This window comes from Athene noctua, chromosome 4 (genome assembly GCF_965140245.1).
Source record: "Athene noctua chromosome 4, bAthNoc1.hap1.1, whole genome shotgun sequence".
NCBI lineage: Eukaryota > Metazoa > Chordata > Aves > Strigiformes > Strigidae > Athene > Athene noctua.
In genome coordinates this window covers 52,125,422-52,376,151 of record NC_134040.1, presented here as the reverse complement: position 1 = coordinate 52,376,151, position 250,730 = coordinate 52,125,422, and the positions used below count along the sequence as shown (strand labels likewise).

At 41.2% G+C, this 250,730-nt stretch overlaps 2 protein-coding genes across 2 annotated transcripts; both read right to left on the bottom strand.

Annotated features, from left to right (window-relative positions):
- Positions 1 to 11,737: 11,737 nt before the first annotated feature.
- On the bottom strand, positions 11,738 to 235,949 carry CFAP299 (cilia and flagella associated protein 299). The gene is made up of 6 exons (XM_074904445.1): positions 235,854 to 235,949; positions 233,896 to 234,020; positions 156,392 to 156,482; positions 40,544 to 40,686; positions 14,189 to 14,318; positions 11,738 to 11,833 (listed from the first exon to the last, which is right to left on the bottom strand). The coding sequence occupies exons 1-6, from the start codon at positions 235,947 to 235,949 to the stop codon at positions 11,738 to 11,740; spliced, it is 681 nt and encodes a 226-aa protein (XP_074760546.1).
- A 4,735-nt stretch (positions 235,950 to 240,684) lies between these two features.
- FGF5 (fibroblast growth factor 5) lies at positions 240,685 to 248,955 on the bottom strand. Its single transcript, XM_074903953.1, has 3 exons — positions 248,655 to 248,955; positions 245,965 to 246,068; positions 240,685 to 241,707 (listed from the first exon to the last, which is right to left on the bottom strand). Exons 1-3 carry the CDS (start codon positions 248,953 to 248,955, stop codon positions 241,363 to 241,365), a joined length of 750 nt encoding a protein of 249 aa, XP_074760054.1. The 3' UTR covers positions 240,685 to 241,362.
- Positions 248,956 to 250,730: the final 1,775 nt, after the last annotated feature.

Sequence of the window (250,730 nt, the reverse complement as noted above, 5' to 3'; positions counted from 1 at the left end):
TGGTGTGTGGCAGAAAGGAAAAAGTGACTTCTCAGGGCATTAGGTGCCCTTTTTGAATGTCCCTTTTTAGACGGTCATTGCAGTTTTTTAAGTGTGCTCCAGAAGAACGTGTTGGGTTTCAAATACCCCTTGCTTTATGGATTGTCCCTGTGACATGGTGGGACACTCATTACATGCAGTTCTGTGGCTCCCAAAGTTAAAAAACATTCCTAGCTCAAACTGGACATGGGAATTTTAAACACCAGAGCACTGTGACTGCACAAACCATACCAGTACATCTAAGGAGTTACTCCTCATTAGTAAATAATGGCTGGCAAACTCTCAGACCTGACTTCTGAGATAGTGCTCTTGCACTTTTCTATTATTTATCTTGCATTCTTCCATGGAAGTGCTGCAAATCACTCGCAAGCCTAGTATTGTTCAGAGACCCAAACTGGCCGTGTCCCAGAGAGCTTACAGTTTAACCCCACGTTTCAGAAGAGTTGTGCTGATTTCCAAGAGAAGAGCGAGCCCCCCTGAAGCTGTCCATGTAACTACATTGGTACCACATGTAGTGGCGAAACTGCATTCCTAGACTTGATAGAGGGGCATGGTGCTTCTTTTATAAATATCATGGAGGTTGAGGCATGCACAGGCTCACCCTCAAAACAACGGTTCTGACCAGTGAACCTTTTTAACTGCAAGCATCAGTGAGTGCCACTGAAACCACCCCTCACACTTACAGATGCATTTTTTCAACCAGGAGGCACACTCTGCTTTTTGGCTTTGGTAAAAGAATCTGAAATATCAAATTCAATGGGTTATTTAGATAATGGTCAGGTTCCAGCTGCTTCTACAACCCTATAATGATGTGTTTGCATATAGCATTTATGGGACAGGACGGGAAGTGGAAAGAAGTCATTCACAAGTGGACCGGGACAGTGATGTAACAGGAAAAGGACATGCTATGATGAATGTCCAGGCTGACTAGCTCACCCAGCACATTTCCACTGAACACCTAGGTGAAAAGACTGTGCAACCACTATTGTCAAACATGGGTGCATTACACTGTTGCCTTATCCAATCTCAGTAAGAAAGAGAGGAAAGAGGAGCCAGAACCAGTTAAAATAGATTAAGAACGTTAAGAGTGAGACACTGACTTCCATTTGATCTTTCTTTAAAGTCTCCATTAATGAGTGGTAGCTCAATGAACTTGTTACGTCTGCACTTTTTTGGGCAGTGATACTAATAATACACGTGACCTCACTTTGCATCTTTCAGTGATGTACCACTCCTAACTTGCAGCAACACAGGCCCTGAGTCAGTGCTAGCCTGCTGGGGGCTCTAATGGGAGGGAAGGGGGCTATAAGCTTTATAGCTTCCCACAGCCATCCCAGAGCACAATGCAGACAGCAAGGAAGCTCTTTTAGGTACCCTGCCAAACAGGAGGAACTGCTCCCTGCAGCTTTGTAGTTGCTCCTCCATTTTTACATTGCTCTCATGGGGCACTGAGAGGCAGATGACACTGTAGAATCCGCCCTTGTTCCAGACTTCAATTACTGTTTTCACACCAGATGAGATATTCCCTTATGCAATATTCCTGTCCCCACAAAACCCAGCAGGATGGTTTAACACTTATATCAGTCAGTATAAGCAGAGTCCAAGCTTGTAATTCCATCCTGCTCCCTCATGCACGCTAAAATGACTCCATAATTCTACTAATAATAAATATCAGGCTTACGATGCAGCACTTCAGCAATGCACTACGCAAAACCAGAGCTTACTCTGAATTGAAAGGACTATCTATCTTTTTGGGATGGTTTAATCTTCATGACCCCTCTTTTCTGTAAGCTTTCTGTGGTGGCTGACCAACAAGAAACCAGCTAATCCCAGCTGTCATGGTCATTTTCCTGGTATGACTGCCTCAGAACTGGGAACTGTCCCAATATTACTGACTGAAACAGCATTACTGTTTCTGTCAGGACAATACACACCCAGCAAGTGTGCTACAGATGTAGGCTTGGACAGCAATGCTGCACTGAAATGACCCAGTCTACTTCAACACCTTCAGCTCTCACCATTCTGTGTAAGAGACTGTGAAACACGCAGTCCACCAGTCCTGATCTAGCAAGTGAACCAAGTTTTGGCAGGAAAAAGCTGTGCTTAATTGAAACTAAGCAGCTTGAAATCCAGGGCAGTGATTTTCTATCCACCTTCTTATTGCAGTTTTTAAAGTACATATTAAATGTGCACTTAGCACTGTGCAGCAAATATTCCTGGCTACAGGCTTGCATTGCAAATCTTGGCTCACACAGCCAGTGCATGGCAAATACGCAGGGAAGTACTCGTTTTCAGTGCAAGTCAAGGCATTATTCAAGTGGAGTAAGATTTTTTTCCAAAGCTCCTTTGAACTACTACAACATAAACACAGGGCAACATGACAAAATGGGAGTCAGCGGACCTGCTATTCTCAAACATTGCGGGTACTTCTGGAATTCTAACAGAGGACCACCACAAGCATTCACTATTATGAATGGTGCATATTTGTGGAGATTAGGACACCTACCTTTAGGTGCCTGTTTTCTAGCTGGGTGTCCACGATGCCCTTCACGTCAATGAAGGGAGAAGAATCTAAAGAGCTATTCACCTCACTTGACAGTAGGCTTTTAGTCAACCAGCTTGCTGTCCATGCAACTGCAAAGACACTCCTAGAGTTGTACCACTGTGACTTTCAACATCAAAGGTTGGAACAATATTCCTGAGTTAGATCACGAGCACCCAAGATAATTCCCCAGCCTCTTCAGGGGCTGCCAGGTGAATATATGGAAAACCAGCTCTCTAGACTAGTGCCCACTTTTGAAAATACATATCTTGGCACACAAACAGCAGTTTCTTCAACTGAAAGCAGTATCTGAATTTGCTGATTGTGAGGAGAAAAATCTTCTTTCACCAGTCGATGAATATTCATCACTACTGGTTTGCACACTTAACGGCCTTTGATGAGTTGGCAGAAGCAACTCTGCTATCCTAGTCGTACATGGTTTTCTTTCTATCATTGTTTATTGCTAAAATATGGATGCATTGAAACATTGAGAGGTAGGCAAGGGGATATGGCAAAGTGAGAAAATGGTTTCATTTAAAATGAAATATTTTGGTTGAAATAAATTGTGGTTGGTTAGTTTGGATTCTGACTATGTCCCCATCTGAAATTCTCCATGGGCATCTTTTCAGCTCAGTTTCTTAAATAACATTTTACAAACAGCAATGAGGGCTATGGAAAGAACCTGTGGTTTGGTTTTCAGTAGATATTTTGACACTGGCGCTACTTCCAGAATGGAAATCTAGTTCTGCAGTTTTCCTTAATACATTTTGTGGCCTGAGTCCTGCTCCAAGTGAAGCAGATGGGTGCCCTAGCCTGGTTGCACTGACTGGCCAAGTTTCATAGGGCAAATATACTTAATAATACAATGAAGTCAGCATTTACTGATACGTTTTACAACTGCACTTCATTCTCTGACAAGTTCAATATTACTTTTAATTGAGGCAACAATTTCATGTGCTTCCCATTTAGTTCTCAGTTAAAAAAGGAATAAATTAAGCATCTATCTTTCAAGAAGCAAATGGTGAGCTCCTTGAAAGAGACTCTGCTAGCTCTGTTTTGGAAAAGGAAGAAATAGGATGACCATGGTGCTGGTCTGACATTTTGATCTTTCCTACCAAAATGTCCAAATGTAAAGGTCAGATTTGAATCTCTTCCCAGAATAACAGCAAGTCCAGACTCAGTTTCATGCAACGTGACCTCAGTCTATGCAACAGATCACCAAGTATCAGAAACTAATTGCCATTGCTTATCAGTGTAAAGCAGCTCCCTAACAGCTGAAGTGTGCCCTTATAGAGGAAAGACAAGGGATTGTGGGGACACAGAATAAGTCTCCTCCAGATCTGTCAGAGTTACACGGTCAAGAAGAGGCATACCAACAGTTGAGTACCAGACAGTCCCACTTCAGTGTCTGGGAAAATCATGGAGCGTGTCCTCTCAGGACACATTTCTGGGCATGTGAGGGAGAAGAAAGTGCCTGGGAACAATCCACATGGATTTCCCAAGGGCGAATCATGGCTGACCCACCTGATTGCTTTTTGTGGTAAATTGATTGGACTTGCAAATGAGGGAGACCAGTGCATGACATTTACCTCACCTTTAGCCAGGGTTTTGCCACCTTCTCTAACAAAATAACCATATCCAAGTTAGGATATTACCATCTCAATGGTTGAAAAACTATTTAAATGATCAGGCTCAGATGGTCGACATTAATAGGACATACTCTACTTGGAGGCCAGTAGTTAGTGGACAGCTGCAGGAGTCTGACACACCTCTCGGCCACTGACCGATATGAGCCAAAAGCTTGCGTTTGCTTTGTATCAATATGCAGTCAAATCCTGAGGTCTTTTCTTTAGGTCAAATTCTCGGCAGACGCAAACTAAAGGGTCTCACCCATTTCAGTGTTACCTGCACAGCTGAGATTCACCGTATCACAGTAGTCATGCTTAAAAGATTGGCAGTGTTTTTTTCTCACATTCTTAAGAAGATACTCTAGTCACTACATAAACTAGTATTATTTCACTGATTTAAGCTGTAATGACTTTCCTCATGTAAGCTCTTGACCTAGGAAGTGCAAAAATTGTTAGTAACAGCTCTTAAATTTTACATCTCATCTTTTCAGCTGTCAGCAGAACTGATCCCAAGTATGTCTGAAGAAAAACTCAGGGGAATGAAACACCTTAACTCTCCCCTGCATGTGGGTCCATCTCGTGAAAGCTGATGTAAACCCTGATGGGCTTTTTAAGACTTCTATTGATAAAGGCAAAACAAGTCATTTAGAAGGCTAAGAATGGTTAAAGAATATGTTGAGCCCTAATGTTGATGCAACAGCAATAAAAATGATTTGTGCAGAAGGAGATCTAGTCTGAACTTGGTACAGAGACACTCTACATATTTTGCATTTTTAATGGAGATGACTAAATGTGATGTTAATTTCTTATTTTTCTCCCTCCCCCTTTTTTTCTGTCTTGGTTTGCCAAATGTAGCAGCTCAATGGCATAATCATCAAAGGAAACGTGGAATAAAAGCTTACCTACCTCTCTCCTGTGTTTATAAAAACAAGGCAAACATTTCAGTATGATATACTGACAGGCTCTACATCTCAAAACACTGTCAACTTCCTAAGTCACTTCTTTGGAATATCCATACAAACTCTTCTGCCTTTCTGCACAGCATACAAATCATTTCGGTATAAATGTATAAATCAGGTTTTAGTCGGTCTGGAAGGCAGGTCTCTATACAAAACAGCTGCAGGGGCACGGAAAGCTACAAAACATGCAGACAAAAAGAATAAGCATCGCCACATGGGACAAATTCTGCATACACACTGGTGTGATTACTGAGTGACTCCATCCTATCCAGTGCAGTCATTCTAGATTTCCATCTGTAGAACTGAGATAACAATTTAGACTGTTACAATCCAAATAATCTGTAATTTCTTTTTTTTTTTTTTCTTCCTGGCTCCCCCTTCTATGAAGAACAGGAAAAGTGCAAAGCCGTCAAACAACGCTGAGCTAGAAGTAGGTACCAAACTCCAGCAGGTGCATGCATGTGCACATGTGTGTGTCTACAGATCCACTTGCAGGCAGACATTTGATGAAAAAAAATGAAATGATCTGACATTCTGGCTATGTGTAAGCCCAACTGTCTTTCTTCCCTTTAGTAATACAAAAGTTAATTGCCTTACAATTGTGTGGGACTGAATTTTCCAATCTGATCACCCACCTATACTTATTCTACCATGGTACTACAGAAAGAGAGGGTCACAGTGGATGCTTCTCATTTGTTTTTGCCTGCGTCACTGAGGATACGCTATCTATGAACATCACCCTTCCTAGCTACAGCCAGTACAGCTCCAGTCAGGTCTGTAGATCCTGATCCCTCCCTGCTGGGTCCTAGCAGCTCCTTGCTAGCACAGCTCCATCCAGATCCATCACAGAGTCTCCGGTTTGTCAGGCAACCTAGCCTTTTTATTCCTTAGCCCCAGGCACACAAGTAGGCTTCAATCTTAATTAAGTTTATTTAAATGATGAGCAAGTCCTGTGCCATTGTCAGGGGCAGCCTCACCACCCTCCAGTAGCCCCTTTCAAAAGTGCTATTTAAAACCTCCACCAAAAACTTCCAGGTTTCCACTTTTTCAGAGCTTGCCATGTAATGCACATACCTGGTAACTCCACAGTTATTTGTTCCCTCCACACAAACATTCGGAAGTCCTGGGGAAGAGGAAACCACAAATACTCCCTCTGGGGGAAATGAAATAATTACATATTTGCATAACAAAGTGATATTAGCAAAATCTGTTCAGCATGTGAAGGCCAATCCCACACTTGCGCTTATTAGTTGCCTGGCTTTCAGGCTTTCCAGAATTTACTTACAAAAGCAATCTCTGCTGCTGTGGCTCCTACATCCAGCTCTCCTCACTGTCATCTGGTGAATAACCCCCTGCAGCTTCACCTCAGCTGGCTTGCACCAGCCCTCTGCACCATCTGTTTGCCTGTCTCAGATGGGCTTCTGTGTATTCTGCTCTGGCAGGGCTCCGGCCACCAAGTCTTTGGGTCAGTGACACCAGCTTTGCTCCCAGCAGCATGTCAGCAACTCCACAAAGTCACCCCCACTCCTACTAGACCCATAATCTCTGGCTAAGGTGTGTTGTTCTGTGCCTCCAGAAGTCATCACTCCAGGGAAACCTTGTCTCTTCTCACTGGATTCAGTCTTGTGACCCAGTTGGCGGAATCGTCCTCAGTCAGGATCCTAAGCTGTATCATTTCCCTACATTCCTTATAAACACACATTCCCGTGTACAACACCGTGAAGTTCATAACCGGCACAGGAGAACACTAAACAGCACATCAGCCAGCAGTGCTTGGAACTGCACGACACAAACTGCAACGTGCAGAGCTGGCTCTCCCCTTTTATTGGGGAACAAAGTGGCACTCGTTCTCTTTGAATCTCCTTGCTCTTCATCTTAGAGAGGTGTACAGAAAAATAGTCTTCCACTCAGCAGGGTCATGGTGAGAAACTTGTACCAAACCACTCCTGTGTACAGCCATTACATATATCCATTATGCTTGCTTTTTTACGCTCCTTAGACTGGGTGTTTGCTCAGGTGGCCAGCATCAGCCTTCCTGCTGGAGGTGCCTTCCCAGCATAATTTCTTCTCTAGGGCCCGGAGATCACATGTTTCTCTCATCACAGAGAACTTCTGCTGTGGGATCTGTAATAACTCTGCTTGGAGTTGAGCTGAAATAAAACATGCCTCAAGCGAACAATAGCCAAGTAACAAGAGTGATGTTTTTTCTTCTTGTAAAGAGCGTGTACTGCACACAGGGCTAATCTGCATGGCTTCAGTACATTCAGCACCTGTGTTTTTGTTTTCTTTGCAGTGGGAACAGTGGCTTGGCCTGCACTACTTGTCCCTGCCTGCCTTGCAGAGAATTGCCCAAAGGTTTTAGTCATTTTTAATCTGATTTCTTTTCTGTATGTGGGGAGTTGGAATTAATGGAGGATTTTCCCCTGCAGCCTCTTTTGCTGATGGCCAAAACAAGAACCAACTAATGACCAAGTTGCATGCCGCTTGGAGATCTTGTTTGCTACATGAGATAGGGGTCAGCTATTAAGGTGGCCCTGCCATGCCCCTTTCCCTTCTTTCAGCTTTGAAGATGCAGCTAGATTGACAAGGTTGCTCCTGGAATCATGAACTTAGAGTTCATGAAGTGCTGTTGTACCTTACTGTACAGCTAACAGATTCAAAAGTGGGACTAAATTACTGCCTCTGCTTGGGTTCTTCAGGCAGCTGGCCTTCCACAAAACCACTGTTGGTCAGAGAATGCAAAGCTGCTGATGCCTCTCCATAAAATCACACTGAATTCAACAGAATTTCATTTCACGTAATATGAAAAGTTTCCAACTATATCAAAGTATCCTGTTGTGACAGTTAAAGAACAAAGAACTTCGTATTTTGATGTAAAATGACTTTTCAAAACATTGTATTTTTTACTAAATAAAAACTCTTCCTGTGATTCTGCTTGTGGCTTAGGATGGAGCTGTTCACCAATGTCGTGCTACTTTTCAGCTTCACTCTGTTAGCCAAAATAACAACAAGAGCAGTTCCGAACATTGTTGAAAGACCAAAGATCCAGACCCCATATAAAGAGAACAAAACTATGATTTTTGGTGGGGAGGTGAAGAAATACAAAAGAATCCAAAATATATACCGGCTAACAAAATCTGTAGACCCTAACTCATGGACTCAGTTTAGACATGGTTGAAAAAAAACCAACACAAACCCTCCCCACCAGTACAAAATCTAGAGTTCTGGGCATCCTTTGCAAGGATGTACTTTCCCATCAATGCCTAAAATCAGTTATTTTACAGCAGCATGGAAACTCTGTACCTGCAGTAAATGTCATGACCAGTGACAATACCAGCATTTCTTTTCAGAACAGAATGGAGAAATTGCTACTCACCTTACATTTATAGCAGGCAATCATTTCAGGCTGGACAGTTTGCATTTGTTTCTGGTAAAAAGTCACAGAGCATAAGAACATATACAGGAAGCTTTCATGTGGTTATCAGTCCTTGGAAAGCTTCTCTCTTGATTACCATATGTTTTGCATGTCCACTTCACTGTGTGTATATTCAGGGCTTAACAGTGACAAGATGTTGGGAAAAACCACCATTGACATTTTAGGGAAATTGAGTGTAACAGCACTTAGTTGCTTTTAGGCACTATCCTGATTTTCTAAAAAAATAATTTTTTTCTTTAAAATGCAAGTCAGATAGAAGTGTTCAGGGTACAGATTTTCACTTACAGCAGAGGCTAAAGTTTCTTCCAGTTAAGACTGGCAAAGGACTGTAACATGTAACTCAGGAGCTTTCATTTATGGTAATGCTCTGGGATCCTAGGTTTTGAATGTCAGAAGAGACAAAGCACCAGGAGATTAGCTCATAGGCAAGGATGGGTGGGAAGGAATCAAATGAGTTTACTGAGCAGCCACTAGTACTGTGAATTACTCAGTGAATACAATTTCTTCATTACAAATATTAACAGTTTACTTTTTGTTGCAAATGAGGTTTAGCACCCAGATCAGAAATAGTATGAAATTACAATTCCATAGGAGGACAGCACCAGCTGCAAAAGATAAGGCTTCCTACATCTTTACAGCCTTTCAGTTACTTGCCTTTAGAGATAGACAGTGCACTGGTGCACTCGCTGACCTGAAAACATATAAAGCCTACTTGAATCCAAACTTCCTTCCATTTTCCTGCAGATGTAGACATAGGATTCTGCTAGACTTCCTGCTGATCTTTTGAATCAAGAGCGTTGATTAGTAAGATGAGAACAAAGGAAGCTGAATTTGTGGAAATAAACTCTAAAGTTGAAAATCTACTTCTGTTAAGTTCTATTTCATTTTATTTATTATGATTCTGAGAAAATGTTCTCCAAACTCCAGGGACCACTTTCCAACTTCATTTTTTTTAACATTACTTTAAAATCCAATTAGACTGAGAAAGAAAAATGACAATTCATTTGTCAAGAGGACTGAAAAATATAATTCATACCCTTTCCACCAACTGTCCCTTCTACCAGCCTTCATAATGAGGACTTCTCCCTCTCCAGTGTTCAAGAGAGACAAAACCTGATGTCTTCCAAATGGCTCGGGAGTTCTGATTTCTTTCTTGAAAAAAATATATCCCAAATGCTAAGTTGTACTATAAAGGCAGTTCTGCTTTAATGGTACAAAAGTATTTGAGTCAGTATCTAGCCATTCCCTTGAGCTGCCTCCAAGACACAGGGGCAGTAAAGCAAAGCTGAGCCAGCAACAGAAGCCTAGTTTTCAGGTGAGATAGAAGGAATGATGGAAGCCTTTGTCTGGTACTGCTAAATGACAGAAACACCTAGAATTCTGCACCAAGGTCGGGAGAAGCCTGCCCTAACAGTGCGAGGTATCTGCTCGGGAGACATACGTTTCCAGCGCAGGGCCCTCTACAAAATCAAGGAGTTACCGCAGTCTTGGGCTCTTTTGTTCTTTCCGTTAATATCCCTGCGAAGAGGCATCATTTGCCTTTGCCTGTTTGCTCTCGGGGCAGGCCTTTAGCTCGGTATTTCCACCCGCTTTGCTGCGCGGGGTTGCCGGGGGTGTGGGAAGCTGCTCCGGCCGGCATTTGCTCGGCCTGCACTAGGGGGCTCTGCTGGCCCGGCGATGGAGGCACCGGCGGGGGCTCGGCGGGGAGACGAGGCCTGAAACCTCGAGCGGCCTTGCCAGGCCCCGGGGGCTTCCCCCGCGGCCTGCCTGCCCTGCAGGGACCAGTGATCGAACCTCCAAGTTTGCCTATCTGCTGCGAAAATTTTAGGGTGCTATGGGATGAAGTGCTCTATATAAAAGCAAGATGTTGCAGTGAAAGATTTTGTTGTATTTTGGAAATGGTAGACCTTCATAACACTGAAAATTGTATGGGAAAGAAAAGAAGGCTTGTAAGTTTCTCCCAAATTACTGCAGCTTTGAAGTAACAACTTTCACTTTGTAATTGTTGGAACACTCCCTCTCCTTGCAGTAAAGGGATCTTTAATGCGCCAACTGCTAAGACCAAGGCTCTCAGCCTTTTCCAAAGTGAACATGCTTGTGATGAGGCTGGCAGATAAACCCCACCCTATGGTAAGCCTAGCAGCACTGCTACCATCTTTTTTCTTGTCCGAGTTGCCTCACTTGTCCTTTTCACCAATTCACAGTACCAAAGTCAGAAAAGATCATTAAAAGCATCCAGTCCCCAAAAGAATAAGGTCCAGGGAATTTTATCCAGCCACTTTCTGCCTTTGTTTCCTTTGCTTTCGCCTCCACATCCTTTTACTTTTCTCTGTAATTATTGCTTTTGTTCCTGCTAGTTCTTTCTGCCGCCTAGCTTTGTGCCGTTTTCCAGTTCTCCAGCAAGCAGACAGCTACGTTGGTGGTTATACCAGCTGGGTCATGTAAGTACGGGCAACTTCCCCAAGTGCCCCGGGAATGGAATAGAGTTCCTTGGGCCATTGCATTGCTGCCTGAACTTCTGGCAAGTTGGTACTAGAACATCAACGAGAGCTGGAATGGATGAAAAGTGGCCTTCAAGGAACCACTAATACATGAAAATGCTTCAGATTTCTTTACATGTACTAGTCTATTTGTTACAACTTCTCTCTGCTACCCTGTGAATGTCTCAGTCCATATTACATGGTGCTAGCTGCTCAAAGTCCAGGCCTACCTGAAAGAGTCTCCCAGGAAGAATTTAAAACACCCTGCCGCTGGTGAACTGTGGGACAGTAGTTTCTTCTCTTAACTCCAAGAAAGAATACAGCACCTCTGACCCAGCTGCCCTACTGCCTTAGGAGAAGTGGGAAAAGCTGGGTCCAAACCTTCTGTCTTTCCCTTAGGTGCTTTTGCAATTTGTATACCCCATGGACTTCACAAAGGTCAAATTAGGGGCCCAGATACATAGACTCTACAGCCAGTATGGGGTCTTACTTCCACTTTACTTCCCTCAAGGAGTGAGGCACAACCAGTATAAAAATCCCCCCTTTCCTACTCCTGAACACAACGTAAAGGTCTTCCAACTGTTCATGGTTCTTCCAGATGATTTTAAAAGAGCTAAAGAAATCATTGGGAGACGAGTCACACAGATGGACCTTTAGGTCCCTCTTCTGACAATATGGTCATAGATAACAACATGGAGATAGAGATCTGTTTCAACAGGCATCCGTGTTGTGTCGTCTCCTGAGTAGGCCTGAAACACAGAATATTACAGATACCCAGTCAGGAGAGAGAAAAGACATGTTTTTTAATGTCACAAATCTTCTTCCCTTGGAACATAAAGTTTGATAAATGCAACTAGCTCTGAGGGTGGGGATTTCTCAGTGAAGACTAATGTCCTGGCACAGGGCAGTTTGTTTCTCTTGCAATGCTTGTAACAGATGCAAAGACAGTGATAGAGTTCTTTTAGCTAAATACAACAAGTGGACCATTGACTGGTCAAAGAGAAGACCTGCTTGCAAATATCAGGCAGCTGGTACTAAGATTGTTCAAGCTGAACCCCATGAGAGAGAACTTGTGCTGATTTCAGTTTGGTCCATAGCAAGCACTTCTCAAAAGCTAGTTCTCCATCAGTCAGCATTACAGAAAAGCCAAAGCCAGATGGATCTCATGGCAACTCACAGGCTGGTGCCCTCCAACCGGTGTGGGGACACAATGTACACGTACAAATGCCTCTTAGTATGGCTCTTGGCATGCAAGGACCTTTCACATAGACACTAAACAACTTGTTATTTGTTACAGATGTTATACAGATGCAGGAAGTTGGATTGGTGGCCCACTTTCAATGCAACCAAACACATTTTTAGGTATGCATTTTTGAATTTCTAACAAACCAATACACTTATTTTGAAATGAATATAATTTGATATTTTGTACTGTTACTATTCATATGTGACCATCTTTCATGGGAAGCACATCAAAGAAACCATCATCCTAGATGAGTTCTGTAAAAACCCAAACAAATTATTGCCCAGCTTAGTTCATGTTGGTTTTGAGAGTAACCAAAGCCTGGGTGTGTTTGTCACATCCAATCTATAGTCCAAGGACTTCAGCTGTAAAGTTTAAAAAAGTGCAGTTGGCACCAGAGGAACATGGTTTCTTACAGGGGGAAGCTGTCTATAATATTATTACCCATTCAGCTCCCAACATGAAAGATAAAATACCCGTGGCAATTTAATCAGCTTTCAACTATGTCTGAAAATGGCATGTCTGTGTATGACTTGACTATCTGCATTGTTCAGATCCAACTGCTATGTAAATAAATGGTAAAGACCAATCAACGTCAACAATAATAGGATCAGAGCCATTTTAATGTGAAAACAAAGCATATGTTTGTGCTGTCAGTCATATCTAAGAGACACAGAGTCCACAATGTTCCTCCAGTTTATAGCACTAGTGAGGCACAAGTATTTTCCTTTCTTTTATTAATTCGTAAATCTTTCTGAACCATTTACGGTGTGCTGGAGACACACAGCTCTCCACAGAAGATGCATCTAGTGTCAAATTTCTCTTTTATGAGGGACAGGGTTTAAAATACAGGTTTGACCCTTGTGCCAGTGACAATCTGCTACAAGAACTGAATGACCTTAAAGTGACTGCTTTCCTTAGGATTTCTTAAATCTTTTGTATTAATGAGGAAGAATAAGGATTGTATGCGGTTGGGAAAGGAATTCTGCCAGTTTCAGTTCACCACAGTGAAAGTGCTAGGGTAGAAGATGGACCATGCTTCAGATGCAGGAACCAATTCTGCTTTCTGGATTTGCTGGTGTTTAGCAGGCCCTGTCAGGATTTGGGATATTGCAGTTCCTAAAAGTTGCAGCTTTTGTTTCAAAGTAGCTTAATATTTACTTATTTTTATCCACCTGCAGGCATGTTTCATAACAGAGATTTGATTTTTCAGAGGAGATGAATACAGGGACCACCAGCTCCAGGATGTGTCACCAACATTTCAGCAATTTTTCCTTTTAGCTAGAGGAACATGTGTCGTTCTCTGAGCAAAACACAGCGTCTTTCCACACCAGATGTACCTGCTTATACACTCCCATGCTTCAGTTCTCACATCTTCCAGTCAGTCCTGCTTTCCTCCTCACCCTATTCCCCGTCCCATACTTCCCCTTCCTTAGCACTTCTTGGCATTTCCATTAATAGGACATAGCATCAGCCTGCAGCCTATCCTGGAAGTAATGGCAACAATTTCTCATTCTGGTTGGAAGGAAAAAGGGCAGGGAATGGGACAGGGTATAAGAGAAACCCTGCTTCTGAAAGACTTCAGTTTTATCAGTCAGTTCAACTTCTGATTTTTGTTGTCACAAGGGAAAGGCATAGACACGCTCAATTGTAAACTAGGTAGGCTAAGTTTATCCTGACAGGGACCACAGCAGCTATGTTAATATGGGGAACAGCATGTCTGAGTAAGCCTGAAATATTAGATGTGTATTGATAAAAGACACTATTTGCAATCAGACTCAACAGTTTAGCAGTCAATCTCCATTGCATAAAGGCAATTTAGAATATTGAAAAAAAAAAAAAAAAAAAAAAAGACATTTACCTTAGGATCCACATTTATTATTTTCCTATCACTTTTGTTCTTGAAGAGTAGTCCACAGGCATTTTCTGCAATCACTTGGTAATTTGGGCTGGAATTTGAAGTGCTGACATTTCTATCCCAGTTGTAAAAGCTGTGAAAATGTGAAACAGAAATGCTGTTCTTTTAATGGATGTCATTCTTCCAGCTTAAAGGGCAGATTCTGACCTCCTTATTCATGCTGAGTAGTTCCTGATTCCACAGCAGCCCCTCTTAAAGCCAGACAGATTCACTGAGGAGCAGAAGTCTACTAAATATTAGAAAACCTGTCCAAATGGGGTTCTACGTATCTGATCTCTGGCAAACCAAAACTGAGGCCCCTAGCTGTCTCCTCATCCATTCTGTACTAGTGTTACTAAAAGACTCAGAGCCCGGGTTATAACTAGCAGGAAGTGGTAGTGCTTGAGAACTACTACTGTGACGGAAACAGCTCTGGAGACCACCTGAAAGTGCTTCCCGGACCACCACAGATCTGCAAACCAGATGTGGGAGCCGACAGTTTCCCCTTAGGATCTCACTGGAACTCTCTTGCTGCCTTACTGTTTTCCTTTCTCTTGTTTTTAATAGAATTCTGGTAGTAAGGACTTTTTGGAAGCCTCCTCATGGGCCAGATACAGCAGGAGGGGCTTGAACTCCAACTCCCAGAAGAAAATACCAGCTCCCTGGAGAGCTGTAGGTGTCAGAGTGGGATTAACTCTGGAACAAGCCCTTCGATCAGGCTGACTGTGCTTGCTAGTTTCCAAAATGTCTCGCACTAAACAAAAGTCAGAAGGAACGAGCCTGCTATGTCAAATACCAAATGGACAACAGGAGGGTTTCAGCAGTTTATCAGCCTTTCTCCTAGGTCAGAGGTGCTGGAATTCTCAGAGCCTTCTCACACTTTTGTTTCCTGACTTCTCAAACCTTTTATCACCTGACCTCAGCCTTTGTGGGCTTTGTACTTACCACACAACCATCCTTGTTGATATGTGCTTAGAAACCTTTTCAGCTCAGATGTACCTACAAATTGCACAATGTGATAGCACTGCTAGGCTACCTTGCTCATTTGATCAAGCACTGCATGGCATTTCTGTTGCTGACTGAGCGTATCTTTTGCAAAAGACAGAGGAGATGGGAGGAAGTCAGGAGGAAATCATTCTGTGTATAAGGAGGATTCAAGAAGTGTAGAAAATACTTTTTAATTCTCCTGCCATCAGCAAGGATACTTCATTCCAACTAGATACATGGTTCTGTTTTTTTAAGCACCTTGATTTCTTCCTGACTTTGAAAGAGTGCAAAACAGTAGGCCTCGCTGTTAGGTATGCTAAACTTTTTTGCATCCTAAACACCTCTGGTAGGAATGCAGCAACATATGATGACTTGGAGATAGATTTCTGATGCCCTTACAGAATTCCTCCTGGCGTCACTGAAGTCAGTGTGCGATTGGCCACTGAAGTCAATACCCCCGAATTACAGCCAGATGATGTAAAATGGTGTGCTCAGCACAAAGTTATGTCCTTGAGCAAGCAAGTTAGCACAAGTAGAAGCTACCCTCTGGAACTCTGTGCAGCCTAGCACCTAGATGCCTGCAGAAAATGAGTGAAAGGTGGGTGGACTACTATCATTCAGCTTAGTAGTAATAATTGCTTTGATATGCTAATTGGTCACATTAATTTGTCGTCTATAGAATTGTTTAATGCTCTTGAGTACTCACATTCAGTGGTAAATGGAAGATTTTTTCATTCACTCCTTACATCCAAGAATAAGACTATGCACTAACATATACAAACTGAATACACAGATTCTTTTAACTTTCTACTCAGTTACCTTATTTCATCTGTACAGCTTTTCCCTGTCCCCCAGGACACAACTTAGTTAACAAGTCCAATTCCACAGAGATTGTTTCTGCTGGAAAACGACTACTAGATTAGGAAGGAATCGCTCTACGCTATCGAGGGGTGGGAGAAATGCCTCTTTGCAAAGACTTCCCCATATTCATTAAAAATAAATTAGACATCTGAAGGTGGAAATAGTCCATTAGCTGTCAGATAATAGCTTCCTGCATTTTGCCAAGCTTCCAACCCCACTCCTACTGTACTTCCCCATTTAAATCAGTGAAGACTGGATCAGAGCTCAGATAGCCTTTCTGTTGGGAAATCAATGTCTAGTGCAAACAGTTTTGTTATGGACTCTTTCACCCTCCACGACCAATTAGCTTCCATCATGTGCTTAGATGTGAGACATAAATCCCAAGTCCACCGGCAAAATGAAGTGAATCTCTCTGTACCCTGTTACTGAGGGCTAAGAGAACTGGGCAGTGCCCCATGCAACTCTCTCTCTGCCTTTCCCACATATAAGCCCTGCGCTTCTGAATATTCCCATGTCTTCTAAAACAAAGACCATCAGACAGTGAGATGGTGGCTGCTTTGAGGAAGCCTAGATGTCTGGCCACAGAAGGAAATTTCCCCTGCATACCTTTATTCATGTTCTTCACTGAAAACTGATGACATCAAGAGATTCAAGTAAGTCTCCCATCCACCTTCAGCAAGTAGGATGAGAAGGGCTGCTTCAGCTAGAGAACAGTGTTACTGGGAGCACAAAGTAACGTGTGCTAGCAGGAAATACTCCTAATACTGCCTAAATAGGAAGGAGGTCAGAAGAACATTTTCACCAGAGGAGCAAGGGGTTGAAGAAGGCTTCTCTGGAGAAGCCTCTCCCTTGCCAGTTACTGTTAAGGTGAAACATGCTCACTGTAATCAATGCATTCTACCATGAGGCTGCTGCAAGAAGGTGGGGCTGGAAACCAGGACCTAGCGAATCCCATCTCATCTGTGTTTCTTTCTTTAGAATAAATAATAAACTCAACTTCAGCAGTAAGTGCTATTTAGGAGTTACTATAATCCCAATGTAATCAAACTAATTTTTGTTAGCAGAATTCTATGTGCCTTCAAATACTTAAATTATCCTGAGATGAAAACATGCAATCAGATGAACATGATCAAATGCCACAAAAAAAGCTTCAATGTACATTTTTTTCTATTATTATTTTGTTTGATTACGCTGTGTTTTGGAACAAATGTACCAGTTTTTAGCATGGCACTTAAGTATGTGGAGTATGAGAGACTTAGTAGTGCCCATAGTCCAGCTGCAAGAAGAATGCATCTTGTGGTTGTTTTTTTAAAAAATTTTTGAGGGCTTTTTTTTTTTTTTTAAAGAATGACTTGTTGGTGCAGTGGTAGCACACTGCGTTTGGGAATACAGACTAAAATATGTGAGGCGGGTTTTTTCATTCATCAGCTAACTCTGGTCTGAGCAGATTTTCATTCTGCAGGCAGACAGATGCCCTCCCAGAACACAAGGAGTCTGAATACAGGTTTTTGTATCCTTAAAAGTTATCCTTCGGGTACCAAGATGGCAGCACATCAAACCACATGGTGCTTATAGAATGTCTTTCATCCAAAAATCTCTGGGTCCTTTTGTAAACATGCATTAAACCACTTGACATTCTTGTGAGATGTAAGGCAGGCTTTATTACAGCTCATCAGTGGCTGAGGGAGCCAGGGCACAAAAAACGTGGGGAGATTTTTCATAGGATATGGCAGAGCAGTGAAGAGTCCTAATTGCCAGCTCCAGCCAAGAGATGGGGTGCTTTGGTTGGAGTCCTGTGGCTGCTCACACTCAGGGAGCTGGACAACAGTTTTCCTAGAGGCAAATCCTTGGCAAGGTTACAGACTGGATCTTGATGCTTCAGTGTGTGATTGTCCCCTTTTTTCACTTATTCTGCAGTGGGAGATGAGCTTTGATGAAAGAACTTCTTACACAGCTTAATCAAGGGGTTAAAATGCCACAATACATCAGGCCTGGACAGACTGGAGAGCGTTTCAGACACTGAACAAATTGAGGGTTGCCAATCACCGTCCAACCAAAAGAAAAGGTGTGCATCTGCAGGGTAAGAGCTTTGTTGTCCCAACTAACTATTTACTATTTAAATCAGCAAAATCAGGGAGAGAGAACATAGTGTAAAGGTGTTTATGTCTGTGTTGGCCCCACCTTTGATCCCATGGGGTTAGATTATACTACCCTATTCTTTCTTTGCCTCAGGATAAGGATTGGTTCCTTGATTCATTTTTCTACTTTTCTCTTCCCACCCACACATACACAAAGATAAAACCATTCCCTATAGCAGACTGGGACTTCAGTCAAAAACTAATTATAAACAATGATGGCTCAACAGCTTTTTTCAGTTTGTGGTTCTGTGAATTTGCGATGCAAACTATCTGGCTGCAGACCCCCTCCTGGTAATTTACAGACCAGCTTGCTTTAGTTGGGCAGCAGCAGAAGGGTGCAAACTAGGGAGACAGAAGCATGAAGGACAACAAAGGAGACTAGAACCAGGATTAAAAAGCAGCAGCAGCAGCTCCTTTATCCTGATGTTCTCCTTCTTTCTACCCTCCGGTAGGAGTGCACCGGTAAATCATTCTAATGGGGGGAAACTGGCATTCTACATGTGCTTGCCAAATATGACAAAGTAGCAACATACTTGGATGGGATTTGGCCCGTCAGTCCTTCCACAGCTTTCTGGTGCAAACAAGGTCAATGCCTTGGTGGGACATGACACGATATAATACAGCACATAAGCCTGACTCCATGCCAACCGCTGTTCCATAATAAGATGCATGTCACAGACCTCTGGTTAAACAAGAACAAGCTACTTTTCCATCTAAGAAATTTAAAGATGCTGAGTTTCGCTTTTCTTTTTCATCTTGAAGCAGCTTTGACTGAAATAATTGTATTTATCAAATGTTTGCCAGGGTGGAGTGAAGTATGTTACAGTACTTCGGAAAACCAAGGCAGTTTGATTTGTCCACAGCTACTGTGCACAGTAGCTATTTTGGTGATTTTTTTTTTTTCCTGCTTACCTGTGCTATATTGTCACTACTGAATTAAAACCCTGTGGCATTTAGCTAAACTCACATGGCTGATTATCTTGCAAACTGGTTAAATCAGGAGTTACTCCAATGAACTCTCATGTAAAATTGGTAGAAATGAGCACCTGACCCACAGGAACAATTCATGCCTTGGTTTCCTAGAGGGAGTAAAAGAGCACAGCACTGCTGCCTATGCAGTTACAAAGCAGGAGTCACCACAGCAGAAAGTGAGTGTCTGACACGTCCTCTTTATACTACTGGCACTGGAAGTAATGGGAATCTCTGCCTTTAATCTGTGGCCAAGCTTCCCTGCTCAGAACTAGCATAGTGAGAGGATGTTTAGCACTACAGCCAGAAATGATCTTTAAGACTGTTTTGGCCTTGCCTTTGACATTTAGTTAATGTGTAGTTTACTGCATCTCATTACTGAACTTGGGAAACAGCCCCATCAGCACCAGGGTCAACAATGCCATTTCATTGCTGCAAGGCAATTTTACAGACGAACACTGCACCAGCTAGCACCGGATGCCTCTCAACCTGGCAGAGATGCAGCTTCTCCCTCTTGCTCGAACCTGGACAGCTCCTGCAGCAAGTGCTCTGCAGCCACCACCTTCTCTCTGCAGTTCCTGAGCCCAGCCTTTGCTTTGCATCTCTCCCAATCAATAGTAGAAACCCTGAAATTCGGCTCAACAGAGAACAGCGGCAAAGCTGCCACTGGTTGGAGGAGGACTGATGCTCGTGCAGTACGTTTTACAAGCACAGGACAAGAACTGACACATCATTGCTAGTCATTGGGACTACAAGTACTCCATAGCAATGAAGCTTATGAGTAGCAAAAGTTTGAAAATACCTCCCTGACCTGTTGACTCCTCACTTCTTGTACTGCTTTGAAAACAAGTAATTTTTTCCTTCTTTCTTAACTCACTTTTTTTTCTTTTAAACATAGGTTACACTAGGCATGAAGAGCTCTGAAAGGAGCACATCCATGCTGATGCCCATTTGCTTGTAATTCCATGGCAAAAGGGTGATGTGAACTCAACACTCCATGGGAGGCCCGAGATCCTGAAGCAACACCACAAAACCAGTGCTGTGAGGCTGTGCAGCCAAACCCTCTACACAGGAGGCCCTGCCACAAAGAATGATGAATCCTATGCACAGTGAATGCAGGGAAGTGTCCAGTGCAGCACAGAGATTGGCTTTAGGCTTCCTTTCATTTAAATTTATCAGTAGTGTGCTGGATCAACTCTGAGATCAAAGGGCTTGCAGAGCTTCTCTTGGCACTGTAACCCTTTGATCTTATCCTCTCCTCCTGATAACCCCCCTAAGCCACATGGCTGCTCCACCTCCTGCCTCGGATCTGCCTCTAAGATTGCCCATTTTTCCTTACGTTAAGGAGGAAAAAATTGTGATATGCAAAACTGATGAGCACCTGCAGCTTCCACTGACCTGATGTGAAACTGTATGCCTGCTCAGCAAGCCTCTAAGTCAGCTCTCACAATTTTGCAGGCATACCATGAAGGGCAATGCACTGAAAGGAGGTGAAGATAAATGCAAGGTGGCTAATGGAAGTGGTACACTAGCAACAAGCTTCACTGAACTATAAACCCACATAGCCTTGGAAATATACATTTAGACAGGACAAGAGCATAACACAAGTCTTAGTCCTATGATGTAGGCTAGAAGTGCCTCAAGGATGCTGCATATCTGAAGCTTTTCTACTGTACAGGCTCTTATCGAAACATTAACTAAATGGTGCATTTCGAGTTTATCGTGGCTTGGCATATTTCTCAGTCAGAACAGCAGCAACACAAAGAGGACTTGGAAAGCAATTCTGTTACACAAGAGAGTTGGAATTCCCACAGCCAGAAGATGCTATCATTCCCTGATGCTGTTTTCCAGCCTTTTTCTTGACAGAATAAGAAGAACCTCTAATCTTCATGCAGAATAGTCACTTTTATATTGAAAAACACAGTTCTGTGTTCTCAGCTACTGCCAATGCACACCTCTTCTGCCTGTCCCCATTAACAGTTGCTGTTCATCTTCCTGGTCTGTCTACCAGTATCTAAAATGGTTAGATTTTTCTGTTTCACACACACATACAGCTGTTGAACAATTTGTTGCACAGAGTTACTCATATGATAAGTTTTCTTCTGGTCATGAATTATCTATGAATGAAAGATTTCAAATATGCATAACACAATGAGCACATGATACAGCCACTCTATCTTCATACACACTCCCACATGGGTATTTTTACATGCAGCAATGGGATCCAGATGATCATCCTATGCATCTCTCTGCTGTCTCACCAACTGCCCACACTTCTGTTTCATCATCCTGTTATGGCACAAGCCATTGCACTTCCATCAAAGCCCAAGGACTTCAATTGACCACGCTGCATATTTCAGTCCTCATAATCAAGGTGTGCACCTCAAGTTTGCTGCCTCAGAAGGATGTCATTAAAATCACCAAACCCTTAACTGCTACATTAAATTTTCCTTTTTATTTCCAAAGTTTAAGATTCTTCTTCCCAAACTGTCTGTACCTCTGGGCAGAACAGTTCTCTATGGGACCCTAACAAGTGCAAATAAATGTTTCAAAAATCAACAGGGAAAGAAAAAAACACCATTGCTTCCAGGACAGAAAGGTACAGATTTTAACAAGGTAATCTCACTGATAGGACATGGCATACCATTCACTGCATGTACCTTTGAGTGCAAAACGTTTCCTTTCCTTTACTGAGTTTGGACTCAGAACTACAAATGAGAAATTAAACAAGAGAATTGCTACCTGTTTTTTTAAAAAATACTTAGAAGAACCCACAAAATCCTTCTGTAAAATACCATCATGGAGAGATTATGCTACAGCCTGTCTGGGATGACCCATTTAATTCAGATGGTTTCAGAATTTGGAAACTGTGCCGTTTCCTCAAACTCTGGGAGAATTTTCTATAACTTGCTGCATATATTTATACTCTATCTCTAGACACTGGACTGCTGCCATACACTGGAGTGTACAATACTGCTTCGACCCTGCCGTATAAGGCTATGTGTTTCTGTGCAAATAGATATGCAACAAAATGAGTCTTTTATCAGACAGAAAACACGAGGAAAAAGTGAAACCATTAGCTGTGTGACTCCGTCTCTTAAACCCACTCCCTCTTCTGAGAGTTGTGTATCATGGAAGTCCAGACAGTGCCAGAGGATTGCAACTGGTGTCACATGAACTAGCTGACATCCTTTTCTTAACCGCTGCCAAGGGGGCTCTTAGGCACTCCGCTGTTGTTGGCTGCAGTGCCAGCAGGAAGGCATGGGTGGCTGCAGGCTGGGCAGCAGAATCATCACAACCGGCCCCCCTCTGGCACCCAAGCTGAGCTCAGGCTACCCTTTCTGCAATTCACCCTGGCTCTCCACTGTTGGCAGCGCAGGCTGTAGCCTAAGAGTTCCAACTTGCAGGTCCGTCTACATTTGCTTTCAGTGGGTGTTAGCAGACACCCTCAGCGTTGGAGTGCTTAGAAATGTTTCTCATAGCCAAGGTGTTTTTTGGGTAATCTGCTCAGTATTCCCAGCATTGTTTGAACTTCAGATGGGTACACCTTTTGCATTTCAGGATAAAGGCTAAGATTAATAAGAAAAATAGAAGAAATAAAAGCAATAAAAGGAAAATAAATTAAAGTCCTCAGGGTTATAGGCCCGATCCCAAGAAATTATGAAACTACTGTCAGGCTCCAGAAGTTGTGCAGTAATCACTCAGAATGTATTATCTTATTAGTTCTCTCCATCTTTAAAGAATAAAACCACCCAACACATTAGGATTTATGGCCAACGAAAAGAAAGTTTTATCTTGAAGCTACAACAAAGAAGATAAAAGAGAGGCATGTAATTGTTGAAGGAACAACAGGATGAATAGCTTATACATATTGTGCAATTAATAATCACTGAAAGCCTGTTGGAAGTTGCATATAGCTGATAGATCAACATACAAAACCAGAGCCCCTGTCCTTTTGTATGCTGGCACATGGTGATTGCAATAGCAGTCACCTGAGTAATTTCTTTTTTTTCCCTAACATGCCTTTTCAAAGTGTCTTCAGATGAGAGCCAAAAAAACCCACCTTATAAAAATAGAAATCTCAGTCATAAAAGTTTCCCTTCTAGCCAGGCCTTGGGTATTAAAAACAAACCAAACACAGTAAGCATCATTTACAAGACCATGCATGTAGTGGTCACTCTGTCCCTGTTCCACACCAAGTGGTGTGGCCAGCTAAGGTCCTGAACAATGATCTGTGGAGAACTGGGGACCTCAAATTCATTCACTACAGATTTACTGAAACCAGTTCCTCATCATGGCAGACAAAGGAGTATATAATGATCAACAGAGAGACAGGAGAAGAGATTCCTGAATCTTCCTCAGAAGAAAATGAAGTCTTAGGGGAAGATTTATTATCTGATTATCTGAGAGGAATCTCTACCAAAGGCCAACCTAGAAATTAAGAAAGGCATCACAGTAGAGCATTTGTCTGGGTGTCACATAGGTTCATTTACTGGTTTTACTCTTCTATTAACAAAAAGCCAGAGTATGATGAACAACTGCAGCCCTGTGATATCGTTCAACTAATTGCTTCAGGTGCCAAAGATGCAGGTAAGTGCCAAGACAGATTTCCAAAGCCTGACGGTTTCTTGTAGTAGGCGGGGTACATTGCTGGGAGCTTCCACGGGTTTTTCAACATTCCCCTGGGCACCTGCCTACACCTTTAACATTTTTAAAAACATGACCTTCAGATGTGTGCTGAAGTTGCACGGAAAACAATGCTTAGGTGCTTTGCTGGATCAGAGTAATAGTAAGACATGATGAGCAGGAAGACCTGGAGGAACTAAATGGCAACTAGACAGGTAGGTCAACTAGTAAAGGAAATTTCAAAGTATTGTTGCGTATTGATTTGGATATGCGTATTTGTGGAGCTGGGCCAGCTTCTCCAACGTCTTTCCTTCTGAAGGAAGTGGGGTTAACATCCATGAATAAATCAGCCTCTTGATCAAAGTTTGATTAAGCATCTGAGATGAAATGATGGATTTTTCTGAAGGCATGTATTCAAAGCATGCTTAATATATGCATGTGTATCTCTGTCTTTCTTCCTGTGGTTTCTTTCAAAGGGTCCTCTTCCTTTCCAACTGTAATCTCCTTAGGCAAAGAGTTGAGTCCAGAAAGAAATTATCTATAAAACCATCTTCTAAAACTTCTAATTATCAGCTAAACTGAAGAAAAATAATACTTTTATGAAAAATGAACATTTATTTTTCCTAGTATTTTACTTCAATGGTGTGAGGTAAAGCAAGGGGAGACAGCCAACCTTCAAGGCTTGGATTTCCTTCTTCCCAGACCTCAGACCTAACTAATGCAAATCCTTTGAAATCCTAATGGATTGGGCACTGAGGGAATACTCAGAGTAACCAGTCTGCTGAATGACTAATGCTGCAATTTCCAAGCAACCTGGGGACATTTAGATTCATCTTTCTCACCGAAAGTGAAAAATGACACATGGAAAATCTCACCCCCTGAGAAGAGCTCAGTTCTCCTCACACATTAGCCTAGAAGACTGTGAAATTGCTGGGTGCTACCTCAGACCTCAGATACCATGGAGGTGGGGCACTGGCCCTGCTTTGCTGTTTTCTGCAAGCTATTGTGTAACAAGTCTCATATCCTCCAAACTTTGCCAACTATACAAACATTTAGAAGACAGATCTTAAATACTTAGGCACATTTTCAAAATATTGCTGTACAACTCCCTTCTCCCCCCGCCCCGCCCCTTTCTGCAATGGGCTCAGAATTTTATCTAAATGACAGTGACCTCAAGCTTGTAAATACACTGCAATAGGAGACATGAGAACACATCAGAAGTTTCCATTTAATTTAATTCCCCTTCAAGTGTCAAAAATGCCAGGTTTTCAGGAAAGTACTACCCTGTCTTAAGGGTCTTTAGCAAGTCACTCCTAAGCTTATTAGATCCAAAGGGCCCTTGTAAAATACATCCTCAGAAAACCTCTAGATTACAAACTGAGTTCAGGACATAAAAACTGCTGCAGACTGGGCTGTGCAGTTTCCAGCTTGCCCATACTAGTTAAGAAAAAGATGTGTTTTGCTAGGATTTGGTGAGACCAGAGCACCCAGGAAACTGCTAAGTTTGGGGAGAATTACTAACAGCTATTAGTGTAAAAACAAAGTCTTAAAAAGTAACTTAGTTACTTCAAAACCAGTAGGTTTAACTTCAGCACCACATCTTGCAAACATCAGCTTTGGCGTGATCCATTAGGTTTTTACGGTTGAACGTTTGGTCCAGGAAAAGACAGTGACTATTGTCTTTGCTGCTAAAAAACTTATCACTACACACATTTCAACTACTGGTTTGACGCACAGCAACATATAGCTTGAATGGCTCAAATCAGCAGAACTATTGAAAATAGATTGAGTTTTAATGCTTTCAAATGACAAACATACTACCAATCTGGGAGACTGACATAGCTAATTTAAATGTACATTTAGCAACAGAGCAAAGAGATGACAGGGCATCAGGCATGCAACTTTTCTATTTCAATGCAAACAAGGTGGCAGAGCTGTGATATTATATTAATGAAGCAAAATGTTATACAGAGTATTCACATTCCTTACCTTCTCTACAATACATTCACAGCTTGTAATCTGACTGCAAAACTTATGCACGTGAGACACACACATTACAACTAGATAGTCAAACTGTAATTGCACATTAAAATGAGAAACAGTCTATAACAAGAACCTCTTTGAAATCTGGGGGGATAAAAAGGTTGGAGGCCCCAGTTCTTCAAACCACATGAAACACACTGAATACAACAGGACCTACGCAGTGCACAAAGCTCTGCACATGCTTGGGTCAGAAAAACCATTCCAGGAAGAGGCTGCATGAACTCGAAGAGGTTGTTCATGTTAACAGTAGGGAGTAGGAAATGTAGGAAAAAGAGACTGAAGTTGAAGGAGAACTTCATGTGGTTGAAGGGGCACCACGTATGTCAGGACACAGGGCAAGAGGTTTGAAAGCATTTACTGGGTCTCGCAGGCAAAGACACAGATCATGGATCTGATGTGACGGAGACAGTATGTTGATAAAGTGTCATGGAGTGAGTTGGCCATGGTAACTGTTACTCACATAAGCTGCAAACCACCTGAGGTTATTTGAATCACAGGAAGCAAATGAAGAAAGTACATGTCCTTATGCAGAATGACAGAATCTGTTCAAAGCAGGATAAACTGATATGTAGGACTACTGGGGCTATAGTTACTACAACTGCTCCAGAAAAGACTGTTTAGATAATGTGAAAGTGTGAACATTACACCTTTCTGTAAGGTTTGAAGAATCAGACATCTGGAAGGTGTACACTTAACATGGCAGTTTCAATGACTGCATAATCTGTAGCCCTATGAAGAACAAACCTATTGAACAAACCAACAATACAGTTTGTAAGAAAAGCACTCTCCCTGTTTGTCTTCAGTGTGCAGATGTAAAGAGGATATTACTGCATACTAAAGAACAACTGCAACAGCTTCCTCAGCAAGCTACAACTTAGAGCCAATTTTTTGCTCTTTACAGGGAAAGGTTTAAATTGATCAACCTTTTCTGCTTACTACTTGCAGACTGCAGCAGGGGTGCACTTTACTCTTTCTGCATGTATCCCTACCAAAATGTATGAATATGTAGTATCAAGGGTATCATAACACTGAAAATGTGTAACTACTTAAAACATCCAATCTAAAAAAAGGAACAGTGACGCTATGGCTGAGATAACCCAATCCTGCAGTTTAAATTGGACTTTGTGACATTGCCGACTATCAGAATTTTACACTGCCTAACTTCACTAACTTTCTGATGGAGTATCAGTTTAGAAGCTTGAAAATTCCCATCTTTTCCATCAGATATTCTCTGCAGGACATGAGAAGATTATCACAAAAAACTGATTTTGCAATCTGCTTCAAAACCTGCCAAGTCTGATACCATCAGTGTGTCTCCTGTTAAAGCTGTAAATTTAGTCCCACTGGAATCAAGGGGGAGATCTTCTCCCAAGGCTGCTGCACTCTTCATTAAGGTCTGACACAGTTTCAAAAGATGATGAAAAGTTCTTTTCCTATAGTCTTTCACATACTGCTGGGATGTTTACAGTTACTTGAAACAGAAAAGTTTAATAGTGTTTGTTAAAAAATAAATTGGCGATCATTGGCACAGATGGTAACAAACGCTGAGGAAAATAAGCAAAGCAATTTAACTGTGGGTATGGGAAATAAAACCCAAGAATTTCATTAATGCTACGATGATGGCAAATTGGTCCTGAGGCATCCGGCTGAGACACTGCTCAGTGTCAAACATTAGTGATGTTAGGAAAATGTATTTGACAGAATTTAGATGCAAGTGTAATGATCAAAAGCCAGAGATGGAAAAAAAATACAGCAATAATAATTCCAGTTCTTCACTAACATATAGATAATTTTCAGAGGTCAAAAGATCATTTTTAGCATTAGTTCCAAATGCAAGCATTTTAAGTGTGGAGTTATCAGGGTAGTGGCTTGAACTTGTCCAAAACACAGCAAGACAAAAAAACCCCAAACAAACCCACCAGAATAATTATTAGGGAAAACATTAGCACAGTAATAAGGAGACGTAAATGTCCTGTAAAGCCTGAAGTGTAAATGAAGGCTTCCTGGAAACTGGTTCAGTGCCCTCATCAGTTTGATAGTAGGAAAAAACCTGTTGTTTTGAACTTTTGTCCCACATTTATCGCTTGTACATGTTTTAAGAAATATTCTAAAGAACAAAGTGGATTTTGCAGTATTCAGAGAATGGGAGTGGATCCGACCTCCTGTGCATCCTCCAAGACCAAGAATCTCTGGTGTCCAAAAAAGACTGATTCTAAGAGAAAGAAAAGAAACAAACAAATAGCCTTGATCTCAGTCAGGTCCAGGACAAAGATCCAGTGAGAGCAGACTCACATGCCTTTTATATATCTGCACGCCACACATGAATAAAACCCTGCTCCAGAGAGATGATTGCAAAAATTCCCTTTTAGGCCAAAGCTGCTGCTTTTTGAAAGAATTATATTCAGAGTCATCATTTGCAAATCTGGGAAAGTTATCTCTCATTTAGGAGCAATGTAAGAACAACCCTCATTTAAGTATGTGTAGCATTTCATAGCGTAAAAATAGAGACAGCAAAGTCTTTTACACACTTTGCAAAAGAACATATCCATAAAGTTCCTTGACAGCTATGATAAGGTTATTCTGATTTTAACAGGTAGGTAACAACAGTCCTAAGCCTACAAGAAAATGCAACAATTGTCATCTAACATACAAAGGGATCAAGTGACAGGGGGAAAAGCAAAAATGTGACAGTGATGGGGAACAACTGTCTACTAGGCAGCATGGACAGCAATGTCACAAACTGCGATGGACAAAAGATACACACCAGAACTTAGCAAAACAACTACCAAAAAAGTTTTCAAGAAAGATCTTTCTCTGAAGACAGTGTACATGGGGCATACATGAGAAAAAAAATGAAGATTAATTTCTTCTCAAAACACTGGGATAGCATAATGGTTTAACAGAGGGAAAATCTGACTTACAGCAGATTAATAACTTTTTAGCAATTTTAAATTAAAAATCATACATAAGTTGTCACCCTCCCTAATGTTTTGAGCTGGATCCTTAAATATTATGATTTATAACTGATGTAATCATTGTTAGTTTTCCACATCTGCTTAATGTAGTTGAATGGCTTAGAGTACTGGAAATATGATGTATGTGTCATATGTAGAACAGAATATTGCCATGTCCAACAGTAAGAAAAGGGACATTCTTAAACAAAAGTTGAGAAAATTTACCAGTTCTTGTGCATCCAACCAGAGCTATACACTACCCAACTCCTGCCTGCTATACATTTAATATCTGTCATCTGTCTTCTTCAGGACAGAATTTCACAAGTACAGAACACAACATAATTCATGTTATACTTCAGTGTTTTATGTAAAGTTATAATCTTACAAAAAAACCCCATACATCAAAAAGTATTTGTAGGCATGTATGAGCATTTCAGTGGAAATGTGAACATAGTGGAAAATTATTGTAGAATAAAAGAAAGCAGCCTATCAACATCCATCTATTAAACACATGCAAATATGCTCTGGGAAGACTGCAGACACCCTGGCAAATCATGGCCCGTAACAGCTACAAGCTTTTACAGTGCCCCTGCTGCCTGCACACTTGGAAGCCAAGGGCTGTCACTGTTCTCTGCCCCACAGGCAAGGAAAGGGGCTTCCCCAGCAAACAGCCTCCAGCAAAATGACTTTTCCATCCTTCGCCATCCATGCATGCAGGTTCACCCGTTGCAATGCCAGCAAGACAAAAATCACCCTCTCACATGGACGCTGAGTCTCTTCCTCTCAGATACGTAGGTCTGAAGCCACGCAGAAATTTATAGATCAGAACTAGCACTCTCATTCTTTTCCCTGCTTTGGTGTCCAGTGTAGCACAGTTCAAACAAATAATAGGGCTTCCAGTATCAAAGCGTCAAAAAAGTATGTAAGTGCTTTAAAATGGTACCATTAGCTCCAAAGACCATTAAGAACAGAAGAATTACCTTTCCTTCCCCACCTTAAATGCTAGCCCATGCCTCTCCCACCCCTCCTCCTGCTGTTCCTCAGGAAATATTTTCAGTGTGGTTACAACATGTGTGATCTGCCTGTGCACAGGCAGCCATAAATCCATATTACCAAATGTTTATCTGAGCTTTTGAACATCTTGGAGAGCGTGGTATCAGTATCCCACAAACCTCAGGGTATACCAGTGCAGGAGAGGGAGCTAGCCAGATACCATGTTGTTACAAAGAACATTTTGATCTGGGGATGTAATGAGAAGCAGAATTGCAGGAAGGTTTCCTCGGTGGCAGCTCCAGCGCGTAGGTGCAGGTGCACTGCCCAGACAGAGTGCTGAAACAACGCATTTCTGGCATAGCAAGACTCCAGCTTGGCTCAACACGCGCAGCTTTCACATCCAAACCTTGTTACTAGATCAGCCTGGAATGTCATTCTAAATCCATAGTCTCCAGGCATTAATCAAGAAAGGGGGCCGGCAGGAGGGGGGATAGCCTATTTAAAACTCATAGCAGAGTTAAAACATACCCTCCAAAAGTGCCCTATCAGTGAAAGGAATTAAGTCACTTTCCTAGCTTGTGGTCATTTTCAGAGACATAATAAAAATAACCTGTGGGACTCATAGAGTACCTGCAGTTAAGTTGTCATCACATGCAGATGTATGGTATCTTTACTATTGCAGTGCATTACATTATTTCCTTAAATTGGTCTCATACTTCAGCCCCTGGAAAAGCACCAGAAGAATTTACTGGGGCTGTGAGACTTGGATTGCATGGAACAAGCCCCACTGGGCTCACTTGGAAAAGCATGGGAACTCCCTGCCACTCAACCACTAAGCCTGGGATAAAAGGGAAAATGAAAAGCTCCAAGAGTCACGCTGAGCAGTCACCACAACCCAAGCTACAAGCTTTGCAAGCAGGGAGGGCTGCTCCTACACTGCCAAAATGACACCGTGGCACCTCCGAGTGAGAGCTGTGTCACTGCCACTGTCACAGCACAGCCCAGCATCAGAGCGCATGCAATGGGGCTTTGACTGTGAGACATTCTTGTTTCCATGAAAAACACAGACACAAAGAACTGTTATGAGGCTTCCCAGAGGAATGTCTAATTTGTGAGCTCTCCATAAGTATCTGTGAGCAAGAAGGGAAAAGGAGGCAGGGAGAATTAAGGAAATTCAGACACCAAGAAAACGGAAAAGATTTAAAACAAAACTAAAGACAGGGAAAACAAAGTCATACACTTATTTCATGGAGGAAGAGAAGGGAGGTGTATGTTGGATGACAGAAAAAATAGATGTCAAAAAGGACATGACACACTTTTTAACATTTACAGTATTTTACATCTGAGACACATTACTCCTACTTGGCATACCCCCTCCTGTTGGCATTAAGCAAGCTGCCCTGTCTTGAAATAGATGAGGCTGAAACACAACCCTCAGGGCTTTCTCCTGCAGGCTTACTGACTCACGAACGAGACCTCCATCTGCTCTCCATAAGCATGGGTGCCTTCAGGATATTTTGAAAATAAAATAACTATTATGCATCATATAAAGATTTTCACAAACATAAATATGAACTCTCTAGTGCAAACAAAAAACCATGATTGTCTCACAGCCCCCTTTTTTTAAGTATTCAAGAGAAGTACAGAGAAATATATTATTTATCCACACAGATCTCTGCTAGAGGCCAGGACTTTGGGGTTTTTTACCTTCCTAATAGCCCCCAAGCAATGCAGATTTAAAACTTGTAAGTACTGTGATACAATGGCATGAAGAAGTGACACGGTCAGTGTACACTGCTTATAAAGCATGTGTTCCTTTTCAAGAATCATTGTAGAAGCAAACTGAAAATTACTGCAATTACACTCACTTGGTTTTGATGAAGTATCTTTGACATGACCATTGCTGCCAGAAAAGAAGATCCTAATAAGATGCTGTATGGATTTTTACGTACTTACTTCTCACTGATGCGATTTAAGGATAAGCAGTGAAATGATTAGAAGCAGAAGACAAGTCCATACAAAGAAAGTTCAACTGGCATCATACAGGAGAAAAGACAAGTACCTGGCATTACAATAATCCAAAAATAAGGGAAAACAAAGTGATACTGAACAAGAACTTTTAACTGGAAATACTTCTTTGTACACAATCAAATTACTTGCAGACCTCTGCTGCAGCACAGGAGATAAGTAGATTCAGTTCGGGGTACTGAGGAATTTTTCAACCAAATGTTTATTTCAAGACCCTGATTGCTCAGACCTCACCGAGGATGTGGGAAATCCAGTTGCATATCCATTCTTCATTGGATCTTTAATTATTGACATAGTTCAGACAGGAAAGCTTGAAAAATACAGCCACAAAAGCCAACAATCGCTGAGTTATTCTGAGCTCATTAGGGGTTGTTCCTCTGTCTCTCCCTGCTCCTTTCCCTCTCTCTTCTCCCACTGCCCCCTGAACATTTTAAAGATACTAGGTCTTTTCCAAATAATAGCTTTAAAAGTTTATGGACAGTTTTTCTAAAGAGTTAAAACAGATCCCTCAACAGGTCCCTCCCTCTGTATTAATTCTGCTTCCTGGAAGTTAATTGCCAAGAAACCACCTCTGGTCCTTAGGCCAGGCATAGATAAGGGCTATCTATCACAGCGCTCAGGGCTTCACCCTGCAAAGCATTAGGGAGAAATTCTGTTTATGGCAAGAGACAGTGATTCTCCAGTTAAACCTTGACATTATCTGCCACAAATGCACAGCTTTACCTACAGTAGCTGGCAATCAAAGCAATACCATTACTTATCAATGCAGTGAAGGAGAATTTTGCCATCATTTTCACTAGGACATAGCTGGCAAGCAAAGAAAGTGCTAGTTATTCCATACAACCATCCATTAAAAAATCTGGACATACCGACTTCAGCCACAGGTATTTCCTGGTCTAACTAGAAGGAAAAAGTGGTTTCTCAGACACCCATGTGTGGCAGAAATCACATGCTGCCTCAGGATCACCACACAGTGCTCTGACTGATGTTTACATGTCTGGACAACAAACCAGAAGCACAGTTTCCAGAGAAGTACTTGCAAAACTGCAGCTTCATTATAAACATCCCTTTGATGTCCATTACTAATGGACAGCACTAAGATCAGCCATCACAACGCAAACCAAAGCTACGCTTGCATAGTCAGAGCAGATGCATTCAGCCTATGCTGTGCTGGCCAGGCCTGCTGCCCCAGATGGGTGACATGATGCGCTTGGCTCTGTAGTGCCTCAAGGACTCTCCCTCCACACTTTACACACTCATTCTTTCTGACGCAGACTTTAAGTAAACAATGCAACTAATGGTGCACCGCATTTTAACTTATGTGCTTCTTAACATTTCAAGTGCAAACACACTCAGTAATTAAAGCCCCGATCTGGGGTCCTTATTCTGTTTTCTTGCTTGGAAAAGCATGTAAATACATGCCTTAAGTGTTTCTCTAAATATGAAAGCAGTTATGTGAATGTCTTCTTAGGTCTCTTATTTGGGACCTCACTCATTAGCTGTTACTGATTCTAATATTAGTTACACTGCAACCACACCAGGAAGCCTGTTCTGGTGGGCACCTTAAAGGGGCCTTTAAAATTGCTGCTTGAGAAGGTTAGGCACATTTTCCACACGAGACATGGCTGGGTTTGTGGCACATTGACTGGCAGATCTTATGCAAACAATAGGATGATTTAGAGGAGCTTGATAAAAAACAGCCTGACAGAACCAGCACATATCTATTGTCAGCATTGCAAAGATTAATGCAGTATCATTTCTGGTCCACATTAAGAGAGAACTGGGGCTGGTGGGAAGATATGTGGCTGTCTGGTGAGGCAAGATATATAAGATTTGAAGTACTGCAAAAATCATTCCCTTTATTTTCAGGGAATTGGTAAGAGGAGAAAGAGCTATCATGTTTAGGTCCGATTGCCATATGCATGTGTCTGTGCATCATAACACTGTCTTCACATGTAAACAGCCATGAATCAATTCTGATCTCAAATTGCACACAGAAGCTTCAACCCAAATGACATTCCAAAGAAGCGCTTGGCCAATTTCTATTTTCTGAGAGGTTTTTCCTACTGTTCTGTTCTTTCTGGTGACTGTATGACTGCACTGACAAGGAGAGTAAGAGACCCTTGCCCCTACATTAATTTTTTTTCTCTCCTAAGATTTTAGCGATTTGTAGTTTCCATTTCCCTATTTCAAATGTGTAGAGTGTTTGTTCAAAGCTTCAAAAAGCCAATCCTTCCTCTTAAGAGACTTTATCTTTCTTACGAGATTGAAGTTTGAATTGAAAAAAGGGGAGAAATTGAAAGTGAAAAGTAGTATTTGCTGTATTTAAATATGAGCCAGATGTGGAAGCATACATATCCAAATTAAACATTTACTGAGTTGGCAGCAATGGAATTTTTTTCTCACACATGCAAACATCAAGTCTGAATGCACTCTCCTTTCCCCTACACGTCTATCTGCCACTTGCTCTCAATTGCCATGCATACCTAAGCGATGGTTAAGAACTACCCCCCTGGACTCCTGCACTGCCACTCCTCCTGTTGGCACAATGGCATCACTTCACCTCCAAAAGATTTGAAGATTGACAAAAAATCCTGGATGCCGAATGTGCAACGTGCATAAATAGGAACCTAATGGGTGACAGACTAAGACGTTCCTACTGCATATGTTACTATATAATACTACTGAAAGCAACAATAGTGTAGGTACTGAAAATCTTAAAAAATCAGGCCATGCTATCTGTGAGTTAGGACACTAAGTCTCATATACGATGAATACCGTTATACAAGGAAAGGACTCCGGGAGTTACAGTTAAACAGTGAGAACAACATTTTTTTCCCCCATTATGGCTAGAGAGGGCTCCAGCCAACATGTCTGGAGTGACACCAGCCTTCACGGGCTTCGTTCTCATCCAGGCTCCCTAGTTTCACCCCCTTTGTCACCCATTTCCCCAAAGTCTCCAAAGCAACTGGCTTGTTATTATTGGGATATTTGTCAACAAACACTGAACACAGCTGTTAACCAAAGACCCAGATGATTTTGTAAACATTAAGTATCATGACAACCAACTCAAAAACCACGTATCTACTTTTTGTGAACTATAAGCCAAAGTACTGCCCATGTCAAACTGTTTGAAACCAGTATCTCTTTTCAAAAGATACAATGAAATTTACTCTTTCATGGCAAAGTCCTTACAAAATTGTGATGTTGAAAGGACTTTTTTTTCCTTAACCCTAAATTCTCTGAACTGTAATATTACTAGCAGTATGGGAATTAAGGGGTGGAGTCTGTCCAATCCTCTCCAAGATTGGAGATTGCACATTTTGGAATCTCAGGACGTTTTTACCTTTTTCATGAAATTAAGTTTGGACTTAACTCATGGTCTACATCCATAGCATCTGATCATTCAGATCAGCTTCTGATTTGCAGGCATTCAACACTACTGAGAAGCTGACTTGCCTTGTGTCAGCTGGGGTAGCTGGAGGCTGACGTGCCAAACAGATGATGAACGGGGTCCGCAGATGTACACCAAGAGTGAGTTTCCAAAGGGTTTCCCTTTCAGAGCCAACTGAAGTAAACACACCGCCAGGGCAGCTGGAGAAATGGCTAACTGTGAATCTTTTGACACAAGGACAACCTCTTTTATATATGCAAAAAGACCCCTCCTGATCAACAAAACAGAAAACACTAAACCAAACACAGCCTGTTTTCCTCTAACACCCATTCAACATCCTGCTCTCTGAAGGCTGGAAGGAAATCCACAGTAACACACATCACCAAGTACATGCTCATGCTGCCTGTTATAGGTGACTTTCTCCTACCTCTAGCTGCTGTAATCAATTTACAGGCAGCCACAGAGCATGCCCTGGCTGGGGAGAAGTGATTTCCAGAGGCTTCAGGCTGCATTTTGGATTACCACAACCCCTGCATGTGGGTCACTGCTGCCTCGCTGCTCCTGGGGCGCAGCTGGGGCGCAGCTGGAGTTTGGTTCAGCTCCCACAGCCTGCTCCTTGAGGGAGGAGGCGTTCTCTGTACATCTTCTGCCTGGCACAGTGGGACTGCCTGTGCCACTGAGCGTGAAAATGCAACTGCTTCTTTCTCAGCTCACCCATGGATAAGTGAGGTAGAGAAGCTCTCTTCTGTAAATTGCTCTCAAATCTGCAGGGTACAGGGTACAGCAGGGAAGGGAGAAGTTGCCTCATGCCCCCACACTTAGGAACATATTGCTGGCCTACAGGTCTTTACAGATTAACAGATGGTATCTTAGAATATACCTGACAATAAAACGGGAGGGAATTCCAACCCCAGTTAATGAATGACTGCCAAATGCTGCTCCCACTTGCAGCCACAACAGACCACAGCTGAACTATAAGAGGAGAAGGGCAGAAGTTGATAGGATTGTTCTTGCCAACAGCAAAGAACAACATGCCGTATCTGAAAGTACCTGTGTGTCATGATGCACTTCTATCACAGACGAGGTGCATCACCACAAAGCCCTGAATGCTGGACCTCCCATGCTCAAACTGACACATGCTGGGGCCGAAACCAAATGAGTTTCACTCCTGATGAGATAAGCAAATGATTTCAGACCATTAGTTCAGGGGAAAATCTGGGACCTGTGTTCTACAGTAAATGGCTCCTTTTCCTTAGAAAAGAATGCGCACACTAGTAAGAAGAAATGAAAACACTGCAACTACAAGCCAAGTGTGAGGATAAAACACTACAGTGTACAGTATCAAAAATACCGTATCTAGCAGGCTGCCGCAGAAAACTAATGAAAAATCAGGGCAGGAATTCACACAAAATTGAAACAGTACAATTCTACTGAAAAACGTTCACTTCATCTTCCTTCGTTAGGAGGTGAGGATCTCAAAGTACAGCTGATCAGACAGAAGGCAGCCCAAACTTTGTCTTTTGCTATGCAGAGAACTTTTTTGGTATGGTTCCATAGAATGAACATTCTCCATTTTCTTTGAACAAATTGTATTACACTTGTTTCTCATCAGATTACATAAATTAGCTGAGAGGGAATGGATTCAATTACAGTCCAGATTCCAGACCTCTTTAAGAACTGACTGCCTAACACATTCCTTTCATTTAATAAACTGGAACCAAATGAGGATTATATCATATAAATAATACTCCCTCGATAGGGCAATGCAATAAAATGGCAAAAATACTCAGAGGAACCACATAGATCAAATACAAGAGCCTCTGATACTACCCACCGGATTTAAAGTATGAATATCACATAAACTTCATTGTTCAATATTTTTACTTTGTATTGTGAACAAGAATCTGATACAGAGAGTACTTCAGACCAAATTTAATATCTTCTGACGGCCTCAAACAGCTAAGGAAAAAATGTGTTGCAGCAAAGTATAGATTTCTATACTTAAAAGATAATGTCATAGCTCTGCACAAGATACTAACCTCTTCTGCAAAATCCAAGTTTTACAATCTCCCAGGTAACTAAGAGTAAGTATGACCAAGAGCAAGGACTTCACAAAGCTCTGAGTGAAGCAATTTCCCAAACTGACTTTCTCATTAAGGTGGCAGCATTTTGGAACAATTTAGACTGAAATAATTACTTCTAGGAACAACCACTTTTGACAGAAACACTCACCCAGTCTTTCAGCCTGAAAAGGAGACATGCTGTCTATAGTTGGACATTTTTATACCTGACAAAATGCGTAAGTATCCAGGGAAGAAAAAAGTGTTGAAAAGATTTAGATTCAGAGCTTGACAAGGGATTCAAAGCTGAAGTCACAAAATTATTCATACAGTCAGATTATCCCCATTCACAAACAGCATTCTTGATGCATTTTGAAGAAGCTAGGTAGAAAGCAAAGAGGCAGAGGAGTGAGACTACCAAGATGAGAGAGAACTATTAAACGTAAACTTACCTGTAAAATAATTCTTTTTAAATACTGAAGAATGGCTGAAAACAGTTTTGATGACAGCCTATGTAATTACAACTTGTTTAACCCTAAAGCTGTATTTAACCTGGCATGCAACTACAGATACAAGATCCACCAGGTGAAGTTCAAATTTAAAACTCAACAGGATGTTTTTATCTACTCAATAAAAAGGTTTTCAGGGGACATGGGAAGTTCTCTGCCAACAAGAATCTTTAGATTAGTACAGTACTAGCCAAGCCTTTCTTCTGGGGCCTCTTCACACCTGTCCTCCAACTGTCCAATAACATGGCAGGCATGGTGGGAATGAAACGTGCTTCTCTGAAGACACCTAACTGATACAAAATGGTGCGCTTGACAACTCCAGTGGACCACGTGCCATGGTTCCAGGCAGCAGCTAAGTCCCACACAGCAACTTGCTTATTCCCCCACTGCTGTGGGATGGGAGAGAGAATCAGTAAAAGAAAGAAAACTCATCCATTGACATAAAGACAGTTTAACAGGTAAAGCAAAACCCATGCACCCAAGTGAAACAAAACAAGGAATTCATTCACCATTTCCCATGGACAAGGAGTTGTTCAACCATCTCCAGGAAAGCAGGACTCCATCATGTGTAACGGTTACTTGGGAAGACAAACACCATTACTCCAAACGTCACCCCCTTCCTCCTTTTGCCTCAAGCTTTCTATGCTGAGCATGATGTCATATAGTATGGGATAACCCTTGGGTCAGTTGGGATCAGCTGTCCCAGCTGTGTGTCCCCTCCCAACTTCCTATGCACCCCCAACCTACTCGCTGGTGGAGTGGGGTGAGGAGCAGAAAAGGCCTTGACGCTGTGCAAGCACTGTTCAGTGATAACGATAGCAGCACTCTGTTATCAGCACTCTTTTCAGCACAAATGCAACACACTGCACCATATCAACAACTATGAAGAAAATTAACTCTATCCCAGACAAAACCAGCACACCATGGGATACATAAATGCAGTTAGAGATTCTCTGTGGCATGACAGGGCTTTTACAAACAGCCAGTTTTTACACATGATGCATCAAGAACCACATCATTTAACCATAAAATGAAGGGTTTTTCTTTAGCCAGTGTTGAATGTACTAAGACTTCATTATATGTAGGTATAGTTATATATATTTATATATCTGTATACGAATCTCATTAACTACAGCACACACGTTCATACCTATATATAAAGAAAACAAACTAGCCTTCCTGGCATTGCATATGCTTTATCTTAACTCCCCTTTATGTTCAGCTGGAAAGTTCAAATGCACTTCTGCATATTTTACATCCTAGTTATAAAAACCCATATATATGCTCTATCTCCACCACAATTTTTTATTTTTAACAAAGATGTTAAATATCACCTGAAGCTATATTCAACAACTAGAAGGAATGAACACACCGAGCTATCCATGAAGTTTCCAGTGTACCCTGTTTTTGACACAAGGGAAGGATAAAGAGGTTGAAGTATATATTAAATGAAACTTTTTCAACTCAGAATAACCAGGACTAAGCATAACTACTGGGATACAACTGTAACACTTCTTATTGAATATGACAACAGTTATTTTAAAAGACTTACTTCTGAGTACTAATAAAATCCTAATTCTAGCAAGGACATCATATGCAAAGCAGACACAATTTTATATACACTCCTGTTCTTAATTCAGTCATAAATAGTAACTGCCTGTTCATCCCTGTGATTTAAAAGCATAAAATCAAGATTTTTGCTTCCTGTCACAGGTAGAGCTGAGATTTCAGTATCTCTGCCTCATTACTGACATCTGCTGTCCTGAGAACGAAGAACACAAAACCTTCACTAGCCCACTTGTCCCCTCCAACACTCATTCCTGCTTTCTCCCTCTGTAACACATACCAGACTTTGAACTGCATTTGCAGCAATTTGCATTACAGAAAACTATTCTCAGAAAACGGAGAAAATGCATTAACTCATTTGTACTGGACACTTTTTCACCAGGACACAGTAACTACACATGACATTGCAGCTAGTTGTTGACAGTTCTTACCTTCCAATATGTAGGAAGAGAAGACTTCCATAATGATTCACAACGCCAGCCCACTGACATTTTTACCATCTCTTCCCCCATATCCAACAGCACCTGCCTGTCATATCACACACTGTTTCAGTTCTAAGCACAGTCCCAGGCCCCAGCCCCAGGTCCCAAGCTTTGCTGCATCAAGTCTCTTCGATTTGTCTGTCACCAGCAGAAGTGCACAGACATCTCTCACACGTATATCTCTGGGCTCTCAGTCACAGGACATATTCTAAGGAAAACACATCCTTCAGTGAAAAAGCTCACTGATGATACCTCTTGTTAGTCACAGATCACACACCATCTTACTTTCCACCAGAAGACCTCTGCAGGCAGCCCACTTTCAAAGCAAAACATCGCCCAGTGGATTCTGTGGAAAGCAGGCAAAGCTAGAGATGTTCTGGCAATTGCTGCCTGCAGCTATGTGGCCTGTGGCATCTCCAGAAGTGTGCTCTTACTGATCAAAGCATGTTGCTCTTTACAGACGCCTCATGGTAATGAGCAATGCAGACAGGTGAAGGTTGTAATGTCCTGGTTAAGTTTTATGCTCTGGACTAAATAAATCTGACAGAGACCCTTCTTAAAGTTGTTCTCCACAACTAATTCTGATGCATGATGTTTGCCTTTCAGTGAAAAACACTGTCTTAAGCTATCTTTAGGATCAAAAACATTAAAATCTTTCTCTATATATTTCCTAAATGCAAATAAATGGAAAAAAAGTCAGGATAAATACCTCAGATCAGTGTTCCGAGGGAGAAGTCTTTTCTTTCCACTGAAGTAGACTTCAAAATCATCTGTTGTCAGTCTGTGTGCATAGTCGATATATGCAGATACCTCCTGGCGATGAGAATTTAGGTCACGAATGAAGATTATGGACTGGAAAACAAAAAGGCAGCCACAAATGAAGAATAGAAGCATATATATGCGCACAGATTTCCATTTAAAGACATATTTAGAGACTATATAAATATTTTCAACTTCACTTGGGCCAGGCTTCTGTTAGGAGTTAAGACACTTAAAGTACTCCATATTATAGCATATTCTTAACACAAGCATGGCAGCAGTGCAGTTAAATATAAATGCAGTGTCATGCAACATGACCTTGTGTATTCCCCATGTCTCCTGCTGACACTTCAGAAGGGTTTTACCACAGATCCTGGGCCATATCTGCCAGCCCCATGCACATAATCCTGAAGTAGTTTAATACCATTGGACACCTGTTTTTAAGCGAGGGTGTTTGTTTGGCCATTCTACATTGCTACTGTCCATGCACTTATTACTGGACCAAAGTAGGAAGGATGAGAATGTTATTTTATTTGGGATGCACCTCTACAACCAAAGTAAAACTTGTTCACCTTAATATTCGCAGACTTTTAGCTTTTCAGAAAGATGACAGACTGGAAACTGGTTACCATACACCTCTCTATTCTGTGCTATATCCAGAGAACAGAGCAGACTTCACCAGCCCTCTCTCTTGCAAGGCAACCCCTGTATTGTTTCATTCCTAACATCTAATGAGTTCCAGAGCAAAAATCTGACAACTTAAATACAAGCAAACAAACAGCAAAACAAAATCTGTGCCTAGAAATAAAGTTGACTAAAGCAGGGTGCCTCCAAGTAGGAGAACAAATTACCCATTTAGCTGTTGCACCTCCATGAATCAGACCTGAATTGAAGGTGGCATCAAGGCATCTGGAGGACAGCGGCACATTCAGCAGCAGTTCTGGCTGCAAGAGATTACTTTCTGCTTTAGGGTTGTAACACTTGGAAGAACGTCTCTTCTGCTGCCGAGATGTACATCACACAGGCACTGATGGGATGGCTTTCTACATCACTTGTTGCTGGAACCCTGGTTCCCATTTACTCTCTACTCCTTCTCTGTTGCTTTACCTTTTATTTTCTAACTGAACAGAGAATAAGTTGGTCGAAGGCAATTCTTTTTTACACACTACCACAACAAAAAAAGTAAAAAGAACTAGTAGGATGAGTGTGGACTTGCAAGACAGAAGGGGTTTTGCATCCTGGGATCCACATAAGAAAAACTAAATGCTGAGTGTACAGATTATTAGGTAGGTGAGGTATAACAGTATTTGTTAGCTGTACATATTTGTTTTTACTCAACAGAAATCAAGTGATATTCCTTTCTTGAATGTGGGGAAATGGAAGCAATACTACATGGAACTCTTTTAAAAAACATTTCTTATTTTAACAGCAGCAGATTTCTAGAGTGTAATAGTTTATCTGGCAAGCCTTTGTTATACTTGAAATATGTTTACCTTTTCCAATTTCACACTTAATTCCATCAAAACATGTGTTAATCATTTTGCAATTTTGTACCATCAATATCGTTGATAGGATGAGCCAGAAGGATCTCCTTCAGTACATCTGACTATCTTGAAATAAGTCTCCTCCCTATCCCCAGCACCCTGCCATTTTGAACAACTGATTTATGTGTCTGGAGAGCCAGGTAAAGGCAGATACAAGGCAATGAGAAAAATATGACTGTCCCCAGCACAAAGTAAGGCAACTATATGCTGCATCCACACTTAGATACAAGACCAGGTGTATGTCATGCATCTGAAAAAGGGATTCATCGTCCTTCAGAAAAGCTAGTTTTAAATTAACGCCTTGCACAGTATGATCTGGTCATTTTAAAAAAGCTGCCAGAAATTACAGTATTATCCACGATTCATTTCTAATCACCTATAAACATTCATTCGTTAAACAATCAGCTTGAATTTTCTTGTTATTCTGAACTTCGTGTCACACCTTTTTGCCCCTCAGAAGCCCTGCACAAATTTGCGCTCTTTCCTCCCAAAACACTAGAGCTCTTGACTGAGAAGTAACTGAAAGAGAGAATAAAAATATCATAAAACCCACAAACAGGAAAATCTTTTCCTAAAAGCCTCTTTATTACTCTTTTGATTTGTCTCCAACACAACAAATCCTATTAAGCACCGAGTTTGTGCTTTATATCCACCTGTAAGTTTACAGGAACTTACATGGCAAAAGCTGAAAAAACTTTAAGATGGGCTTTGAAAGGTATGCTTACATATAACTTTTGGGCCTAACAACTGAACCTATTTAGAACTGGGGTAAATTGACATAATTACTACAATTTAGAATAGAAATAGAAATAGAAATAAAAATAGAAATAGAAATAGAAATAGAAATAGAAATAGAAATAGAAATAGAAATAGAAATAGAAATAGAAATAGAAATAGAAATAGTTGGAAGGGACCTACAATGACCATCTAGCAAGGTAGAGTTCCTTTTCTTGCTTTTCTGGTCAGACACTAGAGGCATACAGAAGTGCGGTGTTCACAAAGGACCAAGGAGTTCTTGTAGTTTCAATGCATTAAACACAAGAAGCAATGCTGCCTTCAGCACTAGCACACAGAGGTGTGAGTTTGCTAAAAGCCATGGAGTTGTGCCTAATTGTTTCAGACATAAATTTGGCTCATAAAAGCGTGCAGATCCCCCCAGCAAACCACCAGTGGAACCAATGCTTTTGAGAGCCCCACAGGGAACTCACCTCTCTTGCTGGAGATGAACCTTAATTTTGCCAGTCAGGAAATGCATACAAGGACATGTTCCCTAGCTACGTGCAACGAGGACACAAACCAATGGATTCACAAAGCCTTGGCTGTATACCAGGCCTGGGGACTCACCCAAGAGAACAATCAATACATATTGTCTTCTGAAGTTTAGACACATCTCAAAAACATGGCCAGTGCACTTGGAGTGAAGTCAGATGTTATGCTCCTTCCAGTACTGGTGTTGGAGGAGGCAGCAGGAGAGGCGTGTCTAAGGCCAGTGTTCCAAGGAGTGTTAGCAAGTAAGAAGATGGCTACTGAAAATGGTTTGAGAGCTGCCTCTTACCAGGTAGGGTTTTATCCAATTCACATACAAGTTTAAGGAAGTTCTATGTAAAAAGCTCTAACTCTTCACTGGTGGAACAAAGGGAGGTTTAATCCCAGAGAGAAGGGAGATATAAAATCTACAGGGGATAAAAATAAATCTCTCCATATATTTACAATTATTTATTAGATACTTATATGAATACAAATCTCTCCATGGGGTAGAGGCTAAGACAGTGGATAAAATTCAAGACTGGCAAACTGTCATTTGGAACAGAATAGGATTCTACATTGCCCTGCCTATCTTTCTCACTTTCATCTCCAATGGTATGATTTTACAGTAGACAAATACTGTGGGATGCCAATGCTCTGATTATTCCAAAAACATTTGCATCTACTGCTTCTTATAGACAAAAGCAGAACATTTATAAGGAGCTGCACTTGGCTACACTAAATACAGGGACTCTTTCTTCAGGAGTGTATGTATGCCATCCTTGGAAAAAGCTAATTCCAACCTGTCATACTTCAAAGCAGATTAAAGAAACCCAAAAACTACTGTGAATAACTGCAGGAGATATGGACACGCACACGACCAATATGATCAAGCAATGCCAATTTATTGAAGGTAAGCAAGCCCTTTTATAGGTTTCTCATGTGCACGTGAACGGTACGTGGTGCAATCCTTATGATTGGACAGTTAGCCTTGTCCACGCGCTTCAAGCCTTCTCCCGATTGGATCATTCAAATGTCTATCTCCGCCCAACCCATCTCCTGGAGTTGGTTGCTGAGTTCTTTGTTCTATGTCTTTGCCGAGCGTGCACGTGTGTAGGATTGCTCACATGTCCATTATCTCCCAACAAATAACCAATTCATCCAGGCATTTACTGATTTTCTTCACTACATGGAATATTTGCACAATTCTACTGCCATCATTGTTTGCCTTTTAATGCACAGCCCTACCAGAGCATTCCAGTAAGTCTGTTTTTCTCACCCAACGATCATAAAAATCAACTAAAAATTGTCACTGGCTTCACCTAGCCCAAAATCAGGTCCTATGCTATCAGTTAGAAACACTGGAAGTAGCACAGTTAGATGCGGACAAACACAGAAAGAAAATCAACTTCTGAGTATTTCCAGCACAAGTAGAAACTTGAAGCACTGATGCATTTGATTTTGAGTTCAGTGCTTGCATTTTTTTTTTTTCCCCAAACACTAGCAGTTCAGCTATTTTGGATACTATTTGAGGAATTTTTCTATGCCAAACCTAAACTACAAAACTTTTGCAAGTTGTACACCATGGTACATGTTGCTTCCTATAAATCCGTATATTCACAAATATTGTATGTACTATGTGGGCATTTTGTTCATGGCACACACACAACCAATCACGAAGATCCACTCCAGCCTCCTGCACACAATTCTAATTTGAATAGCAACCTGAGGGCTGTTTCATTGGACTCATTCAAAAGAACGAAACAAAACTGTGTGATCCTTGTGTCATGCTCCAAATCCACAAAAGAAAAAAAGCAAAGCCAGAAAAGCTGTTCAGGCAGGAAAAATACAAACACAGCTTTCCTTTGGCCATCATCTGCAAATACTGCAGATTAGATTTGCACACACATTAATGCCATTATAGACAGTTAAGGGAGTATAAAAGGATTTTAGAAGAGACACAAATTACATTGACCTGCTGCTTGCAGTTTGCTTATACATCACGAGCTTTAGGCAGAGTAACAGTACAACCCATAACTGGACTGCTTTGGGTATTGGGTTTTCCCAGGTTTTGAAGCATATTTTTCAAGCTGTGCTTCAAAAGCTGCTAAAATAATCTCCTTAAAAAGGTGGGAATGTGCAACCACAAAGGCCTTCCACATTTATCTTTAAAGGAAACAAACTATTCTGTGCACAATTTCCACACGGTATCTGAGAAAACATTGTCTATCTTGGAGTCTAGTTCCATTTGTGAACTTTTAAGTTGTAAGAAAAAAACCGAAACACCACCTGCCAATGATTCACTCCTACATATGTTACCTCGTGCATGGAAACATGTTTCCTAAAATTGGTTTTGATTCCCAACAAGACCTTACCACAGATACAAATGCCAGGACTTGCCCATCATTTGGGGTATATTTGTATGCATCATGAGACAGGTTCAGCATTTAGCAAAGAGAGAAGACCTGCTTCCACTGACACTGGCAAATGCTGATCAGACTTGTCGGGTTAGAGAAAAATTTGTTTGCATTTTTTTCTTATTTTGTTAACATTACCAGAAAGAATCCCATTCCTCACATTAAGCTAAATCTGGCTCTTTGAAATATTCTGCACCTGAAGAATCATTTCTCTCTGTTTTGAGCACTAGGGTGGAACCAAGGGACCTCTGTTACCAAACCTCCTCTGTTACCCACTCTTCTGGAAGAATTGGTACAAGTACATGCCCTGCATTGCCGTAGGGTGGGGTTAGTCCGACCTGTGGTCCTAATCTGCTGCTGAGTAATGCTGCTTATGAAAGAAAAACTACTGATACAGATACGCCTTCCAAGAAAGACATCAAATTTGTGATAACTCCCATGTACCAGAAGGCTGGGTTCTTTTTTCATAAAGTGATGCTGCAGACAAGTTCTCCAGAGCTCAGTCCTTTTTTCTGTGCTAGCAAAGTGTACAGCAAGGGCTAACATTGTTTGTAAGACCAATTAATATCCTTAGGAGGGGGGAAAAAGGACAGGCATTTTTTAGAGATTAAAAGGTATGGGTGTCAGTTATCTTACAAAAACTTTTAGCTCTCCTGAAACTCTTGCCTCTCCTCTATCTTTAGAGCAGAACATTCCTACTCTGAAAGAAAACATTTTAATACAGGCTTTTCTTTCAGCACCTCCTGAGCACAGTTTGTGGGCACATCCTACACACTAATTACATCTGTTTTTTAACTGTATCCAAGAGCTTTGCTGGACTAAGAGCCATGAAATGGCAAATAAAGTAGAGTGTGCCATGATTCAGCTTTCTTTGAAACTATGCAATAGAGATGGTGTTCAAGTGCAGTGTAGCTGAGGAGAGAGAATATATGGGAATATGAAGAGACCAGCCCTTCTGTCTGGTGAGACAGTCTAGTAATGCAAGTCCTTTACTAGCATGCCAAACAAAGGGAGATGACAGGAAAGTAAAGACAGACAATATTTAGGAGTCAATTACTAATTCACTGAGTAAGTTCTTTTCATGTGGACCATATCACAGGTGGGGACCCAGGGGAACACACACAATTAGGCTGGAAGGGACAGGCGTAAAATACATTACCAGTTGAAATATATTTTTAATGAGTAGCAATTTATTTTTGTTGTGCAGTGTTTGGCCTTATTTGCCACCTGCAGATCATGTTACATCTAATAGAAATACCAGTGGGCAACAGTAGTCAGAGAAAGGACCTCACCTCTCTATCCTTAAACCAGATGCTATTACCATTTCTGCTTCACAAGTAGGAATAAATTGCTGACCTGTTCTTTTGGCTAGCTGGGAGTAAAAATAGCATAAAATATAGGCTTACAGGTTGTGATTTACCTTCTGCACAATTTGATTTTGGGTGAAGGGGATGGGGTACAGCAGAAATATGTTGTCCTTTTAGCAGAGAGATTGAACCACCACTAAAGCAAGATTAGAATCCTGTATTTTCATCTGGAAATACCGTTCTCTTATTTATGTTAACTTTGAAATGTTTCTAAAACTTGTAATATGTCTGAAATGACTACAGTTTCCTTCTCCTATGCTCAAAAAATGCCAAGCGGGTTTTTGGGAAACACACATCTTTTACCTGCCCATTGCTATATAAAAGAACCATCACCAAGGACTTTGAGAGTAAACACTGGATCACACCAGCCTTTAGTCTGCTGTCTTCTCATCTATCCAAAATAAGTAGGATGTAGTCTAAAGGTCAATGCAAATAAAAAAAAAAAAAAAATTTAAAAAAAAGGAAAAAAGAAAAGAAAATAAGAGATCCTTACACATGCTCACACAAATATAAAATACATTTGCCTTGGGTTTTTTCATTACTTAAAGTATCTTCAGGCTCTGACTGTAGGAGTTAGATAGCAACTCTATACCCTTTCTCTGTTCAGCACCTAAATGCTGGATTCCAGCCCCAGAGAACTCCACCTGGTACTAACCTGGGACACCAGAGCACACAGAAGTACTCTCAGATATTTTATTTAGTTAGTGGAGACAGAGACAAAAAAACTGTGCTGTAATATAAAGCATTATGTGCTGCACCTTGTACCAAATGGTAAAACTCTTCAGAGGTTCACAGAGACCTAGCTCATGCTGGCGTTGGAGTAATACTGAGAGCAGACCACACAGCTGCTAAAATTATTACTCAAGGCCCAACTCAATTGCCAGATAAGGTGGGATAAGCAGATGACTGCTGTGCTGAAGGACTTAAGGCTAGACGGTTAGCGACCATCTGTATTCTCTGCATTTACATGCCAGGCTAAGGGCATCATTTGCAGCATTCAGGGAAAGTTTTCAAGGCAGAGGCACCTCAGAAAGATCCTGAAAGCGAGCCTGCTCTCACCTGCCAGATACTCTAGATTCAATCCTAGCCCTGCTGCGTGCAGCCTGTACTTTCATTTTTTTTGTTTTCTCAAAGACCTCTACAGTTTGAGAATTTAAGAAGTGTCCCGCTTATTACAGTAATTGAAATAAGCAGTTAAGCTATGCAAAATGTGTTTGTTTGGGGCCAAATTCTTCAAGTCAACTATGAGTGCCCACTATTTTAATCTGTTCGTCCAGTTACCTTCACATTTATGCCCTGAGAGCAGCCCTTGACTATTCAAACTGCTGGGCCTTTGCACAAATGGCTAGGTACCCTGTCTCACTGAACGCCAGCCTCTGGCCAGCACAGCAGCCCCGCAGAATGGGTGGAGGAAGCGCAGCCTAGCTGCTGCGCTGCCAGCGGTGATGGTCCTCGGGGATGGCCATGCGGTGCCATCCCGCAGCAGCGGCTGGGGCGTGAGTCACAGCTCCACAACAGAGTTTGCCTTGTGTAACAGTTCCCTGTGTTCCCCTGTTGTGGTTCTGGGCATATTTCAGAAACACAGGCATGGAGACACATATACACAGAGTAAGCTAACCAAGCTTTTTTGAACCTGGGAACGAACATTTGTGGGAAAGAATGGCTGGCCAAGAAGCAGATGTTCTAGCTTTCAACTCTTCAGGAAAAAAAAAAAAAAAAAAAAAAGAAAAATCTGGTTACCCTTCAGAAGAAGAAATGTTTGCTATGTATGTGAAACATGCGCTTCCCAGTCCCTTACTGTTAAGTGTTCAGCAGCTGCTCCAACTGGAAGAAGCTCTGTGGACTGTGAATTTGCTTATCTATGTAAACAGGGTGTTGCCTCAGTTTGAAAACAATATTCTGGCTGAGAACAGCATGCTGAGAGTGTGAGTTTAGATTAATTCTCTTAGCATTAAAATAAAGGAGCTTATTAAAACCAGAAGAGCACACAGAACCTAAAATTTGCTCAGACATAGCAGCAAGAAGTAGCCACAACCCTTGAGTTGAGCTAACATAGAACAAGGCACGTTTTCCTGGCAGAGGAGCATTGACTCTCCAGGTCAGTGAGGGATAGTTACTGCGGATAATGTTTTGAGCATAATTAAGAGACCTAAAGAGGAAAGAAGCAGAAGTATGAAGTCAATTGCCTGTATGTAGGGGGTGTGGAGAAGAAAAATCAAACAACAAGAAACAAGACAGAAAATAAAACCAAAACCAAAGGCCAGTTCAGGATCCCCCACCCCACCTGAATTTAAGTGTAGGACTGGGGAGAGGGGGGTTTGCTTCTTAACTGAGACCTATCAAAAAAGAGAACTGCAGATGCTTCCCTGAAACCTTTTTGGAAAGTCAGTTTTTGTTTAAAGCTAGTGAAGAACTACAAGCTTTTAGTAAATTCAGAAACACAAAACCAAAAACCAATTCAGTACATGAAGAGAGAAAGCTGAGGGAAGAACACCCAGAAGAGCTGCCATCTCAGCCTTTTAATGCTCTCTCAAATGAGGAAAATCTTTTTTGAACCACAATCCCCACTTAAGGTAATGGCTGAAAGAATGACTTTACTACGCCTTGCTGTACACCATGGTAGGACATCGCCACATCACAACTGCCATGATGCCATAATAGGCAAAATGAAAACCAGGGGTTTTCTAGCTGCTTAGGATGACACTTTAGGCCTGCTACAGAAACTGAGCTACCCTGTGCTTCTTCCAAATCCTTCTGCCAGGCTCCAGCATACAATTTTTCCATGGCATCCAACTGAGAGACAGGATGAAGGATTTAGGGGATTGTAGGGCCACTGTAGCTCCCTGTTGTTACTAGGGAAAAAGTGCAGGCTGTGCACCTACTCTAATGTTACAGCCACGGATGGCCTTGCATGAAAAAAGTCTGGAAAAAGAGACTTTAAAGAACAGGGAAACCTTCACAAAAAGGGTCCTTTGTTGATCAAAATCTTCAAAGACATTTCACTTTTTTAAAATAGCATCTTTGAAACTTTTGGTAAAATAAACTGCCTTGCAGGTAAGTCTGTAGTGAAATCTACCAAAATTCCTGGATGGTTTCACCATTTTGTCAGTATTTGCTCCATTGCCGAGCTGTGCTTGAGCTCTACTTATATTGAACTTTCAAACTTTCACCAGTTCTTGTTTTTCTCAGCTAAATGCCGGTTCCCCCCCCCCCCCCCATTTCAGTACCGATGTTAGCACTGAAAGAAAACAGAAGGAAAAAACGACCACTGGCTTCTTCTCTCATTTTACTTCAAATACATCAGCTCAGAGTGTGTTTGATAGTCACATATTTCATTGTCAGTGGTTATTACACATCAGCAAATATATATGTACATATATTCCAAATCATTACAGATGATGCTCTATCATAATAACTTTGATATGAAACCTCAAGCATCCCCAACAGAAAGTGTCTCAACTATAGAACCACTGGAAGGAAAGCTGACTTCTATCTCCCAACTTTTCTCAAAGATGTCTGAGAATAACTGTATTCCTGGTGCCTGAAAAAAGCCCAGACAGAAATCTTCCTGAGCACAGAGTGACAGCAGCGAGTAAAACCCACTAGCCTGGACTGCTCCAGCCCCAGCTGCAATACAGGGGCCCCAGAGGCAAGAAGAGATGTTATTAGGACACAAGGCTGTGCAGGAGCCCATCAAAAGCCACAGCAAGGGCTAGAGAGGCTAAGATAACCCCATTATATGCAAGCAACAGGTTTGGCAAAGGCCTCCGGGCTAGTTGCTTTTAACACCAACGCCAATTTTTGTAGCTTCTAAGTGAACAGCAATAGCCCAGTCTGGCTGAATGAAGCAGGAAAGACATCTTTCCTGGGTCAAGACTACCGTGGCTATACAACATGTCCATTACACCAGAGAAATGATCTTGTTCTGTACCCTGTCTATATAAAAACCCAGAGAACTGTACACTAAATGCATGCTACCAAGTCTTGACAAGCTCCACTTCTACAATCCATCCATAACAAGGACACACAAAGGCAAAACATTACTTCCCACTTGTTAAAGGGGATTTTCTGGCTGATGGTAAAGGCAGTGGTCTGATCCTGGGAAAGCTCTGTCCTTGGGTCACAAAACCAGAAAACCAGCAGACTAAAGTCCACCAAAATCTGTTTCTGTCACTGAAAGGACTAGCAGTATGTGTCTGGCAAAATACAGAACAACAGGGCAGGTGTGTAATGCTGCTTGCTCAACACAGTATCCTGAACCCCATCAACCTGTAGGTCAAGCACATCCCAAACCAGGTGTTTTTTAACCTAGGGTGTTCGTAACTCTTCCCTGTGAGCTAAAGGACGTGTTGTAGGTCAGACAGCAGAAGCTGTTGCAAGAGTAGCTGAACATACAGTCAGTTCCAAGTTTGCAAAAGTAATCATGGGTTTGCCACTCACCCACGGAACCATAGGAAATGAACGTGAAGAAATAAATGTAGAAATTCAAGGTATTTTCCTATCCAATTCACTGAAAACACAAATTTCTATTTATCTTGCTAAAATGTACAAAAACTGTATAATTATTAAGACAGATAAACCATTAGATAAACTAACAAAGATATTTCAGCCTGAAAAGTATGTGAGAAGAAATACAGGCTTTTTTTTCCAAAAATTTCAATGTTCAAATGTCCATAAATATTGCTTAAGGGTTTTAGGGTGGGGCTTTTTTTTCAGTTTGCTCTCTTGTACCTGGACCATCAGAAGGGCATAAAAGTATTTTCCCTGGCAAACATCTAATTTATGAATAAGTAAGTAGGTAGGCATGAGAAACTAGAATAATAAGGGTATGCCTTAAAGTCAGTGAAAGAGACTGCTCAAAGCCTGCCCAAATATTGTACCAACTGGATTTCCATGGACAAGCCTGCCCCTGAGACAACAGCAACGCCACACAGAGGGCCCCTGTATTCACATCTTCGTCATCCTTGTTCTTCCTCTGACGGAAAGAAAAAAAATCATATATTTTCTACTAACTGGCCAAGAAACCTTTCGGGCCCCAGACCTGTCCTGCTTGACTTTTTCTCTGACCATGTGTCTGTATGGACACCCAGCCAGGAGAAGCCTCCCCATGGCACCCGGCCCCGCGAGTCCTGCAGGATGAACAATCCCGCTGTGTTCAGCCATGCCGCAGGTGTCTCGGGGTGTCAGCTGCCTGCTATTTATTATTGGTTTACTGCATACAGGGAGGCAGGCCAGGCCATCACTAACAACTCTGTGCAAATGGGTCAGGGAAAGGAAAATAAAGCCTGTGCAGCGGGAACCTTTAGGGGCTGGTGTTTTGCTGGCAAGGCCTGGCCTTGTTCCTCTTTAGGTGCTACTTAAAAATTGCTACTTGTTTGATTTGGAAGTGACTTCACATAGCTGGGGCTGTGCGAGACATGCATCGCAGGGAAACCAGCTGGAGGCAGGTGTGCTGCTTTTTTATTTCAAGTCGTACCGGAGGAACACTTCCTCTGCCCAGTTCTGAGGGGTTTTCTTTTTAGAAGTCTGTTTAAATAATCTGTTTTCCAGTAGAGAAAAATTACTGTAAAAATAGTAAAGGATTCATTTGCATGTCTTTGAACTTGGGGGGTTTGTTTTGGTTGTTTTTTTTTTTTTGTTTTCATTTTCTTTGAACAGGAAAAAAAAAAGACCTCTTACAATTACATGGAAAAACATAAGCAAATAATTTTCCAAATTCCAAATATTTTCCTATTTTCCACTGACCTAAGAATAAAACACAATCCATGCCTCCCATTCAGTGCTGATAATGGTTGCAGAACTTCTTGCAGCTACATTTTTTCTTGGGGGGATTATAAAACGGGGCTCACATGTAGCTTTGGGATTAGATGAATAGCTCAACTTCAGCAAACCAGATGTCTCCAAAGGCTCTGTTTAAGACATGGCCGAGAGAGCGTGCTGGCAGTGCGAACAGAGTGCAAGCATCTGGTCGCAGGCCTGGGGACTGCAGCTGAGGGAAGGTCACATAGACAGGCTGTCAAAAACATCCTGGGAAATTAAATGAGGAAAGCAGATCTCTCTGCTTGCACTGCTGGATAAGCAGAGGCAGCGTGGCCTGGGCACCACACAGGGCTCTGGCTGGGTGTGCACAGCCAGCGGAGTGACCTGAGCATCCTCCCCTGGATCAGGGCTTTGTCTCACAAGATGTGGAGTCCGTCTTGGCCAGCAAATCTACAAAACTCAGCATTATTTTGTTCTCAACAGACACAACCTGTGTTCACCCCAGGATGTCCCACTGCCTTGGCAAACATGATGTTTTGACAACCTACAGCTCCAGTCATTGAGGCAAACCACAAGGCCAGAGCTACGCTGGACTATTCTGCTCTTGGGTAACAATCCCCCAGAGTGATTTACATTAAGAGACTCTGTTATTTAGATAAGTCCTCCCCTAAGAAGATACATATACACATTCACTATGATACCAGAATGTCCTTGCTTTGTATCAGGCTACCTAGCTGCATGGGAATCAACAAACACCTTAAAAAAGCAACAAGATGCATGGAATTTAACAGCTTTGCACTTGAATAGCAAGGACTGAAATGAATACATCACCCCCTGTGCTCTGGGGTCATCTTCACTTCCATAATAACAACTTCAAGGCAGTGATCCTGCTGACACAAGCAAGCATTAGCTTTTCTGAAGCCTCCCCTTACTACTCCTTGGCCTTTTGGACAGCTGGAAAACAAGCTATGTTTGGCAGGTGCAGAGGGGCTGACTGGTGCTAACATCCACAACCACTTTCTTCTCCAGAAGGAGCAGAATGAGGTCTTTCCTGAATCTATTCACACCAAGGTACAAATGGGCACGGTTTACTAAAATTGGTAAAATGTCACTTCTCTTGATGCCAGTTCTGATGAAACCTAGGAGAGATGAGAAAGGCAAAGGAGAGAGCAAGTAGAAATCAAAAACTACAGGAGGAACATACTCTAATACAAAACCCAAGAGGGCTGAACTCCAGGTATGATGACAACAGATTCTAGTAGCTGCTATGGGGTTCACGAATGTTTGTGATGCAATAACATACATGCTTCAACTCTCCTTAAGTTATGAGACCTGAAGGACCACTGCAAAAATTCCTGTCAGATAGAATAAGCATTCACTGATGGCTCAAGGTTTAAACAACATGGTTAAAAAACAGCTTTACTGAGGTCGTTTAAAACAAAACTAAGATCCCTGGCCCTAGAGAGCTGCACAAAACTTGAAAAGCAGCTCAAACATCCACTAAACTCCTCAAGCCTCCACAAAGGGAAAAAAACTCAACAAAATGAACAAAAGGAGAAAGACAGGAAAAGAAGTAAAATCAAAACAAAGTGAAAGTGTCTTGCTTTTAATGTATGAAAGTTTAGATGCCTTTGATCATATAAAAGCCTACTCATTTTTTCCTGTCACCAGGCACAGAAGTCAGTTGGGCTGTTGATTTTGAAATCCTGATTAAAAATAGGGTTTGATGTACATCTACCTAACTCTACATGATCTGCTCAGGGTATAAGACTTCTCAAAGGCACCACCTCTGACTCCACAGAGTTTTCTCCAACTCGAGGACAGATCAAGCCCAACCTGTGCTGCTGGGTCCCAATCCTAGGTCCTGCACACCCACCTGCAGCTCCTCCCTTCTAGCCAGGCTTCTCTGAGAGAAGGATTTGCAATCCTAACAGCTTTTTTTTATTATTATTTTTTTGGTAAGGAGTGACCTTTTTAAAAAACCCACCTGTCTAAAGAACACTCTTTCCTGATATTTGTCAAGGGTATTTGAACAGATTTGACTGTAATGCATGTCATGCCTCCAACCATTGAACTGGTCGTTTCAGACTTCCTATTTTTTTTCTTTTTTAAAATGTCATTTACTGAAACATTCATAAAATCCTCTTGGCAGCCTCAGAACTTGAACTTCAGCTGTATACCCTGTGTGTACTTAACACTGGCACTGCTGGAAGAGACCAGGAAGAATTTTTCAGTTTTGCATCAGATCGGTTATAGATTCATTACTTAACTTCAGGGGAGGAGGACAGGCAAAGGGTTCATGAGCTTGTGGTTCTGCACAGGTGTGGGGCAGTGATTAAGCTCTGAAAGGACTCGGAAGTTTGCAAACTCTTCAGGGTAGGAAGCATTTACTAACATGTATTGGTAAGCTGCAGAAGTTGCTCATGGATTTTTATTAATAAATACCAAATCTAATGCCCATAGAAATGGTACACCGAGCATGTGACACCTTTTTCCTGACACTTGCCCTGGGTAAGCCCCCCAATTCACCTCTGTTCTCAGCAATTGCTGACATATTCTGAGGAAGGCATATGCAAGCAAAGCTGGCTTTCAGAAAAAAATAATTTCTCTCTTAGCATTTCTGCTAATAAGATTATTAGTTATGTAAAGCCTATATTTAAAACATATATACTTCAGTTACTTTCAACACCACTGAAATTCACCTGCTTCTGTCACAGGGGAGAGAAACCAATCAGTCCAAACAAGCAGTGGGTGCAATCACAGTATGTATGAATAATCAACAAAAAGAGAAGACAGAACTGGGATTGAAAACAAAGCAGCCTAAACTGACCAAACACCCCAAGAGATCATGTTTAAAACAAAAACCAAGGAAGAAACTTGAACAGAAACTTACTACTGACTTTCAAAGATGATGGCCTGACTTCTTAATTGAGCCTGCCTGAGTTGAACTCGGTGGACAACCTTTACCACATAGGTAGGACAACACATGGCACTAACTACTTTGGAACTGGCATTAAATCTGCACCAAACTAGTAAAAGTCTCTCAGCATGCTTAGCACTTAGGTTAAGTCGTCATTCTGAGGTTGAACTATTCCTTATCCACTCACCTGTGGTATCTGCAAATGCTACATACCATGAAAAATACATCACAAGCAAAACCTCATACTCAAATCATCTCTGGGTTTGACTTGAAACTTGTAAAAATCACCAGAAAGATTCCTCTCTGCTGCAGAAGTCAGGCCAAACTCACATCTCTTCTAGTCAAGTGCAGAAATGGCACCTCAGGAACTTCATTTTATCCACACTTGTGTTTTACACTTGTGGGTTTTTTGACAGAGGACTTAATTACTCTAGGAACAACTCCTCATATGGTACAAGCAAACCAGGCTTCCTCACTGAGTACTTTCTGACTGGCACAGAGCAATTACTCCCAGTTTAAACACACATTTTACTCCAGCCAGTGCGATGCTAGTGTGGCAAATCCATGTGCCCAGTTAACAATACAAGCTGAGACATGGCACAGTCCTGCAAAGCAGACAGACTCCATAAAGGTGATAAATCCTTGAGAAGTGTAAAGCATCACATCAAATAGCAGCAGAGACTGGATTAATACCTATGCACTGAAAACATGCTGCTGAGAGCTACGTTAACTTAGGGCAGGAGTGAAGTGGGTGCCATTTGTAACAGCAATGGTTAATTTAAAAAATGTCTCCGTGGCAAAAAATCTGAAAGGGCTGGTTACAGAGACTTCGGGGGCCAGGGAAAGCTCTCATTTGAGAGCCTTTCCCCATACCCCTGCAGCAAACATCCCCCAGTTTCTTAGTTTGATTTGTTTCACTAAACTCCCACTCCAGCCTGGGCTGGCACAAATGCCATGTCCCTCCTGCCACGCTCAGAAGAACACCCGGCAAGTACATCTACCAGTAAAATCACAAGACAGAGATTCCTTCCCATATAATTACAGGGTGGTGCCACCATGCAGATAGCTTCATGCAAAACTTCAGCAGCCCACAATTAACCAGAAGAATCCTGCAGCAAATGTGGTTGGAAGGGAAAGAAAAAAAAGACACATTTACTCTAAATTTGACAGAACTGCCTATAAATAGCTATAGGGCCTTGTCAAGCACATCTTTGTTATAATTTCTCCTAAAATATCATGTCAGTGGGATTTAATCCCATGTGCACATTTTCTATTGGAGAATAGCCTCGCTAATACATCTTAAAGATGTCTCATTGCTCTCTGTCTAGCATCTGGAAGGTATGCACATGGATTTATAAGGCTTATGTGAAGCATAAGTCAGTGGTTAATCCATTTGATTGTAAATCATGTGACTATGTACTGTGACCACATTAAAACTCTGCCATCAATTAAAAAAAAGGGAAAAACTACAGCTAACCTATAATTCTGGTTGACTGAATCAAGCCTATTCCATGGACTCACACGCATTTGGTCCCAGATCTGTCGTACGAAGGAGATACTTGACAGTCACATCTTTAATGACTTACATATGTAGCTCATAGGGCTGACAGGATGAAGACTTTTCTCCCCTTGATAGTTAGTTGCTTGACAAAAGAAAATTAAAGGAACCTGAACACTGGCATAATGAAGGGTACCAAAGTTGAAGAGGTGACTTTTATCAGAGTTACAGCCTTAGACTAAAGAGGGAGCATTGCAAGTAAAGGAAAGACTTAAAAGTCTTTGGCAAGACTTACAGTGACTTCATGCCATGAAGGAGGACCAGTGTTTCACTGAAGGCAAGTTTGAAATAAGCACTTTGGCCCACTACTACTGTATGCCAATACCTTCTTGCCTGTCAAACCTGAAGACTTAAAAGACGATCTGCATTCCATTTTTTCTAGCATTATAAGCATCTGTACAGTCAATCTGCCAACTGAGCAAGCGGTGCAAAGTCTCTCTTTAAACACAGGCCTTCCAGCCCTCATGTGCATGATCGCAGCTCCTTGACAACCCACAGGAGAAGAGTGCTGATGGGATTATTTCCCACGCACTAGTCAGTAAACCCGACAGGCATAACCCATGGCTGGCATGCTGCAGCCTCTGTGATGCACTACTGGCTTTCTAGACACCACAGATCATCTGGGACTTGCACAGGGCTCTGGAGATCAAAGTTTGGGCTTTCCATCCAAAGGCCCCAGCTGGACTTCCTCTCCTGTGGCAGACCAGCTCCTTCCCAAGCCCTGCTGGCTGACCCTTCCTGCCACTGGGCTGGGAATGCCTGGGGAGGCAACGCAGAGCCAAAACTGCTGACAGCAGAATCGCACCTTGCTACCCTTGGAAAGGAAAATTAGTTTTTCCTAGGAAACATGTGCACCACAACTTGTCCCTGGCTTCATGCTGTGGCTCAGCTAAGGCTGTGCAACTGGCACCGCTGAACTGTCCCCTTGCTCATTCTGGCTGAGTAGCCTGAAATGAAGTGGGCCAGAAACAAAAACTGTCATATCTATCTCACAGTGTTGTAAGTTACTTACTTTCAGCTATCTTTGACAAGTATTTCCTGCCCCTGTCCAAATTTCAGTGCTCCACCTCCCCAGAACACGTACTTCTAGGCAAGCTACTATCAAAAACTGCAGCGTGTGTTGTGCTGCCAACTGGTTTCACTGCAGAAATGGAAAGCGAATTCGTCTCTGGAAGGGGAGTGTGGAAAGCAGTGGGAAGTCCTCTCTGGAGGACTTGGTTCTGAGGGTTTCCCTTTCACATCTTGATGATTTCCTCAGAGGTTCTTCCAAAGACGGCAGTACTCCAACATCAAAGCTGGAGGAAACTACACTGCTGTGCTTCTGTTTGGCTTCCTTATCAGAGCAGCAGAGTGCCACAGAATACTCAAAGCCTCACATTAATTAAACAACAGTGTCACTAAGACAGCAATCATTATGTAAGACTCTATTTATGGAAACATTGTTGCTTTTCCGTGGAAAAGACAGATGACTGAAGAAGGAAGAAAGAAGGGAAGGAGAAGAGATAGACATTACACTATATCAGTCCCTTAAATACATAGAAACAAATCTTAAACTGATTAAGTCTCCCCATCAAGCCTTTATTTGCTGGGAAGAATCAGGTTTCTTAGAGGGAAACAGGCTTTCAAATATACAAAGAAACAGACCCACACACCCCCTTCTCACAAATTACACCACAGCATTCCTTTCTAATCACTTTTAGAATTCAGTCAAATATGGCCTGATTTTTCAGATTCGGTTAATAGTCATCATACATATGGTTGCACTGCTTTGGTGAAAACCAAGGATGGGTCTGTGTATGTATGTGCACAGTAGCAGAAAAGCGTTGCCCTCCTGTGATTTCTTTCAAGCTAATTCACAGATCTGGCCCTCTCTTCCATGTGTCTGCCTCATTTGAAAACCCCTTGCTTTCCCCTTGCTTCTCTGTTGCACTGTGGTTCTCTTTCTCTGTTGGTAGCTTTTATTTGCATTTCCTAGTTATCTGCTTAATCTAGAGTACAGGAAATTGGATCCTGGCCCAGTAGTCATATTTGCATAACACTGTTTCCATTTTCTGACTTTTTTAATTTTATTAATTTTCCAGGCCCTTTTGACAATCCAGTGGAGACCTGGAAGGAGTTACCATGACGCCAGATTTCACAGTTTTGTGGTGAGGTCTGTGGTACTTTGGTTGCTCCAGCACCTACAACACTGATTAATAAAACTCTCAGATTTCATAAAAAGAAGCCAATAACCTTCAGCCTTGGAAAGGACAGCTTGGAAACTTGAACTAATGTTAGGGGTTCAGCAGTCAACAGCTAAATTATGATTACAAACCTGTCCTGATCATCAGTGTGCCTCATCCCTGGACTGTCTGCACATATTCAGCTTGCATGAACACGACACATTTGACATCTTCCTAAGTTGTCTTGTGTGGTCTACCCCTTATATGGAAAAAAAAAAAAAGCCTAAGTAGACCAGAAATCTTCTTGATAAAATAATATATCTACATGTCTAATGAAATCCAACTGGTAACTCCATTTAAGTATCCCTGTCAGCAGGATTTCCAAGGCACACCCTGCTTGCTTATATTGGTAAAACTCCTCAGTCAATCACTTCAGCATGAAATACAGCTTAAAATAAAAACTATACATTTGAAAAGACAAGCAGACAAAAGGTATCCTAAGTGGCCAAAGGTCCAGTTTAAAAAGTAGCTGATTTAATAAGGAATGCTTCCAAATGTTCAATAGCTTGTAGAAACACATCTGAAACCATATAGTTCACTTTGCATGTGTCCCTTTGCCCTTATATCACTAACATCATTTGTTCCTGATGGATTATTTTGACTTTGCTTTTACTTCTCATCTGAAATCATAATCCACTTGTTGATTGGTGCAGGCTATTATTTCATGTGAGAAACAGAGTGTTTGAAGTCTCATCTGAAGAATCACAGCAGTAGCATACAAAACACTGACAATTTTAGGAGTTGCTTTTTATGTCAGGAGCCTCAGAGAGCAAACCAAGAGACGTGAGAGATTATAAATTAACAAAGTAGAACAAATTGGAACTTGGGCATATATTGCCTGATATTTTTCAGAAGGTCAGTTATTCTGTTAAAAAAATAATTAGAATTTTTTTTTGTGGTCTGACTTGCCTGATACTTAAGTATAAATATTCACAAGAAATGCTGAAATAGCCATATGGGTCAGAAATCTGTTTGTTTTGAATGGGTTGGGGGCACTCTGCTGCAGGCGTCCCAGCAGTCCCCCAAACACTGCTGGCTGCTGCAGAAGGAACTGGTGTTTTCTGAGGGAAGCTGGGCAGCATCCCACCAACAGTCTTCTAAGCCCTGGTAGGACATGTCTGTGCAGATAGGACACAGACAAATTCCCACTCCTCACATAACTGCCTTGCACTGAAAGCTCAACGGAGGCAGATGCAGCAATGGGGATGATAAGATATCTCTGGAGGCTAAACGAGCAAGCAAAGCAGAGTGTGAATGTCCAGGATGGGAACTGCAGTGAACGGGAGGTACCTTGATCTTCATGGTGAGTTTCTCAGATTTACAATAAAGGAGAAGAGTCCACCTGGATAGCTGCTGCAGAGCTGTAACTGGACTACAAACACCCAAGTAAGCTTCCTTTCTGATGTTTTTTCAAGCACTCATAACTGTACTTTTAGACCTTTAAGGTGCTTCATGCCAGGCATGAGCACACATTCAAGTACTGAGGCAGCTCGGTTCCAGTGTAAAAGGGCAGTTTTTAAAAACTGAGCAGTCATCACAACATAAGTACTATAGGGAGGTCAGGAAGCATCAAAATAAATGGCTGGACTGAAACTGAATGTATGAAAACAGTGCTATCAGATCCTGAGCACTTCTCAAAAACTGTCTTATTTAGGAAGAAGTTAAATTTTCCCGGGCACCACTTCTAATTGAAAATTTGCCCCACATTGATCCTAAAAGAGCTAGTTCAGAGCAACTTACCTGATCCTAGTTTCCTTCCTTGTAAGAACCTCTTTAGCTCTTTGAAATGTTCATTAACAGCTGTACCTTGACATGCATTCCCGACAGTACAACAGGAAAGGTGGCAACCTCATAGAGTAGCAGGAAATACCTACCGCGGAATTACACATCAGGATGTTCTTGATGATGTTCTCTGATAGTTGTTCCCTGGCACCTTCTGAATAGATTTTCACATCAAAGAATCACTAATATAAATATACTCTGTTTACACTGCTCCTCAAAAATCATTGTTCAGCATCTTCTAAACATCTATAAATCACTGATCAGGCCAACTTCTGACCCATCCAGATTCCAAGTTCAGAGTTCAAAGCACATTCTCTGATTCTAGTTAGATCGCTAACTCTTAAATCAATGTAATGCTCCAGCTGACACACTGTTGAAGTTTTTTAAAAATATGATAGCTTTAAAAGGATTTCAGTGAGGAAAATGCCCAGCAGTCCACTGGTCCTAGAAGTCCTGTAGAGTAGAACTACATTAAACAGCCCTTCAACTTTGAACAAGAGCCTCACAATCTAGTGCATTTGATTTAAAAATACTGATGTTTAATTAAATCATGTACTAATAAGAAAAAAACATTGCAATGCAGCTAGGGTAGGAAAACAAAACTTTCTGAAACACAATCACAAAAACAAGAAAATTAAGTTAATACTTGCGCTTCCACCTCTTGTGACAACTACTACACATTATAGCCCAAATATTTTGACACAACATTGCCTTTTACTTCTAGATCTTGAAGACATGATTTTCTTTCTCAACTATTATTCTGATAGCTTTTGATGTTGCAGTCGCTTGCACTGACAGAAAGTAGTTTGCTGGGAGGTTGTGAGCAGAGTAGTCACTGTAGGGGACAGAAGAACATCACCTCTGGAGGAGGAACTGAATGTATCAGAGTCATGATGTCGTCTGGGTCACAACCCCTTCATACATGGTCAGCAACATGTAGTACATATAGTACAGACACACACACGGAGGTGGGGGAACAGAGGGCCTGCTATCATTAAATGATATATTCAGTGACTGGTTTTGTGCATGAGTGCTCCTCATTGCTTCAGAGCAATGTATTAATATCGCATACTTTTAAATATTTAGTTGACTGAAGCAAGGGGGCACCAGAGCAAAAGCACATTTGTTGATGGAAAACATTTTACCTCGATATATTGTTGTCCTTGACAACGTTGCTGTAGTAAGGTACAGCATAGTACGGAGAGAGAAGTCACTACATACACTTCTTCCTTAGTCAGGTATGTCAGTATGGTGTGCCCAGCCCATCATATAAATGTGTGCACCCTCAGCTGTTTTGAGACCTCAGTGTTTTGATTCTGGAAATCAGACTATTATCTATAGAAGTTACAATCAGAACATGAACTGTGGTTAAAAAGGGCTCCTTGTCCAAAAGCAAGACCCCATCACATGCTGGAAAAGTTCTTGTTAAACTCCCCCTTCAGACAAAACAAACACACACAGAAAATAAAGAAAAAGCAAAAGGGCCTCACCAGCAGGTCAGTTGCCCTCTTGCTTTCTTACCTACCAGCCACCTGGTTTTAAACAAATAAACAAGTATACAAATGAATTTTGAACTCATTCTTAATCCAAATCTAAATACATCTTCATCGGGCCCATCCATAGTATAAATGCCATGTTCCTGCTGTAACAAATCATGATTATTTTTCATGTAAGTAGCATAATAGGTAAGCAAAATACTATATATAATTGAGTTCTTGCCCTCAAATTTATAAAAGTATGAACACTGACAGATTACTTTTTTTCCTCTCATCACTTCGTTTTGAAGTGAGGTGAAGTGTGGCTCTTGATCAAGAAGGCACCTGTATACCTGAGCATACATGTGCACAGGCCCACAGGAAATGTTAAACGTAGTTCAAACAGAAGCATGGGGGTTTCCTCTCAGCTAACTATTAGCCATGCTTACTTTTTTCAAGATTAATTTTCCAGAGGAACCAAAGTGATTAGGTTGTCACTGAGCATCAAAGCCACTGGTCATGCAGCAAATACAAAGCAACCCTATCTACAAAAAATTACACTTCAAATCACAGCCAAAGTTCATCTTAAATGCAAAGTGAAAAAAAAATACAGCATAAGCAAAGAGAACTGCTTTCTGAGCACTGTTCAGACAGTAAACCTATGGGAAAATCTGTTGGAAAAAGAAGGGTCATTTCTGCTGTCTTCCCCTACACGGAACTGCCAGAGGAAGGCAGACTAACGTTCCCACTACTCAGGAACGTCAGGTACAGTATGCTGAGAAATCTATTTTGTTGGGTAGAAAAAAATCTGCAAAACATTTCCTGCAGCTACAGTAACAAAGCTAAGGCCATAATGCAGGCAAGTGCCACGCCTCAGACTGATCCACAGGAGTTGCATTAAGTGAAAGGCAAACACTAGTCAGAAGAAAAAGAAGTTGTACCATTAAACTGGAGTTTTCTTGCATATTGACAGAGTCCATAAACTACAGGTAAGGACATATCCTAAACCCTGACACAAGAATCATCAGTTTGAACTGAAAGTTTTCCAATTAAAAAACAGAGCTGGTGTTTGCCAGTTTTGTTTATTTTGTTTAATTTTTTCCAGCAAAAAGACTGATCATAGATATCAATGGCACAACATAAAAGAAGTGATCTGTTATTTTCACCAGCATGGATAATATTTGATTTATTTCTTTGCACTTGTCTCACCAGTATTAAGAAACCTGCTAGAAGCAGATGAATACACACCTACTGGCTCACAGTCCGGCTCTGAAGGTCCTTCACTCTATGTTGACAGCATCATGACCACATCATGTTGAAGTTCTCATCTCATTCATGTCCCGCAGGAGCCTTCCAGTAACCACTGGGCATGTCTAAGCCTCTAGTGGTGAGCAATGCGCAGCCCAAATAGTAGAGCTATGGGCCATCTCAAAGGAAATTTCGACATTTTCCACTTCTTTGCCTGACTTCTCTTAGCTGAACCATCCCATGCTTCTTAAGGTCAAAACGGAAATAAATGCATCATTTCTATATGAAGCCGGCAAAGGGGAATCAAATCAAAGTGCGCACAGGCTAAATTGAGAGCACATGTCTAAGTATCTGATGACTGACTGAAGCCTGGCTTCTAATAGACCAAAACAAAACTGTAAAACCAGTACTGAAATACTTCTCTTCAAATTTCATTTCATCTCTGAGATTGATTTCAATCAGCTGAAATCAAACCGGTAACCTAAATGAGCAACTGTATGTGCTATTTATATGTTCATTATTTGAATACAAAGTGAAACTTTAAATATAACCTGAGCTGGCTCATTCTTCTAAGTACTGGTTAGATGTTGCACACACAAGTCTGTCAAAAAAAATCTGTAAGAATTTTCTGTAACCTACAAAAGACTTTGAAATGTCAGTTAAAGGTCCCTTCGTAAAACCCATTTCTTCCATGAAACCCACAAATATTAATGCACAGTCACCAAAAACTGTCAAACATCCATCCTCAAACAGTTAAGAAGGGGAAAAAAAAACCCAAATAAAACAAAACCCCCTAAACCAGCATGATCTCTGGCAGTAGTTTCTGTGTGGACTGTGCTTTGCACAGTTATGCTGCCCAGGGAAGGGAACACATGCAGCTCCTTTCCCGCTCCACGCTCCTGCTCACATCATGCCCAGTTAACCATGTTTTCCACAACACCCAAGGGAATTAAGGACCCTCATGGATGGCTATGTGGAAAAAAGACGGCGAATGCATTTCCCACCCTCAAGCACGCAAGCTGCTCCTTTGGGTGGGGCTTTCCTAGCATGAAGTCCATCTTCACAATGCAGCATCCTGCCCTCCAGTATTGCGACTGCCTTTACTAGGAACAGTTTGGAAGGTCAATGCAGAAACACAAGTGTCATCTACATTCATAGGTTTGTTCAGCATCTACCAAAACTTTCCTTATAAAAACCTCATTAGCTCTTTTAAAGTTCGTTAGCTGCCCTATTCACTAATTCGCACCAATATAACAGAGAGGTGTAATCTCTTAAATACCAGCAGGAAGTGCCTACTGTCAAATTAAACACGATGATTTACTTTGATGGTACCCTGCCATGGGATAGAATGCATTTTCACATCAAAGACTTCATACTCATTTCTCTCGACCTTGAAAGCAAGGACTCATTGCAAGGACGGACATGACCAAACTACTTCTTCAAAACAAGAAGTGGGTTCATCAGTCCCTAAACAATGTGGTAATCCTTATTAGCAGTATTTTCCAAGTAATTATACTCTTGGAATAATGATGTTAATAAAAATTTTAAAATAGCAGGGCACCTGGGATAGCTCTATTGTGTCTGTTGAAATTGTAATAAAAACTTCTGGAATTCATACCAGGTCACTGTTTTGTTTTGTTTGTGGCTTTTTAAAAAAAAAAAAAAAAAAGTTATCTTGAACATACTTCACAATTCAGCCAAATCAAAGCAAATCTTATTCCCCTGAAGTCTGATTCAATGTCAGTTGATGCAAATGAGCATTAGTTGAATGAGTGAATACCTAAGTGCATTCAGCCTTGGTGCCAAAATCACATGTGGTATAACTTGTTGATTTTGCCTATATGGGTCATCAAGAAAATATTTTCTCCTTCTTTATAAAAATAACATAGGTTATTAATCTCCAAGGAAAAGTTATCTATTAAAAAATGATAGTTACTATACAGAATTTAATTGATTCCAATTTTCCTTACCCAGACACATGCCACCATTAGACAAAAGATCTGGCACCATATATTTTCTAGGAAAGGCTGCACCTTATTAAGGGGAAAATCATATCCACCAGTCACAGATGCATCATCAGGAACATCTTTCACTCCTTTTGAAATGAAGTCCTCACCTGGCTCAACCTTTTGTTTTGGCAGCCCTCTAAAGAAAGGTGATTGCTGGCTACCTTGATAGACTCCAATTTTCCTTTAACCCATACTTCAGGGAAGTTTGTTTCTTTTCAGTATTCTCTCAAACTTGTTGAATAAGCAAATGTTTCAATATGCCCCAAGTATGGACTGCCACCTCCATGTGATGAACAGAACTTGCAATTTCTTTCTTTTCCTTTCCCTTCCTTTCTTTTTTTTTTTTTTTTTTTTTTTTTTTTTTCTTCAAAAACATGCATCCCCAGTGTGGACTTCAAGCACCATTTTCCCCATGATTCCCCACAAAGCCAAAGCCACGTGCTTTTTTTGTCACTGTGAACAATTACAGAGCTTCATTCACCAAATGTATACAGGGTTCTCTAATACTCCAGAAATTCACCTTATCTTTTGACTAGTCTAAAACTGCACCTAGGATTATAACAAGATAAGAATCTTTAAAGCTGGTACTGCCTGTGTGCATGCAATCCTGCACAAAGGCGCTTGTGTGCACAGGGAGAAGGCAACTGAAGGGCCCGGCAACCAGATGCTCTTTCTCTCTTCCCCCGCCCCGAGGCAGCTGTGTGCACACTGTTGCTCAGGTCGTTCTCTCCAGAGATAAAGCGATAGTGGTCCTGACAATTTCTGCTGCCTCGACAGCGCCGTGGTTCATCGGCTGACCTAGCTGCAGATTCGCTGCCTGCCACAGCCCTCCATTCCCACCACTTACCCAAAGAAAACATACAAGAACTGGCAAGTCAGAGGCCTCCATCATGCGGTGCCCTACCCAAAAGATAAGGCGAGGAGACTGAGACATCCTTTTGGTATGCTTTGACTGGTATGCTGCTGGAGAAAGAGGGAGCCTGTGCCCAGCCTTGCTTGGAGCCAGGTAGCTTCCCTCAGGGTCCACAGCCGGCACAGCCCTCTCAGGTGAGGAGCAGCAGCATGGCTGTTCCCGGCTACGTGGCTAGCAGAGCAAGAGGCAGCAGCTATTGGACACCGTGTCGGTATTGGATGAGGGAAAAGGAGGGAGAACTGGTGCAAAATGGCAGGGCTGAAGGAGAGATGGATTAGATTTTCCTCCACGTGCACAGCATCTTAGACAGACAACCAGTTACAACAGAGCCAAAGCGGTCAGCATTTACATCTAAGCTGCAGCAACCGCCTGTGCCAGTTTTTGACTTTACGCCTGAAAATCCAGTGCAGACAGATCTCTCCCCCTTGTCCCTCCTGTTCTTTTGTTCTTTCACATGCCCTCCCAGCTTAGCATGTTTTTGTATTTAGGGTGGTCTTTCAGCCCACATACCTAGACCTTCATTCCTTAGCCTCTTCAGCAGTAAAGTTTGGGGATCATGCATATACATGGCAATAGGTATGGAAGGAAGAATGAGGTTAAGGTTTGATTTTGTTCACGGTTCTAATTGCCCCATCTGCCATTGGCCTATTGACCATAAGTTTAACAATGAATAACCATTTCAAATCTTTAAAATTAGAAACATCTGAAATGCCTCTCGCCCACTGAATGTTTTTGGAGAGTTTTCCTATGTGCCAAACAATGGTGCAGTTTCATCCTTTACAACTCCAGCAAAGCTTCTGAGAATAGCTTAGAATCCCAGCTAAAATGAGAATATGCTATATTAACCACTGCTATAACCCTGACCCAACCAAATGCACAAGTCCTTTTGTCTGCCAGCTACGCAACCGCTACTGATTTTGTATTCATCCATTTTAAGCACTTGAAAACATTTTTATGAGGGTATTGACATTCTTCCAGTAAAATGCAGCTGTCAAAATGTATCGTACAATATACTAGCAGACCTCCTCCACGCTGCTGCTATAATTAGGTGGAGTTTTTTTTTATTTTGGCTTTAAAGCAGCTTGCCGAGAATATAATTTTCAGTTTGACTAAATAAAATGTTCAGAACATATCAGGTCCATAATTATATTTCAATTTGAGAAGAATGTATTCAGCTTAAAAGAAAAAAAGTAGCAGAGTTGGTGGTAATTTATTTTACCTTTCACAGCTTCTGAAAGCCAAACCCTCAGAGTAACTACAGTTCACGAAGTATGCAGGGATTTGGGACCTCCTTCCCAAGCAAGCTCAATATCCACATGTTTCTTTCAGGACAGCACTTTATAGGCAGAAGCTCTGAAGCTTTTACCATCCAATTCTCTTCTGACATTGTCTTGACTTGAGTGAAAAACAGACTACTCCCCACCTCAACGGCCATGACAGATTACAGAGAACAGGGCACATGTCATATTAGGGTCTGGCAGTTTGTAGAGCTCTCATAGCACAAAATACTGACCTCTGTATCAATGCAACTATGCAAGAGACAGAGGTTACTGAGGAGCCTGGCTCCAAAAACACAAGAGCACATTTTTGACAGCTCTATTTAATAGGGTTTCTTTTTCAGAAGCCTTGGCCAAATGCATCACTGTACAAGCACACTGAAGCCAAACATCATACAAGACCGACTCTTAGGCCAAACTTAGGCCCACTAGTATCCCACGAAGTTTTACCTAAGACACAAAAAGTTTCAAAATGCAATTGGTTTTTCAGTAATTCTTTAGGTGCAATGTACAACTGAGCCTTGTCAGAATCAGGACAAGAACTATGATCTGACTCTTGAGTTATAATTTCTCCCACCTTGCCTCAGAAGAAAAAGCTGCAGGTTTTTGTTACTCGTGTTTTTCTTAATATTTCACTCCTTTTTCAGTAATGTCCCCAGTCTCCAACCTGAAGGGTCCCTGCTTTTACTTCCTCCAGTCCTACTCCACCCCTTCATCTCCCACTCTCTCTTTTCTCCTCTCATGTTCTCTCATGTTTTTCTCATCTTCAGACTGTTGCTATCCTTATGTTGCTGAAAACACACTAGGTTCCTTTCTACTTCCTGTTCACATTTTCATGCTTTGAATAATAAAATAAGTGAAAATCATTCATCTTTTAAAATTCAAAAATTATCTTCCCCCACTCCCTGTAGGGGTTTTTTTGCTTGCTTGGTTGGTTTGGTTTTTTTAATCCCTCTGCCTTCCTTTTTGGCGCTTTTCAGCCCAAGTCTCTGAAGCACTGTATTTGCAAAGTGAAGGAGACACTATTTTGCACTCATTTATCAGACACAGGAGTAGTATGATAAACCATAAGGACCAGCAACCTATCTTTTTCTCCATACAGCTGCTTCTTTTTGTCGCCTGTTCCTCCAGTTCAGTCCACCAGATCATTCTTTCTTGAATGTCAACTTTTATACCTTTATGGTCTGTTTTTTGCTAGGTTTATTTCTCCGTTATTGCTGTTCAAGTCACCAGTTTTTCCTCAGTACCAAGTCTCTGTGCAGCTTTGACTGGCTTCTCCACCCATTGATTCCTCCTCATGTGGGGAATAGCAAAGTTTGTGTGAAAGTTCAACCCCAAACTGCAATGCTCATCCCACAGCATCAGTGTAGGTCTTCATCTACTTTGGACAGAGCCTGCTATTTGCTGAAGGATCCCAGCCACCACTGCAGCCATCCCAGAATATTTCATTTGATTACTCAGACTGCTAAACAAAGGGTTCATGATTTACATTTGCTTAACAGAATTTATCTTAAGTGCTCAGTGGGACCCCCATACACTTTAAGTGTATGTTTCCAGACCAGAGGGAGGGAAGAAAACCTATACTGTAGAAAAGCTCAAGAAAGGCCAGGTGCCAGGTCATTGAGACTGTGAAAACAGACTGAACACTTTTACCAAAACTTCAGAATAGCAAAAGCAGAGAGATATTTGAATATGTAATTGTAGTACCTCTGATAACTGACCTCTTATTTCATTGCTATAGGGAATATGCAGATGTTAAATTCTGCAGAAAGCCTTGAACTGAATGTGGCAACAGACTCTGTGATCAACTACCTTTTTTACAAGCTAAGAATGGTCAACCTCAATGGCAGCACTTATGCAGAGACTGATTATTTCTGTTTTTTCTGTTAAAAGAAGACAAGTGGATGAACAATGCTTCCACCCTCCCACTTTTCACGGACACATTCTCTTAGGGAGCTGCACCAAAGCAGTGATGTCTGCTGTCTGCATTAGTTCTTCTAGCAACAAAAGAGTGCAAGACAAAGGAGACAGAAACAAGAAGGAAACCTGGTCCTTGACAAGTTCTTTCACATTGGAAAGGAGTGCTGGGTGAGGTTATTGTTGTAGGTGTTGACTTTTTATCCAGAAAAGGATGGCTGGTTAGGATAGAATAAACAGGGCAAAAATAAATGGTTCTTGTAATAGAGGAAAGTTTGGGAGTTTTGCAGGGCTCGTGCTAGGATCTTTGTGGGTAAGTAAACAAGCACATAGATGCCCTGGAAGAAGAGGTAATATGAAGCAGTGATAAAGCCTCCTGATGAGACCAAGTTGTTGAGGTTAATAGGGGCCCTGCTATTAGTCACTCCACCTCTCCCCAGTCAATCATCAGGAGATAAATCACAGATATGAAATGGCTTCTGTACAAGGAATATATGAGTAGACTTAAGATGATGTGGAATATGATAGAATGACCTAGAAAGGTATTTATATTTCACTACTCCAAGTAAGAACTAGTGACCACGAAACAAGTGCTAGAAAATGGAAAGACTCCTCATGGAAGGGATAATGAATCTGTAGCACTCCCTGTCACGACACATGGACAGCAGAAGTTTACATATGTTCAAGAGCTGTCTGAACAAAGACAGGAAATAAAGTCACAGTAAGTTACTGACTCTCCTCTGTCTCCCAGAAGCCTCTACTTTACCATTCAGATAAAACAATAATAAAGAATTTAATTCCCTGACTATCATCTCCTAAATGTTTTAGCTGGGCAAGAAGCTAAATGCAGAAAGAAAAAGAAGTGGTCAGTGAATATCCGTCTACAACTTAAGAAAGCCAGCACCAAGTGACTTGTACTGCTTAACTTATTTTTCTAGCTAATTTATTTAAACAAGTTGTCTGAAACAATGAGTAACCTTGAAAATATACACAAGAATCTACCCCAAATGGGTTATATAAACATCTTAAAGCAGCCCACATTCACTTTGAACCTCAGCCTGATCCTACATAATACATCAGCACTGTATATTGCACAACTCACCAATCTTACCAGTTCTAGGGTTGTATTTTTATGCTGACAAATTGCCCTCTAATAATATTTCCTTCATATTTAAATGAGATAATTTTCTCCTCCATTTCTTCAGTTTATTTTTTATTTTGCATTAAAAAATCCCTTATATTTATGCTTCAGCTACTCTGAACTATTCTTACTCTTCCACTAGGCAAAACAGAAAATCAGTAAAGCTTGTTACACACCACTGTTTTTTTCTTGAGAGTGAGCGCAAATCCCTCCTAAGCCAAGATTCCTAATACCTCTTCTACCCACTCAAAAATGCAGGCCTATTTATCAAGGCAACATTGTGAAATAGACATAGATTTGACCTTTATTTGGGTTCCTCACATGCTTAGTAATTTCTTTGTCAATATTCCATATCCTCAATATTTTTATTTAAAAATCTGATAGTTTTGAGTTGAGTGGCTTCAAAAGTAATTCAAAAGTCCTCAAAAATAAGGAGACTCATGAACCTACAAAATCAATATAATAAAGTATTTCAGTAGAAAGATAGGGAATTTTCAGGTGATAACAAAAGGCAGACAGCCTGTCACTTCATGGGGAATGTGGGGACCTTGTCTTTTTTGGTGGGCTTGGCGTTATTTTGGGTTTGGGATTTTTGTTGTTGGTTTTGTTTTTTTTTTAAATGACAGCCTAAGTCTGTATGTTGTATATCTTGAGAGATGGTCTTGCGGCAAAAAGTCACAGAAACACCATAAATAGACCCCTGCATTCCAAACCCATCTAAAACATGCCCAGGCTTATCTCATAAGATACAATTCAACTCTCCTTTTTCATAGCAGATACATGCCAGAAATAGTGGATTCCTTATAGAAGGCCATGTACTTCTCTGATGTGCTGTCTCATCACTTGGACAGTTTGTAGAAGCTCAAGACTGTGACATTACGATCTGCTCTGAGTCTTTAGGAAGACCACATACACCTGCAGCCAGAGGCATCCTGCTCATTGCTGCCAGAAGGCATTCTAGTTCAAAATTGCTATGACTATCTCCTGTGCATGAAGTTGCAGGCAAACACAATCACATCAACTCTGAGTCACCACTGATCATTCTGACGCTGCTTGCTGCTTACACAGAAATGGCAGAAAACATGAATAAAGCTGACTCAAAGGCAACACACATCTTTTTTACCAGCTGAGTTACTTCTGCACCTCTTCTCCAAGTTAGCATTCACACTGGATAATTCTGGAAGTCCAAAATCAAGATAAAATTGACAGGATGTATTCAGTCCAGTAAGGATCTGCCTAACATACAACAGTGCAGAACCAGCAGCCTCGCTAATAAAATGTGTAAGGTACAAACTGCTATCCTCGGGATAAAATACATGCCTGTGCCTGTTAGTCATGTATACCTGTTAATCTGTATCGCTGCATGTCCCTCACCCACCACCCTTCAACACACAAGCCTATCCCTGCAGTTGGTGTACACTGACACAATGTCATCCAGATCAGTGGAGATGGGCCAGGGGACAGCGACTGTGCCTGGTCTGCACCTGCTCAGCTGCAGCAGCAGGGTACCAGCACAGTCAGTACTGTTGGTCACCAGGCTGGAAAAGTCCTTTGAGTTTCCCAAACACTTCTATGGCTTATGCCTTTTGGAATAGGATCTATTTACCATCATGTACTGGTGGACACGCTGGGCATTTTTGACATTTGAATCCCACACAGAATGTGTTCAGACAACTCCTTGTGGCTAGTTAACTTTCTTGTCTTTACTTTTAAAATATAGATATATACCTTAGTGCAGAACACTCAAAATGACAAAATACAGCTTCACAGCTTTCCCATGAACTGGCTTATTTCAGCCATTTATCCATAAGAACCAGAAACAGCAAGAAATAACATCATTTTTATAAAGGAGACTTTTAACTAGAACCCTTAATCAGTTAGTCTGTGTTCTGTCAGTAGCCTGATAATTATGCTACATTTATATTACTGCTTATGTATTTTTCTTTTCAATTAGAAACTCTCTTTTGGGGGTGAGAAGACAAAAAATACTAGAAAAATGGTGCTGGCTTCCCATTCATTATTAACCCAAACCAATATTGAGTGGACTGTCAAACAGTAATTGAGCTGGATTTATACCTCTCGTGCTCCTGAAAGGTATGCTAAACAGCGGAGGGCCTTGCAGCACAGCAGCACTAACAGAAACACCCACTTGATAATTAACTGCTGTTTTACTAGACCCGTTCAAGCATTTAATGTTTTTTCTTCAGCTCCCTCAATTAGTCCTCTCCAAAATCCCGGCCAGGTGGCCCCACAACAGCAAGGGAAACCAGAGTGGTGTTTGGTTGTGGATCCATCGTGACGTCTGCAGTCCTGGCACTCAGCTGTCCTGCAGGGAGGGAAGGAAGGAGGGAAGAATGCAGAAGGCACCCATTTCCCAGGATCAGCCCTGGAGTTCTCTGTACATCAAACAAGGGGAAATTCCTGGGGTCTCTGAATGAGGAAGAGACAAATATGAAATCGTGGGTTTTTACTAGCATAGCTCTAAAGCTACAGGCATTTTATGCCTATGGAAACTGAACCACACACAAAGTCTACAGTACTCAATGGATTCTGACGTTTTCTGGGACTGCTACTGAGAAACCAGCACCTGCTCCAAGCCAAGACCTCAGGACTCTTTCCACAGGGGAATATGGCAGATGAGAAGAAGATGAAAGTAAAAGGATTCACATCATTCATTACCCCATCCCTACAGCTGACAGTATGAAGGCTGCATCCTCTGGGGAAATAGAGCAGCCGCAGCACAGCCAGGATGTCCCAAATTAGAGAAATAGAGCACTGAATACTGCAGAATACAGTCAGACATTTCCTATTCTATTTTCAGGGTCAACAGAATCTACACCTTTGCCCACATTTTTCACTGGACTGAACCCGGCTTCTTTTTTGCCACTAAAAATATTCATTAACTTCAGTAATTTGAAACTTGTATATATACATGTCTGTCAATATTCCTACTACAGATTAGTTTGCAAAATAATTAAGGATTGAATACTAAAGTTTTAATCAAGTTGCACTGAACCTAATGAGAAATTTAATTAAATAAGAACGAAACCCAATTGATTTAACATGTGGATTTCACCATGAAGAGCTCAAACTGATGTCCCCCATCTCACTGTACATATGCATTGTGGCCAGTCCTTTGTCTTCATGGCCTGACTCAGCACAATGCCCAACATGGGTACACCGTACAGAACAGGCATCTGGAGGAGCAGACTCAAGTCTCCTTGGGGTTAGGAGAACTCTGTCACACCAGGATCAGCTGTTGTTTTCAAAGATGCTTAGGATCTAAATGACTTGAGAATTTGCAATTACTAAGCATGAAATCCCATCTTCACACTTGGGCTATTACAAGGATTCCAGTCAGGCTCCAGGAAGTGAATGCTGGAAAGGCAGGAGCAGTTACGATGAGCTTCACATGCCATTTACGGGGCCAAATTCACCCTTGTTATCATTCCAGCGACTTTACTGTAGCTACACCACAGATGACTTATCTTCAGTGAATTTCACAAATGCATGAAATGAAAAGGGGATTTATGCAAATGACGGCAATCATGCCCTGTGTCTACCTATGAGCATTTTCCGAGACCAGGAGGTCAGGAAGACATAGCAAATACTGAAAGGAGCGTTGCTAATCATGCATGTGGCAGAGAACACCTCGCCAGCTCTCATCTGCTCAGAGTGAGAGCAGAAAATGGAGCCTGGGAAGCTGAAAACAGAGGCTACTGGGGTGATGGCTTCCCTGCTGGCTGCCATTTTGGCTTGTTAAAGGGGAGATGAGGTGTCATCTATAGCAACAACACTTCATCATTTCAGCTTCCCTGCCAACTCACTTGTTGCACTACAAGCAGGGGCACAGAGATCCATCTACCCTGCCAATTCCCCTCCAGGGAGCATGGAGAGCTGCTGCCCCTTCTGCACCCACCCACCCTTCTGACAAATATGGTGACCAACTAGGTCCCTACCACTGCAACGTAAATAGCACGTGTGCCTTGTGGGGAGGAAACCAGTTAGCTGTCAGTAACTCGCTTGGCATCATCCTAAATGCAGATGAATGCAAATCTCTGACTTGTAAGCGATGCGTAAAGATGGGAAAAGGCAGATTGCATGGATAGAGCTCTTTGGCGCAGAAGTCACGGTGCTGCGTATCACACCAGAAGGCTTTAATTATGCAGATCTCTTTCAAGGTCTGGTTTGAAAGAGGACAAAAGCTTATAGGCAGTTGGGAGATATTCTCTTTCTGCAAAACGTCTTGATAGTATCTGAAGACATCTGAAATACAAATTCAACCAAAACTGCTAGCCCCACAAGTTCAATCTTTTCTTGCCTATTCATTTTTTAACCCATTTTTTCCTCTTTCGTACTTGCCTCTGAGTCACCATTACCCCTTTGCTTCCCTAACACTTTCTTGTTTTTTGCTGGAGCTTTTCTTCACTGTTTTGCTTGATCTATTTTATTCCATTTTGTTCCCTGAAAACCAGCATCTCTTTACCCTGAACTATTTGTTCTCACTAATGTAACACAGTGTCTTTCCAGATCTGCAGATCTCTTAGTTCTCTCTCCAGCTTTCCTAAGCACATGCTCATCCAAGCCTTCTCTACTCTGCACCCTAATGAGGAGACAGACCCAGCAGAGCACACAGGAGCTAGCAGGCAACTCAGCAAATGCCGTGGGAAAGGCATACTCATTCCATGGAGGAAGCACCTTCGCCAACTTGCAGAAGACACTCAACATCACCTCCGTCCAGCTGAGAAGCACTAGTACATCTCAGTTTATGTGGCCACACAGAATAAGTACAACACGTTGTCAGATCAGAAAGAGAAGAAAGGGTACACTGTCTTTCTCTCCTCTGCAATATACCTGTCCTTACCATTGCTGTGACAGTGCCTGCCAAGGCACCATGGTGGGAGTTTTTGACGCAATGACTACAGGATAAAAAAATGTCCTTTCTCCATTAGTCTCCATAACAGGAATAAAATGAACTCTCTCCATAACATCCTATGTATGCACACATCAGAGGATTTTCTTATTTGAACCCAAGCCATGCAACACCTGATGAGTTATAGATGTACAACGCTATGGCAGTCTTTTATTTACATTAACTCTACAAGTTGAACACACCCTTCTCATTTTAAAGAACTAACATTCAGTAAGATTTGGAAATGCTTAGGCCTCAGCTCCAGCTATGTTGCAGCACGTCTTGTTAATTTGAATTTCTAATATATTGTCATGGATTATTATGGTTGGCAAAAGTAACTTGGGGCTGGCAGAAATGGTTTTGACTACAACATTAAAAAATAAAGAAAAGCATCCCCAGCCAGAACCATCATGCACGTCTACAAGACACAAATTCTTTCATTGAGGGCCAATGTGCTCAAATAGCATAAATTGTAGTATTTATTCTGCTGAGTCAGTGTGTTCGCAAACTCCCAGGCAACTCACTCACTAGAATATTTTGATGTGTTCCGATAATAAAACTGCACATTCAAACTGCCTCTCACTCTCCCACATTTATTTATAAAGAAGTTACTCACACAAGTATGCTTAATTATTAGGAGCAGATACTAGAATTCACCATAGCTTCTACCCCTGCTTGTGGGCAAGCCAAAAAATCTCTCTGGCGGAATGCCATGCCAAAGTATTAAGTGGCTGGAGAAAAAGGGGAAACAAGGCAGAGTCTTTCCCCACCAGCCAGCTGAGCAGAGCTCTTGAGTCCTGATCCAGAACAACTTGCTTACAAATTTCACAGTGATTTCAAAAGTCCTCTTAACCTGAATGGAGTGCAGCTACTTAACCTCACAGGAACTGCTTCTCCACTCTCCAGACTGTATATATACAGATATATTTTCATGGCACATCTGTTCTCTGAGACCAGAAAGCTGTATTCTAAATATCATCAGACTTGATGGTAACCTTTTTAAATGAGTTATGTGAAAACATACAAGATAACTTTTAAACTCAAGTCCATCCTGGAGGAGATAGTATGGGCAGCAGCTGCTTTGAAATGTCTTGAGAGAGACATATGAGCAGTGATTTCCTGCAGGCAGAAGAGGAAAATTCACAGTTTATTAATGTGATTCTGTCCTGATGAACATGACCAGCATCAAGTTTTCAGGTGAACAGTCTAAATAAATACTTAGTTTAGATTCGGTTTCAAAATCCCCTGATATTGAGACACTCAGGAATTTCATAGACCAGGAATAAAATGCAGGTGCTTGTTGGGCTTGCACACTGGCATACACACTTGAAAGATAGGGATGGCAAGAATGGAAATGGCGGAAGGCTGGATGCTCTTTATGGAAGGAGTACCTCTTATCCAGCTGCACGGAAGCAGAACAGGAAAAATATGGCTTGAGTCGTATGTTCTTGGCTGCTCTCTTTACCAGCAAAACAAAAATGGTCCATCTCAAACCTTCTCTGTTCAAAATTTCTGGATCTCATGTACTTTTCAAATAGGTTGGTATTCCAGGTTTGTTTCAAAAAACAGACCCCAAACACTCAAGAAAATCAAACATGTTGTAAAAAGACTGGTTAGTGGGTAGCCTGTCTCCAAAAATCACAAAGCTAACTAAACTTACAAACTACAAAATAAAAGTATCAGTGTGTGAATGGCACTCAGTTTTCCATCCATACAGAAGAAACAGAAGATGGATTTAATGTTTCAGGGTGCAGTTTTGTTCATTTTCTCCCAGAATGGATCACTACCAGTATGTCATATAACACCATCTTTCAGTTGTACTACCAGGAATAAACTTCACAAATTTAATTCATTACTATTGATCATAAGCATAAAGAATGGGTGAATAAGCAAAGTCCTGTATTGTTCTTTTTAAAAAAATACATAGATTAAGTCTTAGTGTAAATCAGATTACCAAAGGCAACAGAAAATCACCTTACACAAGCTGAGCATATGAATCTCTTCTCAAAAAGAAAGAGCGAGCCATACCTGCTATTACTACAAAAGTACTTGTTTTGAAAGGCATTAAACTTGCTTACAGACAGTTGGTTCTCCTGCTCCTGCTAGAAACAATTACATAAACACATGAAAAGGCACAAGTACCAGACTTCAGAAAGGAAATCCCACAGAAAGTTATTCATTTCTGACATGGAAGAAGGCAATGGAGACAAACAGTTGTCCCTTCTTTACTCAAAAAAAGCTCTGTTTTTTCATAAAAACTCTCCTTTTTCTACCACATTCACATTGTGCATATTCAAGGTAAAGCAGAGGTAAAAAGTCATGCCTAAACCACAGCAATCCATCCTGAATGAAGTTGACTTGTGTGAGTTGGGCAGAAATAGGTCTGCACAGCTGGGATAAAAGCAAGCAAGATCTCTAACTTTATTGCTATTTGCAGAGTTTAAATCAAATCTTGAGATAGACCCTTTCTGCATTAGCGCAGACTTGCTTTTCAAGGTATTATATGTTTATTCACAAAATCAACCATTATCAAACATGTCCCTTATATTCTTCAAAGTTATAAAAACTACCTATCTGAAACTGAATCTCACTTCCTTCTTTTTTTTTTTTATAAGCCACCATTTTCCCATGAAGCTAGGACATTTTTCTCCCAAAACACCTTCCCCACTTCTACTTACTATGTACAGCAGCTTCCCACTTTATTTAATTACTGAACAAGTAATTTTTCTACAGAGTGGCATCTCATAGCAGGCATGAACACAGGATATGCAACTCAATGCCAAAACTCCACAGAAGTGTTTCCAAAGTATATAATGAGACCACTGTACTGATCTTGGTGCTGGGCCTTCTACTGGTCCTTCTCTCCCCAGCATTCATTTGTCTCTTCAGTCCATTTCTGATTCAAACGTAGGCTGCACACAAGCAGAGCACAAGTACTTTGCTCATAAACTTTTTCATGTAGACATGGTATTTACTGCATGTCTTTTGATTAAGAGAGGTTAACAAGTCTGCAGGTTTAAGTTAGCGTTTGTGCCAAAATCTGAGATGCTATACCTACAGCTCATAGCACAGCTGCTCAGCAGAAGCAGCTGCCATGGGGAACTGTGAAACACCACCTATTACTGGTGAGAGGGTTGATGTTCAATATATGAGTAGCGACGCTCCATAATAATTTAAAGTTTCTAAATGCTTAACTATATGGCATACAGTTAAATATTGTGAACGCCTGTACTTACTGTATGTGCACAGGACATTAGTCATCTATCTTTGGAGGACATGAATGATTAACTGCTGAAAGATCACATCAAAAGAAAACAATTTTCAACCTTCCCAATGAGAGCAGATGGAGTGAAGTGCTTCAGCAGATCCCTTTCATAAGCAACTTGATGCTGAGCAAGAGCTCAGATCATGAACACACATCAAAAGTGGTAACGCACATCCTCTGTCAAGGACAGTTTTAATCCTAACCCATTGTTTTCTCAACTTCCCCAGCCTGAACTCATTCAGGATGGAGCGTTGTGTCAGCTGCAGTCCAGTCTTCATTCCTCACAGATTTTGCATCATTCAGTCTATGGCAGCAGCAGCGATAAAGAAATGTAGTACAAAAATAGAGTTGGTTAATATCTTCAGTTAGTTTAAGCCTTAACCTTTGAAGACATGAAAGAAATTAACTAAAGTTGTGTCCTGAAATTAGATGATCATAACTTATTAGCTATATTGCATGCCTCAAACTAGGCGTAAGACCAAACTGATCTCAATCTCTCAAACCCAGAAGTTCACAACACCAATATCCCCACAACCATCCCTCTATCCCAGTACGTTACTAGGACCAACAGCATCTCAAAGCAGAGTAGCATCTTCAAAAATGGATTTGATCTTGTCAGGTCTAGCTCTGAGATTCAGAACACCTAAACCAAAATGGGGACAAGGAGAGTTCACATAATGGCACTCATGGAGGCTAGTAAGAGCAGATCTGGAAGGACTCATCAACACTTCTGCTATTTTAAACCCAAGCAGTAAATGCCATTATGCAACGTGGTTTGGCAAACTTCAAGCACCAATATTTAAGCAGGTTGGGTTTTTATTAGAACCATTCACGTGGCACTGGCCCAAACCAGTGTCTGAGTTTGGGGGGACTGTCACAGTAGATTCCCTCTTAAAAAGGCCAAGATTTTTCTAAGAACTACCTCCAAAGAAGCAGCAGGTACCTGTCTATCAACTTCTACCTGTTTTGAATGCAACAGTTTTCTTCACATTAAAATTTGTACTGCAGCATCTCTCCATTCATGAGGATGCTTGAGGTGGAGCAAGCACAGATGGATGTGGCAGCAGCATCCCTGCTGACCCGACAAGGAACAGCCTTGGCTGTTTTACCCTCAAACAAAGTTCTATTCTGCCTACCTTAACAGAAATGAAGTAAGATGGGTAGAGACTGATAAGAAGTAAAAGGCATAATGCAGTTTTTTTATGGATTTCACAGAATCACAGATTTCCTTTCAGTATTAAAGGATTTAATACATCATATTTGCCCTCTGTGCTAAAACGCAGAGCCCTTAGCCCTCACAAGATGAATGTTTCCCCCTTCCTCAAAGTAAATTTTTTTTTGCTGTTTTGAAACATATCCCAAATTGTCACTGTAATAACAGATCAATTTTCTTGTGCTGACCACAGGAAGAGATGGACAACTGCAGTAAGACAGTTAAAAAGTCTTAATTGTAAACAGGATTCCCCTGTATTCTCATTTATATAAGACAGCTCCCACTATATACCCCACTGTATAAAAACACCCAATAAGCATAGTGACCACCCAGAAGTGAAGGACTGAATTCCAAGAGGTTGTGGGGAGGAACACAGCTTAGTTACACACGTGTTCTTGTTTATATAATTCTTTAGCAAAATTAAATTGAGCTTTAAGAAAATAAAATTAAATATTGATGTCAACAAAATGCAAATTTCTAGAACATCTGTGTTAGAGAAATATAATCATACTAATCAGAACACTGGATTAAACTACAATTATAGTAGTCAGATTTAAACAGAAAGGAGAATATTTGTATATTTGTTAGGCGCTTTTTTTTTTTTTCCCCCCAAAGGGGAAAGTCCTATAAGATATGTTACAGAAGTAAAAAGTACTACTTTTAAGTGAACCAAAACTACAGATTAGCTTAGTCTGATATTACACCAACCTGCACGTGCATTACTGTTACTCCATTAAAGACAATAGATTTCCTTTTGTCTGAGTGCAGAACAGTTATTCTCTATTTGTAATATGTTGGTGTGTTGAAAAGACCTCTTACACATAAATGTTTTAAAATCTCATAGACACAGCTGGAAAGACAAAATATAGGTCAGCCAATTTCAGATAAAAGCAGCTATACATTAATATCTATTAAATTGTAAAAGCTATAAACTGATAGAAATCCACTGGCTGAAGTGCAGTGCTTTCAAATCACATCACCTAAGAAAATCACCTTCATCAACCAGCCACGAGAGCAGTAGAAAATTGGGATCTGCTGTTAGGAACTAATGGATGAACCCAGCTATCCTGTAGTGAGAAGACTGAAGCAGACATCAAAACCATATTTCTATTTATGTTTTGATCCAGTATGTCTTCTGATTGCACAAAATAAGAAGATGCCCAGGCTTTTATCTATCAATCAGTCGGTCAAACAACAAAAATAAAAAAACGTGTATCTGAATTTCATATGTCCTTGAACTCCCTGCACTTCTCTGGAAATGTGCTATCACAGATAGCTTTGTTTATCCTGTCATCAGAGAAGCTGAGAACTTCTTATTCCTTAACTGCTTTATTGTCAAAATTGCCCTGGTAAAAAGTCACCTAAGGCAGAGACAGGTTATTAATGTCTCATTTTACAGATTAGGAGAAGAGAATATAGCCCAGATTAACACTCCTAATCCTTTTACCCAGTTTGTCATTATCTGACACCAAATACTGAAGAGTGAGCTCAGTGCTTTTACAAACTAGGAGATTAAGAAAAAAATGACCTAATGACCATACTGCTATGTTCAGAAGGAACACATGCAAGTCTTCATGAAATTACTTTGTCTTCATGAAGTTCCTTTGGCAAATGTTACGTTCTCTTTTCAGTACTACCCAAGATTACGGTGATGGAGTCATCAACAGCATAGTGGGGCAGCAGTTCTCAGAGCACCAGAAGACTAGTAACAAAAGCAGGTTTGATCCACTCTTCAGGTGTTTATCTGGAATTACCTGTGGACGCTCACCTTGGCCTCAGCATCCTTCCTCTTGCGCTCAGCTCCTCTCCACTCATCAATCCCTCAGACATTTCTATCCTGCTTGCCTTAAAGAAGTAAGCCTATCAACTACTCAATCCAGCCTACTGTGTTAACAGCTCTGTTCTTTTTCAGCATGTTTTCTTCCTGTTGGTCACACAAACCCGTATTTCTACAACATACAGCTCTTAAGAGCCCCAGCCCTTGATGGTGTGCCACAGTAATACAGACAAGAAATAAGACACCAGCATTGCTGACCCTAAACAGAAACCCAACCCGTGGCGCTGTTCTAACCTTCACGCACTTGTCCCATTTCAGCAACAATGGCCTTTACCTGAAAAATGGCACTGTCATGACAGCACATGGGAAACACTTTGTTTTGCAGCAGTTTATCAAATGTTGCTCTAATGGCAATACTGAAGCCATGGCATCAGGCCTGCGTGAGACCACAGAGGTTCGGCGGGTGTGTACACAACTTCTACTGACGCTCGGAGCAGAAAACAGCACGGTGGTTCTAATCCCACATTCAGGCAACATTCCCATTGACGTCAAACATAAATAGTGGAGAGTTCAGCTGTGTAAGCCTTCTGCAGCGTTGAAAACAAGTATATTTTCAGTACTTAAATGCTTGGCATGTTCTTAAAGAGAGTTCAGATGAAGCCTGAAAGGCAAGGCCTTCCAAACAAGAACTCACTGCTGTACCAACCTTGCAGCTGAACAATGTTCCTGCCTATATCAAGACACCAGAGCATCAGGCCAAGACACAGTACAACAAGCTTCTCACCAGTCGTGTAATCCTCTCTAGTCAGCTGTGCTATCTCAGCTGTTAGCTCTGGGGCACGCAGAGCAGTAACAGCTACAGGCAAAGGTGCTGCAGGGATGGTATCAGAAGACTTTGGGCACTACCTAATGGGTTATCCCTATGTGCTCTACAGAAGGCATGACCACCTGCTTCTCTTCTGTTGATTACATTAGCTGTTACATATTCTTACATGTCAGAGAATAAAACAGAATCATAAACAAAATACACATCTGTCATATTTCCCCTTAAGTCACAGAACATGGCAGAATTTTAAGCCAGGGCAAATACATTGTGCATGACCCCGCACCTCTGCTATGTCCCAAGCTCTGCATGTGTGTGGACATGCCTGTAACAGCAGCCAGCTAGAAAAAATACTTGTAGGCTCCTTTGGGAGAAGTTGGTATAGACTGTCATCAGTGTCCAATTATGAGAGCTCATTTTTTATTTTTTTCCTCTCTACTCATTTCTGTTTTCATGGGCTAAAATCAATACCAGAGAAGGAACTCTTCCAGTACAGCAGGAATCACCACTGCTGAGCATATGCGCTGATCCGGGCAGCAGTGTAACTCAACTTCTGTCTCTGGCGCAATGTAAGTGGTGGTAGGCCTGCACATGTCTGTTCCAGCCAGGGTAGTTTATATTTATTACTGCAGAAGTGTAAAAATATTTGGTGGTAAAATGAACCCAGCGGATGTTTTTGCTGGCAGGAGACCGGGAGTGACAACTGTACTACTCATTGTGAAAGAGTAACAGCTGAGCATGTGTTGGAGTTGCTTTCACACTGACAAAGAGGCATCCAGTACCCTGTGATTAATTGGATTATAGTGGCTTTCCACTTCCCACCCAGATCAATTGGCATTTTAAGTTGTTCACTTATCACCCTGGAGGGTGAAAGGTTAAAATTAATAACTTCAGTAACAGGCCTTCTGAAAGAGTTTAAAAGACTTCTCTGCCTCCAGCTCGTTTCTTTGCTGCTTTGATACATTTTCCCTACACTCAATTACAGCATTTTCCTTCTTTAGTGAAACAGTCAATTAACATGACAGAAAATAAAACATTAGGACATAAATATAATTCTGCTCCCCCAAAGGATAAAGAAAAGAAAATATTTTAAACTTTGTTTCATGTGAAATTAGAAGGAATGTGCCCCATTAAATCAATTTCCAGTCTAACTTGAAGTAGGATTTCAGTTTTAGCATGAAAAGTAAGTCCATCCTACAAGATATGTCTAAAAAGCAGCTTTGCTTGAGGGATGTTATTCTGCCACTGCAGAGGTGTTTCTTACACAGTTTGAAATTAATAGTCAGTAAATGCTTTAATCTTTCTTTTTACTTTTTGTAAGAACTGTGTAATAATTTTTCAATAAATTCATTTCCTTGTAACTCCCTGGTCTCGACATTACAGTTTGGTACATTTGCTAGTATTTGAGAGGTCATAGCCATAAAGGGAGAGATCACAGACAGATATTCCTAGAGTCAAGACAGTTTTTCAAAGGGCACATAAGAGGTACAGGAAAAGAAAATACAACCTGCCCTCACATTTCGCTATGAAGAAAATCAGAACTTGGCCTGCAGTATATGCAGACTTTTGACGTAAAGACAGCATAGGTTCAGCATTTCTTAGAAGCATGGAGCTGATTTGCCGCACAGAATCAGAACACAAGTCGTTTGCAAGCCTGAAGGGGAATGGGCACTTCCTTGAGTGGGTTGATAAAACACATATTGGCTCTTCTGCACGAGGAAACATGACTGAAATAAATAAGAAGTTAGCACATTTTTTCTTTTAAATATAAAGGAAGTATAAAAATAACACAAAGTCACCTTCTTCCCCCCCCTGCCCCGTAAAGAGGAAGGAAACAGAAAAGTAAGTGAGAATGAAGTAGCAGTAGATCCTCCCAGGAAATGAAGTGCCTAGTACCAAAATCTTCATCAAGAAAGCAAATTATATTCTGTATGTTTTACAGCACAAAGCTTTCTACCTCAGAAAACACATGGAGTCACCAAGGCACCAATGATGAAAACTGCAACAAAACTAGGCTAAGTGCATTATTAGTTGCTTTGTGGAGATGTCATGAAACTTCACAGGTTCATTGTGTGCGTCCTTTGTAGGTATAGAGTGCTAATGACCGTTTTCACAAAACATGATGTTTAGGATAAGCCAATCTTGACAAACACTGTCATTCTGGCATGACTAAGACTTTGTTTTTCAAATGGTGGTGTTGACAGTCTTCTCTGTCTTTTATACTGCCAGCATGATCAAAGATGCATTTTATTAGCTCGATCAATGTTTAGCATTTCTTACATAGCTGATGCACAACCCTGTGCTGTCAGCACACCAAAGGCAGCTATCGTCAGGCTATCTGAAGAATTAGCCTTAGCAGAGCTATTATTTAGACATCCTCTGGTGTTTTCTCTAACCCTTTGGTAACCGTGCTAGCACCACTTGGCTCCAGTGAGTGATGAAACCGCAACCTCTTGCCAATGTCATTCACAGAGGAGCCTCAGATGTTTAACATGACCAAACAAATCACAGGCAAAGAAGCAAGTCAGCTGTATTATGCTTAACAATTCCAAACCCACAGAAGGCAGAAAATAAAGGATATAATTAATGTTTACTAGAATTTTTTTAGTCTTACAAGACAGGTGCTCCCTTTCTAACTCCTACTAATTGCGGCTGGATGCCGAATGCACAAAGCCACGGGTGGAATCCAACTAATTCACAATTTATGAATCCAAATAACTGAATCAGTACTTGTTTTTAATGCAATTGCACTGGCAATGCCAATAATTATCAGTCTGCAGCTGAATGCGGTACCAGTAACTAAATGAAGCTAAATGATACAAAGGGCAAGTTTAGAGGACAGGCAGTATGTTCCATCCACCCAAGCTCTGAGTGAGCTGGGTACTACAGCTTAACTCAGAGACAGCACCTTAAAACAGCCAGGGCCCAAGAGGACATCAGTGGAAATTCAGAATATGGTTACCCGTCCTCTATATATTATAAAATAATGCCTGGCTCTCCAGACAGCTATCTTCACAAAAGAACCTGTCATGGAGTTAATGAAAAAGCAAGAGATTTTGTTACCTCCACAAGCTGTAATTTATTTGTCCTGTTTTGATGCTCAGATCAAGTCTGTCTTGCATCCTGGTTTGATTGCCCCCCACGTGACAAAGTTCTCTAGCAAAGTATTTTTTTTCCCCAGGAATTAAGTCCCTACACCAGATGCTGAATGAGCAATTTCATCAGATCTCTATGAAAAGTTCATGTCTCCTGTTTATTCTTCTCTCTGCAGTAAGCAGATTTCTGCCCAAGAAAAAGCAATCTACCTTCACTTTCACAGCTCAATAAACCCCAAGCAATGGACTCCCCGGTAAATTACTCTGACTCTTACTGCCAGAGGCTGCCAAAGTTTAAGGAATTTCAAATGCACCTCTAAGAAACAAGAGAATCCATGCCTGTTCATTGCTTTGTGAAACACCTGCTTCACAAAAAAACCCCAAGTAATTGCTTCAAAATCCTGAGATGCTACTCAGAAAACATTAAACTATTTCAGTACTCCTTCATACAAAAAAGACAGCCCACAAAGTTGAAGAATAAAAGAAATAGTCAAGAATTAATTCCTCATTTGAAAGGCTGGGATTGCCTGACTGCCCTTCAGCTCAGTTGCAAGGAGATGAAGACGACTTTGGAGGCCAAACTGCTTCTCCCCATTTCAGGAAAGCACATAGCTACCCACCCTCAAGTTACTGATTAACCTCTCAATTACTTTGGTATCATTCAGGAGAAATGTCTGGCAGACTAACTCCAGCCTTTTCACAACCTCAGAGAACACAGGAAGGTTTCTAAGTGCAGCACCATCCATGGTTCCTTGAAAAACACCAAATACACAGACTTGAATTCTTGCTCTCATTTCAGTGCAAGTGAACCTAAGGAAAAGGAGTAAAGAGCACTACCGATGTTTGTCATCAAGTTGGCTCATCCTCTTATGGACAACAGCTCTGAAAAATCAACTTTCTTCCTAAGAGGGATAATCAGCTCTCTGGATTTGAAAGTGTCATTCTGCAGCTTGTGTGACTCCCATAAGGATTGCATGCCCTCTCCTTGCTCTGTAACCAGCTGTACACTTGCTTCATTTTTAATAAAAATTCTTGGCTTCTGATCATATGCCTATTTTCTGAAAAAAAGTTCTGAAAAATCAAAATAAATTACTCATTCTGAGTCAACTTTATCTACAGTTCTATTAACTGAAAGGTTTATGAGGCATGATTTTCCCTAGGAGAAGTCATCTGAGTCTGATCCACCTGGAAATACTTAAACAAATGTTATTCTACACTATTCTACACTTGGTTAGAATTTTGTTTATTTCTTCCATACAGCTGAATGGTGTGTAACTCCCAGAATTTTTCTGTCTCACAGTTCAAATAAGCCTTGAATAAGCCTTCCAGTGAATGTATGCAAGTTTCTTCATCACGTGTTTTTCTGTTTATGGGCTTTCTAACACTCTCGTATTTGAATTGATCTACAAGATCCTGAAATAGTTCTACTTTACAGCGTTGTATTTAAAAAAAAAATAAAAAAATTGATTAATTGTAAAGAGACATGATCGTTCTAGTACAGGACTGATTGTAATTGTTTCATCAGGTAAATTCCGATTGACTTACTGGAAGCTTTGGTTTCATATGAGGATAGGTGCATTATTTCATTTACTGAACTGGCTGACATCCTTGAATCATAATTGAGCAAAGTAGGACTTTAATTAACTGCAGCTTTTCTCCACTGCAAGTTTATACAGGTTGTGAGTGAGCTGCCAAGCACTGGAAGTCTAATTCTGGAAAACTGTTCTAGTTTCTTGAGCACCCCAGTATCCTCGGATGTTCCTAAATGCCCATTACATCAGATAGGAACCATGACAGACAACTCAGAAATGCCAAACATGCACAATATTATGCAAAGATTCATCATGCCATATCACACGTTAGTATTTCAAATCCACCCTCTCAGAAACACGGGTGATAGGTCCTTGATAGGGTATTGTTATTTTACGCTGTAAGATGGTATTTAACTGAAAAGAAGTTATCTATCTGGTGCAAAAGCAAACAACAGAGTAAATTAATTGTGACAGCATGCATATTATGATCATTCAGATTTTTTCCATGGAAGAAAAGCCATACTGTTTAGGCATGCCTTCAGCATTTACCATCACCACAAAGTAAGCTCATTAATGTTATATAAACTTTTTTTTGCCTTAGGGATTTCAAACACAAATCCCAACATTATAAATATTTATTTATTTAGAAATTATTTTTTGAGTTAACTTTAAGTTTTAATTGTTTTTAATTTTTTTTTAATCATTATTATTGGCTTCTTTATTCATTACATCAAGTAAAATAATTGAACTTAATTTTCTGGTATAAATTATACACATGGAACATATGCAATACCTGTATTAAAAGCTGTAATTATTAATAGTTTTTTCTATGTATATAAATATATATTACACATTCACCATTTGTTAGAGATGTATTTCTGTAATGCTTCCAATAATGAAAACCTGGCCTCTAGGTTTCAGTGTAATTGCACCTAATGATACACAGGCTGCCATACCGGACTAGCCTGCAATTTTTCTAACAGAGTGTTGGTTGGGTTTTTGTTTTTTTTTCTGAAGACACTGATTCATAACCTTTGACCTGTAAATTAGTATCTCAAAATACCAATTGTTTTCCTTCACAAATATGAAACCTTGCTACACCTATGGTGCATATTTGCCTCTTAACACACATGTAGAGAGGCAGCAGTAAGATCTGAATGCTTAAATGCAAAATAATTATACCACAGAGTAAGAAAAAATTAAGGATGTGTCAGTAAATTATTCCATCAGTGCTTTCCAGGCAAAGTAGCTGCTGCTAAAGGAGAAAAAGACAGGACTGTGCAGAAGGGAGAAGCGAATATTACAGGTGCAACTGCAGAATGGGAACCTGACAGAAAACATGCTTTCCACATCTAAAGCTGCTTTGAAAAGCACAAAAGCACTTTCTGAAGGCAGACACACAAAAGCCCAGCTCCATGATGAGTTGGAGCAGTCAGCTTCTGGCTCCCCTCAAGTCCATTTCCTTCATGTGTATAGTCAACAAGATTGGCAACAAAGCAGTCTCCTTCTAAATGGTGTTCTGAGCTTTCCTGGTTGTTTCTTCTACGGCACTGCAGGGTGATGGAGACACCTTTGGACACTTTGAAAGTACCACTACATGACAGTAATGACAGTACACGGGACAGGGGGAAGGCTGCAAACAGACAGGTTGGAGTTGATTGTCTCTTAGTTTATAACCCCAAATCTGAAATGCAAGGAAGTCCCGAGGCTACGGCAGCCCTGGTTACGACCAGGGCTGGACTGGTAGGAAACTTTGACTCTGCTGGTGATCCTACCTGGGGCTGGGCTGCTCTGCCAGCTTACTGCTTTGAGTATCTTACAGTAAAACTGATGTGCTTCTGTAAAAGAGTTTGGATCCAACAGATGGCATTTATTCACAGCAAAAGTGAATAACTTTTCTAAGAGGCTATAGTTATCAAGGAGACTGTGGTCTTTCATGGACAAAGAGCTCTGTATCAAGAAAGCAGTTGTGATGCTATTTTCAAGAAACCATAGTCTCAAAGCTTTGTTTTGCAGAAGTTGATCCCAGTTATGGCAACCTTCTGCAGATATATTTGAAAAGGTGTTTAATACAGCCGAGGTCGCCTCTCATACTCAAAATAGATCATTGTGAAAACATGCCACATCATGACACACATGGAGTTCAGCCCTCTGAGATGGCATTTAAAATAATCATTCAAGCAGCAATGCTTCTGTCACTCAAAGTAATGGTAAAAGCAAAGTTAAATGCTTTTCTTTGTGTGATACAAAGTATAACTTGCTTACTGTCCTATTATGTTATTACAAGCCATTATCTGCTACACTGTTCAAGACAAGCAATCATTTTATATCGGAAGGACCTGATAATTTACAAGGAAGTCCACAGCTCGCAGCTAAGTAAATATTTCACCACTGCACTGAGCAGCTCTACCATTTACACAAAATACTCCTTTGTTATATCATCAAAAGCCATCAGACAGTCATAAAACAGACCCTGCAGGTCATTACCTATCCTTGTACCTTATCCATTTGTAAGAAATGACTGAGGTTATGGTAGCACATGGTTTGGCACTTTTCTGCCATGGTTTCACTGTATCCCGCTCAATTGCATTCAATAAGCAGCCTCTGTTCTCTGGTGGAATTGTTCAGAATTTAGTTAAACATCCATGAGAGCCAAGGAAGTCAAGTTTTGTGCTGAGCCCTTCATGAGATCCTGGTACTGGTTAAGAAGGAAACTTTCCTCCTGAAAATTTCCCCACATGGACAAGGGTCCTCACTTTGGGAAGCATTGCCATGATCAGATTTTCATGAGGATACAACTTCCAGTTAAAGCAATTTCTTTACAAAGAAAAACCTCGACAACCTCCATCCAAAAATACCAAGAGTGTTCTGGAAAAGAAATTAGACAAACTCTCCCAGAAACACTATTCAATCATTTTGAAGTACAGTATCTAATGCAAACATTCATACCAAACCATAAATTTTATGGGACGCAAAGTCCTTCTTAGTATCATTACGGTACACAAATCAGTTGCTACAATACAACACATAAGATGATAATTTTCTCCAAGCACTTTCTTGTTTGCTATTACAGAATTTAATATAGTACTGATAATATGTAATAATATGTCTGTATTGACACAGATGATAAAAACTTGATTAAAAAGTGTCTGCTTTGCCACCTTTCCAACAGGAAGGCTATTCCCACCTGGCAAGCCTGTGTCACAAGTGGTAGTCCAGAGTCAGATCCCACCCTGGCATACAGCCTGGGCAGCAAGGACCACTCCCTGGGTGGATGGAGACTGGAAGTAAGAGGAAGTTATCTTCCTCACACTGATTGTGTGGGGACCATCACCTCTCACTGGCTGAAGCAGTCAGCTCAGGCAGAGATACTGACCAGGCAAGGACAGGAAGATGAGCAGCACAAAGCTGGGCCAGGCATTGGCTGGTAAAGCCGCTGCGCCTGGCTTGCCACTGCATCCCCCCCTTGCTGCCCACCTCCCCAGGCATCAGTGAGCATCAGCCCTTACTGTGCCCTGATAAGTGCTGTCTGTGAAGATATACGTTATCCAGCAGTTGATAAACAAAAGCAAAAAAAAAAGAGGGAAATACCAAAGCCACACAGACACTGAATAATTGTAATCACCTTTTTTCCCTCCTGATCGCCTACAGAGAATTAGAGTCTCAAGGTCTCTCTCACATGCGGTCCTCACTATTTACCCAAGACAGACTGATAGACGTTATCTCACCTTTCTATTATCTGAGTGTGTCATTATCTTCCTTTTATATGATGTTTGTGAGACAAGGGTGTGAGGCTGGTGATATTTTACAGGAAGCTCATGGATGCTTAGAGCCATGGCAGATTCTACCTAGGCACTGTTAAAGGTCTACAGAGACAGAGAATTTGTCTTTCAAGTCTCACCACTGTCACACCTCCTTTCCTGCCTTCCCTTCTGACATCTTTATACTTGTGTATTTTCCAGCAAGGATTTGAACTTTAAAAATTATAAAAACAAGTCAATGAAAAATGCCACAATAGAAACCAAAACTTTCCTTATCAAGAATTATAACAGAGCTACACAAATAAAGCTGCTCATGACAACTGCAATACTAAGTTCTTTTAATACATCAACAAAACATCCCAGGGACCAAGTGGTCAGCTCTGGACACTGCCATTTAAGTGCTAACCATTTAACTGCCAGCAAAAGGCCTGACAATCATCATCTACTTGAATTTCTGAAGAAGAACTGCTTGGTTTGTGGCTCCAAGGGAATAAATGGCATGAGACACCCTGCATCTCTTAAAGGGCATATATAATGGTACAGCTGAGGTGTCTTGTTCTTTAACCAAGTGCTCTGAGTGTCTATGGCAGATCTCCAAAGCAGCACAAAGATTTATAAGGAAAAATCCTGAAACTGAATAATTTCCTTAAAGTCTTCTGCCTTTTTTGGCCCTTTTCCAGTCAGATGAACCTCCTTCACAACTTCCTGCTCTGGCTGTCTGTGAGCCACGCACATGGGGCTCTAACAGGCTGACACACGGACATTCCTGGATAATCAAAGCATTTTTAATGAGTATGTTACAAGAAGGAAACACAATGTGGAGACTCTTTATAGCAAGATGCTTGCAAATGGGAGATTTAGAAGTATAATAATCAAGTTAAATCAATCAGATGTTATCAATTGCACTAGCATACACGTCACCCAAAAGGATGTTGGCTCACATACAAAAATATGGTTGACAGCACGAAAAAAAGGCAACAAACCAAGCAAAAAAAAACCAAACCAGAAATGCTACATGGAGAATATAAAAATTTATGCTTAGTTGTGTCTTTTGAATCACCAGGCACAGGAACCTAAAAATATAGTGTAACAACCTATTACTGTTTCCTTATTGCGGATCCACTGACTATCACAGCAGCTATAAAAAGAATGGGAAGACGAGGTAGAGCAGATGAAGAGCGCTGGCATCTGGAAAAGCCAGTACTGAATGTTTTGAGTCAGACAAAAACCTAAGCCTAAAGGCCTTTATGTTTAGGAATGGTACACGGGTTCCTGAACTGGGATCACTGGAGTTTGAAAGCCATTTTTTATAAGCCACCATTGTGTAAGTCTTATACACACATCTTTATGCCCCAGGACATATTCAAGTGCCAGTGAACATTCAGTTTATGTTTACCTTTTTCTTGTTTACATTTTAAAGAATTTATATTAGTCATGTTCATTTAATCAGTTGCCTTAACTGCATTTCACTGTGTGACATGGGTTTTAACAACCAGAGCTATTAAATATTACTCAAAGTATTGAATGGTAAACAGAGTTTAATTATTAAACCCAGAGCTACAACAAACATTGATTTTCATGAGGAAAGTAATTCAGGTATTTTTCCACATGTATAAAAATGGGTGCATCTCTTTAAAGAGCAAACAGTTGTGAGGAAAGGCTGGCAGATCGTAAAGTCAAAATTAGACCCAAACTGAGATAAAAAGAGAAAGATATCGTGAAACTGGAAAACTGTTCTGCAGGCTGTAATGAATATTTTACAGTTAACCTCATACAGGTTGCTTTATGTAAGGGAATGCATTTTTCATGTTGAGCATGATTAATCATGTTATTACTGCCAACGTTGTAAAACACATTACCTATAACATGGCCTGGCTTTATACAGAAAACCGTAACATGTAGTTTCCAGGGAACTGACTATCTGTCAGTGATCACCAGTACAAGCTCCACAGGCAAAGGCCAAAGAGAATCTAGCCAAAGCACTGGGTCAGGATCATGTTTCCAAAAGTTCTCAGCACTGACTTGCTCTGTTCTTGTTGGAGTTAACAGGACCTTGGTGGCAAGGTCTGCAGGCTGATCAGTGTTACACAGGCCTTTGGTGTTGGTAACACCCCAGCAGTGAAAAGACAAATAAATAAAATATGACTTAACAAATGCTGAGAGTAAACATTCAAAGACAGAGAGAGGAAGGAACCCTCAAAAAGATGATAAAAAGTTAATCTCCGGAAACTCCTCAAAAGGATGCCAATATTGTTGCTTCATGGACATCCACAAAATCTTCAAGGAGAATGAAAGCTTGAGGGAAGCTCTGAAAAAGTCACAGTTGAAGGAAGCAAGTGCAGTACATCTTTGCAATTGAAAAGCATGGCAAGGGACTGACTTAACAACAGTCTCAAAAGCACATATATCGGATCGTACAGTATTCTCAAGTAGCAAGTAAAAACAGAAGAAGCAAGGTTATTATCCAAGTGAGCTGGGTGACCCTTACTAAAGCTTTAAAAATGTTCTTTTGACCTCTGCAAGGGAAAAATTCTCATCACCATAAAGCTAAAATCAGAGATGACTAAAAGCAGAAGTAAACAATACCTACATTATGTTCAGTTTCCAGCAGCAATGCACATATTTCTCTGAAGAGAAAGGCTGATTTTTTTTTTCCCTTAATAGTCAGCATTGAAACAAAGTTGTTCATTAACAGGCAATAATTTGTGCTTCCTTGTACTGGACTGTCTAACCAGTTAATATAGTCAAGTTTCAAGGATGCCGTATCTATACAATAAAGTTTAAAATGTTCATGTATCCTAATCTCAGCTGATGAGGACATCTTCAAAACATCTGCAAATTTTGGTGCAGTGCCCAGGAATCAATTATTTCTGAGGAGGAGAAATTGAGATTTATTGAGTAAGACAGGGCTATACCTGGAAAATTATGAATCTTAGGAAAGATATGTTATTGCTAATAGCATTTCAAAACTTGATGAGAGTCAGCACTGTGGAATGGTGAACTCCAGGCATATTTTTAATGATGTTTTTGATTACACTCTATTTAAAAGAATCAGCTGTCAACACTGATCATTTCCTTTTGTATAATTCATAAAGTGGTTAATTTCAGAAGCAAAAATATTATGGGTTTGAGTAATTGGCTGCTGAAGCACAGTAGGTACTAGATCTCCACATCTGGTGACTGGGAGCACGTGCTTAGCCTGCTACATACTCACTCAAAAACGTACTGTGTGAAGGAATGTGCTTCCACACGCAGGCTTTATGCCTGAAGCAGGGGGAAAGAAAACCTCCCCAGTGAGCACAGAGGCCTCGCAATAAATATATTGCTCCATGGGATGACTCTGTCCTTCTCTACAGGCAATATCTCTCTTGAGGCTCAGAGCAGAGCATGCAAGGATGTAGTGTTACCGTGAACAAAACTGTACCTGTGGATGGGTTGCATTGCTCAGCATTGTTATTTACAGTGGTCCTGCACCATGCCACCCAAATGCAATAATGTTCTGTCAAGAGTGTGAATCGGCCCTATATTATCACGATTTTATGCCATTACACAATTCAGAAATTTAGTCCCATAGTCTCCGAGGTACTAAGTTTCAACTTTTTCTGTTTCTGAGCAAAAGTTGAAGACCATGGTGACTGATGTGATCAGTATTGTACCAGCATGAGACCTCACATCTGAAGGCTATTATCCCCAGTGTCATTGCTGGAACAGAGCCGTGACAAACATGCATTCCAAAGATGAGCTGAGAGCAGTTGGCAACCAGTCTCTCAACCTGCTCGCCTTAGAGCCAGGGCCTTCTCTTTGCCAGTGACATGTAGGGGTACCATAACAATGAGCATCCTATTAACTATGCCCCATTTACGCTATTATTATTTAAATACTGATTCTTTGTATTTAACAAATGTTTGATAAAAGCTTTGACTGCTATGGTGGTGGCACTTATTATTCCAAGTGCAACATGCAGTTAAGTATTTAAGAGTCATTTTCAAATACACTTCATGGTCATGTGCTTGGAAACTGCTTTTTGTAATCACACTAATTTGATAAAGTTGTAATGTGATTATTTGTGCATTTTCTTTGTGTTTGTTTCTATTTATTCCACCATAAAGAGAAACGTATGACTGAATTCTAAACACAAAGAATCACTAGAGTTTACTAAGGATAACCTCCCCTATATATATAAATAAAAACAGGAATGCAATCTTTCAAATATCTATCTGTTTATATAAGTATTACAGGAAGGATCATATCGGTCTTCTGATAAATCGCTATCTGCTAATAATTTATTCAAGGAAAAGACTTAATAATAAAAGCACATCTTTTCTCATGCAGCAATGGATCTTGCAACTTTGGATGTGAGAGGAAGAATTCACTTCAATGTTTTCCATTTTCTGATGGGCACTTGTAAAACAAACACATTTCCTAATTGCCAACCCTGTGTGTGTCAGGTAGGATCTGAAAAATCTAACTGGGCCCACTACATTGATCACCAGTAGTAAAAATAAAAAACCCAAACTTTGCTCTGTGCATTTTCAACTGTTTTGAATGAATGGCTTGGATTAAGAGCAGAAGTTTGCCTTCCAAATGTAATGTAGTTAACAGTTCAGCTGGAGATCCAAGATATGGAATATTTTCCAAATCATTTTCCTCACAGAATGCCTTTGGAGGATTACAAATAAAAGCTATTTAAAACTTACTTTAATTATGACATGAAACAGATGGAACACGAGTTTCTTCTTCTGAACTATAAAAAGATGTTTTGCTCTTTTTAGAGTGCTTCAGGAACTCAAACTTCATTATTTGACTTGACTCAGGCTCCTCGCACACTTACTTTCCATGGTAGCACTTCCACGCTGCCCTTAAGTTCCTGCCTTGCCTGGTTTTTGAACTCCCCAAATATAAAGGCAGCTAGGAAACTAGCAGTAACTCTTTGTGGGTGGGAGGTAGTCACTTCTGTCAGATGAATTAATGTCAATATATATACATCTTTTTCAACTTAAAATGGTGTCATATAAACTCAGTGGGGAAATTATCTCAAATTTTCACTGAGAGAGATTGTGTTTTAAAACTCATCTGCTTTCAGGTAATTTTCTAACACATATTTATTTCAGTCTCTATGCAACACACTGTAACATTTACACTTAAAGTTACAGGCAGTAGTGTATGCTTTTTAGTAGATAAAAGTCGCAGTGGTATTATTTGGAAGTCACTGCATTTCCTAGTGCTGCTGCTCTATAACCACAGCATTAGACTGTCCCTGTGCAGGAAGTCATACGTGTGCTTCACTTCATGCCCTAAAGAGAGCGATTCTACTCATTTTAATGGAGCACAACATCAAATTGTATGTATTTTAATCAACAGGACCATCTAATCATCCATTCCTTCCTTCATTTTTTATTATTGAGTAGGTCAAAACTGATCACAATTGTGCACAAATATCTCAGCAGTCCCTATACCCGTCTACCCAGTTTTTGGTGCCTCTTAGCTAGGGTGTAAGTGTCAACTACAAATCTCACAGGCCAGTCCTTTTTCAATGTCATAACTGAAAATGTTCCTTTCCTATTGTCACAAAAATAAGCAGATTTACTGATGCCAAGTGACAAAGTGGGATGCCAAGGTGTGGAATTTTCTCCACAGAAACACTTTTTTTTAAAGATTGGTCCTCCCACTGGAAGGAGATTCAAGACAATTTGGCTACATACTCATCTCTTCATATACCACCATTTTGTCTCACCTGTTTCCTAAAAATACAACCTCTGACTCTAAGGCTGCCTCATAAACAGTGCATCGCATCCACCGCTAGCATTTTCTCTGTTATTTCCTACACAAAGTACTCTTCCCAGAATGCCATCCATTATCAGAGTGAAGCAGACAGTGCCACAGGACCTCCACCTGCCATGTTCATGGAGTGACTCAGAGTGGAGCGCTGAGCAGAGAAGAGCAAAGCAACATGCCCAAGACCTGAAAGGAACCATGCAGATTAATCTACAATGTTTTTCCTAGAAGTGGAAAAAGAGATAGCGTTACTACCCTCCTAATACTGAATGTAAAATGTTGTCCTATTGAGATTGTTCATAAAGCCAGTCGGGATCTAATATTTTTCTGTTCTGAGACTCTGATCTTAAGCAATTAGAAAATGGTAATTAGTTAATTATATAGAGAAATCTAACATTTACTGCCTGCAAGCAGCTGTCACCACTGGTTATTGCAAAACAATTATTCTGAAGAGAAAATCATCAACCACGATTTCCACGGGTATGTGACAACAAACATCATCATAACAGCATTAGCCAAGTTAAACTGAAGTCTCCAGTAAGGTTCAGTGCCTTTGGAAAATTCTGCATAAAATACCAAGAGTTAGCAATCTACTATAATGTTTTAGTAACCGACAATAATTTTTCCCTGATAATTAGAGGCTTGGGAAGAAGCATGCTGCTTTCACCATTTCGGGAATGTTTGATCCATATCCAGCCATAGCACTGAGTTACATAACTCCTCTCATTAGTGGCTACATCAGTCCTGAATGCCATTGTACATGGGAGGCAAGACAACTCTTTAAAAATAAACAATTAGAAGGAAATAAGTTACAGACAGGACTGGAGAGAGATACAGATTCTGCCCCCAAATCATGCTTTTTTTCTGAAGTTTGAAAATTCTTTCACAAACATTAATGTTGTCATCCAACAATGCTCTCGGGAAAGGGGGGGGGGGGGGGGGGGGGGGGGGGGGCGGACCGCGGAAAACAACAACACAACTCAAAACCTCGAAGTTCTTTCAGAGAAGGAGCAACTTCTGAAGAACCAAGAATATCCTTTTGGAAGCATTGCCTATTTGGAATACAGTTTGACTGACTTTCAAGTGCCAAGCACACACACGGCTGCTCTGAGTCAGAGTGAGCTGCAGAGACAGGCACTATTGAGCTGCAAGCTCTTGAAGGGGCGACCTCAAAACAGGGCATCCCTAAAGAGCTGGCACTGCTTAAAATGCAGCTCTAAGTACCTTCCCAAAGCAATACAGATCCCCAGTTCTTTGGCCTGGTAACACAGTGGTGAGGGAGGGACTGTTGTTGCTCAATTCAAACTGGTGCCAAAAATTGTGTGATAGCCTGAAGTCTGGAAACACATGAGATGGGGAGACAGTAGGAGCAAGTATAATCCCAGAGCACCCTTCTGAGATGATCCCCTCCCCTCAGGTAGCTTTCTAAGTGATATTTGTGTTGAACAGCCTTTGCTCTGCTTCGGCACCTTTGGGGAGCAGTAATCAATATCAGCTCCCGAGCCAAGGGGACATTACCAAAAGGAACAGCAGAGAAAGAAATGTGCATTTTTGAAAATAATTTTGAAACTGCATGTTTCCAAGTGATGGAAGCCTGCATGAAAAAACTGAGTGAAAAAATCTTTGAGCATTTCATTTCTCTAAGTGAACAGAGCGATTCACAGGAAATTTTCGGGATGGGAGGTGAGGACGAAAAGAAAATCTGAGGTTTTTAGCCATACAAATCAGCAAACAAACAGGATGAAACTGAAGGAAGACCAAGCAAAAGTTAGGGCCCACACTGCCTCAGCCATAAATTATACTATATCAGCTGCCAGGAAAAATTTTAAGTTGTCAGCCAGAGTGAGGGCAGAGGAAACCACCACCCAAAAAAATGTATCACAGAGCAAAGCAATATTTACTCCACAATACCTCTCAGTGGAGAGGGGAGGTAAAAAATTAAGAGTTCTGAATGAGTGCTGTTTCCACAACAGAGCCCCCACAACTTTTGAAAGACCTGTCACTCATTTTGTTAAACTCCTAAAGATGGCAGTACAGTGGGTCAGGAGAGAACTGGATTCCCCGTCTGCAGGTGCAATTTTGCATATTGAAAATTAATTCCAGATGCAAAACAGAGTACTTGTCCATCTCTATAATACAAATCTGTAGTTTGACTGACATTCGCTTGCTGAAATTCCCACCTGCAGTTCAACTGTGGACTAAAAATGGGAGAGCCCTCTCTTGAAAGTCTGTGTCAATCTAACTTTGTTCTGTCCCATTGCCACATACAAAGTGATACACTGGGGCATGAAGAAATAAACCTACATCTTGATCTTACACAGAGCATTTTAGGCATGTAATTTGCATATGCCAATTATTTGTGGTAAATGAAAATCTTTTTTCAATTACAAATTAAACTTAAAGGGAAGAAAAACATCTGGAAAGATCTTTTGTCTAGTTGCAAATATGGAATTTTTTAAAAGTATGAAGTCTTAGGGGAAGTCAGACTCTTTTAAATTCTTAATAAATCACATTTCCAATTGCATTTTTTTTTTCTGTGATATGCACAGCATTGGAATCTGAGGAAAGCTCAAGATACAAAACTTCCGTAGAAGTAATCAAATGTCACAGCTGGCTCTGAAATGATGTAGCAAGGTATTGACGTTTTCTGCCTGGGATCACTTAAATTAGTTTACATTGTTACTAAACATCTAAATTTCTGAATTGACACCTGGCATGAGGAGCAGGATCCCAACACAGGGACACACCAAACACACTGTCTTGGACATGTACATCACCCGAGGTGGGATTTTTCAAGGGGCCACAAGTGCCCTGATCCCAGCAGTCACAGCCCTGGGCAGGTTCCTGGAAAAACTCCACACTCAGCCACAGAACCTTGGACGTTGTCTCTAACAGGCTAAACTTTTCTATTTAATTTTTCACAAGATGAAGCTGACAGAAGTGATAAGACAAATTTGTTACTAGCACTTGTAACTGCAACAGAGTAAATACAACCCATCTTTTGTTTTATGTATGGAACACTACCAGAAAGACAGGTAAATCACTATAAAAAGGGGTTTCATTTGCCGCTATCTGAAAATGAATGCCACTTGGCAGCAGTAACAGCTCCCTGCAGTTTATTAAGCCTCACTGGCCGTACTCTCTGGTGCTTCAGTCCAGTTGTTCTGATGAGCAGGGGATGCTCCACAGGGAGTCACGGGCATCTGTTCTACAAAGAAGGAACACTTCAGTCTCAGTCACCAAACCTCCACTTCACATTTGCTATGTAAACATGCCAAGAACCATAGCAAGTCAAAAGAGCAGCTAAAGCAACTCCAGCTCTGCTGCATTGCTCAGGCTGTGCTCTACTGCAGCCTCTCAGCTTCCACAGACTCACTGCTGGTGGTCAGTAACACATCCAAACCCCAAATGAACTCAGGGCTATCTTGCAGGGGCTATATGAAGCAACTAAGGAGACTGCAGTCGATACAGGAAAAAAGGATTTCTGATGTTGGAGGGAGGATTCATGATTGCAGACACTCAAGACAAGTGCAATTTCCCCTTGTGAAAAGAGTCGACTCTGACTGGCAACCCAGAGCACTTTAGTGAAGAGGACAAGGACTGCTGTTCAGAAAGCCTCTGTAGAAGAGTGATAAGAGACTTGATTTCTTAGATTGAAAAAAGGTAAAAAAAAGTTAAAAGGGCTAGCAAGCTAGAATAAGACTCAGGCTAAGAAAATGATAGATGTAATACAAAGAAACAGACCAAGTTACCCACGAAGGTTCTTCTCCTGCAGGCAAGCTCTGTTTGTTCTGATCATGATAAGGAGTAAGGCAGACAGTCAGACAACCATTTGTCTGTATCTCGTTTTCCCACCTGTTTAGATGTGCTTCTGTCACAGCACATCTCCAGCTATGTCTGAGTATGTTCCAGCTGCAGAAGAGTACATCTTTAGGGAAACAGAGCCTGGTTATACACAAAGAAGGATTTTCTTCCCCACAGCAGAAGGTATTGGGCACACTAACCGACAGTCTGGTTTAAACACACTGATTAGAGAAGTATCGTACAGACGAGCACACTGTTTATTGTCATTATATATCAGGGACTTGAAAAAGCTGCAGCCCAGACTTGGTGCACTGGGAACTCAGCAGGATTTAATGTGTACTTCCCACCAAAACACAGCCTAGCCAAAAAGAAGGTGGGAGAGAGGAGGCGTATATTGAAATTACAGAGGCTTTCGAGCCCACCAACACGGCTACAAGTAAGCGGTTTTCTGCTAACAATTATTCACTCCATTAACCATATTGTTTTTTGTGGACAAAAGGAAGCCGTATCAGCAAATCTCACGTTTCCTGGCTTAACTCTGTGCTGATCAAACAGGCCCACAAGTAATAGCATCCCACTTGGCATTTTATGAGCAGCAGCAACGTTCCTTCTCCTGAAGCTGACAAAAGATGCAGTTAGCTCACACAGCTTCAAGACTTAAGTACCTCTTTTTATTCCTCTGAATGGATTAGAAATCCCCCAGTGCAGTGACAGGGAGTACATTTAAATGACTGCAGCAGTGATGTGATGCTGGAGGGAATGCGGAGAGAGGGAGGAGGAGGTGGCTGCACTCATCGGTAGATGCTCTCCCATGTGAACAGGTAAATTACTACTGAACAATGCTAATGGGTGTAATGGGGAGCTACAGTATGCATCCCCACGCTCCCAGTGAAGCTGCTCAGGGGTCCAAGGCTTTTAGGAGTACAGTTTAAATAAGAGAGATTAATTCCAAAATTAGAAATTTCTACAGACATTGTAGTTATTAGGTAAGAATATCCACAAGCTATCCTGGGAGCCATTGTGAAATAGCTTTTGGCAAGTGGCAACTTTTTAAAAACAAAACTATTCTAAATAGAGAGAATTGAAAGCAGCATCCATATTACTTGGGGCATATTGTGTGCGGGGAATTTATAAATACATCTTAAGAGATGCTTTTTACTTCAGTGAGCTTGCTAACTGTGTTGATAAGACAGGCAAAGGGTGGAGGGGGAGCAGAAGCACAAACCTGTGAAGTGACTTCCCCAAAAATCACAGAGCAGCTCAGCAAAGAAGTCAATAATAAAAGCTTGGTCTCCCAACTCCCTGCTGAATACCCTACAGGCTAGACCATACTGCTTCCACTTGTTTGGAAACACTATTTGCATCCATGGACCAATGAGCTTATTTACCATTAGAAATGTTCACAAGGTATGACAGGCTTTATAATTTTTATGTTTAATAAATAGAGAAAAAGCATTTTTTTAGAGGACTGACTTTGGAGCTACTTTTCCACTGATCAGTACTCCTGTTGAACTACACTGTTATCTAACAGGCAGCAGACTGTTTAGATTCTCATCTTTTTCATCAACTTCAGGCTGTGAAATCACTTGAGCTCTCTGTGCATCACTGTGCCCAGGGATGATAAAACCAGGAGAATAGTATTTGCCTGTCAATTTTAAGCAGCGGTATGCCTGTAAATCCAAAGCTATTTTTATGTCCTTTGAAATTCTTAAGTGCTAAGATTCTTCTTGAGCCTGAGAATGACTGAAAAACCGAGAAAAGAACTAGGGGGAGTCATCTTGGCCACCAGGTCCAGCCCCTGGGGATCAGAGGCAAACACATGGTGGGCGGGTAAGACAGGTTGACCCATGGCTGAGTCAAACTCAGTCCAAGAGGACTTCCAAGGCAGCTGCCTTGCTGAAGCTGGGACACATGGCTGCCCACTAAATCTCTTGGCTTCTGCAGGGAAATTTCCATCTCCAACTGGAATTAGGCCGGCACAAGCTGAGGAGTTTGACCTCCCAGGCTGCCTGGGGATTGAGCCCCATGACATCCTTTCCTCTGTGGAGTCATGTCCTTGTCAGCGAAACCATCACACACTCGCTCTTCCACCATCTCTGAGCAGTGATGAGGTTCATGCCTCCAGACTCTGTAAAGACCTTGTCCTGCACCTGACAGACACGGGAGGGCTAACAACACCTGCAACACATGTGCACAAATGCACTGAGAACTATAGTACTGTTCCCTATGCCACTGCCACCACGTCCTGCACCACCTCACCAACTTCAGGCACATACATCCTGACTGACAGAGCAGAGGGGCTGATGCTGGGAATCTTACTGTTGTGTCCCCAAACACTGCAGCTCAGGGCCCGGGGCTGAGCACGGTGTGCCTGCTCTCCAACCCACGCAACCACTGCTGCCTCCCCATAACACAGGGTGGAGATGGGCTGGGGAATGCTGCGGTCACACCCCGGAGCTGAGGCTACGCATACCTGGGAACTGACCCAGATTGGGACTTCAGATGCAACCCTGGGTCTTCCAGTTTTGATGCAGCCATTAAGATGCCTAGTTCAAAAGATCGGTGCCTCATAATACCCACAGCGTACCACCCAAGGAGACCAGGGGAGACCAAGGGTATTTCCAGCAAGTTCAGAACATGTGCTGGCTGCACAGAGACTTGTAAAAACCAGGTAGCGTTTCCTCCACAGTATGCGATCATCAACTGAGAACCCACAATCATAACACAATGCATGTTTATACACAGGAGACTAATGCCGAAATCTCCCTGACCCAAACTCTTGGGTCTGTAATGACTAAAGCTAAAGAGACAGCTCTGCTTCTCCAAAGTGCAGCTACATTCTTTCCAAAGGACACCCAGCCAATTAAAAGCAATTTTCAAAAATTTCCTAGCCCTATTTCTGGTTAAAAAAGAAAAGATCAACATGGAAAACCAATCTGAAATTGACATTAATAGGATCAAGATGAATCCCTGAATTTTTGCAATCAGTGACAGAAGAGGTAAAGCCCACATACATACAAGAAGTAAATCAGCATCTCTCACCAATTACAGTGAGTTCTTCTTAAAACACACAGCAGATTTGCAAGCTTTTAAGCATGCAAATTCAGAAAAACAAGCCCTTTTCTTTAGATAAGGCAAGACAAAGTAGCATTATATCAAAGCCAGCGTTTGAAGGTTGGGTGTTTAGTTTTAATAATCTGTAACTCTAAAACAACACGATCATTTTAAGACATGTAATTCCCTTTAAGTGTAGCAGTTTTCAAGCCAAATCAATTTCAAGCAGAAGTTCTAGAAATGTTGATCGGGGCACACCTTCAGTCTGAAGAAACTACTGGTTTTCATGATATGCACATCTGATTTCAGTGACAGCAGTCACTTTTTGCTCGTGGTCTTTGGTTCCAAAAGAGAACGTGACACAGCTGTCCCTATTTTCTGTTCAATTGCCCTTGCTGCTTTTGGAAAGTGCACAATTTTTGGCAATGCTTGACATGCATTTAAACCAACACTGGCAGATGCCTCAAACAAAATCTGCTAACAAAACATCTCCCATATAGTGGATTTTAACAGGATACTCTCTTCACTCAGTAGTGCTGATACTAACACTGATTTTTAAAGCATGTCATGTCACTGACTGTCAGACCTGGCCTCTCATTCCCTCTCTGCCCTGGCTCACCTCAGGACATCTCCTTGAAGGTCAGGGTTTTGCAGCCTTTTTGTCCACTAGCAGCTCAGAGATAAAAATACAGCTACACCAGGACTCACTCAAAATATAAAAGCACATTTTTTATAAAGGCAGTTTAGTGGTCTCAATTGCTTTCATACTAATTCAAATGAAAACAAGGTATCTCAGCAGGAGAAAAGAGTATCTGCTGTGCCAGGGAAGCTTCTCAGCAGGGACGCTTCTCAGCAGTAGGTCAATTAACATTATTGCCTTTTATTCTAAGTGAGTTTAGATTAATAAAGATGCAAAACAGAAATTCACACAGCTGTCAGCTGGGAATGGCAATGCCAGACATACTCTGAGGGCATCTCAAGGGGGAGTTCAGCATGGCCTGCTGGATCACAGAAAGGCCTTCTGCAAAAAGCAAGAGCAAGTCAGGAGCTGCAACTCCTTCGGCAAGTACCTGGCTACTTTAAATCACCTTCTCTGTGGGCTGCAATATTTACATTGATCTTTCAAGTCAAAGACTAGGCATTTCTGCTGGCTCAAGAGACGGGTTGCTTTTCGTATTCATATGGAGTGGGGACCAAAAGCCAATGCTAAAGCCTAGAAAACACATGGGTAAGGTACACATTTAAGTTACTACAGAAGCCACTGATGGTCAGTCAAAGAAATGCAGACCAGTTGTGCGTGAGTACAGGCAATGTTCATGTGGAAACATAGCATGTTTGAGTGTATTTTCTCCATTTTAGGGCAATGTTTTAATTTTTTATGCATCTGTTATTAAATACATCAGAAAATAAAAACTTGCCAGGGCAAAGCTTTCCACTATGTTTTTTTGTTGTGATAGCGTCTATGGAGAGAACCTAACCAACAGAAGCCATCGCATTTCATAAGGAGCAAAGAGATATCAGAAAGGTGGTGCCTGTCAGAAAATTGACAAAGTTAATTTGACATGACTGGGGGCACGATCATCCTGAAAGTCAAAATAACTATTACCAGTATCAACTACCAGAGGAAGGCAGGATATAGGGGCACATGCAAGCTGACAGGCTCTTGCATAGATCTTTCTCTGAACATGGATGCAGGGAAAAGGATGCTGGAGTAACCAAGGTATGATACATGAGTCAGAGGGAGAATTTTACCTGTGTGGATGCACGGGGAAAGCCACAGCTCAAGGATCTCAGTGAAAAGAATCTGTAGAGCATGATGACTGCCAAGACATGAAAACAGGGCCAGAGTCCAAGACAAAGCCTAGGCCACTTATGTACACAGGCCACTGTATATAAACATGCCTCCATTGTAACCAAGGGGAAGGAGAAGTTCTCTCAGCAAACCTCTGGGGGATTTTTATGTACAGGACAGACACATACATGCACACAGAAGTAGGTAATAAATTACATACCTAGTAACAGTTCTAAATATTGGTTCCCTCTCAAGAACAGGGGTAAAATACCTATTTTTCTATAAGTATGCCATTGTCTGAAGTCACCTAAACAACTGGCCAGTTGTTCCCTGACTTGCTGTAGCTTTTATGAATCAAGAGCACTTGCCCTGGGCACAGGCATACAGCTGGCATTCAGTCTGCACCGGCTCCAGCACAAGCTTTCCCAGTACATGCTGCCAACAGAAACCAGCATTCAGAACCTGAGGTCTTGTGCTGCCTTAATCAAAAGGTGAATTTTATATTTATTCCAACAAAAGTCACCTCCTTCAGTAAGGATGGAAGATTGCCGAGTTTCACAGCTCTGTGATACAGTTAAGCAGCCAAGTGCTTGAACATGCTCAGCAGGTACCAGTGGCCCATCTCAGCACAGCATCTCTCTCCTGCCTACACAGCCCTGGCAGTGTGTTCCTCCTTTGGAAGCCCCCTTCTTTGCACCTCTCCTTGGAAACCCAAACAATGAGGAATTGTTTTTCCTTGTTATTTCATTCATGATGTTGAACCTACTCACCTGCTGGGACACTAAGCACTGATAGAGTTCAAAATATATAACTCTACACACCGATCTCTGACTAAAAAAATTTTAGTAAAAAACAAAAAAAACATTAAAATAGATAATCCCCAGAACACGGCCACCATCGTGAGCCAAGAGCCCAGTGTCAGGATACCCATAGACCCTCGTCATCCTGAACAGAGATACCTGGCCCTTCTCCATGCACCCTCTGCCTAAAGGCCCCATAAGCTCAGGCCATGCCCTGGCCCAGGCTATGTTGTATTTGCATGGTGCTTGCCCTCATACCCTACTGACCTTCTGACATGAACCTCTGACCTGCCTCATCCCTGCGAGCCACTCTGGTGACCACAGGGTTGTGGCTGAACACAGTCATTGTCACCAGATCTGCTCTGTTGGTTTTGCTTAGTTATTGTGGGAATGCCCAGCCAGTAAGGTCTCTGCCCTGCCTGTCCTGCTGCCACTCTCAGCTCTGGGCTCCCTGCCTTGGCAGAGATCCTCCCAGCTCCTAATGCTCCCTGACACCTATGGGAAATCATAAAGAGGAATTTACTAAGCTTGGAAGTAACCCAATTTTTAAGATTTCTTAACAGTTTTAAGTGATTCACCCAAGAGAACAAGCGATACCTGTGGCCAAACAAGAAAACCAAATCTGAGCTTTTCCATCTTGAGCTCTAACACAACCCTTCTGCCCTCCCAGCCTCACCTCCCCACGTTGCAACTCTCTGCTCTTCCTGCTGTCACCCCAAAGACTGCAGAGCTACCAGATGTTCAAAACCACAGCAGGCTTCATCACTGCAAACTTGCTAGGGATAATTACTCCATTACAAAACAGAGTTTCATTTGATTTGAGATTGTGGACTGGAACATGATCTGTGTATTTTATTGTGTCTTTTAATCTTTTTTTTGTATGAGTTCTCTATGCACGATGTGTAAACACAGTATAGCTTGCAAAATCCTTAAACAATTGTGTAAATTGCATCTTTCCAATAGTAAACATCAATCAATCTGATCCCACCTGTTTCTCTCAGCAACAGTTTATATACTACTTTGAGAAAACAGATTACAACACAGAATTTTTCAATAATTGAAGGTAACTATAAGCTTCTACCTGCACCTGTGAATCCTGCCACTTAACCTCTCAAAACTAAATAAAACTTTAAAACAGGCAGCCAGCAGAAGCACACTGCATATTCAGATGGCGTGCTAAAAGCAACAAGTCTAGTTCTCAATCCGCACTCAAATTCACACCAAGAAAAGTTTCCTCCAAGTATATAGACCTGTTATCCACTATACAGCAAGTTTTCTCCACTCCCCTCTGGGTTGTAATGAGAGAAATCTGAGAGAACTGTTCAGAGATGATGCAAAGTGTGATACATCATCCCTTTGAGTAAACTTCACATTATCTGACATAAGGCTGCTCACTATAAAACCCTGATTGCTCTTGCTGCAGTGAGCCAACAATACAGTGCAAGTGTGTCCAGTATTATCAAAAGGGGCTGGACAGAGAAAAGGGGAGCTCAGCAAAACACCACGTAGTACTCAGGGCTCTAGATTACATGCTCCTTTTGCTTCCAGGGGAACTCAGTGTTGCTAGTGCTAGATGAGCCTTTTCTCCTTTCCTTTCACACCAGACATGACACGAAGCGATAATCTGATGGATGAGAAATCCCAAAGGCTACAAAAGAGTGATACAGAATGGACAATGGAGTGCTGGACCTCACGCAGCTCACAGCATGGTGTCCCCTCAGCAAGGCTGCAAGCCAGCCCTGCCTTGCAGATGGAGAGCATGTGAGACTCTTGAGAAGAACCCACTGACTCACTGGGTTCCTAAGCAAGTGACGAGACCACACAGTCCAAACCCTTCTTAATTTACAGCTGGTGGCAGCCATCTTGCTGGAAAATCAGTTTTTACTTATTTTATTTTAAAGAATTTAGCATTTGATGAAATACTATGCTATGTAAACTAAAGAATTATCCCTAGCTATTAAACTTAAAGTCTCTTGTTTTGTTAAAGAAATACCAAAGCCAAGTACAAAGTCCCTAGATATGCCTGCAGGATATTCAAAGCAATTAACCCCTTTGTCAGACTTCCCTGACCTCCAAGATGGATCAGCCATGCTTTCTGCAAGCATTTCTTCAGATGTTCTGACAATACTAACGGTCTGTTCTCACCTGCAGAAGTGGAGTTATATGTCTGTTCTGGGACATGCAGAGATTAGAAATCAGAATTATAAAATGTCCTTTAGCCTTAGAAAAGTCATATCACTCAATGCTACCCACCTGCTGGAGACCACATCTATTTTACAAGCATCTTTTTAAGACCATTTAGAAGCAAACCCTGGCTGCAGTTCCCAGTCCTGCTCCCAACACAGTTGTTCTGAAATGTTGCATATAAAAGGGATTATTCAGGAAACCCAAAAGGGCCCTCAGAAACTGAGCATAAAGACCCCAAATCCTTCCCCAAATACAAATACTGTAGAGCATGTAAGAGAGAAATCCCGGACTGTCCCTCTGGAGAAAGAATTGCTGAAAACTGTGTAAACTGCATTTTTGATCAAGGAAACGCTTATGTTGATACTGCTCCAAAGCATAAGACAGCAATGCGTTCAGGCTAAAAAAAATGGAATCTAAAACGTGAACCTTGGCAGATAGCAGGATAAGGGGACCACACTCTCAGACAATATAAATCACCATAGCTTCTGGGCAACAGCTCCCAGTTTTAAATATATCTGCAGATTTTAAACCGATTTCCTGATATGTGGCTGAGAGCAATGTGTGCACAACCTGAACTCCGAAACTGCGCATGCAGTAATCCTGCCCAGAAATCATTCTTAGAAGCCATCGATAACATCCAGCTGGACAGCAGCACTGCCCAACGGCTACGTCCATCACCAACAGTGAATGACACAGATCAGATGGTCAGCTACACTTGTGTCAGGGGGTTTAACCTGTGCTAATAGTTAGGTAACATGTAACTTTCACCTAGACTATGCGGCAGCTTAAAAGAGCTGCTGATTAAAAGGGATTGCAAAGATCAATTCTACTTCTGGCGTGTAGCAAAAGGAGATGACCTAAAGCATTCCAGAAAGAAACAGGCTTCAAAGATAATTCTCAGAAAGAAACACAGGACCAAAATGAATTCTTCCATCCAGCAAAAGCTGCAGTAACTTCAGTCAGAGCTCAGCCTAGGTTTAGGAATTCAGAATCTGTCTCACAGGGTAGAAACAGTCTCCTGTACCTTGCAGTATAACAACTTCATCTGGTACTATAAAAGCTCTTCATTGTGTATCACCAGTCATGATTGCTAGTCCAGATTTTGAGGCTACTTTGCTCTCCTTAAGAGGTTCCACATCAGTGAGATCATCACTGAAAACAATGTGGCTGCACGTACCAAGTCTTGCCATTGACAATCAATGTGGGAAGATAAATCATTCTGCTGCTGGGCTGCAGAAATCTGTTTGCCAGAATTCTGAGCTCTGCTGAACAAATTTTTCCACGTTAACGAGCTCTCTGCTTTTTACTTGGTTACAATGAAACCCTCTGGGACTTTGTTATGCCCATGAAACTTGTGATATTCAAGTCTTAAATCAATAAATAACCCAACTTGTGATATTCATCAAGTCTTAAATAAATAATTAATTAATTAAATAGAACCAAAAGCTACATCACAAAAGTGAGGCAGAACCAGAAAAACATGAAGACGGTAACAGCAAGTACTAACACATACGCCCTGTGATCACCCTGCAAGAAGTGGTCAGAGTTTGAGTTTATGTTCTCTGGGGCTGGACTTCATGCAGTCATTTAAAAGGTCATCGAAATAAAACTTATATAGTCACTTAGTTATGGACTTGTTAACATGCAGGAGGCTATTTCCAGGCCTTGGAAGCGTGCAGCAGGTGCCTAAGGAAACCCGTATTGTTCCTTTGAAGGAACATAACCAAGAATGTTTTTATCCCACAGAGATATTGCGAGAAATTCGTTTGTCTCCAAGGAACTAAGATAGACCTGAGGTGAGGGATGACACTTCCCCTTCTCCTTCTGCTTGTAATTATTGTATCCTCTTCTGCTAGACTGAACCTATAGACAGTAACATATAGCTCTGAGAACATGTTTACAATACCGTCTTGCTGTCTATGCACACGCATTTGACCTGGCTGAGGACAGTAATTTTAAGATTGCTTCCATAATGCTAGCATGCAGGAGGTGCAATTTCATATTTTGGCAATATATCCTGCCTAGTACAAATGTCTGGTCTCCATGAGAACAATGTAGAAAAAAAAAGTTTGGCTCCTAAATCAGACTTCAGCTCAGCAGTAGTCAAATCATGTAAGCCCCAAAAGGCTCTGCAGCCAAGACCATGGAAATCTGGCTTTTGTGTCTGCTCAGACTTCTAAATTAAAGAATGTATTTGCACAGCAGCCATGCTGGAACTACACAAGGAGTGCTTTTTCACCCAAATAGTAACAGTTACTCAAGAAGAGAGAAAAAAACTTCTAAAAAATAAAAAGCAAGAGACTTTTAGACAAGACACTAGGACTAATATGGGAAACCTATTTCTGAAATAACACTTTTCCTATCATTCTAGGTAGCTGAGAATAACTTCTAAGGAAGGCATTTTCCTCTATCTAGTGGCCACAGAGAAAGGACAGCAACCAAACTGTAACTGTTAAGAGCTGAAGCTTGTGCACTTGTTATTAGCCATTTTCTATCTTAAAATATCAATTAAATACCATTCTCATTTTGCAAAGAATAACTTGCTCTCCCAGCCAGCAAGCAGAAACTGGCAACTACACTGTACACCTGTTATTATGCATTACAATGAAATTAAAATATTTAGAGAATTTGGCAAGTCTACGCTGCTAAAACTATGCTGGTAGTTGTAACTGTGAACTGCGTAGATGAATGCTGTTCCTGCTTGCTAGAAAAATATTGCTGCATAAAAAACTACTGGTGGCCAGCAGCTGGCCTTTCAAGATAAGTATCAAAAACATGCACTTTGTGACATTTGGTCAGATGGCACGGGTGCTGAGGCTCTTGTTATTCAGCAGGAGCAGCAGGGAAAGAGCTGAAGAATGCCCCCCTTGCAAGCCACGTGCACTGACCTCAATGGGTGAAGTGCAGAGCACTATTTATTCAGGTGCAATAATACAAATCTTTGTGGGTTGTTCTGCAATGATAAAACAAAGAGGATTCCAAAGAATGCACTCCATGTGCGACTTCCCGAGCTCCACTGTAAGCACATCGTATTTGCAATATCAAGTGACAGCCAGAAGCAAAATTATGGTCGTTTGGGGCCGCTGAGTGCAGAACTTGAGCAGTTTTTTCAAAATGGGAAAGTTTTATGGTGCTGCAGATTATAACTGGGATGTGGGGAATAACACAGGGACCCAATGGAGATAGGTTTTTTTCTCCCCCAAGCACTTACTTCAGCTGTCCTAACTTTTTCATGTGAAAATAAACAGGACAAACTGGTAATAAAAGGCAATTTACGTGTACTACTTCTGTCTCCATGAGCTAGCTGCCCTATTAGAGTATAGGCAACTGCGTGCATCCAAGCACAGTCAGTGACCATAGCCTGTGTCGTTAATTACTATTTTTGCTGAAAATCAGAGAATTTATGCTCAATATGAAACACCATGGTGGGAGTTAGAATTCCAGTAATTTACAGAAATGTATTTCTCATCATGAACAACAGAAACCTGTGCAGACACCTCAGAATCAATAATACCTTGCATCTGAAAATTAGTCTAAACATAAGCTTAGTGCACAGAGGCTTCACCACATACACACACCTGATGCTACCTTAATGTAATGGATCATTCTTGCATTTCTGACATGACCAAATGACTGCAGTTTACAGAGTTACTCAGTTATTTTAACCTCATCCACATGTTGAATAACATCCTTGTCCCAGGGTTTTGAAAAGAAAATACCTAAAGGACCCGTGGTTTCCAAACAACATAGTGGTTGTTTCATGAAGAATACGTGAACTGAATCAGCACTGCTAATTTTCAGAGAAAATGATATTCAGTAATCTTTGACATTTTTTCTATAAGTAAATCAGAGATATATACTGGATGCAGGTAAGCTGTTGCGCTTCGCCTGATCCATTTCAAGAGCACAGAGAGGGATGAGGTGAACTCAAGCCAACTCCAGGTATCCTCCCCCATGCCCACCCAGGGGGTGGGAGAGGGCGACTCTCTGGGTGTTTCCACTCTGATTGCCAGTCTTGGAAACTGACTTTCAGTGAGTTTCCACGTGGGTGGCATTTCTGCTCTTTTTGCCCATGTCATGACCCTGTACCCCTTGCACCAGACCCATCACAGAATCAAGGAGGTAACAGATTGCTCAGAGAAACAGCCCAAGCCAGGTATTGAACAGAACCTGTGTAACTCACAGAAAAAGGAGGTATGAACTGAATAAACAAAGTAAGTTAAAAGGTATACAGTAAAGGACCCCTAATCAGAGCACACCAGCATTTCTGCAATGCCTGGATTCTTCTACTTTCACAGATATGCGTTTAAAACTATCGATGATTGATACTGACAGTAAATACTATCACTGCTCTTTCCCGACCCTGACAGTTCTAGATGCCATCTGGCAGATTAGGACTTAAGCATTAAGTTAATCATAACTCTGGTACGCTGCTGGCAACACCTGGCTCCTTCAGGACGCAGCTTTTCCTACAGGAGCCAGGTGCTTCTGTATACATTCTACTCTCCTTCTGACTCTTTCTCAGCAGGACACTTGTCCCCCACCAACACTGGCACATCTCTGCCTCAGTGCATATCTTGGACTTCATCAATACTTGTCACTTGCTTTTCACTTCTCAACACACAAGACCCTACAAAAGATTCTCAGCCCCAGTAAAAAGACTCATTATCAACCCAAGACATTCATTACTTGCAGAGACATTCACTATCTACAGAGAGAAAACAGGGAATTTCATGTTTCATGCTCCATTTCTCTTCTGGACATGCACACACGTCCTAACCTCTAGTTACTACCTCAGTCCAAAAACACAAAGCAAAAGAAATACTAAATCTCAACTACGAGTATCTAATTCCTTCCAATCCTGCTAAGAATAGGATGGAGAGACATCTTCAGGTGAAGAAAAGATCAGAAGAGCATTTCATCCAAGTCAAAAGGGATAGTTGAACTGTGAGTCTTTTTTGGTTCATTTAAAGGGTTAGAAGCAAATGCCTGTGATCCTTAAAAGTCTGAGGATCAAAGGAGGAACAACAGATGAACTATTTACTGCCATCAACTTATCTTTCAGCAACAGGAGAAATTCAGGCCAAAGACATCCCAAGCTAGCTTTTAGTAAGAGCAGATTCCTTAAGACTACACAAGCATCTACCCATTTTCAGCTGTAATGAATACCAGTTAACTATCCACCCTCGTTCTGCCTTCCAAGAACAGAAAACAGTCTCATCCTTAATACCACATCTTTTCCAGCTGTGTGCCTGAAGTATGGTGGAGAAAGACCCAGCTTGAAGAGGCATCTCCTTTTTCTTCTCCTCAGGAAATGAAGTCTTTCCACATCTGACTATTTCCTACAACTGAAGGCAAACAGGAAGCAAAAGAAGAGCTGATCCTGAAATTCTCTGTGTATCCTCCTCAGCTAAGCACAGTGTCAAACTCGGCTCTTGAGCAAGTAAGCACACTTCCTTGGAAAGCAATGTGAAGGCAAGGAGGGATGCTATCCCTGTTTGGATAATGGAACAGTATTTTGGAAATGAACAAGTAGTTCTGAAGAGAAAAACAGGACATTTTAAAAGGTTTCTTTGTTAGGAATTTATAGCATTCATGTTTTTCAACATGCAGGAAATCTGCAAAATGGAGAACTGCTTCTCAGGACTGTAGACTCATTTTGCCCAGTTGCCTCATTTTGAGTTTAACAATAATGCCAATAGGCAGCTGAAAGCACAGATACACCAACCAGCTCCGGTGGAATGCAGAAGTAAAGCATCAACACCCTGACCTGAGATCTTTTGGACAAAGTGCTGCTTGGGCAACATCTGTTTTTCTAGAAATGCTACAGAGTAAGCTAATAAGTTATGCATACCTTCGTTCTGCTATATATTTACCCCAGACATTTCAACTCACTTTTGCAGATCTCCTTTTCCTAAAGAGGCCCGGTTTTTTAGTTTTTCCTTTCCAAACTCTGGTTGAGTTGTCTCCACAGAAAACACAACAGAAAGCAATTTTGTTTTAAGTTTGAGCTGTGGGGACATAAATAGATACAATCCCTTAATGCTGTTTTTTTCATTAGCCCTTTGCCATAAGCTTCAGAAAAAATAAAAATATCAATTGAAGTATGGTAGGGTTTAGGGTTTTTTCTCCTCAAAAATTGCCAAGGACATGACAGAGACAGCAATTACTGTAAACTCTCAGAGTCGAATGCTTTTTCTTGGGTAACTTGTCAATAGGCATCAGATAGATCACTACATTTAATTTGAAAATGACTAATGCATCAGACATATAATTTTATTAAAATTGTAATTCTTTTGAGTAGCTATCTCAGAGATAGCTATAAGCCCACCATATACACATGCTTGCAATTTTGAAAAAATTTGATGTCAGCACCTGGAAAGATGGGATTGGTGTCATTTATGCATGGAGACAAACTGCACGGTTCCAAGTTTCACGCCCTGCTGATCTACCAGTTAATGAAGCTATCTGAGTAACTCAAGTGGAAAAGGACTGGGTTGCTTCATATTGCTGTATTCATTGCACTTAATTGTGGAGAGCTGTAAAAGATTTTTGCGTAATGGGGCTGCCCTTTCCTTAGATTTAAAAACAAATGTCAGATACAAAATATGTGCCATGTTTTCATAACATGTACTCATATTTTGACAATAGTTTGGAGTTCTCTTATAAACAATTTGGACATATTAAGGCATCTTGGTAAACTGTACATTTGAGGATAGCTGTTGTTAGAGAAGAGTAAGTGTTGGTCCCTGGCTCTCCCAGTCTCCTGCTGCTAGGGAGAGGGGTTTGCAGTTAGAGGGTATGACTGCCACATTCCCCAAAGGTCAGGCAGAGACTCCAGGAGCTTTCTTAGGACTAAGGTAAAGCCCAACAGATTTCAAGGTAAGGTTAGAGTACATTAACTAAAAGCAGCATAACTAGCTACAGGATTTTTGAACACAGCTATTTCATGAACAGGGTCCTGAACATACAGTCCTACACTACAGTAAAATCAAGTCAACTTGCCACCCTGAAGAAAAAAAAACAAACAAACAAACAAACAAAAAAAACCCCCCACACCAGTATAAAATCTATGTAAAAATACCCATTAAGAAAAAAACCCCCAAACTTTTCCTGTTTGTCTGTGTGAATCTGTCTTTTGCCTCTCAGCAACAGAGAGTAACAGTGGAGTTCAGGCCCATCCATCTAGGCTAATGAGAAAGAAAACTGCAGAGACATCAAACAGCAGGACACTGTGATCCTGTTTTTGAGATGGAGCTTGTAGAAAAGCTGTCAGATGAACTGGGTGTTCCTTTGTCAAAGCCAAGAGGCCCTAGTACTAGGAACAGATGTTCCCAGCTGGAAGCTTTTAAGAAAACTTAACTTAAGCCTTCTCCTGCCTCATCTTCTTGATGGCTGTCAGAAATAAGGGTATTTGAAGAAAAGCCCAGAGGATCCCTCTGCTCATATACAGTATAAGAAATCTGTCAAGGAATCAATGTCTCTCTTCCATCAGGAAGTTTTCTAATTTTACTTACTGCACTATGAGTCTAGATCATGAACATCAGCATGGGTAAGTAACATCAGCATGGGTCTTGAGAGATGGCATTCTGTGGCAAATGTTTCTGATGTGTTCCTCAGACACAATGAAGGTTTGGAAAATTTTATCTGTGCTGTTCCTGCTGGAGTCTGAATTAAGCCATCAAATTAGTATGTCCTCATCCAAAAGATTAAAACAAAAAACCAGAGGTAACAGGGAACTGATACAGGAAGTTTCAAAATACACTTGCATTTTGACTGATTTCAATTAGTTCCTTCCAATAAAACAAGATGTTTCCTGAAAACACAAATCACTGTTTTTCATTGGTTTGTTTTTTTTTTTTCATTGGGAAAGAAGAGAGGCCCAAACTTCAATTCTACAGTGGTCAAAAAACCCAAAAGAAACAAGACAAAAATAACCCTCTCTTTCATTTAGACTGACTGGTCAATTGAATGTGAAATATGTTCATTATCAAATCACTGTTCAGACACCAAATGTGTAAACACACCTGAGAGCATTCATCAAGATAAACTCTGCTAAATAAGGCCACAACAAAGTAGGTTTTGAAAGGGAAGAAACTGTGTCCCTCTCCCTGTGTAAATCATATTGACACTGGGAAAAGATGACTAGAGTTATTTGATGTGAATCCAAGATACAAATATTTTAGTAATGCTGTTTGGTAAAAGTTCACCTGACCCACTACATAGGTACTTAGACTTTCTTTCAACTCTAGTGTGTTTAGGAGGATATAGATCAAGAAAGCAATAGAGCTAGTAGAATTCAAAGGCTGGATGTTACAGCTTCATAGCACTATTAGCCCACGTGGAACATGCTTTCTCTACATCTGGATATACAAGAAGAGGTAAATCACAAAGCTAAAATACCTTCCCATTGATGGTTTGAATAAGTACAACTGATGTCGAGCTGAACACATATTCTATCTTCATTAAGTTCATTGGTCTATGTATAAGTTGTCAATTACAGTAAATTAAAAGCACTTGCATTGCCAGGTCTCACCTCATTGTTCAGCTATTAGTTCTTTCAATAATCACACTGAGCACGTATGACAGAAATAAAACTAGAGATTCCACTCTATTAAAAATACTTCCTTTTGCCTATGGCACTGACAACTTCTACAAAGTGGATCTTCTTCACTGGAAGAAAGCAGAAAGAGCAAACTATTCTTAGCAGAATAATCTTTACTACTCTCCTTAGCGTCCTCATTGCAATTTTAGGTAACTTGGCATAAAGTCTGATTCCAAGGAACCACAGAAGAATACAACTTACATTTCAAGCTCATTGTTTCACACTTACCTGCTGGTGACTGACACAGCCCTGTGAAGTGATTATAAACCACCTCTTGGATAATATATGAACTGGGATTTCAATGCCAGTTTTACTCATTCTTATGCAAAAAAATATGCTCAGCACCAATTCTACAGGAATAAGGGTTTCTGGTCCTGACAAATCACCAAACTGAGCCTCTGCAGAGAAATGGAAGTACAGCCGGGTGCCAGCTGAGATGGCAATTTTGTAGTTATTAGGGAAGAGCTGGTAGAAGCGTATCACGCAAGGCAAGCAAAGGACTAACAGACAGGAAAACAGAATGGTTTCTCACCCAATAGATAGCTACAATATCACCAGAACCACAGCAGCTGCTTCTGCCTTTAATATATTTATTAAAAAGAGGAGATCACTGTGGGACACGACACATCCAGCTCACAACCTAAATGGGACAACCAGGAAATTAAAGGCTTGAACACAGGTGTGCAGTTGGATCAGCCACAAATTATTGTCTGCGATCCCAACTTCAGAAAGGAAGCTGAAACACTGACGAGTGACTCAGAGCTCAAACAGACAATAAAACAACCTCTAGAAGGTAAAAAGGAGCTTGAACCAAAGACAGGTAAAGTGCATTCAGGCAAGTGAAACTCATGTCAAAACCTGGCATATGAATACGGTAGCAACTTAATTTTAAAAAAAGAAATCCAGAAAAGTTTTCACAGCCTCACAACCAATGTGGTAATTCATACTGCTGCATTAATTTTATATTAGAAGTAACTATTTAAAACAATATACCAATGTAGCACACTTTTTTTTTCCCCCAACTACTAGATTCATTAATTTTTGATATAATCATAGAATGGTTTAGGTTGAAAGGGACCTAAAAGATCATTTAGTTCCAACCTGCCTGCATGGGCAGGGACACTTTTACTAGACCAGTGCCTTCACTAATACAGTGCCTTCAGATTTACTCACATACATTTTAAATTCACCCAGTGCAAATTTTTAAAGATATATTTTAATCTGGCTACCCATTTCTGCAAGCCTATTTTGCATTTCAACATTTTAGCTTTAAGTTGATGATTTTTATATTATCACAGCAAGGCTACTGCTATCTCCTGGTAAAACCAATTTTCATAGCACACAGTAAAATCACAACTATTTTAAACAAGTCCTTTACATATGTCTACAATTTTTCTAAATGCACTAACAACGTCTCAGTTCCAAACTTAATTAATTATATGCTGTAACTCTACTGATTTGGTCAATTCGGACCCATTTTGGAAAGCAAGCTTGCTATTTCTAATAATTCCAAGCCCCATAACAGACTCCCAAATGAGCACTGAAAAGCGTTAGTGTAGTTCTTGCTATTATGCTACAACAGCAAAAGCAAAAGAACATCCCTAGAATGCACAAATACTATGAAGTAGGAGAAAAAGAAAATATGAGCCAAAACCTAAGAGAAGCAAAGCACACTATTGATTTTGAAAGGTTAACATTCATTAAGAGCACAAAAACCTCTTAATGAGGTTCAAATTCATGAGTATGAAAAACCTCTTAACCTGTCATTAAGTCAAACCATAGTACTGTTCACCCAGACTCCATGTGTGAAATCACTGTTCAGAACAGCTATGTTGAAATCTTGCTCCAGAATTTCTGTCAATAACCAATCTGCAGGTTGAACATTTCAATTCTCCCACTGCACCAGGGAAGGATGGAATTGGCCAATCACAACAAACAGTAAACTTGATTCAAAGCAAAAATGCCAATCTGCATAGGGCCTCACAGGCCACCAAGAAGCATTTTCATTACAAAGCTTCCAACCTCTTCTGCTCCTCTGGCACAATTGTTATCTCGATGCCAGGTCTCACACCTTTAAAGCTCTGATGTCTATGTTGCCCAAGTTCACCAGATGTAATGGATCACTCAATGTCATCTTATGTCACAGCACTGATAGATCCAACTGCAATACAGAAAATATAACCGTGAGCATGACAGAGCCTGAATGTGTCAAAGTTGGTCCTCTCCCTTCTCCCCGTTATCTCAGTGAACGTGGAATACACTCCTGGACTGGCCACACTTGCAGGCCAAAACCAATGTGCAGCTTTCTTCTGTCTCTTGCATGCATTAGCTTGAAATACAGCAAATCATGCAAATAGTCAAGATTTAGATCCTGCTCTATGAAAAAAAAAAAAAAAAAGGGAAGCAAGAGAAAGAAAACTCTTTATATAAATTCTCTAATCAGGCACTATGATAGTGCTATTTATAAAGCAGCTACATTTCAGATGAGGTAGCGCTCTCCACATAAAATTAAGTTAAAAGTACACAAAAGGTATATCCATCATGCAACACCACTTACTTTGAGCTGGCTTCCCAGCTCATGCCTGTACCACACCACAGTTCAGCACTTCATGGAGCTGCTCCTGTCTCAGGAGGGACAAAGAGCAGCAAAGCTAGGACTATCTCAGTCCACACGTGGGCACTCTATGCGAGAGCCTCTTTACATCATAAACCTCGCTTCAATGAAGAGACTCACAAGGTAAATGCCATTGACTTGAGGGGGAGCAGGGTCTGGTTCAGCCAAACAACGTACTGCTGCCTCAGTACCAATTCAAGCTCTCCAGAAATTTTTTCTCAAAGTCTTATCTAAAGAGCTTCTGATTGATGGAGGAAATAGACAAAGATAATTTTCTTGAGCATAACAGAAATAAAGAATTCAAGCAATATAATTCATGGCTGCCTAAAAATACTTTAGTAAACGAAGATTAATCTAAAACTAGCCTCCTTCCAGCCCCTCAGAAATGCAAGACCATCATTTCACTGTGGTGTAACAAACTTTCGTTTTGGCCTTATGTACATATGGTTCAAATTAGCACCTGCATACCTCTGTTATTAAATAGAAAACAGCTCTCTCTACATGACCTGTAGAGTTCTTGTATACAAGAACTTATCCAACAGCATTATGTCTTCCCTTATCAGATGTGTGTGGTATGACATAATGAATGTAGCGCTGCAGTACAACTGGCACTAGTTCAATTCCCAAGCATTGGGTCACATTTCCCATCACATTGTTTTAAAGCAGATGATACGGGCTTGGTGGCTAATGGATGGAGCCCTGGAATTTTACCTCAGATCCTTCAAATTTTAACCTAAGTCTGATGAACTAAATTCAATCTCTAGGGGAAAATGCATCTGTCAAAACCACTGCTTGCAGCATATGGCTGAATCAAGAGGTATGCACCAGCAATTTTTATCTTGATTTGTTGCACATAAGTTAAGGTGTCTGCTATGCAAGCAGGATTTCAAATGAAAAGTTGCTGTTCTAGATATTTTTCCAAAAGAGCACTTGGGGACTTGGATGGTGGAAAACAAATTGTTTTATTGTTGAAGCGCATATCTTGGTCTTACGGAGACCTAGTTCCTATATCTGACTCTCCCAAGCATACCACATGAGCCAACACAATTGCTTTACTGCTGCCTCTGGATATCATCCTTAACCTAGTGTACCAGTGCTCATGAAAACAGTGGACTTGAAGATAAAAATGTTGATTTCTTGTTGCTCTTGTATACAAACAATACTTGGCTTAATAACATGCTGCTATATTCACTCACAACTGCCAGCAGATTAAAAAACTTGGAAACTTCTTCAGATGATGCACCTGTCACCAGCATCCTGAGACTCCCAGTGCTGCCTCTGGACACTGCACAGGTCAAGCCTTCTGCAGTCCTTTAAATATCAGTCAAAACCTAACTGCCGCATAGGAAAAAGACCTTCACTGAAAACAGGCTTTATGAAAGGAGAAAGAAAAAATAAAAAGGGGGGGGGGGGGGGGGGGGAGGAAATTATATGTATATTCATGCATTTATTTGCCTACTAAAGCATTGTTACTTAGTCCTGTCAGTAATTACTCCAATCTTTCAACAGGCTGCTGTAGGTTACTGCCTGACAGATTTCCCTAAAGACCAACTCTCTTTCTCAAAAAGACAGCTGGGAATCTACCTTTCTAGCACAGACAAACCTCCTCACATTCTGAAGACCTTGCAGTGAGTGCCCAGGCAGAAAGTAATTGAGCACATTAAAAGGAACTATGTCAGAACAACTTTCAGGAACCCAAAGGACTATCTATTGGTTGGGTCATGCCTTAAGCTGACACAAGCTAGACTTGGGCTCCCATGCTGAGTTGTGAACTCACTTCCATTCAGATCTGAACATCCTTCATGCCTCAGATGCAGGCTTGAGTTATCAAAATTGACCTAACCAAAACTTTGGAACTAGTTTTCATGTATTTCACGAAGCTGATGCCCTGGTCTAAACCACTGTTTAGCAACAAGTTCAAGCAGCTCAGCACTTAATTCACAGGGGTGAATTTTCTCAGATACTGCTCAGATTGATACTTAAATGCAATTCTGAATAATGATACATTTTGTTCTACTTACTGTAGTCTACGGAAAACAGCTCTTTAAAATATGTCTCAAGAGTTCACTAGCAGTAATCATTCTCAAAAGGTCAGTCAGTGTCAAACTGTAACACTGATTTGTTCTGCACTTGCTCAAAGACTGCATAAAAGAAAACTTTCGAGTGCAAACACCGAGACATTCAAGAAGATTAGATTAAGTGTCTCCCTTTTCATCTCAGCTGAACGCTGGCCAGTAAATAATCTAAATGGTGTTGGACAACTTTTTGCAGCTGTTTGTTAGAGCGGATGAGAGGAAATCATTAAAGATAGAAACTTCCAGCCACTTGACTTCCACACCAAAATAGAAAAAGCAAGTGGACATGTCCATGACCCAATCTGCACGCTCACAAGTAAATTGCCATGCATGGCCTTGCCTTATAACACAAATGAGTATTTTTCTCCGATGTAATTGAGCGCTTTCCAGTTCTGTTCTCCAGGGCTTCCATGCTTACAAATCCAGTAGCTGGAATTTACATAATTGCAATTTCACTTTGCAAATATTGTTGGGTTCTTTTTATGCCTGATTTTCTCAACAGCTGCTTCTTGGCACCAAAGTCTTTACTAATTATTTCAAACATCTAACAGAAAAATGCAAACCACACTTTATACAATTATTACACAAAAAAGAGGTAAAATTCTCATGGTTTGGAAGATGAGGGGACTAAATGATTTTGTGTTGGGTTTTTTCCCCCCTTTCGTTCTCCTTTGCTCTTTAAGAACAGCACATGCAAAACATTTGTGAAGCCAACACAGCTGCGGGGCCCACTCACCAGACCAGTACTGTCTACTCAGTATCCTTTCTAGCTTTTTATAGATACAACTTAAAAACACCATGAAATTTATTTCCTGTAATAATGATCCCCAAATATTTTCTTTAAAAGTCAATGTTTCAGCAAAACTCTCCAAAGAATGTGGAGTTATGCATTTACATTGTGCTAATGTAGTCCTTCCCTCCTTGCTTCCTTCATTGTTCCCTCTTCAGACACTCTTCAGTGCTTTATTTTACCTGCCTGTCTTCACTGTCTACGAGTCCAGGCTGGCACGAACACCTCTGTACATAACTTATCAAAAACTGGCATGCCCCACACTGGAGAGAAGGCACAATCCAATATATAGAACACACGTATGGGCCCAGAGGGTCTTTTCCTAAATTTCTCTCTCTCCTACCATAAATTCCTGGGCAGATAACTTTATAGATCATTTTCCTCTTCTTTATATGCTTCAGGCTACTCCTCATCTCCATCTCTGCATTTTCAGTGCCTAGTCTAGCCTTGGGAAGGACCTCTAGAAGCTGTTATAAAGTAAATATTATTATTTTAAGCTAATAAATAGAAGATCGTCTGGCTTTTATACACAATGCACTGCAACACACTGATATAATTTCTTCAATACAGCACTTGTTCTTTTAAAATTATATAGACAACTTTATTCTTTTAAAATTATATAGCAACACCCTTTACAGTGGAAAAGATACAAGTAATATATGCCTATACACACACCAGACCCTAGACTGCCATTCACAAGACCCTCTTATGTTACTTGCAGCCACTGGAAGGCTGACCTGGAGAAACAGCCTAGCATGTTGTTCAGAGTATGTCAGTATTTGGTTCCAGAAGCTGGAAGAAGCCTGGGAGCACTGCTGTGTGCTGCTCAGTCAGCGTCAAACAGTATGGACTGCTCCTATCCCACCTTCACTTGGTCATACCAGCAAAGCAGCTTTGGAATTTGTTTCAGGGCAAACTGGATAATAAATATCCCACAAAAGAGTAGAAGGAAAAAAAACAGTCTGCATGCCTGAAAGCTTACTTACTTATGCTAATTACATCGTTCACTTTAATAAATGACAGTGCATCTCGCCACATTTAGATCCTTACCTGCTGTGGTTATAACAACATGAGAAAACAATATAAAAATACAGCCAATTAATAATGGTTGATCCTGGACTCTTCTTTACAACTGCAGTTAGACAGTGAAAGCATTGAAAGCACATGCAAGAACCCAACATGAATGGAAAGGAGCTCCAAATCCTGAGACTGGAGTGTATGTCCAGGTAAGGATACAAGGAAAAAGAGATGATGGAATGTCATAACAGGAAGTTTAAGAAAGGCAGAAACTAATGTTAATTCTGTCATTTTTTCCTCCTTGGAGGACTTTGCTTTACAATATTAGAAGTACCTTTCTAAAATAAAGTTTCTCGATTGCTTTTATAGATAGAGAAATCTATGGTTCAGTAGCTGTTGTATAATATGGTTCTACGTAGAAAAAATGCCCAGGTCCTTGGGGCTGCATCCTACAGGAACCTACACAAGCAACTGGCATATCAGGCCTAAGAAGCACAGATTTTGAGCTGCTCAGAGGATTTTGCATCAGAGACAGATCATTACTTGTATTTTGCTGCTACCCTAGGGCACCCAGTTGTCTACTATACAAATAGAAAGAAAAAAACCATGAAATCACAAAGTGTTCATAGCATGTCCTTAACAACACAGAAGTAAGGAAACCCAACCTCAAAATAACAGCTAGGCATTATTCCGAGAACTGATGCAGGTTCAGCTGCAAGACAAAGTCTGTCTTCTTTATTCTGTGCCCAAGAAACAATTCAGACAATTGAGAATGATCTAGAACATTTAATTGCTTTAGTCTTATATAGTCACAGAGTTACTCTAAAATTTTTCCCTACAAAAGACACTTTGTGGCTTTACAGCATTGCTAATATATCTTTGCAATCCCAGGTAAGCCTAGGCCAGGGTTTGGGGTCTACTTAATAAAAAAATGAAAGGGTGTCTAAGATTTCGTGTTACTTTCTCTTCACATTTGACCAAAATACTTGGATTTGTTTTCTTACAAAAGCAAGTGGTCATCATTTGCCCATATACTTGCCACTGAAGTTTGAGGCTATACACCCTTGCAGTGAGAGACTATGATGTCAGGGTAGCACACTATCTGCCTTATCAAATTAATTCTCAACTGTGGCCATTTAGGATCTTTGTTGTGAAGGAGGAGCATGTCATAATCTTCGACTATGATTTACTTTACCTGCTGATACTTAGGATCTGCAGTGAAAGGCAATTTGTCATTTTGCTGCCTGCTTTTCTATTCTTACCCCATTTAGTTCCCACCTTAGACAATGGTTGCTATAAATTTAACTCTGTAAATTTTGGTGTGACAGCAATACCTATGTCTGTGATACGTAAAAAAAAAAAAAAAAAATATCTACCAGTTTGTACAAACTATTTCAGAACAGGAATTTCAAAGCAATTGTCTAAGTATGTCATCTTATTCCTCTCCCCTCTATTGGCAGCTTCCAAGGAAACTCTTGGGAAAAGCCAGTCACTAAGCCTGATATGTCATAAATATTTGCTAAATGGAACAAGCAAATCTTAGCACCCAAGACCACATTTTGATCCATAATGTTTATGCTCTTGGCCTGTGTTTTGATCCATGTGACATCCAGCTCTGACTTGCTTTTCTATGCAACAGAAGGGGCTGATCTGCCTGGAACCTCAGGTTGTGTTTATAGTTGCTGTTAACTGAGGCATTGAGCTATTGAGATGAATGGTCTTCAATGTTCTGCAACTCGGGAGACCTGAACTAGGCAGTGATTCCCACGGGCAATACTCCTGAAGTATGTTCACCTGACAGAAGCGCTAATTATTTCACCCAGCAGTGTTTCAGTGAATTACCTGACTTCAGTCTGTGCTGGATGCTAGATTTATATACACTGGATAGAAAAGAAGGGAACAGAGAAGCAAGATCAAGGAATAAGAATAATCTAATTCAAAGGACACAGCTTGATAGACTTCACTTAACACTCAAGTCAATAGAATTTACTTTGGCAATATCTACTATTCATATTTATAACTGATAGGTTTCAGCTATGTTCAGAGCCAAGAGAAAGGGAATCAGCCATTATGATGAAAAATGAGTGACCCAAGAAATATTATAAACAGAACTATCTAATTTCATCTGTAGAGTAAAAGATAAAATTTGGGGGGGGGGGGGGGGGGGGTGTTTATCCCACCTTATTTTGACAGCTCTAGTTGTCAACACTAGTTTAGAGTCATATGATAAACAATATTCTTACATCGACTGCCTGCAAGTGCCAGTTGAAGAAAAAAAAAATAATCCTACAACTGTTAACAGTTCTGCATGGAAAACAGAAGTTGCTTTGTTTGCAGGCATATCATTTCGAGTCAGTTCCCAACATATTTACAATGTTTAGTGATTTCTGTTGTTAAACAAAAAGGGACTAGTTACCAGGAAGCACAGAATATGTTATGGAAATCCCCTTTGAGCAAACTCAAGGGGAAAGCACTCAGAGGGAGGCACCTAAAGGCAAGAACTGATCATGAATGTTAGTCCTGTGACTGGACTAAGTGCAATACTTTTCAAAGGTAAGGATAGAAGGCTGCAAGGTTAGTTCTATTAGGTTTTCTTATACCTCTCCCTCCATCTTGTTCTCCACAGTACACCTAGAGTAATTAACTGATGTGAAAGTAGAATAAGTCACAACTAGTTATCGATTTAAATTGAACACAGGTGGTCAGGAATAGTTATTGAGCACTGAAACCATGATGGAAGCATTTCCAAGCTGACTAAATACCCCATCTGTATGAAGCATATCCAATCCTCTCTTTTTTCTTTTATTTCACAAATATTGCATGGGATGAAGGAATGTCAGGGCTGAACTCTCCAGTACAGATGTAGAACACATGTATTTGCATCAGTTTAAAGCAAGATTACAGACACTAGAAAGCAGTTGTGGCTTGGCACTAGAAATCTTCCATTTTAATTAATTTAACAGTCCAAATGATTTCTAGAAAGTCTACTTCACATTGCAGGAGTAGGATTACTTCTATCAGGACAGGTTCATCAAACAAATTTTCATGGGGGAAAACTACGAGAAATAATCACTTCAACTCAACAAACTCAGTATAAGACAATTAATCAACTTGTACATAAGCAAGGTCAGCAAGTTCCACAGGTTATGCCAGCAATAATCTCAAAATTATGTGTGACTGAAGCCCACAGAATATTACCCACCACATGCAGACCACCATCAGGTGTGCTTCGAGGGGATCTTTCCATACCTTCCATTTTTCCTGATTTGTCTCTTATTTATCCTGTGCATTTCTTCCTAGCCCAGCTCAAGAGGAATTGAGTCAAGGTGGAATCAACTCAGTTAATGAGCAATGGTTCCATTAAACCTCTCATCAGGATAATCATCATCAATAGGAACAGATTTTACTCCCATACTTGGACATTGAACATGGCTACTTAAGCACTAAAAGGATAATTCCACTAACTAAATTTTTAAAAGTCTTGAGGTTGAATCCTTAAAGACTGTAGATGATTCATGCTTAAGATCAAATCCATGGCTATGCTGCTGGAACTAAGACCACACAAAGTCCGGTTTATGTTTCCTTACTCAGAAGACCAGAGTTAGCTGCATTAAAATTAAAACCAGATTAAGTCTGAGCCTGAAATTTGTATTGATTAAGTTTTGAATATTAAGAACACAGAATAATTTCCATCTCCTAAATATGTATTTTTAGTAAATCCCTATTCAGAAAAAATTTTCCTGCATGTTAACACTCCCACAGCACAATGATTAAACACAGGGTTAACAAGCTGAGTTTCTAGATAGGTGATATTTCACTCCATCTTGAATTAGAACGGGAGTGGGAAGACTCAAGTAAGAAATACAGAACTACCCAAAACATTAAAGCTAATTGTCTTGGTTTGAGTGAGTGGCAGGGGTGTTTTGGTATCAGAGAAGGGGGCTACAGAGATAGCCTCCCATGAGAAGCTTCTCAAAGCTCCCCCCTGCTCCAATTCAGACCCACCTTTGCACCAAGGCCAGGCCAATTGGCAGCGATGGTGGCCACACCTTTGTGATTAACGTATTTAAAAAGGGGAACCTGGGAGGAGAGGTGGGAGTTGTGAGAACATCTGTGTAAACATCAAAGTCATTGGAAGAATGGAGGCGAAGTGGGGGAGGTGTGCTGGAGCAGAAACTCCCCTGTATCCCATGGTCAGACGGCAGGGCCAAACCCCCTGTCACCCATGGGGGTCTGCAGTGGAGCAGATACCGATTTGTGGCCTGTGGGAGGACCCATGTCAGGACAGGTGACTGCACCTGAAGGAGTTTGGTATCCTGGGGGAAGAAGGCCCTGCTGTTATAGGCCAGTGCTGGGAGGATTGCCACATGCAGGTGTGACCCACATGCCCATGGGAGTTGGTTTGTGGAAGACTGGCTCCTGTGAGAGGGTGACCGTGCTGGAACAGGGGAGGAATGACAGAAGTTCCCCCACCCAAGGTGGAAGAAACCGCAGGACTGACTGAACCCCCCATTCCCTTACCCCTGCATCACCAGGGGAAAGGAGGTAGAGATAGTGGGAGCAAAGCTGAGCCCAGGAGAAAGGAGGGGTGGGGGAAGGTGTTTTCAGGGTATGGTAATGCTTCTCACAGTCCTACTCTGTCTGTTAAGTGGTGGTGGTGTTAACATCTGTATTCAATTTTATGGATTGTTTTTTGCCTTTTTTTTTTTTTTTTTTTTCCCCCCTAACAAGCCTGTCTTTTGCCTATGCCAATAATGGATGAGATCATCCCTCTCTACCCTTATCTCAATTTCCTGGGCCTTTTCCTTTTCTCCTTCCCAGCACTGTAGGGGAAGGCAGGAGTGACCAGTGTCTTTGCGTATCTTCCCCTTCTCAGAACTGGAGGAGAAGGGGGTGTGAGCAGCTGTGTGGTACTCAGTTGCCATCTGAGCTCAAACCATGACACTATTGTATTGCATTTAAAACACTGTTTCTCTTGTTGATGGTAAAACTCATGCTAATTTACTGCTAAAATGTGATTTGATTGATGGATTTTAGAATCAGTCATTTCAGCGTTTGGTGAGTTGGGTTTTTTTGCAAACAAAAAACCTAAGAATGGAAAGAAAACAAAGTGCTTTATTCAGATGTTATGCTGTGATTTTGGTTTTGAATAAATCACCTTTAGCTTTGAAACTTTTTAAGAAAATGTTAACTACTATCATAACACACAGAGGTAGCCACTTGAGATTTCTAAATCTAACATGCCCACTCAGATTTCATGTTTCAGAATAAACAAGTAACTGTTTTTAAAATATTATACACTTAAAATACTGGTATCTTTTTTCCTACGTGTGTTTATACATTCTGTGCTATATCAGAGTTTTCTTCATTGCAGCTACAGCTAATACATTTCTTTCTTCAAAGCACATGGAACTCTTCATAACTTGATGTATTAGGATGAACAATACGTGCAAGAAACATACTGATATGGAAGAAGGTTAAAAAAACCCCAATCCTAAAGCCACTGAGAATTAAAGGCCTGCGTTTGGAAACACAAGATACTGCTTACAGACAAGCTTTGGAAAGCCATCAGAAATGCAACTTCCTCTGGTACTACACATGATGTGTTTAAGCCAGTGGGGTTAAGTTACCTTGCCCCTTTTTCAGTAATGTAATGAGAAATGACAAAATCTGACCAAGTAATACATTTACTTTTTAAGGAGAGCTTCTGAAGTTCTTGAATGAAATTATGCACTCAACTGCCATTGAAAATTAACTGTTTCCTACACACTGTATCCATGAAACAATAAAAATCCTGATTATTAGCATGTGTATTATCAGAGACCCACTATTCAGGCTGTCATGTCATCGTCTCCCAGCTGACATATGAAACTCAGATGCTTTAGCCAAGTAGAAAAGAAGCAAAGACTGAAGATGATCTCATAATTACCATAGCCAGATTACAGGTATGCGAGCAATTACTGTCTGAAACAAAGTAAATGTACCTGAGTGAAAAGTCCCCCCGAGAGAGTCAAAGCAATTGCTGCAGCCATGGTGAACCCTATATGCAAGGCAGTGCAACTGCTCACCTGTAAGCTAACAGGACTCTACAAGAGTTACACCAACTAAGGGTCCTATTTTCTTCACATTACTCAAAACATTAATAAGGTCAGTTTTATTTGATAGGAAGTACTGCTTCATCTGCTCCTCTTTAAAATGATTTCTTCATGAAATTTAAAGACAGCAAGTCTTTCACTGGGAAGGTATGAATGAGTCTTGAGGTCAGGGTTAGCTCAGGACAAGATACCTTGTCCAAACAATTCATGTGAAACACTGATGACATTTACAAGTGCCTCAAACCATCCTCAGGCTCTGCACAGACACATTGCAGGAACAACCCCTGCAAATCTTGCACGCTGGAGCAAGCCTATTAATCTACCATGCCACAACAGACACCCAAGAGAAGCTGTCCGTGGCACCCTGAAGGTAGGTGTAGTAGCCCACAAACACACCAGAAAGCACTCCTCCAGAATAACCCAGACATGGGCAGTGAGTTCACATGGCTGGGATGAGTATAGCTCTTGAACACATATAAACAGAACAGGAGTAGGAAAAAACAGAAGAGTTTTGGATGCATTTTAATTGCACGTAAACAATCACTGTTAAGCATTCCTAAAAACTTCAGTGAGAATACTGCAGTCTCAATACCTATTAGTTCACACTCAATACAATGAAACATACATAAAATGCAGGCTAAAATAATACTGTGGCCATTTTGCTACTATGACATTTTCCACTCCATTAATTCCACTCAGTTATGCAAACTTCATATGAATAAATGCTCAAAGCCTGGCAAAATCTGTACTATGAATCTCTAGAAAAAATTATCCTAATGCAGACACATTCAATGATGCATGACAGTGGGCTAGAATATAGAATCATCACTTTTAAAATGCTATATTCCCTTTTTTTTTTTTTTTTAATAAGTAGGCTAAGCTACAAGGTCACTCTGACAGGGTACAGTAATATTCAAAATACAACATGAAATGCTGTCACAGGATGCCTGACAACCTCTGAAAAAAACAAAAACAAAAACAACAACAACAAAAAAACTTTAAACATCAGCTGCTACTGATGTTAGCGGCTCTTCCATAATCCTCAGAAGAGCAGAGAATACACTGAAAACATACAGTTCTGAACTTCTGAAAAATTTGTCTCCAGTCTTCAGCCACAGAAAGATGCATTTGCAAGAGGCAAGGATACTTAGGGCTGTTACAAACCTAATGGAAAGAACGAAACACATTTAAAAATCACATTCACTATACAAATATCCCAAGGTAATGTCAGCACAAGTCTTGTAACACTGTTTTTCATGCACTGAACTGTCTCCTCTTCTCTCTGGCTGATGGTTTTACCACTCCCTTGCATTAAGTGAACCTCAGTGCAACCTTGAACACTGTGGAGTGTTCCTGCCCCCTCTTGTCACAGCACCATTACTACCACACTACTTTCTATTTCCAAAGGTAATTTCACCTCTGATAGCCTATCTGGTTTTACCCTAGAAATGTTAAATGCTTGGCCCTCTCATCTTTCTTAGGGATTCTTCTCTTCCCAGACATCCTGTTTTTAATGCAGATTTTCCTCCTTTAGTTTTCAACTCATAACATTTCATGCAGCCCTTCTGTCCATTGTTGCTGTATTCTCCCAATCAATGCATAGTTCCCAAGACAGAGAAGATGAGATTTTTATAATCCCTGTTTATACCATTGGTAATTCAGGTATCTTTTCGCCTTCTAATAGCAGGAACTTCTCAAACTTGCATGACAACTCAGCAAATCTGTATCCTTCAGTTCAAAGCCATTCAAACACTCCCCAGTTAGCCTGACCTTCTAACTGGGTTCCTCACCCCAGCAGGGCATCAGCATTATGATGTGCTCTGTTCCCAGCACCAGTGCTTACAGCTCTGCCTAATGCAGCAGCAAACCAAGCTGCTCCAGGCATGCCATGCCAGCTTGCTCAGAGACAGCCCAGTGTGCTACGTGGCACTGCCCAGAGCCAACTGTGGGGAAAGAGAGAAGGTGGCAGAAGGGATTCAGCTCTAACAACGTAACAGTGAACACGTCTAAACCTCAGCAGGCTCCGCTGGAAATACACAGTCCAAAAAGAGCACAAACTTGCCAGGGAAAAAGGCTTGCATAGAGGAAGGTGGCTGTAAGTGTTCAAGCTAAGGCAGAATAAGAAGTGAGGAGTGTGAAAGGCTTCTGTTTCCCAGAGACAAGTATGGGCTGCACATTCCCTTTTGTTTAGAATTTTTTTATTAGAATTAACATTGTTATACCTCAGAAGAAAGACCTCGACACAGTAACTTTATTTCTACCCAGTGCACATACTTTTCATGTTTCCACTGCGTTGTACCTGTTATACTTTGCATGTGAAGACTTACATTTCCCTTTGCAATGGGAAGTTCCCTATCTCTATCTTATCAACAGGAAAACCGACGATGTGATTTTTCACAAGCATCTGATTGCAACACTGCTTGCCAAAAAGTTGTAAGACAAGGCTGTGGCAGAGGAACTCGGACCACCTAAGATCAGAAGACAATAATCACTTTTCAGTGCCCTTCCCCTTCTACACCTCTCCTGTGCATCAGTCTCTCCATCCCTTCTCAGACCTACCCCTCTGCACACAACTGCTGAAAAGCTTCTTTGCCTCTCTCTCTGTTTTTCACATGCATAAGGTCCAGTGAGTGTGCAGGCTACTAACTTTCAAGTGTAACCTAGTCAACCGAGGCTCCAAAAATCCCGGTGGCTTCCCATACCATTCAGGAATAACAAAATACATGGACATCTTCCCAAACCACATCTTTCCTGTTGACTATGGCTGTTGACTATGCCAGTTTTCTTATTTTGTTGTGGTTTGGTGGTGGGTTTTGGTTTGTTTGTTTGTTTTTTGACAGTTTCTTTACTTTCTAGTTCAAAAAGCTTTTCTAGGCAGGTCTTTGGGGTTGGGAAAATTTCTTGTCACTACCCATAAAACAGTATCTTCCTTTAAACCTCAAGTCTATTCCCTGCTCTGATGCCACCTTTTCAAGGAATGTTACTTAGAGAAGTTCTTCTGAAAAAGATGTCTGCTCAGAATCTAGCCACTTCTGCACAAGAACTTTACCGATAGCAGGGCAATTCCCAGACAAAAGATGCTCACATTTCTCCTCCCAACACACTATATGTATTCTAAAGCCTAGAGCACCTCTAGTGTAATTTACCTAATCCCAGGTTCACCTCTAAACCAGAACCTCAAGACCTTGATTTCAACATGATGGCTCAAATATATTCTAAGGATCCATTAAAATAAAGAAAAATATTCCAATTGATTTACTGACTTTAAAGGCCCCTAATTCAAGATGTAAAAGCTGCTACATCCCCTTGTTTCACCTGAGACATTATAACAAAATCCACTATCCTGGCACTGGGCCAAGAAAAGCTTTCACACTCAGCCAGCAGCAAAATCAGGAACATTCCCAAGGTCCCATGAGGAGGCACCAGGCAGGTGTCACTGCAGGCTCCCAGCATCATGTTGTGTGGGAAGTCCCTCCCTCCAGCCTCTGTCTGCCTGGTGCAGCCACATCTACTGGGTGGCACAGCTCCGAAAGCCTGGCCATCAATGCAGGCAAGGCTCCACTGCAATGCAAACACTCAGGGCAACAAAGATGATATGTGCATTGCATTTAGGTCTAGCACTGTAAAGCTTCCTTTACAGAGGGACTTCACTCACAGAAGTCAGTTACAAAACTCCCGTCTCCCAAAATAATAGCGGATCTGATGTAAAGTGAGGCTTTTCTTCATACTTTTAGGAATAAAAATGCAAATTTTGGAAAGCAATAAGATGAAAAAATGTATCTCAGGAAAAAACAGCAGTGCCCAAGATGCTTTACTGAATCTATTTTCCAAGGACATCATTGCAGTTTGTAGCAATGAGAACCAAAGATAAATCACGAGTTCACAACAGACCTCAGATTTAGGATTAACCTTTGAAAAGGAAAAGGGGCTGATGAAGTTAAGATAATTAATTATGTGATATTTGGTTTTAGGTCACCTGAAAGGCGAATCTGCACTCTCTGTCTTCAAAGCTACCTTTTAAGACGTAAGAAAGTGCACATCAACCTCCCCTCCTGCCTTTGGAGCTCATGTCAAGGGCAAATGGTTGGGCAGTGGAAGTCTTCATATGAGACTGAAACACAATAGTGCTGGGAATTATTCTTAATTTTTACTTTAAATTTGATCTTTCAGCTGCATGACTGACCAGGTTATTACCTCTGCTGAGCAAGGTCTGTTCAGTGCTGAACCTTCTGGGTCTATAAAACCAGAGACAAACACAGCCATTGTGTGGTGCATCAAGGAAATGGAGAGGCATTGACAACCATTGCTTTCCAAGGCTGAGGAAGGAAAATACTTGTCTATCAATTCCACTTGTTACTGTATATTACACTGTATCTATTACCAACTGCTGACAATGACTTTTTAACATTTCCAGTTTGATTAGATGAAATAAAAAGCAGGTAAGAGTCCATTTCTATTCTCCTGATGTCTACTGTGGTATTTCTATCTTGGAAAGCATGATACCACTTTCATCCATCATTATTTATGTAAGACTAAGGGTTTTTTTACTCTTACAATCCACCTACTTTGACATCTCCTAATGCTATACAGAACCTGTGGCACCACAACTAACAATATCAAAGCCATCAATTTTAACTCAGAACAGCATCTTCATCCCAGAAGCAACATAGCAGAAAAGTCAAACTGTCCTACCAGAAATGACCTGCAAATCTTCAGACATTTTACCTTTCTGCTGCATGTCTCATGCAAACATAGATTCATTCCACTACATGTACCTGCGTTCTCCCTCAAGTACAGTCCAATCTGATTTCTCTCGGTTGACTTCTGCAAACATCCAACTATCCTGCAGAACCTGTGTCCTCTTTATCCATGCCACTGCCCAACCTAGTACATGCTTTGCACTTCAACTGCTGTTCCACATGCATGGAGTCAAGCAGCATGTGCTGCTGTGCCAGCTCCAGAAGCCCAGGCAAGAGTCAGTCCACTTCTAGCCCTCTGGAAGAGACAGAAGAAGTAGCACAAAGCCACATCCTACACTCTATTCCACATGCTACATTTAATCTGAGTAACCCACACAAGTTATGTTCCCCCCTTACTCCTCCAGGCAAGTTCGTGAGCTAGGCCAAAACTCCAGACTACATTTCTGTAACTGATGGATATACAATTTCCTATTTACTAAGGAAAGTATTAACATCATCCAAAATAAAATCTTTGTTCCCTGTTACAATTAATTCCCTCTTTAGTTTACTCTCATTCAGGTTTTGAATAAGTGATTGTTCTAAGCAACACACGGAATTATTCCACACGCAGAAACTTGCTCTTAATTAGAGAGAAAGGAAATACAGGAAGGAAATAATTGATATGCCTGATTATATCTCCTCATATATTAAACTCAAAAGCCTGTGATATTTTTCAGTTGTTATGTCCTCAGCATCAATCTTCAGGAATAGCAAATTAGTCAGAATAAGCATCAATCAATGACGTCTCCACAAAAAAAAAGGAAAAAAGGGAGATAAACCTAATCTTTTAAAGGGAGTATAAAACACAACTAGTGACACAGAAAGATAAAATGTTTCCATTTCTTTTAAGACTGTACTTAAGACTATAGATGAAAAGTGAGAAATTATATGAAATTAAGTTGGATCAACTCAAGTGCCCATAGAAACAGCAGTCAATACAGAAGTTACTTATACTCCATAATCCTCACTAAAAAGCATGCTTCTTTTAATTCCTAATTCCAATCCCACCAAATGGAGAGGAATCCACCCTGGACTCAACTGCATCCAACTAGGACAAATCCTTTCCCTTCCCATTTAAGTAGCTATCAGTAAATGTAGCAGAACACTTTTTATACTCCATTCCCTTTTTTATTCACAACATTTCAGCTGTTGGATACTAGAAGGCAGTGAGTTACTGTACCACTTTCTGGGTCCTCTTTGTTCAAAGGGATAGCAGGAATTTTCTTGAAGATAGGGACCACTGGCAGCCAGAGAACAGGACAGAATAACTTTCATAATATGTATCACCTGTCTACAGATCAGCATGATGCTTATGCACATGCTTATCTTCAAGCACACATATAGGGCTGGCTGCATACAGAGATCTGTGTGTGCTCATAATCAGGCATGCTTCTAGGTGCTCTGTTGAATTTGTGCTTAAAGTTAAATATGCAAAAACTTTGCTCAAATGAAAACAGAGACATTCAGCATGCTTTAATATTATTATTTATAGAATTTTCAGTATTCTTTTGGTGTTCTCCTGTGTTCATCGATGTTTTCCATAAAAAGCAAACTTCACTGCTCTGAAATTAATGGATCTATTCAGAGGGGAAAAAAATCTAAGAAAAAACTAATATCTTTTGGAGTTAAATCAAAGGCAGGGGAAGTTTTTTCCTACTGCGTTCTGTTCAATGGAAGACAGCCCATCATTCTGAAGAAATCAGAAAATGTCTTTTACATACACAAGAAGTCTCAACAAAGCTACCCCTAACTCTGAGTTGCAAGGCTTATTTCATAAAAGTTTAAATCTTACCTTATATTTTATCATCTTCTGCTAATAACAAAAGCTTACACAACAGCTACTGGTTAAAAAGCAACAAGAAGTTCATTTTTTTTGCCTAAGCATGATGTGCAGTCATAAAAAAAAAAAAAAAAAAAAAAAAAGCAGACCTTCTGCTGGTTTTTAATAGTAGTAGTAAGTAATACTAAGTTTGCAAACTATCAGTTAAAGTGACCAGTGTTCTTTAAGGGCAACTCTCATAAGAAAACAAGAAGGGATTTTAGAACATTTTCTTAATGTAAATTTCACCCGTTTCATTCTGACACCTTAGCTAATGTAGCAAATTAAATACTGTAAAAGCATCCCATGGATTTGTGGATTTGTTTCTTGCATTTGAGACAATAAATACAACAGAAGACAAAAACACAGGGTAAGAACTTGTGACTGATGTAAAGCAGCTGAATACAGTGCTTCTCTTTGCTGGAAAGACTTAAAGAAATGTGGTTTACCCTACAGTGATCTGAAATTTTGCATGCTCTGCTTGAACTGCATTTGCCCCTACCCGTCAATGTATTCTGCACATTGTGCAGGAGATGTTTGGACAGCTCTTGAAAAAATCTCCCTCTACTACACATAATTCTTAGGTACTTCAGAGTCATCACTTTATTAGCTCTTGCTGACAACAGCTATCTAATAATCAATGATTTTAAACAGCAGTGGAGTCCCACAGACTAGGCAACAGAAAGCCTGAACATTTTCTTGAGCTTGTTTTTGACAGACAACCTGAAATCAGTGGATCTAATGGTTATATAAGTTCATAGGAGGCACTCATGCTCATTTATTTTCCTCTACTTATGGAACCCATTTCTGTGCAAACAGTGCATTTTAAGACAACTCTTCAATAACATAAAAACACAGCCAAAAGCAAGCCAATATAAGGCAGGTCAGGACTCCTCTAAGACACACCTCCCAAGGCTGCTGATGCAGTGTTTAAGCTCCTACTGAGGATTCAAGAGAACTAGTCCTTGTTTTTTAACTCTGTAATTGCTGCACCTGCAGCTGATGCACCGTCAGAAGCTCTAAGCCTGCCATAAACAGCACCCTCAGTTGAGCCTGCTTGGATTGGAGAAGCCTTAGGGTGTGCTGACTCAGCACAAGCTTACTAGCAAAGCAACAGCAGACATGATGGATGCTCTTGGCTTCAGCAAATAAAAAATAAAAAAACCAAAACCCACAACTTAAATATTTACGAAAGGGACAAAGAAGATTGGAGAAAAAGCAGGCAGTAAAAAAAATGAGAAAGGTAAGATTTCTAAACAATGGAAATCTTCAGAAAAACTTCAGTTCAGCCAAACTTTTATTCAGCTCATTCTTTCTATCAGCATCACCACTGAAAAACTGTCTTGGGTAAATACCAATCACATAAAAGTCTGTGTATCTAAGAAATCTCTTCAGTGACCTGAATTTCACTTGCTCTGTTACCAACAGCATGATGGTTCTCCTTTCAGCTGCAGCAGAAAGAAGCATGACAAAGATCATTTTGATCTCAATTTACTTTTTCACCTTTTTTCTAATTAGTCTGAGCAATAATTCACATTACTGAAATTTAGCCAAGACATGCACGAGCTACTTAAGTTCTGACAAATTTCAAAATCCCCTTCACTATCCTAATTACAGAAAGATTCAACAGCTTTTTTCTGCACAAAATTAAGGAGAAGCTATAGGTTAAAATCTTAATATCAATAAAAGCCAAGTGTGCTAACACACTATTTGAGAATAGGGTGTTATGCACAGTACTAAGACTTTAAAATTTCTTTAAAAGAAAATAGATGAGCTTTCAGAAAGAGAAGCAGCCTCTTGAAGCATACTGAAATGCTATGGATATGGCTGAGAGATAAATGAAGAAAGTTAAATGCAAAAAATGAAGTAGGTATTAGCCTGGAAACCACAAGACCAGTGAGTGTTGAGGCAAGTCAGAGCCATCATGGAGAAGTGTAACACAGGAGGAACTGAGAATCAGTAAAATAACATGGTGAGAGGCCAGACTTCTGAAAGTTTCCAAGACCATTGGTGAATTTAAAATTTGCCTCACTGTTTTTCCGCCATTGTCCTTTTATAAGGAATCATGCTGAAAACAGTAAAATGTAGCTAAATACAAACTATTTGTGGAGCATCCCCAGCCTCCCATAAGAAACTGTTTTGTGCATGTACAAGCAGAGCAAGAGACACTCCTTGTCCCAAATAACTTTCACACTCTGTAAGCAAATAAAGAGAGGGTAAAATGAGACACATGGAAGAAAGTGTCCCCGAGTTGCTTGCTAAGGACTCAGCTGTCTCCACCAGAAATAGTTTTTTACACAGCTTTATATCCGCTCATGAGGAGACTAAGGCCTGAGCCCTATACAGATGTAACGTGAAAAGGGCAGAGGAAAATCAAGGGCAGGCAAGGAGAAGAAAGAGATTTTCCTGAATAAGAAGCAGGGGCCTTCTATCTTTTAGTATGTTTCTTCACTGGACCCCAACAGAAAGAGCATCAAGACTATGCCTTGCTCTGGCTGAAGGGATGACAAACAATGGTTTACTTTGGGTGGTAACACTGCCCAACTCTCAGACCTGCACAACGAGTTTGTCTATGTAAATGTTACAGTAAGTTTTTTTACAAGTCCCCCAGCACCTATGGCTTGGCAACATCTGTTCTTTACTTAACACTTCTTTCCCAGCCTTTCTGTTTTTTCTCATTAGATCCCTGCTTCACTGAATACTTACTTCAGTGTGTGGTGTATTAACACTGTATCACAGACTAACATATATTCCGTTAACTGTTTTCTCCATTCTGTTACCCTCTTCTCTATGAAAATCAGTGTACGTCACATGGACTACACGTTCTCCCAACACAGACTTCACAAAGAGGAAAGCAGGAGTCCTCTGCAGTCCTTGCAAGTCAGCTACTATGAGCACTCAACTAGAAAAAAAAAAAAAAAGTGAAATGAACCCACAAAATTATAATTATGCATGCACAAAAAAAACCCGTCAGCCAGTCCTTCACGTGTGCATGACTGCAGACCCAATTGACACCAGCACAGAATTTAAGTTAAAAAGCAACATGTCTATTTATGGGTATTTCACTAGGTTTGAAGTGCAGCATCTCTACAGGTTTCAGAGGGAAATGAGTATTTTCACAAGGTACTTTCTTCTGCTTTATTTTGCTAACAAGTTGAAAAGAGTATTGAAAAAAACTCAATGTTGCTCTCTTTTAGTCAACCACATACATAAATGTTTATTAAAAGAGCAAAATAACGTAAGTTATCAGTACTCATTTATGGAGAATGGAACAAATACATTCCTGCATGATAACTGAAGTGGTGATTATCAACCCAGGCATTTAGTTTACTTCAGAGTTACTGGATATGTGTCTCCTTTTTAATTAGGAGTGTCAGTGATCAATCTCCCACCTGGTCTGCTTTCCATGTACAACAACTACATAGCAGCTGACATTTACTTCTATTCTAAGTACAGATGCTACATATTCTTTCAGAAAACACGTTGCAAATACATGTTTCCAGGAATTTCCCAAAATGGTGATTAGAAAATACATTTGCCAGGTCTGCAAATTTAGTGACATTCTCCTCATGCATGCCTGGTTTGTAAACCAACCTAAAAGCAATATAACATGACTCAAACAGTGATACACTTGGATATCCAATAGGTAAGTCTATAAACACCTGTAAGTTTAGATCAGGTTTCCTGCGTTCTCCTTTCTCTCTTGGCAGCTCAGTTTATTAAAGTAAACATTTCACAACAGGACAAATACTCTGAATGCATCAGTGCCAACTGACACAGTTTGCATCTTCCCAGCAACACAGGCTTGACATGATCAGTCCTTGTAGAGCTGAGTGGTATATTTTAGACTTACAGTGGGGCTACACAAGCCTCTGAATTCTCCAGACACCTGTGCTCCCACAGGCGGGCAGGTGACAGAGAGGGGAGACAAGGAGATGGCCCAAAGCAGGCCCTGCAGGGCTTCTGGCCAGAGCCTGGCACTCAGGCTGCCACCCTCCCACTGCTCCTTCTGAACCTTGACCACCTTCCTGACTCCCAGCACAGGTGTGAACTGCACCTGGTAAAGCATTAACTTTGTTCTCTGTGTTAACAAAACAGGGGCTGCTCAGGTGCACCTGTTTGTGCGACGTTACCAGCACCACAAGGCTATCAGAGTATACCTAAGACAACAACCAACTATGCTAAGGGGCAAATTCTCAGCTGGTATTGCAGTTGAGTGAAATAATAGAGTCAAACGTTCTCATGTCAATTAGCCTTTGTTGTGGTAGATTTCTTCTTGAAACATCTGAGATCTCTTGCTCAGTTCAATTGGCAGTCTCTTATGTAATGTGTTATCTATTAGACTTGTAAAATTAATTTTTCTAATGCTTTAGAAGCTTTAAGTTTTCTGGGTTTTGTCTTAGGTCCTCTTAAACACAAACTGTGGCCCCATCTTCCATGCATTCTCAAGTTCTCAGAAATCAATCTCAGTTTCAGTGCACTACTTAAGAAATCAGCATAATATCTGCTGACTCCTCTTGGAAAGCTAGGATTTACTTTATGGCTACCTGCATGTTCTTCATGAAGCAAAACCTCCATTTATTTTGGCTCAAGTTGAAACAAATCTGAACAAACACTATAACAAGAGACCTCAGTCAAAAAAAAGGGGATTGTTCCTCCTAGTGCTTCCTATGACCTCTCCACCATGACCTGTGGGTAGGATTCTGACCCAACTAATACACAGCTGAACAGCAACAACACCTAGGTATTGCCAACCCATGTAGTTCTGCTACATAACCCCATAGACAACACACACATCCAGTTCAGAAGCACGTTGAGTACTGCAAAGAGTTAAACAAATTAAACATTCTTGCAAACCCAGTTTGAAGGAGGAATTAACAACCCCCATCTCAAGCACTGGGATTTATGTATCTTGTTATCATGCACAGTAAGAAATAGTTCAGAAAGATTGTAGGAAATGCTATAGAAGATGTTCCTGCTCATTGCAGTGGGTCTGGACTAGACAACCTTTAAAGGTCCCCTCCAACCAAAAATATTCTGTGATTCTATTATACAATTCTATAGATTTAGCTTGTATTTCCCAGATTAAAAATAATTCCATTACTGAAAATATATATTTTAATAGACCAAACTATGAATCTTCAACTAAAATGTTCTTACACATTAAATGATAGAGGTACAACAGAGAAATCTGTCAAAAGATGCAAATGCTTCCAAAAAAGTCTAACTTTTCTATTAAATAGATGCATGTTAAAAATTCAGTAGAGTACAACAGCTACTGTCTCTCAAGTCATCCAGGAAAAAAGCTGTAAATATTCCCAGCCTGCATTAAGAACAAAGCCAAACCCTTGGCAGGAATGCTCCTAGGCAATCAGTGCAATATATGAAAAAGAAAGTCTAAACATCTAAGTGTCTCCATCACACACTCTTCAACAGGAGAACACTTAAGAGTTTTACATATGCATAGAACAGTCTGGGTCTCAGAGGAATAGTGTAGCTTTGTTTGTGCCTAAAATCACATCTAATAGCATGGGAGAGATTCAGATGCAAAATTTAGTCTTTATTTTCAAGCACTGGCAGAGGGATTAGATATTACTGTACACCTGATTACACAGGATGCATGCATCACTGCTAACTGGTCTTTCAATATGGGTGACATGTCTCATGTTTACCATAGATAACAAAAAAGAAGATATTGAACTTAGCTCAAAAGAAAGTGAGAGTGTTGGCTGGTTTGTATGGCAGGGCATATCACCATGTAATTCCTTTTGTAGAAATGACAGACTGATGGACTAACAAGAACACGCATTACTGACATATGTAATTTCACCCCTGCTTGAAAGGCCGTTGCTTAAAAGGGAAACGAAAGCCTCAAACTGCTGAATGAGGATGGAAAAAAAAATGGACAAAAATAACATCCACGGTCTCAGGGATGCTATCATGTGGTTTTCCCTTTGGCTAAGGAGTCATACTGATTTATAACATTCTCTGAAAGGATCTGATCAAAATCCTTTTCATCTGCCTTCATATGGCTCCTAGAACACATTGGGGCATTTATAAACACTACATTGGGGCATTTATAAACACTACAAGGTGCATGTCCACAGGACTCCACAGCAACAGCATGCCCCCCTCACAGCGGCATCAATAACTACTATTAAACAATTCTTTTTAACTCATCTGATGCTAACAAGCATAACCCAGCTCCCACTGTGGTCAGTAACAATTTCACAACCAACTTCTATAGCACCAAAATTAAACTGTCCACAAATACAGACTTATAAATGTTATTAACTATTGTTAGTATAGTAACGACAGTCAGCTCTTTCCAAGGCCCTGCCACACTAGATATTATACAGCTACCTCACAGCAAAGTCAATACCCAATTTGAAGGGAAGGGCAGAAATCAAGGGTAGATGGGCAGGTTTCCACTCTGGAACTGAAGGCAGCCTGGGTCAGTAAAAGGATGGGAGAAAAGGACCAAGGGGGTAACCTGGAGGGAGGAAGAACCAGTGTATCAGGTAATAGTAAGGTGCAAGGGCAGGAGAGGGAAAGCAGAAAAGCTACCCAATATAGACCATGTGTTCACCCTTCCCTATCAGACAAAGCACAAGAGCTGGAGCATCTCATGGTCATCACTGAGAGCGCCCAGGGACTGATCAGAAAAAAAAAAAAAAAAAAGGCAGGGGGAAGGCAATTTTCTAGAGGAAAGACAAAAGGTTCACAGCATCAGGCTCACACTCCCTGAACATGGGATATAACCAAGTACTCCTTAGAGCTCTACTTGCTGTTAAACAACAAAATCACTGTGACCTACAGAACATGAACTACTACTTTTTTCTATTCCTGAATAACAGAACAATTACCTCCATTAGTTTAGATTATGTTTTTTAATTGCTGTTGTTTATTTGATTATCCACCGCTGTAAACTTACATCACAGATAGCACCTCACTGCTGTAGGTTATCACAACAAGAACCTTTGCTGGAGACATTTGCGCATATCAGCTTCTAGGCTGTTTTTTCAATCTTCTGGAGAAATCCCATTAGACATGAGACTCATCGGAACACGAGTTAACAGCATTTTTACAGTGCAAATTGTGACCATTCTGGTTGCAGTGATATGAAAAATAGGTAATTTATTAAAAATTTAAAATAGGTATATTACGCAAGAAAAACATTCAACTCTGATATCTGGTTCTCTCTGCCTTGTTTTCCAGCCAAGAAGGAGAGAGGAGGACTGTTTTACCTTTAGTATTTTAGTGCATTCTAGGTTAACAATCTAACTGCTCTTATATTGTTTTATTTGGCATTTATAGGATACCTACATGGTTGTTAGGAGTACATATGTCGACACATGCTTAGAAGAATTTCAGTAAGGCAGATCTGACTTAAGTGTTTGTTTTTGTACACTGAAGTTTATGATCCAGGATGGCCAAACTGAAAAAGTTTATTAGAGCAACAATGCTGACTGAACAACATAAAAAATAGACAATAATAAAGCAATTAAGCATGAGAGGGCTACATCTATTGAAGAAATAACCTACAGGGTCTGTGAAAGCAAAGTAGGGTAGAGTTTCTTATATGCTGTCAAGAGCCATTAGTGGAGCACTGCAGTAACATAGTGACCCCATGATCAACATGTCTGAAGAGAAGTTCATTCCCTGCACTGCTATAAAGTGCTTACAGCATGATGCAAAATAATTTTCTCTGTCTTTTAAAGGGAAAAATGCATCCCTTCTCCTTACTTACAGGATGCTGTTCAAAAGTCATTATGAGCTTACTGTTTGTGTTCTGCAATGCTATTTAAAGTACAAATAGACAGGTACAGATTTACAAGTGCTATCTGTTGAAATTTAGATCAGCTTCCCTTGGAAATTGATCTGTAAATGATTACGTTTCTCATCGTTCTCTCCCAGATAGCTCATTACACTATGAAGTTCTATGATTTTGTTGTTCGCAGTGCAAACTGTTTCTCAGATAGACACTGGATTGAAGACGTGAAAAGTGTACTCTTCTCCCTCTGCCCTTTTTTCCCCTCCAGGGGAGCTGTTCCAAACTTACATAGTGGTGAACAGGCTCTGCTGACTAGTAAGAACTGCACTTTAACTAAATTTCAAACAGTTGGAATGAAACTTATTACTTAACCACTTTTAAGATGCTTACATCTAACATACCAGTATAGCACTATTTATCTACAAGCAACACAAATTTTGCTTCAAAACAAACATGGATTAAAATAAACTTCCGAAATATCCACAAATGCTGATCTCCCTCTCACCGTTGGTTTTTCACTCTTATTGAAATACATACTTGGTACTCCCTACAGTTATTGAAGGGAAAGCATTTCATTTGCACACAATAGCATCCTGCGTGCTGGAGAGAATTTTCTGGATTGCCTGCCTTAGTATGAGTTTTCATTTCAAGAAAAACACCCAGAGAATGTAGACTTCACAAAACAGCTATCTATACTTTGCCATCCTCATCAAAAGACAGCACATGCCGTGGCCCCACTCTGACTGGCTTTTGTCCTAATGCACATTCCCTGATCTTGTGAGTCGACCTTCAGAGCCGCCCCAGGGGCAAGAGCCTCCTTTAAAGAAAAGAGCAGTAGAACCAAACAGGCACAATGACAGGCCAAAGCTCTTTGAAGATAGCCAGCTAGCTAGAAAACACTCCTTACAAATTATTCAGGGGTTGAAAAACCTTCAGAGTTAGCAAATTGGCTAGAAAAGCAGCTCTGCCACACTGGAATACCCTCTGCCAGGAATCTTCTCTGTACTGAGATTTTGGCTAAGTGGGAAAGTCGGCTACTGTGTAACAGAGTGCTCTCATGTTGCACTTATTTGAGAACTCAGTCGGTATATATTATTTATAACGTATTCTATCTCAACTTAATCAGTGTGATTTCCACGTGAAATGGAACATCTCCCACCATATTGCAGTGTTACTACATTTCACGTTTCTGTGAGATATATAAAACCAATGTAGGTTGTCTTTATCATTCATTGAGGGTTTCAACTGATGCACGTGGTTGACCTCAACTGTTTTCTAGAGCTACAAGAAATTATCTATAGACATACTTTATGCATGTGATAGGGTCATTTATTACGCTACAATTCAAAAAGTATATATCATATGCTGTACTGACTAGTTCTGTAATGGTTTGAATTAGGAGGTCACTGGGTACTTGGCAAGAATCTGTAATGCCATCTGATGACTTGTCGATTCAATGTCATGGTACCAGGTGGCGCTCTCAGTAAGCATTCAATCACAGTGAATCGCTTCCTTGAAAAACAGTCATTTCCCCTCATAACAAACTCTGCTGTCAGTGATGTCTAACAGTCCACAAGCATGTACAAAGTACAGCTATAAAGTTGTTCACATTAACAGGCAAGGTGGCCTAGAACATCAAACTCTAAGAGGAGAAATATTTAGGAATATTGAATCTAACATACTGAACCCCTTAAAGCCCATTAGTTGTCAGACCAGCTGTCTTCTTATGCTTCTTTCAGTAATGCTTTAAATGTCTTTTCTTACAGCTGGTTTTCACTGAGTGTCACTTATCAGACCATTAGTTGATTTGAGCAAATTAAATGATCTGTTGACAGAATAGCTGTTTATTTCATTCATTTCCACTAAAAGCTTTCATGCAACAGCTCTTTCTGCCTTTCTCCATTGCTTCCTTTAGAGGTAGTAATTTATAATGTGAAAGTCATTGTGTTCGGCAGCTAGATGGTTGGGTTTTTGTTTTCTATAGCTAGGAAAAGAGAAACACTACTATTATAAAGGTTCAAGAACTGAAAATACTAATAAACACATGTGGGCAAATGATTTTTAAAAGTCAATGGCCCAAAAAAAAGAAAAAATAAATTGTTTTTGAAAATACTACTACTTTTCTATCAGTACCATCATATTTCACTGAGCTTACCCAGATAACTTTTTACCCACACTGCTTATTTGTTTTTAAACTCATGCTATAAAACACATAAAACCTAAAATATGATCACAGAATCACAGGATGGTTTGGGTTGGAAGGGACCTTAAAGATCATCAAGTTCCAACCCTCACAATGCCTAAGAACAAACACTGAAAGGCTCTTAAAATGTGCACACTACTTAAGAAAATTCCAGTTAAATCACATTACTACTTTTTTACTGAGAACTGACAACATGTTTCACAAAAGCATTCACAAAGATTCATTTCATGCGTGCCCAGGAATGATAAAGAAGTATCTCTGGAATTATATGTACCAACTTTCAGTTGGGATCTTGTGTGTAACTGTTTTTAACTTCTGTTGTAACACCCACCGGGCTTACATTTACACCTGCAAAAAGCTACTGCTGAGAACATGAAGCAAACTGAAGATCAAATTCAGCTTCCAGTTCAATACAAGAGGAACCCAGCTGACAGCAGTAAATACCAAAATCAGTATGGAAGCCAAGGTCCTTATGCACACTGAAGATTTTTTTTTTCCATAAAATAGCACTGTGTCAAGGGAGGTTATAACTAGTAGTACACATGCAAGGAGATGAGGTTCTGACTGCATTTAGCTCAATGGTGTCAAAACAGTCACTAATTTCTGCAGAGGCATGACTTCAACCTCCATTTCCAAGCAGACAAAACACTGTATCAACAGATGTGAGCAGTCAGCTAGCACATGTTCTCTGCTTTGTACAGTGATCCTACAGAAAAATATCACAGAAAACAAACACATATATTTAAGGTAAACTCGCCGTTTTACAATCTGGATTAAAAGTTTTCAAACTGATATTTTCTAACTTTAAATGTAGCTTTTTTCTCAGAATACTTAAGCAAAGGGCTACCGCAGAAAGCAAATTCAGGTTGCAGAAACAAATTTGTGAACAAGCCAATGTCAGAGACCAAGAAACTTAGCTTTAAAAAGAACATAGACTAGCCACTTAAAGAACATTTAAGTATACGAGACAGAAAACTGCAGTGGTTCATCCCGTGGCAGCCACACTACCATTCCTCACTGTGGGAAGAAGTTAGAGTTGTCCTGCTGTCAAATCAGGGTTTTCACTCCACAGTTATCACATGCTTGCCAAAATCACTCCAAGCCCTAAGTATGAGTAAACCCTGGGATCAACATGGAGTGTGAATCACACATTTGAACCACCGCACAGCCACCTGAGCTTTCAGAAGACAAAATAAACTCCAGGGAATAAAATGAGAAAGTCCAAAACACCCAGTCAGTTGGAGGAGGGAGACCCTAAAGGCATCCCTCAGGAAGGTGCTGCCTCCAGGCTCTGATGCTTTTCCTAGAAAGGGTAAGAGCAGCTCAACTGCCTTTTCCATGGAAAGAGGAAATTACAGACAGCCATTCCCCATCTGGAGACAGCCAACACAATACATGACACAGCTGGGCTTATTTTCTACATGCCTTGAGGACATCTTACAACAAACTCCAGTAACACTACTTGAACCCTCCAATTCTTGATGTTTTTGCTAGAGGGAAGGCCCTGTCCCTAAATTCATCAATACTTATTTTCAATCACTTAAAGTCTGAGTCCCACAAGAGTCTGCTTCCAGACTGAAAAACAAACATTCTTCTTCTGTTCAGTAAGAAAGACATTTAGCTCTTTTCTTCTTCCCCCTCATGTATTTTAGTCAGTGATTTCACCGAAGTATGTAGAGTCTAAAAACATGTATATTCTAGCTAAAGCATTTATATAGTCGTTTATATTTACATTCTTATCCCTCCTTTCTTTTTTTTTTTAACTCACAATTTAAGAATGTGAATGAACACATGACAAATTCATCCCCACCAACAACTTATGCACACAACTCCGACATTCTTGGATAAACCAAAGAAAGTCTTTAGAAATATTTCTAATATGAGTTGTTACATTACATGCACGCAAGTACCCTGACATTGAGAATCAATCTTCTGAGTTGTCTAAGTATGAGTACTTTAGAAAAACAAAATAGTAGGTTTGGTTTTATTTATAGTCTGTAACAGCACATTTGTCTGTGTTTTAGTTATGTTCTTTGGTGATTCAGCAAAGCATTATGCACTTCGAGGTGTTCGCTTCCTATTGAGAATTTTATTTCTTCAAGCTGACAAACCACAATGGACGTGCTAGCATTTAACACATCCTACCGTCACAAATACAGTGAGTTGAACTGCAACCTATATTTGCTCTATCTATAATTGCACTTGTAACACGATCTATATCCCCACGAAGATTAGTATTCTTTACTGAGTTGGCTGTATTTAAGAGATCTACTAAAAAGCAAAAATTTGATGCTCATGTAGGTACTATTCAGGAAAGACCTCAGGCTATATTTGCACTGGACAATCATGCAACATGAAGAGCAGGACTTCAGGAATGAAACATTTAGAGCCAGAAACGCTGTGTCCCCACAATGTACACATTTTGGGATCTTTACATCACAGTAGCACTAGTCCGATACAAAGAACTAGCTATCTGTAAGATGCTGCCGCCCCTGGAGCTGAGCTTCTCATTTAACGTCTCTTTTTCTTTTTCCAATTAAAGCCAATAAGTGGATTCCAAGATTGCTCTGTGATGCAAGACCAATGTGTGGTAAATGGGGTTCACTGAGAGAATTGTTTCAAAATCACTCTCCTCCTCCCGACACAAATGCTAATGTAGACAGTGTCACATACATGTATGCAATCACTCATCAATACCTCTCAAGCTGTCTTTATAAGGTACCAAAACTCCTGCTGTGACAAATAAAAGGTCTTTATAGGGAGCTTAATCGGTCTTGAATCAATAGTAGTTAATAAAATTATGACTTCTGATCAGAATTCTAAGTGAACCTTAAGGTCTTCTGATGACAGCCAAAACTATTCAAATAATACGCCCCCACCTTGCTGTCAGCTGATCTGAAACATGACCATTTGCCACAGCACAAGTAGTTTGTAATTACTCACAGCTGTTATGTCACTAAAATGATACAATTTATGTATTCTATAAAATGCACTCAACTCTCCTGACTTTTGCTTCACTTTCGGTAAATTACAGAAAAGGATGAAGAAATAAAAGATGCTCTGTATTTCTCCTCTTTTTCCATGTGCTGTTCTACACAAAGTATTAGTTTTGAAGCCTTCTGACAGAAAACACACACAGTATCTAACCATGCAATTTTTAGGCACTTGAAATAATCTACCTCTTACACATTACAATTAAACTAGAATGATTTTTCCATGATACTTCCAGAACAGATTTGATAAACACACAAAAACCATCATACTGAACTTAAGAGCTGCCTTAGTGTGCTGTTAACATTTTAAGTAACATTCTTCGCTTGCTTTTTCTCCATTCTGTTGGCAGTACTTCATGATCCTACACGATAAATAATAGAAATAAAACTGTACATTTTACACTAACATTTACACCATAAACATACAACCAGCTGTTTTTGAGGTTCAGAGGATTCTGGATCCAACAACCTCGTTTCCAAGCACTCCAAGTGCTTTTATACTCAATTACACTGTTGCCAAACATGCATCAATGCATAGTACAGGAACAGTAGCAATCATGCCTATGTTTCTGGAGATAAAATATGAGGAAAAAAGGTTCTGTTTGTCATCTGCACAAAAAGTCTCAACAAGTAACAGGATTTCCACACATCCCTATCCCCTTTTAACTGGAAAGAAATGCATACTAAGACCTCAAGAGATGAAATAAAAAGATTACATCTATGTCCAGGAAACATGGTTTCATTTCTTTCATCCTACCCAATGACATCAAGTTTGATATATATTTTGTATTTCAACATCAGAAGTTAATTTCAAACAAATAAGTTATGATTACCTGCATGACTCATGCAATTTCCTTAGTGATTTACTGAACAAACATGGGTTCACAGAATCACAGAATCAACTAGGTTGGAAAGGACCTAGATCATCTAGTCCAACCGTTAACCTAGCACTGACAGTTCCCAACTACATCCTCAGCTCTATGTCGACCCGACTCTTAAACACCTCCAGGGATGGGGACTCCACCACCTCCCTGGGCAGCCCATTCCAACGCCCAACAACCCCTTCTGTAAAGCAATGCTTCCTAATATCTAGACTAAAATGGTTTGATTGAAAGAGAAATAAACATTTCTAGAATACACTCTTTTTCTTGAGAGGCAACCCATCATAGATATTAGGAAAAAGTAAAGGGGGAAAAAAGATCATGTCAGCACAATATTATGGGTCATATACAACACAATCTCATGCTTCAGTGAGTTTTCAACACAGGAAAGAGGGATATTATAAAGCGCTTAATTCACAAGATTTTCAAGTCAGCTACAGTGGTTGCTTTGAATGTTTCTAAAGGAACAAGCTGTAACCAGTGCTTTTATACAGTTTCAATAACACACATTTCAAAGGCAAAAAGGCCCAGCCATCTAACTGCTTTCACAGCCAATACTAAGTGTAGAAAAATCTAAACAAGTTCTGTTCTACTAGGCATGGATTTCATCTGATGTGCTGGTTGTAGCTCTCACACAACTGAGAACAGGAACATCAGCTGCTTTGTTCTCTTTGTGTTGTGTTTGTGGAAACCCTTCCCCCCTCCCCCCCCCCCCCCCCAATCAGTGGAGCAATGATGAACCCTTAGCTTACTCACATCCCTAATTTCCATCAGCAGACTCCACCTAATTCTTTGAAGCGTCTAAACACTTTTGATGCTGGCACTGACACCCACAAGAATTTGACAGTATCCTGTTCCATTCGTCATGAAATCCAAATCCAATTTTACAGGGTACCTATGTCTTCAGATACATCTGTGCAGCTGTAATCTTCTCTCTACCCCATCACCCAAAGCCTCTCTCAAAAGATCAGCCTCAAGGTATTCACACAGTAACCGAGAGACTTTCTCTGGGACACAAAAAGGAGTTCCTGAGTATGGCATAATTTCCTAAGGCCTTTGTAAATACAAACTATGATATCCACAGAGCCCTTTATCACCTTGAATAAACAAGTAATACTTAAGGCATACCAGAGTATAGGTGAGGGCTAGATAGGGTAAACATACACCTGTGTAAAGAAGTTGAGACCTGTCTGCCTGCTGAGTTCATCTGATCATAAGACTTGCATTGGATTACAGGTGAATTCTTATTTATGAGAGCATAAAGAATTCACCAGTACTGCCAAATTCCATCAGTAGCCTGCTGTTATCTTACCCTAAAGCCCCCACTCATTTTTTAAAACTATTTTACACCTCATACACCTTATTTCTCACATAAATGTTTCTGGATCAAGTTTTTGAATGGAACTGGTTAATAAGCAAATATATGCAACACTTCTGTCATGCCAGGTTCATTTTAGAAAATTAACCTCCCAGATCAACTTGACATATGGATGACCTGCAAAAGCCTATATGAAATGGAGAGAAAATAGCAATCACAGCTAATAAAGCCACACAGAGTGACCAAGCACAGCTGAGAGAGATTTTTTTTTTTTTCTCCAGGTATAGTAAAGTGCAGATTCTGAGACTGGATGGTTTTTAATCCTCCTCCTCCCACTCTATATAAGAAAAGAAGGAGACATTTTACCCTGCTTTTTTTGGGCTAGGTTTTTTTGTTGGTTTTTGTTTGATTGATTTTGCTCTGATTTTCTGTTTTTTGGTGTTGGGTGGTGGTTTTTTGTTTGGCATGTTTCAGGTTTTTAGTTCTTGTTGGTGGTGTTTTTTGTAAAAATAGGATAGGCTGGCTGTATATCCAGAAAGGACAAACAGAAAATCATCTTTGTGGCAGAAGTTGATTTCTAAGGGTCCAGACATACCAACAGAGCTTCCACTGGCATCAGGTGAGAGCACTGACACTGTTCACAACATCTCCTAGATGTAATATCCCTGTCACTGTGACATGCAGAACTGCTGCTAATCCTTAAATAAAGGGCCAAGCCTTGCTGTGAACGATGCTAGAGCAAAGTAAGCATTACAAAAAGCAAGATCACACTCATTCAGCTTCTGTAAAGTTTTCTTAGATCCTTTTTCATCTCCCATTTCTGCAATAACCCTGAAGTTCTAGAGCAAGCAACCCCATCAAGTAGCATTAACTCCTGCTGCACTGAGGACCACAATGGCAGATAATATCATCCTGACAATGACGTCACATGTGTGCAGTGATTTTTGAGGTGGTCCACAAAGCCTTATATAGCCTTATGTGGATGGACTGAGAGAAGCTAGTCTTCCTTTTGTAAGGAATCCCAAGGACTTAACTAAATTGCTTATTGGCTCGGAGAGACCTAAATTGCTATTGTCACATGGTGCCATTCAAAGGAGGATGGGAAGTCATATGATGACTCCTGCTGCGTCTGTCATTCATCCAACTTGCATGAATTGGAAGCAAGTCCACAGCTTGCACTGCCTTCATCAGAAAAGGAGGATCAAGTTCTAGATATCACAGACTGAACGGAGAAGCGCAGAAACCACACAAGTGTCTCTCTCACTAAGCACAGACGGCATCCTGCAATGTAAGCATTTTTTGGCAGCAGTTCCAGCTTTCCAGAGAGGCAATGTTTTCTTCGAGTAGGCTGCTCTCCTCAGCAAACAGCATACATGGTCTCAGAGCCCAAGTGCTACCCCTAAAAACATACAGTATCGTCTACAGCCCTACTAATAATACAGGTGGCACTGTCAAGATTTTTAAAAAAAAAAAAAAAAAAAAAAAAAAAGAGGCAAACATGATCTCGTAAGGGAATACTTTCTCTCTGTTGGTTTATTAGGTACACAATAGTAAAAAACAAAAATGTCTTTTGTGTGCATTTATGATTGCAGCCAACAGGTTTATGTTCTGAATCACTATTTGAAATGCATTCCCACATTGAAGTGTATTAAGAAAACATTATGGGGTCTCCTGTAAACCAGCAAACTGCAGAGTTGAGACTGAAATTGCACACGATATACTTCATTATATCTAGGTATGTACTGAATAGCTTGTAATAATACTGTTCCAAAAACTTTTGATACATAACCAGAGGCTGTTTTGGAGGCCTAGAAAATGGATCACTGCAGGAGGCCTGGGAACTTGGAAACTGAGACCAGCTGTCTTCATTTGGACCTCATGCTTACTCTTTATTTTTTATTTTAATTTTAAAGGCTAGCCCATAATTTATCTGCCTTCATTTTTCAGAACCCCACGTGTAACCTGCTAAGCAGAGTGCTAAAACCTTACTAGTGTTTTCTGAATCCAAGCTCTGCCTACGACAGCTGTGGTGGCTCCAGTCTGTTGTTTCAACATCCCCTGTGACAGCAGAATAAGAATACACAGCACAAGGGCAGAGAGGGGGATCAAACTAGTTCCAACACATAAACACATGCCTCAGAGCATCAGAAAAAGAAAACAAACAAACAACAACAACAACAACAAAATCACCCCCAAAACTCTTTTGGTTTAGTAAATCCAAGGAGTTGGGGGGGGGGGAAAAAAAAAAAAAAAAAAAAAAATCATTTTTAAGCATATGAACCTATTCTACCTTTTTTCTGTCCAGGTTTCTCAGGTTTGATTTTACCCAAGGAGGGGATTCTCTAGCAGAAGCTTCCAGGAGTTCCCCAGACTTCACTGGACCCAGTTTCAGTGTTCAGTGAATGCTACTGCACTGTGTCCACAAGACTGAGAAGCCTACTACTGACCTCAACTCTTTCTAGTGCCCTCCTTAGGCCCTCAATGGTAACAGAGAAGCACATTTCATTTCTCACCCACAGATGTACACAGCACCGGTCAGCACCGTGAAGGGACTGGAATGAATCCGTAGGGAGGTCTCAGCCAGTCCAAAGTACTGGGCTCAGCCCTGCTGCCTTTACATAAAGTCAGAAATATCTGTCAGTATAAACCGACAGCCCTTTTCTGCGCTGAAAGGGCTCTGCGTAACTCAGTAGTGCCCCCATCTGTAAAATGAAAACGTTACATTTCCTTTACAGGATGGTCTGAAAACTAAAGCCAGAAAGAGAATTACAATAGGAAGTTACGATTAGGATCTGCGCCTTTTTTGCCATTTTGTTTTGTTTTTGTTTTTTTTTTTAAACATTATGGTAAATATACTGGAATCAATTGCAGAGTGCTTCCATTTTCAAGGCTAAACCACCACAGCACTGTTCCACCCTATCTCACTTCTGCCATACATTTAACACTTTGTGTGCTACTTCTCCCACAGAAATCCCTAAATATCCCAAGAAGTATACAGTTTCCAGAATATTTGTCAGGCAGCTGAAACCACAAGGTGTTAGAAGCTTCCTGAGGAAACTTGCTCACATATGTTGTGGAACCACATTTCAGGCAGCATTTCCTCTGCAAATTCTGGAGATTAATTAGCCCGCCATAAAAGAATTAATATCAACCCTAGAATTATGGGATGGAGGGGAGTTATGATTCTACTCCAGTTAGGAGAGTTGAAGGAAAGCAAAAAAATCACTGCTGTATGCCTGATGAACTTCCTAAGCAAGCAGAACCAGGAAATAAGATCACTATCAGTTTTGACTTCCAGAATGCCCATGAGCTGCCTTTGCAGTCACTTTTATTATTTTTCTTTAACATGAGAGGCAACCTAACAGAGAAATCCAGGATCCTGCTGCCCCATAAAGAAGGCAAGAAACAGGACTATTGTATCTAAACACAGCACTAAGACCAGGGTGACCATTCTGGGCTCATTTTCAGTAGACTTATAAAGTTTAAATGGAAGCAGATTGAACTTAAATCATAAAAAACAAAACCTCCCTCCTTGGACTGCATATGGGCACAAACTCTTCTTTGTGCAAAACTAAAGCTATTAAAAAGCCAATGACATAGTACCATTCTCCCTTTAAACTGAAGGATATTAATCTAGTTATATTTACAAGTGGCAAATTAAACTTCCACAACACTGTTCCCTGAGCATACCTACATGAATGTGGTGGAGTAACAAAGCAGGAGAGATTCCTAAGTGGCCTGTGCCAGCATCATTCTGGTCAAGTAAAGCACTGGCAAGCACAGCACCCAGACAGCTTTGCTACCATGTACAAGCTGGGGGAGTCAGGAGGCATATGGCCATATTCATAACACTATTTTAGACCCAATGTTATAACAAGCACCCCATGAAAACTAAGCAGGAAAACTCCAATAGTGCCAATGTTCATGAGCATCAAATATATTCTCGAACAATCAGTCTGCATCTTTCTCTACTTAAAGCACACATGGGAATGCATTTTGCAAGGCAGGAATCTCCAGCTTCTTATTAAACCAAAATACACTTCACTAGATGTTTTTTCTCTTGTATCCTTCAGCTCATGACTTGCCCTTGTAGAATTCTGGGCAGAGTTTGCATATGCTTTGCTTACTTAAAAGAAAAAATCAACAAATTTATGGGTTTCAAGAAATCTCTCCTAAATCAAATACTCTTTTTCAAATGTTCCACCTGAAGTTGTCCTGTAAAATACCTCATTTTCCTATTCAGACTAATTTTTAAGCTGATAAAATGATTGTGATCTCACGGGTACTCACAGAAATTTTTCCAGTACGATTGGCTTCCTCCCTTTCTGCCAGGGCCTGCAAGAAGTTATTTTTCAGTTCTTTTCCTACGCTTGCTAGTGACCTAGGGAAAAAAAAAAAAAAAAAAAGTTATGCTTATTACTATTAATTATTGCCACAGACTTTGGATTCACTGTTGGATTAAGTGTTCTGTAAATATAAGGAAACAGTCCTCACCCTATTGTAGCTAATTTGTCTACTGCCTGTTCTGCTTTTCAAACCCTTAAACTAGTCTTCAAAATTCATCACTAATGCAGATGTAGAATATAATATTAGTTTATCAAAAGCTGACTTCTACTAACACACATTTTCAGTTATATATCCAGAGTAATCTAAGCACTTATATTATATCTCCAGAATTATGGCCAAAGTCATGTTTACATCAAATTTTCATAGTGTACCAGTATAAACTTACACAGATTTAATACCACGTTCTTAAGCCAACAACTAATCAAATGCACCACTACAGAGACTGCTTGGTGTGGTAGGGTCAGTGTAGCTTCTCTATCCTTAAGTACAAAGCATGAAAAGAAGGACCAGTTTTGCTCCACAAAAACTTGCAAAAAAAAAGAAAAAAAAAAAAAAAAAAAACAAAAAACACAAGAAAGGATACCACGCACAAAAAAATTACTTCTTAGCCTTTGAACACAGTGCGCTAGAATTCAAACAGTCATTAAGAACAGAAAACACGTGTCAGATGGACGAGAGCACTGAATATGGGACAAACCGTTCAACAAAAATGTGATACTTCAAAATGGTTTCTACAAACCTCTTAGCCTAATCTAAAGCCCTTCTCTATCTGTAGGGGTCATTGCACTCACTCCAGTGTACATTGCAAGCACAAAAAGGAATCAGAGACTTCCTAAATCCTGCACTGAAGTGGCTTCACAGGGAACTTTTCATCTTTTAATGTCTAAAGTAACAAATACTGACTGGAAAGAGCTCTCGGGCAACCCAAGGCGAAACGGTGCCTCTGAGTGGAGCACAGATCTACTCAAAAGGGGAAGGATTATTATATCCCTCCCTACCTCTGTGGGGTTATTTCAATAATAAGCAGTAGCATTTGTCAATATAAGTAAACAGAATACAGCATCAATAAAAACCTTTCTATCAAGTGTATCTATCAAATGTATCAAGTTTCAAATAAGAGTGCCACAAAACCTGAAAAAGTCCTTTGGGTAAGTTTTTAAATATAGGCATGTATGGCAATATCCTGAAACTGAGTGAAAAGCTGAGCTCAGCCTGGTGGCGGAACTCAAAGAAAAGGTTGAGAGATTAAGAAGTATTAGGGAGTGTGAAGGGGAAATTGACTGGTGGAGTAACACCCTCGAACCCCTGAAGCAACAGGAGCTAATGGAAGCTCCAAACATGGCAGGTAATCCCTCATCCTCTTGCTACCAGGCAGAAGGAAGGACCCTAAGAGACACGGGAGGCTGGAAACAGGTCCCTGCTTGGGAAGGCAGGAAAATCCTTTCCCCACCTCCCTCACCCTCCGTGGTGCCCCTTCACTATAGATTCGTGGCCCTGGAATTTTTGAACAAAGAAGAGAATGAGGAAGAAAATGAGACAAATGAAGACGACCAAGGTCCACCAAGGCCAGGTCACTTCAGACCAGGTATTAAAACCAGCTCTGAAAAGAACCCCAGAAGAATCATTGTAGTGGGTGACTCCACTCTAAGGGGTGTCAAAGGCCCCATATGCAGACCAGACCCGCTTCATAGGGAAGTCTGCTGCCACCCTGGGGCCTGCATCAAGGACCTCACAGCAACACTCCCTATCCTAGTGAGACTGAAAGATTACTATCCTCTCCTGGTTTTTCAGGTAGGTAGTGATGACATCACCAGGGGAAGGCCTAAAGTAATCAAGAGAGATTTTAGGTCCTTGGGAAAACTGCTTAAGGAGTCAGGGGCACAAATTGTGCTCTCCTCCATCCCTTTGGTTGGGGGGATGGATGAGGAAGATTACAGGAGAATTCAGCAGATGAATGGGTGGCTCTAAGACTGGTGTTACCATCAGGGCTTTGGATTCTTCAATCATGGGTTGGTATACAGGGCACCTGATCTTTTGACATTAGATGAGATGCACCTGTCCCAGAGAGGGAAGGGGATTTTGGGGCAGGAGTTAGCTGGGCTCATTGACAGAGCTTTAAACTAGATTTGAAGGGGGAAGGGGGCAAAACATCAGCCCATCTGAAGTGCATGTATACCAATGCACACAGTATGGGTAACAAACAGGAGGAGCTTGTAGCTGTGATTAAACAGGAAAATTACGATGTTGTTGCTATTACAAAAACATGGTGGGATGTCTCCCATGACTGGAGTGTGCCAGTTGATGGCTACAAGCTCTTTAGGAGGGACAGACAGGGAAGGAGAGGTGGTGGGGTGGCTCTGTATGTTAAGGACTGTTATGATTGCTTTGAGCACAGGTGTAGTGAAGACAGGGTGGAGTGTCTTTGCATTAGAATCGGGGGGAAGGCCAACAGGACAGATGTTGTAGTAGGAGTCTACTATAGGCCACCCAGCCAGTACAGAGAGATGGACGAGATATATTATAGGCACTTAGGTGAAATCTCATGATAGCTTGCCCTTGTTCTTGTGGGTGACTTTAACTTCCCAGACATCTACTGGAAATACAACACGGCAGAACGAGACCAGTCCCAGAGATTCCTAGAATGTGTGGGGGACAACTTCCTGACACAACTGGTGAGAGAACCGACCAGAGAAGGTGCCCTGCTGGATCTCCTCTTTGTGAACAGAGAAGGGCTGGTGGACGACGTGGAGGTTGGAGGTCAACTAGGGCACAGCAATCATGAAATAATAGAGTTCTCTATTCTTAGAGAGGTCAGGAGAGAGCTAAGCAGGACTGACATCCTGGACTTCAGAAGGGCTGACTTTGTCTTGTTTAGGCACCTGCTTGAAAGGATCCCCTGGGAGACTGTCCTGAAGGGTATAGGGGCCCAGGAAGGCTGGGCGCTCATTAAGAAGGAAGTGTTAATGGCTCAGGAGCAGGCGGTCCCCAGGTGCTCTAAGAGAAGCCGACGCCAGAGAAGACCACCCTGGCTGAACAGGGAGCTTTGGCTGCAACTCAGGGAGAAAAGGAGAGTTTACAGCCTTTGGAAGAAGGGGCTAGCCACACACAGTGATTACAAAGAGGCTGTGAGGCTATGCAGGGTGGAAATCAGAAGGGCTAAAGTCCAACTGGAAATTAATTTGGCCTCTGCAATCAAGGATAACAAAAAAAGTTTCTATAAGTATGTCAGTAGCAAAAGAAAGTCCAGGGAGAGTCTCCATCCCCTGCTAGATGCAGGAGGAAATTTGGTAACAAGTGATGAGGAGAAGGCTGAGGTGCTTAATGCCTTCTTTGCCTCAGTCTTTAATAGCAAGGTTAGTTGTATTGAAATCCAGCCTCCACAGCCAGAATACAGAGACTGGGAGAACAACCCCCCTGCAATCCAGGAGACAATCAGTGACCTGCTGCATCACACAGACACACACAAGTCTATGGGACCAGATGGGATACACCTGAGAGTGCTGAAGGAGCTGGCTGGGGTGCTCGCCAGACCACTTTCCATCATTTACCAGCAGTCCTGGCTGACCGGGGAGGTCCTGACAGATTGGAAATTGGCCAATGTGACACCCATCTATAAGAAGGGTTGGAAGGATGATCCGGGAAATTACAGGCCTGTCAGCTTGACTTCAGTGTCCGGGAAGCTGATGGAGCAGCTCATCCTGAGTGCCATCACACAACACATGAGGGACAACCAGATGCTCAGGCCCAGTCAGCATGGGTTTATGAAAGGCAGGTCCTGCCTGACAAACCTGATCTCCTTCTATAACAGAGCGACCTGCATATTGGATGAGGGAAAGGCTGTGGATGTTGTTTACCTTGACTTTAGCAAGACATTTGACACCGTTTCCCACAGCATTCTCCTGGCAAAACTGGCTGCTCAAGGTTTGGACAATCGCACGCTTCACTGGGTAAAACACTGGCTGGACAACTGGGCCCGGAGAGTTGTGGTAAACGGAGTTAAATCCAGTTGGCTGCCGGTCATGAGTGGTGGGTGTCCACCAGGGCTCGGTGTTGGGGCCACTCCTGTTGAACATCTTTATTGATGATCTAGACGAGGGGATCGAGTGCACCCTCAGTCACTTTGCAGATGACCCCAAGTTGGGTGGGAGTGTTGATCTGCTCGAGGGCAGGGAGGCTCTGCAGAGAGACCTGGACAGGCTGGAGCCATGGGCTGAGGCCAACTGGAGAAGTTTCAATAAGGCCAAATGCCGGGGGCTGCCCTTGGGCCACAACAACCCCCAGCAGCGCTACAGGCTTGGGGAGGAGTGGCTGGAGAGCTGCCAGAGAGGGACCCGGGGGTATTGATTGACAGCCGGTTGAATATGAGCCAGCAGTGTGCCCAGGTGGCCAAGAAGGCCAATGGCATCCTGGCTTGTGTCAGCAACAGTGTAGCCAGCAGGGACAGGGAAGGGATCTTGCCCCTGTACTTGGCGCTGGTGAGTCCACACCTTGAATACTGTATTCAGTTTTGGGCCCCTCACTACAAAAAAGACATAGAGTTACTCAAACATGTCCAGAGAAGGGCTACAAAGCTGGTCAAGGGTCTGGAACACATGTCCTGTGAGGAGCAGCTGAGGGAACTGGGGGTGTTTAGTCTGGAGAAGAGGAGGCTGAGGGGAGACCTCATTGCCCTCTACAGCTACCTGAAAGGAAGCTGCAGAGAGCTGGGTTTGAGCCTCTTTAGCCTAGTAGAAAGTGACAGGACAAGAGGTAATGGCCTCAAGTTGTGCCAGGGAAAGTTCAGACTAGATATTAGGAAGCATTTCTTTACAGAAGGGGTTGTTAGGTGTTGGAATGGGCTGCCCAGGGAGGTGGTGGAGTCCCCATCCCTGGAGGTGTTTAAGAGTTGGGTCGATTTAGAGCTTAAGGATATGCTGTAGGTGGAAACTGTTCTAGGCAAACAGTTGGACTAGATGATCTCCAGGGTCCTTTCCAACCAAGATGATTCTATGATTCTATGAAAAGCCTGCACCTGAGCTTCAAAACTCTGCTGTAGAGCTATCAGGTCAACCTCTGGCCACTCTACCAGCTGTTATCCAGAAATACATTAGTTCAACACTGTTTCAGAAGTGCATCTGCTGCACTGTAAAAATAAAAAATGAAAGACTAACATATGGACTAAAACACCTCAATTATTTAGAATTAAAAGACAGATAAGAAATGGAGTATCAAATTTTCCTTTTCCTGTCCAGGTAAGAATTCTAGATTCTGAAAGTCTTCCTTTCTCTGACAGAGGTTAATACTAAATCAACAGAAAATTCATGTTTAACAACGTTTCTATCCAACCTCACTTCAAGTTTGTGGCTCTTATTTTGAACCAGATGAAGGGTGTGGGTGTCTGAAAGATTATGTGGTTTTATCCACTTAAATCTCATGTTCCGGTAAGAGACTTCACCTTTCCTTAAAAATGCTTGTCTTCCTCCTGTCCTTCAATCACCAGCAAAATAATTACTGACCCACTTGCAGAATGCTAAAATGTATAAAACTTATTTTTTAGTTAATTACTTCTGCATTAGAACAAGCTGAGCCATGTCTGAAATGAAGCTGCACTGTTTCTGAAAAATATGAAGTATCACTGGGTGGCCCTGTCTAGGACAAAAGGGTCACACAGTGTTAAAACACAAAGTTAAAATATCACAGGTACATAACAGGTGTAAGGCATCAGCTTTTTACAGTCCTCAAGATAATTCTAAATGGGTTTTATTGTGCCTGACTTGGTGTTGACTACTTGGGGTCTACTCCAGCAAGTCTAACTTCTGAAAGATGCAAGATAAGAAAAGACATCATCTGATATGTATGTATGTATTATCTATACACCATTCTCAGTAACAAAGGCCCCCTCGCTCTGTAAGAAGATGCTTAAACATCTACAAAACTAAAAAAAAAAAAAGTTTGGATTTGACTAAAATAAATTCATTCTCCTATGACCTGCGAGAAAAGCCATAAACAACTTTGAGGCTGAATAAAAGGAATGCAACGCATCACTGTTGAAGTGACGCAAAAGCAAGATCACTTGGAGCAGAGCTTAGTATTAACTGGCTGCTTTTTTGTAATGAAGAGGGGGGTGGGACAGAAGATCCCTAAAAAACAATCACATAAAATTATTATTGAGTTGTATCTGAGAAATGTATGAAACATTTCTTCTTTTAGAGAAACATTTTTAGAAATATAGCAACATCTTTTTACCCTCACAACAATGTCCCTAATGGCCTAAAAGTATAAGAAAATGTTCATGGGACCAGCGAGTGCAGGAAAAAAACAAAGAAAGAGATGTGTCCTTTGTGTCAGACTTAACATCTTTGAAATCCCCTGTTTTAAATATATACTATTACTGGATAAAGAATAACACACAGAAAGTATCTCTGTTAAATTTGAATCACAAAGGAAACGGAAATAGGCTCAAGCTATTCCGAGGTAAACCTTTGTAAACTTAGAAAACAAGAGTATTATAGAAAGAACAAGGAGCTTAATACTTAAAGCCTGAATTCTAAAACTCCAGGATCTGGAAGCATCCCCCAGCATCTAAGCAATTATTTCCTGAGGCAAGGACAAAGAGCTACTTGGTAGACCTTCCACTTTTTTAACTGGAAAGGATTTACTCCTTTATTTCCTGCATGCATGTGTATGTTATTTGACTCCTGGTCTTTTTCACTTCTTTACCCCTTGGGATGTGCATTCTCCACCTCACTATCCCAGCTCAGAGATCCATCTTTCCTCTCAGGCCTTGCCCACACAGGAAAAGTGCACCTGTTTACCTTAAGGGAGATTTTCAACTAATGTAGTTAAAATTGTACAAAAGGTCACACTATTCTTAAGATTGGCTTAAACCAGGCTCATTTCAGTATCAAACAATCAATTAGTAATTGACCTGACTTAAACTGTAATAAAGAATCGCAAGCTTCTTTAGACATAAGTGTGTACCAAACTGTTTTTTAAAAGTTCCAATTATACACGGTTCTCATCTGAATAAGGCGCCATATTCACTAGGAAGATGCAGCATTTACAGGAACATTGTATGAGTATTTGTTACTAGCCAGTCTTTGAGAAAGAAATTAGATTTTTCTCTCCCTGCCACAGCAGCACATACATTCTCCACACTCTAGTTCACCATAGCAGCAGAAGACTGAGAAGAAAAGATCAAGGCATTCCACTCTGCAGAAGTTCCACCCGACATAAACAGGCTAAAATTTTGGGGTGTGACTAGTCAGGAATTCATGAAGGCCATGTAAATGTTTGTTTCAGCTTCCTGCCAGGTGAGATGAGGGAGTTCTTTGAGCAGGGAGGAACAGCAAGTAATTCTCTAGCACCCACTGAACTCTACTGCTGTCTAACAAGGGTTACATAACTTGCCATGACCTAAAAATTGCTGTTTAATTTAAAAAAAAAAAAAAGCAGCTACTTCCTAAAATTTGTATTAGGTCCTGCACAAAACTAGAGGATTACAAATTATATACTAGTATAGAAAATATGCTTGCAGGTTATAACAGCCCTTGAAAGGGAAAACACTGAACATTTCATTATTAGCATAAATTTATGCATATCCAGCAACACACATACAACCATAACATTCATGCACTGACCAGAATTACTCCTACCATTCAGTTCATGCCTCAGCATACTTACTGATGGATGCTTTACAGTGAAAACCCAATTTACAGGGCAATGTTATCTCTTTACAAGGCATTCTGATGCTAACTGTATTCACTTTTAATCATCACTGTACATTTCTGAGTGATATTTTTATTTATCATCCTCACCACGTGGATAGAGGCCCACACAGAGAGCAGGCTGTCACTGTGATATGTGCTGTACAACCCTCTTGTCTTGGTGAGCTTTGAAACCAAACACCCAGACTCTGAAAAGCCTGGTGGAAAGAGTAGAATACAGAAGAAGGTTACTATTCTCATTTTTCAAACTGGAATCTGAGACATGCAAATATTAAGCAACATATCCAAAGATAACACAGAATGTTTGTTCAAACATGTATTATTGTCACCAGTCTGGTGGCAAATGCTCCATAACTAGTGATGTTGAATGTTATATCTATATTAACTTCTCTCCTTCTGAAGATATGCTTTTCCTACACTACACTACAGAAGAGAAAGTATTAACAATGAGCAACACCCCTCACTACAGCATCCTTCAATAGAAGCAATACTGAAAAGAAGTATTGCAGTTTAACAAAAAATAGAGGGGATACTTTTCTAAAGGAACTTGTCCCAGTACAGAAACTCCTAGTGATGTTAACAATATTAACTGTTGGTTGCTGGTTTTAATTCCATAAATACAATTCTTACTTTATGATGCTCAAAGTTTCACTTACAAAACTGTACATTTCCACACTATCTTGTTTCTTCTAAGCTGCTCTCCTCCTTCCAAGAGCTCCTAGTATCTTCCACCACCCCACACTCCCAGTTCAGACACCTTTTGCTTGCAGCATGCTTTTTTAGTCTTCACTGATACATCTTAGTGAAGCAGAAATAAGGAAAGCTCTTTTTGAACTTCAGTTAAGGCTCCTTGATTCTTATTTTGACAGGCTACAGTGCTTTTTTTTTCCATTTTGTTATGGCTCCCTAGGGCTTCTTTTACTTTATTTTCCTACATCTTCTACCATATGGGCTTTTCCCAGGAGTACTGGAGTCACTGTTGGAAACAGAACAATGTAACTTCTAGAGAGCCCTGTTGACCTGAAGAATGCTTTTTATCAAAGTGAGATAATGGGAAGAACATCTAACAGTGACACTGTTATTCTTTCAAAAGTACGCTCCATGTTCCAGTTGAGCAGAAAGCCAGACTGGAATGCACATTCTCATCTAACTTCTGCAAAGCAGCTGTGTTTTGCAAACACCTGCCCCAGGATTAGTGGGGAGACAGGCATAAGAACTCAGTCCCAAGGTTTCTCCCTCATCTTGAGACACATAATTTTTATTTTAAAACATTTGAAGTTTCAACCTCCCAGTGCAGTGCACTTACAGCATTGTGTCCTGAGGCAGGACTATTACTTGAGCACTGTTCCAAGACATCAGATGTGTATTTGTTTTCTCTACGCAAGGTATGCACGCTTTAAAAGGAAGGGAGAGACCACGGTACAAGATTATACCTTAGAGACCAGGGTGTAAGGCTGGGACTGGAAAGATCCAAGCTCAGCATTTCACTCTGTCACAAACATGCGATGCAAGCTTGGCAATTTGCTCAGTTTCCTTGCACCTTAGTTTCCAGTCTGAAAAGCTGGGCTGACTCTACAACTCCAAACACAGTAAGGCTGCCTGTGACTCTGCAAGAGGCACAGCACTTAAAAAGGCATTGGAAGGCATTCAGATGCTATAGTGATGTGGATAAGTACTTGCTCATTTATGTTCAGTCACATGAACTGGAAGCTTGGTCAACCCACTTTTCATTAGCAAATCTGCTCTGCAAGGATGAGAAAACACACTGCCTCCACGGTAAAATATTACTTTCATCAAACATCAGTGTGGTTCTGCAGGCTGCCTTGTGGGAGTATCAGACTGGCTCAAGACCTATTCATTCACATCCTCAGGCTTTTCTCCCTTCCCTACAGACCTAACACTGAAAGCGTACTTGCCCCTTTCAGCTAATTCATATCAAACAAGATGAGATGTTAAAAAAAAAAAAAAACAACAACCTCAAGCAAGGGTAGCCCACATCCATCAAAATCCTAGTAAAGATTAGCAAGGCAAGAAAACTGTCTTTGGATGACCTACCACATGCAGTCAGGGTAAGATGAAGGAATAATGAAGGCAGTGTATCAGCATTACCAAGACCAATATGCAAGGACATATGTAAGGCTGATTTTTACTGCATGGTGCCATCTTTTTTTACTTTTAATGAAACAATACACAGAGTGTCTTCAAACTGCAATGACACCAGATCATGACCATAATCCTTTAAACCATAATTACCTGAATCCATCTACAAATTTACCTCCATTTTAAACAGGAAAAAAAGCCAAAAAAATAAAATCATCACTAATGTACGATGAGCTGTCCAAGTCTGACCCTCATGGTCCAGTCCTCTACTCTCCAGCAGTACTTCCACTGTATTCAAGTGATAAGGGAAAAACAGGCACCCAAACCAACAACTGAAACGACAAGATGGATTTGAACTACAACACACAAAAATGTCTCTACCAAGAGATAAAGGGAAAGCACTTCATTTCTAAATAAACATTATAAGGGGCTGCTTAAAAGGTAGGTCTAGTATTTGAAAAAAAACACTGCTTTTGGTTCAGCTTTGTAAAATAAATCCTGATGATCCTACTCTCCAATCTGACATATTGTGTTAACTTGCACTTCCCCGGAGCTGCTATAAGCAACACCAAAAGATAAAATCATCACGTGATCTTTCTTATATTTAACAAAGGCAATGATGCAAGACGACAATTATTTACCTTTCTTTGAACCTAAAATAACGGCTTCAAAAGTCACTAAGCAACAGCAACTGTATAAAGAGCCTCTGTCTGTCAGTTTGCAATTTTATTACATACAGTGTGTAGCATCACACAGGACCTAAGGAGGAAGGCATGGCTAAGAGTAAAATACAAATGAACTTAAAATCTGTTATATCTCTGTTCATGACCTTGTATACTGTAAAAGTATTACATCTCTAAAACAGTGTCAAAACTTCTCAATTACAGCATGAACAACCTCTGGCTGTAAGGGCCCAGGAAGCGAGAAGCTTAATGCTTACTCAAGAAAAGGGAGTGTATATGTGGGCAGAACTGGGTCCAGTGTAACTCTACCCCATTTCACAAGTCCTTTTAACAGTTTTGGAGGTCCCTGAAGCCTAAGTGTACTCCTGTAAAAACTCTCACTGAGCTTCCTAACCCCAAGATCTTGATATGAACAGTTCAGGCATACTAACATTCAAGTGCACAGTATGTACTATTTTGTTACTTGTGCAACTTAATTTTAAAAATATTTTTACTGCGTGTGTTTCTGCATTAAAAAAGAACCATTCCTGACATCAAGGAATTACATTAGGAATTATATAGAAAGAGAAGATTAAACTTTCAACTATTTGGACATTTTGGAGCATATAAACATTTGTAAAATATGCTATAAAATTTTTGATTGCTGGTTACATAATTGAACATACAGGAAATACCTTTCTAAGGACCTTAATACCGTACATTTCATTGTTTAATAAAATGAACAAGGAACTGTAACAACTATACGTACTATATGATACTTGAAACTCCATGGAATAAATTATTTTTTTAATAAATATTTGAGTTGCTTATGTACTTCTCTGGAACACTTTTCAGAGCTATTGCAATATGGCCTGTGTTGAGAAGCCCACACCTGACAAAACACTGGCATCAATATTTCAAATGGTGCAAGCGACAAGTTACATGGTCCTGTTACTTATTCAACATTCACAAACTTTTTCTTAAAAAAAAAAAAAAACAACCACCAAACAACAGTTCCTTTATCAGCTCTAGTTAAGGCCCTAGAATACATATGTGCTGCCTGTTTAAAACAAGGAAGGGAAAACATTCGGAGATTTTTCCTAGTGCCACTGTCATAGCTCATCATCTATGAGAAAAGATAACTATATGTCCTGTATGTTGTGTGTTTTGTGTGAAAGTATTGGACTTGCAGTATTTAACTTGAGACAAAAGCTCAGCTGACTTTGGTAGCCATACTGAACACAGGGGCCAAGGCTCAGGACAAAAAGATGTTTTTTAGTTGGGCTGTGGGATAACTTTTTGCTCATTTAAAGCTGGACCAATATCAGGCCAAGCACATCTCCTCATGCAGGTCAGAGCAGCCATGAGGCCTTGATTCATATTTCAGCTACTGCAAGGCCATGAAAAAGAACCATTTGGAGAAATATGATCACTTATTCAGGTATCATGTGGAGAGTAATCGAGCCCATATTATTGTCAGTTTATATTGCACAAAGGCATCAAAAATCTAGGAAAGAAACACAGCCCCTCCTGTTTTCAGCAGCAAGAAGAAAGACTGGCATCTAGAAAACATCTTAATATCACACCTCGATCATGACTGCTGAGGAATGAAACTAGATTTATACACACACCCCCAGGCTCATTTATCTCCATGACCAATAGCTCCTCCAAAAGTCACATCAAACAGTTAGGCTCACAAGGCAGAATGAGATACAACACCCAGATATAAAAATGGAAGAAGAAAAAAAAAAAAACAAACTAAAAGCCTTCGTGAAAATGACAAGACCTTCAGGAATTATATCAGAAACACAACAAAAGTAATCTTGCTCTCTAATTGTTACTTTTACTTACTACTGAGAAAAGGACCTGAAAATATAGAATTTACAAGTAACACAGGAACAGGGTAACATTTTCTAAGAAGCAAAATGGGAATTTGCTTGGTATCTTACAGATGTCAAACATCCTGTCAAGCAGGAAAATTATACTTGTAGATAAGAAAGGAATCTCTTTTTCCAAAGAAACCTAAAATTTCCACAGCATTGCAGGGCTGCAGAACTTTTCAACAGCACCTACATCAAAAGCAGACTCAGACTGCAGATGCTACTGTACTGTACAGCTGTTACCCCTACTCTTGTACTGTACAGATGCTACAGCTGCTACACAGGAAAAAGTAGTGCTTAAAGCTCCAAGTCCTCTGCTTACAAAAGTTACAAGAAAGAGACCCAGCTTCTTCAAAAATGCATGGAAATAATTACGTTTCCCATAAGAAAAATGTTTCTTTCTGATTTTCTGTTTAATGAGTAAGATAAAAGTGAGGGAGATTGTCCACATACACTATTACATCACACACACAAAATACCATAGAAATGGTTTTGCTTAAGTTATTCCTGATTTGGAGTTTGTGTTTGTGGGGTTTTTTTAATAGAGTCAAGATCATGACTGCAAGGATTCTGCAATATGTAGATCAGCCTCTAGACCAAGTAAAGACCTTCATAGGATATAAATTTCTAATTTATAGTATAAAGATAAAAGCAGGTGATGATTTCTCAGCAAAAAATCTCACAACTAAGCTTCAAGTCCCATCTATAGCAAACTAGTACTTGTATATCTGTACAAATGTTCACTACCTTTTCCATCTGAAGGACACTCCAAGCACCAAGTGAGCCCAGAGGGTGTACAGATTAGCTGGGCATTGGCTCCAGCCATGACAGGAGATGCCCAAGGGCTTCTCAGGAAGTGGGTATAATTGGGGCACACTGACGTGCCATTTGTACACCTTTTTACTGCGATGTTTCCAGTGCTCCCAGCATTGCTGCATTTGAAATTCCCTTTCCTGTGCTACAGGGAAGACTGGGAACAGAACAGTATAACAACTATCTAAGAGATGCCTAACACTCAACAATTCCCCCATGACACGAGAATTTTTCAGAAGCCAGCAAAAGTATCAAAGTAGTGGCACTGTTGGGAGTGTCCTGGCTTACAATTTATTGCCAAAATGGCAGAATGACCTCTTCGAGCCATCGGTGATCCCTGGAAGCACCTTCTAAAGACATGGGGCTAAGGGAATCACCTACCACATTTATGCCTGTAGTTTTGAAGTCACATGCAGAATTAAAGATTTCCTGTTTAATAAAAACATGTCTAGAGGTGTTTGTAAGATTCCTAATCTCACAAATTTTTTTTTTTTCACAAGGAGCTGAGATGCAGAACTAAGCAATTACAGTACCAGATGTACAAATGTACAACAGAAACAACTGACCAGCTGCATAAGACATATTGCAATATTTACCTTTTCTGGTCACAAAATAACTTTATAAAGTATAAAGAAAATAAAGCAGCTGTAATTGTTAAGCATTTTATTGTATGCAGCTACATTTCTGGAAAACTGGCAGAACTTGGAATTGGGATATTACTAGTAATGGAGAAACTCGTATACAAAAATAAAGATACTTATCAAGAGTCCATTCACTGGATAGGCCAAGAAAGGAGATTTAACAAGATACCCTAATGCATTTACAACCTTTCCCCTATGAAGCCAAATGATTTAACTATCTTAAACTAGGAAAACTGTGCCCCAAAGTTGTAGTTCTTAGACAAAATGATTACTTCCAACTCTGAGGAACAACATCCACATCTTTAACCGTTTTTACTCTTTGTATCAGTTCAATCCTTCATTTCTAGCTGGGAAAAGTGAACTATAAAGAGCTACTGCCACTTAGCAGGAACCACACAGCATCCAAGCAACAGTCACTGAACTCCCCTGCCTCCTGGCTCATGCATACTGCTCTCCTTGTTTGACAGCAGTGCCTTCCATGGAGAAGGTGAGTTCCCAGGACACTTTCAGGCATTGGAAAAATAGTTACTTAAGTGCACAGATGGATCAGGGTCATAGCAGTCAAGATTTGCTAGCCATTTGCCAAGAAGAGATGGCATTTAAAATGGATTTCATGAGAATATATTAACATTTTACTAACAGGTGCAACAGCACAGGCAAAAGTCAGATAATCTTTGTTTCCAGTACAACACAGAATTTGCTATAACAACTAAATGAAAAATCTCCTTTTGGAAGAAGCAACAACAGAGAAATAATCTTTAAAGAATCTGCTTCCACTCCACACCTGGCCCCACAGTCTGTCCAACTTTTGCTGCTGACTACCATCACATTATGATTATCCAAACATAGGCACAAGTCTCATCTGATTTACACCCTTTCACTGGACCCATTCTCCATGACTACCCTAGTAGCTGAGAACAAAAGTATCAGTATCTATCTCCTGCAGACTAATATGGTCCTTCGTATTTGATGCTTTTAAATAAATGTTAATGGCCTTGAAGGTTGAATTGGTTCCCACCAGACCCGGCCAGAGGTTTAATATAATACAAGCTGCAGACTCCTTGTTGCCTCCCCTTCTTCCTTCGCTTTCTTACCAAAAAACAGTTGATTTAGGTAGAGAGATGTCACACTGGGGAGGAGAATGCAGGAGGGAGGAGAAGGGACTGAGAAACATGAGCAACAGCCAGAGGCTGCTCCCAATTTCCTCAAAATAACTGACAAAAACAGAATTTACTGCTGGGAATAAGGCTGGAGCAACAGCTGATGGACACAAATACTTGGCAAATGCAGGTTCAAGTGGAACAGGGAGAGCCAGCACACACCTGCTCACTTCACATCACAAGTGCTCCATTTTCAATGTCCAATTTTTCTGAGGAGAAAAAAATACACTTCTAAAGCAAAAAGATTTAAGACAGGTCACTTAAATGAGGTACTCTTATCTTTTTTTGTGCTTGGCTGCCTGACCATTCTCCACTTCAATTATTTGGCTGCTATTATGCAAATGAGAAGGAAGCCAGAAGTTATGCACCTGTGTTTGCCCCTGTATTCAATATTCCTATGAAGTCCTAAAGCCCTATTATGTGGTAGACAGGCCTGCGGGATTGCTCAACTCAGGTTACAGTAGGGCAGGTGAAGGGCTTTTCAAGCTCAAACAATGGTTACAAAGAATTCAAGACAACACAGTGGTCGGACTTGGTTTTACAGCTGAGAAGAAAAACATTGAATATTGCTGAAAACATAGCATTTATTACAGCTGCTACTATGCACCCGGATACTTTGTGTGAGAAAGGAATGAGCAAAGTCTGAACTCAGCAGGCCTATCGTCAAACACAATAAACAAGTCCAACTCAGACATTAAACTAAACTTATGTACAGTATGTTTTGCAGTATAAAGGCTTTTCACATTTTCTAGTATGGCCCATAGTGTCAAGAGGAACTTTCTTCTTGCATTTCAGGACATCTGCTTCACTGTAAAAGTTGTCACAAGGCTCAGTCTTAGCTGTAGTGATATACTAATATATACTTTAAAAAGCAGCTTCCACTGCATCATAACCTGTCTTTTCAACAAGCTTGTGATAAACACTGATTTTACACTGTGCATACAAGTTATTCTGTATAGAGCTGAAAGTCTGCAGTAATAACTTCCCAGACTGGAGAAAAGAGTGAGTATATATACAGCATTACACATATCTGAAAGTTTAGTTTCTGAAGCAGTGATTAACAGCTGTATGTCTACAGATTAACCTTACAAGCTACCATCTTAAATAAAAGAAAAAAAAAAAATAGAGCTGGAGTTCCAAAGGAACCTGACCCTCCAATTTGATGAAAACAAAAACTTTGCAAGAAACACCTTATAGATTATCTGTGCCAAGACACCAATAGAAAGGCTTTTGGGAAATTCAGAAGTCAGAAACCCCTGATATAACATAAAGTGTTATCAAACAGCACTTTAACCATAAATGAGGGAGTATAAAACAGTTCACTGAAGACTGGAATTGAACAAGCAGGTAAATAAACAAAACATCAGGCACGTCAGAGCTATAACATATATCAAGGAGAAATTGAGAAATTAAAAAAAAAAAAATGTGGCTATGCTGCTGGAAGTCTAGTGAGTATGGACAGAAAGTCATGGGGAATGCAGCAATGCCCTAGCAACCAAGGAAAATCGTGGGCTCAGATCTTACAAGAGGTTCACAGCCCACAAAGAAAGATCCTAAATGGTAGATGCAACTAGCAGGCACTTCTGTTGGGTCTGAGCGGTATATGCCCAGCAAACGCATACCCCATCAGCTGTTTCTCTAGGCTACTCTCAGGATTGGGGGTTTTGGAGAGAGGAGACAGGACAGTCTGGTTTGCCTGGAGCCACCTGAAAACTTGCTAGCAAAAAAACCCCAGAAGTACGACAACTAACATGCAGCATCTCAGCTTTTCTGGGCACTCAGGAGGTTAGGCAGTTCTGCTTGGCTACAGAGCTGTAGAGTGATTTCCTGAGTGCTGGTACCAGAGCAGAGTTTAGATAGACATGTATTCCTTTTTCTACTAGCTGAAATTCCTTTAGCTGCTGGTTTTCCTCTGAGATTTATTAAATAAACATTGTGTTTCTGGAGGAAAGAGCTGCCTCAAATTTCACCTATGTGCAATTGTTTAGCTGTGAACCTGATTATTAGATTTCTTGAAATCTAGTGATGGAGGAGCAGATGAAGAGATCTCCGGAGAGAGCAAAAAATGGGCTTTAGCCCAAACTCACCAAACTTTCATTAACATCGGCAATCATCTCCTAAGCAAGACGAGGCTGATTATCAACCAAGTGTGAACATTTTACAGGACCTTATTTACTTGCAGATTTTAACTTCCATTGTTCTGAACAAGTTTATTTCTCAGGAGCTCACTAATGCTTATTATCAAGATGACCTGCTTTCATAACCATTTCAGTGGAGAAAATTTAAGCTGTCAATGCTAACTAATATACATACCATTGTACTGATTTACTGGTGAATTGATATTTTGTTATTGGTACTATTAAGAAAAAAAAAATAATGTGGGATAAAAAAATAAACACAGTAGTGAAACATGGCTGTCTACTGAAAAAAACAAAAAACAAAAAAGACCTTTTAAAGAAAGTTGTTCCTTCCTCCTTACTTCCACTTTGCCAAGAAAAGCAAACAGCTCCTAGATTCAGGAAAGTCACTGGTTGTAGTCCAACTAAGGTCCTTGATGCACAGAAACTACCTCACCAGCACCTAGGGATTTATAAATTTGGTATTAAATCCAAGCAGCAAAGTTGTTATGAAGCTTATTCTCTAGAGAGCTGGAAGTCCTTCCTTTCTCTTCTTCTGTTCTTTTTCATATAATAGAAGAGAATTTTTCAATGTTTCTGACAAAAATATGCTCAACGAAACTTCGATTACTATCTATTTTAGGTGTGGGAATTGGGAGAGAATATTACATCATCATGTTTACAGTAGGAAAAACAAAAATTCTAATTGGTAACAATAACAGATCTTGATTCCCTCCTTTTCCTCCTCACTTCTGACAGGAATACTTTTAGAGCTATTTTAACTCTCAGCATGACAAACTAATGGAGCTGACTTAAGCCAAATCCTTTGTAGACAGGTGCTACACAAAATTTCCTGGTGACCTCTGTTCCATACTTTATAGGTAATACCCAAACATCTTTGCTGTTTCACTCTTTGGCCTTTCTTACATAAATAACTGCCAATACTGGCAAAACAGGTAAAGCTGAAGGATATCACTATGCTGAGGGGGTTGCAGTCACAGCTTCCTTGCAATACTTTTCAAAAAACATGACATTAGCCGCAACAATATGCCCATTTCCCTCTTCTTTGGGACATCAAGGCTCTGTGACCTCCGCTGCAGGCAGGCTGGTGGCTGGTGCCAGGGCTGCAGTGTGTGGCTATGCTAGTGATGATCAGGATGCTGGCCCAGCTGCAGCTGCCCACGTGTACTCACAGCCTCCAGTCAGCAACCTGCCCTCAGCACCCCACAAGCCTCATGATGGGGTGCCTGGCTGCTCCACAGCAGGCAGTGGGTCACAGCCTGGGCACGGCCAGCAAAGCCTGGGTGACTCCAACTAATGAGCTGGTCTCCGCTGTTGTATAACCTTGGCATACTCTCTATGCTGCAAATTGCATATACCACTGGTTATTCCTGTGTTCTACAGGCCACACAATCAGCAGGAAATGACAGGAAATTTCTTGGAATCCACCCTGGTAAGCCAAAATGAGGTTACCAGACAATAGCAAAGCCTCTCTTGTCCTAACATATCCATGGGATCACAGCCTACGCATGAGGACGGGAGTGTAACTAACACCAAGTGACAGCAAGGTACAGAACATACAGTGGTATTTAATGACAGATTTTTAACACCCAAAGAAATTATCACTAATGGAACTCATGTTAGCAGCAGGGTAAAATGCAAGTGCCTAAATATCAAGTCAAGCCCAGACCACAGCGATGCTGAGGTAAGAAAGTTGTTCCCTAAAGAACTGTGTGTTTGTTTGCAAGCATTCATCTAGTTACTCATCTGAAAAATACCCAATGGGCTGACTTGAAGCTGGGTAGAGAAAGGCACAGGTGTGTTTCTTGTCAGATAAACAAATTTAATTATGGGTAGTGTAGAACAAAATAATTTTTAAAGGACTTACTAGCCGCTGAAAAAGACAGACCTTCCAAAGGCTATAAAAAAATCCCACGGGAACTGCTCAGGAGAGGAGAAAACAGACAAGGATGAAATCACTCAGACTTTGACTCCTGACTTTAAGCAATGCAGTCACCTGCACTGCAAGTGTCGTAGATTTGAGGCCAGACAGGATCAGCAATAACTGCTCTGCGCCTAACATTCCTCATCCTTCTGTGTAACACAGGTTACCCACCAATTCCTGCATTTCTCATAGTGCCTCACTCAACCTTAAGTAGACAGAAACCCTCTTCCTTTAGAAAGCATTCTCTATTTCTTGTATGGATCACAATGAATGAACAAGGGCAATACTGGAACCAGCTGACTGAAGGCTCTCTCTGCTATTGCAACACCAAGTTTTCAAGCGAAAAAGACAGTCTTGTGGAAAAAAATGCTTTTAAGGAAGTGTTATGCTTATATTTTTATTAGCACTCTTACACCAGTAATGGAGAAAACCGAACAACTTCTGCATGTGTCTGACTAAAATTAAAGCAGTTTGGGAATCTCCCCTAGCTATAACTCACCCCTCTGAGTGCCCCCAAGAGCTTGCCTCCATCCTGACTCAATGTACAAAGCCACCATCCTGTTCTTTCATGGCTGCTGCAAGGTCTGAAACTGAGATGCCTGAAGCAGTAACAAACCTTGACAGAATTTGTTTTCAGCTGTCTGCAAACTCTGACAGAGCTCTGTTATAACCATTGAAACCATAAGCACTTACAAAGGACAACCAAGATGTTTATCTAGAACCCTTAAAGAAAATGTAGGGAAGCCACCCATGCCACAAGCATACCTGGTCCTTATCCAACTCTGGGGTTCTGAGGCACCCCTCTGCATTAGCACAGACACACAGCAAAGCACTCTGGAAAAGGCAGGTCAGCAGGCACCTTGTCCGCAGCAGCGTGGCCCCCTCCCCATGAGCACTGGCACCACTCGCTGAACCTCTGGTGGAGGGACACTGCCCCTGTGGTGAACTTCACATGCTCGGACCTTGCACAGATATTCATAGTTTGAAACTGTGTTCTGCAGTGCTTGATGTATGTACATGTACATGCTCTTCCCCTCTCACATCCCCAAGATAATGGAAAAAAGTGAAAATACGAATCAATCAAATTTCTCCTATGTTACAGACTTACATCATGTTTTGCTCAGGATTTTCAAAGATTATGTTTTTATATGAATTGGCCTGTATTTTTCTCGGGAGTAAAATCGTCTTGACAGAGATGAAAGGGGGGGTGTCCATTTTGGAGTAGAGTTCGCAGCTGGATTAGAATTTACCTTTGAGTAAAACAAAGATAGAGCTTCATTTTGAAATGCTGATACTGATGTTAATTAAACAAAAAGTTCTATGAAAATATTCATACTTAGTACCTCACTGCAGGTATCCCCCCCTCTAGCAAACAGAATTTATAGAATTAAAAATAAACAATAACAGAAATACCACCTTTATATGGACCTGGAGAAAGTGAGGCAAGTAAACGCAAACAAACCACAAGCATTCTGGGGACAGAAGGCGCTATAGCATACTTTTATTGGATTACACTGACATAGTCAATTATTCATAAAGTCTTAGCAAGTATACAATTAAAAAGAGACTTTTATTTCAGTCTAAAAGCAAAATACTCCATGCATATAATTTTCTAAAAATGATAACTGATACAACTATGCCTCACTTGGGTGAAAGTTCCACTTATTTAAATCCAGTAGGATTTGTAATGAGACTACAGGTTCTTATCTAATTGATAATACTTCTGCTATTTTTACTATGTTGCCTCATAACCATTAGCAGATGCCATTTTTTTCCAGTATTACACTGTACTATTATTTTTATTATGACAAATCTCAGTAACCTTTTTATGCAGCTCTAAATTGGATTTATTTTGTGATACTTTCAGAGACTTACTGACTCCAAGAAAAATGACCACAGAAACTGTCACAATCAATAATCTTATTTTGCACATTCTCTCCAAACCTCCAAGCAATTCCTTAAACAAAGGTTAAAAATAAACACTCTCAGAGGCTACAGAAAGGAGGCGTCACTTTTAGCAGCGTTCATTTCTGACCTACTAATAGGAAATAAGACAAAAGCAAAAGGAGAAATCTCACTTTAAGACACCAGCCATCATCAGCCTACATGCCTGAAGCAAAACACATTATTTCGCTTTGAATAATCTATCATTTGTTTCAGCCCCATGCAATTCACCTATGACTGAAGGACCCAACTACAGGAAGTCCCTCTGGGCCAGCACAGAGACAACTCTGATCGCACTATGCAGAAGAAGATCTGTTCATATAACTAGCCTGTTATGCAGCAAGCTTGTGAGCTGTGAACAAATGTTACCGGTAACATAACATAAGCTGACTTCAAAAACCTAAATAACATTACATTTAAAAACAACAAATCCAGTTATCTTTTGGGAAGATGCTTGGATTTAAAGTTACAACAGACAACACAGCCACGTGTATTTCTTGAAGTGACTACAGATTGTTAACTCAACAAGTTGTTTTTTTTCAAGCAAGCCTGATTTTCAACAAGTGCTGAGCACCCACTGTGCAAAAATCAAAACCCATGGCCAAAGCTCTAAAAAATTTTTGGTGATTATTAGAAGAATTTACGTTGCCAAGCCTGTTCACAAAATTGCATTCAACACAATTCATCTCCACAATTTCTCAAGGCCAAGTTCCCCTCAAACTAGCTAGCATAGCCAAAAAGGCAACAAACTGCTAATTTTTCCAACCAGCACCAGGCACGTCAATCCACATTATTTCACAAAATAGGTATTTAGGATGGGGTTTGTGCAGATTACTAAGTTAGCTCTGGACTTGAGCACTGAAGCCTTGTGCTTCTGCTGTCTTCCTTCTTTAATCCATCAACACTGCAAGAAATCTGTCTTACATACTGCAAATGGTCAGAAGACATCAAATCTCCTTTGTACCACATGGAAATAATTTGCTGTTTGGAAACTGGTTCTCCACCAAAGTGACAGAAAAAAAATATAATCTTTTATTATTTGGATCAGTAACATATTTTCTAATGGCTTAGCAACAAAATACAGCTCTAGGGACTGCCTCTTCCACCTACAATGGAGAAGTGTTCAGTGAGTCTGCTTCCTGACCTCAGTAGTCTCATCCATATAAGGAAAATAAGAGAGATGGCTGACAATATACAAAAGGGCTGGAGCCACTCTTATCTTCTCCCCCTTCCTCCCATCATGTGGGGTTTTTTTACCTCTTGGAAAAGACAAGCTTTCAGATTCAAAAAAAAGGTCACATTTTCATTCCAAGACCCTACAGCAGATGGAAAGTGCAATGGCCTAGTCACCAAGAGGCTTAAATACAAAAGCTGAGACCTAAGAAGACACAGAGTTGAAATAGGCTCGAGCCCTGCAACAAGCTATGAAGCAAGCTGCTCAGAGCAGCGAGCCAAAAATGCAACAGGAAGAGATGGATAACAGTGTGCTGAGGCACCAGCAGGAAACAGCACCCAGGACCTTGTCCAGAGTTCTCACCAGGGGCAGGAGAGGGAACATCAAATGGTGGTATCTGTAGTCAACTGGATCAACTTAACTCCAGAACTGCAACGGATAGGTCTTTGGGCCAAGGACCAAAGTACCAGTAACAAGGACCAGTCTCATATTTTCACTACAGGATGACCAAATTTCTCTGCCAGCATGCAGGCTTAGGCACTGTTTTATTGATTAGCACAGAGATTGATTATCTATATAGATTCTCTATAGACCGGTCCAAATATAATATCACGATGCACAAGGATGCTAACACAAATTTGAGCTGCCAAAATGCAGCAGAGCTAGACCAAAGGAGAAGGATCCATTCCCCTTGCCAAGAGGTCCCAGGTCCCTAAAACACACTGTATGTAACCCAGCTAATGAGCTAGCATCATCTCAGAATGCCAAGGCTGTTTGGAGAGTCCTAAAGTTGCCCGACAGCCTTGGCTCCCTGTTTGGATACTTTGAAGGACATCAGTTTATTTGATGAATTCTGACCAACTCAAACTTCTTCTAAGGCCAGTGGACACACTGACATAGATAAGTTATGGCAGTCAGGTGGTAGCAAGTAGAAGCATCTGGAGCTTGTCTAGAAATACTCAGGACCACTATGAAGGGTGGGATACATGCCTGAGACTTTTGTGAGAAAACGTTGTATCTATTTGCAATCTGCCAAATTGGAAAAGCACAGATATCTTCAGCACATGGACTTAAATAATCTGTTTTGCTAGTATGGTGTTATTTCAGATAGTGGACTGAATTCTGACTCCAAGTGATTCCATTAAAAAATTCACATTTTAAGGGCTATGAGCAACAAGAGAATTTTTTCAAGCAGTGCATCAGTTAACAGCTAAAGAATAAAAAAAAAAAAAAAAAAAAAGGAAAGGAAAAAAGAGAGAAAAAACAGTTGAGACCTTTTCTGCTAGAAGAGTGGACTGAGAAGGAATTGAAAATTGCGAGCTACAACTTGATATAATTACCACTGCTACTCGAGGCTCACAGCTGCTGCCCAAAATGTTCCAGAAATTTCTGAAAGCTTTGAGACTGCTGCCAAAGCAAATGCCATACACTGCAAAGCTCGAGAGCAGATTTCTAGGCAGGATACCTATCATTACAAGGGAATTCAGAGCAGCTTGAGGTTTTTTTGTTAATCTTTTTGTTTATATCTTAATTCCAAGGTACAAAAGAAAAAGCTTTTGGCACAATTTGACTGAAGAAAATATTCCTGTGCATGTATTTGAGAGAGTAAGGTTTCACCCAGTTATAGTTACTTAGCTACTGCAGAAAAGTTTTCCTCTGATTGGCAGAGGATGCTTTGCTTACAGTAAAATAAGCCTTTTTTTCTCTTCTACTGAGCTATCAAATCACTTCTTTCAGTTAATTCCCCTATGTTCCCAAGAGATAAAAATCTCATTACCTGAAAAACATACTGAAGTTAGACCAAGTCAGAATCATTGCACTAAAGTTTGGTACAACCAGCTGACTTGTCAAAGCCAATCAATGAGTGGGCATCTTACCCGAATGAGAGCCTATGGAAGTTATCTTTCTTGAGATACCAAAGCCATTGAATTCTTTTCTGAATTTAAGTTTTCAGGGTGAAGGAAGACTGACTTTTTTTTTTTTTTTACTCCATGGAAATATGGATTTAAAGCTAAGAAAATAAATATATATTAGCTGAACTGACAAAGTAGAAAAACATTGCTATGGTTGTGTTTGAGGAAATACAGATGAACAGGTTTTGAAAACATGTCCACGCATACTGAAGATGACTTTTTAGTAGCTAACAGAAGAAAATCGGGAGCATGAGCATAATCTTTTAAATAAACTACCAGTGTTCTCTTAAATATGTTAATTTCTTTATCCTGGGATGATCAACTCCTTAACCTTTAGCACTTGAGTTTATTTAACTCAATGTATAATAATTATTTCATTAACAGAAAACACCCATGTTGCAATTTACAATTATTAAAATACTTTTAGTCCTAACCACATAGAGAGGGAAGAATGTGAGCTGCAGTCAGAGGGGGAAGTGGGGGGGAAGAGGAAAAAATGTGAACAACATTTCCAGCTCACACACACACATCCATAGAGATGTCATGCATCTCAGAAAAAGCTTCATTAACTTCAGTAGAGCTACACAGATGACAACAGTTGTAGGTCTGGTTCAACATCTTAAATAAATAACAATAAAAAAGAAGACATTAAACTAAAATTCTATTATTAGGAGTTTACATGCTGCTACATGCATGCTTGCAAGTATAAAATAGTAGTTTTATTACATTTGATGAAAGGTAGCACAGTACTCGGCTTCCATACATATCTCCAAACAAGCTCACTGGCAGTGGCTAATCCAAGGAACTGAAATTCTGCCAAGAAGTAAATCTTACCCTCATGCAATACCTCATACCTCATCCATCTTACTATGACCATAGTTCTGAATTGCTAAATAGTAGTGAGAAGTGCTCTCTAATTTAGAAAATCTGCAGGATTTTAAAAAAGGAAAATAAAAGTTCTAAGTTAAGCTTTTGTAGCATATGGTTCCTGTTTACAGTTCTTCAGCCTTCCTGGACTCATTTACAAGAACCATAATGAGGTTAAAATGTTTAAGCAGAAAACAAACAAATAAGCATTGCCCAGACAGGCACTGCTCTGCTTTGTTTTACTCTTAGGTTACTCTCATTCAAAAGCTAACCTGATATTGGGAACTGCACAATTTTATGATGAAATTAGGGAAATGCATGCTCTGGGAGCCATACAAATCCAAACATAGCCACTGTCTGTTCGTTCATGTAATTTCTATGAACTTCTCAAAGGGTTGATTGAAAAGGAAAGACAGGTTTCCACTGTGACAGAACTAAAGGAGGAACCAAGGAGACAGTTTTACTACTACAGCCTTGCTGATTGCTGCGGAGGACAAGAGAAGTTATTCTAGTGCAATGCAACTCTTGTGCTCAAGGGAGTTCTGCAGCACAAGTTGTACCCCGAGGAGATGTTGATGTATGTGGGCACTATGCAGGGATTTTTAAAAAGAGAGTTTTAAATGTCTTAGTCCAAAAAACAGTAGCTCGAAATAAGACTCAGGGTGAGGAACTACCTGGGCCTGTGAAAGGACAAGTTGAACAACTTCATATGTTTGTCTTTAAGATCTAGTTAAAAAGTAAGTTATATATGCCAGCTACTTGTAACAGTGTTTAATTAGACCTTCAAAGCAGGTTACTGATGTATGCATTGGAGCTTGATATTGACAAATAAATAATTACTGGATTACCTGTTGAAAACAGGCTGGAATCCTGCCCATTACTTTATCAAATACCTGAAAACGGACAGTCCTATACACTGTTTCCTGAAGCAGGAAACAATGTCTGCCCTGCAACTTCCAGAGATGAGAACAACATTAGATTATTTTTTTCTCTAAGAAAAATAAATTGAAAATATAGACACAAGCTTCTTATTTGAGGTGGTTTGAGCTACAAAGTTTCACACTAGGCCTCAATGTATCTTAGAAACGCTCATTGCCTTTTAAGCTGAAACTACCCATAAATAAAAAATGTAATTTGAAAATGTAATTTGAAGACAAAAGAGTAATTTCTTACATCTTGTTGACATAAGCAAGTGCAGTTTGTACTTCCTAAACTACTTTTGAAAATTACTTCAAAATCAGTTCAATTATTTTACTTTCATTATTAATTATGAGAAAAAAAGATTTTTGAAGCTTCCAAGTAATTCAGTTAAGATTTTCCTTTGAAGAGCTTTTGAAATAAGCCTCTTATTTGCTTTTCATAAGTGCTTAAGTGTTTTTGTAATGTGCTGCTTTTTTTCCTGTGCATTTTAAAGTAAGTTTGAGTTTAAAGTGAGAAGTAAATATGAAGACATTGAAAAATCTGGAAAATATAGAGAGAAGAGAGAAAAGATTTATTTGATGATGAAATAATGTTTTTAAACAAGCAATACCACAACTGATATCGCAAAGTCATATCCATAAATGCATTTAGTTATATGAGAGTTAAGGCTACAGAGATTTGCAAGCATTTTATTTATAAAACGGGCTATGCAGCTACAAGTGCAGGACTACAAAGAGTATGCATTTCAACTGGAGTTGCTAACATAATTCATGTTGTGAACTTTGACCCTTGAGTGTGAGTATTGGTTCAGAAAACAGTTCATCAGGTCATAAATAATTGGAGGGACATTTAATTCTATGTGGAATAATATTAATTACATTCCTTAGAGAAGTACTGTTGCAGATGTTAATATCAGCAAATCAGCTACAGAGCACTCCAAAATATTTTGAAGGAAATGAAAAAAAAATCTGCCAGTTCTAGCATGTACAGTTTGTTTACTTTATGACAGAAGATGGCTTTAAATCAGAACTAGAATGAAACCCCCCACAAATTCCAGAATCTTTCAAAGTTTTTTTAATTTGCCTAAGAAATTATGAGCTAATTGTAAATTTGGATTTTAATATTGCCTTGATGCCAAATGTCAAGGAGTCAGAATATTCGAGTTTATGTTTCTGTAGCCCATCTCTAGCTTTCACACTCAGTCCTGTAAGTACTTAAACTGCAGAAAAGACTTGTTCAAAAAAATAGTTTTAACAGTTTCATGTTTCAGCACAAGGCTTTTTGTGCATGTAATTCCCCCTCTCCTTTTTTTTAAATCATGTGGATTATACCTTGCACAATTAAAAAAGCATTATAGAGTAAGATCTCTCAAACTGTACAGCATCATTAGATCCATAAATAAAACTTTACAAATCTTAATAACAGTATTTCCTAATCACTCCTAATATATTTATACATCCAGATATTTTAAGGTGCTGTAGTGACTGCTTAGAGTATTTAGTTAGGCATAACATTTTCTAATGTGTGCCTTCTTTTCAGCAGCATGTTTCATAAACATCGACAGCTGTATATGTTTTCTCTCAAGATTAATTTTTGAGTATGTCTGATTTGAAGAGATACAGTTTTCAAAAGAGCAGGTAGTGAAAATGACAAAAACTCCTCTTGATTGGGGTTTTGCTTATTTAAAACAAAATCAGAGGGGGTTCCAGGGAGGAAGAAACGCTGTTAGAATAATTGCTTTGTATAGTTTTCAGTATTCAGATAATTACTAGCTTGAGATGTATTGCACTTAACAAAAGCATGAGATGTACTACAGTAAGCTTCTGAATGAGAATTTCAGGCCTAAGCCCTTTAAATTCTGCCATTTAAGACAAATTGTCAAATGCTCAAATATTAAAAAGGTGCACCAAAAAAAGGGGGAGAGATCACTGCTATGAAATGCACATGCACACAGCCTTTACATATCTTGCGTGGAAAAAGTTTGAAACACGTCTAGATTATGCAGACCCATATATTTGGTCAGAGAGAGGACTCCCTCTCCTAGCTGTTGCTATGGTATTCAGCATAAGCATTCAACTGTTTTATAATTGAATAAACAAAGAAGAGGCACTTGATATTAATATAGCCACTGAAGGACTGACATGACAATTCATCACCATTACTGAGAAACTGTTTTCTTCCTACGGACTGGCAAATGGGAATTTTTGGATTGGCCTCAATGAATAAAGACACTAGATGTGTGCAGATGAGCAATATCAGGTTTGAATTATCTTCTTGCTTCTCCTGCTGGTTGCTTTCCCTCATAGCACATGCACTGACTTGCAACATGAGGCTTCATTTTACAATAACCTCAAACCTCACATCAGTAAAGGAGCAGAGCACAGTAGCAAACCCTTCCCACCTCTCTCCACTGACGAAAACGGAGCTCCATAAGAATGTGCTTGCATTATCCATTCCTTCCACTTACGCAACTCTTCAGGTTACTCCTGGTGTGAAATTTTAAATGAGGAAGCATGAAACCGATACAAGGAAATTTTCAACATGAACTGTAATATGCAGCAACTCCAGCACAGTCAGGTACAACGTAAACAGGTCCACTAGTGGCCTCTGCCCTAACTTGCAAAAATGGCACTACACCTCGAGGTGAAAAACAGTTCATCTCACACAATAGCTCCATTAACTGACTTTATTGAATAGAGATTGCCAATTGTATAAAACCGTGCCAAGCCACACATGATGGCTTTGGGACAACTTCTAGATATGGTAAAGACCAAGTTCTGGCCAAACTATATTTACAACAAAATTGCAGCAATTTTGTTCTGCATCACATTCTGAAATTTCATGTAATAAGACATATAAAATAGAAAGCTTGAAAACCATGAAGAAACTACTCAGATTTTTATCCTGAGACTACTATCAGCAACCCAGCTCAGGAAAGTATTTAGATTGAAGTGCATACTGAATTAACTGTTTTCCTAAAGTGAAACCACACCACTGGAAATGCCATAATGGAACACATGGCAGCACACAGATTTGGTGGGGAAGAGGATAATTCAGTTTTTACTTTGCTCACTTGACCAAAAAGCAGTGTTCCTGGAGCACATTCACTCACCTTGTCTGAAAAACCTTAATTCCCCTGCAGGTATTCCCTATTCACTGCTCTTTACACAATGTATAATAAGTGACCATGCAAGTGAACACCTTTTCTAAAAAAGAAGATAAAAATACAGTTCTCAGTTAAACAGGCACCGGATTTAAAATCTTTTAAGTTTTCAGTACTCTAAACATTTTAAAATTCCCAGCAGAAATTAAAACAACAGAAGAAAGCACAAACAAGGCAGAAATCCTCTTCCCCCCAACATCCGCTCAGTAAGTCAAAAGAACTCAACAGTTCTGAGGGCAAAAATCCATGTATAGTTCTAGCTAGTGCATAGGAATAGAATTTTCTACCCACTTTCTGGAAACTGTATAAACGGGAGATACTCTACATCAACCAAATCACCTTAATTTACACAGTTGCAGTTTCCTTCAAATAACTCTGACAAACGCCTGTGGCAGGATTTCCCCACACAACCACCACGCTTGTTGTTCCCCAGCACACCATACTTATCCATACCCTCCAATTCCATTTTTCATTATCATTTCCATCAATTTGCCTTGCACAGTTGTCACAGCCTTACTAGGGAATAGCTTACTGACTCTCCTCTAGAATATGTTTTTAAAGCTGTTGTGATATTTAACACCTTTGAGTCCTCAGGTACTAACGTAGTTTAACAAAAGCATTCCAAACAACATAAGCAAGATAATGGTTTTGTTAAGGATTTCCTTGAAAAATTCTGGGAGAAAAATTTTCAGCTGTGTATCACACAAAATCAAAATTAAACAAACCAGCTCTGGGAAATTCAACACCACCAATCACTAAAACTACATTGGAAATCTCACTTAGGCTGAACCTAAACCATTTGTGCCCCACAGATTAAAAAGAAAAAACAAAATGAGAAAATCCCTACCTCTAATAATAAAACAAGAACAAAGAAAGACAAAACAGCATTGACTGCAAATATTTGTGGTAATGTGTCTCTGAAGTTACCACATTCCAAACAAATTTTACTGTAAGATTAAAGTGTAAACCCACAAGCCTAAATTTTATCTGAAATTTACAGAAGTAGTGACCAAAGTAGCCTTGAACTCACCATAAAGAAAAACACCCAGCTTCCTGAAACAGAGCAAATAAAGGGAAGCTTATCTGATCCCTGAATTTATCTAATCTTTAGCAGCAGGTGAGATTCATCTCTAAATCATGAGGCCTGTTAAGGGGCAGATCTCTTCGTCAGTACTCAACTGGTGACCAGAGCTAGGGTACAGACTTAATAAACACAGTTATTACATTCAGAGGTGTTTAAATAAGACCCACCCTTTTAATAACGAATCTAGTATCCCTCTTCACATGAGTCATAAGAAATTATTACTTCTAAATATAATATGTTGATGGTTTACAGAAAGTTCATATATCAGTAAGACAGCCAGGACTGATTTAAATTACAGAAGTTAATTTCATATACATTATTAAGCCATTAAAAAGTCAATTATCCTTGTTAAAATCTTGTCCAGATTAAAATAGATTCCTTCCATAATCTAGTCACTGAGATACAATGCTCAAAAGCATAGTGGTAACAGTTACATATAATATACTTTACATAAGCATATTGTCATCTACTATTTAGACTGAACTGAACTTTTATTAAACTTTCTTCTATTAAACTTAGATTTAGATTCACAGAGACTGTCCTATTTCTCATCAACTAAGAAGAAGCAACAAACTCCAAGGGGCATTTTCCACTGTTTCTGTTCACCCTCTTCTTGCCCTTTTCCCAGCAGTCTTACCATCACATACAGCTATGCCTTATGTAGTAATCAAGGCTAAAAGGTCAAGGCTGACAAGCCCAATAAAGCTGTCATAGAGAAGCTAAAAATAAAAGCAGACCCCAGACATGAGAGGAAAGGCTGTGAAGCTTCTGTATTACATTAGCTACAGACACAATCATTGCTTATATCAGCTGAGCTGCATCCCTTCCTATCACAAAAGGAACTAATTATTATCACTGCTGCAACATCATTAGTCAGGCTGTGACTGCAGGGATCTGTGAATCCCAGGCATATAAAAAGAGAAAGTCAGCTAGGATCCAGTGCCTATAAGTTACAGAGGGGGAAAAAAAGGCAAACACAATGAAACTTTAGCACTTAACACACACCCTGAAGGATATCAACATTATATCTTTTCACCAACGCTTCTCTGAGCAGAAAGTTAGAAGAAAATTCCAGGGCAGGAACCTTATAAATTAAGAGCCACGTGTTAAGAAATACCATCTTACTCAACCGGCTAAAGAGACCAAAACAAGTTGCAGTTGTGGTTGTACACCAAGCAGCTGTCATTTGCATGAAGAACGCTCCCTAGCACTCCTCCATCAGGAAGCAGTTGCTCTCTGTGTAAGAAGCTTTTCTCACCTTTGAACAGCACATATGAGACAACTGAACTGTCCCTCCAGTTCCATACTGCTAAAAAGGGTCAGGGATTAGATAATAAAAACCATCAGCAATCCCCAACAGTCAGCAGTGTGGGACCAAAAAACTCCTTTCTCATAGAGCTGTATCATTGCCATTTCCAAAAGTGGGCAATTACAGTAAAATCTGCAAATATAGGGGTGGTAGCTTCAAGGAAGTTAGCTACTGAAAGTTGTAGTTAATCACTTCCACAGAGCAAACATAAGGAATCAAGGGAGAAAAAAATAAACTGAATAAGGACTGGCAAAGGCCCCTCTTCAAGAAATGCTTCCTCCAAATTTAACAACCAAGTCACCTGCCTCAGAGGAAGGAGAATAGGACTATCTTTCTAACATCAGGAGGACTGTCACCAAGAGGCTCAGTACTGCTGAATAATGATGCTTACAAACCATGCAAAAACAATGTGGCAGCCTTGCAAGTAACACTATAGTGAAATCCAGTGCCCCTAAAATGGTTTGGGGACTTGGGACTGAACACAATACTGAACTGCCTTTTGTCTCCTCCCACTCCTTCAAACACAGGCTGAGAATCAGGTTCAGCCTTCACAGTGGATAAACTACTACACACTGCTCACTCACAAGCAGTCCACACTTGCTTATTAATATGTTGCTCTATCTAAGCCAGGCTCAAAGCACAAGTCAGATGCACATGAACGGACACAGCTGGTACAACTGAAGGGGAACCTTTAGTACCTAACAGCATTAATGACCAAGAATTACAAGAGCAGAAGGAAATAATTTTAAATTAGTATCTAAAAAAAAACATTAAAGGATGTAACAAAACAAACACCCTCCCAGAAAGTGAGCAACTTTTATTATATGGCACAAAACTTCTGTAAAGACCCAGAGCAGTTAGAGGTTACAGTATTAAATAGGTAACCTAAGTCCTAATAATTCATTAAAAATTACCATCCTCTCCTGAAAATGAGGACTGAGTAAGCAAACCTCATCTTACAGGTAATTCTCTGTCAGATGTGATTAAATTCTCCAATGTTACATTTAACAAAATCTTTACTTCATCATTTAAAAAGGGAATGATGTTGTTGACAATGACAAAATACTAGTTCACATTTTTCACCACACATTCTGAAACTAATTTTGTCAGCTTATTTTTCAAAAAATATAGTGAAAATTTACACTATGTTTTCTCAGTTCTCCACAGACAGCAATGAAGGAACAAAGTGTATCAGCTTCCTTGTATTTCAGTCTACTTCAGTCAAAGGAATTCCCAACAAACCTTTAAATCAGGGAACTCTATTTTCTCTAGAGGACCATCTAGCAGAAAGATGCTGATCATCCAAACACATATAAAACACGTAGCCAGTGACTGCCTGAATGCCTTAAGACTATGAAAGTTTAAGTTTGGTAAAATAATTCATAATTCCCAAAAGCTGCCTCTACTTCCCCTTAGCTACTCTTAAGGACTTGATTCTGACTTTCATGGAAATTTTACCATTGAACTTGTTGCATAAATCAGCCAAGAAGATAAACTCAATGTTAGGGGTTTTTTCTGCTATTTTTGCTAGTTAAAGGTTAATGAATAGCTTCAGAATAAAGCACAGGCCAGCTGCTTTGTTATATCATTCACCCAACCCCTTGGCACAATGAAATACATGTTTCTGATCCAACTTAATCTGCAATTGCTGACAGCTAAAAATTTGCTATCTAAATATTTTTACTCATAGAAAAATTTATTAGTACCTCTATCAGAGTATTTGTGCATATATACTTTAGCCCATATGGTTATAATGTGAAATTCCTTTTGAGTACATGGAATAATTACTGAAAGATATTTAATTTTATCATAAATAAATGAAATAATCCTTCTAGATTCTGTCCAGCTGACATTCAGGTTTGTGTTTTGACTAGTAAAGCTCCAAGGCTTTGCAAGGCTTAGTTTCTTTGGTAAGGAAGGACTCCACAGCTGATCTTGCATCGTTTAACTATAGACTCCAAGATCCTAATGCTGAATATTCACACGCACAACATGCACTAACCCGTTTTACTAAATAAAGGGTGACACTTGATAAAATGCTACAAATCAAAACCAAGGCTTAGAAATTATTTTACAATGAGAGCTATGTCACAGAAGAAAACAAGTATTCTCAAAGTGTGTATTCTGGGTTTAACAACGTCTCTGTTCTTACCTGGAAGTACGAACTACCCATCTTCCACCTAGGTGTTTCTATACTTACCCTGATGCTCACCACTGCAACTTGTGAATGTGTAGCGCATGAGACTTTTCATACCCACATAAACTCTGGCAGATTCCATGGTCTTAGACAGCCTCGCTGCACTAGACTGTCTTATTCTTTCACAGTTGTAAATTTCATTATACCTAAGTGTAGGCATACAGTGCCATTTTAGATATCCTGGAACATTTAAGAAACATGAGGCTGTGTGATGCAACACAAACCTCCCAGAAAACTGAACCTGTCTGGAGCAGCAGCACAAATCCTGAATCCAGACAGGGACTACTCTGTTAGCAGGCACAGTCATGGGAGCTTGCTATATTACAGGACACTACCTATCACCCAACTTCAAAACACTGGGCAAAATACTGCCTCTCTGCTTCACAGAGCAATCCAATTATTTGTAGGATAAGAAAAAAATTACTATTTTTTAACATGTGTGAATTATGCAAAACTGCTGGAGCCCTGGGTAGTTTTGAGCATCCCTTTGACACTGAGGAGCTCTCAGGTAAACAGCACTTTGTTTTTCACAAACTGAGAGCAAGCCCAGTTTACTTTGTAAAAAACAAGCTTCTCCATTGGCTTCACATTAGAAGCATTTTCCTAGAATTATTATTATTACACAGTAGCTGACACAGCAAATCAATTACTGAAAACAACTGAAAACCATTGTGGAAGTTAATGCCTGATATTTCTATACCAGTAACAAACTTGATTTCTGTCTACCCGACCAACTTGATTACAGAGGCCATTCCACGCCCAGTAAAGAAAGGCGCTGAATAAAAAGGGGCTGATCTTAGGAAATAAGCCATTATTTATTTAAGCTTTGGTGATGATCACTATATGGGGTGCTATATATATGTAGAACTGCTGTGAAACACTTCATGCTTTTTGAACTCTTGGGAGCCTATACTTCAAACATACACTACAGATTCTTGGTGTTGGAGAGATGGTCAGATTTTCCTCAAGACTAGGGGGCTTTCTTTGAAGTGGGCAGTTTGAGGAGAGCAGAGGACCCAGCAAAACCTGTGAGTGAGGGAGGAATACAATTTTCCAGTGCAGAGCCACAGCAAGGCAGTTGTCATGCTACCTGGGGGCATGGGGATGAGCAGGACCACACCAGGACATCCTGGATGCCAGTTTTCTCTAAAGCCACTGCTGCATATTCGAGCTGCATTCCCTTGACGGGCAAAATTTGCGAGCGCTCTAATTAACTCTGCTGCTTCTCCAAGCCTTTTACCTCTGCTTTCTCTATTTGTGGGCTAAACGTCTACATTTCTCCGTCAGACCATTTTCAATACTCCCATGTGTACTGTAAACAGAACTGGAGAGCTGCAGTATCGTTAGCAATTTTCCTGTTTTCTTTAAAGTCACCATGATCCATTTTCATTTGTTTTTTCAGGAAAATAAAGAAGGCTTTAAAAAGGAGCTCTAAAACCTAATGCACCACAATGAGCATGTGGGTGGGTTGGCGGGAAAAATAAAGGGGGGTGAGGAGGAGACTCAATTGCTTCCTGTGGTTAAGATGTTAAAATCCATTCCAGAAGAGTCTGGCTTAATACTGTGGGTTTTGCTGGTATCTTATTTATGAACATCGGAAATAAACTTGCATGTGTGTCCCACTTTCGGTAGAAAGCACGTGTTAAACAGATGGAACTTGGTCATATTTCCATCAAATACAATTGAAGACTCATATTGAAGATGCTGCCAGATGCCACAAAAACTAAACAGTTTCCAGAAGAACAGAATTTGCTGTTGCAGTGACAGCACTTTCCAACAAAATAACAGGCTATGCTAACAAAGTAAAGGAATTTGACTTATCCACAGAGCTATTTCTCTTACACAAGTCATTTCTAACTTCTTTTTATAATCAGATGTCCATTTATTCCAACTAATTTACAGCAGATATATTAATAATTGGGTATACATTAAGCCAGATTTAAGACTTCTTTAAACAATTCCACAAATTCTTTCTTTCAGGAACATGAGAAATAGAATATACTGAAACTCGTATGGTCTGACATTCACAGTGACTACACTGTATTTTATACCTGTTATCTGGGCACATCAGCCAGCGCTACTGTCAAGAGTCAGATATTTCTCATCTGGCCTTATGATGCAACAAACACTTTAATCTTGGCTTTTTTCATTTCTCATTCTTGATTGGACATTGTCTCATGGTTTTGTACGTTGTTCATATCTTTCTTCATACCACGCAACACCAATGAAAACAGTCAAATATAATGCACTTCACATGGAAAAGGAAGAATGTAACTATTTCTTATAAATACCAACAGAATAAAATCAACAACCATTGAAAGAAGCTGAAGAAAACCAAGGTTATTCCTTAATTCTAAACGCTTCATGTGATAAAATGCAATGGGATATTAATGAGAGCTGTGAACAAACAATGGTGGAAGGAACATTTTGTGGCACAAATGTAAGTCTATGGTAGCAAATCATATTACTGCAGAGAAAAAAAAAAAAGCAGCCTACTGCTTATGAAAGGAAAAAAAGCACATTCTTCCATGTTCCTGCGTAACCATACATAGGTATGTTGTCAGGTCACCATTGTCCTCACCGAGGTGCTTGGGCATGGGATAAGCCTGACTTAAGGCACCTGGTTTGCAGCAAGGGAGACTTTGCTTGCAGCATCTTCTGAGTAAAAGCATCCTTCTCTGCTAGAATCCAACTTTCTAAATGTATTGTAAATACTGCTTCATTAAGGTTTTTGACAGAGATGAAAATGGATGGAGGATACAACTGGAGGCAAGAATATAACACCATGATACGACAAGAAGACATTTACCATTACAATGGGGAGATATTATTTTTATATATATATATATATATATACATATATATCTATATATATAGATAGATAGATATCAGCATTAGCCTTTTATTCCACATCTTGTAAATATTATATTCTATTACTACTTAAGATTGTAAAACCATCTGGAGTGAGGGAGGTAAGTGGATCTTTATAAACATATGAAACAGCACAGGAACCCTATTAATTAACATGACCCTAGTGAGTACTGGATGAGTGTTGAAGAACCCTGATAGCCTCCACGCTTCCTCTCTCCATATAAAACCCACTGACAAGTTAGCAATGGTCAAGAATATTTCAGTGCACTGCCAAACTAGGAAGCATATGCCTCGAAGATGTACTTCAAAGCCTGGTACATGGGTATGGTTGGAATTGCTTATCAAAAAGATAAAGAGGTGACGGAGTTATAAATATCTTCATGTGGAGAAAATACCGGATATTAGCAAGCTCTTTAATTTAGCAGAGAAGAACCTAGCCAAAACCAATGGCTAACAGCTGAAGCCAGACAATGCCAAGACCGTTTCAACAGTACAGCATAACATCTCACCAAAGCCATTCACATCACTTCCATTTATGAATTTAGACAGAGAGCCAGTTGTTGTAAGGCAGTGCATTTATCTATGCTTTTAAAAGGTAACTAGACAACGTTTTCCCATCAAAAAACCTCAAAATTTCTTCTATGAAGGATAGGATTCAAATGTACCAAGACAGCAGATGCTTGATCCTCAGAAGACTCAGAGTATTTTTCACCAACAGAGAAAAGAATTCCTGAATTTATCAAGTAGAAAGAGATTCAACTTCTCCTGGCTTAATGAAAATGTCATTCCATTACAGTCATCAGTATGGAGGTCATACTACATTTGGTACAACAACCACCGACACTCTTTGTGATAAAAACAATTATCATATAACAGCATTGATATTAAATGACAAATTACTCAAGCTAATAAGTGAATAAGAATTATTTTTACTGAGGCAGGTGTGAATCCAAATTTATGTTTGTCAGCCTTTATAATACTAGTACCCTCCAGGCTGTGAATGCAACTAGAAACTTTAAAAAGCAACTTGCTGAATCACTGAAAAAGCAAAATGCATTCCTAATACAACAAAAGGTAAATGTTAAAAACACATGTGTCCAAGCATCCCTCAGTCTTACAGCTTATCTATGTCAGCTCTCCCTTATTCTGCTAGAGTCACATACTGAGTTTTCTGTAGGACTGAAGGAAATCATGTATCAAGTCTAATTACCAGAACAAGGTTATGGAAAGGAAGTCTACATGAAGATAAACCTGTTTATTTTGTCATTGTTTTGTTTACAATTCTAGCTGAAATGTTTCAGGAAAAAAAAAAAAAAGCTTTTTTAATGTTTTCTGTGGGACTCTTTTTCCATGCAGAGAGTGGCAAAAGGCCCTATTTCCTTCATAATTTCTTTTTTTTTTACTTAATTATTTCCTCCTAGTAAAAGAATGAGAAATAGTTAAAAAGGTGAAGTAACACTTTATGGAGTGTTATTTTTCACTTTTTAAAAGTAACTTTTCACCTTTAAGTGCTAACTGAATGCTTGAAAGCTAAATGCATACATCCACCTCATCGCACTTACAGCGCAAAGTGGACTGCTATTAAAAAAGTAAGACTCCTGTGGCAAAGTCATAAAGAAAAAGCAGTCATCTTGAGTAACCTGAATTGTATGTTGGGAAATCCTCACAAATAGGGCACAAATAGATAAGTGAGGACGTTTCCTAAGTGTGTAAGGGTAAACATTGAAATCCAAACCACTGTCACTTGGAAACAATCAAAGATTTCTTGAAAATTTAAGATGATGTTTATGTAGATTCAGAATCAGGGAGAGATTTTATCACAAACAGAAAGCAGGTGATTCAGTCATCTGCTCCTATCAGATTAAAACGGGGGGTGGGGGGGTGGGGGGGGTGGGCAGAGAAACACTAGACTCTAATGTTAATGTGGCTTGTTTGGTGCTTTCTCCCCTCATTTCACTGCAAGATATCTCTGCTTCCATTTTACTTCCATCTCATGGACATACCTCCCAAAACAATGAATTCAGGAGGAGCACTCAGAGGAACACCCAGGCCTTGCCCACAAAGCAGGAGTTTGCCAGAAGTGCTTGATTTCAGACTGGCCTGTGCACAATGACTGGCTGGCATCCCAGGCACCTAAGCCTGAGTGCCTACTCCAACAGACTGAACATCATGCTCCACATACACGAGTGGTGCATGGATGGAATTTTATACCAGTCACAGCAGGAAACCAATGTGAAAGTGCATAAAGCACCTAGATGGTCCAAGCCCTGAGATGATGTCTATAATTAAAATAACCTCATCATCATGTTGATTTTTCCTAGATTTAACAGTTCTTCTTGTTCTGGAAGATCAAGTTATTTCCTAAGAGTGCAAGTGTAGCAGAACACATACCATTGCAGGTATCATTCTGCCATTAAAACTGAACTTGGAAAAAGCACATAGAACATCTTAATTTAGCTTTACATAAAAATTGTCTTATATGTTGTTATAGCCTGCTTAGAAATACCAGGCCAAACCCACTAACACAAATGCTTTAAACAAGGTATCAAATGTTAGGTGTTGTGGTCATAAAATAAGACTTCTTGGTAGAGAGGAACTGTGGCTTTTGATCAGAGCTGAAATCTATTAAAAGCAAATGTTAGAATGTGAATAAAAAGTTAATACATTTACACTGCCTTTAAGCTTCTATGAAGGAAAGAGTGAAATCTCTGATTAAGCAAGTCCATTTGGGGGATTACACTGCAACACTGTGTGGCTATAGTTACACACAGTATACTGTATCTATCTAGCTTTGGAGATTTGCCACCACAAGAATTCAAATCCAAACCACCTGGCTATAAAGTGCAAGTGTAAACCTCTTGAAATTCAGATATTTAATCTTTGTCTCCTAATAAATACAACATAAATGCATAAGGAATGTGCAACCATCATATTGTCTCTTTGAAGTCTTTGGATAAGATTTGATTTTCTGATGTTTCCAGGTAGTGTGATCACCTTCCAAGGATTCCAGATGACCATACCATCAATTTCTACTGCATTATAGTATCATCTATATTATTTTCTTTCAACAGGCATGTGAATCAGAAGGCAAGAGCTGCAGACCAATAAACCATTTGATCTTAAGTCCTAGCAGTTGCATTTCATGCTACGCCCTATCCTCTAAAACCCTGCCAAAGTTTGAGTATAATCCACTTACTGTGCCTCACACCCACTTACTGGTTTGCAGCTTACCCTGGTTTTATAGTACTTCTTCATTGTGGCTGAAAGGCTTTAAAGCTAATGACTTCCAATTGCATATTGGTCAATTTTTCAAAAGAGAAAAGAAGGTGATGTCATCTTCAAAGATGCAATGATAGGATTTTTTGTGGTTTGCTTAATATTAATATATGGATTTCTGCCACAGAAACCAAGGCAATCATAAAAGCAAACAGTCCCAGGTAATACTGGGAATACAGAGGGGAAAAAAAGGATATATACATATATTAAAAAATTATCATATAGGAAATGTTGAAACACTCTTCAAACCATATGCAACTGCTTCCATTTCACTAATACAGTTAATTTGTAATAGTACTTAATCCTTATAGATGCTGGAGATAAAATCCTTGACTCATGTCTCTTCACAGATATCATTGCTTATAAAACCTATAGATATTTTTCCATCCATATGCAAGACTCAAAATGGCAACACTTCTGATACTACCTGTCTGTTGCTGTGTGATTAGTCATAGTCTTCTGATGATTTTAAAACAAGCAGCTATAGTGTCAGAGTTGTCACTATTTTATTTATATTAATACACAGCAGGAAGCGTGCTGGACTGTTTTCCAACTGATGGCCTGCAACAAGCTCCAGAACACAGCTTGAAACATTCCTTTGGTGCCATCCATTAGATTTTAAGTGAAATTTAAGTTTAGGCTTCTGCAACATCCCAAGCAAACTGCCCAATCCTGTGCTTTTTTACATAAGCTTCTCAGGAAGCTGATGTTCCTGGGGTTTCTGTAGAGCTTTTGACTGCAAATGAATTTCATAAAAGCTCCAGTTGAACACCAGCTCCTTCCTTCTCTTCAAAGGATTCAGTCTCAGAGGAGAACACCTCATACCTGCATGTATAATTTCATCCTTCTTTGACTAGCTTTGCTTCCTCACTACATCACTTCTCCAAGACTGTTCCTGATACTCACCTTAGCAGGGTCACTTCACTACACTGAGAGGTTTTAACATACGTTGTCACTGAACTTGCACACATTTAATATTATCCTGCGTCAATAAAAGAATTCTGGACTAGTCTTACTCCAAAAGCAGCCTGCTCAGTGCAGCACAGGCATACACATTTTATGTCTCTCAACCAGAGCTGTGATTCCAATTACCAGCACAAGCCAGGAAAAAAAATCTACAGACAGAGGATCTAAGTGAAATCTGTAGATCACACCTCAGCTGAGGTACCAGGTGTAATCAACTTCAGCACGAGTCCAGCTACCCACACTTAAGACCCTGAAATGTTTCAAAACTTAGTTGCACCAAAACCTCTGCAGGACTGTCTGTGAACAATGGTGACCATAGCTCCAGAAATGACAGACTCAGGTGAGAGAAGAAAAATAAATACCAAAAAACCACACACACAGCCACAGAACATGGGAGAGACTTCACATAGTATACTTGTTTTGCCTCACCTACTCAACTCAAGAGCTCTTCAAAGCAGCTACCAAGTGTTGCTGAATTTTTATACCGCTTCTAGCCCAACTGTGATACTAACAGGATGTAAAAATTCACTTAGCAGGAACTTAGAGTTAACAGGCTTAACCAGTTGGTCATGATAAGCTGAACACCATTTTTAGGGTGACTGCTATAACAAAGTGTTGCAGGTATGCAGTCACTTATTACTGCCCCTAGGACATCAAAAGCTGCAGAGACCACACTTGGCCCGATTTCACCAAATGCATCTGGTGAAAACTGACTTCAGAAACAACTGTGACAGGCCAGAGAGTATCACCTCTGTCCAAGAAGCAGAGGTAAGAACCAGTTCCACAGCAGGAAAACAGTGAAACCACAGTTCAGAAAAAGGGTTAATGAAGTGAACAAGATATTTGAACAAACAGAAGCTACTAAATGTTTATATTTTCTTCAGTTGTTCACTGTACTGTATCAGTTACTTGAGCTTCAAACAGAACAATTAAAACACACATCTGAGAAGCATTACAGAATGCTGGTGCCCCACACAATTATCTCCACAGCAAAACTTGGGGCTAATGTGTTGCAATATGCTATTCAAACACCAAACACTTCCTTTCCTATGATAGAAGATAATCCAGGAATTTAATTTGTGAACTCCCAGGTGGCTGTCTTCCACATTACACATGCCTGAAGCCAATGAATCCTTTAATACTTTTTGCACCCTCGGGTGAATGTTCCAGACATGTTCCAAGAGGAGCTCCCCTTCATGTAACCACATCACACAATAACAAGCAAGAATTCTTCCTGAAGCCAAACTAGATGATATTAAGAGTTACCTAAATACATTATTGTTTCAATATTCTACACACATTTGGTACTCTTTCAATTTCTTCTGTTTGAAAAAATAAAATGGGTAAATTCTGCAATCTGCTTCTACAAAAAGGATGCTACTGCAAACAGCAAAGCAGCACTTCGAAAACACAACAGGAGCCAATACTTGGTGCTGGAGAGGAAATCGTTCAGGGGAACAAAATGTCTTGATTCATAGAAGGAATTTTATGCCTATCAGGTTAGCATCATTTGCAGTACTGTAATAAGCCAGGTCTCATCTAACACCACGGTGCAAAGGACGCTCTTAAGCTTACCACATAACCTTTAAGAAAATCAAGTCCAGTTTTTGATATTGGTACAAAAAGAAGCAAACAATGAAACAGCAGCTTCAGCAATGAAATATACTAAAGTGCAGAGTAATGTTTTCACAGGAGATCAAAATATTATTTAAATCATTAACGCATACTCAAAGAATCATCAAATGTATGAGGCCTTTGGTTAAAAAAAGGTGGTGGAAGTAAAAAAACCACAATTCTTAAAATAAAAATTTATAATTGATTGACAGAACTCCAGGTATGTTTCTTGTTCTTTTGGTTTGTTGGGGTTTTTTTTTTAATATTATTCAGAGTGCAGACCTTATTTTTTTCTAGTAACACTGGAGTCTCAGCTTCAGAATCTTTTTAAACACACACAAACATTCAGCCTCTAAAAATAGATACCAAAGAAGAAAGCTACTCTGCTGTCCATATTTAATACGCCTAGCTTCCATACGTATACAATTACTCATTGCTGCAAAACTAAGCCTAGCACAGACAGACACAATATCAGTACTCAACGGAGTTATATCAGTATGTAGAGCTCTGTGCTGGAAATTTCATTTGGGGGCAGCTGTCGACCTCTCAAAAGAGTAAAGACCAAAGTTTCATTTTTCACGTGAACATCCTGGGAAACCTAAGTAAAATACATTCCTCAAGTCCGACTGCTGCTATGCGTGCACTGCACCTAACCACACTGCACAGAGCTCACACAGCTCACCCAGGGCTTCCTGGATGCTTTGGATGCATTGCCCACCTTGAAGATTGACCTGCACATACAGAGATGCCAAGAAGGAAGTTATACAATACTCCCTCTACCCAGACAAAACGTCCTGCAAGAATGAAAAGGGGTATGTGGGACAGCACACTCTACAGCGCTTGCACCTAGAGAGCATCCACAACCACAGCTGTGCTAAAGCAGCAATGCCAGCAGAGCTCACTGGTGCAGAGAAAGAGCTGCTGCCCTAACACTAGAAGCTTGTTTCTGTCCCCACACAGGAGTGTCTACAAAAGAAATCTCCCAAACATTGCAATGTTCTGAGACTTCTAGCCTGTACTCTCAAGCTGTATGACCACATTACTTAGGTTAGTGCAAGCCTCTGTCATTTCAAAACAGCTTTTAAAAGCCCACCCTTAACATTCTTACAGCCCCAGAAAGAGAAGTTGTGTTACACTGTCTTCAGCCTGAGTGACACACACATTACAATTTCACAGGAGTGGCAAAAATACCCCCCAACAAGCAGTCTATGTCAAATGCCCTGAGGTGAAGCTTTGACTGTAAGCTAGAGGAAGATGAGACTTACCGAGTCTGTCATATCTGCAGTTCTCAAAGTACAAACAGTCAGTGAAGACTGGAAAAAAAAACAGGACTGTGGTAACACAATGTGCATTTAGCACCCTAGTACTCTTCTTTCTTTCAAGGAAATACCATTCATAGAAAAGTTTAATTGACAGTTCATGAAATGTCAAGAGCCTCATTAGATGCCAATCTCAACTGGAGACATAATACTGGATCCACTTCAGCCTGCCTTTCACTGAAGTGCTGTGGCAAGAACTTAATTTTTAGAAATTCTGAATTTTTCTATCTTGTGAAGATGACACTAAACCAGCAAAAAACTCCATAACAACTTCTTTTTTATTTCTCACAATGGTTTCATAAAAAGTGAATTGACAGAAAAGCTCTTACCTGATTGATAGTAACTATCAAATTTTCCTTATTTATTAATTGTTGCCCTTACACATTAGCTCTACAGTAATATGGGACCTGTTCTTCAGCCAAGTCTTATTTCACACATACATTCCCAGATGATTGCATATACAGAGAGATTATAAGAAGATTCAGAGCTCTACAAAACCTCCCATACACAAGAAGTTGTTTCCCAAGATGGGGGTAAGGAAACCTAAAGTAATTTCTTAGATTCAGATACTTTTTTAATTTCCGTGGCCTTCACTACCCTTCTTGTCTATGGCCTAACACACACAGAAATTGCACAAACAGGCCTGTATGCTGGACTGCTGTTCCACTCATTGCCACAGATGTTACAATTTTGGATCAGTTCCCTAGTTTCCCCCAACAGCAGCTGGAACCAGTTTTCTTCTAGTCAGCTCCTCTAAATGTTACTGGAAGATCTCTTTAGCATAGGATCCCACAAAACCACTCCACCTTGGTCACTTCTGGATTAGTCTGCCTTAGAGAACTTTTCAACAGTCTACTGAGCTGGCTTGACTCACAGCCATGTGTATAGGGAGTAATCAAAAACGGGATTCATCTGAAGTGAATGTGAAGTTAGTATCATCAAGTGAAATCTGACCCCAGTGAAAATTAAGAAGGTCATCATTTCACTCCAGAAACTTACAACTGGTTCCAAGATTAATTCCTGAAGACTGTGTAAGGGTCATGCAAGGAGAAAGTTAGTGAGGACCACAACAAAAATATACAAGACAGACTTAAAAAAAAAAAAAAAGATGTGGACACTTAAAAGTAACAAAAAAGCTCACTTACTGCAGAAAAAAGGACTGCTTACTGAGCTGTCACATCTGCTATTCTCAGGAACTTACTGTACAGCTATGAAAAAAGCCAAAAAAAAAAAAAAAAAAAAGAGAATAGTAATTTTGAATCATTTCTTTAAAGAATATGGGGGCAATCTTAAAGAATCTGTATAGTGTTGACTTTGCATGTGACAAAGGCTCATACCTATACATTGTTTCCTAAAAAGGAGTTTAAGGCTTTTTAAAAAAGCAATTTTTCTATTTCAAATTTTATGTGAATACTATGCAAGAAACTTATTGTTACTGTCCTGAAAAGATCTTGAACAATGACATCCATGAGGATGAACCTAGGTCATCGAATTAGAGTAAGCACCAAGTACTTTAACAATCAGTGAATTAGTAAAACAAGAAGAAACAGGTCAATTCTAACAAACGATAAACAAGTCATATACAGAACTCAGGTTTCTCATGGAGGCAAACTGAAATATGACTTTTTCCATGAAGACCAATGGAGCAAACAGACACAGCTTTCAAGTCCTTCAGGTGAGAACTACTACGCTCTGTTAAGATTCTGGGATGAATAATATCTTTGGATTGTAAAAGGGAAAATAACCAGACTTGCAAGGAGTTTTGCAAATATCAGAAACCCTTTCCAGTAGATGCGTGACTAAAATCAAGCAGCAGAAAGAGGCTTCTTCTTCCATTTTCCTTATTTAGAGCAATATATCAACAATACCACTCTTCTGTAATTCATACAGTACAACAGTGCATAAAGCCACAATACTACCATCTGTGCCCTCAGAAAGGATGCTTGCACTATTTTTGGAAACCACTCAAGGGCCAAGAACTGGATCTGGAATAGCTCATTCCATATAGCCATAGGACAGCTTGGACAATGGGTTTGTATTCCTGTCTGGACTTTCTGTTCCCACAAGAGCTACATTTGGTGGACACAACAGAATGTGATTATGCCTTTGGCTGACTGTATTCACACACAAGCATTCGCCTGGCAGTGTTCAGCTGTAACAAGATAAGTAGTTACTGCTTTGGTTTGCTACAGGCTGGTACAGGCTCACCACCTGCTTAGCAGCTCAGCACATGTTTCTGAGGAAAAAAGAAAAAAAAAAAAAAAAAAAAGAAAAAAAAAACACACCAAAAAAAAAAAAAACACCAAAAAAACCCCAAAAAACAATCATTCTCAGTATTACAAGTCCACCAGAGCCTTTCCTGACACCACAGCAGGACCCAGCTAAGGTTAAGCAAGGATGCCCACATGCAAGTTCATCTAAAGACTAATTAAATGGCAAGGTTGGTAAAAGAAATAGTTTGCTTCTCTCAAGAGTAAGAGAAACCTAGAAATCTATAACAGAACAAAGAAAAAGTAACCCACAACCATTCTCTGTGTGTTCGTTTTGCCTGCAGCTTGTCCCTGAGTGGCAATAGTTAGAAGAAATCAACTGGTTTCCATCTGTGGGTAGACAATAAATACAAATAGACTGGCACAGCTGGCTGAACCTGCAATAGGAAAGAACATGGAAATGACCACTGACAGATGGTTGGCAAGCACCCACAGCCCACACAGGCTACTGCTTACAGGCTGCCCACCACTGCCTGTGGCCCTTCCCAGTTTCCTCATGTCAATGGTGTGCATACTGCTGACAGTCCAACATCTATGTTCAGAGCAGGCCAATTGAGGGGCTAGTTGTAGTGAAACCACAGCTAGGTTCTGCAATGATGAGCTGTGCACTTCAATTCTGATCCATTCTGCCAGAACATCTGTAGAGATCCAGGCTCCTGAACATCTCCCTGACTGCCCACTCACACAACACTCTACAGCAACAGCAAACCAGTCCCATGCAAAGATCTTCAGACTCATTCACGGCACTTTATTTGGGAAGGAAGGGTGCAGATAGATCGTTAAATTTTGAAGTCTCTGCTCTGTTGGAGACCAAGTGAAAGGAAAAAGCTATGCAGCTCACAGAACAGCTATACATCAAAGTAAATTCTGTATAGTTTGTCTTATCTATCAAGCTCAATGTGGCAGCAACACAAAAACAGGAACTAAGAACAGAAAAACCTTCAGAGCCAAACACCCAAGACAAAAAGTCCTGTCCAAAGACCTTGGAATGCCATAGAGACCCTGAAATAGTACAAATGGTAAAGGAAAAATATTTATTATGGAAAATGAGGATGGATATGGCCACTAGTTGTTTTACCTAAAAGTCGTGGGTCTGACTCTATATCTAATCATGACTCATTTGTGCTGGAGAAACAGGGACTTTTAACCCATGCCTTCCAATTCCCCTTTCTGTGGAGTAAATGAGCCTGTGGAGTGACAGCAGCCAAGGGCAGATGCATTCTTCAGAGCAAGTCCACAAGTGAGGAAGTGCAACTTCCCTTCTTACAGAGCCTTCACAGCCTACTGGGTCTGAAAACCCTAACCTATCCTACTTCCATGATGAAGCCTATACCTGCCCCCAACACACAAAACCAAGGAAAGCAGCAACTCAGGGGAGCCTGGCCACAGGAGTCCCCTGTTTCAGTTATCTGTTTCTTGTTATCTTCATTTCCCCCTTTTTCTTTTTTTTTTTTTTTTTGACTAATAATGAGGAAGATTTGATACCTCTATTTCTTTTACTGCCTTTTTGTAATAGTTTTCAAATTTTATCTTTCTCTCCATATCAACCTGACAAATGTTGAGGGGAAAAAAAAAAAACAAAAAAAACACAAAACACAAAAGCTGTCTAAAGGAATTAACGGACAGAAAGTCCCATTTGCAAAGAAGGAAAGAAGTTTAGTACTAGTCCTAACGCATTATTGATTCCAGCTCATGATTTCAAGAGACAGCCATACCACACTTCCAGTATAACTGAGTATTCAGCAAGTTAATTTACTCTACCTTCCAAACCAAAAACTCCTAAATCACTAGTGTAACTGTGTTTACAAGTGAAAATGTGGGAAGAGCGTTTCTTGCAATGGCTGAAAGCAAACCAAGAAGTCTGTGTGAAGGATGGCTGCAAGGTTATGTTCTGTCAAGGGTACCAGGTAAACACAGGTAGGGTAGCACAGGAAGGGGCACACCACACTCTGCTCCCATGCAGCTAACTTATGAGAGTCAGCTGTGCTTTTTACATTCAGCTAGAAGAAGGGAGACCAAAGGAGAAGAGGGAAACACTGGTAAAGTATCATGTTTTCATATACATTCAATACAAATCATTTAATGATCTTTTATTTTAGCAGCAGTTTGTTCATGTTCTCTACCCCACTTTTTGAGTGTTCATGAATAAAAGGAGGTGGCAAGAGGTACGGTCAAGAAAGAAGAAATTAAGTTAAAGACTTCTCTTTCACAGACTGCTTTTCATGCAGCTACTACCTGTCAATCAGTGGAATTTAATAAGGACTCTCATGTCCTCTGGGAGGGGAAAACTAATACCTGTGTCTCCTTAATTTTAGTATTTAATTTTATTATACATTAGAAATCTATGAATTGGACTTGAAAGTGCAGTTAATCCTTAATGGAACTAGGATTTGAAAATGGAACTAGCATTTGAAAACCCATTTGTCTTTTATGTAGGCCTATGACAGAGACATAAGTTAAAGGATAGATGAATGTTCCCATTTCCCTTGTAGACTATAACCAACCTAGAAATTTTTTTTATAAACTGTATCTTCTGTGTAGGGACTAGGGGGTTGACCCTGCCTCTTTTGAGCAATCCTCAGGTCTTTTTTTTTTTTTTTTTTTTACAACTACATTTTGATAAAGGGTGCAATTATTTAAAGAAAACCCAACATGATTTCAGATGTCAATAAATTGCTTTTAATACCTGTTAACAAATTAACTTGCTGTGGAAACTGCAGAATATTCTGTACAACATGCTACTCCTCTACAGTGGAAAGACTGGGCCTTGCTGCTGGGTTCAGCTCTGGTATAAGGGTCTTTCATCCTTTATAGCAAAACTGCTCAAAGACATTTCTAGGAACACTTATCTCTAAGTCAGTCTTGAAAAAATCATGCTGGCATCTGCCAGTTGTGGCCCTGACCCCGTATTTCATACCATTTTAAACTGAAGAACACAAAAATCGCAGATACAGACTACACAGCCTGCTACAGGAAAGAGGGCATAAAAGAGGGCTATTGACAAAGAGGCCTCTAAAAGTAAGATCTCTATCTTTCTTCAATCACTAATAAGACCTTTTCAACTTTATTTTATACATGAACAGAATCTTCACAGAAGTTTCTATCCCAGTCATCACACCAGCTTTATTCAGTCACAAATTTATAACCTATTCCAATCACAAAGAGATTGTATTATCAAGGTATAAAGCTACAAGAAGTTACGAAGAGTGGCTGAGGCTTCAGCATTCAGTATGTAACACACAAAAAAGAACATCCTTGCCTAAGGGAAGACAGATTTCAGTAGTCTTAAATAAAAAATCCCTCTTGGAAGTTTTTTCAGTATCAGCAAGACTGGCGTGTACAGTATGCGTGGGGAAGTGTTGCCCAACACCTGCCTACATTACGCTCCTTGGTAGCCGGTGCTTTTTATCTTTCAAGTACACTGAAATTCCCCACACAGAGCTATGATGAAACCCAAACCAACTCGACCAAAAGGCCCATTCGCTCATGCTTTCTGCCATGGATAGTTCATTTTCCACTTTTCTCTCATAGTTCAGGTCAATTGCTTCCCCCTCCTCCCCACCACAAAAAGGAGTCAGTGGAATAATGACTTTCCTTTACTTGGTGCACAGATGTCATCAGACTGTTTTCAGATGGGAAGACAGCATCTGTCAGAGTAGAACTTTTATCAGTGGATGGAGGAACTTCACATGTCTGTCACTCGCAACAGTATTTTGCATCCTCAATGACTTAACAACCAACAGCAACAATTTTTTTGCCAACTTCAGCCTTCTGCTCAGTACACAAACTTTTTTCTTCTTATACTCTCTCAGAGAACGATGTTAACTCTCCTTTTCTCCTTGGTGTACCACTCATTACCATCCTCTGCAACATACCTTTCTTGGCTAAATTCTGCAGTCTCCTCCCCAGTGCTCAAGAATGGCTGTTCTGAGACTGCTTTCCAGTCCAATGGGGTTTTTTGCTTATTTGTTTCTTCTTTTCTCTATTCTACAGGAAGTTCCCTCATCTCCCCATTGCTCCTAAAATGCTGGGGTTGTTTGGTTGGGTTTTTTTTCCTCTCACTTGTTTTAGTGGCTGGAACATAGTTTATTTTTCAATCCTTGTGGTATCCTCATGCTATGTTTTTATACCCTGTGGAAAAACACTCCTGAAAGTGTTGCTTGCTTCTGAGGCTTCCTTGGCTTTCCATGCCCCTTCTTGCTAAGTTAATCTTTTTCTCTGCTCTATTTTTGTCTGTGAATAAACTTTTAATTTTTCTCTTCCTGATTCATGACTGCAATCTTTATATTCCTGCATGCTTGCTGCTACAAATTAATATCAAGACTGATCGCATCTAATCTTCCTTTTTTATTTTTTCTTGTCAAAACTCTTCTCTGCAATCTCTTCCAGAGTAGCTTTGTCTGTCCATCTGCATGGCACACAGCTTTTGAGAGATGGCAGGATTGTGAGGCTGATTCTGCCACCCAGCAACCCCAACTGATCCATACTTTCTGTACTCTCCAGTACCAGCACACGCAGCTCCCACTGAAGATTATGATTCTGACAGATTAACATAAACAATCTTAACACTCAACAAGGAACAGTTCTCTTCAAAACTACATTTCAGAGTCCCACTCCACCCCAACCAGTCGTTATTTAATTTTCACAACTGCCATATTCTGGCCTTGGATAACATACACAGAGCCTTCGTCTCCAATCCAAAACAATTTTGCCCAGTCACGCCAAAACTAAGACTTGAAGTTATACATTGCATGGACATAGCTGACAGTGCCTTTTAACCTTGGTCAGATTTGATTTATGGATACAAGGGTCAAATCTGTTTGGTTTTTTTGCTTTTGCAAAATATTTAACAGAAAAAATCCTGCTTCTTTCCATTACAAGCTCTCAAATTTAAAGATGAAAAATATGTAGGTATTCTCCAACTGTTCTCCAGTTATGTTTCTCAAGATGACATTTCTCAGCTCACACATTATGTTAATGCAATTGCGAAACAAACATAAAAACTAAATCACACAGAAACCTGAAGACCCGGATGTTTTCACCAAGTATTATTTCATTTCTTGCCACAAAATTAACTGACACCTTCCTGCTATAAAGAAGCATATGCTTGGTCCTAATTTACTGTTTTACATTTTTGCTTTTAACCCACAGATTCATTTGTAAACCTGAGAATATTATCATCTTGTCCATATATGTGAATGTCTTTTACTGTTCAAATATTAACACATCACTACAGAAATTCTGCACATACTTCCTTTCCCTGTGTCCCCCTGAAGACTCCCATTTTTCAAGGTAGCATAGACTTATTTTGTACCTCCTCTGTCTAATTTTGTGCCAAGATTATTTATTCAGATATCTTCCCTAGGATGTCCTCAAGCAGAGGTAAAGAAGGTATTAGATCCATGGACTTCCACCAAAATTCATTTTAAACAGAAAAGATGCAGAAAGTTTGCCACTTTTTTATTAACTTCCCCCTAGATACACACACACACTCAGAAATGCGGCCTCTTAAATTCTACAGCACATTTTAAAAGGCTTTGAAAACAAAAGTATTTAAGATATTACCACAACCTATCCAGAGACTATGGATCGTCTACACAGTCTCATTCCACGCATCATAATGCAAAAATTATGGTTTTTTAAAGGTAACTATAGTACTGGGGAGTATTTACACTGGAGAGGCAGGGGGAGATAATTCATTTAGGTTACTGTTCTATAGTGACAGGAGTCAGAAACACACTTCCAACTTTTGCTGGTTTCTAAGGAAACTATTCCCTTAGGAGTCAAATTTAATCCTGTATGTTCAAACATCAAGTCCTTGAGCCTGATGATGATATCCAGACACATCTCTTGTGAGAAGTCACACACAGGTATAAAGGCAGAAAGTAAGTTCCGAGCACTAACACCTCATGGATGTATTACCAATACTTACTAATCGAAGAAAATTTGTCTTCTTGGTCTTACAGACTCCTACACAATCTCATGTGCTTTAGTGTCTACATTATACATCCGAACCTTTCACAGATTCTTCCACAAGCTTCTAATCTTAGAGGCTAGTAAACCTTCTCCTTTCCCCTTGCTTTTGAAAAAAAGAGAAAAAAAAAAGAAAAAAAGAAAAAAAAGGCAACCGATGCAGTCTCATATTTTGCCTACAATCCTTTTGCATCTTCAGTGATCACCTCCAGTGAAAACTTCCTAAGGGACAACTGTCTCCTACAGTCTTTTTTGCTATTGCACATGTAAATTTTCTTCCTATTATGAAAAGTTTTATTTGTCCATTTCCCATCTTTTTGATTGCTTTCATGCTACTCACAATACTTCACACACAATTGCACTGGAGCTTCCTGTTATCATAGAATGGTTTGGGTTGGAAGGGACCTTAAAGATCATCCATTTCCAACCCCCCTGCCATGGGCAGGGACACATTCCACCAGACCAGGTTGCTCAAAGCCCCGTCCAACCTGGCCTGGAACACTGCCAGGGAGGGGGCAGCCACAGCGTCTCTAGGAAACCTGTTCCAGTGCCTCACAACCCTCACAGTGAAGAATTTCTTCCTTACATCTAATCTAAATCTACCCTCTTTCAGTTTAAAACTGTTACCCCTCGTCCTGTCCCTACACCCCCTGACAAGGAGTCCCTCCCCACTTTTCCTTCAGGCCCCCTTTAAGTACTGGAAGGCCACTGCAAGGTCTCCCTGGAGCCTTCTCTTCTCTGAGCTAAACAACCCCAACTCTCTCAGCCTGTCCTCATAACAGAGTTATTAAACAACTCAACCACTTCTAGGTGTAGTGGCCTGTAATTCAGGGGCTAAGAGTCCCTACATGTGTCTCCAGCATTTTCTGAGATCATTTTCCACAACAGCATAGGACTGCAGATCTCACACACTTGATTCATTGTGCTCAATTGAAAAAACAAAACAAAACAAAAGCCCTTACTGTTGCTAAAGAATCCAAGTGTTACCCGCAGCTGCATATGTCATTGTTAGCAAATACCAATTTCACACGTAAGAGCAATTTTTCCACAGTTGTATTCTCTAATGATGTTATTTCTGGACAGAAGACACAACCATCCCAAATCAACACACAGGTCTTTTCAGCATATCTGGAAAAGATCCATGCCAACTTTTAAGAATGATCTAAAGTTTCTATAATTGTCTGACAACCTGTAACTTGACAAGTTTCACAATACTGGGTTATTTTCTACTGGTATCTATATTCCTTCAAGACCAACATAAATCAGCTGTAGGTCATTTTCTGCATATTCCATTTCCTAGGGATCTTCATGGTAATAGTTTCACACCACTTGCTTCAAAAGCTACAGGAATAACAGATTTTGCTACTTGTTTCAATTCAGTTCTAGAAAAGACATCTACTACTCTCTTTTCAAAGCATTAATGTGGAGACCACATGTCCCCACTGTCCTGCAGTTTGCTAGCCAAGTTGTCTACAACATTGTCTTGTTTCCTCACCAGCATTTGTGATCTGCTCCAATTTATCCTACAAGCTTGTCTAGTTTTCTTTTTAACTCTTTTTTAGTTAAAAAAAAAAAAAAAAAGTGTCGACCAATGGTCTTTCCTAATTTCCAACTTCAAAGTTTCATTCCTACTGAAAGTCTGCTCTTTCATTAAGAATCCAGAAGCCTAAAAATATAATTCCGTTAATACTTTGTTAGGACATGAAGTTTAAATTCCATGATTTAAAAAAATATACCTCCAAGAATATATGCCCTCACTAATTTTATGTTCTTAGAAATTCAGGCATAGGCCTTTTTATATTGAAAAAGGTTTTAGGAAAGATAAGCATTTACCAGCATCGCACCAGGCTTTTCTAATTGCAAACCCATCTGAGAACAAGTCCCTTGCAGTACAAGGAAATAGTCCTGTCTACAAACTTTGCCTGAAGTCACTGAATCACAAAAATCCCAGAGCTACCACACTGGAGGAGATGTGAAATATACTTGGCAGAAATTTACTACAAGTATTTTCTTTTACAATAAAATTCTTAGTACATCTGGCTACATTATTAAAATAAATACATGTATTGACAATGCTCAGGGGAAAGCTTTTTAGGGGAGAAAATAGCAATTTTGGTGGCTCAGCTTGATACACCTTCAGAAAAAGCAAAATTATCACAAACTCCTAAGAAGATCCCTTGTGAAGAATCAGGTCTTTCTAGTGATACCTAACACAGGAGTCATTTGAAAAAGAAGAAAAGAAAAAACCCCAAGCTTGTAGTGGATCAAAAAGAACAATGTAAATACATAAGCATTTAAAAATCCATCACACTCCAAAGTCAGGAAACAGTATAATTTGTTTTATTCAATATTTTTGTAATCATAAAAAACAAATGCTGACTAAACAGAATCCAGTGAAGATAGAGCTAAGATTTTACAGGTCTTAGTTTTGGAAGTTTTAATGAAAAATATTTGTTCTTGCATTGACACCTATTACAGTTTAAATCTGTATTTATCCTTACTTTTACTCACCTCCTACCTCCCATTTTCCACAACTCTTTTCAGGACTTTGCACCTAACGCTATTTTCATATTGCGGTGCTATTGCATCATAACACATTAAGATTTTGGCTTGAACTCATGGTCTCAAGGCAGATTTTATAAGAAACTTGTTCTGCTTTTCAGTGCATTAACCATGACAACATTTTCTCACTAAAATAAATATTTTCTACAGTAAAATGCAGGTGCAAGGGAAAAAGTCAAGTACAGCACAGAAATATTTTTCAAGCTAAGGACAAATATAAATCTTTTAGGGTTTACGTCATATTCTAGCGCATCAGAAATTGTTTGGGGCTGTGCAACTGAAAATGCTTTATCCCTCTGATAAACCCGTCTTTGTCATAGTAAGTCATGGCTATAAACCTGCAAACCAAATGTGTCTTGTTTTGGCTCTGAACTAGAACATCAGCAACATACAAACCAAGCTGCCAGTGTGAAACAATCTCGCTGTTTGTACACCCTTCTGAACGAGAAGACAAGGTCCTTTCAACAATGCTGTGTTATACCTGCACAGACAAGGTGCAGCTTGTCCTAACTTTGCACAAACACCCATACTTCAGATAGCTTGGTCACATGCCATCATCACAGGACATCAGCCTTCTCAGAAGGTCTAGAGCCATCCTGCACTAACACACAGTCTTGAGCTTCCTTTCAAAACTAATTCCTCCGCCTCATCGGTACAGCGAAGAGCAAGGACTATGCATATGGAGATAAGACATTTAAAATTCTAAGCTTGTAGGTCCACAAGCAATTTCACCAAAAAGATAGATGAAGAGGGAGTTCTCAAAAGTACACAACTGATAAAGTCCCCTTCATATACATCAGTTCACTGCCTGTGGGATTTTCAAAGCCTTTTGTCAGAAGTCCCACAAAAGTTCTGCTTCATTAGGTATTAAACTGCTTTTAAATCTTTGAGCTCCCACACCGTACAAAGAGAAATTTCAATTTGTACTCTCAACTCAGATCTAAGATAAACATAAATCTTCTCCCAGTGCACCACTCCAGAAGAAAGGACCACCACAGAAAGGATGCTTCTGCAGCCACTGTGCAGTAGGTTAAGGCAGCAAAGACTGAAACAAACAATAGTTTTGTGCCACTAGAAGTAGGCAGCAGCCCTGAGCAATACAAGCCCTCATTGGCTAGAAGTGCTCCAAATTAAATCAGTCACTGTTCCTCAGTTACTGCTTTATTATGTCCCACACTACAGTACAGATTTATGTGCACATCAAGATTCATCCATACAAACTGTCACACCAATATCCTTCAATATTCCAACTTTAATGCAAATATTGTATTAACCTTCTTGATTTCTTTCTGTAGTGCAATGACAAAACAAATTGCTTTACCACCCTGTATATTTATAAAATAGAGTGAAAAGTTTCAAACAAGCCTCCTGGTATGAGGTGCATTGTCTGTCCAAAAACAGTAACTTTGTGCACAGGAATGAAAAACAGATGCATAGACTGTTATCAGCTTGTACCTGCAATCAACTCAATTTCTGGTGCTATATTCAAAACATTTGGCCAGAAGATCTCATTAAAAGAGTGCAAAATCTATTTAATACTGTTTCTAGAAGGCTTTAATATTGTTATTTCAAGGTGTATCTGAAATACGTTTCTGTAATTCAGATAAGTTCAATCTGCCAGTTTCTCTGGAAAATGGGTCAAACAAGCCTATGTTCTATGATATGAAGAGCAATATATTAAGGAGGTGGAACAGAGTATATCATTTTCAGGATAGGTTTCAGGCGGAAGATCAGCAAAATTTTAAAAGAAAACCAAGTAGTCATTCCAAATGTTGCTTAAAAATAATAGTTGACCAGAACCTTTAATCACATACACGAAGTACTACTACAATAATAGATAGCTTAGCTAGCTTAAATTTTCCACACATAGCTCCACTTTTGTTCTGGACTCTAGAGCATTGAATTGAAGTACTTGAAGCTGCAGTATGAAACATATCTAAGCACAGGCCAATACCCAGGTCTCCCTGCAGTGCTATGACCTGACACAGTTCAGCTCTGTGTTGCTGTGCTTCTTGTAGCTAAACAAAAATGCAGTTTTAAATCCAAAATACTTGAATTGCTTCCAGATGGCAGATTTGTAAAAATAAATTTGATATAAGATCTATTTTGTCTTTCAGAAGTATTTGATTAATCCTTAAGAATTATAAAGGGTCCAATCAAAAACAAACCTTATTTAATCCATTTGCAAATAATAATCCCGCACCTTGCCTTCATTCTTCTATGCAGACAACATACAGCTTTAATGCCATGATTGCAAAATGAGGCAACTCTCTCCAACTTTTGTTAAAATCTCTTTAACCTTTAATGTGGTAAATCCACTGTGTTTTTCATTTAACTTACAAAAAAAACCCAAACCACAACACAGGTCAAAAGTTATGAAAGATACTCAAAGCCATATGAGGAAACATAATGAACTTTTGAAGTTTTAAGTAAATCCCAAATATCCACGTGGTCAGTCACAGTGTTTTCCTCTTTTGCACAGAAGCTAGTAGTGAATTCCTGGTGGCAGATCTTGTAAACAGCAAAGACTTGCTCATGTCACCTGTGCTTCTTCCTAGATCTAATCCACTTACAGGCACATGGCCCAGTGGTGGATACCACCATATCGTCACTGCTCTCTCAGATAAAAGCATCTTCTCTAAGAACAGTGACTCAGCACTACTTCTCAGACACATGCTTAATTTAAGCATTTAATTACTTCTTAAGCACCTAATTAAGTCTGCAGGAATACTTAGAGGGCCTGAAGTCGAATGTTGTAATGTGGCACACATACAATATTGTGACTATAGAAACCATTACGCTACTATGGAATGTTTTCTAGAAAACCCACCCATTACACTAGTTACACATCTGACAAAAACGCAGCAAGTTACCTCAAATCCCATTAATTATGCACTTTCCCTCACCACATCCTTAGACTTTCTAGGAAAAAAAAACCCAAGCCCTCTACAGCTGTTGGAGCAGTTCTTGGAAATACAATAAAACACCCTTTCCTCCGATCGCTCAAGGTAGGTACTGAGGGCACAATACAGCTCCTGCCCAAACCCACACATCACAGCTCTAAAAAGAGCACAGGGTAAACAAAGCCAATGTTTTGGCTCTGCAAACAACTGCACATAGCAGAGGGCTCATGCTACGTGCTCCTGACCAACAGCAAAGTGTGACTTGCTACGTGTTTCCCTCCAACACACCCCAGGAAGGTCTGGCCAGGCAAGCAACCTTCAGCAATTTCAGTGCCTCAGCATCAACATGACTTCTAACCATGCTTGCTATATGGAGGACTGGTCTCTTCTGCACACAGGGTATTGCTGTGCCTCTAGTCCATCTCCAAGCAGATCTGACGGGAGAACTTCCACATACCAGTCAGCAAGGCCTTGCAAAATAATCAGCATTAATGCTACATGCCACACCTCTGCTCTCCCTTCATTAAGGAGAATCACCTGACCACTACAATCAAAACAGACCCTTGGGTTCAGCAAAACCTGAATTAATCTCTGCTATTGTGGAAGTTTTTCTGTAAACATCCTTTAAATATATTCAACATCTGCAGCCTTGGGGTAACAATCAAGTTGTTTTAAAAATTGCTTGTACCCTTCTGCAGTATTTCCCCTAAGCAAGCGATTAATTTACAACTGTCGGCTCAGACAGAGCCTTTTCCTTGATTCTTCTCTATGGAATCCTCTATTTACATGCAGAATGCTTTGTAAGTGCAGGTGTATAAATAGAATAGCTTCAATTAATTGCAATGTTGCCCATAGCATGTCTCTGATCAGTGGCTGTTGTGCACCTGCAGTAATAAAATGCCAAGAGAGATAATGTACTGAATTTTAATCACATGTTGCCATGTTACATATTACGCTGTTTAAAAACATTTCCTTTACTCCTGAGCTGTTTGTAAAAGGGTGTTACCAATTAAGCACGAATAGCCTGGGGAGTGATATTACAGTTCACACAATTTGGTTATAGTGACTAAGTGGAGAAAAGCAGCTTGATAGCAGCTGGTATTTTTCTTAAATGGCTAACATAATAACAGGACATTTTTTTCATGAGCCCTTGCAAGGGGAAGGGAGCTGGAGTGGTTTAAAAACTCTTACCGCATTGTAATGTGATACGATTGTGTAGCCCAAAATGATTCACAGTTCAATATTGAAGCTAAAATGAAAACAATCAGTGTGCAGGGAAAACAAAATTAAGAGGCATGTTAGTGGCAAGATGTTCCCAGAAAAACAATGAGAAATTTCAGTCCTGTTTCTTCGTGTATTCAGGGCGTCGGCCTGTGCCACTGCACGCAGGCACGTAACATGAAAGAATGTGTCAAGGGGAAAACTACATGCTGGCTTTAAAGGCATTTCTTCTAAAATAATGCCCTATTTCTGCCAAACACTTTTTTCTTATAAACACCAAGTACATGGCCTGAATTTAAGGAAATCTGTACACTAAAGGCCTTTACTGAAACTAAAGTACAGAAGGAAAAAAGAACATGATTTAGCATCTGGCCATATATAACAAGCTCCACACATCCCATTAGCATCTTGGTTCACTTATGAAATCTCAGTGCACCCCTGAGGAACAGTACAACTGATTTTGTCATGTTTGGCAACTTTGCTGACTGGGATAGGAGCTTGGGATCACAGCCGATCCAGCTCTAGCTCCCCAACAGCAGGAGAAAATGCTATCACCAACAGCCTGTGCAGGAAGATAGTTGAGAGTAAACTCCCAGTATCCCATTTTACTCTTTCAGAACCACAAAATGAGGACCTTTATGTATTGCTCTTCTGTCTGGTTAACCTACAACCAGAGTGTAAAATGAAACACAGTGTTTCTCTTGCTTTCCTGCAGGTATACAGTGAGCAAGTACAGATTGTTCATCCACAATGGATCCACACAGAACGCTGTATATGCACTGAAGACAAATCAAGACAAAATAATACAAATGAGAGATACTCTAATGGTTGTGAGACTAGAATGACTATTACAGTGCCAAATGGAACACAATTCCAGTAAGGTCCCTGTGTCTCACATCTCTCTCCACTGTAATATAACTGGTAAAAGTAGTGTCATTTTTAAACCTACAACAGCCCTTGAAAGGGCTTTCCCTTCAATAACTTGGGTCCTAAATGCAAAAATAAAACAGTTGTTTGATCAGAACAATCTATTGGAAAGCAATTCTTGAATCACATATGCCACTCACTACAAAGTATGGTAAGCAAAGAGGCATGCTTCTATCCCCATTCACGAGGACAGGTGCGAAAACTACCTATCACCATCCACACCCTTACACCGTTGCCAAAATAGAGTCAGCAGAAGGAAAAAAAAAAAAAAAAAAAAAAAAAGGGTTAGAAGAATGCTGTTTGATTTATAGTGTACCTTATTTCCTCTCCTGAGGGCTTCAGAAGAGGCAAATCCAAAGTAACAACTAGGAAAGCATGTTAAAAATGAGCACATAAGTGAAAAAGGACAATGAAAGCTGGCAGCAACAAAAGCAAATACTTCAGGAAACAGCAGATTAAATAGGAAGAAAAAGAAATTAGCACTGAGAAAACCAGATAATCCAGGTGTAAAGTCAAAGCAAATGCATTCAAAAGTGAAAGCAAATGCATTCATTCCCAACTCAATTACTCAAACAGTAATCACATAAGAACACATTATGTAAGACACTCAAGAACACATTTCTCAGAAGCAACATTCTTAACTACTTCCACAGCGTGAAGGCAACTTGGGGGGGGGGGGAAGTGAAGAGAGAGAAGGGGGAAAAAAAAGCACTTTCACACTAGCAGCATGCTTTATTAACACTGATTTGGGTAAGATTGGAGCTACCAATAGAAATTTCCTGATAGGTCTAATGATGCTGTAGAAACAGCTGTTAACGATAAATTACAACATTGCATTCATCAGAAAATGGGAAACTTCACCCATTGTAAGGTTTCAGTAGATACATGTGATGTCTGATACTTTGTCACAACAAAGGCAGACATGTTCTTCCCTCAGTTCAGTTCGCTCTAGATATGATGCAAGGCCACGTAATAGTGGGGACACCTATCATAAACAATAAGGAGCGATCAGCCCAACACGCTAAGAGGGATCATGAAATACAATATCAAACATGTCCAACCAAGTCCTTCATTTTCATAATCACTCTTGCCCTTAAGGTTACAGGGTTTCTCTTCTTATTTCCTGCACCAGTGTGCATGTGACTGTTTACTTAATTACAAATGTGATCCAACCTTTTCATATACATCTACTACAACAACAACTCTAAGTTAGCTACTACAAACAGTTAACCTTCCCTTCATACAAAAGACAATGCTGTTCTGCACACACCCTTTATACCAAGCTACACTCTAGAAGCTTCAAGGTTAACTTTGACAGAGTAACAAAACTAACTCACTTTACCAAAAAAGTCAGTAACTTTTTATTGTTGTTATTATCTTCATTAATTTTAATCAACAACCTAGAACTTACTCCTTTTAAGGAGACGCAATATATGGCTCATCATGTTACTCCATAATATGGAAAATCATTGTCCTGGTTTCAGCTGGGATAGAGTTTTTTGGTTTTTTCCTGCATAGTAGCTAGAATAGTGCTGTGATTTGGATTCGGAGTGAGATTTGGTATGAGAAGAATGTTGATAATGCACTTATGTTTTTACTTGTTGCTAAGAAATCAAGGACTTATCAACTTCCCATGTCCTGGTAGTGCACAGGTGCACAAGAAGCTGGGAGAGAGTGGACCCAAATTAACCAATGAAATATTCCATATCATATACCGTCATGCTCGGTATATAGATGAGGGTTGACCAGGAAGCTCACTTCTGTGATTGTGATTTCAGAATTCTCTCTTCTCTGGGTTTGCTAGCCAAGAACAGCTAGGCCTTGGTTGGCAGGTGGTGAGCAAGTCCATTACACATTTTTATTTTCTACTATTATTATCTTTTTTTTTTTTTTTTAATTTCAATTATTACATTGTTTTTATCTCAACCTACGAGTCTCCTTACTTTTTTCCTCTCCAATTTACTCCCCCATTCCCTGTTGTAGGGGAAGATGAGCACGCAGCTGTGGTGTTCAGCTGCCGGCCAGAGTTGAAGCATGACAATCATCATCTTAAAAGTACAAACACTCTCCAAATGATGTCTTTTTATGCCTGTCATTTGTGCAGCAACATCACATCACATCACTCATTGATTTCAGTCAGTGCCTGGATAGCATATTGAGGAACTTAAATCTATAAATAATACCTGTACCTCAATGATACAGTTGATTGCACCATCTAGTAGATCTAGCAACAATTTGTTCCTTCAGCAAGGGCTAATGGCGATATATATAGGAATTAAAGGTATCTTTAACATTTCTAGCCTTCCCCTTTTTCTTTCAGGACTTCAGAAATATTCCTGCTGCTGCCAACAACTCAGCATTTTTCAGCACTGAATTTCACCAGTAAAATCCATATAGTCTAGTTACATTCCTCAGAAGTATTTTAACCTACACAGAAGTTAACAGATGTAAATAACACTAATCTGAGGAAGGAGGACTGAGCCACCATGCTGTTTAGCTTTTGACAAGATGAAAGATTCTTACATCTTGAGGGGTTTTTTAAGCTAGTTTAATGCATTCCAAGACAGTCACTTCCTTTACTCATGCCAGGGAGAATTGTCAAAGGCATTCAGAAAGTTTAAATGCATTATGTCAGACCACTTCTCTTCTTTCCTCTTAGTAGTGTGTTTAAAGAGCGGCATGAGATTAAGGAAACACAACTCGTCCTTTGCCAAAACCATATTATCATGATTTTCCAGGTGGTTTATTATTTATTCTGTGACTAATTAAACACATTTCTATGTAAACACTCACTAATCTGCAATTCTCTTCCTCTCCCTTAAAGTATTTCTAAGAAAATGTGGTATTTACTATTCCACCATGGAGGCAGGGTAGAAGCAGCTTTTAATGATGAGTGCCATAAGCTCCATCACTTCATTACCAAACTACTCTTGGACTCCAGGAAGTACATGGATTGGACTTCATGATACTGCTTGGTAACATTTGTCACTTGTTTCCTGAATATTTTTCAATACACTGCCCATCTTCACTGCCAGAAAAATAATACATTTTTCCCACTGTATTATATAGTGGAACATCAGTGGAAAAACATCACCCAGCACCTGAAAATTGCTAGTTTTTGCATAATTATTCAAGGCATACTCTTCTGTAGGCGTACTATTTTTTTCTCATTGTTTTCATCTCTGACTTCAGCTATTCTCTTTTAAGCTGTATCAGCCTTCCTCTGACATACCAACTACTATAATTAAAGCTTCTGGTCACCAGCTTCACATGCCCAAATTTGGATTATTGTCCCTATACTGAAAAAGCTTTCAGGTAACAAGCCAATTCTGCACACACTTCACATCAGAACACTACAAGAGGCTTCAACTAAGTCCAGGGTCCTCTCTAGCTGCTAGTTGTACTACTGACAATTTCCTGGATCCTGAAGTGAAAGAGTAGAGTGTTTCTAAACATTCTGCCAGCTTCTGTAACTTCACTTTCAGACACATTCCAAAGGTAGGTTATTGCAGGTAACTGGAGCAGTAGATTTCTCCTTGGCAAAAAGGCCAATTACAAAGCAGATTTTTCTGATGTCTGCTGCAGAGTAAAGACATGTAAATGTTCATTTCTAAGTCTGAAGTTACCATACAAATTAACTGTACTTGTAAAAACACTCAAAAAGCCTTCTCATACCATTTAATATGAAGATATATACCCAGGAAGTTCCTGAAATGCCTGACTACATGGCTAAAATGAGCTTGCTACACTGTGAATATACATGTATAATCTATATTAACCAACATTGTCATAACAAAACTCCTGCTGGTTAAAAGTAATTATTTCTTTATTAATACCAGTGTGTCAATTATTAGCTCCCAGATCACTCAGAAAGACAGCCAGCACTGCATGTGGTTTACTCATATTGTAGGTTTTGGGGCTCAAATCTAGATTTCATGTCTTTGGTGAAAAAAAAAAAAAAAAAAAAAAAAAAAAAAAAAAAAGGAGGGGGGGAAGAAGAAGAGAAGGGGAAAAGTAAAAAAAGGGGGAGCTACTCCAGCTAGCTAGTCACTGACTAGTTCCCTCAGGCAAACATTTCCAACTCAGCTGTTCAAATCACAGAAGAAGATGAGCAACATTAGAGAATTGCAAGTAGTATGTAAAACTCACATGACTTCTCATGGACAGCAGACAGCATTTAGTGATACATACACAGACTGACATATCTCAAGAAGTAGAACCTTAAATGGAAATAAATGGCTTTTCCCAACACTGAAAAGTGAGATGTGCAAACAGGCTTTCATGGAAGTTAGCCACAATAAGACTATCGTGCCCTGACTTTTGTATAGGACCTTCCTTAATCATTACATGTAGTTCATGAGATTATTTAGCACTTCCAATGAAATACCATCAAGACCTAAGAGAGAGAAGGAAAAATGTTTGAAGATACCTACATACAACAGAATTCAGGGCATGCGAACACTGAGCTCAGAAAAGACTTCTTGCTAGTGTCCCTGATTCCACATCACAGTGGAGAGCATACAGAAATTCAGGTAAGTGGCACCAGGGATGAAAGAGAGCATACACATTTGCATGTGGAGCAAGGGGTAGCACAGAGGTGTGTGCCAGAATGATGCTGCACATAACGCCATCCAGTAGCAAGCATGGAGTCAGGCCATGTCCAATCACACCAACTCAACTCCCAAACTCCTCACAAAACCCATCATCCTTTCAAAGATAACCTCTGATATCTCCATTGTCTTGTTTGCACCTTCTCACACTGACGTGTAAATAAATTCACATACAGTTCTTATCTTGTTCAGGGTTCCCAAAGTGCTGTCAATCCTGTCAGACTAAGCATTAAGAAGCTCCTGGAGTTTATGGACTTCCAGACCTCAGAACATCATTATCTAAGCTACAGACAAAAGCTGTTCAGCTCATTTCCTGTAATCATAGTCCCCAAGGAAGTACTCATACAGAATTTAGGGCATCCTGATAATTCCTTAGCAATCCTGAGATACTGGCCAAGTTGTGACCTAAGGAGATGCAGAAATCACCAGGCCTGCGAGTTTACAGATTAGAGGCAGGAAGATACAACGGCATCTAAGTTCAATTACTTCTTGTATACTGCTCTGCACTGAGAAGTATCAACTAAAAATGAAAACCAACATACACACATTGTTTGTATTAAAAATTCTCTTAACCTTATCAGGTGATTATTTAACAGATGAGTGTTATCTGTGAAAGCTACCTCTAGGAAGCTGCTTAGCAAAAAGCCTGAAGATGAATGCCTCTTGCTCCATAGTTATTAAATGACTCTCACCAAACATCAAAAAGAAAAAATTAAATACAAAGAGACATCTCCTCTAGGCTAAGTAATGCTAGAAGTTTCAGGCTAACAGGTACTCCCTTAGGGTTTGAAAACCTATACAAACAGAAGTAAAGCATGTGACAAGTGCTTTTAGAAATTGTACTATTTTAAAACCAGGATTGAGTGGACATAGCAATAAGGGTGACAAAAAGCAAGCATTTACAGTCAACTGCCACATCTCAGAGAAGCAGGCAAGGATCTCTAGCTAAGAGTCAGATCGGTACAGATTCGAGTAAAGAATTTTTGAACAAGCACATGAATATGATCTATTTGAAAAGAACAAACACAGCTTCTGTAAGAGGAATCCTCCCTTACAAACTTCAGAATCCCCTGAAGCAGCGACAAGCATATGCATAAAGATGATCTGGTTGACACAGTCTACTTCGATTTTTGAAAGCTCATCAGTGAAGGTTTTTAAAGAAGTGGAGTATGATGAAAGATGCTTTCTAGGATAAATGTTGCAAAAATTGGTAATTTACTTCCACCTTCTATTTTCTATCTTTTAAACAAAGAGACAACAGTAGACTGCTGGCTAGAGGTGTGCTGTTAAACCTAGGGAAAAGGGAGAGAGCAATTAGGAGAGACAGCTTGATGATGATCAGAAATTATTCAGTGTAAGGATGAGTCCAACACCCTAACAACAAGATATAGAATGATCTCATGAAACTTTGTGACTGGATAATAAAAGGCCAAAGGACAATCAATGCTGAACAATATGAACAGATGTCTGTGGTTTAAAAAAAAAAAAATTCCTACCTTCTCAGATGAAATTTTAATCTTCAAACTGACTATCATCCTTCAGGAGAGAGATCTCTACATTATGATACACAGTCTGGGCTGTTGCAACTACTTCCAAGTCAGTCCCATTTGTTTGTTTTAATTATTTTGATACAAGTTTTAGATTGTTATTTCAAAGCCAACCTAAATGAAAGAACTCACTGCCCACTGCATACCACATCTTTAAGAGTCAAAAGAATGTGCAACTCAGCTATTTACAAACTTATTATCCTGATGTAACATGGGCATTCATGCCTCATTTCTTTTCAGTTACCAAACTGAATTGTAATTCAAAAAAATATACAATTTTAGCCTGCAAATACCATAACTAAAAAAATATTCTGAAAAGAGTTGAAATAAGATAAAATTGGTTCGGAATTTCAGTTTTCTTGCTAGAAGAGAACCATAATATTAATGCTACAGGCAGCTTCCTATCTATATTTAGAAAAAAAAAAAGGTAGCAGGGAATGTGGCTTTTCTATAGCAAGCTTTTGTGATGTGATTCAAAGAAAAATTATTTGGAAATGACGGATTTACTCCCTAAACCCCAAAGACTTAAATGCCTCAATTACCTTCTGTCTTCATTGAAAAAGGCACACTGAGATCCCAGGCTTTTAACTTAACCCAAGACAAAAACTATCTTCAGACACAATCCTTGACTGGATTCAAAGGGAAGAATAGTAGTGACAAGACAATTGAAAACAACATGACTCAGCAGAATTCAGTTGGGGCATGGGAACCTGTGAGGAGGAAGAATCCAGCTGTAACAAACACCCTGCTGCTGAGCCCTCTCCCCCGACTCGGGAGCAAGTCATCAGCTGTTACCTCTGTCCAGCACAAGACGATACTTGTGTTAGCACTCAAACAGCAGCAAGTGCCCTGAAAGAGCATTACAGAGAATCTCTGTACAGCACAATTTAAAAAGCAAACAAAAATCTAGCCACTGAAGCACGAAAGGAAAATTCTCCTCACACTGTTCTGTGTGGAAAACCACACAAAACAAGATCACTAGGTCTCCTAAGTCACCACCAGCTCTTGCACTATTACAGTGCAATGGTTGCACACCCATACTTTAGCTGCTCTGCACTTGTTTGCTTTTATTCCAAACAGCTTTACTGGCAAGTTTTAGGTTTCTTTCTTAAACTGTTCATTATAGTACCCTTGTTCTTTTACTAAGTTTAAAGGTAAGAATGCACGAGCTGGTGCCAAATCTGATGCTTGTCTAAAAGAAGCTTACACACAGCTAAATCTTGGATATGCAGACAATTATTAGAATTTGCCTTTTAGAAACACACTGAATTCTGTGACAATTTGAGTACTTCAGATGGAGTAGATAATGATACTGTATAAAAATAGGGTGTATTTGTGGGTCACCGAGCTCCTACAGAGACTAATACAAAGAGTCTCCATTTTAATGTTACTGTATAATTTGGTAGACACATCTTCTACACATGAGGCAGTGCAAGCTGACAGTTCATGTTGTTCCCACCAATTTCACAATCCCCTACAGGAGTGTAAGCCAGATAAAAATTTGGCCTTATTAGCATGCCACTCACACACATATAGAATGTCTTTGAGCAGAATCAGATCCTAGAAGAGGAACTGGACAAACATGTTGCAGATGTTCCTAAAGCATGCGTAACTGCATTAAGGGATGTTTCTATGTCTGGAAGACACATGAAAATATGATGCAATTCCTCTTCCAATAGGCAGCACTAACCAACAGTCTGAGTCCTCAGGTGAGGAAGCACTGTTCAGCCCAAGTGCTCCATCTGTTCAGTAGGAACCAAGTAACTCTGGCTACTATAACTTTACAGGGATGTGCTTCAAGTGTGTGCCAGCTCCCATACAAGAAGAATGCAAACATACCATCAAGCTTCATGCATCAAAACCTCTCAACATGAAATGCTGAGGTTTCTGCTATCCTTAAGCAGATTTGCACTCCAAAAAAATTCAGGGTTTGTGCAGCCAAAGGCAGCCATTGAAACATTTAAGCAAGTAGCCTTGGCAGATCTTTAGCGTCTGTACATGTATTTGTGAAAGCTGCTTCCTTACCACAGAGCTCCTGACAAGACCTTTTTCACAATGTGCCATTCACTGTGTTGGAGGAGGCCAGGCAGAAAATTCTGTCTAGTCCTTAGTGTGGGTCTGTGGTTCTCACTTTACTTTGGTGTAGAGAAATATTTCAGCTCAGAACTACTGTTTTGCAGAAGATTGCAATCCTTGATATACTTCAGAGGAGGAAAGTTGCTTTGTTTTTTACTTAATATAGAACACCCGAAATTCAGCACTTTGAAGATGTGGGTTCACATGCCCATTAGTGCGAAGAAGATGGAAGAAGGTGCAGACATTTGAGCATCTGTGCCTTAGGCAAAATTATACCAAAAGGAAAGAGATATCAAATTCTTTTTAAAATCATTTCTTTTTTCTAGGTATTTACCTCATTTTAGCCAGAGTTTGCACTATTTTAATATCTATCTTGTCCAGAAGAAATCTGAACCAGCAGATCATGAACTGCAGGCATCCACAGGCAAATCCATTTCCCGGACACCAGTTTCATTTGCTTGAAGATTACTAGCAAAATAACAAACCATCTCTCCAGAAAGGAAATACTTTTCAGCACCTAATTAAACACATTTCATTTGTTTATTCCAAATATTTACCCTAAACTATCCACAATTTATAAAGAAAAAAAAAAAAAAGTAAAAAAGATGAGGACCAATTTATTCTTAAGAAGAGGACATTGATTATTGCAACACACTTCCAGGTGAAAAAACATTTCTGCTAGCGTAACAAATTCACTGCCTGGAGTAGAAAGCTACCCAAACACACCTGGACCTCTTCAAAAAACATTTAATATTCTGTTAAGAACATTAAGGACGTAACACTTGGAATTACCAAAAACTGCTTAGATTTGTATGCTACTTGAGGACAACTTTCACGCACAGTGAAGTGAATGGTCCCCAGATATAAATACATACCACTCAGAAGTTCTATTAGGTATTTGTTCAGCTACTTAGCTTTTTCAGAAGCCTACGTCATAGCCTGTAAAGCTAAAGCTGCAAATCCTTACTTATTCTTTCCACATCATATTTTGATTTGCTGGAAAGCATGTACCTATGCTTATTTCTGTAACATGCCAGTCAGAAATCATGCAACCCATCAACTTGCTCCTCACCATACCACTTAAAATAAATTTTTAAAAACAGAAAAAAAAACAAGCCACAGAAGAGCTTATCGCAGTACCGTCTTCAAATTCTGCCCAGTGATGGACACAAAGATGGGGGAATCTTGTTCTTAGTTTTCCCAGTTCTGGACTAGACAATTTAAAACAGACAACATATTGTCCTTGCCTGCAGCCATTGAGGCTTCTTTCCTTCCTTCAGCCTTGCCGCCTGACTTCTGAAAGACCAAAGGCTCTAAAAGCAACCCAAAACTTTCAGTATTTATGCATCCAGTATTAGTATGTACACCTTAAAGTTCTATCTTCAGCCAGACCTATCAGTGTAGATGTTTTTGTTTCCCTGCCAGATTTAGGGAATTTCATTTATATTTCTCAAGGCATCCAAGCTTATATATCATACACAACCAGAAGTCTGTTAAAGGAAACAAAAATTCATCATTTTCTTGCTCATGATGACCCAAACGTTCCCCCTAGGCCCACTCTCAAGAAAGGAAGTCATTGCTTTATCTGTTCAAGAGGCTTATGCTGAAGACACCACTTGGCACCAATTTCCTCTGGTGTTAGACACACTAGGGGAAGCAGAAAGAAACTGATCACTAAAGAGATCTCTGCAGTCTCACACTGCCTTCCACATCTTTTTCATTTGAGTACGTAGCCATCACAATTTTGCAGAAAGCCCAGAAATAACAACTGGAATGAATATAAATGTCTGCTTATGTCTGTGCAATCCCCAAGAAGATTACAGATGCCTACCCTATCCCACTCAACTTGGGGCTAATTAAGCCAAAATAAGGATAGTCAATAAAGTCTCAGCAATGATTTCTTTCGTTACCAGAACATATAAGAAAAGAAACAATTGGTATTATGTTTACATGACTATTTGCAAGCTCAGAGTTGCTACTTGCACAAAAGCAAAGACTGGAGGTAGGTGAAAGAAGATTTCTTTTCCTAAGGAGAGGCTGAGTTGCTAAGAGTGTGGAAAAACACTAACCAAGAGACAGATGTAGGTGACAAGACATAACAAGAAATACAGAGAAGGTTTAATATCAGAAGCCAGAGTCCAGGATTATCAGCACCTAGCATTGATGCTACCAACTAGTACAATTCTAAAACTTAATGCAGTAATTCATCTCCTAGCATTTTCTGCAAAATATTGCTTTGTGGGCAAGAAGCAATTCTCAAGCCCACTCCTTTCTATGGCTGGATCCCAGGAGCTTCAAATCATGACAGAAGCAAGAACTACCAGATCTCTCTATCATCAGCAAATGACTGCCAGAGTCAGTCTTCCAACAAGAGTGGGAGTTGCATTTGTCTCCTTCCTTCATTAGTCTGAGAAAGCACCACTTCACACTGAATTGTTGAGAAAAACATGCTGCTATTTTAACAGTAGAACAAGCAATAAAAATTCAGAGAAGGGAAAAACCTGGTCTCAATCCTGCTATTAGGTTTAGGGTCAGGAATGGGTCATCCTCCCCTTCCCACTAAGGTACTGGTTTAAAAGACTCCAAGGGAGGGTGTGGAGAAGGAGAAGAGTAACACAGCATACAGGAAGATGTCCAAAAAAGCTATTTTGATGGGCCAGAAGGGCCACCATGAAGCTGTTCCAGTTTGTTCTGTTTACCCAATCTTGAATTATCGAGACATGTGCAAGCTTAAAAAAATTCAGCTCAGTGAAGCCTTCCAACATTGATATCAATCTAAATGTTATCTATACATTATGGGCTTATAAAAAAAGGGGAAGAAAAGAAAAGCTCTAAGATATTCCTGCCATGGATTTTCTTGCACGTTCTCCAATTCTTACTCATTCTGCTTGAGCCAAAAAGCAGACTGTCAGCCACATGACTCAATCTGTTCGGCCTCTAGTCCCAGCAAGTGCTAAGAGCGCAGAGGCACGTTGATATGAAGTATAATTAACCATACTTTTTCCATAATGTCACAGGAAAAAAAAAATAAAAAAAAAAAATCCATCAGAGCTTAGTCATAGTTCTGGGATAGATTTGGCAGGGGACAAAACCAGGAGTGGCTATACTGCATCCACAGGGACCTGACTCTTCAAAGGCTCAGAGGAAGTTAGCTGGTTAATTCTCTGGAAACTGGGCACCCAGCTGCCTTCAGTGCCTTTCAGCATTGCAGCCTAGAAATGAGTAGGTTCACTCCATATTTTTAATGCTACCTAAAAAGCCACAAGTGTTTAAAACAGCTACCTCTTGACTAACCTTGGCTGTAAGATACTGGCCCATCCAGAAAACTGAGAGCATCACAAACTCCTCACATCCTTCCACTGAAGCAACTTGATGCACATGCTAGTACAGACTGTACCTTTCCCTCTTCTCTCCCTGGTGAAGGTATAGTCTATGTCAAAGCCAAAATTAATTTATGAGCTAAAATGGGAAAGGCGGGGACTAAAATCATGCCACTTTCCTCCAAGATCCTTAGGTGTATTAAGGGAAGGTCACTTTCTACACTTTGTCAGGAATAAAGAGCTTCATCCCTTTCCACATCCTCCCTCTGAAAGACCATCCATGTAATACTCAGCCACAACTTGATAGATACAGAGAAAATACTCTCAAATAAATTTCAATCCACAGGTTGAAAACTGCTGAGAGTCTTCCCTGGAGTCACAGCAGAGTCCATGGGGCCTGCACTGGATACAGAGCCACTCTAGCACAAGAACCAGAGAGAAGGTTTGAAGGAAGAATCAAACTACAGATTCACATCCTAGATACTGAATGAAGGTCTGCTTTTGATGGATTTCTTTTTTCTTCCTGTAAACAAAAAAAACCCTTCAGACTGTATGCACACACATGTGAAAACCCCTAACCAAGGATTTTGTTTTGAAGATGTTGCACTTAACATTACAGACTTATAATTACTTTGGGATTTGGCATTTCCTGCATCTCGGATCACTGAAATGCATTAAAAGAATAAGGCTACCATGAAGTGCAGTGTCCTGAAGTTTAATTCTTTCCATTATATTTTGGTGGGATCACTTGCAATACAGAAATCCAAAGTAATACTTAAAAAAAAAAAAAAAAAAAAAAGGCAACATTCTCTCCCTCACTTTTAATGTTTTGTTTTAGTGGCCTGCTTAAGAGCACATTAAAGAAAGAGAGGACAGCCAGCAACCTGTTATTGACCCATGTACCAAAATACCTGTTCTCCATATGGTTTGTAAAAGGAATACATTTTAACTAGATGGGATGGCTTTTCTAAGAGAAACATTTGTACACATAAAAACAGGTCCACTTTTTATAAACAGAGGTGTTTGAGCCCACACCTCCAGGGTAAAGAATCAGAGGAGGAATAGCACAAGAAGATCAAGTGCCAAAGAGACAGAGGTTCAAGTTAACTGCATTTATTTGGCCAGTCACAGAACATTTGAAAGCAAACTGCTTGCAACAGTCTCAAGCCTGGAGTTTGCAGAAATGAAAGGAGCTCCCCCTTCTGCTTCATTTTCCACTTTTCTGATAAAGGAGCAGTCTGTAAGGTACCTCCTGAATCACATAACGCAAAAGATAATAGAGAAGATGGTAACATCTAACAATGGCTTAACACATGTTCCCAGGTTTCATTCCCTCCTCTGGTTGATGAAACTTAAATCCAGGTTTTCTACTACCCAGGAGTAAAGTCCAGCTTTGCCATTTGCTGTTTTGCTCCCACCTGCTTTTGCACAGAAGAAATATTTCTGGGTTCCTGTCCCTGCTCCAAAGGTCAGTGCTGGTGTCTCAAGCCACAGAAAAGCAGAGCAGGGAGTGATGCTGTACACCCTGCCCTTCTCAGACACACATCCTGACTGATTGGCTAGCTAGTCACCCTCATGCTCCTCCTAGGCCAAAAAAAATTTTACACATTAAATAGCCCAATTTCAGAGGACAAAGATCCAGCACTCCTTTCCAGAGCAGTTGGTAGCTGGACATTATTCTTGCATTTCCCGGGACACGACTGTAAATATTCCTGCATAAAGGTACGCAGCATTTCTACCACCTGCCTGCGTGATACAGCCCTGATACTCTAAATGGAAGTAGCAGCCTTTCCTTCAGAGGAAAGCCTTAATAAGGATGGTTCCAGTTCTTTTGTTTGGGTTTGGTTTGGTTTTTTTCCCCTTGTCATAGTCTACTCATACCGCTAAGCAGTCAGACAAGAACGCAAGGACTGTGAATCTTAAGTAGAGGGAGGCCTCTCCTGGTTACATCAGGTAAGGCACCAACACTCTGAAGCAGAGAGAGATGCAAGATCCCCATCCTAAACATCCTCCCCATTTCAGTCACTGCTCCTTCGACTACAGGCCTTAGCAACTCCCTGCACAGTGGCAGAGACAACTCATAGCTACAGAAACCATGTCAATGATCGGGGCAGTACCAGACACCTGTTCGACATCGACGTCAGTAGAGCAGGAGTTGAAATAGAAGCGATTTACGTTGTATTGGTGTTGCTTAGCACTAAATCTTGTTGGTAAGGAACACTCCTGTGTCTTTCAGAAGCCACTTGAAATTCACGTGAAAGTAGTGCAGTTCCCTGGTGAGCAGAGGCCGCAGTAATCCCACAGTAAGACACAGGTATAGGTGCTGTAGAGATGTCAGCCAGTCCACAGAGCCTGGATCCAAGCTTTGAAATACAAAAGCAGTTACAAACTGCTGCTGCCTCACATTGTTCAGTCAGAAGAGGAGCTTAAAGCATCATAAGGCAATACTGTATTTCTAGTTGAGACAACTAAGTTGTTTCCTGTCCTGACAACAACCAGAGTTTTACTTATTCTGTGCACACTCAGCTGAAAAAACACAGCTCTTCTTAAACATCAGCCCTAATGCAAGTTTTAGGACTTTTGAGGAACATGAGATTTTTCCACCTATGTCACTCTGGACAACAGAAAGAATAAACAATCTTGCACTCATTTAGAGATGACCTAATTAAAAATATATATATATATATATCTTTATTTCCAATTTGTTTCTGTTAAATAAAATAAAAAACAACGCTGGGCTCAAGCCCCTTCATTTCAGATCCCAAGGAAACACACATATATCCTTGTCGCAAAAAACTGATGGCATGTTGTACTTCTATCTGCCTCTCAAAGTCTGCAGTTCACTGTTTTTTACTATCCTGTTTCTTTGTTCTAATCAGAAAAAGCCCAAACCCAACTCTCTCATGGTGTCCCCTTTTTTATGGAAAAACACGAAGTATTTTAAAGGAACTAGTCTTACTTCTATTTACTTTCCCCTATCAATTTTCAGTTGACTTTAGATGTGATGCTGAGACCAGAAAACTTTAATAAGACTGCTGCATAAAGAGTCCCAAAGAGGAAATAAATGCACAGCCTCCAGCCCACCCAAATGCATTCTCTGCAATTTATTTTTACCATTTGTAAAGGAAATCCTATCAATCCCACCAAGTACCATGCCTTAACCGATGATGCTATTTAACTAAGCAAGACACATTCAGAAGGAAGAGGTAAGGATTCAGGGGAAAACCACACTTCTGTTCTAGATACCTGAGGGAAAGTATGTGCCCTTCTGATCAGAAGCAGCTTTGCAATATGGTGTAATACATGCCTACTCTGAAGCTAATTTTTCAATTATTAGTCAAGATGAGCCTTCCTACACATGAAGAAAACTTAGTTCTTGAGGAAACCCTGACCATTACATTTAAGCAACAACTACAGAAACAGACAAGAAGCCCAAGAGTGACCAATTTCTTTGTGCTCCCCTTTACTACTGCTCTAAATAATCTACTGAATTCTGTCTTGATCATTTGTTGCTACTCCACAGGAACTATGCTTGCAACTATTTTTGTCGCATATAAGAGGACACTTCCCAGTTACTAATCTTTGTGTAAGCCTTTATATTTCCAGTAAACAAGTTTTTGCAACTGGTCTGTGATACAGTTGCAGCAGTAAAAGGTTGCCAGCCTGTGTTTCTGACCACTGACAGACAAACCCTAAAAACAGAATGGGAATTACAGAAGCCTTCAGCAAACACAGCAGCTATGCATAACACCCAGTGGCACACCAGGGAGCTGAAATGCAGCAGAGGCAATGTATATGGCTGTTGGCTTGAGCACTTTTTAGCAACTGGAGCTTGAAGCTGTTGTTGTACAACACCGATGGTGTACATCATTCCTTACAGCTTAGTAAGGCACACAGGAAGCACTCTGGCTGTGGGATCCCCATTGCTATGAAAATCAGCCAGTTGCAGATTATTTCCAAAACCATTAAACGCAAGTTTGTTTCCCAAAGAGAACACAAAGAGTCACTTACCAACTAACTCCTCTGTGTTTTCATCCAAATAACCCCTCACTGTATGAATGTCCTGAGCCATATATCCCATCTTTGACTTTTCACATTTGTTTTTCTTTGATGGAGGAGATTATCGTGGATGGAAAATAGCCCTGTCAATCATTTTGTATGGGACAGCAATATCAAGGCAGTAGATGGGGGATGGAGAGGGGTGTCAAAGCAGAAATCCTGAAGGCATCTGCCTAAGGAGTTTGTTATCACATGCAAAAATAATCTGGGCAGTCTGAATTAACAGTGACAGTTTCCAAGACCTGTGCAGCCAAGTCCAACTCAAGGAAATTTTTCTCTACTCAGAGAAAGCCACAGATACATTTTTGCAAGCAGATAATTCAGAATCCCTGACATCAGCAATTCCTGGCACAGATGTTTGGATCATCTGCCTAACCAAACGCTGTTAAAATAGGACACTTAACCCTGTAAGTCAGCCCTGATATCTCCACCTACAAACTAATTGGAAACTAAACAAAGAATAAACAAACAACAGGACAGAACACCCACTCAAGACATCAAGGAGAGAGACAACTTCACTGAGAGCTCTGGCTTTAGTTCATTTTCACTCATCTCTGCACACAGAATCACTAAAAAAGTAATTAATAATGATCAGTGGTTTAGAAACATACTTTACAAGAACAATACAAGACCAACAAGTGAGCCACTTGAGTTGTTACTCTCTTGATGTCATCAGCACTGTCACCATCAGCTTCATCTGGCTGCAAAGTACATCTGAGAATGAGCCACAGAATGTTACAAGTCTAGACTAGACATGTATGAAAAAAATCAATCCTTTTCACCTTTATTCAAATAATTAAGCTTTTGGTTTTGTGATATTAATTTCTCCATATAGTGACATGAACAGTTATTTCTTTAACTAAAAACACAGTTACCTTTTGCCTGGAATATAAGTTTAATACAGCATTGTACATCAAGTATGACAATAGCTTAACTACACAGCACACATTCTCATCCTACAAATGCTAGGAGAGGCATTTGATACATGCTGTTAAATTATTAAATGATTATTTCACTATAGCACGAAAAGGAAAGATCACCACAGGAGAATAAGACTGCTCAGTGGCTCTACTATTCACCAGCCACGCTGACGAAATAAGTATTGTGTTAATAATAATGTTATTTAGCTTCTTGTAGCAAGGTACCAAAGAAAAAGTTCACTGTATATGGGGTTTGTTCATCTATTTTTCTCAAGACGCAAAGAAAAGAAGAAATCATAAAAGTAAACAACTCAATGTTTTTAAGATTTGCAGGCTGGTTTAAACGAAGTGGAGAAGGTGAAAAATAAAAAGGTAGGGGGAACCAGCCACAAGATACAATAAAGCTTTATTGCCAAGCCCTGAATTCACAGTGCAGTGTGAGTTTTCATGGAAAGCACATGCTGTAGCTATACATGCTGTAACAAGTATGAGATGGCAGAAGTCAAAACAAAACAAAACAGAAGCCTAAAAATAAATTGCATATGCACTGCTTGAACTTCCTTTGTCAGAGACTTTTGGAGAGTAGATAGGCTCTTTCCTCAAAGGCTTTTGGAAATGGAAGTGAAACAGCCCACATAAAAGAACAGACGCTTTGTAACAATAACCAAAGACCCTCACCCAGTCTGAGCCATGTAAATCTCTTCCTAAGTGCTAGTTCTGGTAGACATTTGCATGATTTACTTCAGCTACCCTATATAAGAAGAGCATTCCCACAGCAATCCCAGCCTCCCTGACACAGGGAAACACAAGGAACCAAGACGGGCTTACTCACTGCTGTTGACAGGAAAGAGACTCGAGACTATGTAACTCGATAAACTTGGTCCTCAAAGCCTAACAGCCAATCAGGAATGAAAGGGTATTTTCCCTTCTCATATGCTACCCCTGTCCCATCAGTACATTCCCTGACTTGTAACCGTCAATCCTAGAAGTCTGACGTGATAGAAAACACACTTCTTGGCTACAACTTTGAAATGATGATCCAGGTATTCGAGTGCATTATTTTGTAACCACGTAGCACTATTTAGGTGTCTCAAACACATCTACCACCTAAGAAACATTGTTGCCTCATTTCCCGTACACCGGTATTTGAGCATAGGGGAAGGGTGACAAGAAGGAACAGCACACACATGCACACCCCCAAGCCACAAAGCAGCCCCGAGAGCCAGGACTCAGCTTTTGGGGTTGGGCAGCTGATGTTACAGCGCCTGTTTTATGGGGGAAAGCAAACCAGTGGAAGCTGCAAGGTCGTGGTGCAGACACTGTCCGCGTTCCAGAAAGCCGCAGGACAGGTGCCTAGCGAGGTGCGCCCGAGGGCGCGAAAGGCCCCGGGCAGGCGGACGGACGGGCAGGCACTTACTTCTGGGGGGCCGCCGCCGTCAGCCCCGCGGCCACCGCCGCCCGGGCCTCGAACTCCTCCTGTCGCAGCACGTCCCCGGAGCCGCGGAAGCCCAGCTCCACCAGCTGCCGCACCACCGCCTCGCTCTGCGGGAAGAAGACGGGCAGGGAGCTCGGTTAGCGCCGGGACACGGCGGACGCGCCCCCGGCCCCCCGCGACTCCCGCCGTCCCGGGCACCGGCAGCGGCCGCGGGCGGAGGGCGCCACCTGGCGGCACGGCGGGCGGGCGCGGCTGCCCCGGCGGGGCGGGGGGCGCCCCTTCGCCCCCGGCCGGGCCGGCCGCTCTCCCGCCGCCCGCCGAGACACACCGCCGCTCCCAGCCGCGGCTACCCGCCTCTCCGCAGGGGCCTGCGCAGGTGCTCCCGGATGCGGTGGCAGCGGGACCCTGCGGGGCTCAGCGACCGGAGAACGGAGCTCGGGAAAGGGGAGGCGGTCCGCCTAACTACACCGGCCTGACACCGACAGGGCGGGGCAGCCGGGAGCTGCAGACACCGGCGGGCCCCGTCCTGATCCGGTCTAACAAAACTCACAAGTAACGGCGATGAGGAAGGAGCTCCCGAGCGCGGCCTCACCGGAGGGGCCGGGGTACCTCGGGGCCGTGCGTGCCACCACAGCCTCGGGCATCCCCAGGCGGCAGCAAACAAATCTCAGAAGCTGAAGCCCTGCAGTTTCTTGCCCACCTTCTTCTGCCTGCGCTGGACCTAGGTCCCAGGAAAGGACATGCGCGCCTCTTTTTATACCTTGAGCTGGAAACCAGTTCCCGAGTTCAAACTAACATCCCTGCAGGAGAGTAACACAGACAAGCTGAGCTCTGGGGTGGTGGAGCTGGGGGTGAAGTATTTCCTCCAGCCTAAACCGGGGTACTTGATAATCCCTGACAGAGAAAGCACCCCAGGAAATACCCTCTGCTGCTCCCACCCCTGCCGGGTGCCCAGGCCAGGTCTTCCCAGGCTGCTAGACCCGGTCCTGATTTCTTAAAGCCAAAGACAGATAGGTAACTGCTTTCTGACAACAACTCTGTAAGCAGGGGCAAGCATTTTCCATACCACCTGCCTTCTAAGTGGGAGACATAAAACTTTTTGCAACTTTCCTCAAAGTATTTTCCACTGAGCAATGTACATATATCATTTTTAGAAGTTGAAAGTTCAGCAGTCAGCCACATCCATTGGAATGATTCAGCCTAAAAATTGGGCTTTGTAAGCACTGGACCCATGCAAGATCTTGTTCCCAGTTTTGGTTAAGAACCAAGCCAGCACTAGCTGGAAGCTGCCTTTGCACATCAAAGCCAGCCCCGCTGTCTTCATCTCATCTCATACCTAGACAGATGAGGTGTTTGTTACCACATTTTGTTTCTCGGGGGGGGGGGGGGGGGGGGGGGGGTATTTACAGCAAACACCATAAAACAAATGGCTGCTCACATGAAAGGCTTTCTGGTTCAGACCTGCATTTCGAAGCTCGCTCATGTGCACGCTGCTGTTCCGGCTGGCCCTGCTTCTCAGGCCGGCCGCGACACAAACACCAGTGGTGTGACCCTTCCCCTGCTTCACAGCCACCCTGCTGCTGACTGACTTCAGCGCAGCCTGGGGGTGGTTCATCTGTGTGCAAGACCTGTGCCTCCTCCCTCCTGTGGGGAAAGTTTGCACGGGGAGAAGCAGGAGGGTTTATTCCCTGAGGATGGGGGTGTTTACTAACGAGACCCTTGTGCCTCGTGGACACCAAAAGCTTCCCAAGCTAACAACGTGCCTGACTCCCCTCAGAGGCCAAGCGTTGCCCTGTCACCGCGGCTGGCACCTCCCGAAGCACAGGCTCGAGGCCCGCAGAGGGAGCGCCCCCCACCGCGGGCGCGGCGGGGCGGGGCGGCCTAACCCCGCCGGCCCTCACCGAGGGACGTCCCGGGGCAGCGTCCCGCCTCCCACTGACCTCCAGGTACCGCAAGTCCCGCGCCGTCATCTGCGACTCCAGGTACTCCTCGTAGCTGCGGAACGGCGGCGGCGGCGGCGGGGCGGCCGCCGCCATCCCGCCCGCCCGCGTCTGTAGCAACGGCGGAGCGGCGGCGCGAGCGACGGCGGCACGTGCCGGCCCGCCCCCGCCCAGTCAGCGCGCGCGGGGCCCGAGGGCGCGCGGCGGCGGGGCCGCGGGGAGCGGGGGGGGGACACCCCGGGATGACACCCCGGGAAGACACCCCGGGAAGACACCCCGGCGCCCCCCCGGTCAGGGCACTGCGCGGCAGCCCCGTGCCCCCGAGAGTGGGGGCTGCCCGGTTCTTTGCTTTGGGGATTATTTGGGGGGCTGGGGGGGCTGCTCGTGCAAAAGCAAACCTCAGTGGGGAGCTTACCCTGCACCCCCCTTTTCCACCCACCCCATTATTGCAACCACCTCCAGCCTCTGCTGACCACGTCCGCAGGCCCAGCGCCCTGTGCCTCATATGTTGATTTTTAAAGACGTTTAGTTGCCTGATTTTTGGCCACCGTTCCAATGCAGGGTTTTTCGGCCATCCCACGTAGAAGTGGAAATGGAGCTGTAACGAGGCTCTGTGGGCAGTGGCCAGCAAGGCACGTCTGCAGCCACCCACCCGACGGCTCCTGCACCCACATCAGTGGGCCCTGCTGAAGGGCCCTGAGCTGTGACATGCTGCAGTCCAGGACTGTAGGACTAAGCAAATATTTGTGGGGATTTGGAAAATGATGGACCTCTGCAGGGATGTCTGTGGATGTTAAAAACAAGAGGTGATGGGGAGAGGAGGGGCTTTTTTTCATTTCAGAATTTTAATAAATGCACCCAACACCACAGAGCTGGGGCATGGCTGGCAGCTCAGTGCACTCCACTGTGCTCCCTGCACCCCCTTTCTCAGCTCCACATGGATTTGCATCTCCTTTGAAGGTGGCAGTTGTTTGGAAAGGAATTTGGGAATCCCCTTTGTTTGTTCCATTTCCAGCTTTTTCTCCCCAGCACCACAGTGGTAAGTCAGAGATAGCAGAATAGAAAGAAAAAAACCACAAATCAAAAAATGACGCACCATGACAACCCCTAGCTTCTCAAAATATGTGGGATTTAAGCCAATGTTTTCCCCATCAGGTGATAAGTTCAGTTTGGAGTTACTCCCTTGGAACAGTGCAGCTCGTGGCAAAGCGAGGCTGGCTGGGGTAAAACACCAGCTTTGCAAAGCAAAAATGAAGTGAGATGCTCCCAGGAGACTTCACGTTTGTCCCAACACTTGCTAACATCGTGCTTTTAGCTGAGCTTCCAGAATCTCTGTGTCTCTCCCCATGCGGTACTTTGCCTAATCAACATCTGAGACTTTTTACTGCAAAGCCTGTAGGAAAAGATGACTCAGAAAGCAAATGGGAGAAATGAAAAGGGTGAATTTTAGGTATTGGACCACATTGTGCAATCATGCCATTTTTAGCCTTCCAACAAAGAGCTCAGAGGCATTGTGCTGGTGTCCCAGGACAGTTAACTTCATACATCTCGGCTATCTTCGTATGTCCTGGCTCCCTGGATGCCACCCACTTCCAGGCTCGTACCAGCCCTGCTCTCAGCCTGCTCTGTGATTAAAATTGCCTAAGAGGCCGCTGGCCCCTCACCAAAGGCCACTCAGCTGGCTGATGCATAACCCTCCTCCCTGCTGGCTTCCAGCAGCCAGACCTCCCCATGATCCCTAAATGCAGAACCTCTTCCCCAGCATGCCCTACTGCCCTCAGCACTCCAAAAAGAGGGGTAGGAAATCCCCCCCCCCCCTTTATTTTCCCAAAAGATTTTTCCTCCATGTGCAACAAGATTTAAAGGCAGTATGAGGAGCTTTACATAAAATAAGCATAAAAATCTGTGTAAGAGTCCAATTAGTGTTGTTGCTGTTGAAGCCAAGATGATAAATCTACTTGGATGAAAAAGGAGCAGGTGACAGGATAGTTTATGTCAGTCATAGCTACAAAGCCAGAGCCAGAGCCTTTCTTCTTCTCCTGGACTGTCACAACAATTTTCCCTCCTCAAGTCACAATACCGAATGTACGCTTTCTCCCATTGATTCTGCAGGAGCAATACCTCCACCATGGAGGAGCATGGAAGACTAAGTGCTGCCAACAAGCAGGAAAGAGGACAAGAAGTGTTTTGGTCTCAGGTCCTTTCTCCCAGTAAATCCCCGCTGCTGAAGGGCAGGGAGGCTTCCCCTTGACTTGGGAGCAGGACCTCAGGAGGCGCTAGGCTTCTTGTCCTGCTCAGAGAGATGGCCATGCAACATGGCCTCTGCTTCGCTTGCAAAAGCAGTAGCCAGAAAGGTTTAAGTGCAGTCAACAGCTGTAAATAAAAGCAAGCCAACAACAAAACCATTTTTGAAAGGCAAGAAACGTTAACACATTGAAAAAGTTACCTTTATTCCTTAAAAGTCTCTCAAGTTGTCGATAGGCTATTTTTAAATTTAACAGAGATGTTTACCCATTTTTTAAATGCCTTCAGCCTCATACTGATAAGCAAACCTATTTAATTTCCTTACAGAAGAGTGGTCAGAAAGGAACAGGAAGGGTTTGTCAGTCCATGCCACTTAGATTAATTTGCATTAGGCTCTCTGCTGAGGTTGCTAGCAGGCTGCTGTCTGCCGTGGCACAGACCTCCTCATTCCAATAGCGTAACTGCATTTTAATAACTATTGTAATATTAAAGCACCAGCCTCCCCCCGCAGCTTCCCACGCCTGTTAGCACCCATTAGCTGCGTGCTGTGGGGCTGCTCTGCCAGAAACCCCAAATAAAACATCAATGTTTCAGCAGCAGCCCTCAGCGTGCAGCATGGCAGCTACCATGCCCCTTGGCAAATGAGGTGCAAGGGAGGAAAGCACCCTCAGCCCACACTAGTCCTCGCCCACCCCAGGTAGGAGACTGCAGGTTTCACCAGCCCCTAGAGGAGAGCAGATGCCCAGGCTGCTTCTTCAGCCAGATTTCACCTGACAGCTCTGAAACACAATAAACGATTCTCTTCTTCTTGGTAGGAACAGTGAGGAGTGTCAGGAGAAACAGGGTTCAACCAGACCCACAAGCACCAGGTGATGGTGGTGCTCATCCTCTGCAGGCACAGGGATTGCAGGAGGGCTGGCTCGAGGAGGAACTTGACTGCCAGCAGCACCCCTCCTTCTCCAGGTGAGTCCCAAGGGAGACATGCTCAGACCATGGCCCACCGTGCTCCCATCCCTCCCAGCAACTGCAACAGAGCAAGCACCATTCCCCAGTAGTTGCTATGGCAAACACGGGATGCTGCCGTCACAGCTCAGTTCAGGATCAGTTTTTGCACGGAAACGTACAGATCAAAGCATTTTTTTGTCATACAGGCTAGTTATCGCCAATATTTTTCCTTAAAATAAGATTAAAAAAATATCTTTTCCCTCTGAGGGAAAGCAGTGGCAGCAAGGGACCAGCACATTTGTTCCTCTCTTACCTGCATGGGGAGTTCCAGGCACCCACCCTGGACTGAGGCTGACACCCTCCTGCATGGCTCCCCCAAATGTTTTCCTTCAATTAGTTCATTTAGATGGCCCCATGCTGCACTGAACATTACTTAGACCTGATTGTTCCTGGCTGCTGAACAGCAGATAAGCAGTGTTATTTGAATTTTGTAAATTCGCAGTCAGGCTGTCTTGCTGGAAGTGGCCAAGGTGCACAACGTGCCCACGTTTGGCTTGCACTCCCCTGCTGTGATGCAGGTCCGAACAACTGCCCCAGAGGAGCCGCAGGGAGGTTTGTCTCGGTGCACAGTATGCAAGGCATGGCAGACGAAGGAAGCACAGGCACAGAGTTTGCTCCGCTCCGCCCTGTCACTGATACCATGCTGGCCAAACCCTCTAACAAAAACACACATAGTGGCTAATTTAGCAACACTCATTTTCCTCTTGCAGGGGAAGAAAATGAAAAAATGCACAGACAGCAGACAGGCAATAGATTACACAACCAGGTTTTAAAATGAAGCATGATTATATTTTATTCCAGCCTCCCATCCATCCCCACACATGGAGCATGTGCCCTTGTGCAAAAGCATTTCCTGCTGCGTGGAGTGGATGCATCTGGCCAGGGGCTGCCCCAAAAAATGATGGGCAAAGAACCACAATTTAAATGGAAATAGCCATTTGTACCATGACCAGATTTGGAGAAAAGGATCAGCAGTGCTTCCTGCCCTCGTTATTGCTGCTCGACACTAGCAGGGCTAGGTTGGGAGGGGTTTTGCTAATGCGAGTCCACCTGGGCTCATATTAAGGCTTAACTGGTGAGGTTCAATGCTACCATTTTCTGTATGTATGCAATACAGCTAAATGCCAATTAAAAACTCCATATGCACAATTACTCCACAGATAACACCACAACAGAGAAACAATTTGAGAGTTAGGGCCATAGGGCAACGTAGGTGGGGAAAAAATACTTCCAAAGGTAGAAGTAGCTGTAATAGCATTTATTGCCACGTTGCCATGCTCACTATAAAATAAAACCCTTTCCCCCCCTCTGTAAGTGTACTGTGAATGATAACATAAATCAGCAGCACAAACTGTTGGAAGAAACCAGTGGGCACCCAGGGGCCAAAGGCATCCCCATCCCCTGGGAACAGGGGTGCAGAGAGGCTCCTCCCAGTCACACCCCAGAGAGGGGTCTCAGCCCAGCTCCCTCCCCATGAAAGCAGGAATGCCATGGGGTCAGGGCAGAGGTATTTTAAACACAGACATCGAAGCCATACTTTGATGGACAGGAAGAGACTTGCTCCTCCAGCTGTCCAGTGAAGAACGGAAGAGACCACCAGGAGCAGGGCTGCAAACAGCCACCCTCCCCAAGCCTGCAACTTTCAAAAAAAAAAAAAAAGTATCTATTATTGCCAACAAAGGGTTTTAAGATGGCCTTGCACCACAGATAAGGTGAATTAATTGGTTGAACTTGGTCTTGTTTTGTTGTGGAAGGGAGAAGCTGGTTTGTAAGAAAAGGGAAAGGGGCAGATATGGATATACAATGTCTGAGGTATGGTCAGAGAAAAAAAGTGCAGCAAAAAGGAGAGGCAAAAAAACAGAAAGAAAAAAAAACACTTAATAGGTTGGCTCTGAACTTATCGCTTGTATGAAAATGATTGTCAAAAGAGTCACTAGTGAAAATAAGGTAGGAAAATATGTTCACCGTAGAGGTACTTTCTGCTTCGTTCAACAACAGAAAATTAACCCAAGGTCCATCGAGTGTTTTCTGTTCACCACAGGAATAGTCTTTGGAAAGCCCAAGTTATGTCATCCCAGCAACGCCTCCGAGGATGCTGTCTGGGCTCTGGGGTGAAGATAAGACCCCAAGCCCAATACAGCTACCCAGACCCTCCCTGTATCTGTCCGAAGAGGGTGAACTCAGGTGTCCCACAGGGTCACCCCCAAAAGCTGCCCAGGTGCCCCATCTCTCCTTGCACCAGCATCCTCGTCATGGCACACTACCCGAAGCGAAACTTCAGCCGGTACTTGACAGGGCCGGGGTTTTTCCGAGGCAGGGATGGGGCGACCTTCAGTTTCGGTGGTGGCGGGGGCTTCTTTTCAGGGAGGGTGACAGTGAAGGCGAGCTCTGGGGGCTGGGGCTGCCAAAAGCGTGGGAGGAAGTGCGTGGAGACGTGCTGGGGCCGGGCACGGGGGCTGCAGCCCCGCTTGGCTTTGCCCCTCTTGTTGAGTGCCACATACCACTGGCGGCCCGAGCGCGGGCTGCGGTGGACGGCTGAGGCATAGGTGTTGTAGCTGTTCTCCTGGAAGCGCTCCCGAAACTGGCAGTCTGCTGTGAACCGGGCCTGCGGGGACAGAGCCAGGGGAATCATTAGCAAAGGGCTGGTTTTACATGTCTCCTGCCCCACAAAGCTTGCTGGGTTTTTAAGTCTCCCCAAAGCAGGTCCAAAGGGGTGAGCAGCAACAAGGGGCTCCTGGGAAACCCACTCTGAGGCTGCTGGGCACCCAGCAATTTGGAAAACTCCCAAAACAGATAGTACCAAGTAGCTCTTGCCACCCAACTTTGGACTTGCCTGGAGAAAACAGTCTGCCTGCCCCAGCAGCACCCTTCCCCATTCTCTGCCCTTCCCACTGACAGAAGAGAGAACATGGCTCTGTACTCCCCATGCTGCAGCTCTGCTGAGGACGCTGAGGTTGAGCCCCTGCTCCATCTCTGTTCCCACCCTCACACCCCTTGTTTGGGCACTGAATCATCACTTAATAATCTGGAAAGGCAATTTGCATGCAGATTTTCATTGCTTCACTGAACATGGATTTGATTGTATTGGATTTTTTTTCTTCTTCTTTGTCTTAAATGAACTGAGGGCGCTTTGTCCCTTTATATCCTGAAGAAATTACTAGCAGACCAAAAGCATCACCTCTTATAAACAAGGTGGCCACACTGACTCCTGGATGACTGGGGGGAAAGGCTTCCCATTGCCCAAGAGGACAGGCTGAATGCTGCCCATAATAGCTCCTTGTCAAGCAGAGGGAGGAAAAAAAAAAAAAAGGCATGCAGAAATACAAAAATAGAGCCATAACGCCCCAGCTATGTACCCACAGCCCTGGGACACCTGGCTGCAGCCTCTAGCAGCCCCTTTGAAATTCTTTGCCATGCTTTAATCTCATCATGGGCATGGTACCTGGTGCCCTGATGGCTTCTGCAGCCATGCCTGGGGCACTGCAGCCTAACTGCAAAGCAACACTTCAAAACTATTGATGTGAAAGGGATCCAGAGCTCTTGAGCTTCAAAACCCCCAACAACGGAGAACAAGACAATACCCGCAAGCAGTATTTTATAACCACACAGAAAGCCCAGCTGCCTGAGATGATTTTAAACTCTTAGTTTAACCAGAGAAGTTGACTCCTACAGGTGACAGACTCTCCAGCATTTTTTCCTAATAGCACTTTGAATGAGGTCTCCTTTTGCTCTCTGCTTGAAAGAAATGTCACCTCGATGACTGATTTTTGCTTCCCTGTCTTTTCTACATCCTGGATGTTGTTTCACCCATGCATGAGTATTCACCTTCCCAAGGCAAGGCTTTGCTGACCCCTCATTGTTCTCTGAAGCCTCAACACATGCAGCTGTGCTTGTGTAAAGCACCCCTGCATCTACCTTTGCATAAGAAGGTTTTAGGATTGACCAAGGCACCAATGCACGCCTGAAAGGGTGCTCAGTGCAAAAGGCACTGAAAGAGGCCCTGTGTTTCCCAGTGGGATCTGGGTAAGTGGCAAGATCTGGCCTTTTTGATGTAAGAGATAAAGTTGGCTGCCCTGCTCTGGGCATCGAGGCTGGCCAAGACCAAAGATCCGGTACTGAAATTGTCTCCAGTGGGCTTTGCTGTGAATAGAAGATGTCCATACCCCTGCTCATACATATCCCTGTACAGACGGGTAAGCTCACCACTGCTTTGCTTTAGGGTAAGCCGAACCAGCGTTTCCAATCTGGCCCAGCATTTCTGGGGCAATACCACCTTGCAAAGGGAGGCAGCAGTAAGAGGGCTGCCCAGCAACCCATCTGGAGCATTACAGAAAAAGTTCCTGCTTAAAGTGGTTTTGGGGGAATTTCTCCCTAAGAGTTGGAGTGGCATCCCCTCTGAAGTGGGATTTGGTAAGGTGTGAGGGGTCCCCAGCCCAGGATGCAGAGGGATGCTGTGGGCTGCTCCTGCCGGCAGCACAGGGAAGGAGAAGACCCACAGCCAGCATGCGTGGAGGGAAGCCCTCACGCCTGGATGGCAAACCACGCTGGAAAGCACTTCAGCTGCTGCTTCGCCATCACTCTGACAGGCTTCCCCACATCCCAGCCTCTCAGCTCAGCAATCACACTGTTTCAGCTGGGGAAAAGGGATTTTTCCCAGCACAGATCAGGCAGCATGGCCACGACACACTGGCTGACCATCAGATTTGCTCTGCAGCAGCTTCAGAAACAATCATGAAGGGCAATCCTGAAGTCAATTAAATTTCAAAATCCAATTCAACAAAGATTTTTCCCAGTGAGGACCCCAGTGCTCAGTCAACTTGGAACAACTCCTGATAAAGGAGAATAACCTGAGACCCCTCTCAGGTAAAATTTCTCCTCTGGGGTTCATCCTGGCCCCTGCTGAGACTGAGACCAAACCCCCCTCCTGCCTGTTCCATGCTAAAAGTGTACAAACAGGGGACTGAGGATTTATCAACGAGGAAAAAGCCATCTGTGCACGCAACTGATAATTGCTGGGATTACTGTCATTTTCTGAAGCTGATGCCTCTAAAAACGAACCACTTGGTAATTTAATTAAGTTGCCATAAAAAAAAAAAAAAAAAGAGGGTTGCTGTAAAGCACCAAGCTAGGATAAAGCCGGGTCCTGTGAGCTGGTTTCGAAGGAGCCTGAATCCCTGCAGGAATGACTTTTATCTGTGGTTCAGCACAAAGTCACCGGCGTGACTCCCATATCAAAGCGCTGCCCTGAGTGACGGGCGCAGGACGCGCTTTGTACTGCTCAAAACTCATTAGGCCATGAAATAACTTTATCCTGCCAAGGCAGGAAAGAACAACAGATGCTGGGTTTGCATTATCGGCATTTTTTAGTCCAGCAATCTTTAGACATTTGGGTCAAGTTTCTACAAATTCATGGCTTCCATCCGAGCGGGGCATCGTGTATCCTCACCCTCGCTCTGACCCACCTAATTGAGGTCCCTCTCTGGCACTGCCCTTTGTGTGCTGACAATTAACCATACACCGACAAGGTTTGATTTAATTTCTGCCTGCGCCAGGGCATAAATCAAGGCTTCAGTTCAAATAAGGGGCCCATTGTGTGCCATGAGGGAGGGCAGGCTCTGGAGGGTCCAGGGATCACGCTCTGCCCGTTTCCCCTCTCCTCTCCATCCTTTACCCTGCAACTGCTCTCCTCCTGCTCTGCCCGTTTTCTAACCTGTCTCCTTCCCTTGTGTTTTCCTCCATGCAGCCATTCCCTCTTTCCCTTAGACACCATTCCTGCTCCTACTTTTTTTCCTAAAATAAGCAACCATGTGCTCACCCTTTAAGCATCATTAGGTTTCAGGAGCAACACTCCAATAAGACTCAAGGGAGAGCAAGACAAGTTCATAAATCTCACTTGAAGGCAATCTGTGGGCTCGGGCAGCGTAAGCACATCAATAGCATCCACTCTGCAACCATGAGGTTTGGCTCATAACCATGGGGCAATTGTCTTTTTCCTCTTCCAGGCTAATCAGCCCTGAACAGGCTCCCTGGAACAAACTTGGGTGACAGGTCATCCAAGATGTTGCCTTAAAAAAGCCCTTTGTGTGTTGCTTTTATACACCCCTTTAAAAGACAACGAGTTTCATGTAAGCACAGTACTTATTTGTTTAAATGATCTCTAGAACTAACGAACAAATTAGGAAGCAGCATCTTGAAGTTGAAAAAAATGTGAAATCAACTTACAGATTCATTTAATTCAAAAATCCTGGAAGAAGCACCATTAGACCTGCAGAACCCAAACCTTCAGGAAAACAGCCAGCAGAAACAAGAGTTACTGGGATTTTTCCACTCAAGCTGCAACACTCCAGCATGGGCTGGACGTCACCTGCCTGAAACCCTGCTCTCACCTGGGAACGTCTCTCCACCATGGGTGAACTCAACCAAAACTCTGGGGCCACAGCCCCTTCCCTGTGTGTGCACGGGTGCAGGCAAGCTCCCAGCGCCACGCATGCCGCTCTCCGGGAGACATTTGGCTAAAACCGTCTGCGCGATCTGCTGCAGAAGTTGCTAAAAATAAACCAGCAATGCTCTAAGAACAAGTCCTTTTGATGCAAATACCCAACTGCAAAAAGAAAAAGGAAAAAAAAAAAGCACTTTTCTTGGTTAAATGCAGTAAGTAGAGGTATGGGCTTCAGGGTTTTTGGCTCCACCTGTCCCCTATCTGTCTGTGAGGTGCCAATGCCACCCAGCGTGGAGCCCTCCAGGCAGCCGAAGGGCTCGGCATGCCAGGGCCCTGCCCGGAAGCATCGCTGCTGCGTGCACGTGAAGATGTCACAAGGCCTTTAATAAACAATACATTCTGATAAGCAGGGGGTTTACTTACACTTGCATGGAGTTTTCCTTTTTTTGACATCGCTAAAAATTTGTTGCTGAAAACTCCTCGTATTCCTACAATCCCCTGAGACACAGCAAATATTTCCAAAATACCTAGGATGACAGAAATCCCAAAATAAATCACAGTTCTTTTCACATCAGTGTGACAAAAAAAAAAAAAATTAGTCTCATAGGTTTGTAATTCCTCTCCACACAACACTGCTCCTCAGCTGCCTGGCTCCACACAATGCTCCTGCTCTGTCCCTCAACCCTGCAGAGGGACCTGCATCAACTCCAGAATGGCTACAGGGTGGTAGTTTTGGTTGGTTGGTTTGTTTGTTTGTCTTTTTAAAAGCTGTGATTTAGAGGATAGTTTCTGACTCGGCTATGAAAGAGCAAGTTCACCCCTGGGGAAATCCCTCAACAAGGATGGGAAAAGCCCCTTGTGCCTACAGCCAGCCTGCTGAGATCAGCCTTCCCTGTCCTCCTCCCATACACACCAGACTCTGGAAATAAAGGCGTCACATGCACCATTCGAGGCTAGAAGTACCAATAATGGTTTCTTAGGCCCCTCCCCGCAGCAGGACTCGGAGAAAGGGGTACTACACAGCCCAACCACAAGAAAACAAACTGTTTTCCCCTCAGATAGGTATTTTCTGAGCGGGTTTGGGCTCTGACCCCCAGCAGGACATGCATGACCTATAACTCATCTTACAGAAGAGCTTAAGAGCTTCAAACTTCAAGTGTTGTTCAGCAACAGTACCAAAATATTTCACTTCCCCACACAGCAGTGTCCCCCCAGGCAGAGGAAGGGTGGCAGCAGGGGTCATGCATCCCCCCAGCACCCTCACCAGTCAGGGGAGCTGAGGCAAGCACCACGTCCCCAGCATGCCCTTCCCACCCTGGGAAAAAAGCATTGCTACCCCCAGCTGAAGCACTGGGGTGGCCCCAGAGGGTCTCAGTGGCCCCAGCCCCGGAGAAAGGAGCCCACAAGAGCATCTCGCCTGGCCCCAGCAAAGGACCAGCATGGATTAACGTGCCAAGAGCAAACATGAAGCCACTGCTAAATCCCCGAGGCCGGGGGATCAGATCACCACTTCCCATGTTTATTTTAAGGAGGAAGCGCAGCTCCCGGAGGCACCTAGGTCCTAACACTGAGAGGCACTTTGGGGGGCTGGTGGGCCGCCCCTCCTCACCTCACGTGCCCCAGCGGTAGCAACTGCCAAGAGGCATGGGGTTGTGCAGCCCCACTGCAACATAGCACGTACCCTCTCTAGCACACTCCCTGTCCTCGAGGGCACCCCAAAACCTGCTGGCCTTTGGTGGGGGTGGCCATACTGGCTGGGAGACATACTCCAGGTTATTGGGGTGCCCTGGGTCAAGCCCAGCTTCCCAGGGGTCAAAGCTGGAGTTTCCCTGCCAAAAGACTTCTTTCCCACAGGGGACAGCTCCTTGGGGCAACACCGGGGCATGTCTCCCCCCACCCCAGGCATATGCCCCCAGCCAGGGCTGGCTCTGCTCCAAAGTGCAGAGCTGGTGCCACTGTCATGTTTCTGGGGAGAAAAATCTCAGATTAAAGAGGAAGGAACTTCACTTAATCCAAGTCCCTCCAAGACATCCGTGGCATCAAAGGCTGCACATGTCTCAGGGGGGAATGCCCCTGTGCCATGCCACTGCAGGACGGGGTCCAGGGAGGCACAGCACAGGCAGCCCCTCCAAACTCACATCTCCCAAAACAGCCCCAGCAGGGGTGCCCCATTTTCCCATCCATGTCCTTTGCAGCCCCTAATCCACTCCTGGCCATGTACCCACAGTGCTCCTTGAAACCCCAAGCAGAGTGTCTGGCCTCCTGGCATCCTGCCTGTGGGCTGCCCTCCTTCACAGGGCTACGGCACACACCAGGGCCCGAATTATTCTGCCCAGGCCAGATGTGGCCATTGCTCTGTGAGCACGCCTGACAGCTGAAGCCACGCATGCTGCCAGGGTCACCTCAGGCCCAAGCCCTGAGGCTCTTTAAGTGATTTTTCATCCCTGCCTGACATTTCATTCCCTCTAACAGGGTATCACGGCAACTCCGACCCGAAGGATAAGCCATGAGTTAGCACAGCTTTCTCTCAGGGGAACGTCAGCCTCAGTCCTATTTTTAAACTGAATATATCCTACCACTGTGCTGGAAGAATGAGAATGCAGAAGGAAGGATGGAAAAGTTACACAAGGAAAGGGTGGAAAAGGGGCCCGAGGGAGAGCCTGGTGCAGCATCCTTTGCCTCACTACTCCAGCAGAGTGTGGCGGTAGGAGCACCAACCTCATGCCTTCACATCGATCCCCACAGACTCACTTCCACAAAGCAAGCGAACCCCGCGAGGCAGCGCTTGCCCAAGTGAGCAGGGCAGAGCTTGCTCCGCTCCCCGGGGTAGCGTCCCACCCGAGTCCGCAGGACACAGCACCCCCAGCACCCTCAGCCCCAGCCTCCCGGGGCAGGCAGCACCCCAAATTCACCTTTCCCGAGGCTGCCGTGGCTGCAGCTCACCCCAGGTGACAGGAGCAAGGGGCTTTGTCACCCCAGAGGAGACACCCCCAGGGATGGGGATGCCACAGCCCCGGGGCCGCACCGGGGGGAGTACCCCGCTGCCCCCCCCCCCGCGGTGGGGCACAGCCAGACGCCCTCCGGTCCCCCCGACCACCCCCCTGGGCACTCACTGAGCGGGCTCGCGTCGTGGGCGCCGTCCACCCGGCCGTCGGGGTGCAGCTGGAGATGGAAGCCGATGCCCACCCGGCAGTACAGCCGGCCCCGCCGCCGCCCCGGGCGGCTCCGCGGGAAGCGGCTCGGCCCCGCCGCCCAAGAGGAGGAGAAGGAGGAAGAGAAGGAGGAGGAGGAGGAGGAGAAAGGCGCGGGGGCGTTGCGGCCCGCCGGCCCCGGCTGCGCCCCGCCGGGCACCTGCTCCTGCCGGGCGGGCAGGGCGAGGAGGAGGAGGAGGAGGAAGAGGAAGGACGGGCTCATGCTGCCGGCGGGAGGGAGGGCGCCGCGGCGCATCCCGCTCCGCCGCGGAGCCCCGGCGGGGGGGACCGGGCACGGGGGGGACCGGGACGCCCCTCCCCGCCGCCGGGGTATTTATAAGCGGGCGGCGGCCCCGCACCTGTGCCCGGCCCCGGCAGCGCCGAGCACCCCCCGCACCGCCCCGGCTGCGCCGCCCTCCGCCCCCCGCAGCAGATGCTGGGGCTCGGGGGGCGCATAAATCTGGGGAATTAACTTGTCCACCCCGCCGAGACGGAGGCGCTGGGGCTGCGCCTCGGGTTACCGCCGAGAAATACCTTGTCAGCGGCTTCACCCATGGCCGGACAACGGGGCTCGGCGGAGCCGGCGGAACCCTGGGGAAGGGGAAGGGATTGGGTTGCAGCCCCCCAGGCCGGGGCCGCGGGGGGATGACAGCCGGCAGCTGCACAGCCAGCCCGGCCTCAGCCCCGGGCAAGGGGCACGGGAGAAGATTTGGGGCTGAAGGCAGCACCCCGAGCGGGTAAGTTGCTTTCCCTCCTGCGCGGGGTGGTCATGCCATGCTCGGCCCCAGAGAGCAGCCTCTGGGGGTTCAGCAGGGGGCTCCCAGCGCTGCCACCACCATAAATCCCCTGACGGCATCTCGAGGCGTGCGGGGAAGTGCTGGCCCTCGTCTGTGCACAATATCCCCTGCGGTTCACGGGCAGGGGGATTGTGGCCCCACGGCCTCCTGCTGCCGGCGCAGTAACCCTGACACGTGCCCGGTGCCCTGCCAGCACCGGCAGCCGTATTTCTTCCCAATTACAAAGACAACTGCCACGCAGCACCACAGCACAGGAGGAGACCTTGCAGCAACAGCACATCCATCACCCCAGCACAAGCACCAAGCATATTCTGCTTTTTTCAGCTCCTGGGGCTGCTCAAGGCTCCCTGCATATCTCCTGAAGCCACCAGGAAAAACTCACTTCAACAAAAGCCAACATCAGACAAACATGCCCTGCCCAGCACACAGCCCAAACTCTGCACCTACGTGCCCTTATTGCTCTTGCAAATCTGTTTTCTCTCTAAACCCTACTCATAAAACGCTCCGCAGCCGTCACCAGGGTCAGCTCTGGCCGGCAGGCTCAGCCAGGCTGCACGCCCAAGGGATCAGGTTCGGCAGGAAGGAGGCAGAGCGGGTGGCACGCCGGAGGGTGACCTTCGCCTTCAGAGGAAGCTGAAGGTCGGGGGCGCAGGGAGGCACACACACTTAAGGGGCCATATCCAGCTTGACTGACACCTGACACGGTCTGCTGTGAACAGAAATGATCTCACAACACCATTACTGCAATTTCAAGCTATTTATCAGCACATATATATACACACGCATACACAGATATATGCACACGCATGTTTATATATAAATGTGTATATATAGACAGCCCTATATATAGATACACATACCTGAAGGAGGGTCAGTGCACTCAAAAGCTTGTTTACTTCTTCCAGCTGTAGTGGTTGGCCTCGTAAAATCCATGACTTCCACTTACGCAGCTCATCTTATTTGTTTAATTACACGCACACGCCAACTCTAAATCCAGATCCATGAGCAAGACAAGGACTTAAAGGGGTTATAAACCTCTCCCACGATGTTTGCACCAAACCTTATGTATCAGCACGGCTGAGGCACACACAGAGGCACAGCCATGTCACTTCAGGAAGATTTCACCTTTTGCTGCTTGCTGTGAAGGCTGGAGCTGCCAAAGGTTCAGCCCCTGGGAAAGCTCTGCTCTCTGTCCAGGTCA

Excerpts from the sequence above, each read along its gene's own strand:
- FGF5 (XM_074903953.1), bottom strand. The coding sequence starts at position 248,955 with ATGAGCCCGTCCTTCCTCTTCCTCCTCCTCCTCCTCCTCGCCCTGCCC. Across the intron at positions 246,069-248,654 it reads CCACGACGCGAGCCCGCTCA|GTATTTTGGAAATATTTGCT; the intron begins GTGAGTGCCCAG and ends CTGTCATCCTAG. Across the intron at positions 241,708-245,964 it reads AAGGAAAACTCCATGCAAGT|GCCCGGTTCACAGCAGACTG; the intron begins GTAAGTAAACCC and ends CTGTCCCCGCAG.
- CFAP299 (XM_074904445.1), bottom strand. The coding sequence starts at position 235,949 with ATGGCGGCGGCCGCCCCGCCGCCGCCGCCGCCGTTCCGCAGCTACGAG. Across the intron at positions 156,483-233,895 it reads ACGGCGGCGGCCCCCCAGAA|GTCACTAGCAAGCGTAGGAA; the intron begins GTAAGTGCCTGC and ends TTTTTTCCCTAG. Across the intron at positions 40,687-156,391 it reads ATCGTACTGGAAAAATTTCT|TCCATAATCTTCATTCGTGA; the intron begins GTGAGTACCCGT and ends TTTGTTTTCCAG.